This window comes from Orcinus orca, chromosome 3, assembly GCF_937001465.1.
Source record: "Orcinus orca chromosome 3, mOrcOrc1.1, whole genome shotgun sequence".
In the NCBI taxonomy this organism is placed as follows: domain Eukaryota; kingdom Metazoa; phylum Chordata; class Mammalia; order Artiodactyla; family Delphinidae; genus Orcinus; species Orcinus orca.
Genome location: NC_064561.1, coordinates 754769 through 998561, shown reverse-complemented (window position 1 = coordinate 998561; position 243793 = coordinate 754769). Strand labels below are relative to the sequence as shown.

General features: G+C 59.5%; 14 protein-coding genes, 1 long non-coding RNA gene and 3 other non-coding genes across 91 annotated transcripts; 9 read left to right on the top strand and 9 right to left on the bottom strand.

Annotated features, from left to right (window-relative positions):
- Positions 1-211: 211 nt before the first annotated feature.
- On the bottom strand, positions 212-15127 carry SGTA (small glutamine rich tetratricopeptide repeat co-chaperone alpha). 3 transcript variants are annotated; one of them, XM_012539095.3, is made up of 12 exons: positions 15005-15127; positions 7858-7996; positions 7065-7171; positions 6794-6902; positions 5654-5753; positions 5191-5295; positions 4375-4513; positions 3634-3696; positions 2430-2467; positions 1801-1890; positions 1499-1620; positions 212-1364 (listed from the first exon to the last, which is right to left on the bottom strand). In XM_012539095.3, the coding sequence occupies exons 2-11, from the start codon at positions 7955-7957 to the stop codon at positions 1506-1508; spliced, it is 966 nt and encodes a 321-aa protein (XP_012394549.1). In that variant the 5' UTR covers positions 7958-7996; positions 15005-15127; the 3' UTR covers positions 212-1364; positions 1499-1505. The 3 variants fall into 3 exon arrangements, with proteins under 3 accessions (XP_012394549.1, XP_012394551.1, XP_012394550.1); XM_012539097.3 differs by having other exon boundaries at positions 6794-6878; XM_012539096.3 differs by lacking the exon at positions 15005-15127 and adding an exon at positions 8109-8342.
- Positions 15128-16611: 1484 nt separating this feature from the next.
- Positions 16612-34427, top strand: THOP1 (thimet oligopeptidase 1). Of its 5 annotated transcripts, none has more exons than XM_049708169.1 (13): positions 16614-16781; positions 18947-19159; positions 21452-21600; positions 22615-22722; positions 25408-25510; positions 28625-28785; positions 29810-29945; positions 30146-30512; positions 30593-30794; positions 32591-32777; positions 32883-33011; positions 33615-33774; positions 34025-34164. In XM_049708169.1, the coding sequence occupies exons 1-12, from the start codon at positions 16766-16768 to the stop codon at positions 33764-33766; spliced, it is 1923 nt and encodes a 640-aa protein (XP_049564126.1). In that variant the 5' UTR covers positions 16614-16765; the 3' UTR covers positions 33767-33774; positions 34025-34164. The 5 variants fall into 5 exon arrangements, with proteins under 5 accessions (XP_049564123.1, XP_049564126.1, XP_004285905.2 ...); XM_004285857.4 differs by having other exon boundaries at positions 16615-16781; positions 33638-33774; positions 34025-34427; XM_049708166.1 differs by having other exon boundaries at positions 16612-16781; positions 33638-34427.
- A 5704-nt stretch (positions 34428-40131) lies between these two features.
- MEX3D (mex-3 RNA binding family member D) lies at positions 40132-49083 on the top strand. The gene is made up of 2 exons (XM_012539094.3): positions 40132-41023; positions 46872-49083. The coding sequence occupies exons 1-2, from the start codon at positions 40405-40407 to the stop codon at positions 48248-48250; spliced, it is 1998 nt and encodes a 665-aa protein (XP_012394548.3). The 5' UTR covers positions 40132-40404; the 3' UTR covers positions 48251-49083.
- Positions 49084-52347: 3264 nt separating this feature from the next.
- On the bottom strand, positions 52348-60002 carry PLK5 (polo like kinase 5 (inactive)). The gene is made up of 15 exons (XM_049708153.1): positions 59493-60002; positions 58728-58841; positions 58459-58575; positions 57646-57775; positions 57433-57520; positions 57246-57341; positions 56427-56625; positions 56170-56296; positions 55914-55990; positions 55695-55779; positions 55368-55445; positions 54681-54837; positions 53598-53727; positions 53405-53515; positions 52348-52751 (listed from the first exon to the last, which is right to left on the bottom strand). The coding sequence occupies exons 1-15, from the start codon at positions 59850-59852 to the stop codon at positions 52566-52568; spliced, it is 2055 nt and encodes a 684-aa protein (XP_049564110.1). The 5' UTR covers positions 59853-60002; the 3' UTR covers positions 52348-52565.
- Positions 57682-76589, top strand: ADAMTSL5 (ADAMTS like 5). 10 transcript variants are annotated; one of them, XM_049708158.1, is made up of 13 exons: positions 57682-57820; positions 71134-71252; positions 71360-71461; positions 71850-71922; positions 72032-72123; positions 72366-72426; positions 72579-72687; positions 73858-73985; positions 74297-74408; positions 74776-74862; positions 74988-75151; positions 75334-75678; positions 76028-76589. In XM_049708158.1, the coding sequence occupies exons 2-13, from the start codon at positions 71176-71178 to the stop codon at positions 76361-76363; spliced, it is 1686 nt and encodes a 561-aa protein (XP_049564115.1). In that variant the 5' UTR covers positions 57682-57820; positions 71134-71175; the 3' UTR covers positions 76364-76589. The 10 variants fall into 10 exon arrangements, with proteins under 10 accessions (XP_049564115.1, XP_049564120.1, XP_049564116.1 ...); XM_049708159.1 differs by lacking the exon at positions 57682-57820 and adding an exon at positions 69546-70242 and having other exon boundaries at positions 71369-71461; XM_049708157.1 differs by lacking the exon at positions 57682-57820 and adding an exon at positions 69546-70242.
- A 6123-nt stretch (positions 76590-82712) lies between these two features.
- Positions 82713-88015, bottom strand: REEP6 (receptor accessory protein 6). Of its 2 annotated transcripts, XM_049708165.1 has the most exons (6): positions 87541-87807; positions 84667-84760; positions 84447-84585; positions 84037-84205; positions 83741-83823; positions 82713-83485 (listed from the first exon to the last, which is right to left on the bottom strand). In XM_049708165.1, the coding sequence occupies exons 1-6, from the start codon at positions 87653-87655 to the stop codon at positions 83471-83473; spliced, it is 615 nt and encodes a 204-aa protein (XP_049564122.1). In that variant the 5' UTR covers positions 87656-87807; the 3' UTR covers positions 82713-83470. The 2 variants fall into 2 exon arrangements, with proteins under 2 accessions (XP_049564122.1, XP_049564121.1); XM_049708164.1 differs by lacking the exons at positions 83741-83823; positions 84037-84205; positions 84447-84585; positions 84667-84760 and having other exon boundaries at positions 87541-88015.
- A 525-nt stretch (positions 88016-88540) lies between these two features.
- On the top strand, positions 88541-94947 carry PCSK4 (proprotein convertase subtilisin/kexin type 4). Of its 4 annotated transcripts, none has more exons than XM_049707857.1 (15): positions 88543-88869; positions 89151-89255; positions 90622-90708; positions 90782-90910; positions 90988-91064; positions 91161-91249; positions 91424-91596; positions 91684-91896; positions 92199-92299; positions 92378-92481; positions 92549-92666; positions 92866-93087; positions 93278-93402; positions 93749-93871; positions 94015-94947. In XM_049707857.1, exons 1-15 carry the CDS (start codon positions 88675-88677, stop codon positions 94482-94484), a joined length of 2331 nt encoding a protein of 776 aa, XP_049563814.1. In that variant the 5' UTR covers positions 88543-88674; the 3' UTR covers positions 94485-94947. The 4 variants fall into 4 exon arrangements, with proteins under 4 accessions (XP_049563815.1, XP_049563814.1, XP_004285949.1 ...); XM_004285901.3 differs by having other exon boundaries at positions 90616-90708; positions 92908-93087; positions 94015-94946; XM_049707856.1 differs by having other exon boundaries at positions 90616-90708; positions 94015-94946.
- A 2151-nt stretch (positions 94948-97098) lies between these two features.
- C3H19orf25 (chromosome 3 C19orf25 homolog) lies at positions 97099-115142 on the top strand. Of its 24 annotated transcripts, none has more exons than XR_007476240.1 (7): positions 97277-97438; positions 97642-97773; positions 101475-101644; positions 111029-111085; positions 112499-112597; positions 112846-113135; positions 114289-114333. XR_007476240.1 is itself a non-coding variant. In XM_049707330.1 (7 exons), the coding sequence occupies exons 2-7, from the start codon at positions 97644-97646 to the stop codon at positions 114773-114775; spliced, it is 732 nt and encodes a 243-aa protein (XP_049563287.1). In that variant the 5' UTR covers positions 97277-97438; positions 97642-97643; the 3' UTR covers positions 114776-115142. The 24 variants fall into 24 exon arrangements, 22 of the variants coding, with proteins under 22 accessions (XP_033272718.1, XP_049563287.1, XP_049563286.1 ...); XR_007476241.1 differs by having other exon boundaries at positions 111029-111089; XM_049707330.1 differs by lacking the exons at positions 112846-113135; positions 114289-114333 and adding exons at positions 114000-114056; positions 114557-115142.
- On the bottom strand, positions 105492-131969 carry APC2 (APC regulator of WNT signaling pathway 2). Of its 6 annotated transcripts, none has more exons than XM_033416819.2 (15): positions 131848-131969; positions 125491-125649; positions 125254-125344; positions 124945-125125; positions 123968-124076; positions 123701-123817; positions 122968-123045; positions 122668-122766; positions 121742-122132; positions 121137-121232; positions 117050-117189; positions 116598-116675; positions 116338-116454; positions 115590-115804; positions 105492-110394 (listed from the first exon to the last, which is right to left on the bottom strand). In XM_033416819.2, the coding sequence occupies exons 1-15, from the start codon at positions 131899-131901 to the stop codon at positions 105492-105494; spliced, it is 6828 nt and encodes a 2275-aa protein (XP_033272710.2). In that variant the 5' UTR covers positions 131902-131969. The 6 variants fall into 6 exon arrangements, with proteins under 6 accessions (XP_033272710.2, XP_033272711.2, XP_004285950.2 ...); XM_033416820.2 differs by having other exon boundaries at positions 123701-123814; XM_004285902.3 differs by lacking the exon at positions 131848-131969 and adding an exon at positions 128340-128624.
- Positions 131970-136574: 4605 nt separating this feature from the next.
- On the bottom strand, positions 136575-138116 carry RPS15 (ribosomal protein S15). Of its 2 annotated transcripts, none has more exons than XM_012539105.3 (4): positions 138078-138116; positions 137606-137691; positions 136804-137038; positions 136575-136720 (listed from the first exon to the last, which is right to left on the bottom strand). In XM_012539105.3, the coding sequence occupies exons 1-4, from the start codon at positions 138078-138080 to the stop codon at positions 136607-136609; spliced, it is 438 nt and encodes a 145-aa protein (XP_012394559.1). In that variant the 5' UTR covers positions 138081-138116; the 3' UTR covers positions 136575-136606. The 2 variants fall into 2 exon arrangements, with proteins under 2 accessions (XP_012394559.1, XP_033272650.1); XM_033416759.2 differs by having other exon boundaries at positions 138066-138095.
- Positions 138117-141158: 3042 nt separating this feature from the next.
- DAZAP1 (DAZ associated protein 1) lies at positions 141159-161859 on the bottom strand. Of its 12 annotated transcripts, none has more exons than XM_049708695.1 (13): positions 161516-161851; positions 154896-155136; positions 154480-154520; positions 153830-153996; positions 153492-153557; positions 151968-152078; positions 151094-151142; positions 148033-148115; positions 145574-145727; positions 144613-144642; positions 144373-144513; positions 143442-143618; positions 141159-142052 (listed from the first exon to the last, which is right to left on the bottom strand). In XM_049708695.1, exons 4-13 carry the CDS (start codon positions 153941-153943, stop codon positions 141880-141882), a joined length of 1098 nt encoding a protein of 365 aa, XP_049564652.1. In that variant the 5' UTR covers positions 153944-153996; positions 154480-154520; positions 154896-155136; positions 161516-161851; the 3' UTR covers positions 141159-141879. The 12 variants fall into 12 exon arrangements, with proteins under 12 accessions (XP_049564652.1, XP_049564653.1, XP_012394576.1 ...); XM_049708696.1 differs by lacking the exon at positions 161516-161851 and adding an exon at positions 157999-160955; XM_033416755.2 differs by lacking the exon at positions 154896-155136 and adding an exon at positions 142764-142852 and having other exon boundaries at positions 141912-142052; positions 161516-161859.
- A 5759-nt stretch (positions 161860-167618) lies between these two features.
- Positions 167619-170950, top strand: GAMT (guanidinoacetate N-methyltransferase). 4 transcript variants are annotated; one of them, XM_033416693.2, is made up of 6 exons: positions 167620-167896; positions 168868-169067; positions 169278-169341; positions 169629-169696; positions 169885-169995; positions 170274-170527. In XM_033416693.2, the coding sequence occupies exons 1-6, from the start codon at positions 167716-167718 to the stop codon at positions 170292-170294; spliced, it is 645 nt and encodes a 214-aa protein (XP_033272584.1). In that variant the 5' UTR covers positions 167620-167715; the 3' UTR covers positions 170295-170527. The 4 variants fall into 4 exon arrangements, 3 of the variants coding, with proteins under 3 accessions (XP_033272584.1, XP_033272583.1, XP_004285912.1); XM_033416692.2 differs by lacking the exon at positions 170274-170527 and adding an exon at positions 170553-170950 and having other exon boundaries at positions 167622-167896; XM_004285864.3 differs by lacking the exon at positions 170274-170527 and adding an exon at positions 170553-170950 and having other exon boundaries at positions 167623-167896; positions 168922-169067.
- A 603-nt stretch (positions 170951-171553) lies between these two features.
- NDUFS7 (NADH:ubiquinone oxidoreductase core subunit S7) lies at positions 171554-178298 on the bottom strand. 7 transcript variants are annotated; one of them, XM_004285865.4, is made up of 8 exons: positions 177939-178279; positions 176210-176243; positions 175457-175525; positions 174820-174937; positions 173339-173518; positions 173162-173208; positions 172268-172356; positions 171554-171723 (listed from the first exon to the last, which is right to left on the bottom strand). In XM_004285865.4, the coding sequence occupies exons 1-8, from the start codon at positions 177952-177954 to the stop codon at positions 171626-171628; spliced, it is 651 nt and encodes a 216-aa protein (XP_004285913.1). In that variant the 5' UTR covers positions 177955-178279; the 3' UTR covers positions 171554-171625. The 7 variants fall into 7 exon arrangements, with proteins under 7 accessions (XP_004285913.1, XP_049564655.1, XP_049564654.1 ...); XM_049708698.1 differs by lacking the exon at positions 177939-178279 and adding an exon at positions 177455-177828 and having other exon boundaries at positions 175348-175525; XM_049708697.1 differs by lacking the exons at positions 171554-171723; positions 177939-178279 and adding exons at positions 171763-172074; positions 177455-177849 and having other exon boundaries at positions 175348-175525.
- TRNAN-GUU (transfer RNA asparagine (anticodon GUU)) lies at positions 178218-178291 on the bottom strand. The gene has a single exon. It is a non-coding gene; the product is annotated as a tRNA-Asn (tRNA).
- Positions 178299-178423: 125 nt separating the features above from the next.
- TRNAF-GAA (transfer RNA phenylalanine (anticodon GAA)) lies at positions 178424-178496 on the top strand. The gene has a single exon. It is a non-coding gene; the product is annotated as a tRNA-Phe (tRNA).
- Positions 178497-182069: 3573 nt separating this feature from the next.
- PWWP3A (PWWP domain containing 3A, DNA repair factor) lies at positions 182070-199828 on the bottom strand. Of its 6 annotated transcripts, none has more exons than XR_007476808.1 (14): positions 199664-199827; positions 198650-198778; positions 197989-198074; positions 196614-196684; positions 194372-195103; positions 193136-193237; positions 191386-191456; positions 190002-190078; positions 189480-189540; positions 187979-188054; positions 187590-187640; positions 186739-187175; positions 185063-185593; positions 182070-182394 (listed from the first exon to the last, which is right to left on the bottom strand). XR_007476808.1 is itself a non-coding variant. In XM_004285904.4 (14 exons), the coding sequence occupies exons 2-14, from the start codon at positions 198704-198706 to the stop codon at positions 182340-182342; spliced, it is 1965 nt and encodes a 654-aa protein (XP_004285952.1). In that variant the 5' UTR covers positions 198707-198778; positions 199664-199827; the 3' UTR covers positions 182070-182339. The 6 variants fall into 6 exon arrangements, 3 of the variants coding, with proteins under 3 accessions (XP_004285952.1, XP_033272725.1, XP_049564650.1); XM_004285904.4 differs by having other exon boundaries at positions 185505-185593; XM_033416834.2 differs by lacking the exons at positions 198650-198778; positions 199664-199827 and having other exon boundaries at positions 185505-185593; positions 196614-196752.
- Positions 199829-199935: 107 nt separating this feature from the next.
- On the top strand, positions 199936-202156 carry LOC125964121 (uncharacterized). The gene is made up of 2 exons (XR_007476810.1): positions 199936-200261; positions 200849-202156. It is a non-coding gene; the product is annotated as an uncharacterized LOC125964121 (long non-coding RNA).
- A 40945-nt stretch (positions 202157-243101) lies between these two features.
- Positions 243102-243227, top strand: LOC117198833 (U6atac minor spliceosomal RNA). The gene has a single exon (XR_004480088.1). It is a non-coding gene; the product is annotated as a U6atac minor spliceosomal RNA (small nuclear RNA).
- The last annotated feature ends 566 nt before the right edge of the window (positions 243228-243793 follow it).

The following is a 243793-nucleotide window of genomic DNA, read 5'->3' as shown; positions in this document are numbered from 1 at the left end:
GCCATGTCCAACTTCTGACCTCCAGGACTGAGATGCTCTGTGTGGTTAAAAGCCACTGAATCTGTGCGACTGTCTCAGCGGTGACAGGAGATGCACACACAACCCGGTTCAGTGGTTCCAAGGCGACCCACACAGGGTCCAGGCTGGGGGTTCCTAGAAGCTAGGGGCAGGGAGGGGAGGCGGCGCTGAGAGATCAACACAGAGACAGGCAGAGGTCATGATGTCTATTTATTCCCCACATGTTACGTTATGCTTGTCACCATGGCTAGCACGCAAGAGTTAAGACACATCTCGCCGGACGTGTGCCAGACGGCGGGTGGCCGGCGGCCGTCTCCCTACTAGTTACCTACACACACGGTGCTGGGTCACCTCGCACATGGCCCGACACCACCAGGGAGCCTCCGACGATCCAGCTGCCAACACTGCTGCCGGAGCGGTGGTGCCAGCCGACCCCTCCTCCCCACGCCGTCCCGCCTCGCCTGGGGCCGCCGGGCATCCACGGTGGCTGCCTGGCAATCCCAGGCCAAGGCGGGTGGCACCAGGACCCCCTGCAGCCCCCCCTCCCAACGGGAGGAGGCGCCGGGCCAGCGGGACCACCTGTGGGTAGAAGGGCAGTGGCTGGGACACATGGCCAGGCCGGGATGGGCTCGGGGGCCAGGCTGAAGGTGGTGAGAGGGCCCCTCACGGTCTTTCGGTCTTGAGTACTCGGAAGAGAGCACTGGGATCAGACCCGCGTCCATCCAAATGCTCGACTGGAAGAAAAGTCCCAGAAATGGGTCCTGCACACCCAGGACGTCCACTCCGGGCCGCCCCCAGGCCCAGGGCAACAGAACCGGCTCCTGGGAACATGCAGCGGGAGTTGCTCATGCGAGAACCCGGGTCCAAGGGCCGGGCTGGCTGGCAGGGAGCCCGTCCGAGCAGGGGCGGCTGGGGTGGCCAAGGTCGACGCAGAGAGCAGCTTCTCGTGGGCTGCGAGGACCCTGAAGACAGGCCGAGGGGGCGGGGCTGCGGAAGGGGCTTCGTGCCACGGCTTCCCCGTGGGCGCTTCTTGAGAGCGGCAAAAGGACCCCCCCCAAATTATTCTAGAAAATACTTTAGAGACTGGGTTTTGGGGGGGCTGGGAGTGAGACTGGTGCTGGTCTGTGCTCACAGCTTGCTGGCTCTGTTTCGAGAAGGGTCTGGGGGCCGTGAGAGAGTACAAAAAGGGAGGGAAGGGCTGAGGCAAAAAAATAAAAATAGTAAAAATCCGTCTTAACATGCAGGTCCAATTCCTTTTCCTCTCATGGGCGGTCCAATGGGAAGAGAGACGGAAAAGTGAGAGAAGGCTTCTGGTCAGCCAGGAAGGACCTGATGGCGCTGGGGGGCTGGAGAGAGAAACAGCCCAACTGAGCGGGACTGAGAGGGGTGGGGGATCCGGGTGGGAACCCTCGGCAAGGGGTCTGATGACCAGAGACACCCCCGCGTGGCCTCGGCGACGCGGGCCCGGCCCCGGACTCACTGGGCAGTCATTCCCGCGGGTCGTCGCTGCTGGCACTGGGGGTCCGACTCCGGATCTGACTGCGCAGCTGTTCTATCAACTCTGGGTTCTGCTGCTGCATCTGCTGAGCGAACTGCTGGCCCCTGCGGGGAGGGGAGGTGCACCCGGGCTCAGCCTGGCCCAGGGTGCCCACCCCACGTGCCCCTCGAGGGCAGGGGGACCGCTCCCCGGAGGACGCAGGCCCTACAGAGCAGGTCTCTCTTCCTGGGGGAGTGGGGACACGCCCCGCCTGCCCAGGAGCCCCGCCTGGAAGGTCCACTCACGCCTGGATGAGGCTGGCCAGGTCGTTCTGCGAGGGGTTGGTGCCGGGAGTCCCCGAGGGGTTGTGGCCGCCCGAAATCATGCCGGACATGCTGCAAAGAGAGCCCTTGACTCGCAGACGGTTCAGCCCTCCTCCTCTGATCCCCACTTGGCCCTTCCCCTCTGCCGGCAATGGACATCTCCTGGGGCCCGAACCTGCCCTCAGCCCACGCTTCTCTCTGACTGCAGCCTGTCAATTCCATCAGCTTTCCCAGCAACATCCTTTTTTGGCTTAAAGACAGTGACTCTTAACGGGGCAATGCTGTCCCTCAGGGACACCGGGTGATGCCAGTGACACAGAAGGCCACACAGAGTCTGAGTCCATTGATGGGAAACGTCCAGAACAGGCAAATCCAGAAACAGAGAGTGGGTTCCTGGTGGTCAGGGGCTGGGGATGGTGCTAAGGGGACGGGGTTTCTTTTTCAGATGATGAATGTCTGGAACTAGATGGTGGCCACAGCTACAGGACGTCGTAAATATACTTAATGCCACGGAATCACAAACCTTAAAATGGTTAAAATGGTACATTTTGTGCACCTTGCACCACACTAATTTTAACCGCAAGACCCAAAGGAGAACGGTGGTCACTTACAGCTGTTGCACTTGGGGATTGTTCATGAGGTTGGATGCCTGAAGAAAAACACAGACTTCTCAGAAAAAGCAAGCTCCCAAACGCGTTTCATCACTGACGAGGTTTCCCCGTACGCACCGTGGGCCTCCAGCCCAGAACCCAGAGCGCCAGGCCCGCCTCTTCCCCGGGCCCCACCCCATCCCCACACACTGTGACCCTGCCCTTTCCCCACTTCGATCCCATCTGGACTCTCATCTTAAGATTCCAGGAACCTCGTCATCCTTCCCCGACCAGGGACACCTGGGAGTCAGTTCCAGCTCTGCTATGTGGATGAACATCATCCTGGCATCTCTCCTACACTGACACCCCCAGCCACGTCGGGATTAGCTCCTCTGGGCCGATTTTAAGACGTGCACACGAGCAGAAGCCGGGGAAGCACCTTCCAGGCTGTGGCTCTTTCCGAAAAGGGCTGGAGAGCGCTACCAGCCGGCCTCGGCCAGTCCACTGCCCTGCATGGCTGGGTGTCCAAGCCACGGTCATGCAAGTGTCGGGCATGGATGGGTGCCGACAGCACAGCACGAAGCTAAGGGGGACCGGGACCACCGACCCCGATGGACAAGGCCAAAGGAGCGGCCTCTGTCAGGCCGCTCCCCCCCGCCAGGAGTCCTCTGGCAGCCTCGTGCCCGCCCCGCCCTGGACGAGAGCGGCAGCCCAGGCTCTGAGACGTGGGAGGCCAGACGCTTTCCGCTCAGGTGCAGACGTTTCTCTGATGGGGGGGCTCCAGGCTCCTCTCTCCCTGGCGACCTGAGACCCCCACCCTGAGGCCCCTTGAGCCAGCGGTGTGGCCTGGGGACCGGTGAGACCACCCGGGGGCTGACAGGCATGTGCCGGATATGCTGGGTGCCTGTTCCAGGGGACGGCCCTGTGCAGAACACGCGCATCTGGACCAGAAGGTGGTCGGCCCTTCCTCCGCGGGGCCCCTGCGCCCTGTGTCTCGTCTGCACCTCAGGGAGCAGGTGCAGCGACGCTGCTGTCACCGTGGCCACACCGCAAGGGGGCCCGGACTGGGGGAGAAGGGGCGTGGAAATTCCCCAGGTTATTCAGCTGGGAGAGGTGGGTTCAGCTTGTCCGGCTCCACACCCCACGGCGCCCAGTGTCCATGGTGTCTGCAGTGGGGCGGCCCTGGCCCGGGGCCCGTGGTGACACGGCAGGCGGGGGCCGTTACCATGCTCATGAAGCTTGGGTTGTTCAGCAGGCCCGCGATGTCAAAACTGCCAACACCTCCCGTCTGTGGGGTGAGAAAAGCCCTGGTTAGTGGGGCCTCGACACAGAACCTCGACAGCCGGCCCCCCGGGAACTGAGGGGTAAGGTCCCACCTGGGGCCTGTTGGAATCCTGGGCGTCCCAGCAACCCGGGAGGCCAGGCCCTGCGGCCGGGGGTGCTTTGTGAAAGACGCGCACCACGGTGTGGGTCCCCTGGAAGAGCACGGTATATTAACCGTGTCTTTCACTTTGTGATGCTGACTGTGGCGGGACGGCCCCTCCCAGGGGTGGCCAATCCCTAGAAACTGGTAAACAAATGGCCCGCGAGTGCACCTTTCACGTGCAAACCAGCCTCTACGGGGCTCGGGGCCACTGTACCCCTGCCTTGGTCACCCCGGGCAGCCCCCCTGCCCTGGGGCCATTCAAACTAGCCGATCCCGCACCTGCTCACCCAGCCTGCCAGCTCCTTCCCAAGGCCCACACAGCCCCCAGCCCTCTGCCTCCTGACGAGCTGGGGCTTCCCCATGTGACCCACGCCCTCCCGTTTCCGGGGGCTCTGCGAGGATAAGCCTCTTCCCTCACGACAGGACCCCGTTAAACAGATGCCGGACCCCCGGCACCAGAGACGTTCCTCCCACACGGGTCAGGCCCAGCCCTCGACCCCGAGCCGCCCTGCCCCCGCGGCCAGTCCCCAGAGGACTCACGGGACTGGGTGCCTCTCTCAGCCTCAGCTCCGCCACCTTGAGGTTGGACTTGTAGGTCTCGTTGTCGGGGTCCAGCTCCAAGGCCTTCCTGTAGTAGGCCACGGCCTCCGTGTGCTTGTTCAGGCTGGACAGAGCCAGGCTGCAGGAGGGACAGTGAGCGTGGAGGGCCTGGAAGGCCGTCCGCCTGCCCGCCCAGGCCCAGCAGCCCCGAACTGCTGGGGTCGCCAGGGCTGGGAGGAGGCGGGGCAGGCGTGGTCAGAGCTCCTCCCTCCTCCCAGGCGAGCTGAATCACAGGTGTGTCCTTGGACTGCACTGGAGTTTACGCTAACAAGGAGGCCTGTTTATGCTAATGAGGTAGGCTTCCAGATGTGCTGCTGGCCACAAAGACCAAACTCACCCCCAACTCCCGGGGAGGGAGGCGTTAGAGACGGGCTATAAAACCCACCCCCACTGGTGACCGCCCCGCGTGCTGTGGGGGAGGCGCGCCCCGAACCGCGCAGGACAGCTCTGCCTCGGGACCCTCCCCGACCTCGCCCTTGGCGGCCCTCCGCCTGCTGCTCGTCTGCATCCCTTACGATAAGCCAGAGAAGGTTAAGTGAAACGTTTTCCTGAGTCCTGTGAGCCTTCGAGGGAATCGCTGAACCCAAGGAGAGGGTCGTGGGAACCCGGACTTACAGCTGGTCGGTCAGAAGCTCAGCTGACGGCCTGGACTCGGGATTGGTGCGTGAGGTGGGGCAGCCCAGTGGGCTGGGGCCTTAACGTGCGGGGCCGCGCTGACCCCAGGCAGACAGCATGTACGGGGCGGGCGGCACTCACCCCATCCTGCCGTAGGCCTTGCTGTAGGACGGGTCTATGCAGATGGCCCGCTCGCAGTCCTGAACCGCCCCCGCGTAGTTCCCCAGTTTGCTGTGGGCCGCAGCTCTGGGAGAAGGCAAACCAGGGCAGTCGGGGAGCTGATTGCAGCTTCCCCGTCTGTCAGGTGGGGCGGAGGCAGGGTTGCCAAGGATGGGAGGCCCGGTGGGGCTGGACACCGGGGCTGGCGCCGGAGGATACAGCAATCTGGGTGCCACCCCGTTCACCAGGGAAACCGAGGCTGTGGGGGCAGACGAGTGCGGCCGCTAGCACCACTGACACTGGGCCGCACCTGGCCAGCCACCAGGCATGGGCTCGTTATTTGGGACAGCGGCTGAGCCATCACTAACCCACAGATCGACTGCCCCTCCCATTCCCCTGGGGACCCCGCTCAGCCCGCCCAGGACCCCACCGGTCCCTGCCGTACCTGTTACAGAAGTAGACGGCGTTGGCGGGGTTCAGCTCGATGGCTTTCCCATAGAAGTGCACGGCAGCCTCAAAGTTTTCTACTTTCATCTGTTCGTTCCCTGAAGAGAAAGGGAAGGAAACGTACCCTCGGCTGTTCCCCTCGGACCCCGAAGTTCTGAGATGGCGTTCTCGGCTCGCCCGGCTTCCATGTGGCAGTTCGAGACTTTGGGGGCCCAGGATGCAATGCTTAGACACAGGCTAGGGTGGTGGCATGAGGCGGAGGGCAGGTCTGCGTCCAGCGCAGGGCCTGGCCAGAGCCAGCCCTTGGTGCAGCAGCTGTCACTGTCCTGGTTGTGGTATTTGGGAACCTGAGCCTCAGATACCATCACTTTTGCTCGTTCCTTCAGAAACAGCGCAGTTTTAATGAGATGGAATTCACATACCGTGAGACTCACCCTTTAAAACTGTACATAACTCAGTGGCTTTTAGTATATTCAAAGTGGTCCAGCCATTAGCACTAATTCCAGAACATTCCATTAGCCAAAATAAGCCCCGTCCCCATTAGCTGTCACCCGCCCCCCCACCCAGCCCCTGACAACCACACATCCACTCTCTGTCTGGCTCTGCCTGTTCTGGACGTGTCCCATCAACGGAATCAGACACTGTGTGTCCTTCTGTGTCTGGCTTCTCTCCTTGAGAATCCTGTTCTCAGGGTCCATCCACGCTGGAGCGAGTGTCGGGGCTTCTCTCCTCTGCGTGGCTGAGTGACGTCCCCGTGTGTGGAGGGACACGTGTGTGTGTCCGCTCGTCAGCCGATGGGCACCTGGGCGGCTTCCACTCCTATGCCACTATGAACACGCGTGCACAAGCGTCTTTGTGGATGTGCGTTTGCACCCCTCCTGGGCACGCCCTGGGGTGGAACTGCTGGGTCACATGGTCACTCTATCTAACCATTTGGGAAGCTGTCGGACCGCCCTCCGCAGCAGCCTCACCCTTTAATTCCTCCTGGTCAAGGGTCTGATTTCTCTGCATCTTTGCATCAGTGTAAAAGCCCTCCGGCCCCATCTCCAAAGGCTGGTCTGCCATCTGCTCCACAGCCCAGGACCAGCCGGCCTCTGCCCGTAGCACCCGGCGGCCAGCTGTGCGGGGCGTTCCTCACCTTCGGTTTTGAGGCGTTCTGCCTCGGCCGAGTCCTCCTCCGAAGGTGGGGTTCGCTGGGGGCTCCTCAGATCAGGTGGTATCTCCTGGCCCCAAAGCCACGATGAGCTCTTTGAGGGGCAGCAGGAAACCACTGACCTCCTCCCCCAAGCCCACCACCCTCTCCCCTCCCCCAACCAGCCAGGGGACGCCCGAGGACAGCTGAGCTCTGGGGGGTAACTCAGGCCCTCGAACTGAGACAGAACCACAGCCCCGCAGTGCCCGAGGCTCACCCTGCCCGCCGCAGCTGCTTCAAATATTTCGGGAAGAGTCTGGGGGAGCGCGAGGTCGCTATCCTCCACCGTCACCCCGAAAGCAGTCTCCAGGCATTGGATGGCAACTGTCAGGGGGACAAAGGTGTGCTCTACTGAACCCAACCCCAAGCTGACGATTCTGGGGGGCAGCGCTCACGTTTCCTTTCTTGGACGTGCTCGCTAAGGCCTCGGATGCACCAGGCGCTGCGTGCGCCCTGCGGGGCCCTATGGGTGCCAGCTGTGATTCCTCGGGCAGCTCAGGATGGACCTGCCCCTCGAGCCCCGAGGCCGGGAGGAGTGGAGGAGCCGCCGTCCCTGCCGCACGGGGCTCAGGTGGTGACGCCAGGCCTCTCTGTGGGGTCACAATGCTGGGGCTGCCCGGGTGGGAGGCCTCGGGGGTTCGGTGCGGCCCGGTGGGCATGGAACAGCTACCTCCTGCCAGGCAGGCTAGCAGCCGGGTCTGGGCTGGGCCCCCCACCCCTGGCCTCTCTCACTCCTTTGACCGGTAGGGACACACGCACAACGGGGGACATGGAAAACCTTCGGGAACTGCATCCCTCCAGAAGAGAACAGCTGCGGGAGGCCCAGCCTAAAGTGAGGGAGGCGGGGGGCAGCCCTGCACCCGCCTGGGGCTCAGCATCCCTACCTGTGAAACGAGGACAGGGACCAGCCTATCGCTCCCACCCCGCGGAGCTTCTAGGCGCTGATGCAGGTGGGGGGTCGGGCAGGGGACTCGAGGCCCTGGGAGGCGCGCGTGGCCCGCAGCACGTACCTTCCAAGCTCTCCTGGGCGTCAGAGGAGAGCTCCCCGTGCCGGAGCTGGTCATGCAGGAACTGGATGATGGCGTAGGCCAGACGCTTCTTGTTATCCATCTTGAGATGGGAGCAGACAAGGTCTGGGGGTTTCAGGATCTGCGGACAGCGGTCCACAGTGTGAGGACAGGACGGGCGGCGGGCACAGCCGAGCCTTTGCCCCTCTGCCCTCACGCACCCGCCCTGCCCGGCAGGAGCCACTTTAACTCACTGGCTAATTGTGTCTGCCTGACAACGGTGAGGCAGACATGTGAATTCTCCACATTTCACAGAGGAGACGCTGAGGCTGTAGGTCCAGAGCCCCTTGCCGTCCTGCCTGACTCTAACCCCAGGGTGATGTGGCCCTGGGCACGGTGGTCATCCCTCCTCACCAGCTGGACGGGGGGCGTGGGGCTCCCCAGGGACACAGAGGGCAGGCTGCAGCCCCACCTGTTGCTACTCCACGCTCTGGACAAGAAAACGGTCCAACAGTTTCCGGGCCCCGAACACCCGGGGGACACGCACCGCCCACGAGGGTCAGACAGGACCCCTGGGTGGGCCTGAGCAGACCAAAGGCCCAGAGGGCACTGACACCCCCTCCCAGGCCACCTCAGGGCCTCCTCTGGGTTCCTCTACAAACTGCTGTATTCCTAGGCCAGGTGTGACTCTCCCAAGGGGACACAGGTGACAGCTGTGGTCGTCACAACTTGGCGGATGGCCCCCTACAGTGCTGAGGCGAGACGCCTGGAGAACGGGCGTGGGAAGGGCCTGTTCCCCGTGGGCCGTGGCGCGCCAGGCACTTCACACACAGCCTCGCCCCCTGCACAGGCCCATCTCCCACGCTTGCCCGAGGCCAGGCAGGGCTCGCCTGGGAGGGCGGGAGCCATGGTGTGAAGCATCTTGGCCCCCCAAACACGCCCCCGCAGGGTGAACAGCCTGTGTGGCTTGGAAATCGAGAGGCGGCCTCCTGGCTGGGTTATCATTAACCCACCACTGGCCAGCGGCGGGTAAACAAACCACACAGAGCAAGTCACAAGCCCCAGGCTTCGCACACTGGCCGACAGCAGGCCGGGCGCTGCCGGCCCAGAGCCGCCGGGCGAGTGCAGTCAAGACACGCGATGCTGGCCATGCTCAGAGCCGTTTCCGGTTCACAGAAAACCACATCCATCGACAACTTAAAAAAAGGGAGAGAAGCCAGACACAGAAGGCCACACAGTGTGTGATCCCACTGACGGGAAACGTCCAGGAGAGGCCGATCCACAGACACAGAGAGCGGGTTCGTGGTTGCCAGGGGCTGAGGAGGGGGTGGGGCTTCTTTTGGGGTCACGGAATGTTCTGAAATTAGTGGTGATGGTTGCACAGCACCGTGAATATACTAAAATCTACTAAGTTTTACGGTATGTGAATTATATCTCAAATTTTAAAAAGGGAAGGACTTAAAGCAGCTATATTGTACAGCTGGACAGGGCACTCTGGCCACCCCCGGAAAGCTCTACGGGGATGGTAATGAGCTTTCTCCTCCCCCATTTCTGGATACAACGAGCCTTTACCAAGCAAGCGCCTTTGGCCCAAGAGCGTCCCAGGAACTGGGAGGTCTGGAATCAGGACGCCAGAGGACAGACGGCCAGCCCCAGATGCACAGGCTCTCAGGGGCAACACAGAGGGGCCCAGGGAGACCAGCCAGCACAACCCGTTCGTTCTGAAGACAGTGAAACCCCCAAAGGTGAGTCATCTTCCCCAGCCGAACCAGTGAGCCGCTGCCCAAAACGTCAACAAGGTTCTGGTTTTACAGACATTTGACAGAGGCATCATTCACCACAGCCGAAAGGCAGACAGAACCCAACGTCCATGCATGGATGGAGCAACAGATGTGATCCATCCACACAGCAGAATATGATTCAGCCTTAAAAAAGAAGGAAGTTCTGACACCTGCTACAACCTGGATGAACCTTAAGGACGTGATTGCTCAGTGAGATAAACTAGACACAGGACAAACGCTGTCTGATTCAATTCACATGAGGTCCCTAAAGGGCTCAAATCCATAGAGACAGGAACTAGACGGTGGCGGCCAGGGGCTGGGGGACTCTGTTTCATGGGGACAGAGCTTCAGTTTGGGAAGATGAGAAAGTTCTGGGGATGGATGGTGGGGATGGTTGTACGACAACGTGAAGGTGCCTAATGTCACTGAGCTGTGCGCTTAACGATGGTTAAGATGATAAACTTCACGGTATATCTATTTTACTGTAACTAGAAAAAATCTGTTTTCAAAGCCCGAAGTGGTCCTCTTAGGATGTGAACCTCCGAGACCCCAGGACCCTGATCCTTCTGTACGTTCTGTTCTAATCAGGGGTCAAGGGCCACACCTGGCAGCCGCCTGTTTGGCTGAGGATGTCTTTTCATCCCTACGTTATAGAAGTGTCTGCAGAGCACGCTCGGTTTTCCTCAAGGGCCCCAAAGCCCACAGAATTTACCACCTGGGCCTTCATGTTTGCCAACCCCTCCCAGCCGACTTCTCGATCACCGAACAGGATGGAGGGGTGCCAGGGTCTCCCAGAGGGGGTCACAGGTTGACAGGTCACATGGGAAGGTCACAGGCTGGGCAGCTGGGGCTCCCCCAATGTGTTCCAGGCAGCACTTAGGGGCACGACCCCCCTGCCAGACCCATGGGAGCTGGTACTGGGTGACTGGGCTTCACACTGGGCTCGAGGATCTGTGCGTGGGGGGATCTGTTTTCCTCACAGGGAACTAATGTAGGCCCTGTGGTGACAAGCGTTTGCTTAAGAGTAGGATAAAGAGGCAATCTGATCTTTACGTGACTGAGCTGTGAGGACGGAGGGGGTGACTCTGAGGGGACCGTCAGGGTGCAGAGAACTGAGACACGAAGTCACACCCGTTCCTGGCACAGCTTCAGTTCTTCCAAGGGCCCCGGCCCTTTGTACCTCAGGGCCTTTGTACATGCTGCTACCAGCCCTCCCACCCCGACTAAACGGCTCATTTGAGGCAACCGCTACCCGGTTTCCTGGTTCCCGGCTTCTCCTGGTCTACTGACATGACCTCCTCCCGAGGGCCGGCCCCCCAAGTTGACACAGTGAGCACCGAGACCAGGGCTCCCAGAGGCGCCCTGGGGGTAACAGCGGGCTCTGCAGTCTTAGCACCTGAGGTCCAGCCGTCTCCACCCGAGGCCAGCTCCACGTCGCCTCCCCACCCCTGAGCCGGGATGCTCGTGTCACAGCTGAAGGAGCCCCCGCGATGCCCTCTCTTTCCTCTTCTATAAAACAGGGTAGCAGAGGCTGTGGTGAGACTCCAGCGCCCCACGCGGAGCTTCTCCCCCGGGCTCTATCCGCATGGTGCGGGGGAGGTCACTCCTTTTGTGGAGAGTGTGCACTGTAGGGTATTTAACAGCATCCCGGCATCCGTCCAACAGTGTCCCCCGGGGGCAGAATCACTCGGGGCGAGACCCCCGGAGGTTACGTTCCATGACTGTCTGACCTTTGAGGTCCCGGGATGCTACACACATTTAAATCCACACCTGAGTGGGAGGGAGGGGAGGTGACTCACACATGCTGGGGGTCACCCTGGTTTACACTGTCTGATCATCAGGGGTTTATTCTGGTGTCCAGTGTGAACAGGGATCAAACTCAATTTTTTCCCAAATAATGAATGCAGGGCCCCTCCCCCTTAGCACAGCTGACATGGGAGCTGGGTCACTCTCTGTGGGGGCTGTCCTGGGCACCATGGGGTGTGGAGCAGCCCCCCTCCCCCACAGGGGTAACAATCACAAAAGTCTCCAGACGTCACCAAACCACCACCAGCTGAAAATCACTGATAAACACTCAGTGGGAAAAATAAAAGTCAGCACGGGTCAGAGTTTCTGGCCAAACGACTTGGCTGCAAACTTTCAGCAAATCCTGTGTTTGCAGAGTATTTGGGGTTTCCGGACTGCAGAAAAGCGGATGTGGGTCCACAGCGGGGACCCAGCACATGTCCGAGACAGGCGCGCCGTGAGGACTGCCGCTCTCCTGCCTCTTGGGCGCGGAACAGCTGTCGGCCCTTCCGCGCCTTCCCGCTCCCTGCAAAGCCGGCCCAGGAACGCCAGGACGCTCTTTTCCTTGACTGCCCCTGGGCACTGGGGTCTCGGGAACAATCCCGACTTGTTGGGCTTTGGCTGCCGGACAGAATTCTTGGGGCAGGCCGCTCTCTCTGCGAACAGCGAGGGCTTTGTGAGGCTCCAAAGGCACCTGGGGCGCTGGCTGCAGGTGCGGGGTTCAGGCGCGAGCCTGGCCGGGGGACGGACGCTGGCCCCGGGATGCGGCTGCAGCGGGGGTCCCGGTGCCAGTTCCTCCCTGTGCGTTCAGAACCCCCGCCGGCTCTCCGTCCACCTTTCCATTTTATCATTAAAAACACCCCAGCCTCGGGACTTCCCTGGCGGTCCAGTGGTTAGGACGCCGCGCTTCCAGTGCAAGAGGCATGGGTTTGATCCGCAGTCCGAGAACTAAGATCTCACATGCTGTGCAGCTCGGCCAAAAAACCCCCAAACACCCCAGCCTCTACTCCTTTTATTTCCCCGCTCAAAACTGATCATTTGAAGAGGCAAAAGGGTACACTCAGGAAAATCAGTGACCCAGCCACGGACCCCAGGAAGGAGAAGCACCCTCTTTCTGAGACTGCCCACCCCTTCTGGGGGTGCCCTGCCCCCCTTCCACCCCGAATCCAGCTCTTCTCACCAACACCAGTGTGTGCAAGCTGGTCCTCTGCTCCTCCCTCCCCTCCCAGGGCACCTAGGGTTCCCAGGAAAGGGCGGTCCCAAGAGCTGGAACTCAGGCTCCAGCCCGAGCCCCACATCGCAGCCCTGTTTTCCTCTGAGGGGTTGCCAGGATGTCCTGCACTCTAAAAACCCTCCACAGCCCCCCAAAACCTCCTGAGCAGGCACATGTGGCCCCTCACCAAAGCCCCTGTGCTCTGCTCAAACGCAATGCTCACCTTCCCTCCTGCCATCTGGGAACCACTCACTCCCCCTTCAACACCAAGCCAGAAGGTCACCTCCTCAGACAGAGCTGGACACCCTCTTCTTCCAGCAAAGCCCAGTACTTGTCCTGCCTCTGGTCCAGCATCTCCTACAAGGCCTTCCGACTCTTTCCTGGCCTGCCCACTCTGCACCCGACTGTGAGCCACTGGACAGATCACCTTCCCCCAGGGACCCCAGCACTCAGGGGCGTTTGGTCCACATGGACTCAGAGAAACCTTGGATCCTTGTCATGGTCAGAGACACGTGACCAGGTTCCTTTGGGAGGTCGTTTCTCTTGGGTCTCGGTTTCCTCATCAGCAGAGGGGATGACAAGCCTACCTACCAACTGTCCCCTTTACTCTTTCACTCTCACTGTGCATGGGCCGCCAAGGCCAGCATTGGGTCTTGCCCCCCCAAAAAAAGGAGGAACAAGTAAGACTATAGCTCTCAATCCGGGGCAGAGCTTAACCCCATTTAGAACCACTCACCCTTTCAGGAAGACTGAATTATAAACCCCTGAATGAAATCCTTGGAGTGCCCAGGACTTTCCAGGCCCTGAGCTGAGTACACATAATGGCCTATTTCAGGGGTCAGCAAACATTTTCTGAAAAGGAGGGTCAGAATGAGGACGTTCAGCTTCCCAGGCCATGGATAACATGTATGCAATCAAGTGGGCTGTGATCCCACAAAACCTCATTCACAAACACAGGCTGCAGGGGGATTTGGCCCCCTGGTTACAGTTTGTTTAATCTAACTCCCATTGTACAGAACAAAAAACTGAGGCTTAGAGAGATGGGGGCACCCCCCCAAGGGCACCCAGCTAAGATGCAAATCGGCAGTTTTGAACCTGGGCGGGCTGATTCCAGAGCCTAAACTCCAAAATACACTTTCCTCATCCCACAAAAGTGGGCATGCATACAAAACCGTGCACGTGATTTCTTGGGGGTTCACACCCTCTGCCCCCTCTGAAGCCCACTGGCAAAGAATCACTAGTCTAGGGTAGGATTTAACTTTGGCACTGTGGACATTTGGGGCCAGATCATTTTTTGTGGGGGCCGTCCTGTGCACTGAGGGGCGTGGAGCAACCACCCTGGTCCCCACCCACTTGGTGCCAGGAGTGCCCCTGGTCATGAAAGCCACAGATGTCCCCAGACACGGCCCCGGGTCCCCTGACAGGACAAAATCCCTGGTCTACAGAGAGGAAAAGCAGACAAAAATAACCAGTGAGGCAGAAACAAAGGAAAATGGAAACATCACTCAGCGAGGATGCAGAGTGCACCCGCATTTCCTGGCACCTAATAACAAAACTAGCTGTCCTCTAGAAAGCTCTCGACAAGGAGAGGAAAACTAAGTAAAGAATGTTCCACGTGTATTTAACCTCAAAATGCCTATAAGAGGCATGTACTTCTAGAACCCCTATTAGTAGAAGAAAAGGGCTGGTGGAGAGTGGAAGCGATCTCCCCGAGCTTACACAGCCAGCGAGAGGTGGACGAGCTGGTCCTCGACCCCAGATTTCTCCCACCTCCAGCACAGTAGGCAGAGGCCCTCCGTGTGAAATCACACTAACCGCTGCTGCTCCCTTTGAGCTCTCACTTCGCGCTGGGGGCCCTGCGACTTTAATCCTCTCGGAAGCCTCCCACCCCAGGCAGTGGCGGAGACGACGCCCATTTTACAGAAGGGGAAACTGAGGCTCCGAGAAGCCAAGAGGCTGGCTAAGGTCACCCATGTAGAGAGTGGCGGCGCCGAGACAGGAGCCCCGACTTGAACCCCACGAACGGGGGCCCCGATTCAAAAGGACCGTGTTTCCGGAAAGCAGCGGACACCCAGCAAGCGCTCACTATGTGCGGAGCGCTTCGCCTCCCGCTGTCCACCCGCCGGCCTGCGAACCCGCATTTCCCGGGCCTGGGGTCTGCGGGAGGGAGACCCGGGCCGGCGAGGGCCTGCCCGACGCCGTCCGGCCTCAGTTTCCCCTCCGCGCCGCCCACTCATAGTACCCCGCGGACGCGGCGACCCCGGCCCCACACCGACGTCCTCTTACGGAGCCCGGAGCCCTGGGAGCCCCAAGAGCCCCGAACCGCGGACCTCAGGCCCGCCGAGCTCAGCGCCGAGCACCCCCCACTCACCTCTCAGGCAGCCGAACCCCGACCCACCGACGGCTGCGCCTGCGTACCGCGGCCCCGCCCGGTCCCGCCCCCCCCCCAGCTGCGACGCCTGCGCAGAAGGAGCCAGCACCCGCGGGCTTTCATTTTGCGCAGGCGCACCAATTATCTAGGCGGGCGTGGGGGGGAAGTGACGCAATTTAGAGGCTGGGACAAGCTAGTCGTTAGGGCAACTGACCTCTGCGACCGAAAGGAGGGCGGAAATCAGAAGTGACCGGAATGGAGCGGTGCATGGTGGGACAGTGGCGGACTCTTGTGGGTTGGCGGAGCCGTCATGTGGTGCAGAGTCGACCACGTGGTGCAGTTGTGTTTAGGTATCTGGCGACCAGAGAATTACAGGCGTTCTTTGAACATATTTGTTCATTTATTCACCCACCTATCCACCTACAAGTGCGTTCTTTCATTTATTCAATCCATAAGAGTAAAGTAATAGAGATATTTGTTTACAGCAGATGTCTAATAGTCGAAAAATATTTATTGCACACCAACTCTGATGGCCAACAAAATGTTTGCTCTCATTACCTTGTATTGGGGTAGACGGACTATAAACTAGTATACTAGTACATAAATGAACAAATTTTACTTAATGGCAAGCGCTATGAAGAAAAAGTGGGGTGCTGTGATTGTGATGGGCGGGGGTAAGTTGGCTGGGATGATTAGGGAAGGCCTCTCTTTCACACGTGGATTTGGAGTACGGAAGGAAAGCACTCCAAGTACAGGAAACAGCGAAAATGAAGATTAACAGAACTAAACTTGATGTCCTCAAGAGAGAAAAAACCGAGGGTGGGTAACGCGAAATTCCCTAGTAAATTAGCGTTAAAGTTGCCAGAAGCGTTCTCCTAACTCATTTTTATCCTACTTAAAACGCATGCACACGTAACACCCTGGGTTATTTTCATTTTTTTTCAGAAATAAATGAGGTGGGTTTTGGGGCCGGTTTAATTCTCGCAACTTTTTCTTTCTGGGTGTTTTAGACGGTTCAAGGTTTTGTGTTAACCGAGAACCCTAGATATAGGTCAGGTAACTGCACTGTTCCAAAACACCTGTTGTTTGAAGTCGTGGATCCGTTCACTGAAGCTTTCTCAATGATACTTGCTTACATTTCTGTTTTTTAAATGAATGTGTGTTTAATTTAATTGACCAACTGGATTCAGCTAACATATGTGGCGCACCATCTCTGTTCATTAGACGCTAGAAGCTGGCCAGGATGCTGGGAATGGGATAAGAGCCTGAGATATGGGAAGGGACCACGGAGGACCTTAAGTGAGGGAGATAACTTGTAAAACTAGCCAAATACCCAACAAAGGTAGAAAGGAGGCAAGTACAAATTAATACAGGAGCTAGAAGCCCAAGCGAACTACTGGCAGAGAGAACCTAGCGAAGGCTCCGAGGTGCCAGCTGTGTGGGTTTCCATGGAAACGCCTCTCCCCCGCCTCCCCGAAGGCTCTGCCCTCTCACCACTGAGAGCCAATGACGGGCGGGGGTGGTTCCAGCGCATGCTCAGGAGGAGTCAGCGCTCGGGTGCACAGCCTCGGGTTGTGAGCGGAGCTGGGGTGCGCGTGCGCCCTCCCGTCCGGCGCACGCGTCTCCCAGCATTCAGTTGGTGCGCGGGCGGCGGGCACCTCAGTCCAGTAGGCTTCGGCGGTTGAGTGGACGGAGGCTGACGGCTGTTACGCCGACGCAGGCCAGGTGGAGGGAGAGGTCGCCGGTGCACACCCGCCAGCCATGAAGCCCCCCGCAGGTACCGGCCGCCCATTGGTGTTGGCCCCGCTCGCCGGACCCAGGAGCCGCGCGCACCGTCCCTCGGGGTGGCCCTTGGGGCCTAAGAGCGGAGCCCAGTGACTCTTGAGTGACCCGGGCCCAGGCAGGGGAGGGGGGTCAGCGAGCCCGGAACCCCGAACCCTCGGTTGCCGAATGAATGAACAACTTTTCCAGCGCTTCACTCATTCGGCAAACTCCGTGTCGCTTTTGATGAGGATGGGTCTGGCCCTTGGGTGGACTCTGAGGGAGTTCTAGACGCAGTTCCAGAGCCAGAGACGGACGTTCAACAGGCAAAAATTAAGCGAGGGCTTTAGACAGTCGTCGGTGCCGGGGCTGGTGGTGCTTCTTTAGGGAGGGCGGTCCTGGAGGACTTCTCGGTGGAGGTGGCATTTCACTGAGCCTGGACCCCGTGGGGAGAAGCAGCTGTCCTGCGGGAGGAGCGTCCCAGGTGGTGGGACTCGCGAGGGCAAAGGCGGGGAGGCAAGCGCACCAGCAGGGCGTTTGGGGAGCAACAGGTCATTTTAGCTGGAACACAGCTGGGAGTCCCTATTATGGGAAGCACAAAGGGGCGCTATGGAAGGGTTGGTTTTCATTTAGGGGAGCGATGCCACCCGCATACTCTATTTTAGAAAATCGCCCAAGATGTTGAGTGGTGCCTCCTGGAATTTTCTCTTGCCCACCTATCCTCCCTCTGTTCTTTCTGCAGCCCATTGTGATGATGATGATAATTGTATTCATGCTGATAATCATAATTATGGTTATTCAGGCCTCAGGGAGGCAGGAATGTTGTCTGCCTTGTTTGCTGCGGGATTGTTAGCTCAGAGACCTGGGACGTAGGTGACAATCAGTAAATATTTATGAAAAGAATGGGCCTGCTCCAAGTTTTCAAATCCTAGTTCCTCCGAAAGGTTTTCCCGACAATTCTACCCGACTCGGACCTCCCGCCTTTCCTGAGCTCCTGGAGCCCTTCTTTACCACCAGATTTAATGCAGACTCACAGTCCCTCTTGTGCAGTTCTTGAAATCCAGAATGTTCTGCAAAGATATTCTCTAATTTGAAGCAGTCATTTGGCCAGAAAAATCGAACCTCTATTGAGGTGAAGAGGCTCCCCCCGCCACTTAGTGTGTATCAGTGGAAGTAAGCTGCCCGGCTTTGAACCCCACCTCTGTCGCTTGCTGGCTGTGGCATCATGGCAAACTCAGGATTCCCGTCTGTAAAGTGGAGCTACGTAGGGTGCAGAGTACAGAACTGCCTGAGAGTTCAGTGAGGTCAAAACACCCTGGAACACACAAGAAGGTTTTCAAGTGACAGCTGTTGTTTTTCTTTTGATTTATTTATTTATTTATTTATTTTTGGCTGCGTTGGGTCTTCGTTGCTGCGCGTAGGCTTTCTCTATTTGTGGCAAGCGGGGGCTACTCTTTGTTGCGGTGCGCAGGCTTCTCATTGTGGTGGCTTCTCTTGCTGCGGAGCACAGGCTCTAGGCGCGCGGGCTTCAGTAGTTGTGGCACACGGGCTTAGTTGCTCCTCAGCATGTGGGGTCTTCCTGGCCCAGGACTCAAACCTGTGTCCCCTGCATTGGCAGGTGGATTCTTAACCACTGCGCCACCAGGGAAGCCCGACAGCTGTTGTTATAGGACCACAGTCTTGTATCCAAAAACTCCTGGGGCTAGGGACATCACAATAATCAGGATTTGCCCCTCTTTTAGAGAAGTAATACAATACAGATGTTCCAGGTTCCATTCAGGGAGGTTGGGGGTACCACCCTGCAGTGCAGTTATTCTTTCAGTGAAACGCAGGTACATGCCGGATGTCCCGCTCAGCACCGCTGACTTCGGGGGCGGGGCCTCTCCTGGGGGCGGTCCTGGCTGCTGTGGGGTATTGAGCAGCACGCCTGACCCCGCTGAGGCAGGAGCATCACTCCCTAGTGGTGACAACCACAAACGTCCCCAGACATCCCCCAGTGTCCCCTGGGAGCAGGATCACCTTGTGCTCTAGCGGACCAATCGCCCTGTGCGTCCCCAGAAAGCCCTGGGGCCTCGCCATCTGTTCTGGGAAACTGTGGGCTCTCCCCAGCCTGTTACTCTGACCCTGATTCCGAGCCTGAAGCAGACACGCCGGGTGTGGGGTTCTGTTTTCTGGGTCCAGCCTGTGCAGGAGACGCCCTGGACGTGGCGGCACCGTGCTCGGCCATGAACTACCTCCGGTGGGATCTGAGTGCCCAGCAAATCGGGGAGCTCACCACCGAGCTCATCGAGGAGACCAAGCGCGTGTACGACCGCGTGGGCTCCCAGGAGCTCCAAGATGTGTCCTACGAGAACACACTCAAGGCGCTGGCCGACGTGGAGGTGTCCTACACAGGTGAGCCCTGCCCAGACTGGGCGACACCACCTCCTCCCCAGGGGCCCGGTGGAGAAAGGCAGCCCGGGCTGGCCAGCTTGCTCTGTCCCCGAGGGCCCAGAACGGCAGCGTCAGGCAGTGCCTGCCAGTTCTCCTCTTGGGGAGCTGGCTCACATGCCAGCCTTGAAACTGGAGCCCCTTCTCACCCCTGCCCGTGTGCCTGCCCGGGGATCTGTTTGTTTTCTCTGAGCCGCTGAACTTGGTCCCCTTTGGTTTTCTCCTCCCATGGCGCCCTGGGTCCCCTGATACCCTGAGGCGTCCTCATCGCCACCCCGTGGGTCCTTCCCTCTTCTCCTCCACAGTCTGTCTGCTGCCTTTGTATGTCAGATACACAGCTCGCCTCCCAGAGCCCCCTCTGCAGAGGTTGATGAGGCAGAGAACTCTGAGCCGAGGAGGCCCCCTGTGCCCGAATCTCTAGAGCAGCTGTTTTTCTGCGAACCGTCTAGAATCCCTGAATTCCAGCTGCGGGATTCTCACATGTCCCTGACGCCTCGCCGTGCAGGGTCTGCTTGCCCCTGGCCTGCAGGCTTAGACTCCAGAGGGTCCGCCCTGGGGGGACCCAGTGTGCCTTGGGCCCAAGGGTAAGGGCTGCGGCTCAGGCAGCGGATGGAGAGCCCGCAGGCCGGCTCTGCCCCCCAGTCCCCTGCTCTGGCGGGACAGGGGTGACGGGCTCAGTCTCCCCTCTCATTTGTGGCAGGAGGCTCTGGAGGGTGGATGATGCAAATTCCCACCTCGGGAGGGACCCTGCCAGACATGATTTGGTCTCTCCTACTCCACTTCTGTGGCCTTTTCTTTCCATCTCCCCTCAGTAACCTGAGTAATTTTAAAGAAAACTAGAATTGGACCATGGCACTCCCCTCGACCAACTCCGGTGCCTTCCCACTGCCCTGGGGGTCAAGGTGGGAGCCCTCGACGTGGCCTCTGGGGCCCAGCCGCGCGCCGCCTTGCCCCTCATCCTGCGCCCCGTCTGGGGGCTTCGTGCCAGCCGGGGAGCCCCTCCCCTCTGCTTGGCCGGGCGTCGGGTTCTTTGAGCACAGATTGAGCTCCGCCCAGCGCCCCTTCCTGTGCCCCGTCTCCCCACACCAGCCACCTGGACTAATCCCACACTCTGGTGTTTCGTTGTCATACTTGGTGCAGTCACAGCCTGCAAATCCCAAACGGACAGAAAAGGCTGTTTCTGTCCTTTTCACAGCTTGCTCTCGGGCCACCGGCATGAGACCCGCCCAGAGCCCCACCGTGTTTGGCCTAGTCAGCTGAGCCGGTGACTGCCCTGCAGAGGTTTCCACGCTGCAGCTGACCCACCAGACCTGGGCCATCTCGGTAGCCTGGAACCGTGGAAGCCACCAAACTGTGATGTTAATTCAGGTCTCCCCCATGCAAAGTATATGCTTTTTTAAACACTGCTGTGTTGAGATAGAATTCACATACTACGTAATCTGCCCACTTAAAGCATAGACGTCATTGGTTTTTAGTGTATTTAGCATATCCAACCTTCACCACTCTCCAGTTCCAGAGCCTTCCATCACCCCAAAAAGAAGCCCCGACCCCATCAGCAGTCACCCCCTGACAACACTAACCCACTGTGTCTGTGGATCTTCCTGTTCTGGACGTTTCCCATCAATGGGATCACACACTGTGTGTCCTTCTGTGTCTGGCTTCTCTCACTGAGCATCGTGTTCTCAGGATCCATCCACGTGTCAATGAGTGTCGCGGCTTCACTCCTTTTCATGGCTGAGTGATGCCCCCGTATGTGGAGGGACACGTGTCCAGTCATCTGCTGATGGCGTCTGGGTCGTGTCCACTGTTTGGTTACTACGGATCATGCTACTGTGATGGCGTGTGTAGAAGTTTTGGGTGGAGGATGTTCCGTTACTCTCAGGTGTGCACCTGGGGGTGGGTCTGCGGGTCATGTGGTGACTCAGCTGAAGCGTGTGCTTTCACAGCTGCCACACGTTCTGTCTCACGAAGCGTACACGTGTGCCGTGAAGTACAAAATCTTTGGTGAGCTGCAGCGTAGCCATGGGCAGCCATGGCTCTTTTCTGGCACCGAGTCCCTTTGGCCTCTTCCGGTCTCATCCTACTCCCTGTTCCGGTCCCTCTTGACTTGGGGTGTCCTGAGCTAAGTTCCTTCCCTTTTGGAATGTGAGTCCCCGAGGACGGGGGTAACTGCGCCCATCTCTAGCCTGGAACTGGCACCCACCCGTTTCCACCCGGGGCCGTTTTCACACCTGTCCTGTCGTCTCCCTGTTTCAGTCCAGAGGAACATCCTTGACTTCCCGCAGCACGTCTCCCCATCCAAGGACATCCGGACAGCCAGCACGGAGGCGGACAAGAAGCTGTCCGAGTTCGACGTGGAGATGAGCATGAGGCGGGACGTGTACCAGAGGATCGTCTGGCTGCAGGTGAGCGCGCAGTGGGACCTCTTCAGACTGGGTCGTTCCGCTCCCCGGGCTTTACGAGGTGTCAAGCTGGAGGCAGCCCCGCAGGTGGGCAGTGGGCACCACAGGCTGTGCGCCGGGCCTGGGGAAGGTGGTGAGTTTCACGGTGGGGCCGTTGGACCACAGCAGACGACGTTAGAAACGTGACAAAGACGAGTGGGAGGGAGGAGAGGAAGCATAAAATGCCTTCCCGGGTCCACACGTCACCTCACTTTCCCGACCTTGCTGGGCACACCTAGAGGGGACGCCCAGTCTCCAACGTGAGGTGAGGGACGAGTAACACGTGTGTGCACTTCCTGCCTTCCTGTGGGTGCTCCGTGCAGCCGGCCGAGCACTGCTGCCTGTGTCGGGGGGACCACAGATACTTCTCACGTGGCTGGTGGGTGGTTCTTAGAACCCGCTGATGCGTATCCCTCGGGACCAGGGGAGGCCCCTGGGTGCTTTGTGCAGACACAGGGCGGGGGCCTCTGAAAGCGCAGGCAGTGCTGCTTTTAACAGACGTTTTCACTGACAGAATTAATCGTAGGTTCACGTGCAGTTGTAAGAAATGATTCAGAGTGGTCCCGGCTACTTGGCCCCGTTTTCCCCAATGTCACCTTTTGTGAAAGTAAAGTCAGCGTCCCAGCAGGCTCCTGACGTTGACACAACTGCCCGTGTCATGCGCTGCCCTGGGAAGGTCCCCAGCGGCTTTCGGTCTGGGGCTCTTCCCAGTCAGGTGAGCATTTGTGTACAGCTTCTGTGCGGACTTCAGTCTCCATTTCTCTGGGGTAAGTGCCCATGACTGCGGTTGCCGAGTCCTGTGATGGCTGCTTTGTTAGGAAGTTTTGCTTTCTAGGAAACTGGCCAACTCCTTTCCAGAGTGGCTGCACTGTCTTGCACTGCCTCCAGCGATGACTCCCCTGTTCTCTGCTGCCTCGCCAGCACTGGGCACCGTCTCGATGTTTTGCTGCGAGCAGAACTTTGGTTATCTTGTTCTAGGAGAAGGTCCAGAGTGACTCGCTGAGGCCAGAGGCGTCGCGGTACCTGGAGCGGCTGATAAACCTGGGCAGGAGGAACGGGCTCCACCTGCCCGAGGAGACGCAGGAGGTGAGCGCCTGGCCTGGGCCCCGCGTGCCTGCCTCTGCCCATCTTTCTGCCGCCTCAACCCCAGGAGGGAAGGTCCACGTGGACCAGCAGTCCCACTGCACCTGCTCTGCCCTCGGTCCTCAGGGTCACAGGGCTTCCCCAGAGCACGGGCGGCGTGGGCCCCTCTCTGCGTCCCACCTCAGCCCCGCCTCAGCCGGGCCCCCCGCCCCCTGTGGCTTTGCTGGGAGGGTCTCAAGGAAGGACCGCCTCCTCCGAGCCCACTCCACCCTGAGCCCCCGCTCCCACAGAGCTTCCGTCCTGACGCCAGGCCCGTGGGGCTCCCATAGCAGCAGCTCTGTGACTGTCGGGTTTCTACGGTTCAGTTTGGACTCCATCTACCCGGGGTCAGAGCCCGCAGGTCAGGGCTTGGCCCACGCCGGCCACAGGTCCACGTCGTCCTCTGCGCTTGTGGCTGACAGGCTGTGTCAGGAGTTCCCACGCACCCACCCCGAGTTCCATTCGTCGGCTAGCGCGGCCCCCAGAACACAGGCACCCAGTCCACGGACCGGACCACCGGGTTATCATAAGGAGCAGCCAGGTGGCTGGAGGAGGTGTGGAGGCGTGGGGCGGGGCCGGGGCTTCCAGGTCCCCTGCAGGCGCCCACCCGGCAGCTCTCTGAGCCCCGAGTTTACCGAGATTTTGTTCCATGAGCACGATTACATCGTTGGCCATGGGCCACTGATTCACGCTGCAACCCCTGTCCCTCTCCCCTCCCAGGAGGTGGGCAGGTAGTGGGGCTGTAAGATGCAACCCATCCTGTGGCTTTAGGTTTAGGAGCTGTGTGCCAGGACTGGGGGCCAAGATCCGACGCGTTTCTCCTGTAATTCACAGCGCGGATCCCGCTGGGCACGGAGGCTGGGGGTGATGGGAGGCTGACGAGCGCGTCCGCCTTCACCCCCTCCCTCCTCTCTGGGCTGAGCCCTGTGGCCACGCAGGTTCCCAGTGGGCCCAGCCCCCCGGGGCCTGTCCCTTCAGGTCCTCCCAGTTACCTGACACCCCTCTGCCCCCAACGTGGACCCCAGAGCCCTCAGCTCTTCCCACCCCTGGTCCAGCAGGACGGGGTCCCTGCAGCGCCCTGGCCAGGCGGGCGATGGGCAGCCCGGCCCCTCCCGGGAGGCAGCCTCGTGGGGTGGGGAGGGGGGCGGGCACGGCGAGCCACCGATGGTCGAGCGCGTCACCTCGGTGGGGGGTGTGTGGCGCCGTGGCTGCACGCGTCTTGACCTCCAGGATCAGACCCAGCTCTGCCACCAACCGGCTGGGTCCCCGGAGGCCGGTCACTAGACCCCGTTGTCCCTGTTCACCCTCTGCAACGTGCGTGACCGGAGGACCCCCTCACAGGTGGTCGTGAGCGCTGACCGAGTCGGTTTGTGTGGAGGACAGAGAACAGTGAGGCCAGCAGATGAGGAAAGAGCTTGTCAGTCGCGGTTCTGGGCAGGGGCCCGCCTCATCACCTAGGGCCTCCCGGGAGCACGAGGGTTCAGCAGCAAGGAGGGGAGGGGTGGCTGGGGACTGGAGCCTGAGGTGTGGGTCCCCGGTAGGAGCAGCTCAGGATCGGCTAGAATGACCCGGGGCTCCGGGCCTATGATGAGCGCAGGGGGACGGTGGCCCCGAGTGTGGGAGCCCCGTACAGAAGGGGCTGGGGTGCATCCCTGCGCTGGCTGGTTTGCGTCAGAAAGTGACAGAAGCGGTTAATGCAGGTACCAGGCCCGACCCAGGGCTCAGCGACAGTTCTCGTTACTCAAGAAAAACGCTGTCCCACTTCTGCCGGTGCTGTGCCTTGTGGTGGAGGAAACCAGGACTCGGAGGACTGTGGGACTCCAGCTTCCAGGGTGGGCCGGGCGCGGGGGCCCCGAAGTCCTGCGGAGCGGCAGGCGCGTGGAGCTTCGAGGCTGGGGGAGGCAAGGGTGTGCACGCTGGGGCTGCGCAGACTGCCTTGACGCTTGAGAGCCACTGGCCGTAGGGACCACGGGGACGCCCGGGGAGGAGGGCGCCCAGGAGAGGCGGCCTGCTGGCACGGGGCGGGGTCCTCAGTGCCGCCCCGCCCTCTCAGGGCGCCCTGTGCTCCTGCCCAGTCGTGGCCCATGGGGCCGTGAGGCTGCAGGGAGGCCAGTGTCTGGCACGGCGCCTGCTGCCCGCAAATGCCCGGCGTCCCTCGGGCTGCTTCTGAGCCAGGCGTGCCCGACGAGCCCCTGCTCCTGGCAGAGCCAGCGGGCACGCTCCCCCAGCGCCCCTCCTGTCCTCCAACAGGCATGGCTGTTCAGCCCGGGAGCGGGGCGGGCGCACTGAGTCCTGGGCCGGGCAGGGGGTGCAGCCTGGGCAGGTCCTCGAGGCGCTCCGCCTGCTGCTGGCCCGGCAGGGGCCCCAGGGAGCCGGTGCCTTCCTCTGCACCCCACGTTGCTCCCTCCCCCAGGCAGGTCCATTTCTCCCTGTTTCTGAAAACCAGATAGACCCTGAAGGGGCAGAAACTTAGCTCCGTTGAAATGGCTGAAGCTTAGGCTGTCACCTTGGGGTAACTCCTGAGGAGGGTCCTAACAGTTAGAACCCGAGGCCCTTTCTCTCCCATCTCCCTCCTCTCATCCGCCTCTTCTGCCTTAACCCCGCTCCGTGCCCCCGCCCCCCGATCTCACGGCCGTCTTCTTCCTTCAGAAAATCAAGAGCATCAAGAAGAAGCTGAGTCTCCTGTGCATCGACTTCAACAAGAACCTGAACGAGGACACCACCTTCCTGCCATTCACGCGCGAGGAGTTGGGTGCGTGCGGGCCCCGCACGGTGGTGGAGAGGCGTCTGTGTGCCCCTGGCCCCCGGGAGGGCCTTCTTCCGCTGGAGTGCTCAGAGTGTTTGGGTCCCAATGTTCTGGATCCTTCCTTGGGGGCGGTTGCGGTCTGTCTACCGAGATTCTGCCTCAAAGGGAGTTGTCCCCCAAGACCCCACCCCCACCCTGCTCTCTGTGATGTTTCTTTAATCTCACAGGGTCCTCCCCAGCCTGACCCGGCGTGGGGTCTTGAAGGGCTGGGGCCTGGGCGGCTTTTGCAACTTCTGCCCTCTTCCTCGAATGCTTTATTTTGAAAACTTCACACCTGTAGGGAAGTGGCAAGAATAGCACCAGGGAGACCCCGTGTGCTCCCCGGGCCCGGCCTCCCTACGTGGATGCCGTGTGTGCTGTTCCTGCGCCAGGGCCTCCGGACATGTCTCTAGGAGCAAGGGCGCCTCCTGAGTCCCCGGGTGCAGGCAGCCCTCGGGAAGCAGAGCGTGGAGCGGTCCCCCAAGCCGTCCTGATGGCAGTCTTCACGTTTCTGGCCCCATCTGGCTTGAGCCAGGCCTCAGGCATTGCATTTAGTTCCTGTCTCTCCAGGCTCCTTCCCTGCTGATCGGTTCCTCAGCCTTTTACAAACTTGCTTCCGTCTTGCCCACGCTGATAGTTTTGCAAAATCTAGGCCAGGTGGGCAGCGGCCTGTCAGCTCTGCCCGGGGTTCAGATGGGGCTGAGCATCCTCACCAGTTCTGTGTAACAGGCTGTTGCATAAGATGTGACACCTCGTTCGCCTCTGGGCGGGTGGGTTTTGGGGACACCCACGGATGCACGCTGACCCAGGCAGGTTTTTCAGGTCCATCACGCCAACCTCTGCTGCCCTAACTTCTGGTCCCCAACCCCCTGTCCTGGGCAGCAAGACCCACGTGGCTCCTGGGGTTCACGGGCCAAAGGGTGATCCCAGGCCTCTGGAAACTGGCAGCTGAATCTGCTGGCACAAGCTGTCCTGCGGGGCTGCTTTCCCCCCATCTGTCCAGCCCAGGGGCCCTACTGTCATGGCCCAGCCTCCCGGGCGAGAGGGTGAACCCCAGCTCCATGGAGCAGACATTCAGAGCCCTGGTGACCCGTCTCACAGGGCTGGGGTGGCGGCTGGACACGTGTGGCCAGCCTGGTGGGGTTTGACCCCGTCTGCAGTTTCAGTTCCAGCTGAGCAGGAGCCTCGCTGGGTTATTTTCTCCGGTTGCGGAAGGATCCCTGGTGTCATTTTACAGAAACATAGATGGTGTGTTCTTTCTCTGTTTTCTCCCTGCTTTCTGTCCTCCCTCTCTCTCCCTCTCTCCCTCTCCCTCCCCCTCCCTCCCTCTCTTTCTCTACCTCCATCCCTCTCCCTCCCTCCCTCCCCCTCCTTCCCTCTCCCTCCCTTCCCCTCCCTCCCTCTCCCCCTCTCCCTCCCTCCCTCTCTCCATCCCCCTCCCTCCCCCTCTCGAGAGAGAGTCATACACATACATAACACTTTGGTTTCTTTCCCTAAATCTCAGTCCTAAGGCAATTTCCTCTAGGCGTCTTCTCTGTAAAGGCGCCATTCTCCGTTCATAGTCAGTCATTTCTCCAGAGAAGCTTGGAGGTTGTTTTCTCTCATTTGTTTTCACCCACTAGTCCTGTGTAATCTCTTAGTTTGTATCTTCTTGTAAGTCAGAACTCACCCCCCCGCCCCACCCCACCCCCCAGTACTTGCTGACCAGTGTCTTTGTATGTGTGGGCTTCCAGGTCCTGGTCTTCCTGGTGGGGTGCGGTCCCCTGCTGTCATCACTTACTTAGATGCTCATTGTCCCAGTGTGGCCTCGAAGAGCCCCTCAAGTGGACGTGTCCCTGTGATTCTTCAAGCACCTGCTATTTGACACAGGGTGGGCCGGGCTCACTTTGTCCTCTCCCTGGCCCAGCCCGGCCTGGCCCTGACGGGATAGTCAGAACGAAGGTCTGGCTGCTGGGTGTGCGCCCAGATGCTGGGAGCTATTGCTTCTAGGCCCCCTCAGCTGACGAGAGCTGTGTGCACACACGCGTGCAGACACACATCCACGAGTGCCTACCAGTGCCTTCAGCTCAGGTCGAGCAACTAGGGATTCGCCTCGTGGCACCCCTTCCATGCTTTCACCACCTTGTCCAACAGTGAGAACCGGCTCCTGGGTAAGTGTGAAGCTGAGAGAGAGTCACAGGGTCTTCCAGTCCCAGTAGGGAGGAAGAGCCGGTTCGGGGCGAGGGTGGCTCTCCCTCAGCTGTTTCTTGTTGGGTTAGGGTTAGCGTCACGGGCACACCTGTTGGGGCCTGCCGAGACGGCCCACCTGAGGGGGATCCTCTAGGGTTCCTCCACCCCCCCCTCAGCTCCCAGGCCCCAGGGCTGAGCTGGGTGGCGAGGCTGGGGCATGAGGGGCGGTGGCCTTGCATCGCCCAGGCTGTGAGGCACAGGTCCCTGGAGGTTTTAGTCTAAGGGCGATGTACCCGGGTCTCCATGCTAAGAGGACAGGCCAGGTTGGAGGCCAGCCATTGCAGCAGTGCTGACAGCTGGGATGGGGCAGGGGCACCGCCCAGTCAGGGCTGCCTGGCGGGTTCTGCCTTCCACTGGTGCCATCCACCCAGAAAGGACACAGAGGAGACGGCAGCCCATGCCATCCCGGGGTGGACGCCATCCCGGGCTGGAGCCTGTCCCGGGGCGGACGCCGTCCCAGGGTGGACACTGTCCCGGGGTGGACGCTGTCCCAGGCTGGAGCCTGTCCTGGGGTGGACACCGTCCCAGGGTGGACGCTGTCCCGGGGTGGGCGCTGTCCAGGGGTGAACGCCGTCTTCAGGTGCAGGCTGGCCTGGGTGGAGCTGAACATAGCTTTTCCTCCCCGAGGGCGTCCTGATGAGGAGAGCAGCAGCTGTCTGAGGCGGGAGAGCCCTTGACGTGGCTCCTTTGGGTGCAGAGGTGGGAAGTGGGCGTTTGGGTAGGCCGCACCGGGCACTGTGCTCCCTGCTGGCTCCCGTTCCTCACTTCCCACGCGGGAGGGACGCCCTCCCTTCCCACCTGGGTCGGGCAGCCCACGGGTCCTTTCAGAGCTCCCCGATTTGGCTTCCACAGGAGGGCTCCCTGAGGATTTCCTGAACTCGCTGGAGAAGACCGAGGATGAGAAGTTGAAGGTCACCCTCAAGTACCCGCACTACTTCCCCCTCCTGAAGAAATGCCACGTGCCCGAGACCAGGAGGAAGGTGGAGGAGGCCTTCAACTGTCGGTGCAAGCGGGTGAGGAGCCCGCCTCTGCCGGCTCAGTGCCCGGAGGGGCCCACGAGCTCGCTCCGCCCCTAGCAGGTGTCCGCGGGTCTGCCTCCGTCCCCCAGGCTCCCCGGGGCAGGGGTCTGAGCCTCTTCCTGAGCTCGTGCTTCTGCTCCCTCGCTCTCGAGCCTTAGCCTCAGGTCCTCTCCCTCTCGGGTGTTGCCGGATGCCCGAGGAGCTCGGATTCGCAGAGGTCCCCCCCATCCCCTCTCTGTGCCTAGCATGTGGGCTGGGCCTTCTCGCTGTGGCCCGGGCACGGCCTTGACATTCAGACATCGGGTTCTCCAAGGACACTTGTGTTTGGTCCATACTGCGTGTGGCTGCAATCTGTGCTTCTCCCATTTAGCATCTTCAGTAGATGGGGGCTGTGCATGAGCCCTTCATCTTCCCCGCAGACACCACTGGTGCTCGCTCGGCCTCGCAGGGGATGCGGGGGGCACGGGGGACAGTCCTGTGTCCCCGCCTTCTCGGCCTGCAGACAGGCCACGTTGGTCCTGTGGTGACTGGGGGCTCCCAGGAGAACCCCACCGCAGAACCGGAGAGGTGGCCCCAGAGAAGGTGGCATACGCCTGGGGCCGGGCCTCAGCGGCCAGCCACGGGCCACCTGCAGCAACAGGTGTCTCACCGTCCAGGGGCTGGGTGTTCGGGCGCCGTGGGGATGAGCTGCTGTCTGCACAGCAGCCATGTTTGTATTGTTGAGCCTGGGGAGGCCCCTTGGTGGCTCCTGGAGAGCCTGGCCGCATTGCTTCCTGCCCTTGGCCTTAGAGCCCATCACGGTTCACGACGTTTCTGGTTCCGAAGGACCTGTTTATAAAGACCACATGGTAGGACAGCACCAAAGTGTCTAGAAATCTGGGCCAGGACAAGGAGGGAGGGGTATTGGCTGTGTGCGCCAGCAGCCTGAGAGCCCTGCCCACCTGCAGAGACCTGGCCCGGGGCCCCACGGGGAGGGCATGGCCCATGGTCCCCAGCGCCGGCCGTCTCTGGGTTCCAGGAGAACTGCGCGATCCTTGGGGAGCTGGTGAGCCTGCGGGCCCAGAAGTCCCGCCTGCTGGGGTTCAGCACGCATGCTGACTACGTGCTGGAGATGAACATGGCCAAGACCAGCCAGGTGGTGGCCACTTTCCTAGGTAACCCTGCCTCCCCCTGGGGCCCAGTGGGGAGCGGGGTGAGGCGGACCTGGACTGGACGTGGTGCTGCCTGAGACCCCACTGTGTCAGCCTGGGGGTCACCTTCCCAGACCCTTCATTCTGCCTCGAGGGGCGCGGGGTTGGGGGCGGCTGGGGAGCCGCCCCAGGGACGTAGCCGAGCCTCTCCCCTCCGCCCGCAGATGAGCTGGCCCAGAAGCTGAAGCCCCTCGGGGAGCAGGAGCGGGCCGTGATCCTGGAGCTAAAGGAGGCCGAGTGCCAGAGGCGGGGCCTGCACTTTGACGGGCGCATCAACGCCTGGGACATGCGCTACTACATGAACCAGGTGGAGGAGACGCGCTACCGCGTGGACCAGAACCTGCTCAAGGAGTACTTCCCCATGCAGGTGGTCACGCGCGGGCTGCTGGGCATCTACCAGGAGCTGCTGGGGCTGACCTTCGACCTGGAGGAGGGCGCCACCGTGTGGCACGAAGATGTGACGCTCTACACGGTCCGGGACACGGCCTCGGGCAAGGTCATCGGCAAGTTCTACCTGGACCTCTACCCTCGGTGTGTGCTTGGGGGAACGTGTCGGCCATGGGCCGGGGATCCTCTGCGGAAGCTGGGCCTCACCCCGCGTCCCTCCCCAGGGAAGGGAAGTACGGGCATGCGGCCTGCTTCGGCCTGCAGCCGGGCTGCCTGCGGCAGGACGGGAGCCGCCAGATCGCCATCGCGGCCATGGTGGCCAACTTCACCAAGCCCACGCCCGACGCACCCTCCCTGTTGCAGCACGATGAGGTGGAGACCTACTTCCACGAGTTTGGGCACGTGATGCACCAGCTCTGCTCCCAGGTGGGTGCGGGCGCTGGGCTGCGGGCAGGAGCGGGGGAGGGCCCGGGCGCGCGTGGTCCTCAGGCATGTCCTCACCGCGGGATTCTTCAGCTGACGTCACCCCGGACGTGGCGACGCCCTCGGTGTCAGCTTCCATCATCAAACCCCACTCACTGAGCACGTAAACAACGGAAATGGATGTCCTGGAGGCTCTGGAGGCTGGAAGCCACTGATCAAGGTGTCAGGGCTGGTTCCCTACATGTTAAATACATGTACTCAAGAGTTGCCTTTAAAAAAGAAAAAAAAAGGAACGTTGCCTGGAAGTCTGGTGACAGCCAGTGATGAGAACCAGACGGAAGGCTCTGGGGCCGGGAACGCCGCGCCCAGTGAGGCCCTGGGGCTGCTGCCAGTCTCGGTGGAGGCTCAGCAAGTCCCAGTGACTTCCCCACGTGGGGCCCCCAGCTGAGCGGCCGGGCCCAGGACCCACTGCTCGCTCAGTCTTCCTGCGGTCAGCCCTCCGTCCCGAGAGCGATGCTGTCACAGGCTGCACCGGAGCATGTGGGGACAGTTCACTGAGCTGTGCAGCCGTCACTACTGCCATGTTTTGGAACATTTCCATCACCCCGAAAGTGTCCCACATGCCCTTAGCTATCACTCCCTCCCCAGCCCGTGACAACCAGGAACCCACTCTCTGACTCTGTGGATCTGCCTGTTCTGGACGTTTCCCATTAGTGGAGTCGCATCCTGTGTGTCCTTCTGTGTCTGGCTTCTCTCGCTGAGCATCGTGTTCTCAGGGTCCATCCACGTGGTAGCGAGTGTCAGGGCTTCACCGCTGTGTGGCTGAGGGATGTCCCCGTGTGTGGAGGGACCTCTTATTACTAGTATGTTTACGAGCAGAAGGTTTTGACTTTGAAGTTCAGTCTATTAACTGTTTTCTTGCACGTTTTGTGTCCTATGGAAAAAATTATTCTCTAACCCGAGGTACTGAGTTTATCCTGCCTAGTTTCTTCTGCCTTTTCTGCCTAGAAGTTTTGTAATCAAGCGTTTAATTTTGTTGTTGTCCACTATGGTGGAGTGTTGTCTGTGGTGTGAGGCTGGGGGTCACCCTCTGTCACCACGTTGTCGCCACCGATCCCCACGCAGCCACATGTGATGTGTATTTCTGTTTAAAGACACCTGGTCTGATAGCAATTGTTGATTCACTCACGGCGGGGTTGTAACCCTCGCCTGAAGGAAGCTCATCTGACACACGCACTGCCCCCGTGAGCACGTCACCGCCCTCCTGCACTTGGGACACCAGCCAACACTTCAGCTCTGTGCTCGGAGCCATGTTGAGCAGAGAAATCACCCCAGAAACAAAAATGCACACATTGGAGCATTCAGCAGACCGTGAGAAGGACGCTTGTTTGCAATTGGGGCTGGAACCGGAAGTTGGGGGTCAAGTGACCCAGGAGTGAGGAGGCAGCGTCTGCCCTGCTCCCTGGGGCCTGGGAAGGACATGCCGGGGTCACTGGGCTCGTGTGGACCCACACCTGCCGGGCCTGGGTTCCAGCCGCACTGCGTCAGGCGCCGTGTATTCAGGAAGAATTTCAGGCACGAAAGAGGAGCAAAGAGCGACTGCCAACGGCCGCCATCCAGTTGCGCCGTGTCCGCACCTTTGCCTCCTGGGTGCGGGGCTTTGGCTGGAGAGTGTTGGTTCCATGGGTGGGGAGGGGGCGCGGTGATCCACGGGGTGGCGGGCTCTCTGCACCCCTGTGTTCCGGGCAGGTCTGGGGTCCGGGGTGGGCCCTCCTGCAGCTCCACAGCCTGCCTTGCAGGCCGAGTTCGCCATGTTCAGTGGGACACACGTGGAGCGGGACTTCGTGGAGGCACCTTCGCAGATGCTGGAGAACTGGGTGTGGGAGGTGGAGCCGCTGCTCAGGATGTCCCAGCACTACCGCACGGGCAGCGCCGTCCCCCAGGAGCTGCTGGACAAACTCATCAAGTCCCGGCAGGCCAACACAGGTGCGGCCGGGCCAAGGGAAGGGAAGGGGGCTCCCAGACCGCCCGGCTGGAGAGGGCGGCCTGGACACAGAGCCAGTCCCACGTCTCCTTCCTCCTGCCCCCCAGGCCTCTTCAACCTGCGCCAGATCGTCCTGGCCAAGGTGGACCAGGCCCTGCACACGCAGACGGCCGCAGACCCAGCCGAGGAGTATGCTCGCCTCTCCCAGGAGATCCTCGGGGTCCCAGCCACGCCAGGTAGCCACGCGCGAGGCAGGCCCACCTTAGGGGTTGGGGTGGCGGCCACTGCCCGGGTCAGGAAGATCGTCTAGTGGTGTGTGAAGGGGGACCGACCAACACCCTCCGGCCGAGGCCCTCGGACCTCTGGCCTCTTCCCGCCTCGGTTCTTGGGCTGGTCCCTCCCGCTGTGGCCCGTGGAGGCCAAGGGTGGGGTGGCCGTCTCAGCAGGTGCTTTCTGGAGAGCCTGGAAGGGGCAGGAGAGGGCTTTATACCCCGGACGGAACGCGTCCACAGGTTTGCACGTGCATGTCGGTGTGGACACGGGTTCACTCCCTCGTGAGTGCTTTAATCTGCGCTCTCCCCGTGGCGGAGGGCGAGCCCTGATTCATCCCTCAGAGCCTCGGCAGCTGACCTTGTAAGAGGCTTAGAGGTGAACCCTCGTGAGCTTCAGCAGAAAGTGGGCAAAGATTTATTTGTGTCCCTCCACTGAGTTGCCTGCAAGGTCCCTGTTTTCTTGAAGTGTTGGGCCAAGTCTCCCTCTAGTGGCAGGGGTCTCAGACAGGGCTGCTTTGAGGCCCCCGCTCTCGGGAAGGGGCACTGAGGGGCCAGGGGGCCGGGCAGGAGCCTCTCCACGTGTGTCCCAGGGACCAACATGCCCGCGACCTTCGGCCACCTGGCAGGCGGCTATGACGCCCAGTACTATGGCTACCTGTGGAGTGAGGTGTACTCCGCGGACATGTTCCACACACGCTTCAAGCAGGAGGGCGTCCTGAGTGGCAAGGTGAGAGGCCGGCCTGCTGCGCAGACCAAGACCGCGGTCCTCGGCCTGGGCCTAGATGCCTGTGCCACCCGCCTGGGCCTGCCCGGCCCTGAGGACCCTGCCCTGGTCCTCCTGCTCCCCTGCCCTTTGTTCAGCCACAGCAGAGGTGGCCACACCCACACCCCCAGATCCCCTCCCTTGGATGCTGCTGGCCCCTGGAGCCAGGGGTGGGGGTACTCCACCCTCCTGCAGCCCCGCCCCCTCTCGGCAGGTGGGCATGGACTACAGAAGCTGCATCCTGAGGCCAGGCGGCTCCCAGGACGCCAGCGTCATGTTAAGGCTCTTCCTGGGTCGGGACCCCAAGCAGGACGCCTTCCTCCTGAGCAAAGGGCTGCAGGTTGAGGACTGCGAGCCGCCAGCCTGCTGACGGCACAGGGTTCTGCCCACCCCAGTGGGCCGGGTGCCTTAGCGCCCCGCCGGGGTAGGGGAGGGGCCGCGTGTCCCCCCAGCCCCTGAGTCCCCGGCGGCCGGCCTGGGCCAAAAGTCTCCACCTGGATGTGTCTAGAGAGCCTGGCGTCAAGGCTCCCACTTGTTGCACTAATACAGCCCCTTCCTGGGGAACTTTCCTGGTTAAAACACGGTTCTTTGAAACGGAGGCATTAAAAAAAAGGCTCTAGTCCTGGTCTCTGACTGCCATCCCTTCCACCACAGGAGTGGCATGGGGGCCATCACTCTGGCGGGAGTTCTGACCTTGGTCGGGTTCGGCCCTGGGGCCGTTGAAGGCTGCTCTCCGCTGGTGACATGTCTGGGTCACTGGGAGACGGCTGAGCTGTGGGGTGAGTTCAGACGGGGATGGCCCCCCACCCTCGCCGGTCCGGCTCTCCAGTGATGGGGTGTCAGTCTCCTGCCGGCCTCTCGCCCGTCACTATTTGGCATGTCGGGGGCTGTGATTGGCGGGAGCTGGTTCTGGCGGTGGGCACAGCTGCGGGGAGCCCGGCCGTGGCTGGCCCTGTCCCCGTGCCCTGTCCTGCTCACGGCCGGCCGGCTGGCTCCCTCTGGTCGCCGGCAGTTCGTGAAGTCTGGGCCACAGCAAGGGGCTGTCTTCCTGGGTCCTAGCAGTTCTTCCCAAAGGCCTTAGGAGGGTTTTTTGGTGGCAGTAGGAATTCAGAGAGGGTGCTGCACCACTGGAGCGGTAGGGTGGGCTGGACCGTCCTGTGTGTCCTTCCCTGGCCTTTGAGCTCCTCGGGAGCCCTGCCTCCAGCCCTTTGTCCCCACAAAGGACGCCAGGCAACGGAGCGAGGGCGCGGGCAGCGCCCTGACCTTCTCCCTGGGGCCCAGGCGGGCAGGCCGTGCCATGCTCTGTCCTCCCCTCAGCCTGCCCGCCCGTTCTCACCCGCCCTGGGCCAGTCGGCTGTGGACCAGGCTGTGGTGTCTGCCCTTCTGCAGCACTGGCTCAGCTCCCTGCACCCACTTCTGTGCCTTCTGTGTTCTGGGCTGGTCGCTGGCCCAGAGCCGGTGGGTGGGTGCCCCGTGGCCAGGGCTGTTCGTATGAATTACCTGGGGCTCGAAAAGGAGCACAGCCGGCCTTCCGTCCAGGCACCTCTCGATGGATATGGAAGTGGCGTGTCGGGGCCTGGGGGCTGCTCGTCTTCCCCCGCACCGAGCCCCCAGATGGTCCCCGTGCAAAATCCAGGTGTGGCGTTGGCACCCCAGCTGTGCTCTGGGCAGTCCGTTGCAGGGGCCACAGGCCTCGGGCTGGTGGGCCACAGGGTTCCCAAGCGGGCAGGTCAGGACCGAGAGGGTGAGGCCTTTCCCCAGCTGACTGAATGCCAGCTGGAGGCCCATTTGCTCACTGCCCACCCCCCAGCCCCTGCCCTCACATCAGCCCCCAGGGCTGAGCTCAGGTGTTTGATGCTCAGGCTCCCTGGCAGCCCAGCCCATTCCCAGTCCTTCGTGGTCACTGAAGGACTTGGAAGCAGGTTGCTCCACAGAGACTGTTGTTCTCAGAGCCCTGGGCAGGGGGCAGGGAGGACAGGCACAGAGCCTTGCTGGGGTGTGGTCGCCAGGGCAGCCAGAGCAGCCTCCACACAGTAAGTAAGGGCATCTCACCAAAAGCAGTGCGTTTCTCCAGCCACCCTGGGAGCTGAGCGCAGGTCCTGGCGCAGGAAGGGCCAGCAGTGCAGCTGTTACCTGTCACTAGGGGGTCGTGCCACCTCTTAGATCCTCCCCCGTCCCCTTCAGGGGTTGCGACAGGACCCCTGCAAATCGGGTTGTCACTCCTCCCCATCCCCTACCCCTCCTCCATGAGGGTGGAAGGAACACATTTTTAAAAAGGATGGAGTTTGGGTTTCTGGTGGCACAGTGGTTAAGAATCCGCTTGCCAATGCACGGGACACGGGTTCGAGCCCTGGTCCGGGAAGTTCCCACATGCCGCGGAGCAACGAAGCCTGTGCGCCGCAACTACTGAGCCTGAGCTCTAGAGCCCGCAAGCCACAACTACTGAGCCTGCGTGCCACAACTACTGAAGCCCGCGCACCTGGAGCCCTTGCTCCGCAACAAGAGAAGCCACTGCACTGAGAAGCCTGCGCACCGCAATGAAGAGTAGCCCCTGCTCACCGCAACTAGAGAAAGCCCGCGCGCAGCAACGAACACCCAACACAGCCAAAAATTTATTTACTTATTTTAAAAAATTGATGAAACAAGCGTCTATCCAGGGATGGTTCGATACAAAAAATCTAGTCCCTCCACACGCGGGAGCATCACTTCGCCGTGAAAAGGAGAGAAACACTGACACTCGTTTACAACGTGGATGGACCTTGAGAACACGATGCTCAGTGAGAGAAGCCAGACACGTAAGCAAGCTGTGACGTTAATTGTAGGTGTCAACTTGACCGGGCTGAGGAACGTCTGGAGAGCTGGTAAAACATTTCTGGGTGTGTCTGTGCAGATGTTTCTGGAAGAGATTAGCATTTGATTCAGTAGACTGAGAGATCCGCCCTCACCCATTTGGGTGTCATCCGACCCATCAAGGGCCCAAGTGGAACAAAAGGACAGCAAAAGGGCAAGTTCCTTCTCTCTTCTTGAGCTGGGACGTCCCTCTCTTCCTGCCCTGGAGCTCCTGGTTCTCGCGCCCTTGGCCTCGGACTGAATCACACAGAGCCCTCCATAATTGTGTGGCCAATTCCTATGGTAAACCTCTGCTATTATGCTCTGTTTCTCTGGAGAACCCTGACTGCTGTGGCCACAGTGTCTGATTCCGTGCATGTGAAATGTCAGAAGGTAAATCCGTAGATGAGTGGTTGCCAGGGCTGGGGCTGTAGGGGGCTTGGGGGTAATGGCGCAAGTGTAAGGGGTTTCATTTTCTGGACGATGATCATTTTTTTGTTTTGGCCACGCCGCCCAGCTTGCGGGATGTATCTTATTTCCCCAGCCAGGGATTGAACCCAGGCCCTCAGCAGTGAAAGTGCCAAGTCCTAATCACTGGAGCACCAGGGAATTCCTGATAATGTTCTAGAATTGATGGTGGTAATGACTGCACAACTCTTTAATTTACTAAAAAAAAACATTGAATTATGTACTTTTAAAGGGTGCACCTTAATATGTGTACATTATATCCCAAATTTTAAAAATAAAACAATATCAGGGGGCTTCCCTGGTGGCGCAGTGGTTAAGAATCTGCCTGCCAGTGCAGGGGACACGGGTTCAAGCCCTGGTCCGGGAAGATCCCACATGCCGCGGAGCAGCTAAGTCTGTGTGCCACAACTACAGAGCCTGCGCTCTAGAGCCTGCGAGCCACAACTACTGAAGCCCGCGCACCTAGAGCCCGTGGTTCACAACAAGAGAAGCCCCTGCAATGAGAAGACCGCGCACCACAACAAAGAGTAGCCCCCACTCACCGCAACTAGAGAAACCCCGCGCCCAGCAACGAAGACCCAACTCAGCCAAAACTAAATAAATTTATCAAAAAATTATATATATATATATATATATATATATATATATGTATGTATCAGGGGTTCAGGGAACCTGACATCTGTGCACAGATCCTGGCCGGCCCTAGAGGTGTGGGGAGCCAGCTTGGCGGGAAACAGAGGGTCCCTGGCAGCCTTGGGGAGACCAGGCAGCCCACACGGGCCCATGAAGGAGCCTGGATGCACAGCTGCCTGGCCGGGAGTCTTTAAAAAATGACAAAAATTAACTTAGGCCGAGTGCAAAAAACTCACCCCACAAGGGAGTACAAAGCGATTCCCTGGACTTCCTGGCGGTCCAGTGGTTAGGACTCCGAGCTTCTACTGCAGGGGGCACAGGTTCGATCCCAGGTCAGGGACATTCCATGTGCCGCGGTACAGACAAAAAGGGGGGAAAAAAAAAAAGATTCTGTTTACGTGAAGCCCCAGAGGAGGCAAAACTGGTCCAGGTGACCGACAGAGAGGGGAGAGCCAACTGGGTCCTGCAGCCACTCATCTGGGCAGGAAGAGCTTATGCACAGGGCAGTGAAAGCAGGTGCCTTTCATTGCGTGTAAATTTTATTTCAAACCCAACTCAATTCACAAAAGTAACCATGAGCCCACTCCAAAATCAACTGCCACAAGCACATTTTAATAACTGGAGGAGGAAGACTGAACGTGGAAGTGGTGCAGGGAAGGCAGTTTTGTGGTTTTATATTCTTTGGCAACAAAGTTCTTTTCCTTGACTATTATTCTCCCAAAACATGACCTTGGATGAGGCACCACTGCCACCCCGCCTTGGGCAGTGCTGGAGGGGCGCTCAGCAGCAGAGCTCAGACCCAGGCCCCCACCGAGCCTCACTGGCCGTGGTGTTTTCATCACAGTGTTGCCTCAACACGTTTAAAAACTAATATGTGTGTAGCTAAAAAAAAAAAAATCACTGAAATTCCCATCATGGAAAATAGCCATGCCCAGCCCCATGCTCCCCGGACCAGACCCCCTTTCAGCAATTTTGGTGGCTTCTGGCATTTTCCTCCGTGTCTTTAAAGTTATTTATGACGCTTCTCCCCTTCCTCCTGTTTTTTTTTTTTAAGAAATTTATTTATTTTTGGCTGCCTTGGGTCTTCATTGCTGCGCGCAGGCTTTCTCTAGTTGCAGCGAGCGAGAGCTACTCTTCGTTGCAGTGCGTGGTCTTCTCATTGCAGTGGCTTCTCCTGTTTCAGAGCACAGGCTCTAGGCGCAGGGGCTCAGTAGTTGTGGCTCGCAGGCTCAGTAGTTGTGGCGAACCGGCTTAGTTGCTCTGCGGCATGTGGGATCTTTCCCCACCAGGGCTGGGAATCGGTGTCCCCTGCATTGGCAGGCGGATTCTTAACCACTTCGCCACCAGGGAAGTCCCTGAACATAAGTTATAATGAAATAATTAATACTTCCGAGCGAGCATTCAAGCACACAAAAGAGAAGTCCAAGACCTTAAGAGAGGAACTGGGGTCCCTTAAGAGAGGGGGAGGGGCACCTGCCAGGGAAGACAGAGTTCGTGAAGAGAGGTGACGAACTCTGGGCCATCCAGTCGTGGACAGCTGTGGCTGAAGGACTCCATGGGGTGGGGGGCAGGTACCCAGGTCGGGTGAGGATGGCAGTGGACCAGGTGAGAGGTCAGTGCTGGACAAAAGGGGCGGGCTGCCCCCTCTCCCACCCAAAGAGCCCATGCAATTGGCCTGAGGTCCCGCAGCCAAGCAGGGACTAGGTCCCGGGTCCCCTCGGAGACCGGGTAGGACAACCTGGGTGGGGTCGATCCCAGCCCATCCATTCACCAAAAGAAATCCCACAGGGGGAAACCGGACGGCTCCTTCGCCCCAAAGGAAAAAAGAAGGCCCTGAAAGGCCGCTGGAGGAAGGGCCACCGGGACAGGCTGGCTTTAGGCGTGGGCACGCTGGGCTGCTCTCTGAGCATTAGAGGGCGGTGCTCACGTCCGAGGGCTCTGGCGGGTAGAAACCAGCCCAAGCCGGGAAGCACCACCACGTGGCGCGATCTCGGCTCGGGGCACTCTCCCGGGATGGGGGATGTGGGTGCCCGAGACCTCCCGGGGGGGCCCTAGAAGCCAGGTGCGTGCGGGGATCGCGCGGGGGAAGGGGGGCGGAGTCTGGAGGCCAACCCCGGCGCTAGGGGCCTCGGGAGAGGGACACCGGCCCAGAGGCGAGGACTGGGGCGGGGCGCCTTCGCGCCCCCAGGGCCCGGGCCGCCTCGGGCACCTACCTGCGGCCGCTCCCGCACGTGCCACAGCGCCCGGCCCGCCCCAAAGCCCGTGGCGGGGGTGGCCGCGCCACGTGACCGCCCCGCCCGTCCCGCGCGTGCGCCCTGCCCGGCGCCCCATTGTTGGCGGCAGCCGCGTCACGGGGGCGGGGCCGGGGCGGGGCGGCCGGCGGCCGGAGGGAGGCGGCGGGAGGGCGGAGGGAAGGAGCGTCCGCGCCGCCGCCGCCGCCGCCGCCGCCGAGGAGCCGCCACCGCCGCCGCCTAGAAGCAAGCCGAGCCGCGCCGCGCCGCCGCCGCCCGCGCCCGAGCAGCCCCGCCGCCGCCCCGCCCCGCCGCTGGATGCCGGCGGCCGGCGGCCGAGCTCTCAGAGGCGGAGGGCGGCGGCGCGGGCGGCGGCGGCGGGGGCGGCCGGCGGCCGAGAGGCGGGAGCGCGGGCCCGAGCGCTAGCGCCGCCATGCCCAGCTCCACCGGACAGCCCGACGGCGGCGGGGGCAAGCGCAGCGGCGGACCCGGGGCGGCGGTCGGGGGGGACCCCAGCCCGGGCCCCCCGCCGCCGCCGCCGCCGCCGCCGCCGCCCCCGCCCCCGCCCGAGGGCGCCGAGGAGGCCGCGCCTGCGCCCCGGCCGCCGCCCGAGCCCGACGACGCGGCCGCCGCGCTGCGCTTGGCCCTGGACCAGCTCTCAGGGCTCGGTCTGGGGGGCGCGGGCGACCAGGACGAGGAGGGGGCGGCCGCGGGCGGCGGGGACGGAGCGGTGGCGGCGGCGCGAGGCGCAGACTGCGGGGCCGCGGCGGAGCCCGCGCCCCCCGACGGGCCCGAGGCGGGCGCGCCCGGGGTAGCCGTGGCCCCCGGCCCGCTGCCGCTGCTGGAGCCCGACGTGAGCCCCCCGCCGCCGCCTCGGCCATCGCCGCCCGACGTGTTCGCGGGCTTCGCGCCCCACCCAGCGGCCCTGGGTCCCCCGACGCTGCTGGCCGAGCAGATGAGCGTGATCGGCAGCCGCAAGAAGAGCGTGAACATGACCGAGTGCGTGCCCGTGCCCAGCTCCGAGCACGTCGCCGAGATCGTGGGTCGCCAGGGTGAGTGGCCGCCGTCGGGGGCGCCTCCCCGGGGGTTCCCTCGCGGCTCGTCCCGGGAGGGGCCACCCAGCCCAGCCCGCGGCTGGACACCAGACCCCGGCCACGCCCCGCGTGGGCTCGGGCCTCGGTGGCCGCCTGTGTGCCTTTGTCCTGCCGCTGGCCGCGGGAGAAAGTTGGGCGCAGCCCGCGCTCCTCCCCTCGGCGCTCCGGCCCCGCTGCCGCCTTTGTCTGGGCGCCTGCAGCCGGGAAAGGCCCCTGCGTGCAGCTCACTGCCCGGGCCCTGGGCCGCCAGCGGTGGCATCCCGGGGATAAGGGGGCCGGGCTGGGCAGTGCCCGCTCCACACCCAAAACTGGCACGGGGCGGGGTCGCTCGGGTTTGGGGGGTCGCTGGGGCTGGGGGCGCGGGCGCTCCGGCAGTGTCGAGAGAAGTTTGGCGGCACAGAGAGGGTGCATCGAGACTTGCCAGCCTGGGCACCCTGCTGGGGATGGGGAGCAGGACAGGATGAGAGAGGATCCCTGCCGGGCTCTCCGCCCCCAGTCAGGGATTTGGGGGATGCACAAGGACCCCCCCCGTAAAAGCCACTTTTGGGGTCCTGCCCCACAGCCCTCCCCTGGCCAGGTGGCCAGCAGCAGACCCAGGGTGTGCGGGTCCCGGAGCGGCATTGTCGGAGTGTCCCTGTGGCTGCCCCATTGTTCTCTTTGTTAGAGAGCCAGGCTGAGATTTGCAGGGTGACATCAGGCCGGCGGCCGCTCATTGGCCCTGGAGCTGCGGGGCGGGCGGGCTGGAGGGTGGTGGGCAGTGCCCGGCCCAGCACACACCCACCCACCCTGTTAGCTGCCTGCCCACCAGCCTCAACTTTCCTGCCTTCCTGCCCGCACCTCCGGGCTCCCTGCTGCTCAGCCAGGTTCTAGAACTTGGGGTGGGGCCTGGGCGGGGCTTGAGGTGGGGCTAGGGGTCCCTGCCTCTGGACCCTCGGTAACAGGAGCTAGAGAAGGGTGTTGGGGGGCTTGGGTCTCAAGGTGACCTGTCGCCCTAACTGCCACAAGCAGAGGACCGCAGGGATGCCCTGGACACCGCTCTCTACTAGTTCTGGGTGGGTGGGGCCAGGGGGTAGCAAGCTCTCTGGCTTTGGGTGCAGGTACGTTCAGTCATTCATTTGTCCTCCCCATGTGTGGACACAAGGAGGACCAGGCGTGATGCTGGGCCCGGGGACCCGCTGTTAGGAATGGGAGCCGGGGGGAGGGGGACCCGTAAACCATTCTCTGGGCCCTGCGGCTACCCGCAGGCACCATGAGACCACGATCGGACGTTTCCCCTCTGCCACCCAGTTGCCTCCTTCCTATTCAGGACATCACCTCCTGCCGCCCCTGTCCCCAGTAACCTCACTGGGACCTGTAACAAGACAGCTGCTTCCCAGCTGAGTGTCCAGGAGCCTGTGGAGACTGAGGCTGGGGGCTGTCACCCGAGGTCATGAGACTGATCCACCTGGTGGTGGAGCCTGAGGACAAGTCCCATGTGAATGCGCGTGTCAGACCCCCGGGGGTGCGGGCCGCAAGCAGGGGGCACCAATCCCTGGCCTACATGCTGAGCAGTCTGGTGGCTGGGTCGCCAGGCTCCACACTGACCACTGGCACCGCGTGTCCCTCTGGTACCCGCTGGTACCCAGGGTATCAGCCTGGATTCCTGCGGATGGCAGACAGCAAGGCAGGCTCTGGGGGTCCCTGGGCCCTGACAGCTCTCCCTGCAGACTAGGGTGGCCCTGTGACTCTGAGCACAAGAGCCCCTCTCTGTGACAGGGGGGAGAGCAGCTCCCTTGTCGTGAGGATTCTCAAGCCAGATGCTGGTTCTTATCCCAGCACCTGGCCGGCACATTGTAGCCACCCCGGGGTGCAGGGGTGAGTGGGGTGCAGGGCACCAGAGAGGGGAGTACGAATGCCAGGACAGGTTGGCAATTGCAGCAGCCCTTGTGTCTCCCCACTCTAGAAGCATCTGTGGCTCCCAGCTTCTGCCACCAGTTCTCAAGCACAGCCTGGAGGACTCTGTGCCCTTCCTCCGGTTACCCACCCTGCTGTCCACCCTGTGGGTCCCTGGACATGGAACCTGTCCCTTCTTACTGCCCTGCTGTCCCTAGGGCAGGGGGCACGGCCTACCCTGAACTTATTCTTTTCTGTCTGACCCCAGGCCCACGGCCACCCCCTTCTCTGGAGTGCAGGGTCAGGGGGTTCACCTGCCCGACCTCCTGTGCTGACGAGAGCCACAGACCCGGGCTCGCCCTTTCCTGGACACCCCCTTGCTGCTCTGTGAGCCTCGGTTTTCTCAGCCCTGAAATGGGTCCATGCACCTTCTGGGCACAGGCAGGAGATTATAGCCCCTGCGTTGCTTTCTCCTCCCGGAGGCCGAGGGGCCCAGAAGGTGCCCTGGACCCACTGAGAGGCAGCCTCAACCTGCCCTGAGGTGTCCCCCAGAGAGGATCCTGCAGCCTCGGGTCACAGACGGGGAGGGAGAGGCTGCAGGAGCGGAGGTGCCGCCAGAGCTGGTCGGCAGGGCCCAGATATGAACCCTAGTCTCCTGGCTCTTCCTGCCCTGCAGGGAGCAAGGGTGAGTCAGGAGAGAACCTTCCACCTTCCAAAGCTCCAGGGCCCCCTTCTACAAACAGGAAAAGTGGAAACTCAGAAGGGCCGGTGGAGAGCCTGTCACCCCAGCTGGTCATCAAATGTCAGGGGGCTGGCGCCCAGTTCCTTCTGAGACCCTCCCCTGCGCCCCCCGCATTGCTGCCTTTGCCCCAGTTGGCAGAATGGCCGTGGGTGGGGTGGCCGGGGTTGGGTCTTCAGAGCCAGGCCTGGGTCTGCAGCACACTCGGCTCACGGTCGGGAGCGAGTGACCTGCCAGCCAGCCAGGGTCCCTTCCATCATCCCTCGCGCTCGCTGTTCTCTCCCTTGTGCGGGGCCCCACCCCTGTGGGACGCTGCAGGCCTGTCGGGGGCCCCTGCCTTGACGTTCTTACCTACCCACTGGGGGGCGTAGGAAGAACGGGGCCCCCGGGTGGCAGGTCACACCCTTCCGTGCTTGCTGCACGGGGCTTTCCCTGGCCCTGTTTCACAGGTGAGCCAGCTTTGCCCCCAGACACGGTACTGTGACTCAGCCTGGCCCTGGGGACAGCACCCTGCTGTGTTGGGAGTGGCAGTATATCGGGCTGACTTGTCCCAGCCCTGGCCTGCTGGAACTCTGTCCCTGCTGTCCGCTTAGCCAGCGGTGCTCCCCTGGCACGCAGCCTCCTTCCCAGGGCGGCCCCTCAGCTCCCCGCACACAGCCTTGAGGTTCCCTTGATAAGTGTGGCCTGTGGTCACCATGTGGGCTCCTTTGGGGCAGAGCCCATGTGGCCTGGTTCCCTGAACGCCCAGTGCAGTGGTGCCTAGACCCCAGTACAGGGTCACGAGCAATGGGAAGCGGGGTTGCCTGCATCTAGGCCCCCCATGGGGACCCTTGGCCCTGCCCCTCTTGAGGAGGGTCCGGCTGCCGCAGGGTGGGGCCTGCTGGGGCCTGGGGCAGTCAGCCACCTTTCCCAGTTATCTGAGTTGGAATCCTGGGGCAGGGCCCGGGAAGCTGCATTTCTGCTGCACCCACCAGTTGGCGGTAGCCCCCAGGGTCACTCCTGGAAACCCAATTTCCTGGCTTGTGCAGTTCCACTCCCCACCCCACCAAGCTCTGCCACCTCTCAGGGTCTTAGCGTGGGTGGGGTTTGGGGGATAGTGGATGTCACAGCTGAAGTCTGGATGGTTAATTGGGCTCTACTTGGCCACTGAGGCCTCCATCCAAGGCTGCTCTCTGGGTCAGGGCAGGATGGGGGCCGGCAAGCGGGAAGCTGCAGGGTCCTTCCCCAGCCCTGACCTGCCCAGGGGTCCCTTCCCCACCAAGGCTCCCCCATGAGGACAGGCACCGGTCTGGGGCCACTCTCCAGTCTGTGGCCGGTCAGGTCCTGCCCCAAACCTGTGAGGCTGGGTGTGTTTCTGCCCTCCTTTGGCAGGTGAGGAAACTGAGGCATGGGATGGTTCCTTGAGTGCCCAGGGCAATCCCAGTCCACCGGCCCTTACAGCACAGTCCGCCAGCCTCGGGGAGTCCAGAAAGTCAGACTTAGGGTGTGAGGAGAAACTCTGAGAAGTGTGTGCTGGGGCCTGGCCCAGCATAGTCAGGGCGGGTTTCCTGGAAGAGAGGGTGCCGGGCTGTGATGTGATGCAGAGAAGGGAGAGGATGGTGGGGTGCAGCAGTGAGGATGACGTGACAAATGGGAAAGGTCAGGCGCAGGGGAACTGCAGGAGGGGCCTCCCCAGCCAAGTGGGGAGGAGACCATCCAGGCAGGAGTGGAGGCAGCCCAGGTCAGCAGCCACCGACGGGGAGGACGCCGGGTGCAGTGGGGATGGCTGGGGGCCAGGAGGCGAGGCCGGGAGATGGGAGGAAAGCAGTGTCTCCCTGGGAGATTTCAGACCCCCACTCAGCTGGCCCCCTTTTATTCAGCCATGGATGGGGGGCTCCTGCCCTCTTTGCGCTGGGGGTGAGGCTGCCCCCTGCCCAGGCCCCGTGTCTCTGACTTCCTTGGCTGCAGGCAGACAGCTCGTCCCGCTAACTTTGTATTTTCCCTCGCTGAGAAGTTAGCCACGCTGTTATTCCACTCAATGCCGCGCTCTGTTTGCACTGCAACAATATCCCTGTGTCCCTCTGGCATCCCCAGAACTTGGGGGTGGGGGGTCCTCCCAGACTCCTGGGTCCGGACTCAAGATGTGTCAGAAGGCCCCTGGGCGGGGGGTTGGGTGTCAGGGCCCCGGGCCGGCCACGCCTGGTGTTTAGATGTCTCAGGGGCAGCTTCCAGTCGACCTCGGGAGGGCCGCCTAGGTGGTGGGAGAGGCACCTAGTCAAAGAACCTGCTTGACTGACCCTCTCCCCAACGGCCACCCTGGCCCCCTTCCGCAGGGTCAGCCCCCTAGCCCAGCCCAGCCCAGGCAGCAAGGATGAAGCCACAAGGCCGTGTCCCCGAGCTTCCCCTCAGAGGCTGGGACCACTGAGGGCCTTTGGAGGCGTCCTGATATGGGGCCCAGGATCTGCTCTTGGGGGAGGGTCACATGGTCAGGAAGAAGTCGTAGGCCATTTCCACAATCCGAGCCTCAGTTTCCCCTTCTGTCAGGGAGTTGGTGTCAGAGGGTCTGCATTCGTGTCCTAGATCTGGTAAAATGAACTGGATGGCTTGAAACTATAGAAATGAACCCTCACAGTTCTGCAAGGTGGAAATCAGGGTGTGGGCAGGACCATGCTCTCTCCAGGGGAGAATCTGTTCCGGCCTCTCCCAGGGCTTCTGGTGGTACTGACTGACAGGCCTTGGCGTTCCTGAGCTTGTGTCTGTCTCAATCCAACCCTGGGCTCTGTCTTCACAGGGCCATCTTCTCTTGTGTCTTTACATGTCCCTCCTCTATAGTGACACTGGTCATTGGATTCAGGGCCGCCCTAATCCAGCATGCCCTCACCCTAACTAATTACATCTGCAAAGACGTTATTTCCAAATAAGGTCACATTCTGACATTCCAGGTGGACATGGATTTGGGGGGACGCCTTTCAACCTAAAACAGGGTCCCTCCTTGCCTTTGGGACAATCCCCCTGTTACAGAGCCGGGAGTTGCAGAACCAGAGTGGACACTGACGCCCAAGGTTGGAGGGAGGGACGCCGAGTGCCTGAGATCACAGCCCGAAGGTGGGGCCTCCTAATCCAGTGCACCGGCTGGCCCCTGCAGCTGCTGCCCAGGAGGAGCTGTCCTGGGGAGGGGTCCCTGCCCTCACTGTGTCTCCCCGTCCCCCACCACAGGGTGCAAGATCAAGGCTCTGCGCGCCAAGACGAACACGTACATCAAGACACCGGTGCGTGGGGAGGAGCCGGTCTTTATCGTGACCGGCCGCAAAGAGGACGTGGAGATGGCCAAGCGTGAGATCCTGTCGGCCGCCGAGCACTTCTCCGTGATCCGCGCCACGCGCAGCAAGGCAGGCGGGCTGCCCGGTACCGCGCAGGGCCCGCCCAACCTGCCGGGACAGACCACCATCCAGGTGCGCGTGCCCTACCGCGTGGTGGGGCTGGTGGTGGGCCCCAAGGGCGCCACCATCAAGCGCATCCAGCAGCGGACGCACACGTACATCGTGACGCCCGGGCGCGACAAGGAGCCGGTGTTCGCTGTGACGGGCATGCCCGAGAACGTGGACCGGGCGCGCGAGGAGATCGAGGCCCACATCACGCTGCGCACGGGAGCCTTCGCTGACACCGGCCCCGACAGCGACTTCCACTCCAACGGCACCGACGTCTGCCTGGACCTGCTCGGGGCAGCCACGGGCCTCTGGGCCAAGGCCCCCAACCCGGGCCGCCGGCCCCCCGCGCCCACGGCCAGCCTCCGGGGGGACGCTGCTCTGGGCACCCCGGGGGGCTCCGAGGCCTTCTATGCGGGCGGCCGAGGGGGGCCGACCATGCCGGTGCCGGACGCGGACCCCACCAGCCCCTACGGCGCCTCGGGCAACGGAGGCTTCACCTTCGGTGGGGACGGTCCGGGGGCCCCCGCGGGGCCACCCGCCCCCGAGGACTGCGACTTCGGCTTCGACTTCCTGGCGCTGGACCTGACCGTGCCCACCGCGGCCACCATCTGGGCGCCCTTTGATCGGGCCCCGCCCCTGCCCGCCTTCAGCGGCTGCGCCGCCGTCAACGGGGCCCCCGCGCCGCCCGCCGCGGGCGCCCGGCGCAGCAGCGGGGCTGGCACACCACGACACTCGCCCACGCTGCCCGAGCCCGGCGGCCTGAGCCTGGAGCTCCCGCTGGCCCGCCGCGCTGCGCCCGACCCGGTGGGCGCCCTGCCCTGGCGGCCCCCGCAGGGCTCCCTGGCATCCTTCTCGAGCAGCGCCAGCTTCTCCACGGCCACCTCGCTGCCCGGCAGCTCCTCGGCCTCCTCGTGCTCCGCGCTGGACTCGAGCGCCTCGGAGAGTGGCCGCAAGCCCCAGGCGGCCCCGGCCCCCAACGCCCCCGCTTCCGCGGCTCTGGCGCGGGAGTGCGTTGTGTGTGCAGAGGGTGAGGTGATGGCCGCGCTGGTGCCCTGCGGCCACAACCTCTTCTGCATGGACTGCGCTGTCCGCATCTGCGGCAAGAGCGAGCCCGAGTGCCCAGCCTGCCGCACACCTGCCACCCAGGCCATTCATATCTTTTCCTAGCCGGTCACCTCGCCGCGCCCGCGGCCCTCAGGGCCCGTCCACGGACGCGGGGTGGGTGCTCAGGGCCGGGTGGGGAGGAAGGGGAGGGGGTGGGCGGGGTGAGCGGCGGGCTGGCCAGTGTTTACAGACGAGCTTTAACTCCAGTCCCAAGCGTGGAGACGGCGACCCGGTGGCCCAGCGACACCTCAGTTCTTAACAAATGACAGTATTGAGTCGACAGGTTAAAATAAACCAGAGAGAAAAGGCCTGCTTGCACTTTTTATTTAAGACACCCCCCCCCCCAGGGTGATCTTTTTAAGGAAAAAAAAAAACAACACGATTTTTACAACTCTCCCGGTTGTCCTTTTGTACGTAGCTGATATCGATTTGACAGTGTTTGTTTTCCCACGGCCTCAACCTCTGCAGAAACTTCCAGAAGGACGGCTCCCTTTTTGGGGCCAACTGGTTACCCTTTAGTATGTAAGCCGCGCGCAGGCTGGAGGGGGGCGGGGGGAGGGGGCGTCCAGAACTTACTTTTTTTTTTTTAATTATTAATCCTTTTTCTGCTGTGGTTTCTGTTGACCGTTTTTTAATTTTTTTGTTTTTTTAAACTTTTACTTTTTACCTCTTGTGTATATGTAGGGAATTTATAGGGAAATATGTACTTTATGGAATAAATTTTAAGAAAACTAAAATATATTTTATTTTAAATAAAGTAACGGACCTTTAATCTTACACAGCTAAATTACTGATTATATATTTGCTGAGCTGACCTAAGGGTTCAGAAAATTGTATCAAGAGTTTTATTTTTTGACTTCAAAGCCTTCTTAATAAAGTCTTTTTACTACACGTGAGCCCTTGGCCTGGTGTGGGGTTGGTGGGCATGGGGGAGGGGTGGGGGGAGGGCTCAGATCCAGCCCCTCCCCCTCAGTCTTCCAGATACAAGAGTTAGAGTTCAGGATACCCCAATTCCAGGCTTTTCCACAAGCCAGGTGCTGTCGGCATCGGGGCTACACCGAAAGGTGGTCCAGCCAGGTCCCCTTTTCCTGAGGCTCAGGACCTGACATCCCAGGGGACAACCAGCCATGGGGACGACTATGACCCATGTGGAGGGGATGGTGCCAGGTGGTTACTTCCTAGGGCATCGGCCTGCCTCCGTGGTGTGTGTGGGACCCCCATCTCCAGTAGGACGGGGTCTACCTGACATTGTACAGACAGGGAAACTGAGGTCTGCAAACCTTCCTCCGAGGATGACTCCTAACACCTACCAGTCCCCAAAGAACATCTGAGCGATGAGCCACAGGTGGTGTCCCCCTGTCACCTAGTTGGGAGCAGAGGACCATGGCCCGTGGGGCTGCTGGACACATTTCTTCAGGACTGGGATTGGCCTGGAGTCGAGGACTGGGGGACCATGGGTTGGACCGTGGTCAGCTGGCAGTTGCCACAAAAGTTCCAAAGGCGGGGAAGGAAGTGCTGGAGTGTGTGGAGGATGGGGTGTGGTGACAGGGAGGGTCCCAGGACTGCTCCAGGGACAAACCCAGGGGCCAGGTGACCACAGGCTGCTGGCTTGAGGAATGGGCAATGAGGGGTCTGGGGGACACAGCCCGCTAGGAAAGCTAGGAAGGCATAGCAGAGCAGCCTGGAGGGCTTCCAGGAGGAGGCCAGGGGCTTGGGATGACAGGAGCGTCTGATGGGGCAACAGGGATGGAGAGGAAGTAGCCAGAGATGGACAGGGCACCCCACGAGCGAGTGACGGCCACATCAGATCCTCCAACTGAGAGTAGTAGCCCCAGGCTGCAGGGCCGCAGGTGGGTCTCAGGAAGGGCCACATACAGGCAGGGTTCCAGCCTAGCCCTGCTGGAATTTCCCCATCTGTAAAATGGGCATACACCTGGGACTTCCCTGGCGGGCCAGTGGTTGAGACTCCATGCTTCCACTGCAGGGGGACGGGTTTGATCCCTGGTCGGGGAACTAAGATCCCACATGCCGCACAGTGTGGCTCAAAAGCAACAAAAAAATGGGGATACACCTAGGTACAAGCAACCAGCTCTGATGAGGCTCGGGGTGGAGTGCATTGATTCGTGGCCCCCAAAAGATACACCCCTGGAACCTGTGGATGGGAGCTTACAAAAGGGTATTTGCAGGGACTTCCCTGGAGGCGCAGTGGTTAAGAATCCACCTGCCAATGTAGGGGACACGGGTTCGAGCCCTGGTCTGGGAAGATCCCACGTGCCACGGAGCAACTAAGCCCGCGCGCCACAGCTACTGAGCCTGTGCTCTAGAGCCTGTGAGCCACAACTACTGAGCCCGCGTGCCACAGCTACTGAAGCCCATGTGCCTAGAGCCCGTGCTCTGCAACAAGAGAAGCCACCGCAATGAGAAGCCCGCGCACCGCAACGAAGAGCAGCTCCCACTCGCCGCAACTAGAGAAAGCCCGCGCACAGCAACGAAGACCCAACACAGCCAAAATAAATAAATAAAAATTTTTAAAAAGGGTCTTTGCAGATGTAATTAAGAATCTTGAGATGAGATCATCCTGAATTAGGTTGGCCCTAAATCTAATGTCCTTATAAGAGACAGAGGAGGAGACTCAGACACAGAGGGTGAAGCTGTGTGAAGACGGAGGCAGAGGCTAGGGTGATGCAGCCTCAAGCCCAGGGATGCCTGGGGCCACCACAAGCTGGAAGAGGTCGGAAGAATCCGCCCCCCCCCCGCCCTCCCCGCCTGCCCCGCAGCCTTCAGAGGAATCGCGACCCTGCCACACCTTGGTCTCCGACTTCTGGTCTCCAGAACGTGGAGAACAAATACCTATTACTTTGTGGTAATTTGTTACAGAGCTTCAGGAAACCAGTATGGGTGGGTGGGAGGGCGATGCTTAACCCGGGGCCGGCCCACACTTCAGTGGCAGAGTAGTGGTGGCGCCAGTGGCCCCAGCTGACCTGGAGCGAAGTCAGGCCATAGAGGGTTACGGAGGCAGCAGGGACTTGAGGCATGGAGACCACCCCCCTGCAGTTTGGCCCCAAGAGCAAGAGGAAGAGCTGTGGCCGACCCCCACCCCGGCCAAGGGGTCTATGGTGGTGGGCGTGCGTCCTCGGGAGGGAGGTGGGACCTGGAGCCTGAGCGAGGGTCCCGACAGGGGTGGGCAGAAGGGGTGTTGGCCTGGTGTCTGTAAGGAATTGAGGGGTCTCTGGGGAGCTGCAGGGAGTGGGCTTGTCAGTTTGCTGCTGAAATAAGAGGAGAGAAGGGCCTCAAAGGGCCCAGGTGCCCGGGAGCTTGGCAGGGGATCGTGGAGATGGGGTGGCTGAAGGACCCACCAGGGGAGGGTGAGGCCCAGGGCCGAAGCCCAAATCCAGAGCAGCCAAAGCCAGCCCCCTGGAGGGGTTTCTGAAGACGCAATGGTTAACCGGGTGGTCCCCCAAACATGGGCAGGGCTGTCACCTATGCTGGTCTGAGGAAGTACTGTCCCAGGACTTTCCAGAAACACCTGAGGAGACTGCTTACTGCTGGGTACAGGGTTGTGAATATTGTAAGTGTGAGGCCAGAGACACTGCAGCCCTCGGGGAGAGAGAGGACCAGGCCAGGGTGAATTCCCTACCTTGCTGTGAGAGGCCCTGGATGCAGCCCTGCCTGAAGGTCATGGGTCCCAACCTCTCAGTTATAGGCACCGATAAGCTCTTCTTCTTTGTTTCAGCCACTGTGAGTTGGAATAACTGAAACTCACAAAAACCCAGAGGGACCACATTCTCAGTCAGGGAGCTGGAAAGCATTTCCGGGGGCGTGGGGAGGGGAAGTCCTGAGGGCAAGCTCTCGTCCCCCTTGGCAATTGGCTCTCTTGGTTCACAGGTGCAGCACATCAGGGTGACCCTGGTCCAGTGTCTTGTCCCGGCATGACATGGGTCGCCATCTTCCCAGCCTCCAACACCTGTGTCCTCACTGCCCAGCAGTTGAGCGAATGTTCCATATTTTAGACTTTTGGTCATGGCAGAACCCCACTCTAGTAAGAATTTCTGTGTTGGTGAAAATCTGGCCTGTCTCTGCCACAGGAGCAGTGGGCTCAGATCATGGTGCCCCCTTGGCAAAGCTCCTCAAACTCCCCCAAAGAGAGGCCAACGGCAGGCTGCAGAGTCAAGTTTACTTTAATGATAAAAGAACAATTCCAAACACAAGTCTGGGTTGAACAGTCATGCCACGAGGCCAGGACCCCCACCTCCTATACCCCCTGCATGCTCCCCCAGCTGTCCCCAAGGACGTCCCCTCTGGGGGAGCAAAAGGGACAGAAAGGGAGCTTGGGTCCTGGGCATCAACATGCAGAGGTCCACCTTGACCCTCAGGGAAGCTAGATGCTCTGAAGCATGTGGATCGCATGCTGAAGGTGCTGGCGGGCAGCCGGAGCACAGCCGTGGCTCCGCAGGACGCCCAGCGGGTAGGAGGTGCCAGGCTGGCCCTGCTCCCAGACCGTGAGCCGCAGCTCTTCACACCCACCACTCAGCACGAGTTGAGCCTGGTCTCCGCTGCAGCTGACCTACCAAGGCGGGAGGAGCTGGGTCCGAGGGGAGAAGGGGCCCTGGCCCTCGGAGGACAAGTGGATAGGAGACTGAGGTCCCCCTGATCTGAGTCTCAGTGGCTGCCCCACCCATAGGAACTCAGGGTCAGGAGCCCAGGGCTCTACCACACAGACAGGGAAACTGAGGCTCAGATGGGACTCCTCCACCCAGAGCCGCCCAGTGAGACCTCCTACTCTTAAGCCTGTGCCCTGGGGAACAGCAGCTCCTCATGGGTACCAGCTTCCACAGCTGCTGGGCAGGGCCATTTGAAGACAATCCTCTAAGACCCGGCCCAGGCCAGGGTACTCTGGTCTGAACGGAGAGGGGATTTTTACTATAAAATAAAATCATACTAATTTTTAAAAATAATAAGTATTGTATACTAGTGCGTTTGAAATCTGTTTTAGGAGTGGCTATGATGTCCCAGGGATTGCCAGGACTGCGCAGGAAAACCTAAAAATGATTCTGCAACAAAATGACATTTCGACAGCTGCTACAGGTAACCACACAGGACGATGACCCTGAGTGACATTTTGCTGTCATTCAGACACATTTTATTTCCGATTTTCTTGGGCTCCCCCCAGAAGTGTGCAATGTAACAGCCCTGTTTGCGGGGGGGACCCTCACTCACCTGCACCGTCCCATCACTGAACAGCAGGAGTGCGGCCCGCTCGGACACCAGGAAGCGCAGCAGGCAGAGGCTGGGGGCTGCCGGCCAGGCGGCTGTGGACAGGCCCCCCTCCTGTGGACAGACCCAGCCACAGGGCCTCAGGGCCGAGGGCTCCCACCGCCTGGCACACCCCCCAGCCCCACCCAGCCCTCACCTCTCGCAGCCGCCGCTGCATGTATCGGGCAAAGAGCCGAAGGACAGCCAGCTTGGCACCCAGCAGGGTGGGCACATCCCTCAGGGCGAACGTCTCCAGCCTTCCCCGGTCAGGCATGTAGATGACTTGGCTGATGGGGGTGGGGGGTTGCACAGGGCGGTGCCAGCTGTCAGGACCTCTATCCTGGACACCTCACACCCGAGGACACCTTCTCACGCAGCCGTGTCTCTTGGACCATGATGTGAAACCAGCTCTGCACGGACCAGCCCTCTCTGTTCATCCAGCCCCGGCCCCTCCCCTGAACTCCAGACCCTTGGAGCCACAGACTCAGCCTGTCCACGCTGAGATCCTGACGGGCCGCCACAACTACTGAGCCTGCACTCTAGATCCCGCGAGCCACAACTACTGAGCCTGTGCGCTACAGCTACTGAAGCCCACCTGCCTAGAGCCTGTGCTCCGCAACAAGAGAAGCCACCACCATGAAAAGCCCGTGCATCGCAACAAAGAGTAGCCCCCGCTCGCCGCAACTAGAGAAAGCCCGCGCGCAGCAACGAAGACCCAACACAGCCAAAAATAAATTAATTAATTTAATTAATTTTTTTAAAAAAAAGTGTGAGTCTGACCCCTCCTTCCCGCCCCAACCCCAACAGTGGCCTGTGAGGCTCTGTGACTTCATGTCCTTCCCCTCTCCCTGCCATTCCTCAAACCCACCATGCTCAGTCCCATCTCGGGGGCTTTGCACATGCTGTTCCCTAGGCCTCAGATGCTGTTCCTGACGGACTCTTTCTCATCATTTCTGTCTCGCCTGAGCGTCACTTCTTCAGAAAGCCCCTGCTTCCACAACCACTCTGTTGAGAGTCGTCTCCACTTCCCCAATCTGTCACCTCACCTGTTTCGTTTCCTTCGAAAACTGCCACCTGAAATCAACTTAGTAATTCATTTGTTTAGCATTGTTCTCCCCGACCAGGCAGTAAGCGCCTGTAGGTGTGCACAGTAGATGTGTAATAAATCTGTGAGGAGTGAATGAAGAAAGGCAGGGAGGAGGGCCTGGCCTCCCAGGGGGAAAGGAACTCCACAACTTACCCCTCTGCGGGACGCAGGGCCATGTGGGTGCCATCCCGAAGCAGGACACCACTGCCCCCGTCTGACAATTGGTAGCCAAAGCCGTACTTGCTGGAATAATCCACCCACTTGGGGGCCCAGAGGATGGGCCGCTGCTCTCCTGGGGGGTCCTGCGTGGCTGGCACAGGATGAAATGAAGTGAGCAGGGGTCCTGGAAGGGGCGGGAGGAAGGACGGCAGAGGCACAGGAGATGGAGAGTAAAGTCCAAGGAATAGAACACCAACTCTTGGGACTTCCCTGGCGGTCCAGTGGGTAAGACTCCGTGCTTCCGCTGCAGGGGGCACGGGCTCAATCCGTGGATGGGGAACTAAGATCTCACATGCGGCCAAAAAAAAAAAAAAAAAAACCAACTCTTGCCTTGAGGCGGGAGGACTGGCGGACCCTGGGATCACAGCTGCCTCTGGAAATGAGTAAATCTGAAAAGCTTGTAAGGTCCAAAATACCGTAGGGCTTTGCTTTATTTCATTAAACATTTTTTGTATTAAAAAATAAAAATTGCTCAAGGCCATGTGGGATCCTAGATTGGATTGCAGAAGAGAAAAAGGGCAATCATGGAAACCCTGGGAAACTCCAGTGGCCCAGGAAGCTGGGCCACAGGAGAAGCTGGAAGTCTGTAATACAGTTGCCAGCTATCTGTGCTGCTCCTACCTGGGGTGCCAGAGTCCAGGCAAAGCTGCAGGCTCCTGATGGCTGCCTCTACCTCCTGCCTCGGGCTCCCCTGGGGCCCTGGGGAGACAGATCTCTGTGGGGGACAGATAGGCCAGGGCCCCTCCAACCAGCCCCGCCCCAAACTCCCACATCCGGGAAAGTCCTATTTTCACCCCAGAAGGATTCCAGACATCACTGTCATTTTACAGGTGGGAAAATTGAGGCCGGGAGAGGGGACGTGGTCCTGGCAAGGTAGGATCTTTGCCCCCCACTTCTCGACCCTCAGTCCTGCCCACAGCTCCCACCTACGATGGAGAGTCTGCTCACCCGCCGGGTCACTCCCGAGGGTCCCCTGGCTGAGCAGGTGGACAGGGCGCTCAGGGCACGGAGCCCCTCCCTCTGACAGGGAGGCCTGGGGAGGGAGCAGCAGGGGTTGGGGGCTCTGGCCTCCCCCCCCTGAAGACCCCCTGGCTTCTCCCTCTGCCCAGCCTCCCTGTGAGGATGCCCTCCACATTCCCTACCATGCCCCCCTCCCCGCGCCCTCACCTCACTACCACACTCCATGGAGTCAGGGTCAGGGCCGTCTTCTGCTGGACCTGAAGCCTCCTTAGGAGTGAAGGGGCCTGCAGGAGGCACGAGGATTGGGGGGCGGGCAGAGCCTGACCCCATGCAGGGTGAGACCTCTGCCACCGACATCCGCCTCTGCCGTGGCGGCGACATTTCAGAGCAGGTAGGGAGGAGGACAGGCGTGTGAGATGCGGGGTGCAGGTAGGAGCAGGTGAGGGGGCGGGGCGGTACTCACAAGGCCTCCGGCACTGGGGCAGCAGCAGCCGGCCCACCCTCCAGAAGAGCCTGCCCAGAGGCTGGGGGATGGAGAAGATGGGCAGGCTGTGGCAGGAGTGGGGCGGCAGCCGGTCCGGGGTGAAGCCCTTCGGAGTGGAGAGCTGGGTGTTAGCACGCCACTCCTGAGTACCTGGGCTAGCTGGGGGTCCTGACCCACACCTGGGTCTGCTGAGACGCCCCAGAGAAGGGCAGCCCCGACCCGCTGACACCCCACACCTGCGTGAAAAAGTCATCCTGCAGCAGGTGGTCCAGGCTGGGCCGTTCGGCCGGGTTGGGTGCCAGCAGGCGGGCGATGAGGCGGCGTGCATTGGGGGACAGATGTGCAGGCTCGGGGTAGCGGCCGTCTCGGATGTTCTGGTACATCTCCGACAAGGGTGCCGCCACGAAGGGAGGGGCGCCAGTCAGCACCATGTACCTGGGCCGGGTCGGGGGCAGGAACCTGGGTGCCTGCTTGCATCTGTCCTGGGCATCCAGGGTTGCCTCACACCTACCTGTGCACACCTGGCCACACCTTCCCACACTTCCTGACTCCGTACCCACGTCACATCCACTTTCTCATAGCTGCCCTACATCTGCTCCCACCTGGCCATTCCTGTCTGCTCAGGAGACACCAGCATCTGTCTGTACACCTGCCTGCTCCTGGGTTATACCTGGACACACCTGCATATACCTTTCCGGGTTTAGTTTATGCATGCTCACACCTCATACCTGTACATATGCCCTCATCTGCCTGTGTATCTGCCACCTGCACACACCTGTCCACACCTCTGTGCACACTCAAAACTATCATCCCGCCATATGCCCTATTCATACCTGCACGCTCAGATGATGGCAGGTGTGTGCTCCCACCTGCCCCCGAGCTGCACACACTGGTCCTGTGTTTGCTCATACCTGCCTGTGCCCCCACTCAATCTCCCCTGTACATGCCTACACCTGTCCTTACCTGCCGGCGCCCGCTCCCACCTGCCCACACCTGGCCCCAGCTGGGCAGTCCTGCCCCCCTTCCCCAGGCCCGGGGCTTCGGGGGCCACTCACATGACGCAGCCCAGAGCCCAGATGTCTGACTGGCAGGAGTGCCCGTTTCTGGACACGACCTCCGGGGCCAGGAAGTTTGGGGTCCCACAGAGCACTCTGGGGGGCATAACGGGGGCTCAGGAAGGCTGGGGCCAGAGCCGGCCCACCCTCACCCACCCAGAGAGCCCGCTCAGAGCCTCCCGGTCACCTGTGGCAGCGGCCTCCTGGGCCCACCCTGGTGGCCAGCCCCAGGTCTCCGATCTTCACCTCCATGTTCTTGTTCAGGAAGAAGTTACCTGCCGGGGCCCGGGGGCGGAGGGGATGGGAGGGGGAGGAGCACGGCGTGTGGGTGGAATCCCCGCCCTCGCCCCGCCCCCGCCCCGCCCCCGCCCCGCCCCCGCGGCCCCTTCCGCGTCCTCACTGAGCTTCAGGTCCCGGTGGACGATGCGCCTCTGGTGCAGGTAGCGCAGGCCGCTGACCAGGCCCCGCAGGTAGTAACGCACCTCAGGCTCTGTCAGCGTCTGCCGCGCCTCCAGCACGTGGGCCAGTGACTGCAGGGGACCGGCAGGTGCAGCACCGGCGCCGAGGAGACACAGGTGAGCCCAGGTTAGGCGGTACAGTGAGTTCCAGGCACCCAAGAAGGCAAAGGTAAATTCAGCTCTCAGGTGGATGTGGCTGATTGTGGGACAGGCAGAGGTGAGCTCTGAGCCCCAGGAGGAACGTACGAGTTCAGATGGGCCGAGGGGGCCACAGTGAGCTTTTCGGCAAGAGACGAACCCAAGGTGGGTACGTTCTGGGCAAAGGAGAGCTCAGGTGTATTTAAGTGGGCTCAGGCAGTTCAAGGGGTCTATGAAGGTGCAACTAAGTCCAAGTGGGTTCAGGAACAGGCATTCCTGCCTGTCGGACATCTGGGCTCTGGGCTGCACCGTGTGAGTGGCCCCAAGGGCCCCGGGCCTGGGGAACGGGGGCAGGACTGCCCAGGTGAGGCCAGGTGTGGGCAGGTGGGGCCTGGCTGAGTGCAGGAGGGGCACAGGTGGGCATAGGTGTGCCGAGGTGAGTCAAGAGAGCCTCTGGGTGGGCAGGTGGGCACTAGAGCATTAAGGGTGAGCAGAGGTGGGCCTAGTGTGGTCACAGGTAGAAACAGGTAAGGAGAGACAGACATGGGAGGGGGCCACAGATGAGCACAGTGGACTGGGGGGGGCATGGCTCCCTCTAGGCCCCGCCCCCTGGGCACCTGGCGGCTGCAGTATTCCAACACCATGTACACGTGGTCACGGTCAGCAAAGTGTCCGTGGAAGGCCACGATGTTGCGATGTCGCAGGCGGCTGTGCAGGGCGATCTCGCGCTCCACCTGCAGGCGGGGTCCCACGTGTACACACCCGGCAGGTGCCCACACCCGAGGTACCCATGCCCCCACGGGCATGCTCACCACCCCCAGGGCAGGACGTCTCTGCGGACCCGATTTGGTCACAGCGCCCCTGGGCACTGATGCGCAGAGCGTACCTTGTCGCCGGGGCACAGCCGTCCAGCCCCACCACCGCCATGAGGCACCACTTTGAGCGCAAACACGGAGCTCGTGGACATGTCGGTCAGCTTGTAGCAGCGGCTGAAGGCGCCCTGCGGGGCAGGCGATTCACGAGCTCAGGGCACACAGGTGTGGGGACAGATGGCCAGACCTCTTCACACACAGACACGCACACACACACACACCCCTGAGACGCATGGATGCATAGCTCACATCCTCATACCTGGATACCCAAGGCAACACAACACACAGAAGTACACGAAGGCACAGGGACACATACACTCAGACACACAGACACATCCACACCTGGATATATAGAGCCCACGGACCCTAATACAGTCCCCGGACACACGGTACAATGCCCGAACACAGAAAGCACAGACCTATGACACATTCAGACACATACGCACAGGGACAACACAACAGAGTCTGGGTCCGCACCAAGGCTCCAAGTCGCAGAACACTTGGGCGCACACCCACACCCTAGACACACAACACAGCACAACGTGCCCAACACCGGTTCCCGCCACACGATGCACGCAGAACAGCGGGTACATCGCAGACCCGGGCGTCCACCCACGCCAGCCCCAAACTCGCGTGGACACGCGACACACGCAGAGACAAAAGCCGGGGCGCACGCTGGCTCGTTTGCGGTCGCGATCGCGCGAACGCGCCCCGCCCCGCCGGGACCCCTGCCCGGCCCGGCCCCCTCGTCAGCGGACTGGGGGTGCCGGGGTCCCCACCTTGCCGATCAGCTTCCCGCGCCTGTACACGCGCCCCGAGCTCGGGTCGCGCAGGAAGACGGAGACCAGCGGGCGGCAACTGCGCCGCCGCCGCCGCCGCCGCGGCTCGGGCTCCATCCCTCCCGGGAGCCTGGCGGGGCGGGCGCACTGGCGCAGCCTCGGCCGGGACCACCGCGCGCGGCGCTGCTCTGGGGGCCGCGCGCTGCCTGGACGCGTCTTATTGGCCGAGGGGGGAGGGGTGGAGTCCAGACGCTCGGGGCGGCCAGCGCGGGAGGGGGCGGGCGCGTGGGGGCGCTTGGGCGTGCGGGGACGCGGGGCTGGCGGGAGTTCAGGGACCAGAGCGGCGCTGGCACCCTGCATGCCAGCCCAGCGCCAGTCCCGCGCGCGCTCAGCTCGCTTGCTCCTCCAATCCTGCGCCTCCCGCCAAGCTGTGAACTGTCAACACGCCCATTTCTCTGACCAGGAGACTGAGGTCAGAGTGATTGTCTCATTCTCTCGAGGCTTCGAGGGGAAGGGTGGGTGGGAGGGAGGGCTTGGCAGGGCTCTCCCCAGACTGCGCTTGAGGTCTGAGTCTAGTCGTCCTGAATACGTGTGACTGTGGGTCCTGGCAGGTGGGTCCCCGGGCCCCATATGACAATGCACGAGACTTGATTATCTTGGCACTAGGGAGCCACAGCAGGATTCAGGGAGGTGGGGAGGGGCGTGAAGCCCAAAGGGGCACTGCTGGGGTTGGGAGGCTGGCATATATGATGGACACTCAGTGGAGAGAAGGAGCAGGATTTGGGTACTGATGGACAGACACTGGGGGTTGTGACTCCTGGCTTGGGCAGCCAAAGAGAGGCAGGGGAATGGAGAACAAGTGGGCAGGCTTGGGCCCCCCGGGAACCATGGGAGCATCTCTGAGCTGTTCCCCAGACTCAGTTCCCAGCTTTTTCCTTGTATTGTCTCAAGTCACCCTTTCACCGATTCTGAGATGCAGGAACGGGCCTTGTCCCCATTTTACAGATGAACACACTGAGGCCCAGGGAGGTTAAGTCGCTTACCCAGCCAGGAAGGGACAGTGCTGGACGTGAATCCAGGCAGCTGCCTCTGGATGCCTCGGTATTAATCCCCAAAAGTTACATAACACAATGAATGGGGAGGGGTTAGCAGGGCTCCGTGGGGCTGGAATCAGGCCTCGGAATTTTCCAGAGACCAGATTTCGGAGTTCGGCCCAGCCAAGCCACCAGGGATAGGAAACACCTTCTGCGTTGTCACATGTCTGCCTGGCATGTCAAATGGGGGCACCCAGGGCATGGGGGACTCTGCGGGGGCCCCAGTGCATTGGATGGAACCATCCTCTGGTACCTTTGCGGGGGGCCGGCCTCAGCTCCAGGGCCAAGGATTCCATCCAGGCCAGTGCAGGGGGCCAGCTGGCTGCGGCCGGGGGAGCCCGAGTCCTCTGCTAATGAGAACCAGGTGCGGTGTGACAGAAGGCAGGCAGCTGGGGGGCCCGGGGGTCTGAGCTGTCACATCATTGTCACCTTGGAATCCACATTGGCAGGCAGGAATCCAGGTTCTTCTCAGTGGCACGCCTCTGCTGCCTGCGAATTCAGGTATTTGTTCAGCACTTGTGCCCAAGACAGACCCACCCGGCCCTCAGGAAACGGTGGAGAGGAGATCACCCAGAATTAACCAAAGCCAGGGGTCTGGGCGGGTTCTGGAGGCCAACGTCAGAAAGCCAGACCCCTTCCAGGAAGTGGCTTATCCCAGAGGTCGGTGCTCTTCTTAGCCCCACGTTATAGATGAGGAAACTGAGGCTCAGGAAGGGACATGCAAGCCAGAGTCACCAGACTGTGGCCGAACCTGGCCTGCAGTGCAGGTTGGTGCGTCTGGAGCCCCTGCCCCCCCAATACTGCCCCCCAGGCCTCTCCTCCAGGGGCTACGGGAGCATAGGAAGAGCCCTCACGCTGCAGTAGGCAGCTGAGCCCACTGGACCCCCAGAAGCCTCCTGGGGGAAAGAAATCCAAAGCTCCTGGCCCAGTGCCTCACAGCAGGGCTGTCAGCTGACACCCTCTGCAGACACCAGCTCTGCCCCCATCTCCCGGCAGCCCACTGTTTTCCTGGCTGAACCTCCTCCACGGGGCTGGGGAGCCATCCCATTGCCAGCCTGCACCCCCTCGAGCAGGGATGCCCTCCCCCAGCACTCTAGAATGGAAAACTTTATAATAAAAGGAAAACCTTAGATGTTCATAGCAGCTTTCTTCACAACAGCCAAAAGGTGGAAACAGTCCGGGTGTCCATCGACTGATGAGGGATAAACAAAACGTGCTCCACCCATACAGTGGAATATTATTCAGCCTTAAAAAGGAAGGAGGTTCCGACACTTGATGCAATGTGGATGGACCTTGAGGACATCATGCCCAGTGAAATAAGCCAGACACAGAGGCCACACTGTGTGTCACTCCACTCACAGGAGGTCCTGGGGGAGTGGCATCCACAGAGACAGGAAGTAGATGCTGGGGCCGGGGCCTGCGGGAGGGCTGGGGAGTCAGGGTTTCATGGGGACAGAGCTTCAGTTTGGGAAGATGAGAAAGTTCTGGAGATGATGGTGCGGATGGTTGCCCAACAATGTGAGTGTGCTTAATGCCACCGAGCTGTGCGCTTAAAAATGGTGAAGATGGTGAATTTTGTGTGATTGTATATTTTGCCACAATCAGAAAGTGAAAACCGTTTTAGCTTCCCCACCCCCCTAAAAACCACAGGCCTAGGGAGCTAATACCCCCATTTTACAGATGAGCAAACTGAAGCCTAGTGTGTGTAGCAAGCACAGGATCGCAGTTTTGCAAAGGGGCAGGCGTTGAGGGGGGAACTCAGGGGGGCTGCCTGACCCTCCCTGCTGACCCCTGCCCAGGGCTCAGGAGGCCGGGGTGGTCGTGGACTGGAGCCCCAGCCTGGCCGCGCGGTCCCCTGAGCCCCCGTGCTCCAGGCCAGAGGCTTGATTTGTCTCCAGTCTGTTCTTTCCCTGACCTGAGATAACTCCCCAGACTCAGCAGATTTCCCAGGAGAAGTGCTGGGGAGCCTCGCTCAAAATACCTGCCGCAGGTGGAGGGGGCGGCTGCTGAGACAGCGCCCAGGCGGGACCCTGGGAGGCCTCCCTCAGGCGGCTGGCAGGTGGGCTGGGCGCGGGGTCCTCGGTGGTGCAGCCCCTCCTTCCAGGACTGGGGAGGGAGCAGGCAGGCAGGCGTGACTCAGCCCGGCTCCTGGGTCCCTCTCTTGTCTCCTGCCTCCTGGACTTTGAAACGCAGTGGACTCCCTGCTGCCTGTCTGTACTCCGGAGCCCTCGGCCAGACCTCTCAGGTCCCCAGGGACGGGCCCCGTGAGCAGAGCGGGCGGGAGGCCACCTCATGACTGCAGTGCCCACTGCCTCAAGACTGGCCCAGCTGGGGCTGTGGGGACCTGGGTGCCACATTCCCTGAGCTTCCATCCTCCGGGAACAAACCTTGCCCTTGCCTCTCCTGCCTCTCAGCACACACTGTCACTGGCTCCTTCTAGAAGCTCTGTCCCCTCATGTCCTCTGGGACACCTCTTTGTAGGCTATTCTCCCACCTTTCTTTTTTTTTTTTTTTTTTTTTTGCGGTACGCGGGCCTCTCACTATGGTGGCCCCTCCCGCTGCGGAGCACAGGCTCCGGACGTGCAGACTCAGCGGCCATGGCTCACGGGCCCAGCCACTCCGCGGCATGTGGGATCCTCCCGGACCAGGGCACAAACCCGCGTTCCCTGCATTGGCAGGCGGACTCTCAACCACTGCGCCACCAGGGAAGCCCCTCCCACCTTTCTTGTTACATCTTTTCGGTTCTCCTTTGAGGCTCCTCCTCCCGGTGCCCACGACTCAGTTCAGAGCCCCCCGCATCCTCTTTGTCCACTCCCTCTCGCTGATGTGGTCCAGGCCAGCAGGAGACTGACGCAGGGGGCTTGTCTCTCCTCCCCTGTCTTAGTCCGGCCTTTGCCAAAAGCAGACCCTGAAGCAAGGGTTTAGTGCTGTGAGTTGATCTGAAGAGCAGGACTGAGGGGCCGGGAAGGATGGGAGGGGAGGACGAGGGGCGCGTGGACCCCTGGCATCCACCCCCCGTTGGCCGGGGCCTCCACCTTGGACATTAATTATCTTGTACACCCAGCTTGGAATGGCTCCCATACATGGTCCAACTGCAGCTCGGAGAGCGATGGAGTGAAATGTGGGACAGGAAGGTATGTGGGTGGGGAGCTCTGAGGGGCTTGATGCCCCCCCCAGAGCGGAGCAGAGCCTGGGCTCAACCACTCCAACTTCTCCCCTTTGGCCCGTGACACTAGGACACATGTCCACAGTCAGGGTGTGGGGCGGCAGACAGGGTCCGGGAGGGGAGGTCCAGAGTGCAGTTTTGGGGACGTTGCCTTCAAGATGCCTGGCAGGGGAGCCCAAGGATGATCCAGAGGAGGAGATGGGACTGAAGACACCACGTGGGGCCTCCCTGGCACCATGCTCAGGACCAGCCAGGGCCCTGGGTCAGGAGCTTTAAGGACAGCTATGGCCAGGTCGGGAGGCCACGATGTATTTGGGCCCTCAGAGGCTCACAGAACCAGGGGCTGCCTGAGAACTGGACTCAGGGGATGCTGTGGGGCTCAGGGACAGTCCAGCCTCTTCCTGACAGCAAGAAGCCTTCCAGAACCAAATCAGATCACATCCAAAGCCTGCTAGTGGGCCCCCATGGCCTTCCCACACACCCACTCGCTCACCCTGGCCCAGCCGCCCTGGCCTCTCTGTTGGTCTGAGATCCCGTACCAAGCTCATCCCAACCTCAGGGCCTTTGCACATGCCATTCTCTCTGCCCAAAGGACTCCCCACCCCCCAGTCTTCGTCCAGGAGCTCCTTCTCATCTTCTGGGACCCAGGCAAGGGCCCCCCCCACCCTATGAGTCCCTCTGCAGTACCCTCACAACCTGCAATCGTGCCATTTCCCTGCTAGTTCGCTGACTTCTCTCCTACAGGACTGGGGGCTCCATGGCAGAGACAGGCTGTGCATTTCCGTGCTATGTCCCGTGTAGGTGCTGACCCACTCACTGGGGGAGCCTTGGGAAAGTCCAAACCCTCCCCCAGCTGCCTCAGACTCCGCCCGCTGGGTGGGCATCCTCAGGGTCCTGAGTGGGTGCTGCCCCTCCGGGTGGACGCTCGTCCCCCAGTGTCCTCAGCTGGATGCCTTCTCAACCTCTGTTTGGGGACATCGGTTGACTCGGCTGCATGCAAAGTACTGGGTGCCATCAGAACCAGCCAGATTTCCAGAGGAATAATCTGTATTTCATCTGCTTGGGTCTTTTGACCAATTATGAGAGAAGCAGCTCAATGTCATGTGGGCTCCTGGATGAGATCCTGGAGCAGAAAAAGGAAATTAGTTGGGGAAAAAGGAAAAAAAAAAAACAGCAACTCGTGGAATCCAAATAACGTTTGGAGTTTGGTCAATAGTGATGGTAATTACTAATATTATCAATTAGTAATCATAATATACCAACGTGAGTTCCTTAGATGTGACAAATAGTCGTTTCCTATGGCTGTTGTAACAAATTAACACAAACTTGGGGGCTTAAGAAAATATATATTTATCACCTCACATTCTGGAGGTCAGAAGTCCTAAAATCCAGGCGTGGGCAGGGCCGGTCCTTCCGGAGCCTCCAGGGGAGCATCGGTTCCCACCTTTTCCAGCTTCTAGAGGCGCCGCATCCCTGGCTCTCAGCCCCTCCTGCATCTTTACAGCCAGCAGTGCAGCATCTCCCGACTCTCTCTGCCTCTGACCCTCCCACCTCCCTCTTATAAGTACCCTGTGACGATGCTGGGGCCCCCGGGGAATCCAGGGACCTCCCCATCCCAGGGGCCTTAATTCCACCTGCAAAGTCCCCTCTGCCCCGTGAAGTGACACGTCACAGGTCCCAGGACCAGGACATGGACATCTTGTGTGTGTGTGTGTGCGGGGGGTGACATTATACTACTGATGACAAAGGATAGAGAGAAACTTGCTGTAACATCTTTGCAACTTTCTGTAAATCTAAAATTATTCCAAAATAAAAATTCTCTTTAAAAAAGAGAATTAAAAGACTACAATAAATTAAAACCTAAAAGGCAGTAACTCAAACTCACCCCAACCCCCTCCCCCCCACCCCCACCTAGATCATCATGCTCGACCGTGAGGGTTTATTCCTGTCCACTTCCTGTCTGAGTTTATGCTAACATAGGTACTTTTCCTTTTATATAAACGGCATCAGATCATGCATAACTTTTCCTCCTCACCTAACACTTCTTGCCGTTTCTGAATAACCTTCCCATGCTCCCGGTCCCCACAATATGCGAGGCCCCTGCCGCCTCTGGCCTCATGTTCACTGCTCTCCAGCTACACAGGCCTCCTCACTGGGCTGGTCCTCACCCTGCTTCTTTGGCCCCCTGTCCTTTGCACGTACTGTTCCATCTGCCAGGAACACCCTCTCCCTCACACCCTCTTCCGTCCGGTTCCCCTTCATTCTCCAGGTCCTGCCTCAAGCATCTCCCCACTCAGGCAAGTCCCCCCAGCCCCCTGCCTCAAAAGGAGCTCAGGACACCCATTCGGATGTGACTGTGAAGCTATCCCAGGCCCTCCAAGTCTCACTGCGTGTGACTCTGCCCCTCTGCCCCCCCAGCATCCCGACCCATGAGGTGGGGCTGAGGATTCCTCTCACGGGGGCAGCTGGGGGGTCACATCAGATATGGAGGCCTCCAAGGTGGTGGTGATATGTAGAGGTGAAATACTGCATCACAGGATCAGTGGCCTAAGAAACAGGACCTGTCCAGGGGGGTGAGGGTGATGAAAAAGATGCTGTTCCCTATTTGAGAGGACCTCCTGATAACAAGTCACAGAAACTCCAAATTGCTAAAGTGAAAAATAATGGATGGATGGCTTCAGGTGCAGCTTGATCCAGGGACTGAAACAACCGTCTCAGAAATCTCGCCCTCTCTGCTTCCTGCTTCTGTTGGCTTCTCCCTGGGGTGGAGAAAACTACCATCCCAGCTCACATGGGCGACCCTGGCCATGGTGGGTCCCCGATCCTGCTCTATTCATGCTCAGGCCCAGGGACAGCTGGGCAGCTCCAGAGACCCGGGTTCTGGGGTTGCAGGACCCCTCCCACCCCATCTACACAGGAGACTGGAGTATCCTGTGGACCACGTGCCCAGGCCTGAGGGATCGTGGGAGGCCATAGTGAGTTGAGGAGGGGGGCAGGGGGAGGCTCAAGGCTGTGAGACCACAGAGGGAGCCTAGGCTGACCCACATCCATCAGGACTCGTGCCCACTTGGCCTGATCCTGTCCAGGCCCAGTGTCAGGGATGCGGTCCAGGCCGGAGCTCAGCGTAGGGGGACCCTGCCGACCCCTGGGCTTGAGTTCAGACCAGGGCATGAGTTGGGGGGGAGGTGAGATGCCGCCGCACCTGGAGCCTCCAAACCTCACAACCACCCCTCCACCTGCAGCAGGTATTTCGAGCTGAGCTCTCCGCCTCCTCTGGGCATCTGCTGAATCCAGTTGAGTTAGCTCCTGCATGGGGATGGGAGGCTGGAGATCTGCAGGGTGACAAAGACTGGGGAGAGGGGGCATGGGTGGGTACGGGACTCCACACCTTCACCCCAGCCCCATCTGGCCATCCCATAAGCATTAGGGCCCCCATGCGGGGCACAGTGCCTACTGTATGCATTCCCTGCAGGACCCAGTGCCTCCTGTGTTTTGTCCCTGCACAGGGACTGTTGTATGCACTTTCTATAGGACTCAGTGCCTGCTGTATACACTCACTGCAGAGTACAATGCCTGCTGTAGACATTCTCTGTAGAGCATGGTGCCTGCTGTATGCACTCCTTGTGGGACATAGTGCCTTCTGTATACCCTCCCTGCAGGGTGCAGTGACTTCTGTATACACTTTCTATAGGCTACATTGACTGTTGTATACACTCCTTGGGAGGGTCAGTGTCTACTAAATGCATTCCTTGCAGGGTGCAGTACCTACTGTATACACTCCCTGCAGGGCCAAGTGTCTACTGTATGCATGTCTAGGATGCAGTGACTGCTGCATACATTGCCTGCAAAGCATAATGCCTGCTGTATATGCTCCATGCAGGACACAGCGCCTGCTGTATGCATTCTTTGCAGATCACAATGCCTGGTATGTACACTCCTTGCAGGGTACAGTGCCTTCTGTATATCGTCCTGCAGGGCACACTGCCTGCTGTACGCACACCCTGCACAGCACGGTGGACTGGGGCTTGGGGCATAAGGCACATGGGGGTGGGGGTGCGGGGGATGAGATTGTCCACTTGGTGGCACTCCTGGCCAAGCCTGATTTCTCTCTGATGCCGCCCAGGCCCGAGGCCCCAGCTCAGCACACAGTAGCTGCTCTGCAGAGGGTGCCTGCCCTCACCATCCCCCTCTCTCTCCTGCTATCCTCTCTCGGAGCCTTGTTCCCCCAGGCTGAACCTTGTCAAGGTCACTGCCTTCATTGATGCTGATCCGCTGGCCACTGGTCCATGCTCTATCCTCATCTTACCCACTCAGGCTGCCCCTCCTCCTCTCGGAAGCCCATCCTCTTGCGACCTTGGGGGACCCCATGCCCACCTCAGCCTCTGACACTCAGGCCCCAGTCTCCGTTCTGTCCACACTCTCACCCCATGACCTCATCGATGACTCTAAGCACCCCTGTGTGCAAAGGATGCCCACATGTCCATCCCCAGCCAGACGCGGCCCCTGGACTCCCAGCTGTCCTTGCCTCACCCTAGACCCATCCTAGTAGGTGACCTCCAGACTTGTGCCTCTCCCTCCCCCGCAGGGAATGGGGCGCCTCCCGTCACTGGCTGCTCAGCCCAAGCTCCCACCTGCCTCCTCCCAGTGCCTCCCCCGTGGGATCTGTCCCAAGGCCTGCAGACTCCACTCCAAACAGCTGGGAGCTGCCCAGGGCCCTCCCCACCCCCCACGCCCCCAGCCCAGCCCCTGACCCCAGCATGCTTGCCACTGCCTCCCCACTGCTTTCCAGGTCCCCTCTCCTGCCCCCATGACAGCCAGAGGCAGCTGTTCCCAAACCAGAGCACCCCCTCCCACCTCCCAGGGTTGCCATCCCCCTGGCCCCTCTCTGACCACATCCCACCCCCAGGCTGGCTACTGGCTCCACCCACCCCAACCTTCCCACTGCCCCTTATTCCCTTTTCCAGCCTCAGGGCCTTTGCATGTGCTGTTCCAGGCAGACTGGGCTGCCCTTCCCCCACCTCCCTGCGGCAGTGACCTCCTGCGTGAGGGCCTTCCTGGCCCCCCACCCCATCTGCCGTGGGCTTGGGCTATCTCTGCAGAACGTCCTGATGGGAAGGTAGCATGGTGCCCTCGTAGGGCACTGTCTCCCCTCACTAGTCGGATTCACAGCTGTAGCGGCACAAAGTAAATGCTCAGTAAGTGCTGGATGAATGAACGGCGTTGGATGGCCCTGCCTTGAGCTGCTCCAGGCTGGAGGACAGACAGAGCTGGACCGGCGGTACCCCCTCCCTGTGGTCGGGGCTGGAACACCTCACTGCGGGCTCCCGGGAGAAGGGGGCACTCAAGCTGAGCCTGGGCCGAGCCCAGGGAGCAGAAGAGCTGTGCACCCAACGCCCCCCTTGGTGCCCCCATCTCCTCAACCCGCTCGCCAGGCAGCATCCTGGGGCCACAGCGAGGAGCCAGGGGAGGGGGCGAGCGGAGGGTGCCTGCTGCGTCCCTGCTTGGGCGGGGGATGAGGGGTGGGGGGGGCGCGCAGATGCTAAACCGGGGAAAGGTCTGGTGGTGGGGAACCCTGGGGTAACCCTGTCCTTGCCCGTCCGCGCAAAGAGCTGAGATCCACCTGGAATTGTCGCTGTGGAGACCCCCGCCGGCCCCATTGCCCGGATGGGGAACTTGAGGTCGGGGAGGGTGGGGCCACAGTCGCGTGGGAGGCGGACCTTCTGGACCCGGGTCTAGCTGCGAAGCCACGGCTTGCAGCCTGGGGCCGGGCAGGGAGGGCGGGAGGCGGGGTGGGGCGCGTCCTCTGGTGACAGCAGCGCCCGGGAATGCGCCGGGCTGGGAAGGGGCTCTCCGCCCCCCACGCCAGGCCCCTGGGACTGAGCTTCCCCCCAGTGCTCTGGGGCCCTGCGCTGGGGGTGGTCGGGACCTGGGGCGGGAACCCAGGCGCGCCGGTTCCTGAGTAGGGTGACTTTGAGGGAGGGGTAGGGAGAGGGATTTGGGGAGGGGTAATGGCCAGGAAAGGGAACCTTCGTGGGGACGCGATCTGGGCGTCGGTGGGGAGAGGACAGCGCCCTCCTGGAGCCTCAACAGGGCGACCTCGGTTCGCTCACATTCCCGGGCCCTGAGCGCGGCGCCCGGAATAGCAGCCCCGAGGTGGGGGTAAGGGCGGTCAGTCCCCGCGTGGCTCCCCCGCCCTGGGCTTCCCAAGGTCACCGGGGCGCGGACGGTCGGACACCAGGCCGCATTTCTGGGGGGCCGCGGCGCGTGCGGAGCAGTCCCCTGCCGCAGATCGGCGCCCAGGCGCGCAACGGCCGCGCGGGGGCGCACGGCGCCGCCGCCCCTCTGGACCCCGGCCGGGGCGCGCCCTGGGAGGCCGGGTGGGAGGGGCCGTCCTGGGTTCCCCCCGCCCCTCCTCGCGGGCCCCGCGGCTTCCGCTCGCCCACGGGCAGCCCTGGGAACCTGGACGCGCCGCCTGGGCTCTACGTAGCCGGTAAGTCCCTCTTCCTATCCCCCCACTATCCCGGCCGGAGTCTTCTCCCCGTCCCTAAGCTGGGGGTTGGCGAGGCAGCAATCCCCAGGGTGGGAGAAAGCTCATCCCCACTTCCTCCTTGGGAAACTGAGGTCCAGAGGCGTGGCTTGCCCTGAGATCACACCGAGACGAGAGTCAGGACTGCAGCCTAAACGGGGGGTGTGTCCTACTCCTCGGGCAGGGGGCTCTGGAGAGTGGGAATGGTGATCCCTCAAGCCCCTCATTTTGCATCACCTAGACCCCCACCCCACAAGCCAGTGCTAAGAGGGGAGCGGGTGTCCGAGGGTCAAGCCCCCTCCCCCTACCTCTGCTCTCCAACCCGGACTTCTTCCGGCTTCCTGGGCCAGCCAGTGCTGGGGTTCAGAGATGCAGCCAGCCTCACAGCTCTGGTCAGAGAGGCGGGGGTGGGTCGGGGGGGACCCACCCCGTGGTCCCCCAGGTTCTCAGCATCTGGAGCCACCTTGGCCCCAGACCCTTGGTGTCCCAGGTTTGAATGTCAGAGCCAGGAGAGCCTGATAACCAGGGACACTGCTGCTCGAGAACATCCAGTGGGGCCCTGCCTTCCCCCATCCGCTGCCCAGGACCTCCAGGACTGGAGCCCTCCAGCATGGCCTGCGTGTCCTTTGGGCACTGCTGACCGCTGGGCTCCATGGCCCTAGCCCGCCACTTTCTCCACCAACGCCATGGTCATGGGGAGGGTGGGGATGGCAAGTGACTTCATTCTTCCCCTGACAGATGGGGAAACTGAGGCCCAGGGAGGCAAAGCCTCCCAGCCACCCTCTCCCCCGCCCCCACACAGCCACCTCTCTCTTCCCTGGGTCATCCTCATTGGCAGCCCCTTTCCCTCTGCAGGCGGCTCTGGGGTTCCATCCCACACCCTCTTCACATGAGGCCATGAGGCACCCACTGGTCCGGGGCCAGGTCACCCTGCCCCGTCCCGCCCCCCATCCGGGAGCTCCTGGCTGCTGCAGGTCTGGGAGCTGAGGGGGCCCTGGAGGCTGGGGCCCGCCCGGGCGTGGGGTGGGGGGAGCTCTGCCAGGCACCAGACCCAGCCACCACCAGCCACACCCTCTGCAAGGTCCCATAGAATCCTGGACTGTGCCCAGCTGGTCCCCACTGCACAGATGGGGAAACTGAGGCAGGGGGAAGAGGAGCACCTGGCCCCCGGCCACACCGGAAGGTAGGAGCAAAGATGGTGGGGAGATTGGGGAGGGCCCTAGGACCCTGGAGACACCTGTGCACGCTCCTGGAATGATTCCTTCCATCATCAGACGCTGAATAAGCACCTACTACGTGCATCATAGACAGTAAACAACCAATAATAATTACTTGAGTTTTCTCTCTCCAGACCGGGCTCTGTGGCCCCCGTTTTCCTCACTTAATTTGACGAACCCCTCAAAACTCTCCTATTAGGTGGGCTCTATTATGACTTCATTTTTCAGAGATGAGAAGGGAGGCTCAGAGAGGTTGAGATACTGTCCAAAATCACACAGCCAGTCAGGGAAGAGCTGGGGTGCAACCCCTGGCCTGCTGGCCCCCCCACTGCTGCGCCCCCTCCTGTCCCCCAGACCCCGCCCACTCCAGAATCTCCTGCTCCTGCTGTGGACCCTCCTGAACTGTGGTTTGGGGGGCAACGCTCAGGTAAAGGGGGACATGAGCCCAGGGGGCAGTGGGCATGGGAACCCAGCTGGCAGTGTGGGGGTCACCAGCCTCCCTTCCAGGCTGACTCTGCCTCTGTCTCCCCAAGTAGGGTCCGGGTGAGTGGACTCCATGGGGTTCCTGGAGCCGCTGTTCTAGCTCTTGCGGGCGAGGGCTCTCCGTGCGCAGCCGGCAATGCATCCGGTGAGGAGGCTCCTGGGACCCGGCTGGGTGGGATGGGAGGGGGTCCCTGCCCCTCCTCTCCTGTCAGGCTGGCCCAGCCCCTGGCCGCACCCTCGACCTGCCCACACAAGCTGTGCCTTTTAATCCCACTAATCCAGCTGGAATGTGGGTGGGGTTAGCGGGGGTGGATGGGTGGGCAGGCTGGCTCTGGGGAAGGGTTTCTGGAGGTGCTGACCGCAGTCTGGCCACCCTGCTCCTCGAAGGTTTCCCAGGGAAGAGCTGTGCTGGGGGGACACCCACGAGTACCGCCTCTGCCAGCTGCCCGTAAGTTCTATCCAACCACCCCCAAGACTGAGTTCTCCCTGGAGCCCTCCTGCTTCCCTACTCATGCCCCCAAATATCCTTGCCACCATGCCAGATTCTCTGGGCATCCCCGGGGCTGTCCCAGCCTCTGCTCCACCGATCTGTGTCCCCAGGAATGTCCCCCAGGGGCCGTGCCCTTCCGAGACCTCCAATGCGCCCTCTACAATGGCCACCCTGTCCTGGGCACCCAGAAGACCTACCAATGGGTGCCCTTCTATGGTGGTGAGTAGCCTATGCTCCTGTTAGTCCAGCTCCCTCAGAGCTGGCAGGGAAAAGTGGCTGCTAAGAAGGAAGGGGGACTTGGAGGGGTGCAAGAAGGGGGCATTGGCACTGGGGCTTTCAGGGATATGTAGGAGTTAGTGAAGTGAAGGGTGGAAAGCAAGTGTGAGTTGTGAAGAGGGGCAGAAGGAGGCAGGGTCTATTCTGCACAGGGTCGAACACGAAGCTGAGGATTTACTGGGAGCTGTATCCAGAGGCCAACATTTCTCAAACTTACACCAGTAGCAGGAAATATTGTCGCACTGAGCTGAAAATAGAGAGTTATATAATTGTGTGCCTGGGGCAGTGCGCCTCCAGATTTAAGGGAAATAGGCAGCTTCAGACGCCACGGTGGGGGTAGACACAGATAAGAAAATCCTAGAATGGAGAAAGTTCCAACCATCAACCTCACAGATTTTTATTTCCTTCACCCTAAGAATTGGCGGAAACTTGCCATGATTTCACCCCCACAAAGGCCCGCCAGGGCCAGCTCAGGCTCTATTCCAGGCTGGGTCTGCCAGCCAGCCTCAGGGCGTCGTGAGCCAGAGGGAGCCTGAGCAGGGGGAGCAGGGATCAGGTCTGTGGGCCTCGGGTGTGGTCAGACTGTCCCTTATGCCCCACTGCCAGGCAGAGGGGAAAACTGAGTCCCGGGGAGGGCCAGCAACATACCCAGGCTATGCAGGACTCAGAACTGGCCAAAACCTTTTTGGGGGCACCTTCCGGGTGCAGAGCCCAAGTGCCGAGTGTGTTCTGCCCACCTCTGTGCCCCAGAGCCTAGAACATTGTCTGGAAAATAGTAGGTGCTCGATGAGTGTTTGTGGAATGAACGTATGGAAGAATGAGTGAAGAATGGGTGATGATGTTAATAGTGGGCCCCTAATATTAGGACTGAACATGAATGAATGAATGAACGAATGAGTGCAGGCCCAGGATACTTGCCTGGGACAGTCCCAGCGAACAGGAAGCAGAATGCCTAAGTTCCAGTCCTGGCTCTGCCTCAGCCTCCATGTGTGGCTTTGGCTGAGTCTCTGGGCCTCATCTGCCCAAGAGGATGGCTGCCTGAGGGGAGACTGGCAGGAAGGGGGCTGGAACTCAGATATGTCCCCCACTGCCACCGACTCCTCCCATCCCCAGCACCCAACCAGTGTGACCTCAACTGCCTGGCGGAGGGGCACGACTTCTATCACAGCTTCGGCCGCGTGCTGGACGGTACCCCCTGCAGCCCGGGCACCCAGGGACTCTGCGTGGCTGGCCGCTGCCTCGTAAGAACTCCAGGCCCCGCCCCCATCCCTGCCCCTCGTAGGTTCCACCCGGCCTATTCCCTCCAGGCCCCGCACACAGACCCCGTTCACTAAGTTACTGGTCCCGCCCTCTTCCCTAGGCCCCGCCCCCTACCGAGTCCCCGACCTCCCCTGCCCCACCTATCACTAGGCCTCATCCCCAGCCTCCTCCCACTAGGGCCTGCCCCCCAGGTTCCATCCTTTTAGTTCTTGGTCCTGTCTTCTTCCATGGGCCCCGCCCCCTCGACGGCAGGGCCCGTCTGACGGCGCGCGTGCCCTCCCCATCCCTTTAGAGAGCCGGCTGTGACGGTTTGCTGGGTTCGGATGCCCGCGAAGACCGCTGCGGCCGCTGCGGCGGCGCCAACGACTCGTGCCTCTTCGTGCAGCGCGTGTTCCGGGATGCCGGTGACCGCCCTCCCCATCCTCGCGCTCTCCCAGAGCGGGCCCTTTAAGACGCCCCGCACTGATTGGGTAGTCTGTGGCCCAGCCCCCCCCGCTCAACGTTCTGATTGGTCATTGCTCAGCCCCCCCCTCGCTCATCGTTCTGATTGGTCATTGCCAGATTGTCCCGCCCTTCCCAGAGCAGACGGGGGTTTAACTCCTTTGCTGCCGCACTTAAGTGATAATCATCGTAACTCCAATCCTTTAGGAAGCGTTTTCGAAGTACCAGGGCCTTGGCTAACCTTCTTACCGCAGTATCCCACTTAATCCTCAAATCATCCTTCAAATACACCCCACCTACTCCCCAACGCCGTCCTTCCCTCCCGCCCAGGTGCCTTCGCTGGGTACTGGAACGTGACCCTGATCCCTGAGGGCGCCAGGCACATCCGCGCCGCCCACCGGAGCCGGAACCACCTGGGTATCGCAGGATCCGAGGGAGGAGGCGCCCTGCTGGCTGCCCGAATCCAGCGGGGAGGGGGGCGACAGGGTCGGGAGGCGGGCGGGGCCGCTTCCGGGGAGCCCGGGCTGACCCTTCCCTTGCAGCGCTGATGGGGGGCGACGGGCGCTACGTGTTCAACGGGAACTGGGCGGTCAGCCCTCCCGGGACCTACGAGGCAGCGGGCACCCGCGTGGTCTACACCCGCGTCACAGGGTCAGAGGAGACGCTGCGCGCCGCCGGGCCCACCTCCGAAGACCTGCTCCTGCAGGTGGGAGCGGGCCTCTGAGAGGGCGTCTGGGAGTGTGGGGTTAAAGAATCCGTTGGGAAGCAGGGGGCGGGGCGGGGCGGGGCGGAGGGGGGCTGGGTAGAGTGTGTGTTGGGGGACGCTGGGCCATCAGGTCCGAGGGCAGCTCACTAGTATGTGACACCCCCCCCACCCCCGCCGCCCAGGTCCTCCTGCAGGAGCCCAACCCCGGCGTTGAGTTCGAGTTCTGGCTCCCCCGGGAGCGCTATGGCCCCTTCCAGGCGCAGGCTCAGGCCCAGGGCTGGTCCCTGCGGCAGCCGCAGCCTCGGGAGGTAGATCCTCAGTCCCCTGAGTCTCCCGCTGCCCCCACTGTTATCCCCCCACGGACCCCAGGCCCCACCCCAGGTGAGCTGGGGACAGCCTGGGCGGGGGCGAGCAGGGAAGCAAGGCCTGTGCCCCTGACTGCACTGCCCCCGCAGACCCCTGCCCACCCTGCCCTGACACCCGCGGTCGTGCCCACCGGCTGCTCCACTATTGCGGCAGCGACTTTGGTGAGAGGCCCTTGACCCCATCCCTCACCTGGCCCCTAACTGACCTGAACTTGACCCCTATCCAGCTGACCTCTGACCCTGGTCAGACTTTGCCTTTCACTCCTTGACCTGACTCCAGCTTGACCCCTCCTGACGCTAATTTGACTCCCTGATCTAATCCTTTGCCCTAATCTGACTCCTAACCCCTCACTGATCCTTGAGCTGACCCTTACCCCAGGCCTCAGCTGACCACAGTCCCCAAAGGCCCCCAATGCCCCACCTGACCGCCAGTTCCCTCGTCTGGAAAGGGGTGTGTGGATGGGCCCCGGGGCTGAGTGTCCAGCCGGGCTCAGCACCACCCTGCCCGCAGTGTTCCGGGCCCGCGTGCTGGGCCGCGTCCGGCAGGCCCAGGAGACCCGATATGAGGTGCACGTGCAGCTCATCTACAAGAACCGCTCGCCACTGCGGGCCCTCGAGTATGTGTGGGCGCCGAGCCGCTGCCCCTGCCCACCGCTGGCCCTCCATCGGGACTACCTGCTGGCGGCCCGGCGCCTCATCAGCCCCGATGGCACTCAGGACTGGCTGCTGCTCCCCCATGCTGGCTACGCCCGGCCCTGGAGCCCCGCCGAGGACAGCCGCGTGCGCCTGGCTGCCAGACGCTGCCCCCTCTGAGCCCCTGGACCAGACCTCGGCCACACACGGCTGACCAGGCTCAAAGTCAGCATATTTCCCCTATTGCCATAGCTTCCAGGGAGCTCACAACTATCTCCCACCTGCAGCTCTGTGACTCCCCACCACACACACTCAGACACCCCTGCACTCAGTCAGATCCACTGTCGGAAGCAGGCACGCACTGGTGAGGATACACTAAATGGACTCTTTAGCTCTGATTTCCTCTCTCACCCTGGAAACTCATAGTTATTTTACTCTCAGAGACTCTGTGTCTGCTTTTATTCCCCTTGCCTCACACTCATTTGCTGGGAGACACTGTCACACACAAGCATGACCCCGACGAAGACATGCCTAAGGAGACCTTGTAATGTATCCCTTTCCCCTCTTGCCCTGGCTACCAGGAAGCTCACCACTGTTTAACCCCCGACATTCTGTCTCTCCCTTCTCATTGCCACTTAACACACGCACCCTCACGTATTCAGAGACACTGTTAAAAACAGGCATGACCCCCTAGTAAACATGCCTACCCAGGCACTGTAACGTACCAATTTCCCCTTTTGCCCTGGCTACCAGAAAGTTCAGAGATAATCTTGACAGCTTCCGCAATTCGGGGGGAGGCGGGAGGGTTCCCTCCAGGCAACACTGCTGTTCACCCCTTTTTAATTCCTATTTAATTTTTTTTTTTTTTTTTTTTTTTTTTTTTTTGCGGTACGTGGGCCTCTCACTGTTGTGGCTTCTCCCGTTGCGGAGCACAGGCTCCGGACGCAGAGGCTCAGCGGCCATGGCTCACGGGCCCAGCCGCTCCGCGGCATGTGGGATCTTCCCGGACCGGGGCACGAACCCGTGTCCCCTGCATCGGCAGGTGGACTCTCAACCACTGCGCCACCAGAGAAGCCCTATTCCTATTTAATTTTTACAAGCAGTTTTTTTTTAACAAGGGCACCCCAGTTTCACATACTTGGCTGCAGACACTTCAGGATGCCCTGTTACTCAGATCCACAGCCACGTTGTCACCACCTGTACACACGCAATCACGTGCACCTCATCCCCTCCTCCTGGTCCAGCCCCCACCTCCCCCCAGTGTGTCTGACCCTGGGGCAACCGTGAGGACGGGGAATATAAGAGGATGGGGGAAGGCGGGACTTTCTGAGGTTCCAAGCCCCCTCCCGATGCCCCTTGGGGCCACGTATTCCTCTCAGGCCGAGCAGAGCAGGCAGGTCAGAGCCCCCGCCCTCAGCGTGTGCCCTGCCCTCATGTGTCCTGGATGTAGTCTCCTCATAGATTCTAGAGCCAGGAGGGCAGGCCTAGATCATGTGGGGATTGGAAGTGTCAGTGGGGTGTCACATAGTCACCCAGCAAACCTCCCCTTCTGCCTCCCCATCCTGCGTGGGGTGACTCACACCGTGATCTGGGACAACCTGCTCGTCTGTACCATCTGTGGTTGTGTCTTCCTCTGGGGCGTGGGATAGTGGGAGTGTGCAAGGGGTGCTGGACATGTGGGTCTCAATGGACTCGGCCCCTGACTTTGGGAGTGACCTCAGGCCAAGCCCTGCCCCTCTCTGGGCCTCAGTTTCCCCATCTGTGTATACCCTTTCAGCCCCTCCCGGCCCTGACCTTGGGAACCTCACTCTTCCAGACTCCTTCCCTAGCCCTTCTGTTCATTCGTGCATTCCTCCAAAGAGTATTTATTGAGCACCTACTGTATGCCTGGGACCCAGCAGCGCCTGGGGCGGCCCCGGCCTGGCCCTGTCTTCTGTAACAAGTGCTGAAGCCGGAGGATCTCCCGAACGCCCCCTCCCTTGGGGCAGAGTGGGGCACAGTTCTGGAGGGAGGCGTGGGGTCTGGGCGCCCCCTGGTGGCAGGACGGGGGGGAGAGAAGGAATTCAGCGTTTCAGGTGTTACCTGCAGCCCCCAAGGGCTTCAGGTCCCCGATGGCCCCAGATGGTCCCCTCTGCCTCACTGCAGTGTGGGAGTGTGTTCAGTGTCTGGAAATGGGAGCCTCCGGCCTCTTCTTCCCCGGAGCTCTGTGGGGCAACCCTGCCATCTACTCCCCAACTAACGGGACCGCTTTGCAGGGGTGAGGTTCCTGCCGGGGCAGAGGCCAATGCAGGGCCCACTCTAGCAGACAGGATGGCCTGAGGCCACAGGAGCCATGATTTCCCACATGCCGTTCTCCGAGCGGCAACATTGTTTCCGGTAATGGTCATGTAACAAACAATCAATGGAAGCATTTAAAGAGAGAAGAAAACATTGCAATTTTAAAGATACTCAAAATCAGCCACCCAGTTGAAGGTGGGACTAGCATTTGCACTTACTTGCCCAGCAAAAATTCCACGCTGCTTTGATGCTTTACTTTTAAAGACGAATAAAAACTCCAGGTGCAACAACGGAAACGGAGAGACTCGAGATCTGTATCTCTGTGTCTTTACAATCCCTGGCTCTGGGGTTTTATTATTTACTGTGTCCCTGTAGGAACACGCAGGGCCCATTTGGTTTAGAGATTGGATTGCTGCCCGAAGACACCGCAGGTGGTTACAGACGGAACCGCTTCTCAGGGGAAGCGCTCACAGCTGAGTCCTCAAGGGTCCAGAACTGGGAATTCTCCAAATGGACTTCCCGCAGGAAGCGATGTTTATTAAAGGATAAAGAATGAAAACGGGCAAGCTTGAAACTTGTGTCTATGTTAATAAAACAATAGTAATCACGACAGTTCTTTCATCAACCCCACAAAATATTGTATTCAACAAACTTGTGGAGTACCAGCTCTGGGGGGTGCGATGCTTTTCTTACTGTTTTGAATCCTCTGCAGACAGCACCCCTCTGTTGTCTGCGCTTCTCTCTCACCGGCCCTGTACCAGTTGGCTCACCCACAGGAGGACATGAGTCCGGCTGAAGGGCTGCTGAAAACCCCTGGACTGTCTCACACCCTGAGGGTTAGTTGAGGGTTACAGTGGCTTGACCACCTGGGAAAACAGTTTGGCTATTTCTGCTACAGCTGAACGCACACTCCTGTACAAGTTTGAATAATCATGTCCATGCCCTAACCCCTGGAACCTGTGAACAGAACTTTATTTGGAAAACGGACTTTTGAGGATGTAATTTTTGTTTGTTTGTTTGTTTTTTGTTTTTGTGGTACGCGGGCCTCTCACTCCTGTGGCCTCTCCCGTTGCGGAGCACAGGCTCCGGACGTGCGGGCTCAGCGGCCATGGCTCACGGGCCCAGCCGCTCCGCGGCATGTGGGATCTTCCCGGACCAGGGCATGAACCCGTGTCCCCTGCATCGGCAGGTGGACCCTCAACCACTGCGCCACCAGGGAAGCCCCTGAGGATGTAATTAAGAGTCTCAAGAAGATCATTCTGGAGTATCCAGATGGACGCTAAATCCAGTGACAAGTGACTTGTAAGAGACACACAGAGGAGAGACAGACGACACCCGTGTGAAGACAGAGGCAGAGATCGGAGGGATGCAGCCACAAGCCCAGGGATGCCTGGGGCTCCCAGAAGCTGGAAGAGGCAGAGATCCGAGGGACGCAGCCACAAGCCCAGGGATGTCTGGGGCTCCCAGAAGCTGGAAGAGGCAGGAAGGACCATCTCCTGGAGCCTCCAGAGGGAGCACAGCCCTGTGACACCTTGATCTTGAACTTCCGGCCTCTGGATGGTGAAAGGAAAAATTCCTGTTGTCCCAAGCTACCCAGTTGGTGGTGACTGGTTACGGCAGCCCCAGGAGACTCAGAGGCTCACCCTACACCCTGCAGTCTCTGACAGGTATACGCCCAAGACAAATGAGAGCTCCGCTCACCAAAGGCTGCTTCTAGAATGTTCCTAGCAGCTTTAGTCCCAATAGCCCCCCACTGGAAACAACTCTAACACCCATCAGCAGTGGACTGAATCATTCTCTGGCCCTCACAGAATGACATGCTCTCTGCCAACGAGAAAGAATGATGCACCAGTCATTCCCGCAGCAGCGTGGTGAGTCTGAGTCAGACAGGAGGGGACAGAAGACCCCGTGGACATAACACAAGTGACCTTCAAGGCCAGAGGCAATGGAGGCAGGATGGGGGTTACCTTGAGGGGGAAGTGACTGGGAGGGGCCGGCCCTGTTGTGAGACTTGCCCCCAAGTCGCGGGTTACACTTTTCTGTACATTTAAATTAAAACCAAAACAAATCTGAGGGGCTAAGTCAACGTCACTGCTTCCACCTGGGGAGACAGGTGTGTGTCCGCTCACCTGTGCTCCCAGGTGACCTGACCTGGGGGGGCGGGGCCCAAGGACAATCTTCAAGGGGCACAGGGGGTGGGGCAAGGCCCCGTCTCCTGCCCTGGACCCAGGCCACACCACCTGCTTCAAACACCTGGGCCAGCAATAAGCAGATTAAGGGATCACTGTCCCCAGAGCCCAAGTGGACTTCTCAGCAGGGTGGGGGCTCATTAATAATTACCCTCGATCCTTTCCTCCCAACAAATCCAACATTCTCAAGTAAAAGCCAAAGTCCTCACCACACCTTCCAGGCAGGCACCTGCGTGGTCCACCCCCAAGACCCACCTCGTCTCTCGCCCTGGCCCATGTGGTTCCAGCCACACCAGCCTGCCTGCTTTTCTTCTAACCCAACAGGCACGGTCCTGCCTCAGGGCCTTTGCAGTGACTGATTGAATGAACTGGACCCACTGCTCACCAGTAGCACTCGCTCCGTGCTTCTTCCTCTCTCGCTGGTGTTCTCAAGGATGAGGACACAGGGCTGCCAGGTTGGCAGCTACCCAGAGCTGCCTCCTTTTCAGGAAAACTGTCTGTGATGGACAGGGTCACCACCAGCTGGGGACAAGCTGGGCCGCTCAGTGGGGAGAGGGATGACACGTCAAAGGATTGCAGTACTTGGCTGATGTGTTCGGGCAGGAATCAAAAGTGTCTCCAGATATGGCCCAATGGCCCTGGGACAGAATCACCCCCGGTTGAGAACCACTGACTTATGGCCTTGAAAGCCACTGCCCTCCCCTTGTGTTGGGCCCAGAAGTTGTAACCAACCAGAATCTGGGAGAAGCAGAGCTCGGGTGTGTGTGGGCAGGGGGCGGAATGTGATGGGCGCTACAGTGTCCTCCCAGCTGTGGCTGCAGATGCCTCACGGGAGATTTGTCTCTGGGCGACGGTAGCTGCCACTCGGAGATGCCCGTGGGGTTAAGGCCCCCTCCCAGGGGTGGGCTGAAACCAGTGACTGACAGATGTGGAGGCACAAAACACGGGCCCCTGGGCTCCAGGGGGGCCGATTCCAGGTGCAGTACCAGCTCCAGACCCCCCCCCCCCCACTGCTTCACTCAGCTCCCCCCACCCCCCAGCTTCCAACTCAGGCTGTGCTTCCGGGGACATGAAGTTGAACGGGGCAGTGGGGGCAGAGTGTTCTGGTTCTTCATATCCTGTTGGGTTGGATTTGCTATTTTTTGCTTAGATGTTTTTGCGTCTATATCCACATGACAGATGCATCACATTCCTTACTTATTCTGTCTCTGCCTGTTTTTACAATCAGGGTTGTGCTGGCCTCACAAAGGAAAGCAACGGCAGGTCCTAGGAGGTCCTGTCCGTGCCCACCCAGCTCCCGCCTCCCAGTTTCCATGAAGGCCAGGCTGACGTCCACGGCCAGCCTCCCGGGGCCTCTTTGCTGAAGGCTGCCTGGCCCTGGCCCCTATGCTGCCTGCGGGGGCGCTGGGTGGAGTGAATGGACACCGCTCCCCCCAGTGACCGGCAGGGTGGTGGATCCAGCCCCTCAGCACCTGGACAGGATAAGTCTCAGGTGTGCATTCAACATGGGCGGGAGAGCCACGGGCTGGCAGGTGTGCTGGGTTTAGCCACACCTGCTTTATTGGCTTCTTTCCCCTCCCACCTCAATCTTCTCCCTCTCGGCTCTTCCTGGGATCCCTCCCACGTAAAGGACTTGTACTCAAATTCCTGCCCCGCCATCTGCTTCTAGAGGGAACGCAAGTGAGGTGGGGCTATTGCCTCTAGCTTGCTTGTCTGGAAGAGTTTTCACAACAAGGGGATTATGGGGACTTCCCTGGAGGTCCAGTGGTTAAGGCTCTGTGCTTCCACTGCAGGGGGCATGGGTTCGATCCCTGGGCAGGGAACTAAGATCCCGCATGCCGCACGGCACAGCCAAAAAAAAAAGAAGGGGATTGTGGTGAGTGGGCCTGAGAGCTACCCCAGGAGGGGAGAGAGAAAGCGTGAGGACAAGGATTGCCCGGGCTCGTGTCCTTCTCAGCCACTTGGTGAGACCTCCATTCTGAACCTCGGTTTTCTCATCTGTAAAGTGGGGCTGCCCAGCACCTGCCCTGGTTGGAGGAGACCCTGTGCCCAAGAAGCCCCGCCCCCTGGAGCCCAGCGGACAGAAGGTGAGATAAGGCTGGTCCAGATGAGCTTTACTGAGCCCTCCCTAGCAGGCCAGGTGTTTCAGCCGCCAGCAGTGCTGCAGGTAGTGGAATCCGTGTCTGTGGTGGGGCCAGATGCACATGACTTCAGTGCTGGACTCGAATTGGCAGGAGACAGGCAGCTTGGGCACCGAGGTGCTGCTGGTGGCTTTAGTTATGGGCCGTTTCTGATGCCGTCTGCTGGACTTGGGGGCTGAGGCCTCTGGTCCATCGGGGGTCTTGTTGGGGGGCTGAGGGGGGATGGTGATGCCACTGGAAGACTGCACAAGGTGGGGTCCCTGGCTGGAGGAGGTGCTGGGACGCTGTGCAGAGCCTGAGGACTGGTGGGCCGTCTGGGAAGGGCCAGAGGAAGTGATGGAGGGCGGGGCGCGCTGCTGGCCGTGGACCTGGGGCTGTCGGGGGGACTGGGACTGCCCGGGAGCCTGGGGCTGCCCTGGGGCCTGGGGCTGGCTGGAGGAGTTGGCTCGAGACAGAAGCCCACCCCGGAGCTTGCTGGGCAGCTGGGTGCCATTGGCAGAGCCAGTGGCAGGGGATTGAGGCTGGGAGTGGCCCAAGTTGGTGGAGCTCCTGAGGGCTGGCTTGCTTGGGGACGAGGGGCTGGTGGTGGACTCCACTGGGGAGTCGGCTGGGGAATCCACGGAGGACTTGGAGTGTAACGCGTCCTCCAGCTGGCCGGCCGGCTTTTCTGCACAGGGGCTGGGCAGGGACTTCACCTGTTCTTCGGGAGCTGAGTCACGCTTGCTTTGACTGTGGAGAGAGCGCCCTGAGGGTGAGTGAGGCGGGTCTGGCTGTGTCCAGGGGCCCAAGGGCTGCGCTAAGCCGGTGGAGACTGGGTCAGAGGCTGCTGGGGACTGCCGGGGGCCAGCTTCACTTGAGTGGCCAACAGCCGGCCTTGGCAGGGAGAGAGGCAGGTGCCGGCACTCACACACACACGCATGCACACACGCACGTGCGCACACACGTGTGGGCCCTCCCTACCTCCCAGGGGCGGGCATTACGTACAGTCGGCTCCGAGGGCAGTGAGGGGCCCACTGCCGCAGCCGCCGGGGTGATGAGAGCCCGGCTGCGGGCCAGGGCCTGCAGGACTGGTTCCGGAGAGCGTAGGAGACAGAGGCGGACAGTGAGAGGGGAAGATTTAGCGAGCACCCAGCGGAGGCGGTCCAGACGCCAGACAGAGCCCAGTCAGAGTCAGGAGGACAGCAGGCAGGAATGAAGGTGAGTAGGGCAGGGGGAGCCGGGAGACAGACAGACAGACAGAGACCGGAGAGACAGACACCCCTCGCCCTGCGAGCACGCACTGTCCCTCGTTATGCCGGCCGCCACGTCCAGGGTCCGCCCGCTGAGGTCACTCGCGATGCTGTCCACGGCCTCGTGATACTTTAGAAACAGTGGACGTATGACGCGATGATACAGCACGAGAGCCCCGTTCCAGGGGCCAGGAGCCATGCAGAACAACAGGAAGGCGCACTGCGGACACAGGGCAGGAGTTCCACTTGGCCCCCACTCTGTGCCTCGGGTTGGGGGGGGTCTCCTCCATCAGATGCTGGGCTGGGGTGGACCTGGCCACACTCATCAGACACCTCTGTGGATGGGCCTGGCCTCCGCATCAGACACCCCTGGGGATGGGCCTGGCCTACCCCGTCAGACACCCCTGGGTACCCGCTCCTGGGAACCCCAGCCACCACGGTGTGTCCCGGGTGGTGCCCACCTTGCCCGCGTAGTAGAAAGGGAACCAGGACAGAAGTAGATCGCTGAAGAACTCGGCCAGCCCAAACAGGCCGTACACCACCCAGTAGGTAAGCCACACAGTGTCGTCTTCTTTGCTTGGGCTTTCGATAGCTTTGATCCTGGGGGAGGCAAGGCAGGGTCAGGGGCTGCTCAGAGCCCCAGACGCCCCTCCCCGCGCCCCCAAACCAGCGGGCACTCACGAAGCATATGCGGGGTATGCAAAGCCGATGAGATTGCACAGCAGAGACGCCCCGTACCCGAACAGAAGATACAGGCTTAGCAGAGCGGCGGCTCCTGCGGAGAGGGGGCTGGGTGTGGGCTGCACGTGCTGAGCCCAGTCTCCAGAGCCCCCTTGGCCTGGCCCATGCAGCCTGCATCCATCACTCCTCCCAGAAGCCTCGGCGGCCCCTCTAGGAGGGGTTATTGCCCTGCAGCACCTGGGCAACCCTCATCGTGGCCCTGAACCCCACTAACATGTCAGTTTCCACCGTGGGACTGTGAGCTCCCCAAGGGCAGGCCGGCACCTTAGGACTGGTCTGTACTGAGTGGCTGCCCCGTGTTTGTTGAATGAATATGTGATCTCTGCAATTATAACCACCTCACTCTGGGTCCTATAGGAGGAGCTGAGCACAAGAGGCTAGAGTTTGAATATAAGTAAATGGGAGAAAAACCGAGGCATGATTCCTGGAGAGCGGAGAAAGGCAACAATTTCTAACTTTTTTCTTAGTCCAGGGTCTCTTCCCCTCACCACTGCTGACTCTGGGGCGGGGGGAACCACCCTGGGCACTGCATCTGGGGTGTGGAGCAGCATCCCTGGTCCCCACCCACTTGATGCCAGGAGCCCCCCACAGTCGTGACCATCAGATGTCCCCAGACATCGACCGGTGTCTCCTGGGGGCTGCACGGCCCCCTCTGAGAGCCCTTGTCTTAGTGGGAGGATGCAAAGCGCCGTATTGAGAGTCCCCCTGACTGAGGAGGGCTCTCACCCACTATGAGACACCTAGCAAGTGTCTCTCTGCTTGCAGCCTCAGTTTCCCCAACTGTCAGTGGGGCGGGTAGTGGCCCTGTCTCCTAGGGCTGCTGTGGAGTTAGCTAAACAAGACTCAGTAGAAGGGACCCCGCCCTACACGTCTAGGGAACCCCTTCCGGTGGCCCAAGCACACTCCCAGCAATGAGGGCTCAGAGGAGAACGGTGTGGGGGATGGGGGCCAGGAGCGTTAGCCACTCTGAAATCATAATGGTCGCTGCTGCATTTATGAAGCGCTTCTTGTGTGCAGGTCTCTGTCCCTCCCTGCTCTGTCTCATTCAACAGCCAGGACGAAACAGAAGCTGGCGGTGGGGGTGGCGGAAGAGGCTCATGCTCATCACTCGGGGAGCCTCTGGCTCCTGGGAGCATTTACAGCCTCTTCCTCCACCTCCAGGCTGTTATCTGCAGAGAGAGACAGAAGCCACTAGTGGACCAAAGGGCAGAGTTCTCTCCACCCTCCCCTCCATCTGCATTAGCCTTTATCCTGGGGGTCTGGGGTCAGGAGAGGGAGGGGAATCCCCAGCTGGCCCTAGGAGGCCTGGTCACTGCCTCTTCTGGGTTTCCTCCTCAGTTACCTGGGAGGGGGTATTTTGGCTGTCTCAGGCCGGTGGGGCCCAAGGGTTCCGACATCTGGGAGAGGGGGGTGGGGGAAATGGCACCCCTTCCCTGGCAATTGCTGCTAGTTGGGGAGAAGCAGCTCTCCCAGGGCCCCTCTCCGCTCAATCCCTATTCCTGCAGCCTCAGCAAAGGGAGGATGACCTTGGACATGGGCGGGGACAGTCCAATCAGCAGCATACGGGGCTGGGGTGGGGTGGGGGTGGATGCTCCAGACAGGGCAGACAGCAGGGGCAGCCTCCCACTCCAGGCCTCGGTTTCCTCCCTGTGACCCCCCAGCCTACCCAGCAGGCCCCTCCCAACAGGCCCCTCCCCTGTGTTCTATGACCTAAATTCCCCGCCCACTGGTATCAGGGATGTTGAAAAACAGGCAGGAGGTCAAGGGCTTGCTCTCAGGGGCAGGTCCCTGGCTGACCCGACACAGATTGGGCACTAGGAAGCTGGGGGGACAGGTTTTGGACCTTCCTTGGGCTGTCTGGCATGGGAATCCCCCAGCTGGCAGGGAAATGGGAGGAAAGGGGACTCTAAGGATCTGTACACAGGGCTCAAAACACGTGGCATGTCCTCAGCCAGAGCTGCCCCCCAGTGTCCGAACAAAGTGTCCTGTGATTCATTCCAGGGGGGCTTCCTGGAAGAGGTGGCAGAGGGCAGTCGGGTCTGAAGCACCAAAAAAGAGGGGAGGCACTTAAGGGACACTTACTGGACAGTTTCAGAGGGTGGCAGGGGCCACCCAAGGTCATTGAGGAAGAAAGGCAGAGGAGGGACTGGAATGGAAGTGACAATTGGGGTGGCTGGACCTCCCTCTCCGTGGGCCCCATCCAACCCTTCTTCAACCCCACCACAGCAGTCAAACAACCCAACTCCGGACGGGGGAGGGGAGAGGGCAGGCCAAGGGCAGGGGTAGCGGGTGATATTAGCAGGAAAACAACCTGAGGGGAGGTGGGAGTGACCCTTCCCCTCCATGTCTGGAGCATCCCCTGGGAAAACGGGAAGATCTCTACACTTGCTTCCATGCTGGAGTCCATCCGGGAAGAGGGTGGCAAGACTGGCAGGGCACTGGCTGCCTACCTGCCCCGTCCTCCCCGGGGGCCAGTAGGACAACTGGAAGAACCGGACTTCTGCCTGGCGGGCACCCAGGGCCCGGAGGGAGGGAGCAGAGGACGGCTGCGGGGCCGAGAGAGGGGGTGGTCCTCGACCGAGGTCGCACAGCGGGGGCGGGGAGGGGCTGCAGGTAGACCCAAGGTCCCGGTCCACGACCCTACCCAGAATCGCAGTCTCCTTCCTGAACTGTGGGCGCGCCCCGCCGCCTGAGCTGGACCCCGCAGCCGGAGCTGGCCGGAGGGTGCAGGTCCGAGGCCCCGGTAGCCCACGGCCTCAGTGTGCCCGTCGGCGAAATGGGGCGGCGGCCCCGAGAGCCCCCCCGACGGCTCACCCGCGGCCAAGTACCGCTTGTCGACACCGGTCTTGGCTTCGAGCGCCCCTAGCGCTTCGGTGGCCAAATTCCTCTGTTCCAGAAAGCTCTCGAAGCGCTGGCGCAGGCCATCCATGGCACCGGCGGGCCCGGGGCTGGCAGCTTGAACTTGACCGCCACCCCGTGCACCTGCCGTAGAGCCTGCGCGCTGCCTTCCGTCCACGCGAGCCGCGCCGCCGGACCCCGGGGCCACTCTCCGCCCCCGGGCTGGTCTCCGCCCCCGGGCTGGTCTCCGCCCCCGGGCTGGTCTCCGCCCCCGGGCTGGTCTCCGCCTCCTGTCCCCCTCTCTGGCCAATGGGAGAGCAGGGAGGACAAAGGAGGTGGGGCCTGCCCCGTCTCCTCCGCCGCATTGCCCCAGGGCTGGCCGCGGCTGCCGCAGCCGCCCCTTTGGAGGAAGGGGGCGGGGCGCGGGGGCTGAGGACGCCGATTGGCCCAGCGGTAGCGGGACGTAACTGATTGGAGGGGCGGGGTCATGGCCGGGGATTATTCGCTGAGCCGTTGTGGGTGGAGCTGGGTGAGGAGAGAAGAGTGCTGGGGAGGCGGAGCTGGTGGGAGGGGCTGGAGAAAGGCCAGAGCTGATTGGAGAAACGAGAAGAGATTTATTAGCAAAAACAGGGAGGGGGCGGGGCTGAACGTAAAGGAGGAGGGACGGAATCTGAAAGGCAGGGTGGGGCGGAGCTAAGATGAGGAGGTGGGACTTATTCGAAAGAGCAATTCTGGTTGGACCAGGGAGGAGGCAAGGCTTATTCTAAGGGAAGTGGTTGTATAGGAAAGTAGGCGGGGCAAAATAAGGGGCGGGGTCAATTATAGCAACAGTGAACCCGCACCTCTGGGTCAGAAGAATTGGTGAATCATTGTACAAATGGGGAGACTGAGGCTCCAGAGGGTTCGAGTCTGCGGAAGAATAGGGTGGGCATGCCTCTCCCCCACCCTGCTGTCAGATCTTCGCGCCCATCAAGTTGGGGAGCTGCAAGGCCCCCTGGGAGTTGAAGGCTTTCAGGGGTTGCTATGGCGCCGGGGGCGGGGCGGGCGCTTGGGCCATCTCGGCGGTTTGGCCAAGAGGAGGGGCTTTTCTGAGGCCACGCCCCCGCCGGCATGCGGCCCGCCCGGAGTGCGCTCTGGCTGCGCCTGACCTTGGCCTTGGGCCTGGCACTCGTTGGCCCCATGGCTGTGGGTTGGGCCTCACCCCGGGCTCCCATCTATGTCAGCAGCTGGGCCGTGCGGGTGTCCCAGGGTTACCAGGAAATCGAGCGCCTGGCGCGCAAATTCGGCTTCGTCAACCTGGGGCCGGTGGGTGGGACCCGGACTGACGGGAGGGGGCGAGGGCTGGACGACCCCAGACCCCGGCAGATGAGAGGGTACCTCGCTAGGTTCCCCAGATATCAAGGACCCCCCAGCTCACTACTGCCTAGACCATCTCCAGATCCTGGGACCCTCAGAGGGCATCTGAAGCTCCCACCTGGGCACCTGGTTGAGGGAAACATAAGGAAGGGGGGCTGGCCCCTGTCCTGGGAGGGACTCCATCAGGGGTACCAGGTCCCAGCCATGTAGCTGCTCCCCTTTATTCCCAGATCTTCCCTGATGGGCAGTATTTCCATCTGCGGCACCGGGGTGTGGTCCAGCAGTCCCTTACCCCACACTGGGGCCACCGCCTGCGCCTGAAGAAAGACCCCAAGGTGAGCCTGGCCTTGAGGCTGCCTCCTGAGGGATGTCAGCACCTCTCGTTATTCTTGTAATTGTAATAAATGTCTGTGTGACCTTCGGCAAGTCACCAGCTCTCTCTGAGTCTTGGTGTCCATTTGGCCCCCTAGTCTATACAGTGGGGAGTCAAATGGGGAAGATCTGTGCAGAGCACTCACCCCAGGGCAGATGCACTGTCAACAATTTCTTGTCACCTCCCCTTCCCTCCTCTATCTCACCCTGAAAGATCAAAGTTCCCAGGTACCCCATAAAGAGGCTGGGTTGGGGGAGGGGGTGCTGATTGGTAAGGAGGCAAGAAGCATGACAGCTGGAAACCCCACCAGGAGCACTGGGACAGAGAGAAGTGGTTGGTTTGAGACGTGGTTTGCAGGACAGAGGCCAGGATTGGATGTGTGGGACAGAGAGAAATCACGATCTGGAGCTGAGAAAACGGGGAGAAGGTGGCCCTGATTGCTGAGATGGGGACGGGGGAATATGAACCAGGTTGCGGGGGTATTTGGAGCAGAACAAGGAAAATGGGGAAAGGGCAAAGGTCTGAGAAAGGGTGGCCTGGGGCAGGCAGAAGGGCATGTGCAAAGGCCCTGGGGTGAGGCAGCCACTGTGGCTGCAGCAGAGGAAGGCTGCTGGGGGCCAGACAGGCAGGGGGCCTTGTGGGCTTTGGAGAGGTGTTGGACAGGCACGGGTTTCACAGAGAGGGTTCCACAGAGAGTAATGCTGCAGTGTGCCAAGAATGGGCTGTAGAGAGGCAGCAGGGCAGGGCTGCTGGAAGACCAGGGAGGAGGTGGGTGTGGCCATACAGGGGTGTCCTGCACCAGGGAGGGTGCGGTTGAGAGAAGTGAATACTGCAAGGGGATAAGGGCATGTCTTGGGGAGAGGGATTCTAGAGCAGGGATGGGGACGGGGGCAGGGGTGGGACCCCAGGAGCCGCAGCCACCCTGAATAGCAGCCACCACATGTCTGTGGGCCACAGGGGATGGGTGCTCTGAGGGCTTCAGTCCCCTCCAGAGGCAGAGCACAGGCACACGGGGACCCCCAAGAGCAGCCCCAGCAAACACGGGGTCCCTGGCCCCATCGCACACCATGTGGGCCCCAGGACAAGTAGGTGACAGCCCAGACACATTAAGTCTCAGCCCCACACCGCTGACCCTTGGCAGATCCAGGGAAGAGGCCGATGCCAGACCCTGGAAGCAGATTTGGGCCCTTTGACCAGGAATTGGTGGAAGGGCTGAGGGCCAGGGCCCTCTAAAGCAGCCTGGTGTGAGGGCAGGAAGCTGGGAGGAGGGTGGGCTGCTCGTGGGTCCAGCCTCTCCCATGGTGTGGTCTCCCCACCCCCAGGTGCAGTGGCTCCAGCAGCAGACGGTGCAGCGGCGGGTGAAACGCTCCTTGGTGGTGCCCACGGACCCCTGGTTCTCCAAGCAGTGGTACATGGTGAGCTGGCCAGGCTGGACGGCGGGGCCAGGCCAGGCCAGAGCCCCACTGACCCCGGCCCCGCCTTGCACAGAACAAGGAGATGCAGCCGGACCTGAACATCCTGCAGGTCTGGAGCCAGGGGCTTTCTGGCCAGGGCATCGTGGTTTCTGTCCTGGACGACGGCATCGAGAAGGACCACCCAGACCTCTGGGCCAACTATGTGAGCCTGTGGGGCTTGGGTGGGGGCTGCCCCAGGTCCCACGGCTGGTCGCAGCCCCTCATGTCTCCACCCCCCAGGACCCCCTAGCCAGCTACGACTTCAATGACTATGACCCGGACCCCCAGCCGCGATACACATCCAGCGATGAGAACCGGTGAGCCCAGCATCCCACAGGGCATGGGGGCAGCCCCCACTACCCTACGAGGGGCCAAGGGGCTGTGACGGGCACCTGTCTCTGTCCTGGCGCCAGGCATGGGACCCGCTGTGCTGGGGAAGTGGCAGCGACGGCAAACAACAGGTTCTGTGGTGCTGGCGTCGCCTACAATGCCCGAATTGGAGGTACTCAGGCCAGGAGGGTGGTGGGGCGCCTCTTGGCCCCACACTAGCCACTGGGCCATGTCAGGGCCCCAGGCTAAGGGTCGGGGAGAGCTGAAACCCCCACAGACACCTCCATCCCCAGGGCGGGGAGAGTGCGGGGCGCAGGCGGGGTGTTCACCAAGGCCGCCTGTGCAGGGGTGCGCATGCTGGACGGCACCATCACTGACGTGATCGAGGCCCAGTCGCTGAGCCTGCAGCCGCAGCACATCCACATCTACAGCGCCAGCTGGGGCCCCGAGGACGACGGCCGCACAGTGGACGGCCCGGGCATCCTCACCCGAGAGGCCTTCAGGCGCGGCGTGACCAAGGTGAGCTGGTATGGGGCACGGAGGGCCTGGGCCAGCATGCAAGGCCCACACCCCGTCCCCGTCTCTGGCCTGGTTCTCCATCTGCAGGGCCGAGGCGGGCTGGGCACCCTTTTCATCTGGGCGTCGGGCAACGGCGGCCTGCACTATGACAACTGCAACTGTGACGGCTACACCAACAGCATCCACACGCTCTCGGTGGGCAGCACCACCCAGCAGGGCCGCGTGCCCTGGTACAGCGAGGCCTGCGCCTCCACGCTCACCACTACCTACAGCAGTGGCATTGCTGCCAACCCCCAAATCGTGAGCGCCCGCCCCACCCGGTGCCCTGCCTTCCCTCCTGTCCCCTACCTTGCCTCTTCCCAGGGCTGCCCGGTTCACGTCTGACACATAGACTGGGGTTCAGGGACCAGGCCCCACGGTTGGCGCCCCTTCACATGCCCTCGTGTCTCCCAGGCAGGGCTGGCAGCTGGGCGGCTGTGTTCACGGCCCCAGACATGCTGTCGTGCTCTGAGGTGCCTCTTCCTTGGAGCACTTGGGCCGTTTTGAACAAGGGCTGGGTTTTCCTGTGCACCAGGCGACTGAGTCCCTCTCTGTGCACCCAGGTCACAACAGACCTGCACCACCGGTGCACGGACAAGCACACGGGCACCTCGGCCTCCGCCCCGCTGGCTGCGGGCATGATCGCCCTGGCTCTGGAGGCCAAGTAGGTGATGGAGGGGTCCTGCCTACTGCCGGAGCTCCCCAGTGTGGCCCCGGCTCACCCTCCCTCACCCACCCCCAGCCCGTTCTTGACGTGGAGGGACATGCAGCATCTGGTGGTCCGGGCGTCCAGGCCAGCGCAGCTCCAGGCCGAGGACTGGAGGACCAACGGCGTGGGGCGCCAAGGTGCGGCAGAACGGGCGGGGTTGGGGACGCCACGCCCACAGGGCGATGACCACGCCCCTCCACACAGTGAGCCACCACTACGGCTACGGGCTGCTGGACGCCGGGCTGCTGGTGGACTTGGCTCGCTCGTGGCTGCCCACACAGCCCCAGAGGAAATGCATCATCCGCATCGTGCACACCCCCACGTGAGCGCCCTCCTCTGCCCCCTGCACGCCCGCATCTAACCCCAGCCACGTCCCCACTGCCACGTCCCCAGACCTCTCCCCCCACCCTGGTGGGTGGACACGTGGAGGCAGGCCCCGAGGTCTCAGTTCACCCATCTGTACAAGGAAAGGGCAGGATCCGAGCCCAGACCCTGCCTGCTGGCCGCCCATCTCCCAGCAGGCCAGCAGGAGGGGCCCTCACCTCACGTGCTGCAGCCCCCAGCCCCATCTTGCGGGTGATGCACGTGAGGAAGAACGTGTCGGCCTGCTTCGGCCACGCCAACTACATCCGCTCGCTGGAGCACGTGCAGGTGCAGCTGTCCCTGTCCTACAGCCGCCGTGGGGACTTGGAGATCTCGCTCACCAGCCCCATGGGCACCCGCTCCACGCTTGTGGCCATCAGGTGCGGGGGCAGGGGACCGGGCCACAAACTCTCTTTCCTGAGTAACCCCACGAGGAGGAGACAAGTGCCCCGTGGGGTCAGGCGGGCTGGACCCCACCCCTTGGCATCACAGACACTTACTGTGCTCGCGGCTGCTCAGGACTCTGGTTGTGAAGCCCCCCTCATCCCCCTGCCTGCCTGTCTGTCCCAGACCCTTTGACGTCAGTGGCCAAGGCTACAACAACTGGATCTTCATGTCCACCCACTTCTGGGACGAGGACCCGCGCGGCTTGTGGACCCTGGTCCTGGAGAACAAGGGCTACTATTTCAACACAGGTGAGAGCCGGGCACAGGCTGGGGCTCGAGCCCCACCTGCCCCATGCTCTGGAGCTGGCGGCCTCCTTACTGCCCCCAAGCCCAAGGCACAAGGCTCCCGCTGGTGTCCTCTGAGAGACTGAGCACACAGGGCTGGCATGTAATTGGTGTCCGGTTACCAGTGCACAGTAGGGGTTCAGGTATTAGGGGCAGGAGGTATCCAGTTGCCAGCGCTTAGAGGGTACTGGGCGACCCTGGGCACCATCTGAGTCTGGGGATCCGGGGAGGGTGTGGGCCCAGAATGTCAGGACGAGGCTGCCGACAGCCTTTCCCTCTTCTCCCCGTGCCCACCACGACCCCTGCCCAGGGACGCTGTACCACTACACGCTGCTGCTCTATGGGACAGCCGAGGACATGACGGCGCGGCCCTCGGGCCCCCAGGGGACCAGCAGCGCGTGTGTGCAGCGGGACACAGAGGGGCCGTGCCAGGGTGAGTGCCCGGTGCCGCATGGCCCACCTGCTGGGAGGCGGCAGGTGGGCAGCGTGCGTGTGCGGCCTGGGACAGGGGACGGGCGGGCCGGGGCAGCAGGTCGTGGCCTCACAGCCCGGTGGACGTGTCCCTCCCTCGTGCAGAATGCCAGAGCCCGGCCTACCTCCTGGGCCACCTCTGCCTCACCTACTGCCCACCGAGGTACTTCAACCACACCCAGCAGGCGGTGACGGCTGAACCTGGGCGCCCAGCCGCGCCTGCCCTGCGGGTCTGCTCCAGCTGCCACCCGTCCTGTTACACCTGCCGCGGCAGCTCCCCGCTGGACTGTACCGCTTGCCCCCCGCCGTCCATGCTGGACGCGCAGCGGGGCTCCTGCTCGGGACCCGACCCCCCTGAGGGCCCCCCCCAGCCCACTGCGACCGCCTGCCCCTGCCGCCACGGCCCGGCCCAGGCCGTGGTGCTGGCCCTGTTGGCCGTGGCCTTCGGGAGCCCCCTCCTCTGCCGCATCCTCCTTGTAGGCTGCCCGCCACCATGGGTGGGACCCCCCGGAGCAGGGGGCCACTCCCATCACCACTCCAGACCCCGCTGCAAGCTGGAACCCAGGGCTGGTTGACAAGGACAGCTAGCGTGCGCCTCCACCCAGGTCCCTGGTGGGCACCGCTGCCCTGCTGTCCAGACGGGCGCCCTGTGGGAACCTGCCCCGGCAAGGCCCTGGCTGCCACCGAGGCCGTGGGCCAGGGGCGGCTGCGTGGGACCCTGCACCCCGGACTTGGCAGGTCCAGGTGAAAGAGGGGGAGAGAGAGAGAGAAGTCTCGTTGCACAGTTTGGGTAGGGAGAGGGTAGGATGGGGCAGAGCCCGGCAGTGACCACCATCCCTTCCCTTTCCGGAATGGGGGAAGCAGGAAGGAGAGCAGATGACACCGTCCAGGGTCTCGGGTACCACGTGCGACCTCAGAGTTTGCAAATAAAGGTTGAATAGGAGGTGCAAGTCTGTGGGCTCCTTTGGGGCACCGGTCCCTTCTCCATGGAATGATTGTGGGAGTCCCCTGCGTATCATGTGGAATCTGCCTTCCCCGGGGCGTCTGTCCCTGGAGAAGGGGTCAGCTGGGGTTCTGGGGGTGGGGTGGGGTAGTGTCCCAAGTGATACCCACCCGTGTGCTGCAGAGCCTCTGAGGCCCCACGATGCAGCCTGGCCCCCTGTGGCTCTGGCTCCTCTTCCATCTTTTTTTTTTTTTTTTAAATTTATTTTTGGCTGTGTTGGGTCTTTGTTGCTGCGTGTGGGTTTTCTCTAGTTGCGGCAAGTGGGAGCTGCTCTTCATTGCGGCACACGGGCTTCAGTAGTTGTGGCTCACGGGCTCTAGGCACGTGGGCTTCAGTAGTTGTGGCGCACGGGCTTAGTTGCTCCGTGGCATGTAGGATCCTCCTGGACCAGGGCTTGAACCCGTGTCCCCTGCATTGGCAGGCGGGTTCTTAACCACTGCGCCACCAGGGAAACCCTCCTCTTCCATCTTTATGCGTGAGTTTCTCTTTAACGTGGAGAACTAACAGAAGTGCAATTTGCAAAGGACAATTCACCGCAGCTTTCCATCCACTCAGCCTGTCTACCAGCTTCCAGTAATTACACCTTTGTCTATTTTCTGAGGTCGTCGGGAGGCTGAGGGAATTGTGAGCTGGGGTACATTGATCTTACTCCTTCAGGCCTTGACCTCCTCATCTGGAAAATGGGTTCTCCACCTCTCTGGAACAGAAGGAGGATCCTGAGGTGCAGGGGTGTGGGTGTGGGGGTGGGGTAAGGCATGGATGGAGTTAGTAAGGGTCCCTCCTCTGTCCTCACACACACCAGTGGGGTGGGGACATGTTCCTCTTGATTTTCAGAGCGGGGAGGCGATTTCCACAAGGAAGTGGAGGCTGGTTGTGCCTTGACCATGGCCTTCACTTGAACTCCTGGTTTGTTTCAGGAGCCCCAGAGACAGCCCCGGTATCCAGTGGCCCTGGGCCCCTGAGAATCTCCTTGGCCACCAGGCCCAGGTTGGCCAGCCTCAAGCTGTGAAGGGAATGGGGCTCTGTCTAGGGCTGCAGCTGGACCCAATGGAAGCAGGTGGCTAGTGAGGGAGGGGAGAGAGCCAGCTGCTCTCTGAGTCCTGCCCACGGCCCCCAGAGTCCCACCAAGCTCAGCTCCTAGTTCTGAAGTTAGGTCCAGTCTGTGTGTCCAGAAGCACATGGCCTCCCTCTCAGAGCCTCGGTGGCTGCACCCGTGCAACAGCATTAAGCCTGGCACCTGCCTCACCAAATACTCTCAAGGATCCAAAGAGGTAGTTTTCCCGCCTGGCACATAGTAAGTGCCCAAAACATGCCATCTTGGGGCAGCCACTTTGGGAAATAGTTCCACAGACAATTAAACATAGAATTACTGTAGGACTCAGCGATTCTGCTGCCAGGTACGTGCCCAAGAAAACTAAAGACACATTCACACAAAAACCTTTGCAAGGATGTTCACAGCAGCAAAAATGTGGAAACAGCCTAAACATCCATTAACAGGTGAATGAATAGATACAGTGTGGTCCCTCCACACACGGGAGCATCACTCAGCCATGAAAAGGAGTGAAGCACTGACACTCCTCAAGACATGGATGGACCTGGAGAACACGATGCTCAGTGAGAGAAGCCAGGCATAAAAGGACACACGGTGTGTGATTCCACTGATGGGAAACGTCCAGAACAGGTCTCTCTATATATTCCCAAACCATTGACTTGTACGCTTTAAACAGGTGGACTTTATGGTATGTAAATTACTTTTTTTTTTTTTTTTTTTTGGCCGCGCCTTGCGTCTTCTGGGATGTGGGAGCTTAGTTCCCCCACCAGGGATTGAATCCAAGCCCTCGTTAGTGAGAGCGCAGAGTCCTAACAACTGCACCGCCAGGGAATTCCCTGTAAATTACTTTTTATAAAGTTGTTTAGAAACGCAAAAACCTCCCTGGGCTCTGAGCCTGTCTTCCCACGCTACCCAAGAGGGGAGGGGCCAAGATCACCGTCCAGCGCTACGCCCCCACCCCGGTGGGGAGGGGGTTTTAGAGACAGGAGAGGTGAGCCTGACGGGGATCTGGGAGGCCGGACCAGACGCGCGTGCTACGCCCCTGGCCACCTCGCTGGGGCTGGCGCAGCTGGCATTCACGGAGCGCTCGCTCTCCGCCCGCCACCTGGCGTGGGCTGCACAGTAACTTTGTTCCCACGACAGCCACGTTGGGGGCCGTGTCCCCCTTTTGCAGAAAACCGGGCTTCGGATGCCTTGTTAGGCAACGAGAAGAGCCGGGATTGGACCCTACGCCCACCCCTTGGGCTTCCAGGCCCGGCGCGTCCTTATTAGCTCTGGTCCAGTCAACTTCGCTGCTCAGATGGTACCCGGAACCTAGCGGGCCCGGCCCCTTTAAGAGGGGCGTGGCTTCGCGGCAGGCGGGAGCCGGAGGAGGCCGGAAGTGCGCGTCACGGGCCTGTAGGGTGGGTCCGCGCGCCAACCGGAAGCGGAAGTGGCCACTGGGCCGCGGCTGCGGGCTGAAGGCTTTACGCAAGGTGAGGAGGCGGTCGCACTGGGGGCTTCAGCGGGAAGCTGGGGCCTGGGTGGAGACGGAGGCCGAACCCCCTGGCCCTGTGCTGTTCGGCCCTGGGAGGAGCGGGGCAGGACGGGCTTCCCCGGGAGCGGGGTTCCGGAGCGTGTGTAGGTTTTGCTGGGCGGCAGGAACGGCCCGGTCCATGCTCCCTTCTCCCACCTGCAGAGATGGGCTCCAAGGCCAAGAAGCGCGTGGTGCTGCCCACCCGCCCGGCGCCCCCCACGGTGGAGCAGATCCTGGAAGACGTGCGGGGGGCACCCGCCAAGGACCTAGTCTTCACCGCCGTGGCCCGGGAAGGTAGGGGGAGCCCAGGTCGGGCGGGGGAGAGGCGGCCCAGAGACCCCAGCAGGAAGGGGAGGAGGAAGCGCCTGGCTGCCTTTAAGACATACTGGCAGAGTTAAGTAGTCAGGACGGAGACTGTCTGGCCCTGCAGTGCCAAAAATACGTAGGTCTGGCCTTTTGCAGAAAACGTGTGCCCGCCCCTTGTTCAGAAGTTTGGAAGCACATGAGTGTCATACAGTTGTAGGGTGAATTTTGTGTTCCACTCAGTGAGGTTCGTTTATTCATTCAACAAACCTTCATTGAGAACCTGTTGTGGGTCAGGTTCTGGTCTAAGCACTGAGGTGGATAGGTGATGAAAAAAGATGGAAGTGCCTGGGACTTCCCTGGCGGTCGAATGGTGAAGACTCGGCGCTTCCACTGCAGGCGCCACGGGTTCGCTACCGGGTCGGGGAACTCAGATCCCTCCTGCTGCGCGGCGTGGCCAAGGGGGGGGGGTGAAAACCTGCGTGCCCTCGGGCCGTTCTAGTGGGTAGAAACGTTCAATATGTAAGGCTTGTGGGACGATAGAAAGTGAGAAACGCTCTGGGGCTTTGTTTGTTGTTGTTGTTTGATTGTTTTTGGTGTCTTTTTTTAAAGTTGAAGTATAGTTGATTTACAGTGTTTTGTTAACTCGTGATGTACAGCAAAGTGACTCAGTTATACGTACATATACATTCTTCATATTCTTTCCCATTATGGTTTATCACGGGATATTGAATATGGTTCCCTGTGCTCCTGAGTGGGACCTTGTTGTTTATACAGTTTGTATATAATAGTTTACACCTGCTAATCCCAAACTCCCAATTCGTCCCTTCCTCGCCCCCCCTCCCCTTTGGCAAGCACAGTTCTGCTCTCTATGTCTGTGAGTCTGTTTCTGTTTCGTAGATAAGCTCATTTGGGTTGTTTTTTTTCTTTTCTTTTTCTTTTGGCCGCGCTGTTCGGCATGTGGGATCTTAGTTCCCCGACCAGGGATCGAACCCATGCCCCCTGCAGTGGAAGTGTGGAGTCTTAACCACGGGGCCACCAGGGAAGTCCAATTTGGGTCATTTTTTTTTTTTTTTTTTTTTTTTTTTGCGGTACGCGGGCCTCTCACTGCTGTGGCCTCTCCTGTTGCGGAGCACAGGCTCTGGATGCACAGGCTCAGCGGCCATGGCTCACGGGCCCAGCCGCTCCGCGGCATGTGGGATCCTCCCGGACCAGGGCACGAACCCGTGTCCCCTGCATCGGCAGGCGGACTCTCAACCACTGCGCCACCAGGGAAGCCCCTTATTTTATTTTTTTATTTTTAAAATTTTAAAAATACTTATTAACAAATATTTATTGAGTATATGTGGTGTACTGCTATAAAGTGAATGGTGTTTTGTTTTTTTAAAATTTATTTTATTTTTGGCTGCACTGGGTCTCCGTTGCTGCATGCGGGCCTCTCTCTAGTTGCAGCAAGTGGGGACCACTCCTCGCACACACACACACACACACACACACACCATATCTTTATCCATTTATCTGTTGATGGACATTTAGGTTGTTTCCATGTCCGGCTATTGTAAATAGTGCTGCTCTGAACATTGGGGTGCATGTGTCTTTTTGAATTAGAGTTTTGTCTGGCTATATGCCCAGGAGTGGGATTGCTGGATCTTATGGTAGCTCTATTTTTAGTTTTTTGAGGAGCCTCCATAGTGTTTTCCAAAGTGGCTACACCAACTTACATTCCCACCAACAGTGTAGGAGGATTCCCTCTTCTCCACACCCTCTCCAGCATTTATTGTTTGTAGACTTTTTTTTTTTTTGGCTGCGTCGGGTCTTCATTGCTCTGCACGGGCTTTCTCTAGTTGTGGCGGGCGGGGGCTACTCTTCGTTGCAGTGCGTGGGCTTCTCATTGCGATGGCACGGGCTCTAGGCACACGGGCTTCAGTAGTTGTGCCTTGCAGGCTCAGTACTTGTGGCACACAGGCTTAGTTGCTCCACAGCATGTGGGATCTTCCCGGACCAGGGCTCGAACCCGTATCCCCTGCATTGGCAGGCGGATTCTTAACGACTGCGCCACCAGGGAAGCCCCGTTTGTAGACTTTTTAATGATGGCCATTCTGACTGGTGTGCGTTGATACCTCATTGTGGTTTTGATTTGCAGTTCTTTAATAATTAGCCATGTTGAGCATCTTTTCATGTGCCTGTTGGCCATCTGTATGTCTTCTTTGAAGACATGTCTGTTTAGATCTTCTGCCCATTTTTCGATTGGGCTGTTTTGTTATTTTGATTGAGTTGTATGAGCTGTTTGTATATTTTGGAGAGTAAGCCCTTGTCAGTCGCATCATTCGCAAATATTTTCTCCCATTCCATAGGTTGACTTTTCGCTTTGATGGTTTCCTTTGCTGTACAAAAGCTTGTGAGTTTGATGAAGTCCCATCTGTTTATTATTTTATTTCCATTATTCATTTATTTATATATTTTGTCTGCGTTCGGTCTTTGTTGTGCCACGTGGGATCTTCATTGAGGCACGTGGGCTTCTCTCTAGTGTGGCGCACGGGCTCCAGGGTGCGTGGGCTCTGTAGTTTGCGGCACATGGGCTCTAGTTGAGGCGCGCAAGCTCAGTAGTTTGCGGCATGTGGGATCTTAGTTCCCCCACCAGGGATCAAACCCTCATTCCCCGCGTTGGAAGGCAGATTCTTTACCACTGGACCACCAGGGAAGTCCCAGTTTTGCTTTTATTTCTGTTGCCTTGGGAGACTGACCTAAGGAAATATTGGTACCATTTATGTCAGAATGTTTTGCCTGTGCTTTTTTCTCGAAGTTGTATGGTGTCATATCTTATATTTAGGTCTTTGAGCCTTGTTGAGTTTATTTTTGTGTATAGTGTGAGGGAATGTTCTAACTTCACTGATTTACACGCAGCTGTGGGACAGTGGTTTTTTTTCTTAATAGTAAAAAAAAAAATTCCGTTCTTTGTTCCATGTAGCCACATTTCAAGGGCTCAGGAGCCCCTGGTGGCTCAGCTGGAGGGCGTTTCCATCATTTGGAACGTCGTGTTGGACGGGGCAGCCCGAGGAACAGGAGCTGTATTTATCCCTGGCCCGCGGCTGGGTCTTCAGAGGCCACTTGAGCCCCAACTTAAGTATCCTGGGCCCAGTTACCCCATGAGCAGTGCCGGGGCCACTCGAGGGCGAGGGGCTTCCCCTGCCGGCCTGTGTTCACATCTAGGACCATACCTGGCCTCCGTGTGCACTGTCTGGCCTTTCCCACCTTGTTACTAAAGCAGATAAAGTGATTTTTAGTTAAATGCCAGCGTTTCTGGGCCTGTTTGTAGACAAGGAAACCAGGCAGAGTGGAGAGGACCTTGACGTATCTCCAGGTGGCCCTGAAACCTGTGCTTTTCCTGCCCTGGTCCCCCCACCCCCCCGCCACGCCCTTTAGGAAGCGTGGTCGTTGGGAAATGTGCGTCCATGCCCTCCTGGCCTCCTCTCACCTCCCTGATTGCTGAGAGCACAGGTGAGGCCGGCCGGCTCATGGTCAGGGTCAAGGCCCTTTCCAGGAGCTGGAGCCCACCCCCAGGCGGGGCCAAGGGACAGTGGAGTCTGGCCTTTACTGTGACCTGTGCCCTTCGGTCCACTGCTTTCTTTGGGGGGTAAACTGAGTCCCCTGTGTGGCCAGCGGGCAGTGATGCTGCCGTGTCCTGTCCCCAGACCCCCCAGCCCCCTCGGGGAGGGCCGAGGACACTGAGGCCCAGCGGGAGCAGCTCTACCAGCAGAGCCGGGTCTACGTGGCCACGAACCAGCGGCTGTGGCGCGCGGGCGCCCAGCTGAAGCAGCAGCGTGAGGAGCTGTGGCAGGCACGCGAGGAGCTGGAGCAGGAGGTCAGCCACGTGGGCCAGGTGGCTCTGCCGGGCACCGCGGCCGCCACCTTCCTGGGCTGACCCGGGGCCTCGGGGCCTCCGCTCGACACCTGGCCTGGCGCACCTCACCTGACACCTGGCCCCTGGGTCCCGGAACCAGGGTCCAGGCTCTCTGATCCGCGGCCTAGGCACGCCTGGCACCCAGAGACCCCGGGGGACACAGCCCGCCCAGGGGGTGGGGCTGCCTCAGCCAGGCACAGGCCCCTCCCCGAGGGTGGGGTCCGGGTTGTGCGCATGCCCCTTGCCCTGAGGAGCCCCGACTGGACTTCCTGCGGGGCCCAGCCCCCGAGGGCCCTCCGTCCATCCTCCCTTCCTTCCTCTGGCGACCCTGCTTCACTGCTCCCCACATCAGACTGAACTGGTGGGACCCACCCCTCTGGTTCTGCCGTCTCCGTGTTAACTGGGGGGCCCCAGGGGTCCCAGAAGAGGGTGGGGAGTTCAGTGTCCTCCCTGACACGTAGTGGCTATGGTTATGTGAGGAGCTGTGGCCCCCCCAGGGCCCAGATCTGAGATGGGGCCTCGTGGTGGGTGCCACCCCTCAGGGCCCCCGGCACCCCGACCCAGGGCCTGGGCGCTCCCCCAGGGCACTTGTCTGTCCGTCAGCTGTGGGGTTCTGTCACATGGGGGCGCCATGAGAGGACATGGTGGTCAGTCCACTGCCCCGGGCCATCACCCAGCTGCCCTCCTGTCCGTACACCTTCGTCTGTGGACAGGTGGGTGGTGGGGCAGGAGAGGATCTTGAAAAGGGCATCACCCTAAAAAACCCATCCCATGAAGACCAGAGAAGCAGTAGGCTGGCGGGAGGTGGCCCCGGGGCCAGGCCCGTCGTGGATGAGCCCAAGTCCCTCTGATGAAATCCCTGTGTGTAGCTGCCTGAACAGTGCCTCCATAGACCACTCCTTTGCAGGGTCCCCAGAAGCTCGGGGCAGTGCTGGGACCCAGCACGCAGGGCCCTGACAAGGGAGACCCTGCGCATCCCAGGCAGAAAGAGTGTCTGCTTCACCCTCAGAGACCCCAAAACTGGAGACTTGACTTTGGAGGCCCAGGAGACAAGCCCAGTGCGGGCTTGTCTCTAGTGGCAGCAGTGGACGCCAGGCTGCCTCCTCCAGGGTGCGCTGGCTAACAGCGGGCCCCTGGGGTGAGCTGCTTCCCCTCTCCCTGCCTGGCCTGGCCTCCGGGTGGGGCCGCCTGTCTTTGGGGCACTGTCCACCCTCCAGATCCCCCCTGGCATCAGGCAGAGACACTCCACTGACTCCTGCCGGGTGCCTCCCCCTGCGCCTGTTCTGAGTGCTCTCCCTGCACCCCCGGGTCACACTGGGGCTCAGCCCTCAGGCGTCCCCTCGCGTCCTCGCGGTTGTGGGGAGCGAGGCTCTGCAGGTGGCATGTGGACCCCCACCCTGGCTTGTCCCCCCTGGAGACAGGCGCAGGCATTGTGGAGCGCAACTCAACAGCTGTTTATTAAAGGTGCATGTGAGACGCCTGGTTCCGCGGCCTCCTTCCGCCAGACGATGGCTTTACAGTTGGGGGGACAGGATGGGACGGGGCTGTACGTATTTACACGTGTCCGGTGGCACTGCAGACCCAGGAGGGAGATGCAGGGTGGAGGGGGAGCCTAGACAGCTGGGCTCGGGCGGCAGCCGGCAGGGTGGCAGGGGTCAGGTGATGCACCGAATCCAGCACCCAGCTCGTGGTGTCCATCTGCTCCTGGGCCCAGGTCCGGGAGTGGGTGTCCTGTGTCCCCTCAGCGGGTGGCCGGGCGGCATCCTGAGGGCTTCAGACTTTGGTCCTCCAGCTCCTGCCGCAGACGACTGTCCAGCAACCGCCAGTGCCTTCCTCCAGGAAGCGCATCTTCTCAGGGCCCTGGGCCCCCATTGGCCTGCTGGGCTGGGTGATGAGGCATGGCTGGCCCCGCTGCAGGGGTTGGAAAAGGCAGAGGTGGCCCTGACAGGATGGCCCCGGCCTGGGGAGAGAACGCCTGGGCCAGACAGAGGGCAGCGGGGGCGGCCGGGGAGGGTCCTCTGCCCCCAGTCACGGTGGCTGCGCTGCTCGCCGAGAGGTAGCTCTGGGAGTTCGCCCCACGGCCCACGTGGGGAGACAGGCACACAGCGGCCAGAGCGCCACCCGGGTCTCCCAGTGCGGGGGGCTCCCACCCCGGCCCTCACGGCTGGGCGAGCTGGGGTGGGTCCCCCTTTTCCAGGGGAGGCTGGCCCATGGTGGTGGTGGGCAGCATCCTTCAGCCCCCATATCTGAGAAGGCGCTCGGAAGACCCCCCAGTCCCGCCCTTCTGGCTACTGATGGGGACTGGGGGCGGCCGGTATCTGAGACGCGTCTGATAGTGATCCGCCTGGGGGCCCGGTCCCTGGCACCCTGCTCAGTCCCCGGCCTCCTTCGCTGCTGCCGGCTGGCCCTCCACAGGAGGGGCACGTGGTGCAGCCCTTCTCGCGTGCTGCATTCAGGCCCTCAGGCAGAGTCCTGGCGCCTGTCCTGCAGGACGGTGTGTCGGTGTGTCGGGTGTGAGGAAGAGGTTGCAGTCTGTGTGTCTCAGCAGCGGCACGGTGTCCGAGGGAGGGGAGGGACAGTCGGTGGTGCCCGGGGTGGAGATGGGGCCCCTCCAGCACCTCCTCTTGACTCAGCCCTGCTCCCCCTCCTCCCAGAGAAGGGACAGATGCCGGCACAGGGTCCCCGGCCCCAGGAGCAGCTCTGCAGGGCGACTGTGACTTTAGATCCACGGGACGACCGAGAGCAGCCCCGCCCAGAGCTGGGTTCTGCAGGGAGGCGGTGGGCGGCTCTTCGTGCAGGTATGCCGGGGCTCCCCCTCTGCCTCCTCTGGGACCAGCTCCCTCCAGCACCTGTGGGCTCTAGGGCCCCCGCTCCGAGTCCCACAGCTGTGCTGGACCTCAGGGAGGAGGCCGTGCCCGCACGGAGCCCACAGATCCAGGGCTTCCCGCGTCGCAAAGGAGGTTGAGATCGAAAAGGGAAAGGCCGGGGGCCGGGAGCCAGGCGCTGGGCGGGCGCCTCCCGGGACGTCCTCAGAGTGCAGTCCAGGCCCGGCGGCGGTGTGGTCAGCCGGGCCCCGGCCTCCCCTCGGTGCCCCGCCCGCCTCGGCCAGAGCCCTCGCTGCACGCCTGCCTCTCCATGTTCCTTACGAGGATTGCGGGGGTGCTGTGTCCAGACCACCCCCGGCCAGTCCCGGGGTGCTCCAGGCTCCCTACACTCGCCGTCTCGGGTGGGGCTGCCTTTCTGTGGGGCTCAACCACGCCCCTCCCCCGTGCCCCCCGCTGAGGCTGAACAGGCAGGCCAACCGGCTAAGCCCTGGTGAACAAATTACTCAGCCTTGCCCGTAATTACAGGCTTCCTGCTCTGCCATGGTTGCCTGCCAATGCCCCCAGCTGGCAGGCTCCCGTCCCCCACGTCGGCGGGCGGGCACTGTCACCTCCCTGCGGCTCCCCGGAGGGGAGGGGAGGGGGTGTGGTGCTGATGCTGGGCCCGGTGGAGTCAGGAGCCCAGGAGGGCACTGCCGAGGACAGCCCCAGCCAGGAGGGTGGTCTCTGCGTGGGGGCCAGGCTGGGACGGCGCCCTCGTAGGCACCCCCTGGCGGGGACGCAAGGTCCACCCTGCAGCTCACTTTCCTTGCAGAGCCCCCTGGGCATGGAAGCAAGCGCCTACGCAGTGAGGGTGGGGCCCGTACGGGCAGGGCAGAGGCTCAGAGGGCGGGGCCCGGGTGGGCAGGCGGGTGCTGGGACCACCCTCGGGGCAGCCAGACGGCCCTGGGCCGGGAGAGGACGTTCTGGAAGGCCAGCCCCGGCCACTATCCCAGGAGGCCGGTAGGGGCGGGGGCGGGGGCTTTCTCCACGGCAGAGTCAGTGGTGGCTACCACCATGGGGCTGGGCACGTAGTTGAAGGGGGGGACGCGGGCGGAGCGGCTGGGGGAACCGTGTCGGCTGGCGGGGACGAAGGGGCCGGGGGCGGGCGCCTTGGCGGGGCCCGGCCCGTCCACGTCGCTGCCGAGGAGGAGGGAGGGGGTGCTGCCGGTTGTGACCTGTGGGGTCACCCAGCTCTCCAGGCTCGGGGACGTGCTCGAGTTGGTCTTGGTAGCTGCGAAGTCCTCGGTCTGGACCACGGCGTCGCTGGTCTTGCGCTGCGGAGGGCCTGTGGGGCCGTCCTCCGGTGAGGAGCCCAGCAGGGGCAGGGCGCGGGGGGGCAGCGTGCTCCGCAGGATGTGCGGAACGTCCTCGTCCCGGATGCGACGCCACGTGGTGCCCGGCGCGGCCTCCCCGGTGCTGCTGCGGGGTGCGTTGTCTGCCACAGGCACGGGGGCGTCGGGCCCGCGGGCCACACTGATGTGAGGCAGGGAGGCGTAGCGCTTGACCGTATCGGGCCGGGCGGCTGGTGTGCGGACGGGCAGGCGAGACGGGCTCTCAGAGCTGGTGCGCCGGGGCGGCCGCTCGGCCAGGCCGGGCCGGGCCGTGGGGGGCCGCTGGGGGGCGGGAGCCTGCCGGGGGGCCGCCCGCAGCTCATCACAGCGCGAGGAGCATAGGAAGACGGCGGGTAGCGCGGGCCGGCCGCGGCGGGGCAGGCCTGCCTGGGCAGCCGGGGTGGCGGCCTCAGTGGCGGACAGTTCGGTGCGTCGGCGGCGCAGCAGGCCCGGCGACTCCTTGATGAAGGTCAGCTGCCTCCGGAAACCGGAGCGGTCGGAGGCCTCGCTGCCGCTGGAGCGGGCGGAGGCCACGCTGCCGCTGGAGCGGGCAGAGGCCACACGCACGAGCCCTGGGCGGCCCCCTCGGGCCCTTGGACCTGGTTCCGGGGCTGCCTTGGCCAGGGGTGGCGGCCCCCGCCGGGTGGGTCTCTGCATGAAGGGGATCCGCACGGGCGACTTCTGTGTCTTGTGCTGCTTGGCCAGCAGGGCCCGGGCGGGAGTCTTGGTTGCGGGGGAGGCCCCGGGGCCGGGCAGGGTTCCTGCGGCCTGGGTGGCCGGGGGTGACCTCCTCGGCAGAGGCTGTGAGGCCGGGGAGGTCTGGGAGGAGCTCGACGAGGGGGTCTTGGTGAGGCGGGCAGGTGGCGTGGCACTCCTCTGAGGGGGGCTCAGCGCCGCCAGCTCCGAGATCTTGCCGGGTCGGTGCAGGCTTCGAGACCGCTGCTGCCCGGGGCCAGGGATTTTGGCGGGGGCTGCTGGCTGCACTGGACTTGGGACTCCCGTCTTTCTCGGCACATTGCGGGGCCCAGGGGCACCTTTGGGCTGGGCCCGGGTGGCTGGGCTGGGCATGTAGATCACTGTCCGTCCCCGGAGCACGGCTGGCACCCCGGACGCGGCCTTCTGAGTGCCACGTGGCTTCTCCAGGCCGCTGCTGCGCTGGGCCAGAGCCCTGTCCCGTTTCTCTGGCCGCATGGCACTGCCCGCCTGACCCTCTGCCCTTGGCCTTCGACCCTTCCTGTGCAGGGGAAGCTGCAGGGTGGAGCCCACCGACCGCCCTGAGGCAAAGGACAGAACGGAGTCGGACTCAGAGGAGGCCTCGTGGGTGGCTGCCGCCGCTGCCTGGTGTAGCCACGTGACGATGGAGTTGGCCCCCTCCTGGATGGCGCGCCACTCGACGCTGTCCAGGTCTGAGGCGTGGTCCGAGCCCGCTGCCTCCTCACTGTGCTCCCGGGGCCCCTCTGCTGGCCTCTTCTCCTGCTGCACCGCTCTGGACTGGCGGCACCCTGGGCCAGACACCCGGGGCCGGCGCCTGGGCACGGCTGAGCCAGTGCAGCGCCGGAGCAGCTCTGCCTCGGCCCGCGGGCGGGGGGCGCTGTCCCGCCTGCCCCCGGGGCCTGGGTCCTTGGTGACCCCTGGCTCGCGGGCTCGGGGCCGGCTGGCTGCGCGCTCAAAGGGCTCAGGCTCGCTCAGGGAGCTGGCGGAGGAGCTCAGGGAGTAGCATGGTGGCGTCTCATCAGCGATGAGGCTGGGCTGAGCCCGGGCTGGCGGCGCAACCTTGGGCGCGGCAGCCTTGGGCGGCGCGACCTTGGGCACGGCCTGCACCTCCTTCCTGCCACCAGCCGGGTACTCCCTCTTCACCGCGCGGGGGATCGCAGATGCCCGCCGCGGGGGTGCCACCGCCGCTGCCGCGGACGGCTCTTCGTCTGAGTCGTTGCCATAGAAGCAGTACACGGCCTCCTCGGTGGGCGTCGTGAGGCACAGAGACTGCAGGGCCCCCTCCCCACGCGCCTGTCCCGGGCGGGAGCTGTCCCTGTCTCTGCAGGCGCTAGGGGGCCGGCAGAGGGGCAGCTCCAGCCCTGCGCGGCTCCTGCCAGCCCCCCGGGGCTGCTCTGTGCTCCGGCCCGTGCCCCCCGCCCTGTGCCGGTGCCCGGCGGGCTGCCTGGTGGGGGCGGCATGGCCCGCAGCCTTCTGCCCCTGCGCAGGCCCGCCATCCCCGGGGGGTCCCTGCAGTGTCTCCTCGCTGAGGGAGGTGGTGCTGGAGAAGGTGACCGGCGTGCCCTCGGCCGAGTCGGTGCAGGACTCATCCTCCCGTGCCGGGGCGGGCACCAGCATGTAGACGGGCACGGGCAGGGTGCGGTGGCCAGGCACCAGCGCCGAGGCCACCTTGCGGAGCCGGGCGGGCACGGTCCCACCCAGGCACTCGCGCAGCAGTTCCAGGTCCCGGTCGGTGGATGTTGGCCCTTCGAGGCGGCCGCTGGCCTCATCCCGTCGGCGGTGCCCAGGGCCCACGCCTCCCGCACTGCTGCGCTCAGGGCAGGCCGGGGGCAGCAGCCGCAGCTCCACGTCCTTCTGCACATAGAGCTCATGCAGGGCCAGCGCACTCAGGCTGGAAGCACACGAGAAGTTCTCGTCGGGCTTCTCCACGGTGAAGCGCACGCTGCCCGCGTCCAGCTCAGACGGTAGCCGGCAGCGCTCCCGGCAGTCGGCGATGTCCAGGAAGCGCTTCACGTAGCTCTCCCACTGCAGGCTGAACTGGGTGACCTCACGCTCGCCCGGCGGCGCGGGGGCCGGCGGGGGCGTCTTGCTGCGGCTCGGTGGCATGGTCTGCCCGGGGCTGTCGGGCAGCTCGCTGGGGCTGACTGTACCGCTGCCCAGCCCGCTGCACGGATCGCTGGCGACGGAGCTGGCAATGGATGGGCTCTCGAAGCTGCCCAGCGAGCTGACCGAGCTGCAGCGGCTCAGCACCAGTGGCGTCTCCTGTACGCAGTTCTCAGACGAGCTGGACGGCGTGGCGTCCTCCACCCCCAGGCCCCGGCCCCGCTGAGGCACCGGGATGGCCATGGGCAGGGAGGCGGAGCCCGGCCCCTGCCAGGCCCCGTCCAGCCCGGCCTCGCTGGGGCCAGCCTCCTCCAGCCCCTCCAGGGACGAGTCGCTGTCATCCAGGTCCCCGGCCTCACTGGGCCCTGGGCGGCCAGCCGAGGACAGTGAGGACAGGGAGCTGCAGCGGGATAGGCAGAGGGGCGCCTTCTCCACCGCCAGCTTCTCGGGCACCTTGCTTAGGTCCTCTGCGGGCAGCCAGGCCTGTTTCCGGGCCCTGGGGGCCAGGGACCCTGCGCCCGCTCTGGTGGTGCCCTCAAGCAGCGGCACATGCTGGTAGGTGGGCGACAGCTTGATGGTGCACACGCGGGCATCTGTGGCCGCGGTGTCCCGGGCCTTGGGCTCAACCTGGCCGCTGGGCAGGTTGAGGTCAAGCCGGCTGGGCCGCGCCTGGCCGCACAGGGGTCCCTCGCAATGCTCGGCCAGCGCGGCCAGCGAGCAGGGCTGCGAGTGCTCGCGGGGACAGTGCCCGTCGCTGGTGCTGCCGCTGTTAAGACTGTCGTTTGAGAGGCTGGCGTGGGCCGCCTTGAGCCGCAGCAGCGGGTGAGCCCGGCTGCCGGCCTCTCGCCGCCCTGCCTCGGGCCCCCGGCAAGGGGAGCAGGAGTGCGCACGGCCCTCCCGTGGGGCCTCCTGCCCGGGATCCCCAGAGCTGAGGCTGAAGCTGTCGTCAGACGAGGTGTGCAGGGCCGAGATGTCCTCCACCAGCCGGTCGATGCGCGCCACTGCCAGTGCCAGCTTGGCCTTGGCCCTGGCTGCCACAGCTGCCTCCCCGCCGGCCTCCTTCTCGGACTCCAGGCCGCCCCGGCGGGCGGGCGGGGTGCGGGCCAGCGCCTGGCCCTGCAGGAAGGGGCTGCCCAGGAAGAGGGGCAGCACAGCGGGGCTGGCGGGCTCGGTGGTGGCGGCAGCTGCGGTGGCCAGAGAGGGTGCGTCGTCATCATCAAAGCAGCCCGAATCGGAAGCGTAGTCCTGGGCCAGGCCATCCAGGTGGCGCAGGGGCGGCAGCGGCTTCTTGGAGGCGGCCTCGGCCTCGGGCAGGCCTTGCTTCTCCAGGTGGTCAAGTGCCTGCGCCAGGTGCCGCGCGTCCAGCGCAGCCTCCAGCGCCCGCTGCTTGCGCACGTACAGGCTGGGCGCACAGGCGCTGGGGGAGACAGCAGTGGCTGCCGCCTGGTACTTGGCGGGCCGGTGGGCCAGCAGGTTGCGCAGGGCGGCGGCGCTGCCCATGGCGATCATCTTGTGCTTGGAGTGCACCAGGTTGCGCAGCATGCCCACAGCACCCAGGTCCCACAGCAGCTCCTGGTCACCGGCGCTGCGGGCCGACAGGTTCCAGAGCGTGCCACATGCGTTGCTCACGATGGTCAGGCTGTGCGACGTCAGGTGCTGCAGCAGCGTCTGCAGGCAGTTGTGGTCCCGCAGCACCTGCCTGCGGGGGCCGGAGGGGTGAGGAGGGGCGGGAGGTGTGCGTCAGACCCCCGCCAGCCCGGACCCCAGCCCACCGGACACCCGCCCGCCGGCAGGACCGTGGCCACGTGGGGCAAGTCAAAACGGAAGGTGCCCAGGTAACATTGCATTTCAAAGGAAGGGATACATTTTTAGTAAAAGCATATCCCAAACATTGAATGTGCTGTACTTCTGTGAAAGGTTTCATTTATTAATCTCAACAAACTATTTATGAAACAATACTAATGTGTTAACATTACTTATTATTTCTTTTTCTTTTTTTTTTTTTTTCCCCGCTACGCGGCCCTCTCATTGCTGTGGCCTCTCCCGTTGCGGAGCATAGGCTCTGGGCACGCAGGCTCAGCAGCCATGGCTCACGGCCAGACCGGGGCACGAACCTGTGTCCCCTGCATCTGCAGGCGGACTCTCAACCAGTGCGACACCTGGGAAGCCCCTATTACTTATTATTTAAAATGAAATTTCATTAAAACCATCTCATTTTATTTCTTTAATTTTTATTTTACATTGGAGTACAGCTGATTTACAGTGTTGTGTTACTTTCAGGTGTACAGCTAAGTAATTCAGTTATACATGTACGTATATCCGTTCTTTTTCAGATTATTTTCCCATTTAGGTTATTACAGACTATTGATTGGAGTTCCCTGTGCTACACAGTAGGTCCTGTTGATTACCTATTTTATGTATAGTAGTATATAGTATTACTCATTTTAGGGCATCTAAATCTCATGATATTTGAGATATACTAAAGACAGATATCTGTTTGCTTTTAAAAATACTAAGTATTGTTTCTTAATTATTGTCATCACTAGTAAATAAATGTTTTATTTTACTTGGTAAGATCTTTAGCACAAGTATCTCCCATGCAACATTCGGGAATATACTAAAGATAGTGTTTTTAAAAGAAAACAAAAATCTAAGTATTGTTTGTTAATTATTAGCATAATTAGTAAATCAGCGTTTTAATTTAATTGATGAGCTTTAGCACAAGCACATCCCATGCAGTATTTAGGATATACTTTTTCAAAGTTATATGTGTTTTCATATATCTGAAGCATTATTTATTAGTAGTATTAACAAATAATTTTATTTATTTTAATAAAGAACACATTTTTACTATTATTTAGAAAATAATGCTTTTTTGTTTCTTTGTTTGTTTTTGTTTTTGCGGTACGCGGGCCTCTCACTGTTGTGCCCTCTCCTGTTGCGGAGCAAAGGCTCCAGACACAGAGGTTCAGCGGCCATGGCTGACGGGTCCAGCCGCTCCGTGGCATGTGGGATCTTCCCGGACCGCGGCACGAACCCGTGTCCCCTGCATCGGCAGGCGGACTCTCAACCACTGCGCCACCAGGGAAGCCCCTGTTACTTATTATTTAAAATGAAATTTCATTAAAACCATCTTATTTTATTTCTTTAATTTTTATTTTACATTGGAGTACAGCTGATTTACAGTGTTGTGTTACTTTCAGGTATACAGCTAAGTAATTCAGTTATACATGTACGTATATCCGTTCTTTTTCAGATTCTTTTCCCATTTAGGTAATTACAGACTATTGATTGGAGTTCCCTGTGCTACACAGTAGGTCCTGTTGATTACCTATTTTATGTATAGTAGTGTATAGTATAACTCATTTTAGGGCATTTCAATCTTGTGATACTTGGGATATACTAAAGACAGATATCTGTTTGCTTTTAAAAATACTAAGTATTGTTTCTTAGTTATTGGCATTACTAGTAAATAAATGTTTTATTTTACATGGTAAGATCTTTATCACAAGTATCTCCCATGCAACATTCGGGACTATACTAAAGATAGTGCTTTTAAAAGAAAACAAAAATCTAAGTATTGTTTGTTAATTATTAGCATAATTATTAAATTGTTTTAATTTATAAAGTCTTTAGCACAAGCATATCCCATGCAGTATTTGGGAGATGCCTTTCAAAGTTACATGTGTTTTCATACATCTGAAGCATTATTTATTAGTAGTATTAACAAATAATTTTATTTTATTAAAGAACACATTTTTACTATTATTTAGAAAATAATGCTTTTTTGTTTGTTTTTGCAGAACGCGGGCCTCTCACTGTTGTGGCCTCTCCTGTTGCGGATCACAGGCTCCGGACACACAGGTTCAGCGGCCATGGCTCACGGGCCCAGCCTCTCAGCGGTATGTGGGATCTTCCCGGACCGGGGCTAGAACTCGTGTCCCTAGCATCGGCAGGCAGATGCTCAACCACTGCGCCACCAGGGAAGCCCCTATTACTTATTATTTAAAATGAAATTTCATTAAAACCATCTCATTTTATTTAATTTTTATTTTACATTGGAGTACAGCTGATTTACAGTGTTGTGTTACTTTCAGGTGTACAGCTAAGTGATTCAGTTATACATGTACATATATCCGTTCTTTTTCAGATTCTTTTCCCATTTAGGTTATTACAGACTATTGATTGGAGTTCCCTGTGCTACACAGTAGGTCCTGTTGATTTCCTATTTTATGTATAGTAGTGTATAGTATAACTCATTTTAGGGCACCTAAATCTTGTGATATTTGGGATATACTGAAGACAGACTTCTGTTTGCTTTTAAAAATACTAAGTATTGTTTCTTAATTATTGGCATTACTAGTAAATAAATGTTTTATTTTACTTGGTAAGATCTTTAGCACAAGTATCTCCCATGAAACATTCGGGAATATACTAAAGGTAGTGTTTTTAAAAGATAACAAAGGGCTTCCCTGGTGGCGCAGTGATTGAGAGTCCGCCTGCCGATGCAGGGGACACGGGTTCGTGCCCCGGTCCGGGAAGATCCCACATGCTGCGGAGCGGCTGGGCCCGTGAGCCGTGGCCACTGAGCCTGCGCGTCCGGAGCCTGTGCTCCACAACAGGAAGAGGCCACAACAGTGAGAGGCCCGCGTACCGCAAAAAAAAATAATAATAAAAAAATAAAAAAAATAAAAGATAACAAAAATCTAAGTATTGTTTGTTAATTATTAGCATAATTAGTAAATTAATGTTTTAATTTAATTGATAAAGTCTTTAGCACAAGCACATCCCATGCAGTGTTTAGGATATGCTTTTTAAAAGTTATGTGTTTTCATAAATCTGAAGCGTTATTTATTAGTAGTATTAACAAATTATTCATTTTAATAAAGAACACATTTTTACTATTATTTAGAAAGTAATGTGTTTTGTTTTGTTTTGTTTTGTTTTTTGTGGTACGCGGGCCTCTCACTGTTGTGGCCTCTCCCATTGCGGAGCACAGGCTCCAGACACACAGGTTCAGCGGCCATGGATCACGCGCTCAGCCGCTCAGCGGCATGTGGGATCTTCCCGGACCGGGACACGAACCTGTGTCCCCTGCATCGGCAGGCGGACTCTCAACCACTGCGCCAGCAGGGAAGCTCCTATTACTTACTATTTAAAATGAAATTTCATTAAAACCATCTCATTTTATTTCTTTACTTTTTATTTTACATTGGAGTACAGCTGATTTACAGTGTTGTGTTACTTTCAGGTGTACAGCTAAGTGATTCACTTATATATGTACATATATCTGTTCTTTTTCAGATTCTTTTCCCATTTAGGTTATTACAGACTATTGATTGGAGTTCCCTGTGCTACACAGTAGGTCCTGTTGTGCTACACAGTAGGTCCTGTAGTGTATAGTATAACTCATTTTAGGGCACCTAAATCTTGTGATACTTGGGATATACTAAAGACATATTTCTGTTTACTTTTAAAAATACTAAGTATTGTTTCTTAATTATTGGCATCACTAGTAAATAAATGTTTTATTTTACTTGTTAAGATCTTTAGCACAAGTATCTCCCATGCAACATTCGGGAATATACTAAAGATAGTGTTTTTAAAAGAAAACATAAATCTAAGTATTGTTTGTTAATTATTAGCATAATTAGTAAATTGTTTTATTTTAATTTATAAAGTCTTTAGCACAAGCATATCCCATGCAGTATTTAGGATATGCTTTTTAAACGTTATGTGTTTTCCTACATGTGAAGCATTATTTATTAGTAGTATTTACAAATAATTTTATTTATTTTAATAAAGAACACATTTTTACCATTATTTAGAAAATAATGCTTCTGTTTTTTTTTTTTTTGCAGTTCGCCAGCCTCTCACTGTTGTGGCCTCTCCCGTTGCAGCGCACAGACTCCGAACACACAGGCTCAGCGGCCACGGCTCACGGGCCCAACCGCTCCGTGGCATGTGGGATCTTCCCGGAATGGGGGACGAACCCGTGTCCCCCTGCATTGGCAGGCAGACTCTCAATCACTGCGCCACCAGGCAAGCCCTGCATTTTTATTTTTAATAATTTTATTTAAAATTCAGTATATCCCACGCAATATTTGCAATATTCTTATACTTTATAATAGCTATGTATTTTCATACATTAGAATTATTACTAATTATTAATGTTACCTAGTAGGTAATAGTTACGCTAATGAAGAATAAGCATTGTTTTATTTATTAATGTTGCTTAGTGAATATTTTAATAAAGAACAAGTATTTATGATTATTATTTAGAAAATTATGTATATGCTTACTATGTTAATTTACAATTTAGTACAAGTATATCCCGTGCAGTGTTTGGGATGTATTTATACTAAAGATAGTACTTTTAAAGTAAACTGAAATCTAAATATTGTTTGTTAGTTATTAGCATTATTAATAAATAATGTTTTATTTTAATTGGTAAAATCTTTAGCGCAAGTATATCCCATGCATTATTTGGGATATAGTTATAATTTTTAATGGTTACGTATTTTCATACGTTAGAAGCATTACTTAACGTTACCTAGTAAGAAGTTTATATATATATGTTAATGAAGAATAATCTTTGTTTACTACTTAGCGCATAATAGTTTGAAAAAGAAAAAGCATTATTAATATGACTTAGAATGCTACGTATATTTTTACTAAGTTAATTTAAAATGTGGTACGAGTATATCCCAGGCAGTATTGGGGATGTATTTATACTAAAAACAGTCAGCGACCGGGGATGCATCGTGCCGACCCATTCGCAGGTGGACGAGGTGAGGCTCCCCGTGGTTCAGTGCCGAGGGGGAGCCGCCAGCCCCACGCCAGCTGCTCCTGGGCTCCACCTGCCCAGCACCCTCCCCCGTGCCCCCTGCTGACCTGTAGTCCTCACGGGTGGCGATGAGGCTGGACACGTTGCGCAGGATGCCGCCTCCGCTCTCGATGATGGCCAGCGAGTTGCTCTGGCACTTGTAGGTCAGTGTGCTGACCAGGAAGCCCAGGGCGCCATCCACCTGGCAGATGGCGGCCTTGTTCTCCGTGCTGTGCGCTGAGAGGTTCCACAGGGCGCTGAGCACGCTCTTCAGGGTGGACTCCTGGGCACAGGGCAGGAGCAGGAGGGGGGTCAGCGGCGGGTCCCCAGCCCCACCCACCCCCGGGCCCTCTCCCTCGAGGCGCCGACACAAGGCACCCAAATGCCTCTTCGAGTAGAAGTCAAAAGTAACACAACCAGGGGCTTCCCTGGTGGCGCAGTGGTTGAGAGTCCGCCTGCCGATGCAGGGGACGCGGGTTCGTGCCCCGGTCCGGGAAGATCCCACATGCCGTGGAGCGGCTGGGCCCGTGAGCCATGGCCGCTGAGCCTGCGCGTCTGGAGCCTGTGCTCCGCAACGGGAGAGGCCACAACAGTGAGAGGCCCGTGCACCGCAAAAAAAAAAAAAGTAACACAACCGGCCACAGCAAGATGTTTTGGGTTGGAAGCCCCCGGTCTGGACCCGCTGCCAGGCGGCGGGTTGTCCGTCTGGCTTGACTTCCCCCCAAGGTGGCGAACTCACCACCTGCTGCCAGTGCCTCCCAGCCACGTGGCTGGCACCCCGCAAACGTGGCCCCCGCCACCCCGCCCGGGGCCCACCTTGGAGGCTCGCAGGACGCACTGCATCAGGGCCGTCATGCTGCCCACCTCCCTCAGCACCTTCTTGCTGTTGATGTCCGCCCTCCAGGACAGGTTGCGCAGGATGCTGGACACCACCTGGGCGAGTGCAGGACAGGCTGTCTGGGCCCGGGCCCGGCTTCCAGGGTGGCTCACAGGGCCCACCCGCAAGCCCCACGGCGGCAGGTGGCAGAGCCCAGGGTTGCCCCCCACCCCCGGCAGCACCACAGCCCCCCGGGTACCTGGTGCAGCTCCTCACTCTCGGACGCCAGCTGGGCCACGATGGCCTCCATGCAGCCCCGGCGGGCGCACAGTGCAGCCTGTGGGGTGACACGGGAGTCATGCCATGGCGGGGGGTGGGGCGGGGGCACCTGCCGCGTTGACTGAGCACCTACTATGTGCTGGAGCTCGAACCCCACCCCCCACCCCATCTTCACCACCACAGCGGAGGGAGAGCACTCGCCCTGTTGCTCTGATGAGAAGACAGGCTCCGGCAGGCGCAGACACCCTGCCCAGGCCCAGAGGCCCCCGCTCCACAGGGGCGGCAGCAAAGGGGCCAAGAGGATGGTGGCCTGGACCCCAGGCCTCAGTCTCCCCGCCTGTCCCCGCCTCTCAGTGCTGCTTCGAGGCGGGGAGGAGGCCAGCAGGTCTTGGCCTGGGGGATGCTGGCCTACCCACCGGCCCACCCAGGCACCTTGTTGGCGACGTCCCCGAAGGTTAGGTTGGTGAGGGTCATGCCGGCGTATCGGCGCAGGGCCAGGTTGAGAGGGTCCCGGGTCATCTTGTGCATCTCATAGTCAACCTGCAGTAACTCCGCCACGGCCTGCAGCCCACCTGTGTGGACACGGCAGGGCTGGGGGCAGGGGGGCGCCCCTCACCACCCTGCCTGCCCACCTCCCAGCCTCTGCCCGCGCAGCTCACTCTACCTATACGCCCTCCCCTCCCTCCGATCTGCTCTCCTCAAACCCACCTTTGAAGCCCAACTCTGAGAACACCTCTTCCAGGCAGCCTGGCTGGCCCAGCCCCCTGCGTGCCCTGCACCTTCACACCCGCCTCTTTTCTGCCCTCAGCCCCCAGTCACACTTCGTCCGGCTGCCGGGCCTTTGCACATGCTGTTCCCTCTGCCCGGGATGCTCTTCCCCACTGTTCGCCCAGTTTCCTGGGTCCCCTTCTGCTCAAGAGTGACTTCCTCAGGGAAGCCCCCAACTCCCCAGATGAGAAGTTCCCAAAGCATTAGCCAGCAAGCCGCTGAGGGCAGGGCTGGTGGCTGCCCCGCTGCGTCCCCAGGACGGACCAGACGGCGTGTGCTCAGGAGCCACTGCTGATGGCTCACACACGCGACTTTTTTTTCCTTTTTTTTCTTTTAGTTTTTTGGCCATGCCACAGAGCATGTGGGATCTTAGTTCCCCGACCCGGGATCAGACCCGCGGCCCCTGCAGTGGAAGCACGGAGTCTTAACCACTGGACTGCCAGGGAGGTTCCTGCACACACAGTTCTTTACTCACTAGGACAACTGGGTTCTCACTTTACAAAGAGTAAATGGTCGGGACTTCCCTGGTGGTCCAGCAGTTAAGACTCCATGCTTCCAAAGCAGGGGGTGCCCGGGGTTCGATTCCTGGTCAGGGAACTAGATCCCACATGCTGCAGCTAAAAGCCTGCATGTCCCAACTAAAAGATTCTGCATGGGGACTTACCTGGTGGCGCAGTGGTTAAGAATCCACCTGCCAATGCACGGGACACGGGTTCGAGCCCTGGTCCAGGAAGATCCCACATGCCGCAGAGGAACTAAGCCTGTACACCACAACTATTGAGCCTGCGCTCTAAAGCCCGCAAGCCACAACCACTGAGCCCATGTGCCACAACTACTGAAGCCCGTGCGCCTAGAGCCCGTGCTCCGCAACAAGAGAAGCCACCGCAATGAGAAGAAGCCCGCGCACCACAACGAAGAGCAGCCCCTGCTTGCCGCACTAGAGAAAGCCCACGCGCAGCAACAAAGACCCCAACGCAGCCAAAAAATTTTTTTTAGTTAAAAAAAAAGATTCTGCATGCTGCAACTAAGACCTGGTGCAGCCAAATAAATAATTTTTTTTAAAGAGTAAATGGTCAGCGGGAGCAGAAGGGAAAGAACCTGCAGGAACCCAAACACACACAGCCCTTCCCCCTTGTTCGGCAACAGGATCGTCCTCAGGACCCGGGACCGATGAGGCAGCTTTGCTGAAGAGCACGCCAGTGGGGACCACCCTGGGGAAGGGGCTTAGCAACACAAACCTACAAACTTCCAAAGCGAACCTGTACGTGTGTGTGCACAGCAACACGAGTCACAACAGCCAGAAGGTGGAAACAGCCTGAGTGTCCATCACCAGACGATGGAGAAACACACCGTGTCCCTCCACACACGGGGACGTCCCTCAGCCACGAAAAGGGGTGAAGCCCTGACCCTCGCTACCACATGGACGGACCCGGAGAACACGATGCTCAGCGAGAGAAGCCAGACACACAGTGTGTGATTCCATTGATGGGAAACGTCCAGAACAGGCAGAACCACAGACACACAGCATGGGTTCGTGGTTGCCAGGGGCTGGGGAGGGGGATGGGGGGCTGAGTGGTTAATGGGGACAGGGTTTCAGTTTGGGAAGATAAGATTAAAAATGGTTAAGACAGTAAATTTTGTTACATATAATTTACCACAGTTTAAAAAAATGTTTAGGGAATTCCCTGGCGGTCCAGTGGTTAGGACTCGGTGCTTTCACTGCTGAGGGCCCAGGTTCAATCCCTGATTGGGGAACTAAGATCCCATAAGCTCTGCAGCGTGGCCAAAAAAAATTAAAATTTAAAAAATGTTTAAATACGTAATTATAAGTCGGAGTGGGGAGCTTCCAAAGCCTTTTTGCTTCTTAATCTGGAAACGCCACTCCTGGGAACCCACACAAAGGAAAAAAATAACAATAGGGAAAAAGAGGTTGAACTGAACTGTGCGTGGGGCACGTTCACTGGATGAGCCACTCAGCTCATCACGCATCCCTTGCCTGACTGACAGACACCAGTGACATGCCAGCATTTCCATCTCGGGACCCCTGTACACGCTGAACATTTTTTTGAGGACCCCAAAGAGCTCACTTGGGTCACAGCTCAATATTTATGATACTGCCACCAACAACAAAACAAACATCCCAATCGAAAAATGGGCAGAAGACCTAAATAGACATTTCTCCAAGGAAGACATACAGATGGCCAAGAGGCACGTGCAAAGATGCTCGACGTCACTTATTCTTAGAGAAAGGCAAATCAAAACTACCATGAGCTACCACCTCACACCCGTCAGAATGGCCATCGTTAAAACGTCTACAAATAACAAATGCTGGAGAGGGTGTGGAGAAAAGGGAACCCTCCTACACTGTTGGTGGGGATGTAAGTTGGTGCAGCCATTATGGAGAACAGTATGGAGGATCCTTAAACAACTAAAAATAGAGTTACTATATGATCCAGCAATCCCACTCCTGAGCATATACCCGGACAAAACTAGAATTTGAAAAGATACATGCGCCCCTGTGTTCACAGCAGCACCATTTACAATAGCCAAGACATGGAAGCAACCTAAATGTCCATTGACTGATGAGTGGATAAAGAAAATGTGGTATATATAGATACAATGGAATATTACTCGGCCTTAAAAAAAAGAATGAAATCATGCCATTTGCAGCAACATGGATGAGCCCAGAGATTATCATACTAAGTAAAGTATGTCAGACAAATACCATATGATATCACTTTTATGTGGCATCTAAAATATGACACAAATGAACTTATCTACAAAACAGAAACAGACTCATGGGCACAGAGAAGAGACTTATGGTTGCCAGGGGGGAGGGGGTTGGGGGGAGGGATGGAGTGGGAGGCTGGGGTTAGCAGATGTAAACTATTATATATAGGATAGATACACAACAAGGTCCTACTGTAGAGCACAGGGAACCATATTCAATATCCTGTGATAAACCATAATGGAAAAGAATATAAAAAAAGAATGTATAGGTAACTGCATCCCTTTACACCTGAAACTAACACAATATTGTAAATCAACTATACTTCAATAAACAAAAAATATTTACCACACTAGAAATGAAAACGGAGAAATCTTTTAACCCCAGAACGCACAGCCCAGCGGTCCTCAGAGTAGGAGTGCCTGGAAAAACCCCTCTGAACACACATGCGCACGAGAGTGAAAAAGGCAGATCGCATCTTCGTGGAATTATCAACATAGCACTGAGTGTGCAGGCCTCTCGGAAGGAGCTTGGTAACCTCCAGCCGTCCCTGGACCGGCTGGCGGAGGAAGGACTCCAGACCTGGGCCCTCTTGTAAAATGTCCGGCACTCCAGATGCCCCTCCCGGAAAGGCTGCTCCTGGGCGCTCCCCCCCACACCCACATTGGGTTTCGAGCGCCCGAGTCTATGTGGCCGGACCACGTGAGACCTTACAGAACCTTTGGTTTGACCATCTGCTGGGTGAGAAGTAGTGCCTCGTTTGGCCCTTGATGTTTCCTTTCCCCATGTTTTGATTACTTTTATGCGGAAAAGATGCTGCAGTACTCCCAAACCTAAAACTTCACAGGGTCGCTCCGCCTCGACCACCCAGTAGCTCCGATTCACCTTTTCTCCTGCCTTCCCGGCCTCTCCCCTGTTCTCTGAGCCCCAGGACCACTAGTGCCGAGAATCTGCCCTGCACTGGGTGAGGCCCGGAGGCCGTCCAGATAGCTCCAGCTCGCAGGGGCGGCGAGGGGCACTCACCCAGCTCGTTCATGGCACGGCGGTATTCCTCGTCGAAGGAGAGCTTCATCACGGCGCAGGTGGCCTGGCAGATCTGTGGCTCGATGGGGACCGGGGCTGTGGGCAAGGGGACCGGGTCAGAGCCCTTCCACTGCAGGAAATGTCGCCTGGTGGGTCCCCGCCCCTCCCTGCAGTCTCCACCCTGCAGACCTGCCAAGACCTGGAGCTTTACAAAGTGCTGCCCGCCGGGCGCGCGGGGTCACCCCCAGAGCATCGGCCCCTCTGAAGTGAACGAGGAGGGGCCTGCCTCACCCAGCCTGGTGCTTAGCATCTGATACTAACTTTGCAGGCGGCCCCAACAGCTAGGAATCTCAAACTCTGCCCCCGCCTTTCGAGGGTTAACTACAATCTTTCCATTCAATCAACGACCGTTTCTTGAGCGTCCACCTTGTGGCTATCCCTTTGCCAGTCTGTCTTCACAGGTTCCCAGGAGGCCTCAGCCGGCGCGTGGCACAGAGCAGGTGCCCGGCAAAAGCCATAGGCCGCTGTTACTGCCAGCGGTGCTGCCCTGGCACCTGGGGAGCCCAGACTGCCGCCCAGCGCACAGAAGCTGCTCACTCACTCACCGCCGCCGGCGCCGCTGCCCTCGGGCCCACCGTCCCGGGCCTGCAGCCAGTCCCAGCAGGTCTCACAGTAGGCACGGATCTGCTCGAGCACGTGCAGGACGCGCATTTCCTTGCGCGCCAGACCCTGGTCCGGCTGGGAGAAGACGATGTTGTGCAGCGCTGCGTTGGCGCGCATGCGCGCATCCTTGGCTCCCGGCGCCCCTGGGGTCCCGTTGCGACCCCCAGCCCCGGCCTCGGTGCCGTGCAGGATCTGCAGCAGCAGCGGCAGGCAGCCCGAGCGGCGCATGGCCACGCAGCTCTCAGGTGAGCTGGACATGGCGAGCAGCGTCCGTGCCGTGTCCTCCTGGTCACGCGTCGCCAGCATGGACAGCAGCCAGAAGACCACCTCCACCTGCGAGGGGCAGGAGATGTCAGGGTGGGGAGCCCCGCCTGGCTCACCTGGCCCCAGACGGGCCCACCCGCACTCCCCCTAAACGGATGAGAGTCCTATGACTTCAGCCCAGGAGAATCTCTTGCTCACCCCACTACCCTCACCCTGCATCCTCCCGGGGAGCAACACACACACACACACACACACGCACACACCACTGCAGAGATGCCCCCAGCCCATGAGAGCCAAATGTCCACCCCATCAGCTTCACCAGTACTCCTAGGGGTGGCCCCCTACATCTAAGTCCAGAGTGCCCCTCAAATACACAGAACAGGTATCCACACCCACGCCAGGCTCCGCACCACAACCCAACCTCCCGACTCACTCTAACTCAGGATGACCCTCCCACACCTGGGGATGCTTTAGGGAGGCCTGGAGAGGGAGGGGCCTTCGAATGCAGCAGGGATGCAGGACCCACTTCACTGTGTATCCCAACCCAGCCGGCCGCCACTGCCCCCACCCCGCCTCTCAGCATCCCCCCCCGGACTCCCCTCACCTTGCTGTTGCCCGGCTGAGGGGCACCATCCTCAGGGTGCGTGGGGACCTCGGCCTCTGGGTCCTCATCCATCGGCATCGACTTCACTGCCAGCAAGGCCTGTGGGGAGAACGCCAGGCCTGCGGGTTCCGCCCAGGGGCACCCCACAAAGCGCCCAGGCTGCTGATGCCTGCCCTACCCCCACGACGATGTGGCGGGGGCCGCAGACGGATTCCTGAACCCTGGGCAGGGCCTGGGGGTCTCCCTGCTGCCTGGGGCTGTCACCACGCACTAGGGCTCTGACTTCGCCCCTCCTGGTACCTGGGGCTCGGTCTGTTGCACCCGGTCCTGTGCCGACAGCAATTCCTTGTCTATCTGCTCCAGGCGGGAAGCACGGATCTGCGTGGGAGAAAGGGCACACTGAGGAAATCCCACCTGGCTCCGACTCCGCCCACACTCCCAATATGGCCCCTTCCCCAGTCCAAATCCTGCCCCATGCTGACTCCACCCAGTCCCTGGTTTGGCCCCATCCATTGCCAAAACCCCACCCTGGGCTCTGACCCCGCCTCCTCCTTGATATGGCCCACCCACTCTCAACACCCCCACCCCCACCCCCAGTTATCTGACTCCACTTCCTGATCCCACCCAAGGTCCAACCCTCAAGCCCAGGCTCTGGCCCCGCCCACAACTTAAACCCCAGGCCATCCCTCCGGACCCACCTATTTTCTGACTTGGTCCCGCCATTTGACTGTCAACGCCCAAGTCTTGGTCAGACTCGGTTCCTCGCACTGGTCGCCCCGTCCCTATCGTTCTGGGACTCTGTCCTCTGAGCCGGGGTCTGCGCTAAGCCCCCTATGGCTCCGCTCACACTCCGCTCTTAACTCTGGCTCCGCGTCCTGCGTCAGGCCCCACCCGCAGGAGTCTCTGTCCTCTGATTCGCCCGCAGGCATATAACCCCGCCCATTAACAATATCTGCGCTCCTCCCACAACAATATCTGCGCTCTGATCCTCCCGCTGGTGTATGGCTCCGCCCAGGCTCCGCCCCAGCCGCACCTGCGCCCGCTGCACCATCTCGTCCGAGGTGCCGAAGCGCTCCTCCATCAGCGAGCGGATGTGCTGGGCTTCGAACTCCAGCTGCTGCCGGATCAGATCCATCTGCATCGAGAACTGCTGGGAGGGGCGGGTGGGCCTCGGTGAGCTGAGGGGGGGCGATACCCGGGCGAGGGCTGGGCCTCCGCTCCACTCCGCCCCCCGCCATGGGCGGGGCGGGGCGGGGCGGGGCGGGGCACTGCAAAATCCCGGGCAGCTCCGCGCGCTCACCGTCTCCACGTGCGGGAGTTCGTCCAGGCGCTTGGATAGGCCCTGCAGCTGCGAGTAATACCAGAGCTTCTCCTTCTCCTCCTTCTCGATCTCATTCAATAGGAAACACCTGGCGGAGGGCCGGTCGGTGGACGCGGGCTCACAGAGCGGGAGACGTTGCCACGTGTTTGTTTACCCTGACTTTTGTAATCACTTCTGGGGTGCTTACTGGGTGCCAAGTTTAATAGGTAGTGTGGCAAAGTCTCGCCCGTGGTGCCCCTGGCACTGGGGTGGGGATGGAGTGCAGAAATTATTTGAAACTAAAAAAGGTAACTCCTTTGTAAATTTTGGTCCTCGGAGAAAGGCTCTGAGGAGGCTGTTCTAACAGCTCTCGAACACCGGCTAATCTCCCTCTAGCCTACACAGGGCAAACTTCAGGCTCGGATTGCTCCAGGTGCAGTAGAGTCTCCCTCTTCACACCCTGTGAGGAGACACTGCTATTTCCATTTTACAGAGCAGAAGTCTGAGGCTGGCAGGGGCTAGGGTTCTTGCTTGAGGTCAGACAGCAAAGCATGGACTTAACTCCAGGCTGCTCCAGAACTTCCCCGTCTGACCGCACACAACGCAGCTGAGCTGAGCTAGGTACCCAGACCCTGCCTCCTCCTTCTGGCCTCAAGCCCAGGTTTCTTGGGCCGCAGCCCTTTCTCCACAAAGGCTGCCTTGAGTCTCTCTGGCTCCAGGCCTGACTGTGAGCCCTGGCACTGGACACAGCCCTGTCCCTGGTGACGCCTGTGTGTCCAGGACCCCTGGGGACGTCTCCCAGGAGCCTTCCCCTCTGCCAGGAACACCCCCCCCCTTGTCCTCCAGCTGAGGTCAGTTGGGCCAGGAAAGGGGGCTGAGGCACCACATGGGGATGGGGCAGGGAGTGGGCAAGGGGGCTCATGATGTGGGTGGAGCCTTGTGACCACTGCCTGTGGCAAGTTTCCCCGCCGTCTCACCGTTCCCGGTCCAGTTCCTCTAGCAGCTGGATGGTGGCCCGGCTCAGCTCCCCAAAGCTGTCCTTGGAGGGCCCAGAGCTGTGCACCGGGCTTCCCTCGGGGGTCCGGGCAGTGGGCTCAGGGACCAGAGCCGGGGGCTGGAACTTGAGGTTGTACAGGCTGGTGATGTCCATCTGCAGGGCTGGATGGGCGCAGAGGGAGAGGCTGACGTCAGCACGCCCCCTGCGCCCCCTCCTCCCAGCTCCCTCAGGAAGCAGACCAGCGTTGGCCCCAACGTTTGGGGGGGCGGTCCCCAGGCCAGCCCCTCACCTTTCAGCTGCTCCAGCACCTCGGTCTGCCCCGAGGACACCAGCACGCGGGCCTCCTGCTCCAGCTTGCCCTGCAAGTGCTTCAGGACCTCCTGAACATGGAGGCCGGAAAGAGAGCGGTCAGTGGTCCAGCCCCCTGTGAGATGCCCCTGTCCTGCCTGCCCATCCCTGGGCCCAGCACCCTGGTGTTTGTCCCTGTGACCCGGGTCCACGTCCTCCGCCCAGCCTCCCCTCGCACCTTCATGCCCGAAGTTTCTGTCTCCAGCTTGGACAAGTGGCTTGAGTTATCCCGAAGCTCCTGCCTCAGGTGACTGTTCTCGGCCTTCAAGGCCTCCACCTGCCGCACCAGCTGCTCGTAGGGCGCCACGGAGCTCGTCATCTTCAGCTCCTGCAGCGCCTGGGCCCACAGGAGAGAGGGATGATCTGAGGGTCTGGGTAGGGGGCGGCCCTCGACCTAAGTTCCAGCCCTGGGTTGGGTCTCAGGCAGGGGTGGCTGGCGTGGACTGCTGCAGGCGGGATGGTGCTGGCCCAGGGAATCTGGGGGACAGACGGCCTGGCAGTTGGAGTGACGGACATAGGCAGGGACAACGGGAGACAGAGGGACAGAACTGTCGGAGAGGTGTTCAGACAGACAGCTGAACTGACCAACAGACAAGACACAGACAGACACTGGCCATCACTGTGGGGCTTTTAGACACACAGACGGACAGCCAGACAGTTGAAACTGGCAGGGGGACTCACCAGCCCAATGCCACCAGGCTCAGAGACACACAGCCAGAGAGAGAGAGACAAACAGACAGATGGACGGACAGCCAAGACCCTCTCCTGAATGAGCACAGCCGCCCAGAGGCTGGGTGGACAGACTACCAGCTGGCCCAGATGCTGGCCAATAAGAACGCCGTGAAGGTTCTAAGAAAGCGATGGACGGGCTGATGGTGGCCCTAGCAGCTGGACAGCCAGCCAGCCAGACACAAACCCACCGTAGTCATCCTGGGGGTCTGCAGCCCGGACACCCCCTCCAGCAGCGGCTGGATCCGGAGTAGCTACCTGCTCGGCCCTGATGCCCCTCCGGTCAGCGCTCTGTCCCTAGAGCCCCCGGAGGCCCCTGCCCCCGCCCCTGGAGCCGCCACTGCCACTTGCTCTTTGTGTGTCTGGCTGCCCTTCTTGCTACAGCCCAGCCTCCTCCCTCTGTCCAGCTAGCCGGTGTCTCCTCCCTGGCTTGGCCATCTTGACCGAGCCGTCCCACCACCGGCCCCCCTTTCCTCTTTGTTCCCTTCCCATCAGCCCTCACCCCCTCCCTCCGCCTTTGTCTGAGATGCACCAATGGCAGCCCATCCCCTCCGCCACCTCCTCCCTGGGAGCCCCCTCCCCCTGCCTGCCTGAGCCCCCTCCCCAAATCAGTCAGCCGCCCCTGCCCACAGGGGGGCACCTGCCCCTTCCCTCTCCCTCCACCACCGGGGCACACCCATTCCTTCACTCGCTCACTCATTCTCCCTCTCCTTCCCCCCAGGAGCCCCCCCACCCACTGTGGGCACAGCTGGGCCTGGAGTAGGGGTAGGGGGGGCTCGGGCCCAAGGAGGAGTCAGTCCATTCTAACCACTCAGAGGACCTTCTGCGTGCCTGGCCTTGTCATCTGACACCTTGTCACAGTCCTGAGCCTTGAGCCTCAAGGATCAGCATTCGACTGTTCCCAGAGAGAGAAACTGGGCCTGGGGGGACACAGCAGGCATGACTGGGACCCAGACACCGTCCTGGAAGTGGTCACAAGTCCAGGCAGTGCTGGAAGCACACAAGCCCCTCCCCCGCTGCAGGCCTCGGTTTGCACATCTGAGGAATGGGGAGAACTCGGTCTACCAGGCTTATCTTATGGGCCGACTAGAGGGCCAGGTGGGATGGTGGTCATGGAGCAGACAGGACAGTCCCATGGGTGACAGTGTGTCAGGTGGGGGAGGCTGGCGCCTGAGGACCACAGTCCCCTCTCTTACCCTGATACTGATCCTGCCCGAGGCTCAGTCGGGGGTCCCAGCTGGGGATCAGGACCCACTGGCGCTGTGGCAAGATCCCTGGGGTCCGGCTGGGGCCCTGTGTCCTGGCTGAGGCCACCATGCCATGCCCAGCCAGGGGGAAGCACTAGTCCCGTGCATGCCCCTCCCACTCGGCAAACCCAGACCCCTCCTGGGGCCCTCTCCCCAGGCTGCCCCCAAGGGGCTCTTCTGGAATGGCCCAGACCGAGCCTCAGACCTTTCACTCCCCCCACAGGAGTGACCCAGTGGTCACTCCTGCGTCCCCATCAGACTGAACTTGGTAGCAGGGCCACGCATCAGGCTCCCTCCCATTCCAACCTGGGTCCCCAACACCACACTCCCACCAGCCCCTCAAGCTCTACCCAGCTGGCCCCTCCCAGGGCAGCCTCGCCAGCCTCTTCCCGGCCTCCCACGATCCCCTTTTCATGCACAGACAGAGGGAAAGTTGCGAGTTGGATTCCATTTCTCCCCTGCGCCAATGCCTCCACGGCTCCCCAGTGCGCTCAGCATAAGCTGTGAGCCCTCTGCTTACAGCCCGCATCACTGCCACCGGCAGCTCTCTTTCCCCCAGGCCATTTCACATGCAGTTCTCCTGCCCGGAGCACCTCTCCTAACTCCTGCCATCGTCACAGGCCACCTCCTCCCTCCTGTCTGCCCCTCACCCCCAGGCTGCCTCGGGGGACCGCATCCGAGATGTGTGCACCGATAGGAAAGCACCAATAGCTAGGGGTTTTGTCTGAATGACAGTGAGGGGCCGCACTTCCTCTAGTTAAGCTGCCACCCAGAGAGGTGCAGCACCATTCCCCAAGACACGCAGTGGCTTGTCCGAAGACTCTGGGAGGTCTGGGTATTGACACCTGTGAGTGGGTGTTTGCATGGGATCAACTGCAGCGACGCAGACGCCCACCTCTCTGGGACACAGTTTCTCCTCTGGCTCCGCCCTGAAGAAACGGAGGCTCCAGCCTGTGTGCTTACAGGCGCGGCAGAGAGAAAAGGACAGAGACTCCGGCAAGGCGGAGGCCGCACCCGCGCTGCCCTCCACCCAGGGAAGGCGCCCGCTTACTTTATCTCACTGGGGTTGGGCTGGCTGCGGTGCCGAGGGCCTGGGGGTTCCTCCCTCCGCGCAGCTACGCCGGCCCCGCCCAAGTTCCCAGTCCTCCGGGGCTGGGGCGGCCGCGGGGCGCGGGCTCCAGGGCTCCGGGGTTTCGGCGGGGCGGACGAGGACTCCGCGTTAGACAAAGCCCAGTCCGGGCCTCGCCAGGCGACGCCGCCACTCCGGGCGCTGGGCGAGACCACAGCGCGCGGGGGAGGATGCGGGATGCAGGCGCGGCGGCCAATGGCGGCACGGGAAGATGGGCTGGTGCCATGGCAACAGCCAATGGCGGCCCGGGGCTGGGACCGCCGGCGGCTGCGGGGCTTCGGGCCTCCGAGCGGGTTCGGCGGGGTGTGTGTGTGTGTGTGTGTGCGTGCGTGTGTGTATGGGTGAATCCCCCTTAGGGAAGGGAGCCTCCCAATGACCATGACCTTGTGTCCTCCACTCCATTCGGGGTGAAATGGCGTTTCAGAACCTGCAGTGGCTGGATCTGCAGAATTTGAGTGTAAGCCATCCAGTTTTGGGTGTTACATCAGAACCTTAGGGTGGAGGGAGGGAAGCTCCAGGGGCGGGGCAGGAAGCCCCTCCCCACGGATACGGCCTGGCCTGGATCCGATGGGTCAGGGCAGGCCAGGGTTGGGGATCTAGCTGGACCACCCCGTCGAGCGTCCTGGCTGACATGGGGGGTGAGCGTGGGGGATGGGCAGGCACGCTGGGACCCTACATCTCTCCCTGTCCCCCTGCCTGGCAGAGTGTCAGCGCCTCCGTGACTCCATGGCCCTTCCTACATTCTCTGAATCTCTGACTCTCTGTGTCTGTCCCCTGTGGGACCCATAATTCACCCTTGCACAAGGGAAGCCAGAGGAGGGAGGGGGCTGGGCTCCCAGGAGTACCCGTCCCCAGCTGTCTCAGATCGTCAGTGGGTCCCCGGAGGCCACTTGAGGGTTTAACACCCAGAGGCCGAATCTGCAGCTGCAGCTCAGGCCGCCTGCTGCCCAAAGGACGAAGGAGACATGACATGGCTTTGGGGCTTGCCTCTGTCTTCTCTTGGCTGGGGGGCCAGGGCAAGTCGTTCACCTGGAGACCCTCAGTTTCTCCCTCTGTAAAATGGGGAGGTGGCTGCAGCCTTTGTAAGGGCTGGTGCAGGGAAGGACAGGACAAGAGGGGCAGCCAAGGACACAAGGACCACGGCTACCATGACGTCTCCTGTTGGACCAGCTGCAGGAGGCCCCTTGTGTCCCACCCTGGGACAAAAACACTGGGGGCGCCGAAAGAACTTGGACCTTGCGTGTTCCAGAGCCTCCGGAGCCAAACACAGCCGCCCCCAGCCTGTGGGACCCAGGAGTGAGTGCAATGGGCAGAAGGGCTCTTTCCAGAGGCTGGGAAGGCTGCACTAGAAGGGGACACCGGTGCTGGGCCTCTTCAGCATGAATCAGAGCTGGGCATGGGATCAAGGAGGGGAAAAGCATTCCAGGCTAAGGGAACAGCACATACAATGCCTGGAGCCAGGAGAGATCAGAGCCCACTCAAGGCATATGGACTTCGGTGGTGGGGCTGGACCAGGGAACTGATGAGGCATTTAGAGAAGGAGGGGTCCTGGGGCTGAGCTGACCACGGGAAAGCAGGGCAGACTGGGCAAAGCTGGAATGGGGGCGGGGAGAGGACAGAGCCCAGGGCCGACTTCAGCTCCACCTTGACCCCCCTGCATGACCTGGGGCATGGCCTCAGTTTCCCATTTTGTTCACTGGGAGGTGGTTAGAGAATCCCTGCCCCAACCCCCATGGGACGAAGTCTCAGCTCCCCCATCCAGTCTTAGATGCCACTGCTCTCCAGGCCCCTCTCAGCCAGAACGTTAGAGCTGGCAGGGGGCTTGGAGGGTCCAATGGCCAGTCTTGTCCTCATTCACAGGGGAAAACTGACGCTCAGGGCAGGGAGCACGTTGCTTGAGTTCATGCGCAAGCCCAGCCAGGCCCTCCCTGGGCGTTCCTCACCACTCTGGGTGGGGCTGGGGTCTGGAAGGTTGAGAGCACATGAAGGCTGAGACCCCAAGGCAAAATGCCCTTGTCCGCAAGCCTCTGGAACATCACGTCCCTGACACCACCCCAAATCCTTGACCCTGTAAATCTTTGAGCCACAGCCAGAATCGGGCATCACTGTAAATTCTAGAAAGACAAGAGCCTTCGGAACCCTCAGAGCCTCCCAGGACCCCAGGTCGAATCTCGGGGTGCCCAGGCCTAGTGGGGGGCCTCTTCCCAGTCTCCCTCCCTGGTATCGTCTGCTCCCTCTACCGCACAGGGCTCGATTCTCCCCATCGCCACCATAAAACAACGCCCCCCGAGCCTGGCACACAGCCAGGTTCATTCTTGGGCCTTCTGAGCCTGACCCCGGGCATCTCTGCCCCCTTGATTCGCCCCCCCCTTCCCCATTGAGCCTCCGCCGTGTCAGGGGCCGGGGGCGGAACCAGGAGCGTCCCCCGACTCGGAGCTGGATGGGGGTGGGGGACAGGGGAGCAGGAAGGCAGCAGGTGGTCATGAGATCACAGAGACGGGCTCAGGCTGGGTGACTGGGCAGGGCCCTGACAGGTGAGGAGAGAATGCCACTGGAGGTGGGGGAGGGGTGGGGCCGGCTGGTCCAGGCCGCGTCCCCGAATCCCGACCCGGGATTGGTCGCCTGACCACGGTTCTGGGCCTCAGTTTCCCGGGCGTGGAGCGGACGGGCTTGAGGCCCCTTCAGCACCGCGGACAGCTCCCGCCGGCCTCTGGGCTGTGCCCTCTGCGGGCGCCTCCGCCCCGCGCTCAGGCTCCAGCCCAGCTCGAGGCGTGACCTTGGGCTCCCCGCAGCACCCTCCCAGCCTCAGTTTCTCTTAAAGAGGGGATGTTATAGGCCCCGAATTCAGATTTCGGAGGCCAGCAAAGCGCTCGGGCCCGGTGGGATGGATATTACTATGGACATCCGCGTGGGCGAACATCTAAGTCAGCCCTACGCTCTGCGGCCAGAAGGGGAAACTGAGGCCTGGAGAGCTGTAGGGCGTGGCACAGTCCCCCACCCGCCCGCGCACGGCGGAGCCTCGGCAGAGCGAGTCCTCGCCGCAGCGCCCCCGCCGCAGCCCTCCCGCCGTAGCCAGTCTTCTGGTCTGCGCAATGAGGAGGGGTCCGGGGGTCTGTCTCGGAGGCAGAAGGCTGGGCCCGGCGTGGCCGCGCCTGCGCAAACCCGGAGTGGGGGGGGGGATTGTGGCTGCGGCGCGGGGGAGGGGCTGCCAGCCCTGCGAACAACCTGAGGCGGTTTCCCTGGCAACGGTCTCCACAGCGACTGCGCGAGACCCCAGACCCTTGGCGATTCCCTGCGCGTGCCCTTGCGCCTCCCGCTGCCGCGACCACCGTTCCCGCGGTCCTCACCCCATTCCGGGCTGCGGCTCTCCCGCCCCAGCCGCGCCCACGGCCAGACCCCACGCCCCGCGGCCGGGACCCCCGCGCCCTACCTGGTCCCCGAAGAAGGCCGAGTGCAGCAGGCTCAGCAGCCCCAGGAGCCCCATGGAGTCGCGGCCGCCTCAATCAGTCTGCGCCCCGCCCCTCGGCCGCCAGGGGTGGGGGTGGGAGGGACGGGCCGGGAAGCCTGCGCCTGCGCGGAGCAAGGGACTGAGAGGGGGTCACACGGCGGGGCAGGCGGGGACTCTAACGCGAAGGGGGCGAAAGAGGGGGGAACTGGGGGGCCCTCCCGGGCGGGGGAAGAGAGTCTCGAGGGACTGAGGACTTGGGAGGGGCAGCGTGAGGAGATACCTAGTGAGGGAGATGGGGGCGGGGACCAGCGTGAGCGGAGAAGGAAGGGGGAGGGGCGGGGGTCCAACGGGGTTGGGGAGCCCTAGAGAGGCGCGGGAGGGGTCCCTGGGGGCGGGGGAAGAGCAGGGAGGGCTCTCACTGGAGCTGGAGAGGCGGTCCGGTGTTGGGAAGTGGGCCCGGGGTAGGAGGGGTCCCCTGGAGGACGGAGATCTCGAAGGGACGTAGGGGGGCGCCGCCCTTCGGCCTCAGTCGGCTACCCGCTTGGACAGTGTCCCTGCAGTGGCCGGAGCCGCGCGTTCCGTTCATTAGTCATTCAGCAAACGTTGACTGCGCGCCTGCTGCTTGCCGGGCTCTGAACTGGGCGCTGGGCACGCGGGGGACTGGTGGGCGACACCACACGTAAACCAACTTTCAGTCATTTACCAAACACTTATTAAACACCTACTGCGTGCTGGGCCCTACGCAGTGAACAAAATAGTCAAAACCCCTGCCCGTGGGAAGCTGACACTGGGGGGAGAGGGACCGATAGTCAACAGGAGAACATGTTGGCTAGAAGTGGGCGCTGAGGAGGAAACAGCAGGGGAGGTGGGGGGCGTGGGGGGCTACTAGGAAGGGCACTTGAGTGGAGACCTGAGGGGTGACCCAAGAGAGAAGAGCATCCCGGCAGAATCAACCGCTAGCGCAAAGGGAGGGGCAGGAGGTGAGGACGAGGAGGGGACTGGGCGGGTCAGGCCGTGCAGCGCCGGGGTGGAGGGACGAGGGAGCCAGCCCCCAGAGCAGCGGGCAGAGCAGGGACGCGCCCCGCTCGCTGCTCACACGCGCCCTCTGGCGGCTTCGGGGAGAACAGGCCGTGGGAGGTGCCGGGAGACGAGGCGGGGTCCGGGGCGACTGAGGGCGTCCGGGAGGGGTGGGGTGGGGGAGATGGGGAGGATGGTGTGGGGTGGGGAGGGATGGGAGAGGGGGGGATGGAAAGGGACGGTGGGGGTAGCGCAGGGGGCGTTATCACGAGCTCTGCTAAGTCCTGGGGAGTAGAGAACAAGCGGCGAGGGAAAGGGGCGCTACTGTGGCTGGGATGGTGAGGGCCGGCCTCCGCAAGCAGGTGCCGGGAATCAGCGGGAAGGGCGTCCGGCGGAGAGCGGAGCCCGTGGGAAGGCTGGGAGGTGGGAACTGGTTGGGAGAGGCCGAGGAACAGCGGGGGGCGGGGCTTCCTGGGCCAAGGCAGACCCTGGGCGTTCTTCTGGAGCCTGGGGAGATCCCAGGAGGATGACACGCATTAAATTGACGTCCAGGTGGGAGATGGTGGAGGGCTGGCCAGGGTAGTAGCAGTGGGGCTGTGGGAAGCGGCAGACCCAAGTTAGGTTCTGAAGTTAGGTGACCGACGGGGGCGGGAGAGGGGTGTAGAGCCCCGAGCCCCAGCGAGGGAGTTGCCTCTGAGATGGTGGAGATGGCGCGCAGGCTTCAGGGGCCCAGGACAGATTCAGGAGGGACGGGACAAAGAAGCAGGAACGTAGCGCGGCCTGAAGGCGGAGCCCGGGCCGCCACCAGACAGAAGGGCTGGGCGGGGACGTCCGGGTCTACAAGGACTCCTGCCTCGCCCCCTGTACCGCCCCGATAGTACTCCAAGATTCAGGCGGCACCTGGCGGCTAAAGTGCGCGCCGCAGTCTGGATAAGACAAGGTGTTCGATACAATACTAATATGCAGTCTCCTAATCTTACGTAACTATTATACAAACTGCAGAAAATTAAAGTGATGATCATTGCCACTCCTGCCCTAAGCCCACCCAGATGACCTGTGGTGGCCAGGCTGGAAGCTTCCTGTGAACGCTCAAAAGGTGACCCTGGTTATGGGGGGCCTGATGAGGGGTTACACCAATGCTGCCGTCCCAGGGAGGGTCCTGCTCATTTGTACAAAACAAGAAACTCTGTGCTAAAGGTTCAGTCAGTAACTTTGACTCCGCAGGCCAGGAAAGCACCGGAATGAATATGAATGGGTATGTCTGTGTGCCAATAACACTTTATTTACAAACAGATGGCAATGTTTGCAGCACCCATCCCCACTTCCACCAGCACCGCTCCACTCCGCAAGATGGAGGGGCTCACACCCCTGGCACATGCATTTTGCTCCTGCAGGAGGGCCTAGCAGCTCCAAAGTTACACACGTTTGTACAGCTTTTCGTGCTCAGGGTCAAAAACCACCTCCCTGCGAAGGGTCGGATTTGCCCAGGGCATTCCTCTTTACTCTTCCAATCCAATGTAAAAAACGTGTTTACTTCAGCAATTGCTTTATCTTTCCTTTTTAAAATATTTATTGATTTACTTATGGCTGTGTTGGTCTTTGTTGCTGCACGCGGGCTTTCTCTAGTTGCGGCACATGGGCTTCTCGTTGCAGTGGTTTCTCTTGTTGCAGAGCACAGGCTCTAGGACTCCCGGACTTCAGTAGTTGTGGCGCACAGTCTTCAGTAGTTGTGGCTCATGGGCTCTAGAGCACAGGCTCAGTAGCTGTGGCACATGGACAGCATGTGGGATCCTCCTGGACCAGGGCTTGGACCCGTGTCCCCTGCACTGGCAGGCAGGTTCTTAACCACTGCGCCCCCAGGGAAGCCCTTTGTTGTTTTGGCTGCACTGGGTTTTTGTTACTGCGCACAGGCTTTCTCCAGTTGTGGCGAGCAGGGGCTACTCTTCGTTGCAGTGCACGGGCTTCTCATTCTGGTGGCTTCTCTCGTTGTGGAGCACGGGCTCTAGGCGCGCAGGCTCAGTAGTTGTGGCGCAGGGCTTAGTTGCTCCGCGTTATGTGGGATCTTTCCCCACCAGGGCTGTAACCAGTGTCCCCTGCGTTGGCAGGCGGATTTTTAACCACTACGCCACCAGGGAAAGCCCAACTGCTCTTTTAAATTATGGAATTTCCAAAAAAACAACTGAGGCTACAGTGAAGGGAGGCTACCTACTTCCTTTCCAGTTGTGGGGCCGGGCAGGCAGGTCCTGTTCTGACTGAAGTGAATCTGGTCCATGTTGCCCAGAGACCTTCCACGGCAGCCCTCACAAAGGCCTTTAAACTCACTGCGAGGCAGACAGCTAATCTCACCCGACACCCAAGCCTCACGTGATGTATTCAAGTTTCTAGCTGGTTCTTCTGAAGCCCGATCAGGTTCAGGGGGCCATCCACAAGTGTGTCAGTGTTCTATCCATTGAATGGGCTGCCAGCCCCTCACTTCTCACCTTTGCCATCACCCAGGTGTCCTATCTAGTGAGCTAGACCCACGGGCTGCCTTCCCCACTCACCCTTCCCTTCTGCCAGGTGTAGGTCAGGCCCACCTGTCCTTTCTCAGCCCACGGAAGCTCATGGTTTCTGCAGGGCTCTGGTTCCTGGCATGTGCGCGTGTTAGGAACTAGAGGTCCAGCAGCATTTTGACGTCTGTCTGTTTATACATCAACCCTGTTCCTAACGGGTTGCTCTCTTCTCCTTAAGGGTTTAAAGGAGCCCTCCATGAATCAGGGACATGAGACAGACTGCAGAGAATCTAGTCTCAGCACTTGGGTCCTTCTGCCAAACTGGGCCAACCCGAGTGCTTAATCCTGTCACGCAATCTGTCTCCTGCCTTCTCCACTCGAGGTTACACACGATGAGCTGTGCTTTCCGTTCAATTTAACTCCAGACCAAGATATAACAGTACAAGCAAATTACGTTAAAACTGAAATTCCGGAAAAGGAGCCCAGAGCAGCAGTCACAGGGGGAGAAGCTCCTTTCAACCATCTCCTCCCCGCCTCCATGGCTGGACTGTGGCCGCCCCTCACATTCTAAACTGAGGTGCAGACTTGGGTGCCTAAAGGCCACCTGCAGGACACCTCCCTGCTCCCCACCTTGGCTGATGGCAACTCCAGCCTTCCAGTAGCTCAGGCCAGAACCTGGGAGTCCCACTCACTTTCTTCCACATCCCATCAGCAAGTCGTAGGGACCCCTTAGGGCCTCACTGCTGCTTGGACAGTCACAGTGCCTGTCCATCCACTGGGGCACCTGCCATCTTTCCCATCGTGAAGGAAACAAGATCTGATCAGGAAGACTTAGGGAACACGGTGGAGACCCCACCCACAGGACACCCCAGGAAGGCGCGATCCAAGGCTCAGGGCCCCGGGGTTACTGTGGTTTTCAGAAGCTGATCGGGAGCACAGGGAGAACCAAGAGGAGGCACCGATGCAGGCAGCGCAGGCCCCTGGACATCCCGGGACTTAGCACAGAGCCCAACCCACCCGTTCCCTAGCCTCAGCCTACCCGAGGGGCTGTGTCTACAGCAGGAAACCCAGGGCCACACGCTGTCCAACAATGGCCCGTGACCCACCTGAGCCTCCAGGTTTTGTGACCAGGCCCAGCCCCCTTCCCTGGGGGGTGGACCGGAAGCACCACACGTGGGAAGGACTGGTCGCACTCGGGACTAGACAAGTCTCTACCTTTATTGGCCAACAGGCTACTTAAGGGGGATGAAGCGGGAGGAGTGGGTGGCCCCAATGCCGGGCCGGCCGTGCTTCACAGGCTTGTAGGTGATGGAGAACTCGCCTAGGTAGTGGCCGATCATCTCAGGCTGAGGAGGAAGGGAGCAGGGTGGTCAGGCGGGCGTGGGTGGCCACGCCCCGCCCACCCCGGCCCAGCACAGCCCACACGCACCTTGATTTCCACCTGGTTGAAAGTCTTGCCATTGTAGACGCCCACCATGCTGCCCACCATCTCGGGCAGGATGATCATGTCGCGCAGGTGCGTCTTCACCACCTCCGGCTTCTCCATGGGCGGCGCCTCCTTCTTGGCCTTGCGCAGCCGCTTCAGCAGCGAGTGCTGCTTCCTCCGGAGGCCGCGGTTCAGCCGCCGCCGCTGCCGCGCGCTGTACAGCTGCATCAGCTGCTCACTGCAGGCACAGCGCACAGAGCGGGAGGCCTGAGACCCGGCTCACCCCCACCGCCCGCCCACTGACACTCCCGCTTCCCGTAGGGCCCCCAAAGCAACACTCGCAGCCCGGCCAGGGCCCACGGCACCCGCGCCGAATGTTCGGGATAAAGCCCTCCGGTTCAAGAACCGCCCCCCCCGCCCCCCGCTGTCTACAAACGAGGAAGCCGAGCCAGGAAATGAGGTAGCTCAGGTGAGGCGGCGGAGCCGCCGAACTTCACGGGCAAACTGCTCTGCCCCGAAGGCCTCAAGAACCCAGGAGCGGGGCCACCCGCTGCCCGATCTCAAGAGGCTCGCGAGCTAGGACAGCGTTTACATTTCCGAGCGGACGAAAACACGTCCAAAGAGGACGCGTAGAAATCCTTTTAAATTCGATCCTCAACGTCTCCACGTGGAGTTTTATCCGCACGCAGCCCCGCCCTCTCCTTTACACACGGTCTACGGCCGCGGCCGCAGGTCAGGCTGCAGCCCCCAGCCCTCGGGCACCCCCGCCGCCGCCATCCCCCTCCCCTGCCCGGCCGCCACTTACTAGGACATGTCCAGCAGCTGGTCGAGGTCCACGCCGCGGTAGGTGAACTTGCGGAAGGTCCGCTTCTTCTTCTGCTCCACTTCCGCCTGCGCGGGCCGGGATACTGGTGAGCGGGACCCCGAGACCCATCTCCCAGCCTGCGGCGGCATAACCGGGCCCGCGGCTCCCGCCGAGAAACGTGCGGCCCTCCCGGGCACGGAAGCCCACGGGGACGCACCACCTCGGGCCCGTCCTGGGGCGGCCCGGGGCTACGGGGGCTCGGCTGGGACAAGCGGGCCGACACAGGCCTTCCCTGCCCCGGGTCGTCCCGACACCCAGCAGGCCCGCCCCGCGCCCCCATGTCCGGAGGCGGTTCCAGAGGCCTGCAGGAGGCTGCCGCAGCCGCGCGGCCTGACCCCGGCCTCCACTGCGCGACCAGAGCTCGGATGGCGCCGGATGGGCCCGGAACAGACACACTAACCGTGACACTCACCATCTGGTCGGCTCTTCAGAAAGGATCGTCCTTTTTGCGCCTGCGCAGTTATCTCGCGGCCTCTCACGTGCCCCGCCCCCGGGCTGCGCGCGCGCGCTTCCGCTTTCCCAACGGAGGACGCGCGCCCTCTGCTGTCCGGAGGCCAGAGCGCTGGCTGCGAGGAATAAAGGAGCCTCTGCCAACCTTGGGTGCTCGGACCCCTCAGGCTGGAGCCGGCCGCCTAGTATTTGGGAGCCCCTTCCTCAACTGGGGGACGTGAGACGCGTCGCCGCCCGTTTTGGAAACTCATATTCGTGCTTCTTAATCTCCATAATGAAATCCACGTAAAAAAGTGTTTATGGAGTGCCTGTTTGCAGTAAGCGCGCTGTCTCGGTTCGGGACTGGCCCTCCCCTAGGGAGCTCGCGTCCCAGTGGGCGAGACAGACCCGTAAGAAACAAGGTCATACAGATATCTGATCCAAAAGGAAACTCGGGGGGTTGGGACACTGGCTTTGCACAGATGGTCAGAAACGGCTTCCCTGATAGGGACCAGCCAGCCTTTAACAGACGAACTCATATCGATATAAAGTAACAACTGCAACATTGCAGTGCTAGGTTTGCAACACATAACATGTGATATGTCTAACAAGAAGAGCAAGGACGGGCCGAGGGATGAGAGCTATATAGGAGTACGCTTTCAATAGTAACTGGAACAAGTGTCCATCTGAAGGCAATCCTGGTACATTAAGATGTATGTGGTACTATGTGGCCCAGCAGTCCCACTCCTGCGTGCATACCCCAAAGAACTGAAAGCAGGGACTCCAACAGATTTGCACACCCATGTTCACAGCAGCATGATTCACAGTAGCCAAAAGGTGGAAACAACCCAAGTGTCCATCCATGAATGAGGGATAAACACAATGAGGTCCACCCACACAGTGAAATATAATTGAGCCTTAAAAAGGAAGGAAATTTTGACACATGCTACAATGTGGATGGAACTTGAGGACATCAGTGAGAGAATCCAGACATAGAAGGACAAAATACTGTATAATCCCACCCATGTGAGGTCCCCAGAGGACCCAAATCCATAGAGGCAGGAAGTAGATGGTGGGGGTCAGGGGCTAGGAGAGGAGGATGGGGAGTTAAGAGTTTCAGTTTGGGAAGAGAAAGTTCTGGAGATGGATGCGGGGGCGGGGGGGTGGGGATGGTTGCACAACAATGTGCATGTACTTAATGCCACTGAGCTGTGCACTTAAAAAGTAGTTTAAAATGGCCAATCTTGTATTTTTTTAATTTTTTTTTTTTGGCTGCGTGGCATGTGGATCTTAGTTCCCTGACCAGGGATCAAACCTGTGCCCCCTGCAGTGAAAGTGTGGAGTCTTAGCCACTGGACCACCAGGGCAGTCCCCTACCAATCTTATATTTTGTCACAGTAAAAAGCAACCCAACAGATGTGTGTGGTAAACTATAGAACAACCCCTAAAAAACTCAAAAAGCACGATGAAAAAAATTAAAAGAATTAATTTTCTAGCTACACTAGAAAATAGTCACTGAATGCAAAAGAAAGCCGTAACAGAGGCATACAAGAACAAAAAGACGTGATACATAGAAAACAGGTAAACATTTGGCAGGAGTAAGCCCCATGAATAGATAGAGGATGCACTCAGCCCTGCAGGGAGACTGAGGTCCTGGAAGAGGGAGTGAATGTGCAAAGGCCCTGAGGTAGGAATGAGAAGATAAAACAAGAGAAAAGGCCAATGCCCTCCCCTCCCCCCGCCACATGACTCCACCGCGCCTCACTCAGTTTGCCCTCACTCAGTTTGCGTGTGGAGCACGAGGTGACTGTCTCCGGCCCCCTACCGACCAAGTGGCTTTTCGGGGAGCTGGGGCTGGCCTGGAGGGGACGGGAAGTCTGAGCCCTCCTCAGCCATTTCCACAACGGGGCGGGGCGGGGGGGGCGGTAACCAATTAGGCTTCACGAGAAGGAGGGGACGTCCCTCCGTGCCCCAGTGGGGTACAATCACTGTGTTTGGGACTGCAGGAAGTGTCTATCAGGGTGTGAAGGTGCGAAGCGGGCTTGCCCAAGTTTACGGAGGCAAACGTGGTCCTGGGAGCTCCTGGCTGGCTGGAAGCCCCTTAAATGATTGCACGGCACCCTTTGGCCAAGAGACTGTAATTTTGCAGAGAATTCATCTTGCTGATGTAAGGAGCTAACTTTTAACAATGCGACGACACGCGGTGGGGACTGGAGGGTGCGGGCACGAGGCCCCCCACTCTGCCTGACCCTGCTGCTTCTGTGAACCGGAAGGATGGGAGGAGGAGGGGTGCAGTCTTGGAGGGTCGTCTTGGGTCTGGGGGAGAAGATGCCCGTTTCACTGGCTTTCTGGGCTGAGCCAAGCTTCCCTTTCCCCGCAAAGTGCACTGGGCTGGGGCTCTCCGGCTGTCTAGTTCACCGCATTCTCAAGCCTGGCACACTGGAGCCATCCAGGATTTATGTTCTGAAATCTTGTTTTTATGACAACGGAACGGCCCCGTCACTTCACGTGGCAGAGGAGACTCTGCAGGTGGGAACTCGTCCCACCCCGCCTCCCTGGCCCCCAGGTTCCCTCTGCATCTCTGGGATCCCCCTTGGCTAGGACTCAAGCTGCTCCACTGCCCAGGCCTGGCCCTGCCTCTGGGGCCCTGTGAACAACAGCTGGGCCCCACCAAGTGCCCACCATGACGACCTTCAGCTCCCTGAGCTGCACCCCACCGGCCCTGAACTGGGGGTGCCGACAGCCCCAACCCATGTCCACGGCCCACTTCATGGAAAGATGAGCGGCCCGCCCAAGGCCACAGTCCAGGTGTCACTCCCGCAGGGGCGGGGGTGGCCTGGCCAGCCCCACCCACGTGTGTGCAGGCGTCTCTTCCTCGGAGCCCAGCAAGTGGCCTCTGAACCCTGGGACCCAGGGTCCCTCACAGTGCGTCTGCAGCTCTGACCAGGCCCCCCACCACCACCAGACCAGATCCCCCAAAGCCCCAGACCTGCCGAAGAGGGCCCGGGCTCCCCACACGGAAAGGGGCTCCTCTAAGCAGAGGGAATAACAGACACAGCGTGGGTTTCTAATCCAAACGCACTTTCTTTATTCAAACCGGTCAGCGGGGACGCCCTAAAGCCCCAAGCGCGGGAGATGGGCTGGCCCGGCCTCCTCCTGGTCCTTGACGCCAGAGCGGACGCAGGCGAGCGCGGCCCCACGGCGCACCTGCAGACATGGCCAGGCACGCCAGTCGACAAAAGCAAAGAATAAACAAAAAACAAAACACACTCAGTAGATTTCTTCTTTAAGCTCCCAGAGTTTCTGGACCAACGAGTCCCAACCCTCAAAGCCAGGAGTGAGGGACTAAAAACGCCCCTCACCTCCACCAGTGCCGACAGAAACCCTGTTTTAAATTAAAAAATAAGCGAGTATACATTGTAGAAAATTTCTCTTAAAAATCTCACAATTTGTAAATGTATATTTTTTTCTTTAACATAAAAGTTTACAATATACGGTAAAATAAAGGCTCAGGAAAATAATTGCAAAAAAAAGGAAGAAAAAGAAACCTGAAGTTTTGAATTAAAGCTGAAGAATTTTTTTAACCCTGTTGTTGAACCAGTGACTTTTTTATTGAGCTGATGGGTTAGAGAAATAATACGTTTAAAAACTTCGGTCCAGATGCCCACAGCCACCGCCAGAAGCCCCCCACGCTCCAGTTGGTATTTTCCCCAAGTTTGTGATTGTCACGAGTTCACAAGTTTGAATCCTGGCCTCAGCTGCCCGACATCCTCAAGGTGCTGCGGCTAGCGTCGGTAGGGGTGGAATCCTTGTACGTTGTGGTTCTGACCGCGTCCAAAGCCACTTCCGCCGGCGGGGGGACCCCCCGAGCCGGGCACCGAGGGGCCCCCGTAGGAGGGGGGCTGCTGGCTGGGGTCTGAGAAGCCCTGTCCGAAGCCCGCCAAGTCCTGTCCGTAACCTGCGGGGAAGGGCTCAGTGAGTTGGGACCACTTCCGCTCCCACTGGCACCCACGGCCAGGGCCCTGCGCGGGGCAAGGCATGGACCCGGAGGGTGGAGGGCCCACCTGGGGGCCTCGGCAGGACCCTGGGCAGCTGTCTTGCACAGAAAGAAAAGCAGCTCTGAGACCCCTCGGACCCCTCGTCTGTCCCGTCTGCTCTCAGCCCCTTTCCCCACTCACTGCCCTGCCCTCACGGCTGGAGAGGCCCTTGAGCCTGGAGACACAGATGATCTGGCCTGCCTTGGTGGACCACAGGCTTCTAGAAAGTTTGTCCTCAGGTGGACCACAGGGTGGACCACAGGGTGGACTCAGCACAGATTTCAGGATGGGAGGAAACGTGACAGGCCAGCCTGAGGTACAGGTACAGAGCTTGGCCCTGACGGTGCTGCCTGCACAGCCCCTCCAGGTTGGGCAGTCCCTCCTCCAAGCAGGAGCAGACCCACACCATGTGCGGTGGAGGGGGCCGTCCCGGGGGCCCAGACGCCCACCGTGCTGCCCCATGGAAGGAGAGCTCGGGGCTAGCGGGGCGGTGGCCGGACGAGATCCTTGCCCCGGCAAGGGCCCGTCCCCGAGGGCACCGCCGAGTCCACCCCCGCCCAGGATGGCAGAGGAGGCGACATCGTGGCCCGGGCGCAGGCAGTGGGGACCGTGGAGGAGGAAGCGCCACCTACCTAGGCCACATCACTGCTCAGCCTGACCATAAGAGTGTAAACAAAGTGAGGGCCGAAGCCTGGCGGCTCTGGAGAAGAGGTACCCAGGCCTGGCAAGAGACGAGACCAGGCTGACTGCCCCAGGCGGCCTCGGCAGAGGAGCAGGGGCGGGGAGGGGCACACGCGCTGTCCCTCGCACACCCCCACCGGGGGCCGGCGACCCCACACCCGCCACCACCGCCACGTCCTGCTCCGGGTGAGGTGAGAACCCACATGCTCAGGGACCGCGGCCGGGCAAGGCCCCCAGGGGAACAAGAGCGTGCGGTGTAGGGGTGCTGGGGGCGTCTGTTCAGCGCCAGCAGAGCCCCAGGCCCACCCTGTCCCCACAGGAGCTCCTCTGATGGGTGCGGACCCCGGGCTCCAGCATCCACCTGGCAAGCACCCTTGGGGACACACAATGCTGACGTCGCACGGCCCTCACACCCGCCCTGCGCCCTACAAACCCAGACACCCAAGGCGGCAGGGCCCACCGGGGCACCCCCAGGCACAAGGCCCCGGACGTCTGCCAGCCGCGGATGCTCCTCCGCGCCAGCGCCCTGGCTGAGACCCCAGAAACCAAGCGCCTGCATAAGGCCCGCTCGAGCCTGGGTCTCTCGAGCTCTCCCCGCGGCGCGTGGATGTGGGGAGCGAGGCACTCACCGTACTGACTGTACGGGAAGTCGGGCTGCGCTGACGGCGGTTTGCTCATGTCCGGAGCGGCCTGAGACGGAGGCGGCGGGAAGGCCAGAGGTGCAGCCCCCGGAGTGGCCGGTGGTGGGGGAACCCCTGGGGGGGCGAACTGATCCGGTGGGGGAGGTGGAGGCCCGTAGCCAAAACCTGCAGGCAGACAGGAAAGACAAACACAGACGCGGTGCTCACCCTCAGGAAGCCGCCCAGACCACCTCCACCCAGCAGCCAGGCCTCGAGGACGCCCACAGGCCAGGCCCACAGCCGAGGAAACGACCCCCACCGGGCAGAGCCCGACCAGCGGCCAGCCTGGCAGCACACGCCTAGCCGGGCGGGGCCGCAGCCCGGGTGGCCTTGGGAAGGCGGGAAGTTGTGAGCCGTCCATGAAGGGCGCCCCGCTCTTCCTCATCACAAATGAAACTGGCCGGGGGCTGGGCCGGGAGCAGGCGCCCCTCCTGTAAGGACACGCGGTCATCAGGTGGCCCGCAGGCCCTGGTCCGGGCTACAGGGCTGCACTGCCCGGTCCCGGGTCCCTGGCCACAGGGGGCCGCTGAGCACGCCGCCCCAAGGAACACGAGGGAAGGAAGGCAGAAGACACTTCCTGCCGGCCGAACGATACACTCAGGTGGCTGCTTGTCGGCCCTACAGGATCAGGTGAGGCACTTCTCTTTCCTGATGGACACACGGTCACCACGTGTGGCCACACCCCCTCTACCCACGGTGCTGGGGGATGGAAGGCCCGCCCCAGCCCTCCAGGGGCGCCTCTTCAATTACAGCTGGGCACAAAGGAAGTGAATCAAGTCCCCTCAAGTGAAGCACGGAGAGCAGGTCCCGAGGGATCAAGGTGAGCAAGAGGGTGGGGGAGGGAGAGGGTCTCTGTCCGACAGGGCCCGCGGCCACTTACTGAACTGCGGGGGCGCGCCGTAGCCCTGGGGGAAGCCCTGGGGAGGGGGGAACCCTCCAGGAGGGGTAGACACGATGTAAGAGGTGAAGGGCGGAGGCGGCGGGGGGGCTCCTCTTCCTGCGGGGGGCGGTCCGTAGCCACCTGGAACACAGAGAGCAGGATGAGGGCGGGCAGAAGCCCCCAGCCCCATCCACCAGTTTCACACCCTGTTCTCTCCATCTCCTCCCAACAGGGACTCACCGATCGCCTGTCCTGCTGGCACCCACATCCCTGCAGGGAAAACAGAGAGGGGTGGGTGCTGCGTCAGCGCCATGGCGTGGACTGGGGACCCCCGCCCCCCGCGGGACCTGGTGTCCTGACGCATCACGGGTGCAGGGGAGACGTCAGAGGGGAGCCTTCCTTGGGTCGCATGGCCCCAGCCCTTCCAAGCAGCCCCTCGGTCGGGAGGGCGGGGACGCCCACAGAGCAGGGACTCAGTCGCATGTGTGGGACTCAGGCTGGGAGGCAGGAAGCCAGGGCGGCCTCCGGCCAAGCGCTGGTTCTTCCCCTGCTTGTGGGTGTGAGGGCATCTGGTCTCACTAGATGGTCCCCTACAGCCGTGGCTTGTTTTGCAATAAAAACCATTCTAAAAGCCAGCCCTGGAGAGACCAGGAATAAAGCCTGGAGCCATGCAGAAACAGTCTATGAGCTTGGGGGCGCCCGGTGCCCTTCCCTGGACAGTGTTCCTTCCCTAGGTTTCTAAAGGGAATGGAGGCTCCTGGATCCTGGCTCGGGGCCCCTGGCCACCCCAAGCCTCCCCGCAAAGCTGTCCGTAAAAGCTCTGCCAGCCCCACACGGAGGGCCCACAGCCCAGGGAGCTGGAATAGACCCAAAGGGCTCAAGAGGCAGGACGCCATGCTTCCTCCCCGCTGGGTGGAAACCCCACTCTCCCCAGAGCCTCCGACCAGAGCCTGCGAGACAGTCAGCCACGTCCATCTCCCACTCCGGCCTCGTGGCACCTGCCCTTGGAGACACATCTCCGACCTCCACCGGAGGCACCAGCCCAGCACTCCCAGCGCCCGTGGGCGGCAGACGGGACAGACCCACCCAGCCCTGGACAGGGAGGGGCCCTGGCGCAGGTTCCGGCCCCCACAGCCCGCACGCGTGGCAGTGGGCGCGTCCCAGCTGTGGATGGGCCCGTCGGGAGGGACGCCAGCCTTACCTTGCGGGCCATACCCCTGCTGCCACGTGGGCGGGGGCTGACCTGCCCAGCCGTTGGCGGCACTGGGCACGACCCGGCTGCCCCACTGGCTGGCCCCCGGCTGGCCTGGCGCTTGGCTTTTGCTGTCCCGTGGCTCGGCCCGTTTAACTTCCACCTAGACAAATCGAGCTCTGGTTTAGGGAGATGCTGAGGGTCTCAGACCCCCTTCCCTTCAGACACACCCTCAGATAACTTACAACTACACTTAGCATCTTATTATGACTTAAAACTAAATACTTAACTATAAACCTTATTTAGGCCAGTAACTTTTTTTCTTAAAAAAGTTTTTAAAATTCTTTTGTCTAAAAAATGTTTCTCAGGTACAATAGATCCAACTGTAAGTCACATGAAGCCCCACCCACTGCAGAGCAGGGCTGAGGGCCAAGAGTCCGCAGAGAGTTCTGTGCGTGACAGGGGCCTTTCAGTCAAGTTAAGGGGCAGTGTCAACCCAGGGTCACGCAGGTCAGGCTCAGGCCAACCATCGTGGCCCTCCTCTTGGCCCCGCCGGCCAGCTGTGCAGGCCCTCTCCAAAGCCCCCGCCCTGCCTTCGCCCTTCAGCTCATACCTGAGAAACACAGTTGGTTTACTTAGGTTTTTTATTTAAAATGTCTAATGGAAGATAAAGACTTACCTTCCCCAGGCTAACGCTTAAAGAATCTCAATTAACTCAAAATAATGTCAGAGGGAATGGATGTGATAAGAGAATCTTACATTACATCTAACAAAAAAAGTAAACAAACATGCAATAAAATGGACATTTGAATCAGTAAGCAATCTTCATACTGTGTTAGGTCAGCAGCCCAGGACCCTTCCGCTTTTGGACGTGCCAGGAGCCACAGCATGTGGAGGGTGGGACAAGGGGACCGAGGTACCCATCCCACCAGGCCTAGCCCCGCCTACACAGCCTTTCCAATGTGGGCCGACGGACAGCAAAGACCCCCGATTCCAGGGCTGCGTTAGCATTCTAGAATCCCCAGTTATTCTTGTTTGTAGGATAAATTTTAGCAAGGAGAAAGAGACAATGAATTCACTTGGAGTTGTCCTTGGGGTCTCACAGCCTGGTGCGCCAAGCATCCTGTATTCAGAATCCCATCAATTCTGCCTAAAGGCATTCCTGGGAGAGGACAGACAGGCGGGGGACAGAGGCACAAAGACCCCACCTTCCGATGCCCCGAGGATGCTCCATGGACAGGAACAAAATCCCCAGTAGCTCAGGGCAGTGCGAAAGCAGGACCAGAGGACCCATTTCAAAGAACTCAAATTAATGAGTCTTCACACTTTCCTTAAGGGAATTTGGTTCCTGCTTACAAAGCAAAGCAGCCCTGTGATTTAAGAAGTATATATATTCTTTTAGTCTTCCTATTCTGCCCTTAGCTTTTAATTACAAGTGGGCCCCAGCCCTTCAAGACAGGGCTGGAGCTGGACTCTGCCCCTGGGAGCAGATCCGTGCACTGAGCGGGCCTCTCTGTCCCTGAAGGAGGACCTCACTTCTCCCCAGTTGTAAACGCCACAGGACCTTAAAACATGGGACACGGGCTCTTCTGAACGTGTGTTCATAACAGCGCACACCCTTGGAATCTGCAAGCTAACCTTAAACTAGAAGCATCAATGAACGTCTCAAACTGAGAGCATGACTGTGTCTCCTGCACAGTCAGGTTCGCGTGGAACTGAGTCAGCCGCCCATCTGTAAAGCGAAGGGGCGGGGGGGGGGGTACCCCTGGGGCCAGACTCCCTCCACATCTCAGCGACGCAGGGCTCCGGCAGAAGGGCTGGGCTTGCCGAGGGGACGAGGACAAGCCGAGGGCCTGGGAGGGGCGGCAGCCTGGGCGACTGCACAGCCCCCCACCAGCTACTCAGGTGAGAGCCGAGTTCTCAGCAAGCTCAGGGCCGGAAAATGAGGGGTCGGGCCACCTCCCGAGAGGCTCCCTCCGTGGCAGCAACACAGTATGAAGATGAAACACCAGAGGTCACTTGACTGCATGGAGTTAAGAACTATCAGGAGCATGTGGCCGGTACCGAGTTCACAGTAAGTGACCCAATTTGAAAACCAATCCTTCAGGATGTTTACGTTGCCTTCAGTTTTACACGGAACCTGTTCTCAAAGGTTCACGGCCCGGCACTTTACGGGCCGGCGTGGGACGGGAGGGGAGGGGAGGGGACACACATCTGAAGGAGTGGTCACTGAAACCAAGCCTGAGGCAACCCGTGACTTCACTGGACGCCAGCCTGCCCGCCCCGCCGGCCGCCCCCCAGGGGCTCTAGAGCCAGGGGCTCCGAGAACCGGGTCCGACCCCCAGCTGGGGGTCCTGGGATGACTAGCCCGGCCCTCCTCCTGTCAAGGGATTTCCTCTCCAGTGAAATCCCGAGGTTGCCTAAGACTTAGTTTGGTCTTAAGGTAAAATAAAACTACAACTACACACTTTTTTGCCCATGATGTCGTGAAAATGCATGTTGACAGCCTGGTCCACTGATTGTTCGTCCTCGAAAGTAATAAATCCAAAACCTAGCCAACGACGAAGAGTGAATCAAGGTAGCAGGGTGTTGTGACACAAAACAGGATGATGAACAGTATTAGGGACGGGCCGAGGGATCGACCGAGGGTTTCAGCGAAGCAAGTGTGCGAGGCTGTGGGGCATGAGCACGTCTCAGCCCAGACGCCGCCTCCTCCACAGAGATGACCTTGGAATCACAGGGGCGCATCTTAGCAGCAGCCCGGACAGCAGGGCGGTGAGGGCCCGGCTGGCGGGCAGCCCCAGGTGTGTCGTGGGTGCGCTTCTGCTTTTCTGAAACCCAGGGTCCTCCCCCTCGGCTGGCAGTCGCTTTGCAGCTAGTGCTGACAGCAGCCGTACATTGTTCTAGCGCCTTAACAGAGGTACGTCTCTACCAGTTAGAGCCTCGCCAAGCTTGCCCAACGCTGTTGGGTAAGCCCGAGGAGTCCTGCCAAGGTAACGTACGTATGTATACAGGTGTCTATCTATACGTAGCTGCATAAATACACAGAGATACAGGCCACAGTGGGTTCCAGCAGGTCAAACACTGCTGTCGGCAGCAAGAGCAAGAGGCACCATGTCATCAAAAGGACAATTTCAAAGGGAAAAACAATTTAGCGTTTCCCAAACACAAGAAAGTGCAGTATAAACGAAGTTTGCTGGTCTGGTGAGCGCGGCTGCCTGGCTAGCGTGGAGTGTCCAGCCCTCAGGCTGCTGCTCTGGCTCCCAGGGCCCATCTGCGCTGAGCACTACAGGCCCCCCACGGCAGCCAGCTGCCGGAAGACCTCGAACAACAAAGGACAGGCCAGGGGAAGGGCCAGGGCCCAGAAGGGGCGGAAGATGGGTGTGGGGGGAGGGGCACGGAGCAACGCGGGAGGTGGACGCAGGGGGCGGGGGCAGCCCCTGGCGGCAGGGGAGGGAGCGCCCAGGAAGGAGGCCTCTCGAGCTGAGCAAAGAAGGATGCGGGAGCACAGCTGTGTGGACCGTGTGGAAAGACTCCTGGCAGAACTGTGGTGGGAGAAGGATGGAGGAGGGAAGGCAGCTCAGAACGGTAGGCGGCAGCCTCTCCGGGAGGCCCGTCCTCTCCGCACACGCGCCTGCCTGAGCGTGACACACGCACACAGGACCTGCACACGGCGTGGGGAGGAACTGTGAACAGACCGGAGGAGACAGGCCGCAGTGGCGGGCACGCGGGAGGGCATGAGGGAGCAAAGGCAGCGGCTGAGGTGTGTGGGGACTGAGCCCCGGGGCGGGGATGGGGAGCCTCAGATGGACCGAGGGACAGGGAGGGAGGGAGGGAGGGAGCGAGGGAGGGAGGGAGCGAGGGAGGGAGGCTTCGGAGAAGACTCAGGAAGGAGAGAAAGTAGGGACGAGCTCTCGGGGAGCCCGCTGACCAACTGCTGGCTCTGGCTCGGCTCCCACCCTCCACCCGCCTAGCACTGGGGGCCGCGCAGGGACTCGCCAAGCCCCACGGCGGAGGATGATGGCAGGAGCTACATGGGAACAGGGCCGAGGGGCGAGCCCCGAGCACTCGCCCACAGCCCCTCCTGCCCAGACCCCGCACCGGCCGCCTGGCGCCCCCGGGCCCGGGCTGAGGACCACAGGCGGCCCACGGGGTGACTAAGAGCAGCCTCGGGACCCCCGCGTCCCAAGGCGTCCCAAGATCAGAGGCAAATGGTGGAACACAACATGGGTGATGAACGGCATGTGAGAAAGTGAACGTTTTCTCCAAGTGCAGGAGTGTCTGAAGCCACAGGGCTCGCGGTCCTTAGAGTGCAAGAGGTGGTGAGTCGTGGGGAAGGAGCCCCGGGGCAGGGCTTCTAGGGACGCGTCTGTCTGTCAAGAGGCGACATCACCGCTGAGGAAGCGGAACAGAAACACACTGAAACTTCGTTTACACCCCACTGGAGCAAAGCCCGCTCCCTCCTCTGACTGCGGGACTGGCCTGTACCTGTGTGATATAATTTAGCACCTGGAGAAGAGAAATCTAAAGAGATATCGTTAATCACAAACAATTCACAGAGAGAAAAGGAAAAACAACTTACTTAACATTACTGTACTTTACTATGAAACACTTAAGTATGTCACTAAGCATGTACGTCTACATTAAAATTAAGACTAAGACTTAACAGCTTAATCGACATGAAGTGAGGATACGTTACTTAATCATGGAGGAAGAGGAGGATGAGGTTCAAATGGCAAACTATTCTCCAGCATGGCGGGCGCATGCTGTGGGCGGCGCCGGCCACGCTTGGATGCCTCGAGGGGCTGGGCAGGGGCCGCGGGGCCTGGCGCACCTAGCTCACAAGGCCGGCCCAAAAGCGGTTCAGGAACCAAAACAGGGACAGAGGCAGGGACAAATAGCAGCAGCCAGGGGGAAAAAAAAAAAAGAAAGAAAAACAAAGGGCACGGAAATTGGGCGCCCAGTGTCCCAGCCCCGCAAACCACAGTGGACGTGCAGGTGGCGGCGGGGGAGGCTGATGCGGGCGCGCTGGGGCGGCTCCTTGCCCTCCTCCCACCCGCCCCGCCGACTTAGGGGACTTACGGAAAAAAGAACAAGAAAAGAAAAAAAAGCATGGGATGGATCAAGGGAACTCCACGTTCAAGCCGAGCTGGGGCAGACCTAGCCTGACGACATGAAATGAGACTCCTGACTTCGCTGGAGTGAACTTAAAACAGGAGACGGTCGTAATTGAGCAAGCTCACAATTTAAAAGAAAGACTAATCTTTCAGGACACCCTTAAAAACATAAACCATGTTGAAATTCATGCCAAGTTGTAAAAACTTCAAAAGAACGAGCTTAAAAAAAAAAAAAAAAAAAAAAAGGTTGTACCGCCTGCCCTTGGGAAGCAGACAGGCTGGGGCTGCGTGGGAAGGGACTTCAGTCTCCAAACCACCCTCTCCTGAGGCAAGGCTCGCTACAACCACCACCTAATTGTGAGATAGTTTGCCATCTGAGGGGAAGGCCAGGGACAAACTCCATCTCTTTTACCTCGAGGCCTCTGCTTTTCCGCGTCGTAGATCATGACCACTTCCGTGACCTGGAAGGGAGATGGGCGTCTGAGGGCCCAGGTCTGCAGGTGGCACAGGCACATCTGCCTACAACACTCCCGGCCCCCGCTGCCTGGGACTGCCTGCCGAGTGCAGGAAGTTCCGAGGCAAAAGGCCGGCTTCCTGGGCTCTGAGACCCATGGGGCCGAGAGCAGGCCGAGGGGTGCTCACGGGGCAGGGTAGGTGGCGGGTCACCAGGGGCCCAGGCCCCACGCTCCAGTGGGGAGACGAGAGCCAGGACCTCCCACCCGGGATCAGAGTCCCCGGCCTGGCTGGGCCACCACGTTCCCTTCCTCGTCCACTCCGCACAAGTTCCTGCCAGGCCCTGGGTACAAACAGGTACCACCAGGCAAGCACGCTGCAGCCGGGGCACGCGTGGCCGGTGGAAGCCTGGGGGGACTTCGTGTCTCTGCTTCGGATGAGGGGACAGCCTCCCAGCCCACTGGCCCCCTAAGCCCTGCCTGTGTCCTGTCTGCCCCGCTAGAACTCAGCTCCCCAAAGTTTTTTAGCCTCTTCCAGAAAACAAACCCACCCGCCCCCCATCCTAGGGGAGGGGGCGGAAGCCTCACCCAAGCCCAGCCCCTTCTTCCTGACACCATTTAGCGCTTTCCACCACAGTGGCTACAACCGACCCGAGGGCCTTCCAGGAGGTCAGTCTGCCCGATTTACAGTAAGTCCTCTCCTGGGATGGTAACTGGCCATGCAGGGAATGGATGGGGCTTTGGTCTGCTTTGTGCCAGGCTCAGCCTCCCCAGGACACAGGGCTGCGCCACTCCCGCCCTGACCGACCTGCTGCTGGCGCGGGGAGAACTCACCACTCCAAATTTCTTGAAGTATTCCCTGAGCTCTGTCTCACCACAATTGTGAGGAATTCCACCGACAAATATCTTATTTGATTTACTGTTATCACTCCTGGGTCCTTTCTGCTGTTTCAAGGAGGAGAAGATGGTTAGTTCACGTGGGGAAACTTCCTAACACTCCCCGCTATTGTGCACGGTGTGGCCTCTGAAGGTCAGACCAGAACCCCAGGAGCCCAGTGAGTCCAGAAAACCGCAATGGCCGCTGTACAAATGAACGCGTCCACCCGCCGACAGAGGATGGGGCGCCCCAAGCACGCCCACCCATGGCGCCTGCCAGCTCTGCGGTGTGGAACCCAGGGCTTTAGGAGAGGAGAACGAGTACCAGGGTGGCCTGCACAAACCAAACTGGCAGACCAGGCTCGCTTCCAGGGGCAGTGTGTAAGCTGGTGACGCACAGACGGTGGAAAGCTCTGGTAACTGAGGCTCAGTTGCCACCTCTTCCGCCTTCTGGCCTGGACCCCGCTCTCTGTGGACACCCCGCGCTGCCACCCCCCAGACACCAGCAGCTGGGGACGCAGAGGCTGCACTTTTGGGCGTGGGGGCAGGGTGCCAGCGGCAGGGGCAGGCGCAGAGGTGGGTACACATACGGCCAGCCTCCACAGCCACGGGTTCTGTGTCCTTGGATTCCACCAACCGTGGATCAAAAATATTCAGAAAAAAAAATTCCACAAAGTTCCACAAAGCAAAACTTGAATTTGCCGCACACCAGCCAACTATTTACACTGTATCAGGTATCATGAGTCATCCAGAGATGGTTTAAAGGGCACAGGAGGACGTGCGTAGGTTACAGGCCATTTTACATAAGGGACTTAAGCGTCTGTGGATTCTGGTCACCTCGGGGGTCCTGGAAGCAGTCCCCGCAGATCCCACCGAGGGACGGCTGTGTAGATCACTGATGCTGACCACTGATGAATCTGGGCAGTGTTTTATTTAGGTGTTCACTGTACCACTCTTTTTCTGTATTTGATATTTCCTAACAGAAAGCGGGAAAAATACGCCCTTGGTCTGAGGCCCCTGATGGAAATGCAGGTGCCCAGGCCCCAGCCCCGCACAGCCCCCAGCAGGGCTTTCCTCGAGGACAGGGCACTCTGGGTGACGGCTGGCCTGGCGCCGGGGGGCACACGCGGCTCAGAGTCCCAAGGTGGGTTCTGAACTCAGCAGGCCTCCTCCCTGGAGAGGAGCAGTCAGCAGAGCACTGAGCGGTGGGGGGCCAGGAGCAGTCGGCGCGGATACAACGGAAGGTTCCTAACGACAGATGGCTGTGAGCCGTCGTTTGCAAGGTAGACTAATAAGAAACTTCTCGGCTACGAGATAAAAAACTTCCAACACCGAATCGACCCGAGCCGTTCTCAGCTGCTCAACCTCATGCTGGAAGCCCTCCTGTTGCTCAGTCTGAGTGAGCAAGGACCCAGGTCGGAGACACGGCTCCCCTCGCATCAGCGGCTGCGGGACACCCAGCAGGAGCCCCCAGCCCCTTACCCAGCCTTCCTTCGGCCGCGTCCTCTCCGGCTGCATCCCCCGAGGCGTACAGGGCTTTGGGTCGATCTGTTGGAAGTTTCAAAGGAGCAGTGGTGAACAGGAGGCTTGCTTCCCCCAGAGAGAAGGTGTGAGCAGCAGGGCCAGGGGCACAGGGCCCATCAGGTGGCCCGGGCCGCATCCTGGCCCAGCACCCAGTCTAAGCTCAGAGCCTTAACCCTTCAAACCAACCCCACGGGAAAGCAGTCCTCGACACACACACACCACAGCTTGGGCACAGAGGCACGCCCAGGAACCACACACAACAAGACAGAGAGCTTTCTTCGGGGACCAGCACTCACGTTTCGGCCATCGAGGGTGTGTGGTCTGCTGGCCAGCACTGTGCCCACGCAGTTTGGGTCTTTGAATTTGACGAACCCAAAGCCTCGAGACTGGTTGGTTGTCTTGTCTTTCATGATCACGCAGTCCACAACCTCTCCATACTGGGAAAAGTAGCTGCGCAGTGTCTCTGCTCAAAGATCGAGACATACGCACATGCACAGCAGGGCATTAGGCAGGTCACACACTCCCAGCCCATCAGCCTGACCTGTAAAGTGTGCAGCTAGGAACCTTTAAACTGGCTGATCCACTGACATGGGGGCAGCGGAGAGGGTGAAGGACGGGGCGCCAGGGAAGGGAAGGTGCACCCCATCTCCGCGGGAAGAAAAAAGGCCACAGCTAAGTAGGCAGAGCCAGCGGATCCCTAGCCCTCCTGGCTCCACCTCCACACCCCAACAGCCTCTGCCTTCAGAGCTGGCCACCCTCCCCGACTGTGACCATGACCATGACCATGAAGCATCAGGACGAGATCAAGTTCCAAAGCCCACGATCATTCATCTCTGCCCCCATCAACTCCTGATCAAGTGCCCCTTCCCAGAAACCAAGACAATAAATAAGTCAGGAATTAAAGACAGTTCACACAATCCAAAGACCGAGGTCCATTCGCACCTACCTTGGGTGGTGCTCCAGTCAAGACCGCCCACGAAGAGCTTCCTGCAATGCAACGAGAAAACATTCAGGGTCAAGAGGGTTCTGCCCTGGGAACTCCCCGGTGATCCAGTGGTTAGGACTCGGCGCTCACTGTCGTGGCCTGGGTTCAAGCCCTGGACAGGGAACTAAGATCCCGCAGGCTGCATGGCACAGCGCCCCCCGCAAAAAAAGAGGGTTCTGCCCAAGGTGCCGACCATCTGGCCTACCCTAAGGTGGTAACCCGGGGCATGGCCGTGGCCCAGCCTCATCAGTCAAAGGCATGAAAGAGGCCTCCAAGATCTGCCCACGGGGCTGGAGTGAGAGTTAGAACATCCCAAGTCGCATGTACACGCTGACCTCAACCACAGTAAGAAAAGAGAGATCGACGGCACCCCCTACCGTGCCAGTTTGGGAGCAGGATCACGGGGCAGCTTCCCAACTGCTCAGCAAACACCAAAGGTTTCCAAGTCCAGAGCTGAGATCCCACGCAACAAACTCGGACGACAGCGGGGATGAGGGCTTTAGGACAAAGCTGGGATATGCAGCACGTGGTCACAAGTAAGGACCCACAAATCACTGGGGAGGTCCCTGGAGCTCAGACGTGGCAGGGTGGCCCGGGCTGTCCTTTTGGACAGGTGCCCTAGAATGTTTGAGAGGAAAACTTCCGGTGGTCTCCCTGCCTAGTGTCCACATAGTCCCGGGGCGGGTCCAGAACCCAGGAACCTTCCACTGCCCGCCACTTTCAGGCTGGCTGGGCCTAAGTGAACGGAGAGGTGCCCTGTGCTGCAGGCTCCCAACCCGATCCGGGGCAGGTGTGATAGGGCAGGCAGGGGACGGGGCTCTCCATCCCACCTGCTGCCATGGGGAAAGGAATGACACCGTCACCCTCGGAAGAGCACCCAGGCACTGTCCCCATCCACAGCCAACCCCACCTTGCTTGGCGTGAAGACAAAACAGCCCCCCGAGGCTGAGCGCGCTGAGCCTCCGAGCGCCCGAAAACCGGCAGCTGGGATGCAAGGACAGACCCTTGCAGGGCAGTGGCCCTAGCCGCACTCAGGGGTCCCTCCCACTGCGGCTTTCTGCCTGGGGGAGAGAAACTCAGTGTGGAAGAAACAATTTCCCCACCCCAGACAGGTGGCCCCTGCCATCCTCAACATGCCCCCGTCCCCCGACACAGAGCGCGTTTCTGGATCGGGAGGCCAGCTCACACCCGGGCCTCGTGACCTTCCTGTCCTGTCCCCTACGCATCCCTGCGAAGTCAGACCAGGCTCCTCCTGCCTCCCAGAGACCCTGGGGAGTACAGCCCGCAGCTGTGCCCCACTGCCCCAGGGCCTGGCACCCAGGCAGGCAATGACCGAAGGGCCCTGAGGCTGGCAATGGACCGCCTCTGTGCCCAGGCGTTGGGCACAAGCACAAACGGGTTTGCTGTGGAAAAGCAGCTTGAAGAAACAAAGGAGCTGGAGCACTCTCAAAAAACCTGAGACAAACGCCAACTCACTTAGAGGAATACCCACCTCTGTTTAGCCTGCATGTGATCAGGACAGGAAGGTTGTCAGCCAGTCCCTCCAAGCAACCCAACCCCCATGCTGCTGAGGAGGAAGGAACTGGTCTGACCAGTCCAGGTTCCAGCCCTCGTTTAAATTTCAAAATCAGACGTTAAGGGGAAAAGAGAGAGAAAGGCCATCACCTGTGCAAATTGACAAAACCGGAATCTGCCCTGTGTATTAGATGATGATATGGTGTTGATACGTGCTTCCTGATTTTATCACTGTGCTGTATTTAGAAAACGTTTCTGTTCTTGGAAAACAGGACACACAGGAGCGTCCAGAGGCGCACAGGGCTGGAACGTGGCATGGAAAGCATGCAGCGGGGCCGGCGTGAGGAGATCGTGGCGACTGTGCCCCCGTTCCTGCCACTGCTCTGTGAGTCCCAAGTTATATAAACTAGGAGGCGAAAGCTGCTCACCCCTGAGAAGATGCCAGGAGCACAGCTGGCACAGGAGAGAGCTCTTTGTGACCGGAGACCCCATGCCAGCGCTGTGCTGGGTGCTTTATATATTTCCTTTCCTCCTGCTCCCTGTCTGCAGATGGAAGTTCCGGAAGGCCCAGGGAGACCTCGCTGACTCGCGGTGGCAGGGACTCAGGGGCTCTAGGCAGACTTGGCGCCATCGCCGGTATCACAGCCAACACACCTGCACAGGGCGCCGGGCTCTGCCCACCCTGCTGCCGTCGTGGGGTGGCCCAGACAGACTTGCTTGGCACCAGATGACCTCAGGCCTTTCTGGGCGTTTACACACAACTCAGCAGATGAAGGGTCAGCTGACCCTGCGTGGCAGCCTCTCTCCAGCCCTTCCCTGCTATGAAGGGTGCCAGAGTCATCACTCAGCTGAAGCTGGAAACTGGGGGGCCCTCCCACAGACCCCACCCTGCCCCCAGGGGACCTCCTGGCTCTGTCACACCCTTCCATCCCTGGAGACCCGAGAAGAGGTCTGCAGTCAGCGCTGGCTGCCGGGGTATGCACCCCAACTGCCGGGATGGGATCGCTGCCTTCCTCCAGGAAGGGGTTTGGCACAAGTGACCAGGTGCTGGGGTCTGGGAAACACTCACCCTCTTCCGGCTGCTGAATGGAAACCTGCTCTGGATGACTCCCCTGTCCTTGCTCTGGGTACTTTAGGGCAACTGTGTGGTATGTACACCAGAAAGTCAGGCTCCGGTGGCTTCCCCGGCCCAGGCTGCCCACGGCAGGCACCACATGCCGCGCCCAGGAGGACAGGGGGCCAAGGCCAGGACCCCTCACACGGTCCGGCAGGCGGCCCTCTCCTCGACAGCCTGTGTTCACGCCTTTCTGCAGCCAGGGAGCCACCCCATTTCCAGCCCTTCTGCTGTGACAGACTGGACACCCCAAAGACAGTGGTCGGGGCAGGGATCTCACTCCGCAGGCTGGGCTTCCCTCCACCGGCCGGTGAGATCACCTCTCACAAACTATGGGGCCGCACAACACATGGAAAGCCTGGGTTGACCTCCGCTGAGCACGTGGGAGGCGCGCCAGCTCCCAAAAGACACCACAGCCCACCAACCCCCGCTGGCCGGAGCCCCCCAGACAGCGACCTCCGCCGAAACACAGCCGCGCTCCCCTCCAGGGGTGCCCCCAATTCTAGCCTGGCCACCCTGGGAGTGACCTTGACCGAGTCCCCTGACCCTTCTAAGCCTCGGTGTGCCCTGCCAAGGGAGGAGTCAGAGCTGAAGAGGTCCAGCGCAACCCAGGGCAGGGGTTCTGAGGAGGGGCCCCGCACAGAGGGCAGCACGCCACCAAGTCCAGGTGCTGGGCCCACTGCAACGGCCAGAACCAGAAGGGAGTCAAGCGGAGCAGCCCCCAGCATCACAGCCAACTGTACAGGCGTCCAACAGCCCTGGGACACACGTCCTAACCCACGGAAGCGAGTGGCACGGACACACTGGGAACCAGGCCTCAAAGAGCAAATGCTCCCAAACAGGGGTCTCACCTGGACAATCCTGCCCCCAGGGGACACTGGACCACGTCTGGGGACATCTGTGGCTTCTGGCATCGAGGGGGTGGGGGCCAGGGATGCTGTTCCACACCCTGCAGAGCCCAAGACAGCTCCAAAATGCAAGAGAGAAGCCCCAGAGAAAAGGCCCTCCACCCCCACCCCTACAGGGCAGGACACCTCTTGCCCCACCACACAGCGGCCCCCTCAAAGGGTGCTCACGCCCACAGGCCTCAGGAAGCTCGGCCCTGCATGCTCCCGGTCTACACCCACGGGGCCAGCCAGAGCTCAACGGAAGGCTCTCTGCATTCAAAGCCTCCACAAGTAACCATTCCAGAAAGAGCCACGCCCATGAGGGACCCACAGGCTCCACCCCAGGACCCCTCCAGTGCTAAGTCACCTGAGCCCTCATGTGCCCCCCCATCACCCACCTCCCGCGTTTCTGTCCTGAGCAGCCATGCCCACACCTCTCTCCAGAGACCCAGTGCTGCTTTCCCTCCCCTCCCCCAGGTCCCTCCTCGCCCTGGGACCCTCCCTTCCCTTCAGTGACATCCAAGGGTCCCTGTCTCACCAGCCCGGGGGAACGCCAGCAGAACCACATCTGCCAGATAAAACCCCCCTCAAACTCCTCTCCGGCTCCATGACACATCAGCCCCCAGAACCTCAGTCCGGGGACCCCTCTTAAGCTGACTCTCCAAGGCCACGGAGGAGACCGGGACACAACCCTGACCGCTCCCCGGCCCTCAGCAAGGTGAGCACCTGTCCCGCTGGGCGGCCCAGGAGGGAGGACATCTGCTCGCCCGTGGCACCTGGCTCCACGAGGCCACACGTGACACCTGCTGCTCCTATTGGACCTCTGCCCTCAAGACCCGCCCTGGCTCTGCTCGGGCCACTGTGACAGCCAAGATGACGAAAACATGAACTAAAAGCAGTGGCCTCACCAGCCCCTGTACAGTCCAGACGCAGGGAAGCTTTGCCTTCAAAGGCTCAAACTCAAAAGTGCAGATCCCCGATGGGGCGGCACCCCAGGCATCCACCCACTTCCTGAGGACGCAGGTACCCTCGACAGTGGAGCCACCCCTCTGGCCTGGGAGCCGCTCGGGAGGGGCTGACCAGACACCAAAGCGAAGGAGGTCTGAGGGGAGGGTGGGTGTCGTCAGCGATCAGTGAGACTGTCACATCCCCATAACATAACTACCACATGGTCTGAGCATGACGCACGCTCCCACACGGTGACCACCCCAAGTGGGCAACGGTGGTCCCCCCCCACGGGAAACTCCAAGAGGGCCCATCACCAGGGAGCCGGATGAGGTCACGAGCACTGAACTAGAACAGCCACACAGATAAGGAAGTCAAGGTGGACCCGGACTTCCAACAGCAATCGGAAACAAGCCTCCCACAGCAAACAGAAACTGACCAATGCTTTGGGGCAAAGCAATAAAGTTTCTGGGACACCTGACATCTACAACTTTAGAACTCAGGTAACCTGGGTGCATTCACCAGGGTGGCGAGGGGAACGCGGCCAGGCAGGTCCCTGATCCTGATCTTGGTTCTGCTACTTGCTCTGCGGCCTCCCCAAGCTGCCTATGGGTCTGGGGTGGGTCTGCGGTGCCAAGGGTGGGACCCTTCAGACCCAGCCTTGGATCCTTGCTCCACCATCTCCCAGGGGTTGGTACAAGCTGTAGGGGTGAACCGCCAGGGACCCCTGTCTGGCCGTCTCCTCGAGGGCACACCGAGGGGCAGCCTCTTGGATCTGGAGGCTCCCTGCCTTCCCAGGCGAGAGAAAAGGCAGCCCAGGCCTAAAGAAGTCAGCCTCTTGGCCGCAGAAGGCTTGGCTGTCAGGAAAAGAGGCCCATGTGGCTGTGGAAGACCTGCTGCCGCTCCCTCAGGTCCTGCCCCTTTCGCCGCAACTTTCTTGCTGCCCACATCCTAGTTTCCCAGCGGAAGCGCTGCAACTTTTCACTTACCCGACACACAGCTCAGACTTCCAGTGCCTGTACATCTTTCCTAAACAAAGCAGGCTAGGAGCTACACGCCTTCTTTCTGGTCCTCTAAATGCTGTGGGGTTCTGGAGGGGGGAGCCCACAAAACACACTTTATGTCCTATGGTGTAACGTGCTGCTGGAACCTGGCAGGGGCTCAGTGAGGCCAGCCACCCACCAGCCAACAATGACTTACTCACCAAATCAAGCGTTTTGTAAACACCACATCTGTTCAACGCTAAGTGCACGGAGAAATGTACACAAGGCCTCGGAAACCCAGCCCAGGCTGTTTTGCCATCTCCGCAAAAAGAATTTAACTGTAAAATTACGCTGATGCTGTAGAAACCAGTCTCTGCAAAGAAAACTAGACCAAACCCCTAGACTAGGGCAGAATGGGATTTCCTAGCTCCTGTGGGATCACTCTCCTCTCCAGCTCGTTTAGCATTAGGCAAGATTATAATTAAAAGGGAAACTTAGCTATAACAAACCTTCTCTCACTAACAGTTGCACCAAGGAGAAAGACCTCAGGAGCAAGCCTGTCTGTCCACCTCCCAAGTTTCTCTTTCTCTTTATCTTAAACCCGCCCATGGGGGTTAGGTGGGGGCTGAGCAGGAAGGGGCTCCAGCAACATAAAAACAACAGTTGCAGACACCCCATCAGGTGGCGCGGAGGCGCTGAGATGGTGGACACTGCGGGGTGCGCTGCTTGCAGACCGGGGACGGCCCCCCATGACCTTGGCCCTCGGGCCTTCGGTTTGCGAAACTACACTTGGGAGGAGAGTAGATGGTGGAGTGGGCACTCGCTGAGTCCCGAGTGGGATAAGCTGGGCGGCGGCAGAACTGGAACCCCCCCCCACCGACCGGGCCGCCACGTGCGCTGACCCGCCAAGTTCGTGCACGGGCTGGGGGCTCCCTGGACCCCACAGGTTCCTGTTCGAGGTCCCCGAGGAAAAGCACGAGCACGGGGACGGTTCCGCCCCCCCCCCCCCGCCCAGCGAGAAATCCAGGCGCGGGGGCAGACAGGGTGCCCCGGACCCCCCCACCCCGGGTTCCCGATCGAGGGTCTCCCTGCGGTAAACTCCGGCTTGGCGGCGGGGTCTCCCCCAGTCAGGAAACAGCAGGGACCCCCAGGTGAGGCTCGGGGTTCCTGGCCAGGAAGCGACGGGGCGTCCGGACCTCCAGGACTCCCCGGATCCCCCGGTGGAGGTTCGGGGTCCCCGACCACGAGGCGGTGGGACACCTGGACCCCCAGGACTCCCCGGATCCCCCCGTTGAGGCTCGGGGTCCCCGGCCACGAGACGGCGAGGCGCCCGGACCCACAGAACTCCCCGGACCCCCGGTTCCCGCTCGGGGTCCCCGGCCACGAGGCGGCGAGGCGTCCGGACCCCCAGGTCCCCCCAGGGGCCCCCGGCCCATCGCGCCCCCGGGCTCCCGGCCGCCGGCTCGGCACGGCCCCGCGGCGTGACCTTGACGGGCCGGGCGGGTCTGGGCGGGGGCCGGCCGAGGCGGCGGCGCGGGCCGGCGCGTCCTCACCCGATCTCGTCGGCGCCCGAGTTGTTCATGGCGGCGGCGGCGGCGAAGGCGCTCGGCGTCCGGGCCCCCTGGCTCGCTCCCGCCTCCGGAAGGTCACTGGCCCCGGCGCCCTCCCCACAGCCGCGGCCCGGATCTGCGCAACGGCGGCGGCCGCGCTGCCTCCTCCCCTCAGCGCCAACGGTCACCGCGCGTCCCCGCGCCCGCGCCGCCGCCCTGCGCTCGCCCGGGCGCGCTCCCGCACGGGGCCTCCGGGGGCGGAGCCAGGGGTGCGCCCCGTGTGCGTGCGTGCGTGCGGCGGGGCCCGCGCCGCCGCCGCTTGGCCGCCGCGCGTCGGCCTTCCTCCTCGGCGACTGCAAGCGCCGCCGCGGGGCACGTTGGGAAGTGGAGTCCCGCGCGCTGGCGCCGGCCCCGCCCCGAGGAGGAGAGCGCTCGGATCGAGCCGCGTGCGTGCGCGTGCTGCGAGCGTGCGTGCGTGCGCGGCGGCGCGGGGCGCGTGCGCGGCCGGGCGCTCGGGGCTAGGCACCGCGGGGCGCAGGCGCGGCTGCGGCTTCCTTGTTCAGTCTCGAGTGCGGGGCGGGGCCACGCATGGGGTCAGCCGTGGGAAGAGGCCACGCCCGCACCCCGCCGGGCCGCGGGACGCTTCGGCGCCACGTTCGGTTCCTGTGCCTCGACTGCTTCCGCTGCCCCCAGAAGACGATACCGACGGTCAGAGAGGCTCATTCACCTGCCGAAGGTCACTTAAGGAAAGAACTGGAATCAAATCCAACAGTTGGCTGTAGATGCAATGATTATGAAAACACATTGAGTCCCTGCCATGTGCCAAGGATTGTCCTGCCCTCATTTGTCCACACCGGTGGTTTTCACCCAGGGTGATTCAGCCTCCTTCTCCCCTCGGGGGACAATGAGCCATGTCTGGAGATACGGTTTTGGTTGTCACCACCGGAGGTGGGTGCTACTGGCATCTAGTGGGTGGAGGCTGGGGATGCTGCTAAATATCCTACAATGGGCAGGACAGTCCCTCCAGCAAAGAATAATCTGCCCAACACGTCAACACGGAAGGTGGAGAAACCCAGGTCTACACGGACCATAGTAAAAGCTGACCTGAATGATGTTGTCAGATGGTGGTTTGTGCTGCGTGGTGACTTTCCACTCACTTTCTCAGCCTCTTGGTGGCCTGACAATATAACTGATTCACCATAAAATGAAACAAATGTGAGGAATCAAGGAACCAGGTCACAGGCAAACAGTATAACATAAAACATTTAAAATACACCTCACTTTGGCCACTTTACAGTTTGCAAAGCACATTGGCATCATCAGATCCACCAGAGGAGAGTAACTTATTAGTCCCCATTCACAGGTGAGAAGCAGAGGCTCAGCAGAGGGGAAAGGAGTGGCCTCAGGTGGCATTGGGCAGGTGTTCTGTCTTCCCCCTGGGGGCTCTGTGAAGTTTCTCTGGTCAGAAGAAAGCAGTAACACTTGCGGGGGGTGGGGGGGCTGGCTCCCCACTTGGGGGGGCGGGGGAGCACGGCCCAAGTGCTCAGTCAGACAGACACGCCCTAGGTTGCTCACACTTCACTATTAGAAGAGCAGAAAATTGGAAGCAACCCCCATGTCCATCCACTGGTGACAGGATAAATAAACCACGAAGGGCGTGAATGACATGCACAGGATGTGGTCAAATGAAGGAAGGCAGACACAAACTGTTAAAAAGAAAATACTTTTAGGGCTTCCTGGTGGCGCAGTGGTTGAGAGTCCGCCTGCCGATGCAGGGTACACGGGTTCGTGCCCCAAGTCCGGTAAGATCCCACATGCCGCGGAGCGGCTGGGCCCGTGAGCCATGGCCGCTGAGCCTGCGCGTCTGGAGCCTGTGCCGTACCGCAAAAAAAAAAGAAAGAAAGAAAGAAAATACTTTCAAAAATACAGACACCTACCAGGGCTAAAACAACAAGCAGCTATGTACCTGCCACTGAAACGAACACATGTTATTAGCGTTTTTGTCACGTTTGCTTCAGATCTTTTTAAAAAAATGAACTTGACGGTTTGCTTTTCCCTCCTCCCCGTTCACTTCCTTCCTCCCACCCCAGGGCAAACGGTGGGACAAAAACGGGTATGTGCACACTTTCCTGAATTTACTCCTAACGTGGGTTCAGGCATACCCAATACACAGAATATAGTTTTGGCTCTTTTTTTCATTGTGGTAAAATACATGTAACATACAAGTTATCGTATCCCTTTATAAATGCACAGCTTGGTGACATTAAGCACATTCACATTGCTGTGCAACCATCCCCACCATCATCTCCAGAACTTTCTCATCTTCCCAAACTGAAACTTGGGAAGTTTCAGTTTGACTCCCCAGCCCCTCCCCCAGCCCCTGGCCCCCACCATCTACTTCCTGCCTCTGTGGATGTGACTCCTCCAGGGACCTCCTGTGAGTGGAATCAGACAGTGTTTGTCTTTTTTCATCTAGCTTATTTCACTGAGCATCGTGTTCTCAAGGTCCATGCACGTTGTAGCGAGTATCAGTGCTTCACCCCTTTTCATGGCTGAGTGACGGTCCCCTGCGTGGAGGGACCACATAGCGTTTATTCATCATCTGTTGTTAGACACTTTGGTTGTTTCTACCCTTTGACTATTGTGCATAATACTGCTAAGAACGTGGATGTACAAATAAATGCCCATTTGGTCCCTTTTACTTTAAAACATAACTATATGTAACACTGTATACACAGAAAACATACAGCTACATGGACATTGCCTGGTAGAGGGGAGACCTGAGCAGAGGGTAGGGATCATGGGGACCTTGTTCTGTATTAGCTGCCATGTGACTTGTAATTATGTCATGTACTTATTACTTATTCTTGTCCATCCCCCCAGTAGGCTATGAGCTCCAGAGGAGTCAGGGCTGGGCCCCCTGAGGTGAGGAATTCAGTATGTGCTGAATAAATGGGTGACTTTCACTTCCCAGGAAAGAGCTGCGGGCTGCTCTGTAAGGGGGGCTGACAAGCTTTCTGCTCAGGGCCACACAGTAAATATGTTTGGCTTTGCCAGCCTTCAGGTCTCTGTGGCAATGACTCTGTGCTGTTGTAAATTGGAAAGTGCCAGAGTCCATATGTAAACAAGTGGTCCTGACTATAAACTTTATTTACAGACATGCCAGTGTGACTGTTGTATAATTTTCACGTGTCTGGAAATAGTCTTTTGATTTTTTTCAACCATTTAAAAATGTAAAAAGCAGGACTTCCCTGGTGGCCCAGTGGTTAAGACTTCCTGCTTCCCCTGCAGGAGACATGGGTTCAATTCCTGGTCAGGGAACTAAGATCCCACAAGCCTCGCAGCATGGCCAATAAATAAATAAATAATAAAAAATGTAAAAAACATTCTTAGCTCACAGGCTGTATCAAAACCGCAGAAGGGGGATGTGACCTGCAGGCCAGAGTTTGCCAACTCTATAATGTTAGAATGTTTTGATCAACTGTGTCCCTTTTGTAATCAGAAAATAAATATTTTCCTTCTTTTAAAACATCTTTTAAGACTGTGGTCTGGAGTCAGGCACACCCCTGTTCCCATCCCCTCTGCCACTGATTTGCTGTGTGTCCTTGAGAAAGCCACTTTCCCTCTCTGAGTCCGGGTCTGCAAACTGCAGATAACAGCAGCACACGCACGCTAGACTCTCTTGAGAAAAGTGGACACAATGAATGACCACGTGTCGGTAATTCATTTGAAGACATCAGCTGGGCAAGAGTGGTCACTCCATTGAGAGAAGAGGACCCCAGCCAAGGCTGGAACAGAGACCCCTTGGCTGAGTCGCCAGCCAGATTGTGCCATGCCATCAGCCACTCTTGGAGATAGAGTCCAGGCTGCATGTAGGTGACCACTGGGAGGTGGCAGCTTGGCCAGACACGGGCGGTTCCTTATTTCCTGGGCACCAAAGCTGCAGGAAAGGATCCCAGTTGACCACTGCCTCAGCTTCCTCTTAGTGTCTGTGTGGGCAGTAGCCTCTGAGACTGACTCCTACTTCTTGATATTCATAGCCTCCTGGGATTCCCTACCCTTGTGTACCTCGCTTCTAACCTGTAGGATAATACGGCCAGGGTGAGGGGATGTCCTTCTGTGATCAGATGGCAAACGGTTCTGACTTCCATCTTGCTGGAAGCAAGTTGTCACTTCAGGGAGCCCCACATGGCCAGGGACTGAATGGAGTCAACAGCCAGTGAACAAGCCTGGAAGCGGATGCCTTCCCCAGCTCTGGGCGACACCTTGACTGCAGCCTTGCCAGAGGTTGTGAAACACAGGATCCGGCTAGGCTAAGCTGCACCTGGATTCCTGACCCACCGAAAAATGATAAACATGTGTTGCTTTAAGTGGCTACATTTGGGGCAATTTGTTACATAGCAGTAGCTAATGAATACAGCCTGCCTTCTGTCTCCGGCCGGGCATTCCAGGGCATTGCTTGAGTTGGGTGCCAGTAGTGAGTGCCACCTGTTTAAGTGGGTGGCCCAAGGATGCTGGCATAAGGATGCCTGCAAAGCCCCCGCCACAGTAACCAGGACAGCTGTAAGGAAACTAGACAACACAAATTCACATGGGCTCACGAATTCAGCGTGAGCCCAGCCCTGGTGCCTGGTGACATCTACTCATCCTGCTTCCGCCTGAGGGTCTCATGGAATCCGTGCTGTCCCATCCAGACCACATTAGACCCAATGTGCCCTCAGGAGTCATCAAGCATTTTCTGTGTGCCAGATGGGTCGGACAGACGATATAACCATGAAGAAATACCTTCGCTGAGTGAAATACCAAAGAGAGGTACTGAGAGATGAAACAGTTTCAAATGGGCCATAAGCAGCCTGGGGGGACCCGGGGGGCCTCCCAGAGGAGGTGTGGGCTCGGGCATGAAGCAGAAAGAGAAGTAGACCAGGCCAGGAGAGAGGGGAAGCTGTCCAGGCAGAGGGGAGAGCATGTGCAAAGGCCCAGGGGCAGCAGGGACACAGGAGCTCTGCAGGGAGTGGGAAGGGCCACGGGGAGGACTCTGGAGCCACGTTAAGGCTGTGAGCAGCCATCCAGAGGTGGACACAGAAGGGCAGGGCTGCCTGGGTTCAAACTCTGTGACCTCAGCCTCTCGGGGCCTCAGTTTCCCCACGTGTTCACTGGGATGTGCAAAACACTTGGCCCAGATGGGGTGTTCCAGGCTCACAGCCGGTGGCCCCGTGTGCAGATAGATGGGAAGGGGAAGTCATGTTTCAGAACCTAGAGGAAACCCCAGCTTACCTTGGGGGCTGGTCTCAGCGTGGCCGGCAGAGGACAGAGCTGACCCCCAGGGCTGCCCTGGGGCAAGGCTTTAAGGGTGGGCGCTGCAGGGCTGCCCCGCCTGCCGTCATGGGCTGGAGGGCCCGGGGACCGCTGGGGTGGGCATTTCAGTCCCAGCACTGGAGGCCCCTGTGCGCTAAGCCCCTCATCAGGCCCCGCCCCTGGGGTCTGAGGTGACCTGGGAGAGTGAGGTGAGCTCAGGAAAGGGGAGAGGCAGTCCCGCACAGGAGTCAGAGTGGGGTTCATCAGGGGTTCCCACACCCCACCCTCCCGGCCATGAGATTACCCGTTTTGCCTCTGGAGCCTCAGTTTCCCCACCTGTAAAATAAGGACGATAGAAGAAACCACTGCAGCGCCTCTGAAGATTAAGTGATTGTATTTATTTATTCTATTTATTTTGGCCGCGCCATGCAGCTTGTGGCATCTTAGATGCCGCACCCGCGTCCTGGGCGGTAAAAGCGCAGCGTCCTAACCACTGGACCGCCAGGGAATTCCCTAAGTGATTTTATATACTTAAGGCACTTCCAACCGTGTCTGGAAAATCCTTAGACCCTCACACCCCGGCAAGGAGGGGGCTATTGACGCGGTGGTGACAGACGAGGAAACCGAGGCAGGAAAGCGACTGGGTGAGGACTCCGAGGGCTCGCTGCTCTGGTGCCGAGTCCGCCCGCCAGGCGCTGGCGGCCCGGGAGGCGGGGGCGTCGCGGGGGTCCGGGAGTCAGTGGAGGCCGCCTTCCCCGCCGCGGCCGCTAGGGGCCGCGCGGGCCACTGGGCAGTGCAGTCGCGCCCCGCCCCCGCCCCGCCTCCCGTCCGCCCCCTGCCCAGAAGGCCCTGCAGGGACGCGGCCGTTCCCCTCCCCAGCTCCCGGGGCGCGCCGTCCAGCCCGCAGCATGAGCGACCCCGCCGCGACCCCTATCTTCGCACCCGGAGAGAACTGCAGCCCCGCGTGGCGGGCGGCGCCCGCAGCTTACGACGCGTCGGACACGCACCTGCAGATCCTGGGCAAGCCGGTGATGGAGCGCTGGGAGACCCCGTACATGCACGCGCTGGCGGCCGCCGCCGCCTCCAGAGGTAGCCCCCGCCGGGCGCGCGGGGTCGACCGAGGCCGGGGCCGCTGGGACCCGGCGCCCGCCCGCTCTCCAGCGACGTGGCGGAACCTCTGCGCTCCTCTCTTTCCTCGCCTGGAAAACGGGGCCGCTCGCGAGGGCAGCGGGGTAGTCCTGGGGCGTTGCGGGCGCCCTGAGTTCCGGGAACCCTCTCTCCGGGGAGCACCGAGGCCCCGACCCCGGCAAGGGGTCGGGGTGGGCCGGGGGATGGGTTCTCAGCCGCGGAACTCAGCCGCCGGACCCCACCCGAGGTCGAGGACAGGGGAGTGGCGGCCTGGCGAGGTGCTGCCCAGGCCCACGTGGGTAATGCTCCTGCCCAGGAGTCGCGGGAGGCCCTGCCCTGGCTAAGAATAGCTCTGGTAACGCTGAGGCCTGGAGACAGCTGTCGGGGGTGGCCCTGCACCTGGTGTCAGAGCCCGCGGGGTGCCGAGGGCTCCCCACGACCCCCAGAAGCCGGGTGCACCAGCTCTGGGCCTGTGTTCCCATCTGGCAAATGGACACAGCCAGTGTCCCTGCATGGTTAGGGCGTTTCTCCCCTCCTCTTTGACCCAAAGGGGTTCGACCCCCGCCCCTCACTGTTCCAGGTCTGGGCCTTGAATCCTGGTCCTCCCTTGCCCTTACTTAGTAGACTTCATTGTTTGTTGTGGGGGGGGCAGGGGACGCTGCCCAAATCAGGAGATAAGCGCCCTCAGTGCAAACAGCATGGGCCGGGGCTCAAAGTCCAGGGTCTGCCCTGCCCCGTGGGCCAGACCAGAAGCCGCTGTCCGTGGCCTCCCCGGCAGGCCACCCTCTCTGGCTACTGGCCCCGGGCCCACGCTGTTCCCTCTCAGGGCTGCTGTGTTCTGTCCCACCCCCCACCTTTGCTCTGCAACCTGTCGCTCCTAGTAGCAGTCGTTTCTCTCTGCCAAGGCCCCGCCCCCGCGCCCCCTCCTCCAGGTAGCCTCCCCAGCCCCACCCAGTGTGTAAGGCGTGGGCTCTCTGTCTGCCCAGGGGGCCGGGTGTTGGAGGTGGGCTTTGGCATGGCCATCGCAGCTACGAAGGTGCAGGAGGCCCCCATCGACGAGCACTGGGTCATCGAGTGCAATGAGGGCGTCTTCCAGCGGCTCCAGGACTGGGCCCCGCGGCAGCCACACAAGGTGCCCGCCTCTGCCCGAGGTCCCGCTCCTCACGCTCCTTAGGGGGAAGACCCTGCCCACGGAGTGGGCTGGGGACCTGGGGTGGCCGCAGACTTGGGGGAGGTGGTCTTCTCTCTTGGGAGTTCCTCTGCCCCCTCCCTTGCAACAGGTGGGGAAGTCCTGGGCCCCCTTTGACCCTCAGCCTTATCTTTCTTTCTCCCCTGCACCAAGGTGGTTCCCTTGAAAGGCCTGTGGGAGGAGGTGGCACCCACCCTGCCAGACAGTCACTTCGATGGTGAGGGGCTCTGGGCACTGGGCGGGGGGCCTCTGCCTGGTTTGCCAGCCCCTCCTTTGCCTGCTTCTGAGGCACACATGCCTTGATGTGTCACTGGGGTGGCAGAGCCCGGGGAGCAGGCACAGACACACATACAGGAGCCTGGCACTCAGATGCGTGGACATCTCAAGAACGACCGGATGGGACACAATTCGTAGGGGCAGCTGCAGCATAGCGAACTCTGGGTTCCCAGCCGCCTCAACTTGCAGCCAGGGTCCTGACCACGTGGCTTCTGTCCTCCCGAGCAGGGATCCTGTACGACACGTACCCGCTGTCTGAGGAGACCTGGCACACGCACCAGTTCAACTTCATTCGGGTAGGATCGCTTGCGGTGGGACGGGGTCTGCCAGCCCTAAGGTGGGGGTCAGCCCAGTGGGTGCGCCTGCTGTCCCCACAGGAGGCACCTCTCCTTCCGGCGTTCCTCTGGCCTGGCGGGAGGCCCGCTGGGAACGCCTCTGCCCATCCCCACCCCCTCCTGACCACTGTCCCCCCAACCCCGGCCAGGACCATGCCTTCCGCCTGCTGAAGCCAGGGGGCATCCTTACCTACTGCAACCTCACCTCCTGGGGGAAGCTGATGAAGTCCAAGTACTCGGACATCACCACCATGTTCGAGGTACTGCAGCCTGGGCACTGCCTGCCCCGCCCCACACCCCACCCCTGGCAGCGACTTTGGGTGGGGAGGCAGATGGGGTCACCTGAGACCTGGGGAGGGCCCCTTGCCTCTGGCCCTGGGGGCTCATCTCTTGGGTGGACTCTAAGCCTCCACTTGTAAGTCAGGAGAGGTTTCTCCCTAGCTCAAGGACCTTAGATGGCTCCCAAGTGCCCTCAGGATACAGGGATTCAGCCCAAGGTCCCCAGCGGCATCCCCTTACTCTGCCCTTGTCCACTCAGGGTGCATCTTTATGGGTCTAGCCACCCCTTGTCTTGGGCCTTTGCCCACTCGGTTCCCTCTGCCTGCGAGGACGTGTGGGTGAGCAGCCTGGTGATACCCCATGACAGCCAGGAAGCTGTGTGTGGACACCTGGAGATTCCCACCCAGACCTGGGCTCCAGCATTTTCTTAGCAGCCCCGCCCTGCCCCCAAGGGCCTTGGCACTTGTAGGGGTGGCTGGCAGGGTGCCTCCTGAGGCCCCAGGGCCCTGGAGGTGACTCGGCACCTCCCTCTGGCCAGGAGACACAGGTGCCAGCCCTGCTGGAAGCAGGCTTCCGGCCGGAGAACATCCACACACAGGTCATGGAGCTGGTCCCACCGGCCGACTGCCGCTATTACGCCTTCCCGCAGATGATCACGCCCCTGGTCACCAAGCACTGAGCCCACTGGGCCCACCGGCTCAGCTGCCCACGCCACCCTGGGGGCTCTGGGCTTCAGGAACCCCTAACCCCCAAGACCCCTACTGAGCGCCTTCGTGGCCGGGAGTGCAGGCTCTGGCCCCTCAGCCCTGGTCCAGACCCACACCAGCCACATGACATCAACAAGCTTCCCTAACCTTCTCTGCAAGGGGACGGCCACTACCTTCCTACCATGGTCCTGAGAATGAAATAAACACTAACACTGGGTTTAGCCAATCAGCACGAGGACACAAACGTGTGCTTGTTTTACTCTTCCTGCCTCTCCAGAAAAAAGTGAAAGGAAAGAAACCTGTTAAATTGACCACCACCGAGGCAGTGGCTCTACCACTGCAAAGTTTCTGATCCTGCCTCTGAGCCCCCCGCTGTGCCCCCTGAAGACATTGCCAATTAGTCACCCATGGCCCCTCCTGCCCGCCCTCTGGTGGGCAGCTGGGGTCCCCAGAGGAGGTGGAACTAGGTCAGGACCTCATAGCAGGTGGCAGCCCCAAGGCCCAGACCCTCTGGTCCCACCTAGTCAGGCTGCACCACGATGCCTCGCTCTGAGTCGACGCCCCTCCAGCCCCGGCACAGGGACACCATGGATCTGTCTGCCCTGGACCCTGGTGCCCAGCTGGTTGCCGCGGTGTCGTCTGCTTCACCCCGACCCGCTCTTGGACGTGTCCACTCCCCTCCTTCGTGGGTGGGGCCTCCCACTGGGCCACGCTGGGCCCGGCTGTCCACTCCAGGGGCCTCGGCATCTCCACGCACAAGAGACAGGCCTGACCCCGCCCACCTCCCAGGCCCCCACCCCGGCCCCCACACCACGTGGAGCAGGGCAGCCAGGCGGATTTATGGGCTTTATTGACCGCCTCTGGGGGAACGGCGCAGACGCCGCAGGGCGGCCAGGCAGCGGCACTACCTGCGGTACCAGATCTGGAGCCTCTTCTCGCGCTTGATCTTCTTCTGCAGCTGCAGGATGCCATAGAGCAGGGCCTCGGCTGTGGGCGGGCAGCCTGGGGGGCGGGTGGCACCTCAGTCTTCCTGCCCTTCCCCCTCCCCTCCGCTCTGCTCCAGGTGGGGGCAACCAGGCCACTTCCCAGGATGGGAAGGGGCAAGACAGGGCTCTGCACCAAGAGAGCTGGGGGGCTTGGCCCATCACGGGAAAGGAGCCAGAGAGGGGCAGGGTGGGCAGCTGCTGACCCCAGGGCCGACCTCCCAGCCAGGATGAGGGAGGCCTGGGCTACCCCTCCCAGGCCGAGCTGCCCTGGCCCTGGCCCTCCCGCCACGTGACCCGGCTCGGTACCCGGGAGGACAATGTGGGCTGCCTGCCAACCCCCAGGCCACGCCAGCGTCCGGTGAGGACCCTTGGAAAGGAATGGGGGCAGACTCTTCAGACTGGGAGACCCTCCAGAGACAGCGAGGGGGAAAGGCTTCGGTGTCACTCTTATTCTTGGACCCAAATCTGCTTATTCTTAAAAGGGGGCAAGCTGTCTCAGTGGGGCTGTGGGGATTCTGTGAATCGGGTGAGGGCCACGTGGACGCCACCTGGGGGCTCACCTGGGACGTAGATGTCCACGGGCACAATACGGTCGCAGCCTCGCACCACAGAGTAGGAGTAGTGGTAGTAGCCACCTCCGTTGGCGCAGCTGGTGGGGAGGGGAGCGCCAGCCGTGAGAGTCTCTCCAGCGACCCCGGCCTCCATCCCTCCTCACAGCCCCCAACCCGCACCCCCTTCCAACCTCAAGCAGGTGCCAGGCGGTCAGGAAAAGGGCAAGACTGGGACACAAGTCACAGGAAAGACAGCGGCCACCTGAGACCTTCCGTGGGACCGGGTAGGACAGAAACAAACGGTGGGACTATGAACAGACGACCCTCAGTGAGAGAAGCCAGATGTGAAAGGACACAGCGTGTGATTCCATTGATGGGAAACGTCCAGAACAGGCCAGTCCACAGACAGAGAGTGGGTTCCTGGTTGTCAGGGGCTGGGGGAGGGGGTGGGGAGTGACTGCTGATGGGGACAGGGCTTCTATTGGGGTGATGGAATGCTCTGGAATTAGATAGAGGTGATGCTTACACAACACTAAGAATGCATTAAAATCCACAAAATTGTACGTTTTGAAAGGGTGAACTTTGTAGTATGTGAATTCTGCCTCAACCAAAAAAGTCAGGTGACTAAATGGCTTTTAATGATATGGAGAAATGAGGTGCTGGCTAGACGGTGAGGAGGCTGCAACGCCCCCCTGAGCAGGACGTCCTTCCTGTGGTCATAACACAGACAAACAGAATGAAACTGGACAGGCTGTTGGGGTGGGGGAGCGACTGTAACAGGACAGAAGGGGACGTCCTGGACAACCCCGATCAGAAAGCAGCACAGAAACGAGACTGGAAGAGACAAGCCAGCGTGTCACCGGCGTGTCTGCTGCTGGAGCCCCCGCCCCGCCGGGCACTCACCTCCCCATAGACACGACGTAGCGAGGCTCTGGCATCTGGTCATAGACCTGGAAGAGACAGGGGTCTGCGTGCAACTCAAGCCTGGGGGGGGGGGGGGGGGCGGGGGCGGGGCTGGGAGGAGGGGAGGGGAGGGGTTGGGGGAGGGGGGAGGGGAGGGGGCTTGATGGTGAGGCCCACCTTGCGGAGCGCGGGGGCCATCTTGTTGGTGAGCGTCCCAGCCACGATCATCACGTCGGACTGGCGGGGGCTGGCGCGGAAGACCACGCCAAAGCGGTCCATGTCGTAGCGGGGCGCTGCCATATGCATCATCTCCACGGCGCAGCAGGCCAGGCCAAAGGTCATGGGCCACAGGGAGCTCTGCAGGGCGGGGCAGTCAGCCCGTAAGTGGACGAGTGGCCCACTGTGTTTAAAGAAATTGGACGATTTCACATAGAAAAATCTGTTTCTAGCCTTTTCTGGGCCCTGCCCACAGCAACCATGTGACCTCCAGACCCCGAAGGCCGCCCTGGACACTGGTCATCGGCCTGAGCCTGATGCCCCAGCCCAGGACTATGTGACAGGAGGGCCAATTGAGTTAGGCCCATGGGTCTACACTTCCCAACAGCCACATTACCAAAAGGTAAAACAGACAAAAATAAAACCAAGTGCAATTAGCTTTAATAATATAGTCCACATAACCCAGCATATCCTAAATCCCGGCCTCCAACATGGGCACTTGCTGCTCTGAGTGCCCAGTGGCCACACACGGCACAGGTCTAGACCCCGGGGCTCAGCACCCTGGAGGGTCTTGTTCCCAACACCGCCTGGACTCAAAGTGCCAATTCCTCCAGGAAGCCCTCCTGGTTGCCCTCTGACTTCTCTCCATCCTTTGGTGCCCGATATCGCCCCTGCCCCCACCTACAAGCTGTTCTCCACCAGAGCTTTCTCTGCTTGTCTGTGTCCAGTCTGGGATCTGGCCAAGGTCCCTGCTGCCCTGTGGATGTCCTAATTCAGGTGACAGGGCTCGGGTCACACAGCAGGCAAGGGCTGCCCAACACGGCAGGGCCATGACTCCACAGCACACGGCCACAGCGACCATCGCCGCCCTGGAGCTGTGGGCCTGGAGGGACACTCGCTGTGGACTCACTGGTCACACACAGACACCAGGACAGCACCAGCCCGCCCGTCAATGGGGGATTGTTACCCAGCTGGGCGCCCCGAGAGCACTGAAAGGAACCACTGTCCTGGGACAGAGGACACATGTCCGGGGGGAGACACGGACAAGCACGTGAGCAAGCAGACTGTCCCACGGCGAACGTGGGGGTGGGGTGGGGGATTAGGATATTTGCTGAGAAGGAGCTACTGTTTCCATCGTGTATTTCCAGTTAAAAACATGGGTTTTACGTTAAGAGAGAAAAGAGAGGAATGAACAGAAAATGGAAGGAGAAGAACAGGAAGGAGGTGGCTCATCTTCTCTGGGGACCGATGCGGGGGGCAGGGAGCACCGAGGGAAGTCAGGCCAGGAACTGCTGGGGGCAGGGCAGGGGTCCTGAGACAGAATCAAAGCCACAGGTCCCCACACGGAGGGGCCCTGGGGGAGTCCGGCCCACTCCATAGCCATGGGAGTGTGGCTGAGCAGCCAGAGGGGGCCCCACGGACACAGACGAGGAGGGGCTCACCCGGCGGGCCCAGTTGATGAGGTCATCCAGCTTGGCCACCACATACTCGCCCCGGCTGCTGGGAAGGGCGGCGGATTTGGGGACCACGGCTCCGGCCTGGGACACGGCGGGGTGGGTGCTGGGCACGGGACACAAAGCAAGGGGAGGCATCAGCCAGGCAGGTATCCTGGCCGGGCCCAGCCCACAGCAGCCTCTCCGAGGGCAGGACAAAGCCGTGGTCACGGCGGGTCCCCAGAGCAGCACTGGGAGTAGCCGTGAGGCCAGGTCTGCAGCATCCCTGCGCCCGGGCCTGGGGCAGGACATGCCTGCTCAACAACGGAGTGAAAGATGGTGTGGACGGGCCTCCACCGCCTCACTGAGGCCCAGCAGGACCCTGTCCTCTCGGGGACTGTCTCCCCATCTGGAAAACAGGCTCGGCCGACACACTCTTTAGCGAGAGCCCTCCTGGTCTGGAGTTGTGCAGCCATTGGCCTGCGTGCACAGGAGCGGGCTGGGCAGAACTCTGAGGGCAGGGACCCCCTCACATACCCCGCTGGGTGGTGGGAGTGCCCCGGAGTTGCCACAGGCTGCTGCTGTGCTGGGGTGGGGGGATGTGGAGACTTCAGGGTGTGTGGGCTCCCGGGAAGGCCGACCTCACCTGCTCGGGCTGTCAGCAGCCAAGCTCGGATGGACCCCGCGCACCTGCAGAGCTGCGCCCACGCCAGAGCTGCGGGGAGACAGACTGCCCATGACTAGCAGCCCAGGGCGCCCCAACACGCTGTGACAGGGTTACCCCGGGGCCAGGATGGGGAAACTGACCAGGGGGTCTAACCCAGCCCACTGCCGGCTTTTGTAAATAAAGTTTTATTGACACATAACCACACCTATTCACTTCCTTGGTGTCTGGGACTGTTTCTACAGAGGCAGAGCCAAAAACGTTTACCATTTGGCCCTTTAAGGAAAAAAAAAAATCTGCTGATCCCTGGTCTAGAGAGTGCCTGGTTTTCATTTGATACTTCCCTCATTCTCCCCGTCTTCCCTTTGCTTTGCAGTGAGTGTGTATTTTATCTGTAGGAAAAAGGCCGTATCAAAACAAACTCAGCCCAAATCTGAGGGCCTGGCAGCCACCTGCCTTCCTGCCCCAAGGAGGCCTACACGGGGCTGCCATCAGAGCAAACGTGCTGAATGCCTTTCGTGCGCCAGGTAGCGACTGGGCTCTGAGGGTACTAGGGCAGGCAGACGTGGGGCTGGATGCCAGGCGGCCCCTGGCCTGGTGCTGATGGAGGGCCCGCCCGGATCTGAGGCCCCCTGACAGCCCCCTCTGAGCCCCTCCCTGCCAGGGCCTCACTGCGGGGTGTCAGGATCAGAGATGCAGACACACAGGCAGGCAGGCAGGCAGGCAGGCACTCACCGAAGAGCAAGGATCCCACGGAGCAGGCCAGGAGCTGCAGAAAGAACCACAGGGTGGGGGCAGTGAGTTGTGGCAGCACCAGAGGCCACGAACAGCCCAGACGGTCCAGCCTCCAGGTGTTTGCCCATCAGGCCCCCCACGTGGTGCACCCGCCCTCTCACCCTCAGTCTATCTACATTCCATTTAACAATTGATAAAGAGCAATCTTTCAGGGGAATTCCCTGGTGGTCCGGTGGTTAGGACTCCACGCTTCCACTGCGGGGGGCCCGGGTTCAATCCCTGGTCGGGGAGCTAAGATCCCGCAAACCGCAAGGTGTAGCCAAAAAAAAAAACCAGTGATCTTTCAGAATGTGAACCAGACAGTGTCATTCCCCTGCTTCCAACCCCACACTCCACATCAGAGCCACCTTCCCTTTCCTCAGGAATGTCAGTGTCCCTCCTGTCTCAGAGCCTTTGCACTTGCTGTCCCCTCTGCCTGGAGCACCACTCTCGTGGGGCAGCTTTCAGCTCAAATGCCTGGGTCTACACTAGCTCCGCAGGCCCTCTAGATCCTGTCACCCTGTTCTAACTCTATCCACATGTCCTCCTGTGGCGCCTGCCTCCCCCTGATGCTAGGGCTTCCCTGGGTTCCCCAGTGTCTGTCTCGGCCTTGGCTCAGCCTGACAGGCATGTGTCAAGTCAACAAACCCATAGACATCAGCGAGGCTCCAAGCCCTGGGCTGGGAGTTCCGGGGTTTCAAAGGCTGGGCAAGGAGTCCAGGCCAACGGCCCAGCCCCGGACTCTTGTGCAAGCTGTTCCTCTTTGAGCCTCAGCTCCCCCACCTGAAAATGTAGGGCTTTGGGTAATCTCACAGCACAGTAAATGCCCTTCACCTCCAAGGTGAGGGGATTCCAGCCTCTGGACCAGCCATTCTTAGCAAGGGGCCGCTGGTGAGGATTCAGCAGACCGGTGAGCTTGCACGGGAAAGAAAAATACCCTCTCTATTGTCACCAACGTCTTACTGAAAATTGGCCTTTCCTTAAAATCTGAGTGTAGCCAAAACCACACCAGTATTAGCGAGACCGAGGCTTTTCAACAACAGAAATAACAGTGGTTTCCTAACCCCGACATAGAGGCTGCAGCCAACCCTGTGTAAAGGAACGTGTCCACTTCTCACTCCTTCAAAGTCACAGCAGTAGGCAGATCCGCCACTAAACCTCGGCTTTCCAGGCATGAATAATGAAGCACCCGGGCTGCGAACTGACCCCCGGTTCCCAGACAGAATCCTGGCAACTGTCAGTATAACCGCTTTCCTTTGCAACCCTGTGAATCCATCCTATGCGTTTAATCGCTAATCGGAGGAAAGGTCCGCGGAGCAGCCAGGGTTTGGACGCCTTCTCTGCGGGTGACCGTCCCCTTCCCGGGGTGGCAGGGTGCCCCGGGGTCGCGTCCCTGCCCGGACAGGCCGCGTGACCACCAGCGGTTCCAGCCGCTCTCTGGGCCTCAGTTTCCTCGGATGTCGGGGCTGCTGCCCCCTCGCCGCCTCCTCCCGGAAACTTCAAGGGCAGCATCCCGGGCCGAGCCTGGGTCCCTCCGGCTCCCGCCCTGGCCCTCTCCGAGGCTGGGAGCCTGCGTCGCCCTCGGCATCCGCTTCCCCAAGCGGCCGGGCGGAAAGGCGCCCGGAGCGACCCAAGCCCCGACCCCGCCCCCGCCGCCCCGACCTCGCCCCCGCCGCCCCGACATGCTCACCCGCCAGCGCCGCCATCTTGGCCTCGGCCTTCAGACAACCTCTATGGTCCGTCCTCTTCAGAGCTCCGGGTCCCCGGGGCCGTCGCCCAAAGTGCCTCGGCTCGTGCTCGGAAACCGGAACTCGGGCGGGGACGTTCCGCCTCTGTGGAATCCCCAGCACCGCGCGCCGCCGGACGCCCCACGCGGGATAGAAGGATACGGAAGTGCGCGGGGAGGGTCGTGGCAAAAGAAGGCGAGCCGTCCCCTCTCTTCTTACCCGGGGAAGGAAAAGCGAAAGCACGTCCCTGGGTGGGCTCGAACCACCAACCTTTCGGTTAACAGCCGAACGCGCTAACCGATTGCGCCACAGAGACGGTGCTAAGGCCTGCTTCCAGGCGCCACCCTACGAGGCATGCGCGGCCCGCAGGGGCGGCCCGAGCTGCGCCTTCACGCAAGCGGCTCAGCGTGGGGCGGAGTCGGGGGTGGGGGCAACCCCCTGCTGCGCAGCCGAAATAGCTCAGTTGGGAGAGCGTTAGACTGAAGATCTAAAGGTCCCTGGTTCGATCCCGGGTTTCGGCAGACGTTTTGGTGCCCCCAGCGAACAGCGTTCTGTTTTGCTCCAAGCTGATCCAGCTTCTCCCAGCACTTTTACCCAGAATGTGTCGGTTTTGACCTTTCCTCCCCAGAATACTCTCCATTCTTCAGATGAGGAGCTGGGCTGCTGGCTCATGCCAATGCGGGAGGGCTTAGAACAAGGCCTCATCCCCATCCACCCCGGTCCACCCCCAAAACTATGATCCCAGCCCGAATGACCCCCTTCCCCACTCCCATTTACAATATTTTTTAAGTGGCAGGATCAGAACGAATGTAATTGTCAAAAGAAACACTACTGAATACCAAAAGGGAGTTTGCAGAGACACCTTCTGCTCGGATGTCGTTTAACTGTGACAGTCCTGCTGGGTACCTATTCTGCCCATTTTACAATACATATGGGGAAACTGAGGTTCCCCCGTTCCCAACGGGGGAACGCAGGTGAGGAGCAGGGCTGGCTCCTGGCGAGGGAGGACCACCCCAGGTGTGTCCTGGAGCCCGACTGCGCGGTCCCGGGAAGGGGAGGCGGGGCGCCGGTAGGTGTCACCATCCCGGTGGTGACACACAGGAGAAAAGAGAGGGGCTGGGCCGAGGGCTGGGTCTGTTGGGAATCCTACACCTCCTTGCCCTCAGTTCCCACAGCTGGCCAGGCTGTGGAGCTGGAATTTTTTAATTAAAATAAACCTTGTACTTCCAAATAGTTTGATTCAAAGAAAAGTTGCAAACCTAGTACCAGAGTTCGCTGTACTCATCACCCAGTCTCTCCTGCTGCTAACATTTTACACTGACGTTAACAATTCATGACCCAATGTATATACATCGCCAGCTCATGTCCAGGCATTATTCAGGCTCCTGTTTTCTCCTAACGTTCCTTGTCCTGTGAGCCAGGCACCTGGGAGCCGAGCCCCCAGCCTCGCTCGAGCCTTCAGACACCTGACTGCGACCTCCTGAGACCACAACCCAGTCAAGAGAGAATGTTGCTTCCAGCCGCCAGGGGCCGGTACACTGCTAAGGCAGGGATGGATAACTAATACAGGAGGGGCCATCGGCTGTCAGGGTGATGGATTGGATGGGGAGCGGGGGGGGGGGGGTGGATAGGGGAGGTAAGAGCCTGCATCAGGAAACTGGGACTGTCAAGGGCAAGCCCTGAAACGGAGAAGCAGGTCTGACAGGGCAGGGAGTTAACAGAGGGTTCACCATAATTCCAGGAACACTGAGGGTGAGGGGGTGAGGGCAGATGGGTAGGTGGGGAGGAGGTGGGGGGGGGAGAGGAGGGGGAGCCAGGGCTGGAGGAGGTGGGGAGCAGGACCTGGAAGGGACGGAGCAGGGGCAGGAGGATGGGGGGTGCAGGGGCTGAGAGGGGAGCCGGGACAGGAAAGCCTGGCCATAGAAGCCATGCATTGGGGGGAGGGCCACTGACCGCACTGCATAGACGTGCCTGTCTGATTTGAGATTCTGTGTGTGTGTGCATCCCTCGTCTTAATCAGCTTCCTAGATAAACGATAGACTTAAAGAGGTGCTCAAGTGAACACAAGGAAAACTCCCCCTTCCAGGAAGTGGTTTTGTTGATGCACTGCTCCTCACACCGGGGGGTCTGATCGTCCCCTCATGCCATCTGGGCTGGAGCGAGAAAGGTACAGCGACTGTAGGACAAGCATCGCAGGGTCTGGGGTCAGGGGTCTGGCTGAAAAAGGTTCAGGAAGGGTGGCTGTGAGTGGTGGGAGGTGACCGGGGCAGGGGTGGACGCCTGGGGAGGGGACGGGACACAGTGGGGGAGCAGGGTGGCCGTGCAGAGGTGTGGGCTGCTGAGACGCCAGCTGGCCGGAGCCCAGACAGCTGAGGGGGGACACCGGGTGAGGGTGGGTGCAGGGAAGCTGGGGCTGTGGTGGACGGGGGTGCAGGAGGCCACGGGCCGGCCGGTGGGGGCCCTGGCTGCACCCCGTGTTGTGCTGGGTCTCTCTTCTTGATGCAGAAGCAGCCCAGTGCGCTGGCTTCCCGGGGGCCAGGGCCACCTCACTGCTCCTCCTGGAACATTCCTCACTTGGTCGGCTGGCTCTGCCTTCCTAACTACTACCCAGCGCCAATTTGGGGCATCAACAGACACCCACCCAGCACTGCCTGCCCCAGTGGCCCTGGGACAAAGTTTCAAGACGAACAAAAACATAATACAGTGGGAGTGAGGAACTGAAGACACCTGCTGGGGCACAGGACTGGGATGGGGCTGGGCGCCGAGCAGCGGAAGCCTCCAGCACTTCTGGTCAGCACCCGGCACACCTGAAACACCGGCTCGGCTGGGCTGACATGGGACCCGCCCCCCCAGCCAGGCTGGGGAAGGAGCCTCCAGAAGCAGCCATCGGGGACAGCGTGGCCGGCCCGAGTGCCCGAGGTGGGCTGCGCGTGGGGCCCAGGAAAGAACAGGCAGGGCTGCAAAACGGCATTTAATTCCAGTCTGAATAGTTCAATTCCACAACCAGAGCTCAGAACACAGATATATAAAAATACTTCACGATAACGGAATAGTCCACGTGGATGCCTCACCCACAAGAGCACCCTGTTCTCCATCCTGACGCACTTCAAGGAGGCTTGCTGTCTAGACCTTTCTAGAAGGGAGCGAGGCCACGGTGGAGATGCTAGCGGGGCCATTCTCCCAAGCCTGGCCCACACGGGATGCCCCTCCGACCGCCCTGGGGGGCAGCTCAGCGGGACCTCCAGGGCCGTGTCTGCACCTCTGCTTGGGTTTCAGCAAAACCAGCAGAGACACCACACGCAGGTCCCCGCAGTGATCTCTGCACCTCCTTCCCGCAGGGACCCAGCCTCCCGTCAGGATCAGGGCCCGTGTCCCCGGCGCCTGCGAGAACCTCTCCCCAACTGTCCTCTGCAGCGGCCGCTCGCTGGCCGGTGCCGGCTTCAGGAAGGACTGGCCGAGCTCAGATGCCGCGGCGCAGCCATCATGGTGGGGACTTGGCTGTTTCCTTCCACAGGCAGCCTCGCGTCAGCTTAGAATAAATAATCCACCGTGTGTCGCTTTAAACCAGAACAGAATTTCTGTGACCACGTCAAGGACCGGGCCTTCACACAACTCTCTCCAAAGGTGGGGGGGGGGGGCCCTGAGCCTGGAACCCTCAGGCATCGGGGGACCCATCTGTGCTTCGGGCTTCCAGACAAAGGACTGGTTTCCACTGGTGCCGGGCCGCGACCCCACGGCCCAGCCCCAGGCCATGCACACAATGACCTTGGCCGGGCTGGGGGGCGCAGCAGCCCGGTGGGATCGTCACAGCTATCTGGGCATTTGGCTGTGCGGTGACAAGGCCGGGCGGGGAAACCCACATGGAGGCCGGGCGGAAAGAGGCTGGAAAGACTGCCAGTCCGTCTGCTCTCCTGCATGAGTCCCAGCAGAGGCTAGAGCACGGGAAAGCAGCGGCTCTCGGGTCCTGCCTCTTACAAACACGGGTTTGCCTCAAAAACACGTAACAGAGGCACAGCAAACTCAGGAGCCGTCATAAGAGGAGCCACACACGGGAGGGAAACAAACAGAAAAATACACTGATGTTGCGGGAGCCGTACGTTCGTATCAGAGTCTTTAAAGCTCCTGTTTAATGTTGGGTACAGTGCTTTTCAACACAAAACACAAACGTGCACCTTCTGTGAACCTACACGGTACAGTCACAGGTAATGACGTAAAGTTAAAAAAAAAAAAAAAATGCCTCTGTCCTTTCAAACCCTTTCAGGAGCTGTACCTTCCACAAGAGCCAGGAAAACAGAGGCAGCAGCCGTCAGGAAGGCCAACGGCCCGCCTGTGCTCCAGAGCGCAGGGCCTTGCCTCCACCGGCCTCAGCTTCGCCGGCTCCTTTCTTCCAGGAGCTGCGTATCAAATATTTCTTTTTCCCTGCAAAACCAAAAGGAGATCACTTCGTTTTAGTCAGCAATTCCCTCTCCCAAGACAAGAGAAATCAAAGAAAAATAAACAAATGGGATCCTAACCAAACTTATAAGCCCTTGCACAGCAAAGGAAACCATCAACCTATGGACTGGGAGAAAATATTTACAAATGATGTGACTGAAGAGGGCTTGATTTCCTAAATATACAAACAGCTCATACAACTCAATAACAGAAAACAAACAACCCAATCGAAAAACGGGAAGACCTAAATCCAAATTTCCCCAAAGACATACAGATGGCCAACAGGCACGTGAAAAGATGCTCAACATCACTAATTATTACAGAAATGCAAACCAAAACTACAGTGAGGTATCACTCACACTGGTCGGAATGGCCATTGTTATGAAGACGACAAGTAACGGGGGATTTCCCTGGTAGCGCAGTGGTTAAGATTCCGTGCTCCCAATGCAGGGGGTATCACCTGATCCCTGGTCAGGGAACTAGATCCCACATGCATGCCACAACTAAGACCCGGTACAACCAAATAAATATTAAAAAAAAAAGAAGTCTACAAATAACAAATGCTGGAGAGGATGTGGAGAAGAGGGAACCCTCCACCCTCCTCCTACACTGTTGGTGGGAATGTTAAGTTGGTGCAGCCAGTATGGAAAACAGTATGGAGATGCCTCAAAAAAGTAAAAACAGAATTACCATATGATCCAGCAATCCCACTCCTGGCATATACCCAGACAAAACTCTAATTCGAAAAGACAGGTACTTCCCTGGCGGTCCAGTGGTTAGGACTTCACCTTCCAATGCAGGGGGTGTGGGTTCCGTCCCTGGTCAGGGAGCTAAGATCCCACATGCATCATGGCCAAAAAACCAAAACACAAAACAGAAGCAATACTGTAACAAATTTAATGAAGACTTTAAAAATGGTCCACATCAAAAAAATCTTTAAAAAAAAAAAATCTTAAAAAAAAAAAGAACAGATACATGCACCCCAACATGCATTGCGGCACTCTTCACAACAGCCAAGACATGGAAACAACCTAAATGTCCATCGATGAATAGATAAAGAAGATGTGGTACACATATACAATAGAATACTACTCAGCCATAAAAAAGAACAAAATAATGCCATTTGCAGCAACACAGCTGGACCTAGAGATTATCATACTAAGTGAATTATTGTAGTTTTTTTTTTGCCACGCCACACAGCTTGTGGGATCTTAGTTCCCCAACCAGGGATGGAACCTGGCTGCAGCAGTGAGAGCACCAACTCCTAACCGCTGGACCGCCAGGGAAATCCCCATACTAAGTGAAGTAAATCAGGCAGAAAAGGAGAAATACCATATGACGTCACTTATATGTGCAATCTAAAATATAACACAAATGAACTTATTTACAAAACAGACACAGACTCACAGACATAAACAAACTTATGCTTGTCAAAGGGGAAGGGTGGGAAGGGATAAAGTGGGAGTTTGAGATTAACAGATGCACACTGGTATATATAAAAAAGATGAACATCAAGGATTTACTATATAGCACAGGGAGCTATACTCCGTATCTTGTAACAAACTGTAGTGAAAAAAATCTAAAAAAAAGAACACAGACACACACACGTGTACACATATAACTGAGCCACTTTGCCGTACACCTGAAAGTAACATAATATTGTAAATCAATTATACTTCAATTAAAAACAAACAAACAGGGCTTCCCTGGTGCACAGTGGTTGAGAGTCCGCCTGCCGATGCAGGGGACACGGGTTCGTGCCCCGGTCCGGGAAGATCCCACATGTCGCGGAGCGGCTGGGCCCGTGAGCCATGGCCGCTGAGCCTGCGCGTCCGGAGCCTGTGCTCCGCGACGGGAGAGGCCACAACAGTGAGAGGCCCGTGTACCGCTAAAAACAAACAAACAAACAAACAAAAAAACCAACCAAACAAAAAAAAAAAACCATAAACAGAGAAGTGAGTGTTTCATAGGGACCAAGTTTCAGTTTGGGAAGATGAGAAAGTTCTGGAAATGATGGTGGGGATGGTTGCCCAACAGTGTCAATGTGCTCAATGCCACTGAGCTGTGCGCTTAAAAGGGTTAAGACGTTGAATTTTATGTTATGGGTATTTCACCACAATGAAGAAAAATAAACTACAAAGAAAAATTGGTGAAACAGCAAATTGTCCTTTAAAATGGCTATCTGTTAACAAAAAATTACATGATCAGTTAGTTGACTGGCTGCCCCTCTCAGGATCAACAAGGAATATGATCCTGAGGGGGACGACCCAGAGGTAAACGGAACACAGCAGCCTAAGAACCCCAAGAGGAGACCCAAACCCTGTCGTGGTGCCGAGGCTCGATGGTTTGTGCACAAGAACCTAAACGCAACTACGGTGTGAAAAGAAGCGGGAGGTGGATGCACCAGGACAGACCCACTGCCCGACTGACACCCGGCCCAAGGGACCCCTGGCTGCCCAGGCTCAGCGCCTGAGGCGGCAGGGCGCGGCCGGGGCACAGCCCATGGCCCTCCATAGGCATCTGGGGTGCCTGCAGCCGGTTGAGGCTGCGGGAAACTCAGGACGCCCTCCGACCGGCAGCCCGAGCGGGAGGGTGGTGCCAGCTGGAGATGGGCCGCTCAGACCTCACTCTCCCGGGAGCACCGTCTCTTTACTGGGTGTGCAGGGCAGCCGCTGAGGCTGGGGACAGTCTGTACCACGAGACCCTAGTTGAGTCTTCAGCCTGTCACCGCCACGCGGCCCCGCCTGCTCCCAGCGAGGCCTGGCAGCCCGCCCAGAGACAGGATTAGGGGCTCCAGACCGCCAGTCCAGGGCGCTAACCACAGCAACGTGAGAGGAACATCTTGATCACCGCATTCTTCCCGCCAGCCAGGGACGTCCGGGCAGCGGCTGCTGCTTAATCTCACTGTTTCCTCAAATAGCCGTGGCATCGAGGCAACGGGGAAGAACGCTGGGGAGGCAAACATCAGCCCCACGAAGGACGCAGGGCGTGGCGGGCCCAGCTCTGCCCGCTCGGACCAGGGCCCCTCAGCCCAGCCACCGCAGCCGCCGGTGTGTGGAGACGAAGCCCTTCGGGACGCAGCGCGGCCTGCCTACCGGTAGCTGAGTGAAGGTCCTCGTATGTACTTCTCCTCAGCCGTCTTGTAGTCCACAGCATCCACAGCGGAAATCGCGCAGATGATGGCCTGCAAGAGGGCAGCACACGTCAGGCTCGGGCCAGGCCCGGCGGCTCGCACGGAGCTTGGAGGAGGCCGCGTGGGCGGGTGGTCCAGCCACACCCCGGCCGCCAGGGCCCTCCCAGCTCAACACTCGTGCAGTCTGCAAAATCTCTGCTCCTGGTGTTTCCTAATTAAATCTACAATGCTCTCTTTTGGATGAGACGAAACTTCATGTCACTAAAAGCAGCGAAAGGCAGAACCTGGAGACTTCCCTAGCGGTCCAGTGGTTAGGACTCCATGCTTTCACTGCCAGGCCTGGGTTCAATCCCTGGTTGGGAAACTAATAAGATCCCACAGGCCGTGTGGTGTGGCCATAAAAAAAGAAAAAAAAGGAAAAAAACAAGAAAACACAAAGAAGTAATCTGAATATACAATAGATGTCTGATATCAAAAGATCACTGTTACTTTTTGGAGTGAAATCATGGTATCGTAGCTATTTATTTTTGAAGAGTTCTTCTGGTTCAGAGCAGGGTCTCTCTCCCCTCGGCACAGCTGACACAGGGGCCGTCCTGGACTGTGGGATGTGGAGCAGCATCCTGGTCCCCACCCACAGGATGGCAGAAGCCCCCCACTCGTGACGACCACAGACAACCCCAGACATCCCCCAGTGTCCCCAGGGGGCAGGATCACCCTTTGTAGAGACACACATGAAAGTATGCACGGATAAAAAACAATCCAGAAGGAGGGACTGGAGGTGCAAGTGGAGCAAGGCCACACTATTCCAGCTGGTGACGGACACGTGAGGGTTCACGGCGCTACTTAATTTTTCTTAACATATTTGAAACCTCCACAACGATAAAGCTCAACACTTTAGAGCCTGGTGACATTTTCCCACACATTCATTCATGGCCAGCAGCATCCTCCCTGAACTGAAGAACGGCCGAGGGGCCGTGCACCAGCTCCTCGACCGCCCGCGCCCCAGCTGAAGCGCGTTCGCAAAGCTTAAGCTCCCCTTCCCCTGGGCCAGGGACCAGCCGAGGGGCCCAGGCCGCAGCACCCAGCCCACAGCACCTCGGGGAGACGGCTCAGGCGGCACCGCCCCGGGAAGGCTTCTGGAGAACGACGCCCAGGCCCCGGCACCCCTGGGTGCCGCAGGGTCCGCCGGCGCTCACCTCGGGCAGAAGCACGTCCAGGACGAAGCGGATGCCGTCCGCGTGCCCGCGTGCCAGCAGCCTGCTGCCCGCCTCCTGGTACACCCCCTGCAGGTACTTCACCACCAGGTCCAGCTGCTCCTCGTCCTCCAGGTAGGTCTCCACGCAGGTCACGTACTGACCCGAGCTCAGGAACGTCTTTAGCCACCTGGACGGCTTCCTGTTCTTCAGGATGGCCCGCAGGTGGCTCTCGGCACCCCGCGCCTTCACGATGTACTCCACCAGCTTCTGGTTGGCCCGGTCCCGGGCGGCCCGCGAGCGATCAGGGAGCACCTTCCTGCAGGCCGGCCTCCTGCCCCGCGGGTTCCCTGCCGAGGCCTCCTCGGGGCCCACCCCGCTCAGCGGGGGAAACCTGGTCCCCTGGACGTCCCGCTGGATGGACTTGCGGACGGGGGAGCCTGCGGAGGAAGCGCACTCCTGTGACTGGGCGCCCTCGGCTGTGCCGGGACGGTCCCCGAGGGCTCTCCCCCCAGTAGGACCCCCGCCCCTCGTCCCAGCTCTGCCCTCCACCCTGCTTCAGCGGCACCCTGCAGAGGCCAGTGACAGGAGGGCAGGGAAAGGGCCACGCAGATGCCCCGGCGCCAGGCGGGTGACCTGGGCGCTGGCGGCAGGTGTGGGTGTGCAGCCGCCCTCCCGGCCCCACGGCAGAGGGAAGCAAGGGGACCCCGTGGACCCAGGCATGGCTGGACCGTAGGCCTCAGGCTTGGGGCGCGCTGCCCGCCGCACACACCCCTCCAGAGCTCAAAGAAGACTGCCGCTCCTAACGGGCAAAAGAGCGGGTCCCACCTTAAAGGAGCTGCTGGTGAACTTACTTATATCAGCCGCGTAGTATTCCAGGAAAGAGCCTGTGAAGGAACCACAGCCTGCACAGGGGCGGAAGGGAAGTCAGGTCACACACAGGACTGGACTCTGCCGGGTCGTCCAGCCGGTGTGCACCCTGACCTCAAGCCCGAGGACCCCCCATGGCCGGACCTGGGACAGATGGAAACCAACCCCGATTCAAAGGAAACTGTTCTGTTCAGACCCAGGATGAGCCTCCACCAGGCGCCTGCCCATCCGCAGGGATGGGGAGAAAGCCTGCTCGGGGCAGGGCTAGACAGCTATGGGGACCGGGCCACCCTCCGCCCTCGGGGGCCCTCAGGGGAGGCCCCGCACTGCTGCCCCCCGTCACTTCGTGCAGGGGCACCGGAGCCCCACGTACCCAGTCGGACCCTGTAGTCGGTGATGAGGGAGACGCACCAGCCGATGGCCTGGTCGAAATCCTCCTTGGCCTCGTCCTGCAACAAAAGCCAGACGGCGGGCGTCAGCCGGGAGCACCTCCGAGGTCCTGCGTCCTCAGTCCCCTCGTCCAGGAAGGGGCCTGCAGACGCCCCCACACAGGGCTCCCTGCGAGGCATGTCTGGGGCCGGGGCTGCTCAGAAAACGGTCACCTGTGAGCCAAGCCCTCGGGGCCGAGAGAGACACCACAGACCCTGAGAGCAGGAGGGCGAAAACCCACCGCAGGGCAGCTGACAGGCCATCAGATTGACAAGACGTGAGGTTGCAGGAGATGAACCCCGTGGAAGACGCCTCTGGGCCCGTGGCCCTCGACTGTACACGGTCAGTGGGAAGAAGTGCTGCCCCGGGGGAGGGACCCCTGGCCTGTGATCCTCACAACAACCCAAGGCCGTCACCCCCGGTGAGAACCCCTAAGCTGGGATGACCAGCGAGACCAGCCTGAGACCCACAGGCGTGTGATGGGAGGGGCAGGCAGCTCCAGAGGAGGAGGGTGCTTGGGCCGTGGCCAGGCCCGCTGACCAGCACCTGCGACAGCAGGGTGGCGCCGGCACATGCCTGAGCTCCCACGGCCCGTTTCCAGGGGACGTGCCCAGGCATCCGGGTCCCGCGAGACCTACGCGCCATCTTCTTGAACCCAGGCGTCCTTGCGATAAAACCCATTCCTCAGGTATTTGAGGCACACGAATCTCAAACTCGATTCCCCCCCCCTCTGCCCCCGCCCTCCGGTCCCAAGAGCCCAAGGCTGGGTCCAGCGTGGGTGTCGACCTTCCGAGCAGTGCCCGCACTCAAGGCCCGTGGCCTGCTGCCCTCAGAGAACAGATGGTCGGCGGGAGACGCCCCGACAGCCCTACCGCATCCCACTCACCCTGGGAACCAGCTCAGACGCTGCTTCCCACACGGGAAGGCATCACCCCATGCCGAGCGCAGAGCCCGCTGACCGGGGGCCAAGCAGACACCCATGTTGGAGCGGGGCTCACGGGCCCCACTGCCCGACCCAGTCGCAGTCTGTGTTTTTGAAAGTTGGGACAACGAAGTGGTGGGTGTTTCAGAGTTAACAGACAGCACCGTGTGGACCAGCTCCTGGTGGACCAACACCACGGCGATGGTGTTCCCTGATGTATGTGGCACTCAGGCTCAAGGCCTCGGGGTCTATGGTGCCCTTCCCGGGGACGGCTCAGACACAGCCGCAACTTGTGGGCCTTGGCCCTGGGCTCTCCCACCTCCCTTCTGCGCAGGGCGCCCTGTCCTCCACGCCAAACCTGCTCAGTGGGGAACGGCCAGCAGCCGCCCGAGGGGCAGTGACCCCCAGCGGAGCAGCCGAGGCCAGGCGCCACTCCCACAACTACCGCTGTCTGAAGGGCCTCGTGGTGGTTACCAGCCACCAAGCCAGCCCTTCAAAGCAGCGCAAACAACCATCCACGTACCAGAAGCGCCTGCTTTTCTTTACAATCAAAGTGCTTCAGTCGCCGGAGAGACACCGTGATGCTGGAAGCAGAGAGAGCAGAGGTTCACGGGAACCAGCCCCATCTCGCGACCCAAAAGCGTCCTTCCTCTGGGAAAGCGTCGGGCCTCTGCCAGCGCCGGCTCGTCGGTGGAGGGAGCCCCTCGGAGCCGGGCCCAGGTGTGCCCACACTTCCAGGCCGGCTCCGGGCAGATGGTGCTCCTGCCCTCAGTCGAGGACTAGGGGGGTGACTGGGCAGGGGGCTGCTCACGGCCCCTGCAGGGAGCCAACTCTGCTGCAGTTTGTGGGAAACGGGGGCCCAAGGAGCGTCCGGCAGGGCTGACTCTGGAAGCCGACAAGCAGTCTGGAAAACCCGACCATCTGGCCGCGTCCCTGAACACCACCTTCACAGGGATCCTCATCTGGGGCTCTGGACCCCACCCCGGCCCCCTTCGCCAGCCTCCACCCAGAAGCACTCGGCAAGAGCAGAGAACAGTGGGTTTACCCTCTCCCTTTGGGGTTCATGTTTCCTTCAATGAAAAGCACACTCGCTTTCTTATCTCTTCGCCTGACGCTTTTGACCTGTTGGCAGATCCAAGAAAACCAGGTGTCAAGGACCCAGAAGGTCGTGGGTTTTCGACACTTTCCTGATGTCACCTCGTCAAGCATGTGACGAGGAACGCAGCCGGCTTGGACTGACAGCCGACACCGGGGAACGCTCAGAAAGCGTCACATGGCCCTCAGCGCCGCTCCGACCGAGCAGAGCCAGGGCTCTACAAGAGGAATCACGGCCGCTGCCTTCAGCACTTCCGCTCGGCTCAGGGCGCGATCCTCCTCACTCTGGGGGATGGGCAAAGCGAGCTCCGGGAGGCCCCGCCGGGCCCAGCAGAGGTCAGGCGGGAGGCGGCAGGCTGTGGACCCCGAGGGGCCCCCCCTCCGTGTCACCAGCACCGTGGGTGAGGCTGGAGCCCGCACACCACTGGCACCCATGAACCAGCAGGGCCCCCGGGAACTGGGGAAAGCGGAATGGCGGGGAGAAGGCTGCCAACCGCAGGGGGACACGGCACCTCGGGAAGCGAGGGTCCCCGATAATCAGCCCCCCAAACCCTGCCACGGAGCTGCACGGCAACCCCGGTTCAACTGCACGTCTGCGCTCTATCTACAGGTGCCGCAAAGATTTCATTCTGTCCTTCCCGGGACGGTCAGTCACGTGTCAGGAGGCCATGCTGACCTGGACGAGCTCAGACTCATCGCGACAACAAAAGCCGCTCCACTGTGGCAGCTATCTTTCGGATTTACACGCCACTGCCTCTTCCTAAAAGTTAAAGGACTACAGCTAGAACCATCAGGACCCTGTCCCTGCCAGAAGACAAAGGGGGGGGAAATTAAGGTGGAAATGGCAGGAGCGAGGGCAACCGGGTGGTGCCCCTGCCTCACAAATTCTCCAACTGACCATAGGCACCATCCAAGCAGGCGGAGGAGGCACAGCCAGGACGTCAGCCACACTTAAGGGTGTCCCCTGCACTGGGGGCGCAGCCAGGACCTCAAACACCTGCTGTGCAACCGATGCCCACCCTAATCTGCTCGCTAAAAAGCTGAAATGTAGAATATTGAAAATGAGCAAACTGTGGGCATTTTTTGGAGGCGGGCTTTCTAAGCCTGCTTGATAAAAACCTGACCTATAAGCCTCACAATCCTTTGTGCCAGAAGGCTGAGACCCCCTTTCCTTAGGGAAACGTGTCCACGTCGATGCTCATGTACCCAGCGTTTCCCCAGTAACAACAGAACAGTGAACCAGCTGCCCGGGTCCTGGTGTCAAGAATGGAGGACGCTGGACCTCAGGCTCGGGGGACCAACTGAGCAAGCAGGGGGCAGAGAAGGATTCTTACCACTGCGGGCCAGAAGGGGTATTTTTGGTATTTAAGCCAGACTAGCATTCCTACTTCAAACGAACGTGGTTCTAGAATTGAAAGAAAGAAAGGAAAACAAAAAGAGACAAGTTAGATCCATATCAGGCACGAAAAGCGACCGCTGGAGAAAACACAACCACGGAGACACTGTTCAAGCCCAGCGTCGACCCGAGAGTCTGAGGGGCAGGTTTGTAACTCCTGCCCCTGGAACCCAAATGCCGACCACAAGCGCGGCCAGGGCGACAGCTGGTTTCCTAGCAGTGACCGTGTGCCGTGCTCGTGGGGACAGGGGCGGGCGGGGGCTCGGTGCCACCTCTGCCACTGCTCTGTAAGCCTCAGGTTACTCCAGAATAGAGCACTTTTTAAAGAGCTTGGCACATAAACAGAAAGGAGACCACAGCACACAATGAAGACCCCATATGGGGACTGGATTTCTGAGAAGCTCATCTGTCTAGGAAACTGGGGGCTTTAAAGGGTTAAAATAAAGAGAACTATTCAAGCAATCGTAAGATAACTACAAGTAACTTCTCAACAAAATTTAATTGCAACCTCAACCAAAAAAGTTCCAGAATGTGTAAATAACTCAAATATTCAAGAACCGGCCGCGCTGTGGTGTCTGACAGGAGGAAGGGCTGTGAGAGAAAGTGGACCTGGGGCACAGGGAGCCGCCTGGGGCACACACAGAGCGCTGGTCACCCGCGAGAGGAGCGTCGTGGCCCCCAGGACGACGGGTCACGGGTGCAGACAGCCAACCCGGGCCGACCGGCCAAAACACCAGCAAACCAAAACCAAATGGAAGACAAAACCGGGAGAAAAGAGCCAACGCCCGGGTTTCTGGGGCTGTAACTGACCCCCATGTGGAGACGGGGACGGAAACGCCCTCTGCAAGAAGGCACAGCGGCCCCCCTGCGCCCAGCGAGCCCGCGGGGAGCTGACCCCAGTGACTCCCCAGGAGCCCAGGCACTGCAGCCCAGGCGGAAGCATCCAGACACCCCAGTAACCAGCCGCCACCAGGAACAATCGGCAGAGCCCGCGGGAAACGCCCGAGACTCGCGTACACAGAAAGGGCAGGGAGCCTGCTGCGTGGGGACGACGGGGGATGGGGTGGGGTGGCTCCAGGCCAGCCCCCCGGCCGTGCAGGAGAAGCCCCCAGGCCTCCCGTGCTGCTCGTGCTGCAGCCTGTGCACGCGTAAATGTTTCACAATAAAGAGATCCAAAACCACCCCCAGACCACGTTAAGACTAACGGTTAACGGGCGAGTCTAATACTGAAACCGGTCCTCAGTTATTTAGTTGAAAGCAAACTAGCTTTCCGTTCCTGGCCGGTTCTGACCTTGGGGCCTGTGTCTGACCCCCTTCCGGGGAGGACAGGGGCAGCTGACCTGTGCCCGGGGGCGGGGGCACTGTGCACACATGGGGGCGCCAAGCCCCTGCTTCTCCGGACGCCACCCGGGAAGGCTGCGAGGCAGCGCCAGGCCACACCCAAGTGGTGGCGACAGAGCCCATCTATTCACTTGGCTGCCGTCCTCCGTCCCCTCTGAGGGGACAGCAGGGAGGCTGGGCTGTCGCGCCCCAGGGAGCCCCCCTCACGTGGCTGTCCTGGACAGCGGACCCCGGACTCCCTGTCTGTAAGCCCTCGGCTCAGGACGAAACCCAGGCAGCGCCGCGAGAGACCTTCCCCGGACGTCAGGCACCGCAGGCCTCCCCCAAGGAAGGCGCCGCCCACTCACCACGGTATAGGAGGATTCTCGGGGGCTCCTCGTCCTCCTCGTCCTCTGCCAGGAGAGAGTTCATGGCGTCCAACTCCACTGACTCTTCAGAAGGTGGACGGGCTGCCAACAAGGGTAGATCAGACTTTCCCCGTCACAGTCCTGGGGACTCAGCCCGGGAACAACACCTCCTGATACATGGGCATCGGCGCAGAGAGCAAAGCTGCCGCGACGCAGACTTCCTCGCGGCCTCGCTCAGGCAGGGCACGTCGGTTAAAGCACATTCAACAGACTAAGAGAGAAAGGAGGGCAGGAGAGACCGCGAGCGCAAGCAGGGAAGGTGGAGGAACTGGGCAAGTGGTCCTCGCGTGCGGCTTGTCCCTTCACGCAGGCGCCCTCGGACACGCGGGGAGGGGGTGGCCCTGGGGCCAGGCCCCTTGGGAAACCATCCCCGCGCCTCCAGCGCTGGGGAGAAGGCCCCTTTCAGGGGCCGAAGAAAGGCAGAAACCCAGGAGTGACTGCGGGGCAGGCAGAGCGCAAGGTATCAGCCGTGCAGAAATGAAGATTTGCAAATTAGCATTTCAAAACTAAGTGGGATGCTACAAGGTCCAAACGGAGGGAATCATAGCGCCTCGCTGCAGCCACACAAAAATACACGACACGGGAATCCTTAAAAAGTCAGGAGCCTTTCAAGTGAGTTAATCACTTCTGAGATTCCTGCCAATTTAACGGGAGTGCATCATGGCTTCTGCCACGGGAAGAAGAAAGGAATTAATCCTCGGGGAGCAGATGCAGCATTATCACAGCCACATGCTTCCGCCCCGCGCCCCTCCACTCCCTCCCTCCGCTTCAAAACAAAAATAAAAACACGCAAGTATTTGGGAGCAGTTGAGGTAATTATAGCCCAGTGGGAGAGACAGACGAAAAGGACTTAGGAGATCTCTGCTTGGGATCTATCTTGGTAACAATCTAATTCAGGATCTGGTTAAAAATACACGGGTGGGGCTTCCCTGGTGGCGCCGTGGTTGAGAGTCTGCCTGCCGATGCAGGGGACACGGAGCGGCTGGGCCCGTGAGCCATGGCTGCTCAGCCTGCGCGTCCGGAGCCTGTGCTCCGCAACGGGAGAGGCCACAACCGTGAGAGGCCCGCGTAACGCAAAAAAAAAAAAAACACGGGTGTCTGGCTCCGGATGGGCCACAGGAGAAGCAGACGCCGCCCCCTCCCCGGCACACGCCTCCTCCTCTCCGGGGCTTTTACCTCCCTCCAGGAGCCGGGCGTCTCTGGTCTCCTCTGCGGGGCCGAGCTGAGTGGGGCTGCGCGGAGCCATGCGGGGCCCCGGCCTCTGGCCGCTGTCCGGGCACAGGTGCTGGGCAGGGTGGCCACGGGCACTGGGGCCGCCCCGAGGACCCTCGGCCCCACCTCCGGGAGAGGAGCGCAGGGCTGCCAGGCCGGCCACCATCTCACTCTCTTCCTCCCGAGCTCCCTCTGAGGACGGAGGCGCTTCCTGACCCCAGCTGGGCCCCCGTGCTAGGTTCCTCTCCCGTTTACTCGGTGTCGTTGTCCGGTTCACCGTCCGGTTTGCCCGGTGTTTTCTGGATCCCCGTCCGTCCTGAGCACCACTGCCGGCCAAGGAGACAGCTCGGGCGCGCAGGCCTCCGCTTCTCCCGAGCCCCTTCTTGTGGTCCACTCTGCACCCGGGGTCCTCCTTGCGAGCGGGCAGGCCGGACAGCCTCTGGGGCGCACGTTCCCTCCTCGTGTGCCCAGGACTGCCCAACGCATCTTCGTGGAGCAAAGGCGAAGGGCTGGAGTGGCAGAGCGAGGAGGCCGGTTCCGTGGGCTTCACTCTCAGAGACTGAGTGGTCCTCTCTTCCCTGGAAGAGCTTCCTTGACGCGGACGGGTCCTCTCATTCAAAACATCCAGAGCCACGCGGAGCGACCGCCTGTAGGCCAGCTCCTCCAGGGGCGTGGCAGCAACCTCGTTCTGCAAGGCTGAAGGACAGAAAAGGAGCAAAGCCTGGTGATGGGCCCTCCACCGGCTGGGGCGTCTCATTGGGATCGCTGGTCTCGGCACCTGAAGGGAGGCTGACGCTTCTCACCTACATCTTCCCAAAGGAGGGACCCGGACGACAAAACAACAGTTGAGGGCTGCAAGGTTTCCCTTTCCCAAAAGCAAACTGACTGACCCTACCCTGATTGGGTTACAGAGATACATTCCTCCAGGTTACAAAACAATGCCGCCGGCAAAACCTATTCAGAGTTTGTCCGATCCTCTCTCAGCCTCACAGTTTCAAATTCAATCAGGGTCAACAGAAACCCACACCAACTAAATAAGAACTCTGTGGGCAGTGCACTCTGGGGTGGGGGTGACGAACAGACAGCTACGAGGCTCCTCTGCAAGGGCGTTTCCAAGCCAGCAAGCGGCACCAGGGGCCTGGGAACTTCAGCCTGAACAGCCTTCCTCGTTCACTCTGACGCGCAGGCGCCGTGCTCTTTATCTGAACGAGGGGACAGAGGCGACGCCACAGCTCAGCAGGCATAGATTACGCCTCCATCAACACAGTGTTTGCCCGTCTAAAGGCAAAGGCATCCACAAGCAAGTGGCCCCCCAACACGGGCTGCACGGACAGTCACGGCATCCGAGAGGTGCTGGTCGTTGCCGCCCGAGGTGGGCATCGTGCTCTGAACGAGAGCTGTTTCCCCAGAGACGCAGGAACATGGACCCTACGTCACAGTCACCTCTGGAAGATACCCTGGGTAACCTTTATGCAAGACAGAAAGCTCTCCGCACGTGAAGTAAGCACTCCCAGTCTCAGCAGGGAGAACGCTTCCGCGTCTGGGCCTGCGGAAGGGCGCGCCTAGGCCGGTGCCCGGTCTGTCTCCCCCAGGGTGTGTGCACCTTGGGCAGAGCTGGGCCGGGCTCAGGCCAAGTCTGTCTGACCTGCGACGAGACGCCAAGGAGGCCGGAGTCTGGGCTCCACTTCCAGCCCGCCTCACGCCGCCCCCCGCCCCAGACAGCCCGCAGACACCGTGGCAGCAAGGCTGGTGCCAGTCACACCCTTTTTTCTCCCCTGGGCTCAGCGATAGAATTTAAATACACATCCAACTGCTTCTCAGACCTTGGGCGGAGTCCAGACCAGCAACAGAAGCACCTCACTCTTGCTACGCGATAAGCAAAAAACATAAAAAGAGGAAAAGCCTCTCTCCCTTTCTTCAGGGAGGCGCCCCCCTTCTGCACGGCCTGCAGGGCCGCGGATGTGGCCTGTGGACCCTGACGCCACCACTGGCCATCCTGGGAGTCAAGAACAGGATGGGCTCGAGGGGCAAATTCTAGAAAGGGTGAAGAAAACAGACCCATCTCCTCCAGCTCAGGGAAATCACGTTCCCTTGTATGAAGGGGAAACCCTGAACAGGGTCGCTTTGCAGACCCGAGTCTCCATCTTCTCCCAAACTGCCTCTTACTTCATTAAAACCTCAGAGTTACTCAAAAACATGGTCTTACCTAACGAGGAAGCGATGCCTTCGATGTGAGACTTCTTCAGGATCTGGGCTCCCGTGCTTTTCACCTTAATTCTGCAGGGACAGGAACGGCCGTTATACGCCACCAGCCATGCCACCAAGACGTTTTCAAACATGTTTTGCTTTAAACGACAGAAGAATTAGATTCATTTTCTTCCTTTGCACCCTTCCACTCAAACCAAAAGTCACGGCCAACTGGGAATTCATGCACCTGAGGTGAGAGGCAGCAAGGACCCTGGTGAATGTTTTTTTGTTTTTTCCTTTCCCCTTTTAAGACACAAAAGGTTGGCTGGATTTAAGAGCAAAAATGAATTCAGGGCTTCCCTGGTGGCGCAGTGGTTGAGAGTCCGCCTGCCGATGCAGGGGACGCGGGTTCGTGCCCCGGTCCGGGAGGATCCCACATGCCGCAGAGCGGCTGGGCCTGTGAGCCATGGCCGCTGACCCTGCGCGTCCGGAGCCTGTGCTGCACAACGGGAGAGGCCACAACAGTGAGAGGCCCGCATACCGCAAAAAAAAAAAAAAAAAAGAATTCAAATTGTGACTTTTATGCGGCAAATCCCACTTTCAACTGCACAAATAACTCCTTTGTTAGATTCTCAGGGTAGAGGATAATGTCACTAAAAGCTGTTTACAGACCAGCAGGTGTGTTTTAGTTTAAAAGGATGGGCTTTCCTTTCAAACTCGAGTATTCAATTACCTTCCCAGCCTCAGGGAAAGTGTGAGCTGTGGACTAAGCAGGCTTAGGAGCGGCTCTGAAGAAAGAGGGATGGGGACGCAGGGAGGCAGGGGCAGGAGCTGACTTGGTTTCATTCTCTATTTAGAATTGGGAATTCTCCCGTCAGACACACATGACCTGGGCATTTTAATCATTCCCGGTCATCTACGTCCTTCCACCACGGACGATCAAGAACACAACGTAACGTGCTTCCCCCACACCCATGTGTTTGCCTTCTGAACGCTAAACGACAGTTTCTTATGAGAGGCACAGGCTCAAACATCAAATATCCCCAAACTCAGGGGACTGTTACATAAGTTTCTGAAAAAAAGACACACAAATACATCTGTGGGAAGGAAACAGCCCTACTTGAACCCCAACGAGCGTTTACCTCCCGTTTAATTTACATTCGTTCCATTTTTGTACTGATCTCGCTGGACATCAGTACCTTGTGTGCATCTTCAATTTCCAAACTTTCGTGAAATAAAATCAGTTGTTTTCCTCTTTGGGTTATTTTGACCCCATTTATAACTAAAAAAATAAGAAGCCCTTAAGAGTGCTCTTCGCTTTTTTGGGGAAGGAGTGGTGGTATCCGAAATCCCATATGGAAAAAAGATAATATCACAAAAACACAACACTTAACTTTTTGTCTAGGGAAAGTATCTGAACGTTTAGAAAAAATTCCTTTTTTCTCTTATTTTTGGCTGACTTCTCAGTTCCGGCCAAGACCTACATTAGAAAAAAAGAAGAAGGAAAACAAAGCCTTGTTACTAAGACACAACAAACAGCTAACACAATGTAAGAAGCCGTGGCGACCCATAAATACAAATGCAGCAGATGATTCTTAAAGGAGCAAAGGACTCCAGAGGCAGGGAAACCGAGGCACAAGGTGCAGCAGCAGATCCAGACCAGTACCAGGGTTTTATCTGGCCCTCTTCCCACTATGCTGCTGGGAAGTCTCCCCGAGATACTCCTGTTATTTACTATCAGGGCTCCCGGCCAGCTATTTCCTTGAGTTACAGCCTTACATGCCTTTTTATAGCTGACTCTGTTAAATTTGTTTTTTTTTTTTTCCCCAGTGTGAGGAAAAAAAAAGACACTTTCGGAAGCATAACCTTGTAAGCACTCAACCAAAACCCCATTAGACGGGGAAGGAGGGAGAATCGGTGCCAACGGAGAGGAGCGCCAACTGTTCAGACTCAATTATTTCGCTGAAGCAGCTCCTAGGTATCTCCTGATAAAGATTTTACTTGTCACCCGAAAGTCATTTCTAATTCCTGAAATTACAGAAGAATGGCTGTCACCTTTGCAGGCCATAATCGCTTTTTCCATCTGCAGAGGACATACTTGGCATCCATCATGATTTAGACTCATGTGGTAAGCAGTAATGATTTGGCACAAACAAAGTACTTGAAGGTCTGACGCGATGTGCCCTGCAACAAAATTTGCACGGTGGTTTATAACATCGTTTGCTTCCCATTTCAACGCAGACACAACCCTCAAGGGCAAAGGTTAGCGGGGCTGATCCTCAAGGAGATGGTTCAATTCCATCATCCTGCACTGAGTGGGCTCAATGCCAAAAAGAAGTGACTGGCCTCAGTGCCTAGGGAGACGCCTGGATGATTTTCATAAATAAAATACAGCCAAAGTCCCTCCCAAAGGTTCTGTCTAGATTACTTTTAAAAGGCTCCTGAATAAATCAGCCTGCCTCCAACGTCGGCGGGAGAGGCGTTGTAAACAATCAAAGCTTAAAAACAATCAAAGCTTACAACCCTCCCATGTTTGGGGAGTTAACAGTTGACCACAGCGCAAAAAAATAAAATCAGAGGAAAATGACTGCTCTTTTGGCTGCCGTGTCCCTGAAAGGACTGGACAGCTGCAGACCGTTGATTACATCAATGGGGAAGGCTGGTCTGGCGGTGACAGTAAAGAAAAGGACGTGGGGGGGGGTTCGTTTGTGCAAAGAGGGGTTCACCCCGGCAGGAGAGGGTGGGTCCAGTTAGCAGAGGATGGGGGCTTCAGGGAGCGGGGGGGCTTCAGGGAGCAGAGATAGGGGTTCAGGCAGCAAACGAGGGGCTTCAGGGAGCAGAGGTAGGGGTTCGGGGAGCAGAGGTAGGGGTTCAGAATGCAGAAGTGGGGTCCAGGCAAAAAAGGGGTTTAGAGAGCAAAGGGGTTCAATGAACAGAGACGGGGGCTCCCGCGGCAGGGCGGGTTACCGCCCTGGGAAGCCTCTTTCGGGGTTCGCCCCTCCCCCAGGCCCGCCCCGCCGCCTCAGCCCCCGCCCGGACGACCCGAGGGGCGCAGCCCGCCGGGCTCACCCAGCGCCCCGCCTCCCCAGCACGGCGTCCCCGAGCCCGGTGCGGAGGGCGAGGTGGCCGCGGCGGTCCAACAGCGGTTGCACCCGCGCCGCCCCACGCGCAGCCGTCCGCGCCCGCGCTCACCGCCTCCGCCGCCGCCGTCGCCACCTCCGCCGCCGCCGCTCCCGCGGGCCGGGGGCGGGGCCAGCCTGGCGGCGGTACTAAGCCCCACCCCCGCCGCCGACCAATGGGGAGCCCGCGTTCGCGCCACTGCCCCGCCCCTTCCGCCCGGATGGGCGCAGAGAGACAGGCGGGCGCGCGCTAGGCTGACTGAAGGGTGCGGGCGGGCCTGCGGGCTCGAGGTGGGCGGCGACGGCGGCGACCTCCATCTTCTGGCCCGTGCTCCCGCCTCCTCCTGCCTGCGCCTGTCAGGCCCCCTTGGCTCTCGAGGCCCCTCCCCGCCGAGGCCCTGAGGAAAGCCTCGAGAGCCTTCCAGAACCTTCCATGACCTGAGGCGCCTGCGGTGAGGCGTCGCGGCGGTTCCGACCCGCGCCCACCAGAGGGGTGGTCGTGCGTTTCGCACATGACCCACTTGTGTGGGCGGTGACCCGGGAAGCAGGTACCCCGCCGGCCGCGTCAGTGCGGTGGTCGCCGTGGGGTCGGTGTGAAGACACAGTGTGGGGTTCAGGTGTGTGAAGTGGCGACCCCACAGACGGCCGCACACGCTAGTGTGTCCCCTCCGCCCGGACCCAGAGTGTCTGTTGGGTCGAAGGCAGAATTCGGGGTTCGGCGTCTCGTGGCGCCGCGTTCGGGAGCCGGTTCTGCTCGGCCCGCTTTGTTTGGGGAAGTTTTGTGTCAAACGCGGCGGGTCGCGAGGGGGCCGTGGACACCGGTGCAGCCCACGCAGGGCCAGGTGGCCGCTCGCCCCGGTCATGCGGCGGTCGGAGTCCCTGTTCACAAGATCAAGGTGTTGAGCGGGGTCCCTTCGTGGCCTCCTTAGGGCCCCGAATGCATGGAAACACGGCGAGGCATCTCAGTCCACAGGCCATTTGGATGCTCTTTGAGAAAATACAGATTCCGCCATGGTGCAGGCTGGGTCGCTGAGGGGTGTGTGTGTGTGTGTGTGTGTAAACACGTCTTCATCTTTGACGTGGTTCATGGTTCAGTAACAAACATAATACGTTTTTTCTGCCATCATCCAATTAGCAAAGGTGAGAGAAATCCTCAGGCCCGGCCCCAGCGCGGGATGTGAGATGGGCAGCCGTAATTTGGGTCTGCTGAGACGTGTGAATTGGTACCTTTCTGGAAAACGACTTGACGTTATCTGTCAAATGCCTCGAAAACGTTGCAGACCCTCCAACCCTGCAATTTCCACTTCCAGAGATTTATCGTAAAGATATAATCAGATGTGCACAAAGATGGGTGTGCAGTGATGTTTTCTGCAGCGTTACTTATATCGTGGAAAAAATCAGGAGGCCCTGAGATGTCCAACAGTAGAGGTGTGGTTAGCTAAAACATGATAGAAGTTATTTTTTGAAATGTCTTCGGTAACAAGAAATATTTATGATGCATTTCCAGTAGAAGGGGAAAAACTTTTAATGAAAGCCAAACAGACTCTGAGAAGGGTGGATCTTGTCAAAGGATGTTCCCTCACTGACTCTGCCAGTCATTTGTGCTGCTTCAGAAGTAGACCCTTTGGTGCAGCTGTGAGTCTCGATGATTTGGGGTGTGTGCTTATTCTTTAAACGAATGTTTGAGAGACTACTTGGTGACAGGAACTGGCCATACAGTGGTGAGGAAAATAGCACTCAGGGAACTCAGCCTGATGGAGAAGACATTTAATAAAATCACAACTAAGACTGAAACACTTTATGCTGGCACTACTATATGCACTTTGCAATTATTAATTTTATTTAACGCAAGAACCCTAAAATGTTAGTATAATAATCGGCCCCGGGACTCCCCTGGTGACGCAGTGGTTAAGAATCTGCCTGCTGGGCTTCCCTGGTGGCGCAGCGGTTGGGAGTCCGCCTGCCGATGCAGGGGACACGGGTTCGTGCCCCAGTCTGGGAAGATCCCACATGCCGCGGAGCGGCTGGGCCCGTGAGCCGTGGCCGCTGAGCCTGCGCGTCCGGAACCTGTGTTCCGCAACGGGAGAGGCCACAACAGTGAGAGGCCCGCGTACCGCAAAAAAAAAAAAACCAGAATCCGCCTGCCAATGCAGGGGACAAGGGTTCGAACCCTGGTCCGGGAAGATCCCACATTCCGTGGAGCAGCTAAGCCCGTGCACCACAACTACTGAGCCCACGTGCCTAGAGCCCGTGCTCCACAACAAGAGAAGCCACCACAATGAGAAGCCCGTGGACTGCAATGAAGAGTAGCCCCTGCTCGCTGCAACTAGAGAAAGCCCGTGGGCATCAACGAAGCCCCAAGGCAGCCATAAACAAACAAATAAATAAATAAAAAGAATTATACTGTTAGTATGATGCATTTAAAGATAAAAAATAATAATCAGCCCCGTTGTTTTGGTTATCACTGTACAGCAAAGGACCATGAAGCCCATTAGCTGAAAGAACCGAGTTGTTTGCTCACAGTTGTGCAGTCTGGCCTGGGTTCAGCTGCGTGGTTCTTCTGCTGGTCTCGCCAGTGGCCACATGGGTGCTTGTGTTCACCTGGCAAGTCAGCCAGAGCCTGGGCCTGTCGGGTTTGTCTCTCCACATGCTCTCAGGGCCTGGCCCCTCCACATGCTCGCTTCAGCAGGGAAGCAGACTTGTTGCCTACACGGCTGCTCAGGGTTCCCAAGAGTACAACAGTGGACACTGCCAGTCCTTCTTAAGGTGTAGGCTTGGAGCTGGCACGGTCTCACTTCCACCATGTTCTCTTGGTGAAAGCAACTCACAGGGCCAGTTCAGATATAAGGGGAGAGGATTATACCAGCAGATGTGATTCATTGGGAACTTTCAAGGAAACTAAGATAGAAAGAGGTTAAGTCACCTGTCTAAGGCAGAGCTAAGACTTGAAACAGGAAGTCCCACTCCAGAGTCCAGATTGGTAACCACTGTACCAAAAAATAAATAGACGTTCTGAAGAAGTTAATACAGGAGAAGCACAGGGAACTTTGAGAATTACAGAGACAACCTTGTCTGGAGCAGGGGTGTGGGTGGGGATCAAGGAAATAACGTTTAACCCTGAAACCTGACGTCTGATTGGGTTGGGAGAGAGCTTTCAGAGCTTAGGGAACTGTTTAAAGGCTCTGGGGTGGCAGAAGGCCCAACTCGTCAGAGGAACTAAGTGAAGCCTAGTGAGGCCAGGACCAAGGTGGAGGTGGAGTGACACAGAGGAGTCCCTCGAGGCTTGGATGTGCCCTAGGAAGATTTTTTTTCTATCTTATTATTTTTAAAATAATTATAGATTCATAGAAATTTGCAAAAGTAGTACAGAGAGGTCCCTTGTACCTGTCACCCAGCTTCCTCCAAAGGTTATCTTATGTAACTATAATATAGTATCAAAACCAGGACAGTGACATGGGGACAGTGCGTGTAGACTTCTGAGTCATTGTATCTCTTGTGTGGATTTGTGTAACCACCAGTCAAGATACAGGGCATTTCTCTCCCCACAGAGAGCTCCCTCCAGCTACCCTGGGTAGACCCCCACCTCGCCGCCACACCTCACCCCGGGCACCAGGACTCTTCTCCATCTTCGTCATCCTGAGAATGTTCTACAGAAGCGACAGTGCAGCACGGAACCTTTGGAGGTGTGTTTCTCTTACTCAGTGCAACACCCGGGCGATGCCTCCAAGCCCTCGAGTGTATCAGGACTGCCTTCCTTTTTGTTATCGAGCAGTATTCCATGCTGTGTGTGTGCCGGATAATCTCCCTATCTTAAGGTCCCTAACCTCAGTCCCATCTGCAGAGTCCCCTTTGCCATCTCACATGATACATACAGAGTTTCCAGAGATGAGGGTGTGGACATCTTTGAGGCCCATCTGCCCACTGCAGGTATTGAGGGGCAGTGGGGGGGTCTGAGTCACCTAGGCCTTGGATGTACCATGTCTGCCCCACATCCCACGGGTCCAAACATACCCACCCAGCTATGCCTAGGTGCAGGCCGGCTGGGAGAGTTGTCCTTATTCTGGGGGCCACATGCCTAATCAAGAATGGGGTTCGTCTATTTGAGGGAGAAGGGATATTGGAGGGCAGCTGACAAACTGTCACAGCAGAAGCCATCCACACTTCACCCCTGTGTAACTCAGAGCAGCATTTTTGTTACTTGGGACCCTTACCATAGCATGTAAAATAGAGGGGAGGCTGGTGCTGTGACTCTGGGGGGCCAAGAACAAACCCCAATGAGAAAGGCACCTGTGTGTCCTGAATCGCTCCTGCCGAGACCCCAGGTGCCAACGGCCACACCTCAAGCTCTTGTGCCAGCGGCCTCCTGTTGGCCGTTCTCCACCCAGTCTCCCCCCTGCTGTCAGTGTCTTTAACTGGGTGCCAGGCAGAATCCTGAGCTGGTCCCCAATGGCTCACGCCCTTGAGCATGGGTAGAACCTGCGATGTGATGAGCACCACATCCTGATCATATGATACTCTGGCAAAGGCAAAGGGATTTTCCCAATGGAATGAAGGTCCCTAATCAGTTGACCTGTAGTTAATTAAAAGGGAGATTATCCTGTCTGGGCCGGGCCAGATCGAAGGAGCCATTTGGAAGAGAAAGAAGACTGGGTTCTCCCGGAGTCTGCAGAGGCTCTCCTGTGGTCCATGGGGAAGGGAGATGCCATGCGTTATGCAGCTCCCAGGAAAGGAACTCAGCCAACAACCTGTGAACTTGGAAGAGGCCCCAGCCTCGGATGCAACACAGTCCCAGGTGACACCTGGATCACCACTAGGGGACCCTAGCAGAACACCCAGCCACACGTGCCCGGGCTCCTGACCCACAGAAACTTTCAGATGGTGTTGTTTTAAGCTGCCATTTGTGGTAACCTGCTGCAGTGCAGGCGTCCCTTGGTCCACTGAGGCAGAGTTCCCAAGTTCCCTCTCCCGCCTTCCTCCGTTTCTGTTCTCTCCAGGGCCACCTCCCCCTCCAGTCCCAGCTCAAGTTTCATGAAACCCTCCCTGGGAGCCCAGCCCAGGGAGCAGGTTCTCCCTCTGAGTCCACCGCCGGTCTGAACCTAAAGCATGGTGGTCACTGGCACTGTTCCCGTCTGTTTGGTTCTCTCTCCTCCATAGGGCGCATCCTGCCCACTTGATGCAGACGTGGTCAGGGCACTTGCTTTGGCTGATGAAATGTAAGCAGAGCACCGTGGCCAGCATGCATGTCCCCTCATCCCCTTTCTGTCCACCCTGGGGACCGGCTCTGCCCCTGATGCTGGCTGCCCCGCCAGCCGGGCCCGGGAGTAAGGAGGATGGTGATACACAGATGAGCGCCACCAGCTCTGGTGGACAGCTGGTGGATGAGTTCCCGTGGCTGCAAACAATGACATCCCTGACCCCACACTTCCGGAGACATCTGAGATCGAGGTGTGGGCTGCGCTGGTTCTTTCTGGGGGCTTGAGGGAGAATCTGCCCCACACCCCTCTCCCCGCTGCTGGGGGCTCTGACAATCCTTGACTTGTAGACACATCCTTCCCCTCCCTGCCTCCATCTTCACATGGCTTTTTCTCCCTGCCAGCTGTCCCTGTGTCTCCTCTTATATGGACACCAGTTGTTGGATTTAGGGCCCACCCTAATCCAGTACGGCTTCATCTCAACTAATTACGTCAGCACAGACCCTATGTCCAAATAAGATCACATTCTGAGGTTCTGGGTGGACCTGAATTTGGGGGGGGGGAATGATGTTCAACCAAGTCCCACTAGTGTCTGTGAGAAATGAACCTTAGTTGTTTATAGATGCTGAGCTGCGGGGTGTTTGTCACTGCAGCACCACCGTGCGAAGCCTCGCTGATTTATGCCGTAATGTAATTATTTGTCTACATACTCGTCTACCCGAGACGCTGACCTCCTACTGACAAGAGACAGTGTATCTTTCGTTACTGTATCGTAGAGGGTGGTTGGGGAAAAAATTAATTTTACCAGCTGGTATCAGAACTCATTTTAGAGACCAACTGGGCTTGTTTAGGAAAATACCGTAATTAGTACTAGGGGACGGTGAGCGAGGCCCTGAGGACGTGAGATGGAAGGGCCCACAGGGAGACAGCTAAACTCTGCATGAGAAAATAGCTGCATTCTGGAGGAGAGGGAAAGGAGCCACGAGAGGTGGGGACCCATGGAGATCAAGAGACAGAGAGACGGCGGGAGACAACGGAGCAGGTGGGGGTCAGGGACCTCCGACATCCCATTCGCGGGCCTCGAGTCACGAACGGGATTGGCCTGAGCCTTGAGGAGCTGGAGCAGCTAAGCTAAAGCAGAGAACTGGCCTGCACGGCCCAGCCCAGCAGCCCGCTGGGGCCCAGCAGCCAGGCGCCCCGGGCAGCACCTGGTAGGCGCGCAGCACAACCGTGTCCAGCAAAGATGAATGCTAGCGTGGTTGCTGGAAGGCGCCCGCGATTCACAAGAAACCCAAGGAGAACCAAGCTACTAATTAAAACAAGGAAACCCTAATGTGCCCAGGTCCCCACAGAGCCAAGGCCCAGCTCACCTGGTACTGACGTCAGCCAGATGTGGGCGCAGGGCCGAACTGGAGGGAGGGCACGTGGGCTTCCGTCATGTTCTTTGGCCTTGTCTGGCTGCCTTAGGCCTGTATTCTGTATTGTTCTGTTTTTAAAAAAAAAAAAGTAAAAAATTTTAAGACCACCAACATAATGCTAGCTCTTCTGTGATCTGTGTCCGCCTCTGTCTAGGCCCCAAGGGGTCGTCAAGTGCTGCTGAGCTAACTGCTCTTTGCCGTACCGTGTTGACCCCCATCCCCACAGCCGCCCCACTGCCAGCTGTCCCGGGAGCCCAGACTCCTCACTTGGCCTTCAGGCCTCATCCATGGCTCTGCTGACCACTGTGAAGGAGCCGTGTGCCCTTCTCAGCACTGACCCCACTGTGCAGTGGCCGGCTTTAACGCCAGAGTAGGGTCTCCCCCTGCGACTGCTGATGCTGAGGCCAGTCGTTTTGGGGGGGGGGGCGGGGCGCAGGCACTGTGGGGTGTAGAGCAGCATCCGTGGCCCCCATCCACTGGATGCCAGGGGCACCCTCAGTCGTGACAACCACATATGTCCCCAGACATGGCCCAGTGTCCCAGGGGAGCAGAATCCCCCTCGGGTGAGGCCCACGGCCATAGACTAATTGCATCACTGCCAGCAGTCCTGGAAGTAGCCGTGCCTGGGTCAGCTTGCTCCCTGCAGTGTCCTCAGGACGAGCCCTGCACCTGCACCCAGGGTATGCTTGACTACTGGTGTCTGAACAAACGAAGGGAAAGGCAACCCTCACAGCAGGCAGATTTCCTCCAGAACTTCCCTGTGTAGGTCAGCCCTGCCCTTTGGGCGGGGGCCACAGCAGGAGGAGGGGAGAGCCCAGGGGTCAGGCGGCCTGTCCCAGGACGTCCTTCACCAGGCCCCAATGTCAGCCCACCCCATCTTTCTCCCTCCGCCATCTCCTGGCATTCCCAACCTGATTTTGGCAAACGGAACTTGGTTTTCCTCTTCACGCAAAACCTTCCTGCCTGAGACCCGAGACAGTCCAGCCACGCACCTCAGTAACCAGCCGTGTGCATTTGGCACATGGTTATTCTCGGGGCTCAGGACTTGGTGCCATCCACGGGGGCTGTGCTGGCAGGGGACTAGCGCCTCAGTTGAAATGCTAACGGGGCAGCAGCTGGAGTGCCTGGCCCGGGAATCCCAACACAACACAGATCCCGTCTGTAGAGCGCTCCAGCTACCCCCGGCCTTGGAGAGAAAAGTGTGTCACCAGACAAGGATGCGGCCCCTCCAGAATCTGGAAAAGGCAGGAACCAGAGTCTCCCCTGTAGCCTCAAGAAAGAAATGCAGCCCTGCCCACACCTGGATTTTAGCCCGTGAGACCCATGTTAGACTCCTGATTTCCAGGACTGTGAGAGAATCAATGTGTGTAGTTTTAAGCCTTTGAAAAAAATTGCAGTTGTGGACAATAGAATAAGAAGAAATTTATCCATGCTTTCTAATCCTCATTTTATGTATTTCCAACCCACCTTTATAAATACCAAAAATATTAAGCATGGTGATATTACTAAGAACACAGTTCAAAAACACATACCATCTCACACCCATTAGGATGGCAAATACTAAACAACAACAAAAACACAGGAAATAACGAATTGGTGAGGATGTGGGGAAATTGGAACCCTCTTGTGTGGCTGGGGGGAATGAAAAAAGTACAGCTGCTGTGGAAAGTCTGCAGGGTCCTCAAAAATTTAAACATAGAATCACGATATGCTCCAGCAATCCCACTCCTCGGTACATACCCAAAAGAAGGGAAATTAGGGACTCAGAGATATTTGCATACGCATGTTCATAGCAGCATGACTCACAACAGCTAAAAGGTAGAAACAACGCAAGTGTCCATGGACGGATGATGGATAAACACAGTGTGGTCCATCTACACACTGGCATGTTATTCCGCCTTAAAAGAGGAGTGACTTCCCTGGTGGCGCAGTGGTTAAGAATCCACCTGCCAATGCAGGGGACATGGGTTCGATCCCTGGTCCAGGAAGATCCCACATGCCGCAGAGCAACTAAGCCCATACGCCACAACTACTGAGCCTGCGCTCTAGAGCCCGACAGCCACAAGTACTGAAGCCCACTCGCCTAGAGTCAGTGCTTCACGAGAAGCCACCGCAATGAGAAGCCCACGCACCACAACGAAGAGTAGCCCCCGCTCGCCGCAACTAGATAAAGCCCGCATGCAGCAACAAAGACCCAGTGCGGCCAAAAATAAAAATAAATTTAAATAAAACGAGGAGATTCTGACACCTGCTACAACGTGGATGAACCCTGAGAACATGATGCTCAGAGAGGCGCGCTGACACAGAAGGACAAATACTGTCTGGTTCCACTCACATGAGGTCCCTGGAGGAGTCAGATCCACAGAGACAGGAAGTAGATGGTGGGGGCCAGGGGCTGGGGGAGGGGTGGGGAGTCAGTGTTTCATGGGGACAGAGCTTCAGTTTGGGAAGATGGAAGACTCCAGGAGATGGATGGTGGGGACAGTCGCACGACAATGTGAATGTGCTTAATGCCACCGAGCTGTGCACTTAAAAATGATACATTTTATATTTTACCACATAAAATTGTTTTTCTCTCTAAATTCATCCCTACAAGCAAGCATTTCCTGTACCGTGTGGGATGCTTCCTGGTGTGTTCACTGTTCGCATCAGAGGGCGACCGACACCCCGCCAGGAACATGACCCCGTCGTGGCCCCCCTTCAGTTCTCCTGTCGCTGCGTCCTCCACTCCACGGAGATCCCCCGGCGTCCCCAGACCAGGAAAGGGCGGTGCGCTGCAGTGTCTCTTCAACAAAGAGTCAAGGATTAGGCCCCGTTGAGTTTCCATCCTGTTTGCCTTTGATTTTTTTAAAAAAGCCTTTCATTTTACCTATTAGGCATTTCAGGGCAGGCTGCACGGTGTCATCTGCATTTCAAAAAAGCACCGCTGTGAGGATTTGTTTTCTTCCTTTTTTCTGTTTCCTTGTTCTTCTCCCAGACGTCGGTAATCTACAACCGTCTTTTGTTTTCTTCAAGGTCCTCTATCATATTATCTCACATTGTTCCAGGCAGTAACTTTCTTCTTTGTCTGCAACTCGTCCACAGGACACGGCACTGACCGCCCCCGTCCAGTCCCCCCAGGGTCCAAGCCAGCACTCAATGTGGCACCGAGAACCCAAATTTCTCGGGGTCACCCCAGCCCCCGTTTCAGTTCCACCCAAGACACACGGAGAGGAAATAAGGCTTCTGCCTTTCTAAGTCCCCGAGAAGCTCGGCAGCCACTCTCGGCCGCCAGCTGCAGGAGGACCCCAGAACTGAAGCACCGGGCTGGCTCCTGGCTCCAGGCTGGGCCCCAGCGGGAATCGGGCTGCACACCAGAGGCACAGTGACTGTCGCCTGCGTCTCACTGGGCGGGTGCCCCTCAGTTCCACCGTGTGGATTCGAAGGATTGTTTATTTCTGTGTCTAATTGTCACACGGGGGCAGTTTTCAAAAACTGTGGTAAAACACACATAATCTAAAATTACCATCTAAGTGCACAGCTCAGTGGCACTAAGCACATTCACACTGTCGTGCAGCCATCCCCACCCTCCATCCCCAGAACGTTCCATCTTCCCAGACTGAAAGCCCGTCCCCATGAAACCCTGACTGCCGTCCCCCACCCCCGCCGGCGACACTGGGGCCGTTTGGGTTCAACTTTCCGTGTCCATACACGTCTGTCGTTGGACAGAATAGGCCGTCATGGATCTGGTTAAGAGATAAGAACTGCAAGCACGTAGTGTTTTAGTTGAGGCATATTTTATATTCGCCACGGTTCACGGGTCAGCTTACGACACGCACCGTGGTATATTTAGGCTTTTAATTCTTTTGATAAGGAGCAGACGACTTCACTGTACAATCTTACTAAAACAAAGTGGGACGACGCCGGGAGGTGTCGGTCTCCCTACCATCCGGAATTCCATTCTCTAGAATGTGAAACTGATCAATAAAAATTGAAAACCCCACGACTGCATGTCAGAGCGACAAGAGCTGGAGAATGGTCGAGTTTCCAGCTGATGACGAGCACATCTGGAAGACGGACACGCTGCTGCCCTGTTCACGCCCCCGAGTGCACCCCTCTCCCAGGCCGCCCAGGTCTGTGTGTCCCCCACCGTTTGGGACATCAGTTGCCGACGCCCTCGGCCTGGCCGCTGAACGGCCCCACATCACCCATCAGCGCTCACCAGGACGCACTGCCTCGGTGGTACAATATAGCTGTGAACGTTTCCGTAAACAGTCCCCTTTTGTTCTTTCTTTTCTTTTTTTTCTTTTTGTATGAAAATCCTAGGCTCTGATACCTGCTTTCAACAGCGCCATACATCAGAATATAAGGGAGTGAGGGAAACAGAGGAAAGATAATAAAAATAAACTTTTGTTTGGATACAGAGTGCGTTTGCTGTATTCGCAATCGTGCTGCCGCTGGCTCAGTGATTTGCCTCGTCCTCGGGGGCGCGCGAAGTGGCAGAAGTAGCTCTCAGGATGGAGACACGGCCTGGCGAGGGCGGGCCTGTGGTGGGGGCCTGTGCTGGGGGCCTGTGTCCTTCTGTAACTTGACTGCAGGAGCCATGATTCACATCTGCACATGTAACCGAATGGCAGGGAAACACAGACAGATGCACACGTGGAACTGGCAGGATCCGAATGGGCTCCTGGGTTGTGCCGGCAGCAGTGGCCTGGATTTGATGCTCTGCTGTCTGGTTACCCTGGTGTCTGGGATCTAGCTACTCTCTGGTATCTAGGTGCTGTATTATCTCGGTGCCATGGTTACAAGATGTCACCGCTGGGGAGGCTGGAGCAAGGGTGCTCTAGTACCTACAGAACTGCCTGTACATTTCTTTGCACCTTTCTGTGACTCTAGAATTACTTCAAGTAAAAAGTTTGAAACTGCATTTAAAAAAATGAAGGCAGTGCTCCAGAAATCAGTTCTCTCCCCAGGCCGGCGGGGCTGCAGGTAGACAGAGGCGAGTGGACACCTGTGTGACCACATGCCATGGAGAAGGCCTTTGAGCCCGCACGGCGGGGCGGGGAGCGGGAGGCCTGGGGATATGGGCAGGTCCTTCCTCTTGGGGGCTGCACTGTCCTGATTCTGCGTCCCCCTCACACTCAAGTCAGGAACGGTTCCCATCTGTTCAGGAGACTTGGGGGCCTCTGAGCAGCCCTGGCTACCCCCCCCCCCAGGTTCCTCCCGACCTCAGCGTTCGCAGGATGTCCGCCTGTGCCCCGACCCGCGAGCGGGCAGCTCAGAGGGCCTGGACTGTGGGGTGTCCCTGATGGAGCCCAGCTCCGTGGGGACAGAGCCCTGTAACGCATCTAACACCCCGCAGCACGTTGTGTTTCTGCAAACCCGTGTCAAGGTCGGCGTCCCCTACTTGGAGACAGTGCGCGTGTCCTCGTTAGGATAAAGGAGGGCGTTAACATTCTACTAGCAACCGGAGGTTCTGGAAGCAACAGGAAAGCGTCGTCCTGAAAACGCAGCCATGGTGGAACCCACAGGACTCCAGGTGAGAGGGAGGCCACCGCTGTGCCCCTCAGGAGGGCAGTGGCTTAAAATGAAGTGCCCCACCGCCACAGTGACCCCGACACCCCCATGCTGGCTCTGGGTGCCTGGAAATTGCCAGGACTCCCTGAAAGCACCTGTCCCATCGGGGCACCGTCTCTGAAATCGGGGAGGCTGTCGCGGCGGGACGGTGCCCTCAGAGCTCTCCAAAAACAGTGCCTGTCCCCAGGATGGAGGTGGCGAGTTGAAAGGAAGCTTTTAAGTGCTGCTCCCGTCTCCTGAAGCCAAGGGTCCCAACACAAAGGTGCCGGCAAGGACAGGACTGGAATCCCAACGACCTTGACAAGATAAAGACACCCTTCAGCAGTGGCGAGTCCAGTGTACAAAGAGAAAGTGGGTGTGGGGCTTGAATCGGACCTCCAAGTCCACGTGTGAAGACCTGAGCCTCAGGACCTCAGACCAAGACCTTGTTTGGATATAAGGTCGTTGCAGGTGTAATCAGGGGGCCCTGATCCAACACGATGGTGTCCTTACAAAAAGGGAACATGTGAACACAGATGGGCACAGGGGAGCGCTCTGTCAGCCTAGGGCAGGGTCTCCCCCCCCCCCCCCACTGCTGCATCTGCGGTCATCCTCTTTGGGGACCGTCCTGGCCACTGTGGGGTGTGGGGCAGCCTCCCTGACCTCCACCCACTCGATGCCAGGCGCCCCCCAGTGTGACAGCCACAGATGTCCCCAGACGTCGCGCAGTGTCCCCTGGGGGCAGGACTGCCCCAGTGAGACCCTTGACTGTGGGTAAATCTCTATTAAAGGTGTCTCAGGTGATGTGCTGCCTTGTTCAGTTTAAAAGAACGTACAGTTTCCTTTAAAATGGTCCTAGAGAGACGCCACCAGCGATTAAAAGAAGTATTTCCTTCTGAAATCCAAGGAAGGGCGCATACTTTTTTTTTTTAATATGAATGACCAAACATTTGAGTACTTTTTTTTAAGGACACAGAAATGTTACTTTTTGTTTTCAGATTCTGAGATCTGAGGTTTTCCTTTATTTATTTTTCTTTTTTCAGAGTATGATTCCCGTTGAAGTTCAAACACAGGACAAAGTAGACATTTCCTTTAGGATTGCAGATACAAGTGGTATCCTTTCATTTTTAAAGGTCATAAAATATGAGTAAAACATACATAACGCCAAAACGAAATAATTTTAGAAAACAGAAGAGCCCGGTTATCAATGATGTGAAATATGCCAGAGGTGCTGACCCGAGGAGACCTGAACAAAGCATGGGTGTCAGTTCATCACGTCTCGAGTTCGTTGTTTGTGACAAATGTTCTGCACAAGGGGAACCAGGTGTGGGGCTCCCAGTTCCTATCATTATTTTATCGTAAATCTAAAACCCCTCTGAAATCTACAACTTATTCCGAAGCGACAAGGAAAGTGAGTTTGGTTTTGAGAAATGGGCGCAGAGGTGCGGGGACAGTGGGCCCAAGGGGAGACTGGGTGGCCATGGGCCGATGGACGGTGTCCAGGTGCCCTGTGTGCGAGGGCAGAGCACCGGGGAGAGGCCGGGGTCAGCTCTCCGTTCCAGGACCCACTCAAGCCGGCGCCTGGTCCTTCCGAGGGTGGTGGCCTTTACGATGCCTCGTGACTGCGGCGGAGGGAGCCATTGCTCCCAGGGCGGGTTTAGCGCCCGCAGGGCAGGAACAAGGCCCGACTGTGGGGGGCGGCGGGAGGAGCCAGCAGCAGGCATGGGGTCGGCCAGGTCCCAGCCCCCGTGCAGCCCAGCCCCGTGGCCACCTGGGGAAGGCACACACCGAGCCGATGACAGTGCCCACCCCGGGCTCTCCCCTGACCCGGTGAGGGAGGGACGTGGACAACGGGCATGTCTTCTGCAATAATAGTAAAAATCAATGCCTGTGTTCGGTTAAAGGGCAGCCGTAACAAAGCACCACGAACAGGGAGGCTTAAACAACACCTGAGATCAGGGGTCCCAGGATGGCTCCCGCCGAGGGACCACCTGCACCCCACCCCCATCCCCGCTCTCTCCCGGCTTCCGGGGGACACGGTGCCTCCGAGTGTGTCTGTGTCCAAACGTCCCCCCTCATAAGGACACCAGTCCTGCTGCGTTAGGACCACCTGCTTCCGTGTGACCTCCCCTTAACTAACTACTCCTGCAAACACCGCGTTCCCACACAGGTCCCACTCTGAGGTGCTGAGTCAGGACTTCAACTTCTGAGTTTTCTGGGGGGGCACAGTTCAATCGATAACAAAACCCGAACTCTAAGGACGCAAGTCCACATGCGACCGAAGCCAGCGCCGGCGCCCAGACCGTTCTCTCCCCTCCTTCCTGGGCACGCGGCACGAGGCCCCGTTGTCCTGGCAGCCCCACGTGGCCACGTGACCTCTCATGTCGGGAGGAGGCACAAGGGCATCTCGCTTGGGAGCTCAAGGGCCGGCTGGGCACCTGCACGCTCCTTCCCACTGCCTGGACCTGGCCCGGCGCCCATCCTCACCTCCCGTGCTGGGACACCTGCTCTACGCCTGCTCCCCCGCAGCTGCCCCGTGAGCTCCGCCGTGGGATTTGAGGGCGCTGCTGGGCAGCTTTGCTCTCCCATGGGGGCCCCACCCCTGGCTGTGCGCATGACAGTGATACTGAGGCCGCAGGTCCACCTTGACCCCCAGAGCCCAGCCAGGGGTCCCGCCCCTTGGTTGTCAGCTTCTGTGGCAACGACCCCATTTCCAAACAGCATAGAGCCTGGGGCAGCTCAAAGATCAACCTGAAACCACATGCCAGGACCAGGAGAGAAGCTTGCGTGGGCCCAGAGGCTCCCAAACCCCAGGCCCTGCACTGCAGGGACTGACACCGCTGCAGTGCCCGCTCCCCGGTCCTCCAACTCGGGCACCAGGATGCAGCCCCTCTCTCGGCAGGATTCTCAGAGCCAGCCTGCAGGGGCCCAGGTGGCTCCCTGCCCCATCTAGTCTCCCAGGGCCCACGCTCTGAGGCCCGGGCCTCGGTCTGGGTCCCTGGGGGAGGCTTAGGGGTGGAGGGGCTCTCTGTGTCTGCCCCCTGGCCACGCCCAGCATTCCCCAGCTCACAAAAGCTTTGTATATAGTTTGTCTCAAGGCCACAGGGATGGCTGCTGAGAGCCCAGACAGAACATTCACAATTTCCAGAGCAGGTGTTAGAACACAGCTCCCAGAGGTGTCCCTACCCTGGTTCCAGGACCTGTGGACATGTCATCTCACATGGTGAGGGTCCTCATAAGAGGGAAGAAGGAGGGTCTGAGGCCGAGAGAGACGGGAGATGCTGCGCTGCTGGCTGTGAGGATGCAGGAGGGGCCGCGAACCAGGGATGCGGCGCCTCTAGAAGCTGGAAAAGGCAGGAAGCGATGCTGCCCTGGAGCCTCCGGAAGGACCAGCCCTGCCCACGCCTGGATTTAGCCCCGTGAGACCCGAGTCGGACTCCTGATGTCAGCACTGTGAGAGAACCAAGCTGCGTGGTTTTCAGCCACCAAGACTGTGGTGACTTGTTCCAGCCGCCATCGGAAATGCCCTACAGTGAGAAGCCCCAGAAAATCAGCCTCAGGGTCACGCAGAGCTCCCTCTGGCTCCAAGGACCTAACGCTTCAATGACAGCCTGTCCTAAACAATAAAAACACAGTCTGCTTATCGAAACGCTTTACATGTTCCTGCCCGAGTGGGGGCACCAGGAGGTGCTGCAAAAGTGCCGAGCAGACATTTGAGGAGGACGCCACGAGTGCAGGACCCCGGGTGGGGGACTGAGAACCACCAGCCGGCCGGTTCCCACGCGGCCGCCGCACACAAGCCGGTGTAGCTCTCAGCCCAACAGGAAACTAACAATGCTTCTTGTCCAAGCGTTCCCAAGTTGTTCTGTTAACCATCCTCTCAACAGCTCCCAGAGTACTCGGAAGTAGACCATGAACTGAAACCCTGACCTACTTCCCAGGACCGGGAGCCAGGTTGCAGTGCAGAGGACGGAGACACAGGCAGTGCTGTCGCCCAGGAAGGGTGTTTGCAGAGCTTTGCTGGGAAAGGGCGTCATCACCCTATTGCAGAGAATCATCAGGTCCCCAAGAAAAAGGGGCGTTCCGTAAAGATGAGCGGGAGGCCGATGAGAAAAGAATTACAAATGGCCAATAAACTCGCGAGAAAGGTATTGTTACCCTGCGTGGGAAATTAAAAATAGGGACTAACTCCAAATAGTCAATTTTCAAAAATAATACCAAGAATTGGTGCCGACGCAAGTGGTTAAAATGGCATTTTATGTTCAATATATTTGACACGCTTTTTAAAAATATTGATAATGTAATATTCCAGAAACCATTGAATCGTAGGCTCTAAATACGTGAATTGTATATGTGAATTATGTCTCAGCAAAGCTGTTTTGTTTTGTTTTAAAAGCAGTATTATGCTATGGCCTCAACCTTTTAATTTATATATTTTATTCTTAAAATATATACATATACATTTTATATTTACACATGTTTGTATATGCGTAATTAGTTTAGTGAATATTTTCTGCTCTCTTTTCTGAGTTTTCTCCAAAATTTCTACCACTTAAAAACTTTGTAATTTAGAAAGTGATTTTATGAAACCTACAATAACAAATGCTGGAGAAGGTGTGGATGGAAGGGAACCCTCCTACACTGTTGGTGGGAATGTAAGTTGGAGAAAACTCTAATTCAAAAAGATATATGGAGGTTTCCCTGGTGGCGCAGTGGTTAAGAATCCACCTGTCAATGCAGGGTACACGGGTTTGAGCCCTGGTCCGGGAAGATCCCACATGCCACGGAGCAACTAAGCCCATGCGCCACAACTACTGAGCCTGCGCTCTAGAGCCCATGAGCCACAACTACTGAGCCCGCATAATACAACTGCTGAAGCCCGCGCACATAGAGCCCATGCTCTGCAACAAGAGAAGCCACTGCAATGAGAAGCCTGCGCACCGCTACAAAGAGTAGCCCCCGCTCGCCGCAACTAGAGGAAGCCCATGTGCAGCAACGAAGACCCAACACAGCCAAAAATAAATAAATAAAAAATTTTTTAAAAAGATACATGCACCCTATGTTCACAGCAGCACTATTTACAGTAGGCAAGCCAGGGAAACAACCCAAATGTCCATCGACAGATGAATAAAGAAGATGTGGTACATATACACAATGGAATACTACTCAGCCATAAAAATGAACAAAATAACGCCATTTGCAGCAACATGGATGGACCTAGAGATTATCACTAAGTGAAGTAAGTCAGACAGAGAAAGACAAATACCATATGATATCACTTATACATGGTATCTAAAATATGATACAAATGAACGTATTTACAACAGAGAAATAGACTCACAGACATGGAGAACAGATTTGTCGTTGCCAAGGGGGAGGGGTGTGGGGGAGGGATGGATTGGGAGTTTGGGGTTAGCAGATGCAAACTATTATGCATAGGATGGATAAACAACAAGGTCTTACTGTATAGCACAGGGAACTATATTCAATATCCTGTGATAGAATATATAAAAGAATATAAAGAAAAGAATATAAAAAAGAATGTATATATGTGTATAAATGAATGACTTTGCTGTACAGCAGAAATTAACACAACATTGTAAATCACCTATACTTCAATAAAAAATAAATTTAAAAAAAAATTGCTTTTATGGACGCTTGGTACGTATGATGCGTTGATCTTCCTCCCAAAAAGCCATCACCCCAGTCTGACCGTGAAAAACATACCAGCAAACCCCAAGAGAGGGGCGTCCACATAACTCCTGACCCGTTCCCCTCACGAATGCCCAGGGCTCCAAAGAAGGCACATCTGAGAAACTGTCACAGCCCAGAGGGGCCCAGGAGACGGGAGGCCTGGGCGTCTCGGGGGACCCTGCAGGGTCCTGGGGCAGAGAGCATGTGGGCTTCCACGAACCCTGACACAGCAGTCAGTGTGGGATTGTTAGTTGTGAGCGACGGACGTACCAGGACACGGTAAGATGCTGTCTACAAATGGGGGGCACTGGGGGCAGGGCACATGGCAACTGTGCGCTGTCTTTGCAACTTTTCTGTGACTCTAAGACTGTCTGAAAAAATAAAGTCTATTAATAACAGTAAGAACAATAATAAAAGGTCCAGAAAATTCTTTACAAGCATGGCGTTCCTTGGCCTGTGAAGCAGTCAGCCCGGTTTGTCCTGGGGGCGGCCAAGGGGTCATTCTCTCATGGGCAGTGGGCGCCCGGCTAAGGCCTGCGCTGCACGCTGCACATCCGGTCCCCTAGAGCCACTAATCCTTCCACCCTGGACCAGGGCCCGCCCTGACCTGGGGCTGGGAGTCGGGGGTCCCTCTGTACCCGTAGGCATCCACACGCCCCCACTCCCACCCCGCCGGAGCCCCAGGCGGCACACGGAGGCGTTTGTCTCCCGCAGTTTTGAAACTATTTACATTTTCACCTCCAGGCAGATGATGGGTTTCACTCGTGTTTGGAAGCAGATTTCTGTGATGCAATTTGCGTACCTGGTGCGCTCCTGGGGGCCAGGAGCCTGGTCCTTCCTGCCCAGGCCTGTGCAAAAGCTCTGCTGTACGTCCCGAGATTCCCACGCCCGCAGCAGCTCCAAGGTCCGGCCTCCCGGGCTCAGGGTCTCCCGGTGCGGTGGGCCCTCCCGCGTGCGCACCACGGCCTCACCTGCGCCTCTTCGCTGGGCCCTGCAGGAGTGCAGATGACCCCCTGCAGCTGGCAGTGCTGCACACAGATGTGTGTGTGTGTCAGAGGGGCTCTGTCCGGAGAGGCTGCAGGTGCAGCGAGTAGGAACCCAGGCTGTCGGCCGAAAGGGGGTTTCAGAGAGACGACCGGTAACTTTAGTGAAAGCGTGAGCCGCAGCACCTGGGGCCTGCTTACCAAGAATCTGCAGCCATCCAGCGTGCGACCCCACTGATGGGAAACGTCCAGGACAGGCAGAGCCACAGGGACAGGGAGCGGTTCCTGGTTGTCAGGGGCTGGGGAGGGGGTGGGGGTCACTGCTGATGGGGACGTGGCAGGGGGCCTTCCTTTGGGGTGATGGAATGTTCTGGAATTAGATAGAGGTGATAGTTGTACAACAAATGCCACTGAACTGTTCACTTGAAAATGGTTACTTTCACTTTATGCAAGTTTCACTTCAATGGAAAAAAAAGAACTTCAGGCACCACTTCGGGGTGGGGGGGGAATTTGTCCTGTAAGCCGGGCATCCGACGGGCCCTGGCCTGCTCTGCTGGTCGGAAGATATTCTCCATAGGCGGGGCCATGACATCGCCACCCAGGGCTTCACAGAGACAGGGACCCCCCCCGCCCCCCAGTGGGAACAGCCACCAGCTCTCAGCCCAGAAAGCCGTTCTGTGTGCAAACGGGGCCCAGACATCCAGCTTCTTCCCCCACCTGCAGCCCCAGTTAAGGAAATACAGACCCCGGGTGGGGGTGAGGATATATTAGGAGACTGGGATTGACATACACACACAGCTATGCATAAAATAGATAACCTGCTGTAGAGCACAGGGAACTGTACCGAGTACTCTGTAATGACCCATGTGGGAAAAGAATCTTAAAAAGACTGGATATATGGATATATGTATAACTGATTATTTTTGCTGCACACCTGAAACTAACACAACACTGTAAATCAACTATACTGCAATAAAAGTTAATTAAAAAAAAAAAAAGGAATACAGACCACAGTGAGGAAGGGGGCGCAGCCTGGCCCTGAGGGGGCACATGGTGGCCAGGTGCCTAATGCACACCTCGGACCCCCGGTCCCCAGGGGTGCACCAGAGCAAGGACCAGCCGGCGAGGCAATCAGCCCTCTGGTGTGAATCATTGCCAGTCGCTGGGGCGCGGCCCCTCCACGCACAGCCCCACGTCCCTGCTGTTTTGCACTAATTATGCATTCGCCGGAGGAGAGGAAACGCCAACGCCCGCCCGGCCTCGTGTTTTATTCATGGTTCCTGGCTCTGTGTAACCATTACAGGATTTTAGCAGGGAGGCCAGGCCAGCACAAGGAGCTGTGGTCCCCACGCCACCAGGCTTCTCTGGAGGTCAGGGGAGGGACAGCTGGCACCTCCAGGCTGCAACCCCACCGCGGGTTCTGCCCCGACACCTGGAGGCTCTGGTTGGAAATGTGCAGTGCCTGGTAACTTCTGGAACAGGCTGATGGGGGACAGAGGGCTGCTTATTAAAAAAAAATAAGACTCACCGCTTCCTGTGAGTCTGCTCTCTAAGCATCTCGGAAGTTGGGTCTGCCCTCATTTCTTTTCAGCGCCTTTCTGTAATTTTGCATTTTCTATAATTTTGCACCAGGCAGCTCGGAGGGTTGGCCTGAGCTGGACTGGGGGTTCCAGAGCCCCCCTCCCACCTGGTCCCCCAGATCGGAGCCACGATCCTTGGTGGTCAGAAAATCGCCCCCTGCCCTCAGCCCAAGCCCACCCTGCTGCCAGCCCCTGTCACAGCTGGTCACTGCCTGCACCGTCCCTGTCACTGTGCGTGGAGGGAGACCCCGTGCCCCCGAGGGAAACACACCAATCAAGGGTCAGGACGCTGCTGGGCAGGGGTGTGGCCGGCACCCGCAGAGCTGGCCGGAGGGGCTGCGAGGACCCCTCCCCCGCTGCTCCCCTGAGAGCCCCCCAGTGCCCGGACGACGAGGGTCTCACTGTGACCACCATCGGCCAAGAGCTGTCACCCCGCCTTGTTCAGAGGGTGGAAAGGAAGGTGTCCCATATTGTCTCCCCCAAGGGACGCACAGATCAGCGACAAAGACAGCCAGCCAGGAAGGGCCCTGGGTCCCCGCTTTCCGCAGCGGCTGCAGGGATGGCAGACAGCAGGCGGGGACGGCAGAAAACTCGGGACGACAGTCCGCATTGTGCGCCCTTCTCCTCACCGCGCCACAGGCCGCAGCTTTCCGCAACCGTGTCCATCCGATTTCGCGAGAACCGGACCCCGGGGGAGGGTTCAGCGGCCCATTGTGCCCCCGCCTCCCCCTCCACGCCCCCCCACGCCTGGGGTCCCGCTGAGCATTGGCCCGCACGGCGTGTCCGGGGTTGGACGCCGAGGCCTGGGCCTTGTCCCCTTGTCATACGACAAGCTGAGCAGTGGCAGGTCACCCCCTCCCCCCAGTAGGTCACTTGGTCCCTCCCGGCCCACCTCATCCCCTCTCAGCCCACCAGGGTCCCCCTCCAGGTGCCAGTCTGCCCTCCCTTCCACATCGGATCAGGGAGCTCTGCCTGCTTGCTGTGGGTCAATGTTCAGAGGCTGTTCAGGGAGGATTGAATGTAATCTGCAGGAAAATTTCCAGAAGGTTAAAGGAAGCAACATTCTGCTTGCAGCCAAAGGGAAACAAACTCAGAACCCGGCACGGAATTTCCTGCCTGGAGCAGTGGGCAGGGGGGCTGGGGTGGGGGTGGGGGGGCAGCGGCTCTCCGGCCTGCACATGGGGCTTCCTGGGCAGGGGAACGGGGTGGGCAGCCAACCTGCACAGCCCCATTCATTCGTCCCCTCCACTTTGCAGATACGGACCACCTCTGCCCCCAGGGCCATGCTGGGGCCATCGAGAAAGGAGACAGAATGTCCCGCCAACCCCAAACCACACCGCTCAGCACCGCCACACCTCTCTCCCACCATCCAAGCCAGACGGGAGAGCTAAGCCCTGGCCAGAAGGAAGGAGACAAAGACCCAGAGGAAAAAATGGACCAGAGACAAGGCAGCAGGTGTCAAAAGACACAACCACTAAAGATACCCCGGGTGGTGGGGAGAAAAAAGGATCGCATCACCTGTGATCGCACACAGGTTAGAGTAACCACCTACCTCTGGGGCTTTTAAAATAGGCCAAGATGAAAAAGGAGGTCCACCCAGCCTTGCCCGGCCCGCAGGCATGCGGACCTGAGCCGCCCTCCTGGAGGGCAATTAGGTGACATCTGTCCAGAGCCCTCAGGGGGCGGGGGCTGCCCCCTGGGAAAAGTCGCAGCGAGCGTCAAGCCACGGCCCTGACCGGAAGGAGGACGGTGCAGACACCAAAAGTTCTGTCCCAGGAGAACAATCCACGTGGGGAAAGGGCCATGACGGTGAAACACTGTTACGCTTTAAACGGTTACAGATGAGCAGGCAAAACACCTCTGATCAGGAAAATAAAGTGGATAAGCATGTGCACACAGGCGCTCAGATACACACACACGCACACGCACGCACACGCACACGGACATGGTAGGGCCAGGGGCTCACACCCCACGGTGCCAGTGTGGGTCCGGGTAGGAGAACTTTGGGTGAGTTTGTGGCTTGGTCTGGAGTGCTTTTCTGTGCTTTTCACGCCTTCTCCGATGCTGGTGTGCCATTGTCACAAGGAGTAAGAAGACAAGAAGTGTCTGTAATGGGCAACGAGCCACAGGGAGACCCAGGAGTTGGCCAGCCCGCAGGCGAAAGGGCAGGCATCCAGGAGCCGGCTTTGCACCCCGGCCCGGCACTGACACTCATTCCCTGTCGGAGCAGGGGTTATCACTGCCCTTGCACGACCCTCCCCTGGGAAACGGTGACAACTGGAAAATCACAGACTGTCGGGTCTGCGGAGACCACGTATAATGACGGCTTCCAGTCATCCATCCGGGCACTGAAGGACGTGACACACACGCACAGGCTGCCCAAAATATAGGCGTGTATTTTCCAAAAATTAAAAACTGCTTTTTTTGTTGTTTGTTTGTTTGTATGGTAAAAATACCTCCTTGTGTAAAAACTTTGTAAACATTCAGAAAAAGGAGAAAGGAGACACTCCCCCAGACCGGATGGATGTCACCATCCCGGGAACACCCCATCAGGGAGTCTGTGTTTTTATACGAACAGGATCATATTTTTTATGCTGCTTTATTTGTTTTTCTACTGTTTATTTGGAGCTAATGACAGAATCACATCAACGTGCACAGACAGCACGGAGACGCCGGTCTACCCATCACCCAGCTTCCCTCCAAGGTCAAAACCAGGAATCTGATGCTAAGATGCTACATAATGTCGAGCGTGTGTAGACTTCTTTGTATCGGTTGTATCACTGCATCTCCTGTGTGGATTCCTGTAACCATCACCCCAGTCAAGATCCATGCCTCACCCCCCCGCCCCCAGCACCACGATTGTTCTCTGTCTCTGTCATCCTGAGAATGTTCTATAGACGCAACCATGCAGCTTGGAGCCTTTGGAGCTTAGCGCAGTACCCAGGAGAGGCCTGCACCCATCCCCACGGCCGAGGAACATTCCATGGCGTGCATGTCCCAGCCGGCACGGCCGGTCACTTCTTTAGGGCATCTGGGTTGGTTCCCACTGGGGGCTTTCGAAAATAAGCTGCCCTGCACATTTGTACACAGATAGTGTGCAGGATGTGAATGTTCATTTCTCTGGGATGCACGCCAGGGATAAACACAGCAATTGCCGGGGCGCATCCTAAGTGTTTTCCATGCTGTTTGGCGAGCTTGACACCAGCATATCAAGGACACTATCCCTCACCGCTGGATACCCTCGTTTACAGTGGCTGCTCGGGATCCCCTCCACACAGAGGTGCACCCCTGGGTTCCTTGGAGATGAACGTGCAGGTCGCTGGCGGGGATGCAGCCCCAGACACACGGTGCCCACTGACTGCTGTGACTCTCGGACTACGCTTTTCTAGAAGTGGAACCACTGGGTCAAGGACTCGTGCTCGTGTTGATATGTGGGGCCACGTGCCCTCCAGTGCATTGAAACTTTTTCTGTGTTGCCTTTTTTTTTTTTTTTTGGTAAATTGAGATATAATTGACATATAACATTGTGTTAATTTCAGATGTACAACCTAATGATTCCATAAATATTTGTGCATATTACGAAATGATCACCACGATGTCTAGTTCACCTCCTTCCACACTTGGTTACAAATTATTTTTTCTTGCTTTTTTTGGCCATGCTGTGCCGCATGCAGGATCTTAGTTCCCCCTACCAGGGATTTAACTCTCGCCCCCTGCAGTGGAAGCTTGGAGTCTTAACCACTGGACTACCAGGGAAGTCCCAAATTATTTTTTTCTTGTGATGAGAACTTTAAATATCTCTATCAGCAACTTGCAAACACAGGATACAGTGTTAACTATAGTCAGCAAGCTGTAAGTTACCTATCTTGTTCGTACTTTCTGACCCCCTTCACCCAATTCTCCACCACACCCCCTCTGACACCCACCCATCGGTTCTCTGCATCTATAAGCTTGGGCGTTTTTTAATTTATTTATTTAATTTATTTATTTATGGCTGTGTTGGGTCTTTGTTGCTGCGCGTGGGCTTTCTCCAGTTGAGGCGAGCGGGGGCTACTCTTTGTTGCGGTGCACAGGCTTCTCATTGCGGTGGCTTTTCCTGTCGCGGAGCACGGGCCCTAGGCGTGTGGGCTTCAGTAGTTGTGTCATGCAGGCTCAGCAGTTGTGGCGCACAGGCTTAGTTGCTCCGCAGCATGTGGGATCTTCCTGGACCAGGGCTTGAACCCATGTCCCCTGCATCGGCAGGCGGATTCTCAACCACTGCACCACCAGGGAAGCCCTAAATCCTATTGTTTGAAGCCACCCAGTTTGTGGTCATTTGCCACGGCTGCCCCAGAAAACCATATACCCAGTCACCTGCAGAGCTCTGGGCGCACAGCGCAGGAGGACAACCGGGCCAGGGCCAGGGGACGCTGAGTGGCTGCAGCACGTGGGGGCACCCTCCAAAATGCCGCTTCGGAGCTCCCCCCGACGGGGAGCCCGCACGCAGGCCTCTCTCCAAACCGGCTCTCCTACAGAGGGAGACACCACAGAGGCCGGTGCCCCACATCTGCATTTATTATGAAAACAGCTGGTAAAAGCTCAGTGACCAAATGTAGCATCTCTGCCACAACGCAGGGTAGCCAGGCTGGCTGGGAGCTGGTGCACGGCTGGTGGAGCACGACACAGGCAGCCGCTGTGCAAAACAGGATGGCGGGCCCCCAAAATTAAACATTGACGCACCACGTGAACCAGCAATCCCACTTCTGGGTCACCTTTGGGTGTATGCCTAATAGAACTGCAAGCAGGGTCTCAAAAAGATATTTGCACACCCGTGTTCACAACAGCGTGCTTTACGACAACCAAGAGGTGGAAAGAACCCAAGTGTTCATCAACGGATGACGGATAAACAAATGTGGTCCATACACACAGTGGAATATTATTCAGCCTTAAAAAGGATGGAGATTCTGGGGACTTCCCTGGTGGTCCAGCGGGTAAGACCCCATGCTCCCAATGCAGGGGGCCTGGGTTCGATCTCTGGTCAGGGAACTAGATCCCACATGCATGCCTCAACTAAGGAGCCCGCCTGCAACAACTAAAGGAGCTGGTGAGCCATAACTAAGGAGCACGGCTGCCTCGACTAAGACCTGACTCAACTAAATAAATTTAAAAAAAAAAAAGGAAAAAAAAAAGATGGAGATTCTGACACCTGCTACGATATAGATGGACCCTGAGAACACGATGCTCAGTGAGAGAAGCCAGACACAGAAGGACCCACTGTGTGTGATTCCATTGATGGGAAACATCCAGAACAGGCAGATCCACAGACACAGAGAGTGGGTTCCTGGTTGTCAGGGGCTGGGGAGGGGTTGGGGGGTTGACTGCTCATGAGGACAGGCTTCCTTTCGGGGTGATGGAATGTTCTGGAGTTAGAGGTGATGGTTGCACAACCTTGTGAATGTCCAAAATCCCACTGAATTTTTTGTCTTAAAATGATTAATTTTATGTTGTGTGAAGTTCATCTCAATTAAAAGGTTGCCTTCCTAATTTCTGTTCTTTGTATCACAGAAGTCAGGCATGGTCACTGCTAACTAAAGCCATCGTAAAAGTCTGTAGCCCGCCAGGAAGCTCGCACCTGTGTTCAAAGTTCTCTCCGGGGAGAGAGGTCTGCACAGACAATGCCGTTTTTTTTTTTTTTTTTGCGGTACGCGGGCCTCTCACTGTTGTGATCTCTCCCGTTGCGGAGCACAGGCTCCGGACGCGCAGGCTCAGCGGCCATGGCTCACGGGTCCAGCCGCTCTGCAGCATGTGGGATCTTCCCGGACCGGGGCACGAACCCGTGTCCCCTGCATCGGCAGGCGGACTCTCAACCACTGCGCCACCAGGGAAGCCCAACAATGCCGTTTTTATGTGACAGTGAAAAAGTAATGTCAGTCACGGCTGTGGTCCCCAAGCTGAGGGCAGCTCACGTCCACCCCTGCTAACTGCGAAGGACCTCAGAGCCCACAGAGTCAGAAGTGGCTGCTGATGAGGGTCCCAGGCCCACCCTTCCTGCTGGGGGGCCTTCTCCAGCGGCATCGCTGCTCTCGCGTTTGCAAATCTTCGCCTCGCATCTGCTTCAGACCCAGAGGGGCTGCTGGGTCCCTGCCCCAGGCCCAGGAAGGGGAGAAGGAGACCCGTGGCCTCTCCCAAGCCCCAGCTCATCCCCCTGGGCACTGCCCAGACACGATGCACTCGCGGGAGACTGGGACGCCAGCCAAGCCCCAGGCCCTGACTGCTGTGTCTGAGCCGCTGCAGGGCTCGGGACTCTGCAAGTGACTGCATACCAGACCAGGCCGGGGAGGGGGTGTGTGTCCCACTTCACAGCCCAGAACACCGAGGCTCACGGAGGTCTCAGCAGGCCCCGGCCCCAGCCAGGGCGGAGCTGAGATCTTCTCTGTCCCCACGTTCCTCCCAGGGCCCCCATGCCCCACCTCGCTGTGCTCAAGCCCCAGCCTCCCGAGGCCCCCTGCCCCCAGAGCTCGCAGCCAGGGCCCTCGCACGGGGCACCTCGGGGAGGGGAATCGTCTCTTCTCCTTAAGCCTCCATCTTTAAGCCGGCCGTTGCCTTGGCAACGGTCTGTGGCTGACCTTTGTGCAGGAAGAAAGGGTGACCCTCCCAATGCAGCCCCCCTCCTTGCCATCCCCACCTCCCGCCCCGCCATGGTTTAAAGGCGTCTGTCTAAACAATACATTATGGATTTCTCTGCCGGTGCTCACGGCCTGAGAATTTCAATCTAGGTGCTCCACCGTGTCCCAGACTTGAGGAGGGAACGGTGTCCTGGGAGAGGGTGTTAGAAATGCATGCTCTGGGCTGGGGTGGGCCTGGGAATCAGCAAACGCTGCCCGGACGGCCCAAGACACAGTCGGGCCAAGATTGGCGCCCCAGCCTCAGTCACCCCGTCTGTACACTGGACACGGCAGAACCCAGCAGGTGGAGGTGACTGGCTGGCCGTGCTGGAGCCCGTAAGGGGCAGTTCCCCGAGCAGAGCCACGGCCACACCAGGCACAGGGACGCGCTGGTCAGTGTGCAAACCAGGCCCCCCTCTATTGCCCAGGACGGGGCTGCAGCCGGTCAAGGCCCGGGGTCATCACTGGGCCCGGTGCTCCCTCAGCGGTCACACAAGGGCTGAGGGCGGGAAGGGGAGGCTGGCTCAGCTGGGCCACCCACACACACAATGGAGAGTGGCTTCGGGTACCAGGACCCTCGCCACCAGGCACAGGAACCAACCCCCAGGCCCCTCCCTCCAATTCCTTAAACAGTGAGGGAAACAAGGAAACGAGGTCGGGGAGGAGAAGTTTTCCTCTAAGTTCCTGTTGGCAGGATTTCTGCCCTGGGCTCCTGCCCCCAGCTCCAGGCAGCCCTGTGTGCCTAGCCCTCCTGATGGGCCCACCATCGGATCACGTCCCTCCCCTGCTCCAAACTCTGCCATGGCTCCCCAGGGACCTCGGGGGGGAAACCAAACTCCTCCCTGAGGTCCCCCAAGCCCTCACTGGCCTCCCCACACCAGCCTCCCCCGCTGCCCATCACACCAGCTGCCCAGAAGACCTGCAAACACACCTGGCTGTCCCCCATCTCAGGGCCTTTGCACTTGCTGTGTCTTCTGCCTAAAGTCACCTCAAGACACTCCTCTCCTTTCAGCTCAAATGACACTTCCTCTCAGAAGGCCTCCCGTTCCTTCCCTTAGAGCTTGTTGAGACAGACAGGGAGAGATTGAGGCAGAGAGAGATCCAGGCAGCTTTTGGAGCTCACAGACTGCCGGCTCCCTGAGGACAGGCACCAGCTCTGTCTTCATTTTTATTGTATTATCTTTTAAAATTTCATTTCATGTTCAGACATGATGCACATGGATTCTGTGCCACACACGGTTCCAGGCACTTTACAAATACAGACTCACTGGACCCATAACCACCCAGTTACCCCAATGTCTGAAGGTGGAAACTGAGGCCAAGGGAACAGGTCTCTCTTTTCCTGCCGCTCTCCTACACCCAGAGCACACAGTCGGTGCTCAATGAATGCACACGTATTATGCGTTATGATACCAGCCACTGGGTGAGGGTTCACTCTATTGACCTCATCTTCACTTGATCACATCTGCAAGGACCCTATTTCCATACACGGTTCCATTCCAGGGGTTGGGACTTGGACACATCTCTCTGGGGACACGATTCCACTCATAACAGCACGTCAGTAGGTGTGGGCCCTCCCTCCTCCGCCCCACTCTGCACCGAACCCTCAGCCTCTCACCCTTCCCTGCGAGGTCTGGGGAGATGCCGTGAGCGTGCCGAGGGCAGTGCCTGAGGCTCCACCGTCTGAAATATTGGGACCTGACGTTAAGAGGGGCCCCTCTTAGGGACTACCCTGGCGGTCCAGTGGTTAGGACTCCTCACTTTCACTGCCGAGGGCACAGGTTCAAACCCTGGTCGGGGAACTAAGATCCCGCATGGTGCAGCCCCAAAACAAAATAGAAGGCCCCCCACTTAGATCCAGAGTCAGGCCAGGAGGCCCTTCCTGGGGGCCTGGGACGCTTGGGGCCAGCAGAACCCAAGGGTGTCTGAGCCCTTTCCTGAGTCCCTACGGCCACTCCTGGCATATGGCAGGTGCTCACAGATGGGGCCACCCCAGAGCTTCGGGACACTGGGAGCGGACATGAGGCAGCCCCTAGGCCCCCGGGGCGGCAGCATCAGCTCACCCTCAACCCCAGACTCAGAGGAGTCATGCGGCTGCCCGCCCAAGGCCACAGAACGGAGCCATCCGAACAGCCAGGGCGTGGGGTTCGGGCAGCTGCTGGGCTCAGGGGGCCCGGGAGTGAGGCCGCTGGCCTGGCAACATCGTCCCCAGCCCCGGCTCCTCCTGTGTCCCTCTGTGTCTGTCCATCTCTGGGTCTCTGTGTCTCCCACCCATTGTGTGGCCTTTGGCCCCCGTCCTCTCTGGCCTCTGTCCAGCAGTCTCCACTCTGTCTCTGAGATCTCCTTCAGGAAAAGAAGGAGATGGATGCAAGGGCAGGGACTTATGCAACCCCTCCTCCTTGAGGACTGGAACGCAGGTCGCCTGGCGCCCCAGGCAGAGCGGGGCAGCTTCCAGGGAGGGCCCGGAACCTGCCAGCTGCCTAGCCAGCGGACAATGGGGCTTTAGTGGCCCTACCTTTAGGCATCAGGTGGGTGCTACCCACCCCCAGGCCGGGCTCAGGGACTCCATCCCCTGCCACCCCCACCTCTGAACAGCAGGTGCGAACTCACTCCTCTGGGACCACCCCTCCAAGGTCGGGGACCAGAGGAGGAAAGTGGCATTCCTGGATTTCTGGACAGAAAACCGAGGGGTCGTGGACGCTGGGACACCCCCTCCACATGCCCAGATTGCCCTCCAACAAGAGCAGTGGTGAGACCCCCATCTGTGGGAGCATGCAAGCCAGGACCCCCTGCGCAGTTGCCTTTAAGTGAAAAGCAGGTCCGGGCACAGGCGCTGTCCCGGTGTGACGTGAACACATTAGGTGCTGTTAAAGCCCTTTGGCCAATGGAGACACCGGGGTCAGGGCAGGGTCACCCAGAGAGACTCGGGGTCCATGCCCCTGACCCCGCATGAGGCTTTTTCCCGGAGCTGCAGATGCCCTGACCCGCACTATACTTTTGGCCTTGGTGGGCCTTGACGTTGTGTGAGGGTTTCATGCACAAGGCAAGGGATGATTAAAGGGTTTTCAAGAACAGCATCCCCTTGGGCTTCCCTGGTGGCGCAGTGGTTGAGAGTCTGCCTGCCGATGCAGGGGACACGGGTTCGTGCCCCGGTCCGGGAAGATCCCACATGCCGCAGAGCGGCTGGGCCCGTGAGCCATGGCCGCTGAGCCTGCGCGTCCGGAGCCTGTGCTCCACAACGGGAGAGGCCACAAGAGTGAGAGGCCCGCGTACCGCAAAAAAAAAAAAGAACAGCATCCCCTAGGGCTTCCCTGGTGGCGCAGTGGTTAAGAATCCGCCTGCTGATGCAGGGGACACGGGTTCGTGCCCCGGTCCGGGAAGATCCCACATACCGCGGAGCAACTAAGCCCATGCGCCACAACTACTGAGCCTGCGCTCTAGAGCCCACGAGCCACAAGTACTGAGCCCACGTTCCACAACTACTGAAGCCCAGGCACCTAGAGCCCATGCTCCGCAACAAGAGAAGCCACCGCAATGAGAAGCCCGCGCACCGCAAAGAAGAGTAGCCCCCACTCGCCGCAACTAGAGAAAGCCCGTGCACAGCAACAAGGACCCAACGCAGCCAAAAATAAATAAATAAATAAAATTTTTTTAAAAAAAGAACATGAACTCCCATCATGAACTCCAACAGAGTGGGAAACAGCCCAAGTGTCTCTCAGTGGTGAAGAGATAAACACCACGTGGTCCCTCCACACACGGGAACATTACTCAGCCACGTAAAGGAGAGAAGCCCTGACACTCGCTACCACGTGGACGGACCTTGAGAACACGACGCTGTGAGAGAAGCCAGACACAGAAGGACACACAGTGTGTGACACCACTGACTGATGGGAAACGTCCAGAACAGGCAAATCCACAGAGACAGAGAGTGGGTTCCTGGCTGTCAGGGGCTGGGGTGACTGCTGATGGGGGCGGGGCTTCTTTTAGGAAGGATGAAAATGTTCTAGAATCGACTGTGCTGATGGACACATAATCTTGTGAATATAGTAAAACAAATGAGTCATACACTTTAAATGAATGAACTGTAAGGTATGTATCTCAATAATGTTGTTAAAACCATGACATGCCCTCCTGCCCTGTGTCCCATTCCTCCCTGACTTTGGAAGTCCACCCCAGGTAAGGCACAACTTCGCCCTCACCCAGGGCCACATGCAAGGAGGCCTTGTCTGGAAGCCTTGCAAGGTAGTGAGCTTCCCGTCTCCAGAGGCATGCAAGCAGGGAGCAGCAAGCTGCGGGCAGGGCTCCCTGCCCTTGGTGATGAATGGCCTCTGACTCAGGCCCAGCACTGAAAACCCTGGAACTCCTGGCTGCTAAAACTACCTGGTATCTCAGACACTGTGCCTGGTGTAGGGGCCCCAGGGGTGAGCCCTCTGCTGAGATGGCACCTCAGGGACGCAGCCTCAGGGCACGTACATACATGTACGTTCACATGCACACATATAACTGTTTGGGGATTTTTCCCTTCTTTTCTTCAAGTAAAGGAGCCTGTCATGGTCACGGGGCAATGGTGACACCACGGATTTCACGGTGCTTTCATCATCGCCGGCCTGGCTCACAAAGGCCCCTCTAAGCCCTCTCCTCTATTCTCTACGTGGGAGCCTCCTCGTTCCCTATTAACTACAAAAGTCTCAATCCCACTAGGGTGGGGGCAGAGCGACAGCAGGCCAGCCGGTGGCCCTGGGGACCCTCATTAGGCCAGCGGTGTTCCCGCAGGTCTGAGGGTCTCTGACAACCCCCCTCCCCACCTCAGCACCTCCGGAAGCAGCAATAGGATGCTCAGCCACCCATAAGGGCCACTCCTTCCGGGCAGGAGTGCCGGGCGGGGGGCAGCGGGTTCTGGGCATCTAGGGGTTCAGCTGACATCATTTCGTGCAGCTGAGAAGCGTCTCTGGACCCTGACTTATGCCGCATCCCCTGAACCTACGTCTCCTTACTCGGAAAATGGGGCCAGTGCCACATCCCCCAGCTGTCGCCCACCCTACCCTTCCTATCCGAGCCGGGACCCTCCTGAGGATCAACTGGCCTCGCCGTGTGGCCGTGGGAATGTCCGGCCATGCCCTGGAATTCGGATTAACCCTGAGGGCAGTGGGGAGCCTTGGATATAGGCAGGGGAGGGTCACGGTTTGACTTGGGGTTCTGAAAAGTGCCCTGGTTGCCCCAGGAAGCAGGCAGTGCGGGGTAGTTAACCGCCCTGACCCAGAGCAGAGTCGTGGATGAGGGAAGGGGCAGATGCCATGTGTGTTGTACAAGATGGGGACAGACACGGGGGTCAGGGAGGAGGCAGATCCCTGTGGGACCCCGGCCTGGGTGTGCTGGCCCACAGGGAGGAAGGAACGAATCGGGCTGCCTACATACGATGTTCAGACACGAATCTCATCGGCACCCTGACCAACACGGAGAAGAGGACAGGACAAAATGGGAATATCCACGCACGGGAGCATCACTCACCCACGAAAAGGGGTGAAGCCCTGACACTCGCTACAGCGTGGATGGACCCTGAGACCACGATGCTCAGTGAGAGAAGCCAGAAGCAGAAGGACCCACAGGGTGTGATTCCATCGATGGGAAACGTCCAGAACAGGCCAATCCACAGACACAGAGCGTGGGTTCCTGGTTGTCAGGGGCTGGGGGAGGGTGGGGGGTGACTGCTTATGCGGACAGGGTTTCTTTTGGGGTGATGGAATTTTCTGGAATTAGACAGAAGTCATGGTTGCACCACACTGTGAATGGACTTGAAAACACTGAACTGCACACTTTGAATGGATGAAGTATGTGGTATGTGAATCACACCTCAATTAGAAACAAGAGAATCACTGGGTCTTCTGGGTAAGCATGTACCGCTCACTCCATCAGTGTACGAAGCCGTCCTTTTTCAAACACATTTGCCTCCTGTACTCGACCGTAACTTTCTGGAGGCAGTGGGGCACAATCCCCCAGCCTCTTTGTAATAAATATTGTTGAACTGAAAGTGAGAATGGGGTCGACACATGGGGGAGGGTGTGCCCCGTGGGGCTGCCCTTCACCGGATTGGCCAAGGGTTGTCACACACGGGAAGGGAACAGACCTGTGCAAAGGCCCTGAGGCAGGCACAAGATTCATGTGTTCCAAAGAACAACAGGATAGCTGGGTTGGAGTGAGCAAGGAGGAGGGGCGGCCTACGGGGCCAGATTCCTTACTCTCCGTGCGCCGTGAACCCGCATAGAGAAGCGCCTGGGGAGAAGGTTCAGGGGCAGAGCAGGGCGGCTGAAAGACGCTGGAACCCCAGTGCCACCCCACAGTAGATGGCATGCTGGGGAAGGATAGAAGCCAGTGCTTTGGGGGGGACACCTCCCCACAATGAAAACAAGAACGGCTGCCAGGGCAATGTGGCCTTCCTGGGGCCCAGGACATGGGAAATGGCCACTAGATGGGCTAATCATACCGAAGGAGGGACCCAGGTGTGCTCATTACACAGAAGGGGACCACAATGTGCTAACTGCACAGAGGAAGCACCGCAAATGTGCCAATTGTACAGAAGAGGAATCCCAGATGTGCTAATTACACAGAGGGAGCTCCATATGTGCTAATTACACAGAAGGGGACTCACATGTGCTAATTACATAGAAGGGGTCGCAAAAGTGCTAATTACACAAAAGCAGGTCCCATATGAGCTAATCACGCAGAGGGAGCCCCACATGTGCTGTGAATGACCGAACCCTCTGTGCCTCAGTTTCCTTTTCTGAGAGATGGGTCTTCCAAGAGGATGAAGCCATACAGCAGAAACTAACAACATCGTAAACAACATCGTAAAGCAACTATACTCCAAAAAAAAAAAAAAGAGGATGAAGCCAGAAGCCACTCCTCAGGCAGCAGGTGGAGCTGGCAGAGGCAGGAGGGGGGCACGGGGCAGGCTTGGGGTTCCAGTCGAGGGTCAGATCCGACCCTGAGGCTCTGGCAGACAGGGGACAGCCTGGGGCCGGTGGCTGACACCTGAGCCCACTCTGGTTGTCCACAGCTTGAACGCTGCGGCTCCGTCCCTGCCAGGCCCCACCTGGACCCCTGCTGGGCCCCCACTCCTGCCTGTGCCCAGGCAGCTGGAGGGAGCTAGGAAACAAAGTAACTTAGACCATATCACTCTCCCGTCCTCACCCACCATGGCTCCCCAGTGCTCTCTGCACAGAATTCAAGTCCCTCCTACCCTTCGTAGCCTACAAAGGCCTGGGGTGGAGGCAGCCCCGCTCCGCCTCTGCCGCCCAGCCTGTGGTCCACCTTGGGGCGGGGAGAAGCTGCCCGCTCGGTGCAGGACACTCACTCTGCCCAGTATCCCTCATGCCCCAGGTTTCAGCTGCAACGCCACCTCCTCAGAGAAGCCAACCTGGGTCCCTGTCTGGGGGTGAGGAGGGGGTCCTGCGGACCTGAGAAGACCCACCCAGCCTCAGCAGCGCCCTAACTCAAAGGACCCTCGCAGCCCCTGCACGCTGACGGGCACCCAGCCTCAGCCTCCCCAGCCGGCTACTCGCGCCGCTGCCAGGCTGCGGGCGTTAGCTGTGAGCTGCCGAGTCTGAACTGTGCGTCCGGTTTACACAGCGGCATCCGCGCGGCGGCCGGGTCAGGGGGTCAGGGGTCAAGGTCGGACGGGTCCTCACCGCGTGCGCGCTCTGGACCCCGCCCCTTCTGCTCCCGCGCTTACCCCTCGCAGGCTGTCCGGGCCGCGGGCGGCGCTTCCCTCTCAGGGCCTCTGTTTGCAGGGCAGGGGGCTCGAGCGCGGAGTGGTCGCGGGCGTCCACCCAGCAGCGTCCGCTCAGGGCCTCCGCAGCTCCGGACCGCGTGTCCGCCCGCGCCGCGTCTCCACCGGCCTCCTTGCTCCACCTAGCGGCGGCCGGAGCCGGAGCCACGCGGGGCCCAGGGAGGGCGCGGGCCGCCAGGCGCACAGCCGGGGTCGAGGCCCACGGGGCGCGCGGGGCCCCGGGTGCACAGCTGGTGTCGGGGCCCAGGGAGGGCGTGGGGCCGCCAGATGCACAGCAGGGTCGGGGCCCAGGGGGGGGGTCCCCGGGGCGCACAGTGGGGGTCGCCCCCTGGCAGGTGCACAGGCTGGAGCAGGACTGCGAGGGTGGGGGGCGGGGTTCACAGCCAGGAGAGGTGGAGCTTCATACCCCACCCCTTACTCTGAGAGGGGAGAGTCTCCCACAGTCTCTTGTTACAAGGTGGGGAAACCGAGGCACGAAAGGGACAGGCATGCCCCAAGGTCACCCAGACCTTTGGTTCAAACCAAAGTCCACCGACTCCGGACCCCATTTATGTCCTTCCTCACCCCAGAAATTGTGGGGGCCCTGGAGTCCCCAAATAGTGGGGTGAGGAGAGGGGTACGTGGATGGGGGTGCGGAGGTGGTGGCTGAGAGGCCACTGCACAGGGACGGACGATCCCCACCACCGTCCTGCCTGGGACTGTAGGACAGATCTGAGCTGGGACCAAACCCCAGCTCTGCGCCGTCAGTGAACTTGGCCAGCAGCCCCCGCCTCTCATGGCCTCAGTTTCCGGATCATAGGGTAGTTGATCATCGTGTAGTTGTGAGGGAGATGAGGCATACAGTAGGCACTAAATAAATGTTGGCTGTTGATTAGCACTGAGTCATATCGTCACCAGGCTCATCCACGCTCCCTCTGCTCCCCGCTCCTTACCTGCTCCTGCCACACGGGTCTCCTCGTGCTCTTCCAAGGCCCTATGCTCCTGCTGCCTCAGGGCCTTTGCACGTGCTCCCCCCCCCAGCCCAATGCCTGAGAGTCCCCTTACCCTGATTAACTCCAGCTCAGTTTTGTCTACTTTGGTTCCCACTATGTCCCCAGTGTTCCTCCTGGGATCAGGCACACAGTTGGCACTCAAGAAATGCAGGAGGTCTGATGAAACAGGTCTGGCCCCAGGCTCCCTCCCCCCATTTCATTATTCCCGGGAAACCGAGGCCCAGAAAGGGGCAGCAACGGCAGAGTCCTCTTGGCACCAGGCGCAGGTGCCCGGGACGTGGTGGGGCAGGCTGAGGAAGCCACCACGTCCCCCACCCCGACCCCAGCCCCCGAGGAGGGCCAGGCTGCAGAGGCAGAGACCAGGCCAAATTGAAATTGATTGTGGGGAACAGCTCGGCAGGGTGGAACAGACACGCGGCCACTGGGGAGCCCAGGGGCGCCCGGGCGTGCGAATGCATCCCAGCCAGCAGTGGAGAATCGTTTAATCTTCACTGAAGGCTCCTAGCGGCAGCCTCCAAGGAGCCGGAAGGCTAAGTCGCCACAGCTGCCAGAAGCGGGGACACCCCCCTCTCCTCATGCCTTCACCCCGTTCTTCCTCAAGCATTTAACAAGCATCTGGTTATTCTGTGTCTTAGTTTCTCCTCAGCCAGCCCTGCCGGGTCGATAGAAGCAGAAAGAGGCAAAATGCTCCTCCATGGTGGCCCAAGGTCAGGACTGGAGCCAGGGCTGAAGTCAGCAACGTCCTGAGCTGCATCTATTGAGCGCCTGCTGTATGCCTAGCCCTGGGCTCAGCCTGATTAGTGCGGTTCCTCATTTTATCTTCACAACAACCCTGGTGTTACTATCCCCCGTAACCACCGGGGGAGGCCCAGAAAGGAAGACGGCTCACCCACACCCACGCCAACGGAGTGGGACTCACCCTGGGGGGTGGGGAACTGATATTTGAACCCAGGTCACAGAGCTCAATGGCCAAAGTGTTTGCCACTGTTTCTGAGGCCCTTGTCCAGGTGGGGAAACTGTCTTGAAGACAGTGGGAGTTATGGAGGAGTCTAGAGCAGGGTACGGCAGTCCGGTCAGAAAGTCCCTCCCACACTCCAGGCCAGGGTCTCCTGGGGCCTTCCCAGAGGGGACACGGGAGCCATCCTTAGCCATCCTCCAGCCCAGAGGGGTACACTGAGGCACAGAGCCAGTTAGGAGCCCAACACCCAGCATGGCTGTGGGATGCCTTCCAATACGCCCGAGCTGCCTGTGACCTTCCTATTTTCAGGCTCAGAGAAGGCAGCTGCTGGCCTCTGGTCACCAGCCTGGAGGCAGCAGGGCCTGGGGGCTTCCAAGGGCTCTGCCTGCCCTCAGTTTCTCCCACGGGCCTCTGCGGGGTGGTGACCAGACACGTGGCCAATGGGGCAGCCGTGTTCCCTGAAGCCCCTGTGACCCTGACCCGGAAGCCCCCCCTTGGTGCCTGGGGCGGGGGTCACACCCTGGCCCATCTCTCAGGGTCGCTCCCAGTGAGGGCCTCAACCCCGGGATTAGGGGGCCGGGGTCAGGGGTCAACAGCATTTGCCTCAGCCCCTTTCAGGCCTCGAGCAGATCCGTTCTCCCTGCCACCTCGAATTTCCTGGACAAAGGCTCTGTGGAGGGACTGGCCAGAGGGCCGGGCCGAGCACCCCTGGGAAAACTGCAGCAGCTCAGGGAGGGTGTCTGCCCCCCAGCTGCCTCTGCCCACACGGCCCCCGTCAATCCCCAAATGACCCATGGGCAGCCCCGGCAGGCGCGCCCATGCTACAGATGAGGAAACTGAGGCTGGGAAGGGACTCAGCTGGGCCACTGGGCCAGAAGCCTCTCTGCTGAGGGTCTGCTGGGGTTTTGTGCCGGCCTCACCCGGCAGGGGCCACAGCTGAGTGTGCGGCACTAGAGACGGCGTCTGGACCGGCGCGCGGGCGGGGCCTGCGGCAGACAAAGGCCGGCAGGCTAGGCCCGCGGGGGCGCGTTCCGCTCGTCAGCGTCGGTTCCACTTGAGTCCATCCTGGACAGGCTAGAATAATCCCTCCCGCGACCGCTGCTGGGCCGTGAAGACTTGAAGGGGCCCCGCGGGCCTGACTGACGGCCAGGCCGGTGCGGGGGGGCGCCGGGAGCCCGCCAACAGCCCCCAGTGCTGGGAACAGCACCGAACCACCGCTGATGACGATGTGGGGAAACTGAGTCACGGGAGGCGCACACACCTCTCACATCACGCAGCCTCGCTGGGACCTCCCCGCCCCCACCAGCAACACAGCCTCACCTGTGACCTGGAGGAATTTGGGGGCCTGGGCCCTGCTGAGTCATGGGAACCACCCACCTCCTGTTCATTCCCGAGCACCTGGGTGGCAGGTACACACAGGTGGCTGGACTGGAGCCAGGCCAGGGTACCAGGGAAGGCCCCGCTGGCTGCTGCCGAGGCCGGTAGACAAGGCTACCTGCCACGTGCCTCCGACTCTCTGGCTCAGGCCTGGAAGGGTTTCTGCAGGAGGGGACAGATCCTGGGAGGAGGAAGCAGCTGGAGGAAGGCCCAGGGGCAGGATAATTAGCAGACTCGTGGAGCGTGAGGGTCGGATGGGGTCTGCGGGAGTGTGGGGACCAGGCTGGGGAAACTGAGCCCCAGGGGGAGGTGTCCTTGGGGGTCAAGGTTCCGCAAAGAATGCTGGGAGGGGGATGGGGACCAGTTGGGCTAAAATCCCTCACGGGGCTCCCTTGTCACCCTCAGAAGGAAAGATGAGCTCCCTTTCTGCCAACCTCCTGCCACACCACCCTCGGGCCTTCCTGGGCTCCGGCCTTTACTGCTTCTACCCAGAGTGCCTTCCGCATTGGCCTCCTCCCCCTTTGGTCCCCAGAGCTGCTCCCCAGTGGGCATTTCTCTCCCACCAGACCACTGGCTGCACGGGCCCCAGTCTCCCTCCCTCCTGTTCACTCTTTGGCCTCAGCACTGGGCTTGGCAAACAGTAGGTGCTCAATAAAGCCATTCTGAAACCACAAAGGAATAGGAGCCGCTTAAAAAGGCCTGGGTTCCAGGGACCCTGGACTCATAGCCCTGGGATCCGGCTCCTCCCCTTATGCCCTGAGAGGCCCCCTTCGCTCTGGGTCTCTGGTCTATCTGGGCCTCAGTTTCCCTCGCTGAAAATGGGTCCTGGCTTCTGCAGAGGAAGACCTCTCTCTCTCTGCCTGCCCCGCCCCCCGCCCCCCAGGGATAGCTCCCTTGCAACCCTCGAGGGGCCTCGCTCCGCTAATCCACCAGCCAGCCTGCGCCTCGGTTTCCCCTCCCGGCTGCCTAATCCCAGGATTGTCGGAGGCCGGTTTTACATACATTTAGAGGCTTTTCATAATAGATTTACTGGGCCCCAGAACGGCCCTCGCTGGGTGATTAGCTTCTCCTTAATTGAAAACTCCCTTCCCACTCCCCCTGCCCCTTTGGGCCGAGCTCAGGCAGAGGGGTGGGGCCAGGGGGCACCCCACAGCTGTGCGGGCCCCACGGGGGCCTCCCCCTGTGCTCAAATGGGGTCTCCCTGGTATCCACCTTGACGGGGGCTGCCAGTACTGCTGCCACCCCTGCCCAGGAGGGGCTGAGCCTGGATTCAAACCTGTTCTGTCCCAGCCCCACGTCCATTGCTACCATGGCTTGCGGGAGGTGGTCTCCCCAGTGCGGATGAGGGGGGTCTCACTCAAACCTGGGCCTGTAGGACCAGGTCGTGGGCGCCCACCCTAGGGCTCAGAATTCAGGTCTTGGACCCAGATCTCGCTCCCTGAGGTTCCCAGGATGCGCCCCCCCACCCCGCCCAGGTCCGCAGCAGGCTCCAGGGGTGCCAGAGTGTTCGCAGATAGAATGAGGGATGGTCAAGGGGCAAGAGCCAGTGACGCATCCCCACCCACCACCCCAGCCGGGCGACTTAATGCCACCTGTCACAAGGCTGTGGGCCGGGCTATTTATCTGGTGTATATACGCATTTTAAAGTAAAGATCTGCCAGCCAGCACAGCTGACTCCTGCGGCGCCCCCACTGCCCCCCTCATCCAAGAGAGGCTGTTCCCCAACACCTCCCCAAACCCGGGCTTCCCCCAAGGAGCAAACGCTGGAGGAGGCCGGCACCTGCATCGCTGTTGGAGCAAGAGCGCCCGATTTGGAGTCCATGTACAAAACACACTCAGTAAGGGCTTCCCTGGTGGCGCAGTGGTTGAGCGTCCGCCTGCCGATGCAGGGGACACGGGTTCGTGCCCCGGTCCAGGAAGATCCCACATGCCGCGGAGCGGCTGGGCCCGTGAGCCATGGCCGCTGAGCCTGCGCGTCCGGAGCCTGTGCTCCGCAACGGGAGAGGCCACAACAGTGAGAGGCCCGCGTACTGCTAAAAAAAAAAAAAACACACTCAGTAAGTCATTCAACAAATATTCGCTGAGGGCTGGCCGACATTGTGCCAGATTCTGGGGCCATGGTGGGAGGGGAGAACCAAAGGTCCTGCCCTTAAGGGTCATCAAGAACCCCCAGGCAGAGTCCCCTCTGTGTGCCATTATAGCTCCATTTTCCAGACTAGCAAACTGAGGCTCTGAGAACAGCGGTGGTTCATCCGTGGTGGGTGGCGGGCTGCCTCCCTCCCCACCCACCTCGTGCTGACGGTGGGGTCCCAGCTGTAGGGCCCGGGGCTGGCCCGCCCCTCCTCTGGCCTCAGCACCTCATCTGTAAAATGGGTCTCAGCTGGGTCTCATCTGCTCGCAGAGAGGTCAACTGAGGCCCAGAAAGGAAAACGCCCCCTCCCTCAGGGGGTCCCAGTGGAGAGAGAGGGTGAGTGGAGGCTGGGACCCAGACCTTGCACCACACCACACAGCTGGGGAAACTGAGTCCCAGGGGAGGAGGCAGCTTAGCCAAAGCTCTCAAACCGGGCCTGTCCTCCCTACTCCAGGCCAGAGCTCACACCCCGACTTTGTAAACAGGGAAACTGAGGCCCAGAGCTGGCCCTCCAGGGTGAGATGAGCGCAGGGAACCGCGCCGCTGGTTTCGGGGCCCATCTGGGGGGAGGAAAGGAGGGAGGGGGGAGCGCAGTGGGCAGGGCCTCACGGGAGGAGTGGGGCCTCGTCCTGGGTACCTGGGGGCCAAGCGGGGATTTCAGCAGGGGAAGGAGTGCGGGGTCCAGGACCTCGGCCTCTGCGGCGTTGGGCGGGGGTGGGGGGGGGAGGGGGCAGACGTGCCAGGATGCACCGTCTGTCTCAGGGGCTAGGACTTTTCCGGTGGGGGCACCCCCAGCCTCAGCCCCTGCTGCCCTTCCCCCGCCTGCCCGCCTGCCTGCGGGTCCCAGAGGCCGCAGGAGGCTTTTAAGCACTTAGAGCTGGAAACCGGTGTGAGAGAAGCAGCTGGTCCTCTGGCCTATCCCAGCCCGGCCCGAGGGCCCCCAGGGGTCCAGCACCACATCTCTACGCCTCTTCCTCCCCGCAGGAACCCCACCAGGGCTGGGGCAACTCCCCTGAGGCCTGCCTCAGATTCCCGGGGAGGGATCAGTGGATGGTGCAAACAAATCCTGGAAGCCACGGAGGAGAGTGGCCCGGCGGGTGCGGGGATCCGGGGTGCCGTAGACAATACCCCCCACGTCCCTGCACTGGGAGGCCACAGGGGTGCCATAGACAATACCCCCCTGGCCTCCCTGCACTGGGAGGCCACACGACCTGGTGTTTCCTGGGGGAGGGGCTTGCAGGGCGGCCCCGACCCTGGCTGCTGTCGGGGGACCCAGGCCTCCCCCATCACCGGCTGCCCCCCCTTCCCCAGGGATTGCATTGTCCATTAGGGCCCATCGATCACCTCCGGGCCTCAGCCTCCATTTCCGGATCAATGGGGCAGGTGAGGGGCTGTCAGGTGGGCGGCCCCAGAGGGAGGGGGGGAGGGGTCCCGCCCCGCACACCCCTGCCTCCACCCCAAGTTTCCGGGCTCCCATAAGTGAGCCGGGAAGCGTGGAGAGGATGGATACAGTGGGCTTTCTTCTCCAGCAGAGAAGGCACAGAAGGGTCAGTGGCCCCTTGGACACCTCCCTGAAGGGAAGCCGGGGTCCTCGGGCTCAGCAGTTCCCCACCCAGAGTCCTCTCCTCCTCCCTGGCCTCCAGTCCTGCCCCAAAGCCTCCCGTGGCCCCCCCTGCCCATCTCCTTTGCCCCTGCCCCCCGCCCCACCCAGGCTCCATCAAGATCAGGCAAAGAAATGCCTCAATCGCCCAGCAGTCCGTCTGTGTCCTGCACCTGCCCCGTGCCCAGCATTTGAGGCCCCTCCCTGTCCCAGGTCCACACCCAGCCCCAGCCCTAATCATCCTTACAAGTATTGTTTCAGTAAGGACCACCGCCAGCAGCTCCAGGGAGAGGAAACTGAAGGTGGGAGGGGCTCCTGGCTCCCCCCGCCCCCACCTGTCTCAGCCACACCAGCCACACCAGCCCAGCTGCAGCCACTTGATTTCCGACTTGTGTGTCATCGCATGTGATTTATGGCTCCTCAGGGGCTCCCGGGCTGTGAACCGGCTTTTTATTTGTCTGTCAGTGGCCGCCTGGCCACCTGCACCCTGGTCCACACTTCCCCATTACCGAGGCCTCCTCCCGTGTCCCATAAGCCCAGCAAATATGGGGCCCGGGGCCCACCGGGGCTGGCCCCACTGTCCTCGCCCTGATGCCACAGGCAGAGGGAGGGCCCTGCCCTGGCTGCACACAGTAGGTGCTCACTGTTTGCTGGGGGGCGCTGGCATTGACATGGGAAGTGGGGGTGGGGTGGGGCGGCAGCACCTAGACTGGGGACGTGAGCCCCAGAGCCCCCGGGATGGTGGCCTTTCCTCCGAGTGACATGACCCACTGCGTGACTGTGGTCAAGGGACTTGATCGGACCCCTGAAAGCCAGGGTGGTCCCCATCAGTCCAGAGGGCAAGGCGTGAGCCCCCTCGTCACGGTCACGGCGGGGGGGGGGGTGGTCGGGGATCCAGGGTGTGGCCTGGGGCTTCTCCTGAGACAGCGGCATAGATTAGATAGGGACTCAGGGGCCCAGAGGGGAAGGGCTGTGGGGTGCTCTCCTGTGACTGTGGGCATTGATGCCCCCAAGCCAGGGCGGCCATGAATCTGAGGGGGCCCCGACCGGGAGGCCTGGCTCCACCCGACAGCGACCGTCAGGATGTGGGGGAAACCTCAGGGCCCCCCCTTCCCACTTCCCTGACCCCCCGCCCTTGGGGATCCTCTGGGTATGCACAGGACCCCTTTACCGATGGCTGCCCTGGGGGTACCCCACTGTGCCCAGTGCAGCCCCAGGAGTGAGGGGCCACTCTGCACCTTGGTGGTGGCCCCCGAGGCCATGGCTGGTGACCAGTGATGGACAGCATGGCCCCTGAGAGATCCAGGCCCCAAACGCAAGCATGTGTCGGTACAGGGGTGCGCACAGGTGGGCGCGGCCATGGGGTTCCTCCACACAGGTGTGTGCACGCGTGTCTGTGCAGGTGGCAGATGACAAGTCCCGGGGGAGACTCCTGATGGTGGGACTCTGGGGACTCCCAGCCGGTGGGGAAGACGGACAAGTAAAGAATCAGAGATTTGCGTTGTATGAAAGGAGAGAAGGTCAGCACTCCCCTCGACCAGGATGGAAGAGGCCCTTGGGCCTGACAACACGCATACGGTTAAGGCATTGCCACCTACTTCGTGGCATCTAACCACTGTTTTTGACGTGTACCATAATGTTCATTGCAGCACTAGTTACAATAGCCAGGACATGGAACCAACCTCAATGTCCATCGACAGATGAATGGATGAAGAAGATGTGGCACATATATACAATGGAATATTACTCAGCCATAAAAAGAAACGAAATTGAGTTATTTGTAATGAGGTGGATGGACCTAGAGTCTGTTATACAGCGTGAAGGAAGTCAGAAAGAGAAAAACAAATACCGTATGCTAACACATATATATGGAATCTAAATTTAAAAAAAAAATGGTACTGATGAACCTAGTTGCGGGGCAGGAATAAAGAGGTAGACATAGAAAATGGACTTGAGGACATGGGGTGGGAGGGGGAAGCTGGGGCGTAGTGAGAGAAGCATCGACGTATATACACTACCGAGTGTAAAATACTTGGCTGGTGGGAAGCAGCCGCACAGCACAGGGAGATCAGCTCAGTGCTTTGTGACCGCCTGGAGGGGTGGGATAGGGAGGGTGGGAGGGAGACGCAAGAGGGAGGGGATGTGGGGACATGTGTATGCACATGGCTGATTTGCTTTGTTGTACAACAG

What these genes read in the sequence shown, in the direction of transcription:
- ADAMTSL5 (XM_049708154.1), top strand. Translation starts at nt 71,017, where the DNA reads ATGGGGAAACTGAGGCCCAGGGAGGCAAAGCCTCCCAGCCACCCTCTC. An exon ending in CGCAGCCGGCAATGCATCCG is followed by an intron (nt 72,124 to 72,365) that starts GTGAGGAGGCTC and finishes TGCTCCTCGAAG; the next exon opens with GTTTCCCAGGGAAGAGCTGT. An exon ending in CCGAAGACCTGCTCCTGCAG is followed by an intron (nt 75,152 to 75,333) that starts GTGGGAGCGGGC and finishes CCCGCCGCCCAG; the next exon opens with GTCCTCCTGCAGGAGCCCAA.
- DAZAP1 (XM_049708694.1), bottom strand. Translation starts at nt 156,664, where the DNA reads ATGGCGCCAAGTCTGCCTAGAGCCCCTGAGTCCCTGCCACCGCGAGTC. An exon ending in GCAGGGGTATGGCCCGCAAG is followed by an intron (nt 144,643 to 145,573) that starts GTAAGGCTGGCG and finishes TTTTCCCTGCAG; the next exon opens with GGATGTGGGTGCCAGCAGGA. An exon ending in CGGCGCGCCCCCGCAGTTCA is followed by an intron (nt 143,619 to 144,372) that starts GTAAGTGGCCGC and finishes GTCTGCCTGCAG; the next exon opens with GTTTTGGCTACGGGCCTCCA.
- NDUFS7 (XM_049708697.1), bottom strand. Translation starts at nt 177,760, where the DNA reads ATGCTGCCCTTGAAGTTTCCGGGAGGAGGCGGCGAGGGGGCAGCAGCC. An exon ending in TGGCCCCCGCGCTCCGCAAG is followed by an intron (nt 173,209 to 173,338) that starts GTGGGCCTCACC and finishes TGTCTCTTCCAG; the next exon opens with GTCTATGACCAGATGCCAGA. An exon ending in CGTGGACATCTACGTCCCAG is followed by an intron (nt 172,075 to 172,267) that starts GTGAGCCCCCAG and finishes TTCCTTTCCAAG; the next exon opens with GGTCCTCACCGGACGCTGGC.
- PCSK4 (XM_049707856.1), top strand. Translation starts at nt 88,675, where the DNA reads ATGCGGCCCGCCCGGAGTGCGCTCTGGCTGCGCCTGACCTTGGCCTTG. An exon ending in GCCTGAAGAAAGACCCCAAG is followed by an intron (nt 89,256 to 90,615) that starts GTGAGCCTGGCC and finishes CCCCACCCCCAG; the next exon opens with GTGCAGTGGCTCCAGCAGCA. An exon ending in CTACAATGCCCGAATTGGAG is followed by an intron (nt 91,250 to 91,423) that starts GTACTCAGGCCA and finishes CCGCCTGTGCAG; the next exon opens with GGGTGCGCATGCTGGACGGC.
- SGTA (XM_012539095.3), bottom strand. Translation starts at nt 7,957, where the DNA reads ATGGATAACAAGAAGCGTCTGGCCTACGCCATCATCCAGTTCCTGCAT. An exon ending in ACCCAAGCTTCATGAGCATG is followed by an intron (nt 2,468 to 3,633) that starts GTAACGGCCCCC and finishes GTTTTTCTTCAG; the next exon opens with GCATCCAACCTCATGAACAA. An exon ending in AATCCCCAAGTGCAACAGCT is followed by an intron (nt 1,891 to 2,429) that starts GTAAGTGACCAC and finishes CTCTCTTTGCAG; the next exon opens with CATGTCCGGCATGATTTCGG.
- REEP6 (XM_049708164.1), bottom strand. Translation starts at nt 87,929, where the DNA reads ATGCGGCGGAGGAGACGGGGCAGGCCCCACCTCCTTTGTCCTCCCTGC. An exon ending in CAAGCGGTACTTGGCCGCGG is followed by an intron (nt 83,486 to 87,540) that starts GTGAGCCGTCGG and finishes CTCTCTCCACAG; the next exon opens with TCAAAGCAAGCGTGACTCAG.
- GAMT (XM_033416692.2), top strand. Translation starts at nt 167,716, where the DNA reads ATGAGCGACCCCGCCGCGACCCCTATCTTCGCACCCGGAGAGAACTGC. An exon ending in CCCCGCGGCAGCCACACAAG is followed by an intron (nt 169,068 to 169,277) that starts GTGCCCGCCTCT and finishes CCCTGCACCAAG; the next exon opens with GTGGTTCCCTTGAAAGGCCT. An exon ending in GCCAGACAGTCACTTCGATG is followed by an intron (nt 169,342 to 169,628) that starts GTGAGGGGCTCT and finishes CCTCCCGAGCAG; the next exon opens with GGATCCTGTACGACACGTAC.
- PLK5 (XM_049708153.1), bottom strand. Translation starts at nt 59,852, where the DNA reads ATGCAGGGTGCCAGCGCCGCTCTGGTCCCTGAACTCCCGCCAGCCCCG. An exon ending in GGCTGTGCCCCGGCGACAAG is followed by an intron (nt 58,576 to 58,727) that starts GTACGCTCTGCG and finishes CCCCGCCTGCAG; the next exon opens with GTGGAGCGCGAGATCGCCCT. An exon ending in TCAGTGATGGGACGGTGCAG is followed by an intron (nt 52,752 to 53,404) that starts GTGAGTGAGGGT and finishes CCGCCTTGGTAG; the next exon opens with GTCAGCTGCAGCGGAGACCA.
- C3H19orf25 (XM_033416822.2), top strand. Translation starts at nt 97,644, where the DNA reads ATGGGCTCCAAGGCCAAGAAGCGCGTGGTGCTGCCCACCCGCCCGGCG. An exon ending in CACCGCCGTGGCCCGGGAAG is followed by an intron (nt 97,774 to 101,474) that starts GTAGGGGGAGCC and finishes TCCTGTCCCCAG; the next exon opens with ACCCCCCAGCCCCCTCGGGG. An exon ending in GCGAGGAGCTGGAGCAGGAG is followed by an intron (nt 101,645 to 103,147) that starts GTCAGCCACGTG and finishes TGTTTATTAAAG; the next exon opens with GTGCATGTGAGACGCCTGGT.
- MEX3D (XM_012539094.3), top strand. Translation starts at nt 40,405, where the DNA reads ATGCCCAGCTCCACCGGACAGCCCGACGGCGGCGGGGGCAAGCGCAGC. An exon ending in CGAGATCGTGGGTCGCCAGG is followed by an intron (nt 41,024 to 46,871) that starts GTGAGTGGCCGC and finishes CCCCCACCACAG; the next exon opens with GGTGCAAGATCAAGGCTCTG.
- APC2 (XM_033416819.2), bottom strand. Translation starts at nt 131,901, where the DNA reads ATGGGGCTCCTGGGGCTGCTGAGCCTGCTGCACTCGGCCTTCTTCGGG. An exon ending in GAGGAACTGGACCGGGAACG is followed by an intron (nt 124,077 to 124,944) that starts GTGAGACGGCGG and finishes GCCCTCCGCCAG; the next exon opens with GTGTTTCCTATTGAATGAGA. An exon ending in GCGTCCTGCGAGCCTCCAAG is followed by an intron (nt 115,805 to 116,337) that starts GTGGGCCCCGGG and finishes CCCTGTGCCCAG; the next exon opens with GAGTCCACCCTGAAGAGCGT.
- THOP1 (XM_049708166.1), top strand. An exon ending in ATTCACGCGCGAGGAGTTGG is followed by an intron (nt 25,511 to 28,624) that starts GTGCGTGCGGGC and finishes TGGCTTCCACAG; the next exon opens with GAGGGCTCCCTGAGGATTTC. An exon ending in TGCACCAGCTCTGCTCCCAG is followed by an intron (nt 30,795 to 32,590) that starts GTGGGTGCGGGC and finishes CCTGCCTTGCAG; the next exon opens with GCCGAGTTCGCCATGTTCAG.
- PWWP3A (XM_004285904.4), bottom strand. Translation starts at nt 198,706, where the DNA reads ATGATGGATGCCAAGTATGTCCTCTGCAGATGGAAAAAGCGATTATGG. An exon ending in ATGAACCCCAAAGGGAGAGG is followed by an intron (nt 189,541 to 190,001) that starts GTAAACCCACTG and finishes CTCTGCTTCCAG; the next exon opens with CATCACGGTGTCTCTCCGGC. An exon ending in CGACTACAGGGTCCGACTGG is followed by an intron (nt 187,641 to 187,978) that starts GTACGTGGGGCT and finishes GCCCCTGTGCAG; the next exon opens with GCTGTGGTTCCTTCACAGGC.
- RPS15 (XM_033416759.2), bottom strand. An exon ending in CAGCTGCTGGACATGTCCTA is followed by an intron (nt 137,039 to 137,605) that starts GTAAGTGGCGGC and finishes CTGTGCCTGCAG; the next exon opens with TGAGCAGCTGATGCAGCTGT. An exon ending in TCAACCAGGTGGAAATCAAG is followed by an intron (nt 136,721 to 136,803) that starts GTGCGTGTGGGC and finishes CTTCCTCCTCAG; the next exon opens with CCTGAGATGATCGGCCACTA.